We start from the raw sequence: 280384 nt of genomic DNA on the forward strand, positions 1-280384 counted from the left end.
GTATAAACACTCACGGTGCTGATGTGAAAAAAGTATTTTTATCTACATCCCCTTAAATCAGGGGTAGCCATTGTGGTGCTCTCTTCCAAACATTGTTGGACCACAGCTTCCATAATCCCTGACCACTGACCTACCTGCTTGGAGCTCATGGGAATTGCAGTTCATTAACCTCTGAAGGGTAGCACATTGGCTATCCCTGACTTAATGGACTATTTTTTTTCCTGCTGTCCAAACCTGAAAGAAAGTCAGAGCTCCGCAGCTCTAGTGTTGCCAGTGACAAAATACATAGAGAGAAAAGCAAACAATCATTAAGGATTTACACAAATGACTCTGTCAGTGTTGGTAGGGGTTCTTCCATGAAGAATATTTCACTGACGACAATAGCAGCATGGTAAGCAATGCCACCAATGATGAGGTCTCCTTTCTGGTGGTATTTAACTGGAGGCTGTGGATAACGGATACGGCACTGAACAACATTAGGTGCACACGCTGTGTGAGGAAATAGGGCCAGCAGAAAGATGACTAAAACCATCATTGTCAGTATAGGACAAATCTTAATCACAGTCATTAAACCATCTGCAGTTCAAACTGCCTGACTTGAACATTTTACTCCCCCCCCCAATAGATTTGAAGCCTAGAATATCTAAGATTAGAGCTGAGGACCTTGGCCTATTCCCCGTTCCTCTCCCTACCTCTGAATTATATTAGGTATATTTATGACATCCTTCACAGTCTTTGCTCTTTGTTTTGCTAATGGGCACTGAAATTCCATAGGGGTTTGAATGAGCAAGAGAACTAATTACTGTCCTTTTGACAAAGCAATAGTGTAGTTAATTGTTAAGTGAAAAGTAATTATCGTATTTTCCCGTGCATAACACGCCCCCGTGTATAACACACCCCTGTTTGGGGGGACTTGAGAGAAGTTGTTTGTTGCATATTCTGATCAGAACCTTTCTCAGATAGATAGACTGGAAGGGAGAGTGGGATTTGGAATGTCCCACAACAAGAAATGGATGCTAGATTCGATATTCAAGAAAAAGGGAAGATCCAGTAACTGAGGTTTAGCACCTGAACTATGTTTCGTTGGATACCCAGCCATGGACCATGAAGAAAGTGTAGGTTGGGTGCCCGCATGGCAAAGTGCGATATTGAAACCACTTTCTGCTCCCTGTACATTCAAAGGATTTTCATTTATTGGGTTTCAAGTTTCAGGACAATTAGTTCTTCAACAAAGCCATGCCCATTGGTTGTTCTCCCACATTTGCAGCATTCAAAACATTCAGCACCTTTTTGTAAAGGACAATGAAACACAGAACAGGGCTACATCAGGTCATTCATGACTGAGATTACTTTTTAATTATTCCTGCTAGGTCTGAGAACTGCCAGCTCTCGTTGGACTCCTTCAAGAAGCTGGCCGAGAAATCATTCTTGTCCCTGTCAGGATGCGGTCATCGGCTCCTGGTTGCCCAGAAAGTATAAAGTCAAGGGGAAGTTTCTTACAGTCCTTTTTTATTTCAAACTTTGCAGAGATAGGCTATAGGACCCAGATTCTTGGATAATGTTGTTGTCCCGAGTGAATCTCCACCCCGTCTCTCCCACTTCCTCATTTGTCATCATCATCACCTCTTCTGTCTTTGAGCTCTTTGCTCTCCTACTTTTAAGGGTCACCGGGTTCTGGGAGATGGTGGGTCTGGAATGCTTTCTAATATCAACATGCCAGCCAGCTGCTGCTCCAGCTTTCCCGTTATTTCCCAACTTTCCCCTTCATCTGCCTCTGAGTTGTCACCTCCCCCCCAACCCCTGTTGTACATCTATACTGTCTTCCTCTTCCTCCTCCCTGGAAGAGTAAGGATGGGGAGGAAGTCTCAACCATTCCTCCTCCTCTGCCCAGTCCCTGACAGTCCCATAGCCAATTCACAGCTGTCTTCAAAAAGGCAATATTGGCTTGTGGTTTGAATGCCAATGATTTCATAGAACACACTTTCCACATGGGAGCTGCCACCATCGCTTTCAGATGTCATGTGTGACCAAGATCCCTATACAGCAATGTCCCTATGTGATGGTTTTTCCTTTGAGGTGTTGGTCATAGACACATTGAAATATGTGGTCACAGCATTGTCCACTGCACATGTGCACATGCCATGTCAATAACATGGGGCTCACAGCTTGGTCTAGGGGACAGAGCAAAAAGTCCCCTGGATGAGCCAGGGAGATAGGGGATGGCATGATCCTGAAGCTGACAAATGAAATGGTGGCACACGGTACTCCAAAAGCCTTAGTGTTAACAGGCATTACATCTATGGGGGGGGGGACTGGGGACTGAGGCTCCCCCAAACCTTTCAGTGAGATGGAGCCAGGCAGGCCCCGTTGGGCCACCCTTCAGCTGCAGAAGGCTCTGTCTTGCCCTCCTTAGGCTGCAGCGGGCTCTGTTGGGCCTAATTGCAGCTGCAACATTCCCCAGCAGGCCTTTCAGAGGGCACGATGGGTCCTGTCAGGCATCCTCCCACCATGTGTCATCACCCGTGCCACACATGTGATGTCACATGTTTGCGCAGGTCCCCCCCCCCTGAATGTTGGGTAGAACCCAGTGTGCCCACTGTTACAACTGGGCAGGAATGACCTGGTCTGCATAAAAAGCATCAACCTCATCCTGTCAGTTGTTTCCAACCTTGAGACCTTGCGGTAGGCACACCCAAGAATAAGCATGATCTGGTTAGAACTTTTGCAACAACAGCAGTGACATAGTGCAAAGGAACCTGCTCTCACCTGTCATGCCCTCTGGAAGGTGAACAAAGTGCTGTGGCATGCACTGGTGGCAGTGTCATTGGGCAGCTGTAGGTGGGTTCGGCCACAAGCCAGGGAACTGACATCTGCCTCATATGGTGGATAAGGCATTGGGTTGAATGCTGTAGTCTATTTTCTGGGAAGAGATGAAATGGTGTATCACACACACCCCGTTTCCTTATAGCAGGTGTGATATCTCAGGGTATCCCATTAAAGGGGTCCTGGAATGGAGCTGAGGGGCATAGAACTTCCAGAAGGCATATTGAGGGGCAAGCTTAGTTGACCCATGTCTTGAGGTGGCCCTTAACCCTGAAAATCTGCAGCCAACAGGCAGGAATATTAATCAGGATGCACACCCAATGCCTAAACCAAAGCTTACCTACATCTCTAATCAATAAAGTTGTGGCAATTTTCAATATCAGACCGTTGTTGCATCAGTTTTTCCTCCACTTATCAGCTCACCCTTCCTGTCCCCACACCGTGCTTGTGTCATGAATATTCCAGCTCCAAGTGTAGCTTTGCAGCTGGCTGCAGAAAGCAGACAAGATCAGAGAGGCTTGGATTTTACTCAGGCAGTGGAGAGCCGACAGCTGCAGGCTTCACCTCCTTGTGACCTTGAAAGGCAAGCTGATAAGGCAATAGCTGAGAGCAGGCTGGAACCAAGCCAAGAAGAAGAAGAAGAAGAGTTTGGATTTGATATCCCGCTTTTCACTACCCGAAGGAGTCTCAAACCAGCTAACATTCTCCTTTCCCTTCCTCCCCCACAACAAACACTCTGTGAGGTGAGTGGGGCTGAGAGACTTCAGAGAAGTGTGACTAGCCCAAGGTCACCCAGCAGCTGCATGTGGAGGAGTGGAGACGCGAACCCGGTTCCCCAGATAACGAGTCTACCGCTCTTAACCACTACACCACACTGGCTCCCAAAGCTCTCAGGAAGCACAAACAGGCGTGAAAAGCGAGAGAGACAGCAGATGACCCAAAGAGCCTGAGATGTAGATGAATAAGACGGCTGCTAGACAGAAAACAAAACAAGAAATGCAAGGGTCACAGGTTCAATGTCTTCTGTAGACGTAGGAAGGACTCCTTAGAAGGGTCAACTTAGTGATGATGCTGGGTGCTTGGCTAGAGCAGTCCTGAGCTAATTGCTTGTTTTTGCAATAAATTCTCCTTTTAATTACTGTGTTATCAAGCTGGGAACCTGGGCTCCTAACAGCTTGGGTATACAACCAAACACTGCAACAGATCAACATGCCGTAAGTGATCATATTGACTTCAGTAAAGCTGTCAGGTAACTTCTTGGCAAGAAAAGCCATGTAGCCAAGAGCAGAGTTCAGTAAAGCTGTCAGGTAACTTCTTGGCAAGAAAAGCCATGTAACCAAGAGCAGAGTAAAACATAGACACAGCCACCTTGTTACATTCTAGTATAATTTCTTTGGTCAGTGAATGGGAAGGAGGGTACCAGCCACAGAATACACATGTTTGCTTGAAAAAAGGAGCAGGAAAAGCGGGGGGGGGGGGATGCAACCTTACAATCCAGCACTGGAGGCTAAAATACAGAAGATCTCCATAGTTACCATATATTTCCATTTCATGCTCAAGTAAATTGGAAAAAAGATAAACACTACAAAAGACTAAGATAAACATACACTAATATATCAACTAATATATCATAACAAATAACTTGCAATAAAAACTTCATTCTTTTCTTCTTATTAGCTGTTCCCTGTTGTTCAGTTGAGGCTGCAACACAATAATGTAGCATTTGGGGGCAAAGATGCAACACAGCAGACCAGAGCTGGAGGCTAAGATAGAGAAGATCTCCACAGCTACCATGTATTTTCCCTTGGTGCTCAGGTAGGAGGGAATAAAGGACAGCCAAACACTGCAAAAGACCAACATGCTAAAAGTTATAAACTTGGCTTCATTGAAACTGTCAGGTAACTTCCTGGCAAGAAAAGCCACTGTGAAACTCACAGCTGCCAGGAAACCCATGTATCCAAGAGTAGAGTAAAACATAGTCACGGAGCCCTCATTACATTCTAGTATAATTTCTTCCGTCAGTGAATGCATGTCAAGATCTGGGAATGGAGGAGAGGTTGCCAGCCACACAGTACATATGAAAGTTTGAGTAAGGGAGCAGGAAAGAACAATGGAGGAGGCCAGTCTTTTCCCCACCCACTTCTTCATCCTGGAACCTGGTTTGGTGGCCATGAAAGCCAGCACCACAGTGATGGTCTTTGCCAGCACACAAGAAACTGCCACTGAGAAGACGATGCCAAAAGCAGTTTGTCGGAGGAGACAGGTCACCTTCTGAGGTTGGCCAATGAACAATAAAGCGCAAAGGAAGCAGAGCTGTAGGGAGATGAGGAGAGTGTAGGTGAGGTTTCGGTTGCTGGCTTTGATGATGGGAGTGTTGTGGTTCTTTATAAATAGTCCCAGCACCAGCACTGTGATCAAAGCAAAGCAAAGAGCAAGGAAGGCTAAACTAATGCCCAAAGTTTCTTCATAAGACAAGAAGATTATATCCTTGGGAACACATGTATCTTGCTTCTTGCTAGGATAGTTTTCATTGGAACATTTTTTACATTCATTCATATCTGGAGGGGAAAGATGACTATTGCCATTAAGTTCAACAACATGCCATTATTGCTCCCTTTTCACATACCCATTCCAATAATACAGTCAGTGTTGATATTGTAAAATGTCCACAGGGCTGAGTATAACTGCTTAAGTGTTACATGGATCTAAAGTAGTATCAGAGTGAAGAAAGGGATGCTGCAATGAAAATGGTGTGGTCATCTATTTAGGGTGTTATAGGTATGCTAAATGTGGTAGAGATGCCATTCTCTAGGCAAACAGAAATAGAAGTCTCAATAACCTTTCATTAACATTCTAAGCATTAAAAGATTAACCTATTGAGTTATGTGCATATTGCTCTGATTAACAGCTGTTCTGAGTTTGATCCAGACTATCTTGAGTGTATTTACATTTCTTGAATTTATTTTAATGGGAGCTGAGTCCAAGTAATGCAGAGTGGATTCAGGCCTCTATGTGTATTTCTTACCTTCCATATTTGAAATCTTCCCCTCTGGGCATGGAGTGCAATCGTAGCAACAAAATGGTTCTCCTTCCTTCACTTTCTTGCTAGATCCAGGTTGGCAACTCTCAGTACAAAAAGAATGAGGGTGAGCCTGATCCATAAACGAAAGAGCATAATTATAATAAAGAGAAAAATTATTAGGGAATCTTTTGGGTTCTGGTCGTTTTGTGTGGGTAGAGGGAGAAAGTACCTGGTATGATATAGCAGATATTTATCTGAACTAGACGAAGCATTTCTGTTAATTGAAAGCTGCCAATAATACCTCTTTTTCACCGCTACTGAAGTGTTTGGGCAGGGCTCACACATTACAGAGCAGAAAAGCAAGCATAATATAACTATATATATTTATATTATTTCATAAAAATATTCACAATACTTGTCATTTACATTTATACACAGGGTCTTCTGAATGCCAGGTTAACTCTTACCTTAAAGTTTATGTAGTGGGTTTTTTGCTCAAATAACTCAGGATAACTTCTCATCACAGGACTATAACTGCATAAGAGTTTTTATTCCCCCTATCCTGCTCTGTTTTATTCTGTCTCACCAATGTTTATTTTGATCTCCCAGTTTATAAAATTTTGCTTACTCTGCTGTACTGATAGCTTTGTAAATCTATTGAGGAGCCAGGAATTTCCAGTACTCTTTTCTGCTTTGCTCCTAGAGATTTTTCCACTTGTTGACAAAGATGATATGACTCATCTAATATATATTCTGATTATGCAACTTAATGCATGTATTTTGCGAGTGTTCTTTTTATTAAAAAAACTAATTTATGAGGAAATGGAACAGAACCAATCTATGGTCTAAAAGTCATATGGACCAACACATACCCACTGCCGGTGCAGCACTGAACTTCCACTGCATTGTGCCTATCTCCCTCCTGGTAATGCAGCGACATTGCTGTCGGGAGGCTGGATGTGCTGTGTAACCTTTCCCTGACAGCCATTCCTGTAAGACTGATGTGTGTCCAATTTCCTGCTCAAGCCTCTTCACCATATCTCCTCTTTTCTCCTCTTCTTCTGCTCCCCTAAAACCATCTGTTTTCTATTCTACTTTATCCTGTCTCCTCTCAATTTTTTCCTTCTAGTCTCTTTGCAATTTATGTTGCCTTTCCACTCACATTTCTTCTTTATTGTTTCTGGCACATCAGCCTGGGCAGAGATCTGTGGGATTTCCTTTTTATATCAATTCATAAACAGTAATATTATTTCAACCGAAAATCAGTTTTTCATGGGTGTGTATGATTGTTAAATGAAAGCAGCTTTAGAAATCTGGACAATAAACCAGTGCTTATTCAATAGTGCAACTCATTTGAAACAGAAGGCACTTGGACCCTACCTGGTTAAACCAGCTATGCCATGTTATAGCATCTTCATCAAGGGTAAATGCAAGATCTGGAGAAGCCTTTGGGTCCATCCTTCCAACTCTCACTCTATGAAATGATTGGTTGGAGGAAATAATCCGGTTGATAATATCCAAGCCAATGACTACCTGCCCATACTGGTTGAAGGAGACCTCATCTCCCACAGTGTTGTTAAATGAGATACTTCTCAAAAAGTGGTGGAGCTAGATTGAAGTAAAGTAAAAGCAGGAGCTTAGGAAGGGTTGCAATTTTGATCTTTCAGACAAAGATTTAATGTAGGGATGGTGAAATTTGTTTCTATAAAGAGATGTTCACACGTAGGAAACTTTTAAACCTCAAATTTAAATTAATGGTGAGCGGAGCCCAGAGTCAATGGTTGATGGTGATTGTGTCAAATGTGGGTGGAAGTGGATTTTCCCATACAGTATATTTTATATCCCACACATCCTGTTTGCTTGTTATTTTTGACAGTCTGCTCTCTCTCAAGATTGGTTCTGATGAAGCATTTGGGGAATAGGGGATGCTAAGAGAGTGGTGCAGATGCCTCTGGCTGCCACCACTGCTTCCTGGTTGTGATTGGAGTCCCATCTCAATTGATTGTTTGGGATTCCACATACAGTTCATTCATCATCTCATAGCGCCACCCCCACCATGGACATTTTCTGCTTGAATAAGCTCATTGACTTATTTTTTTTTCATTGGTGTGGTGCCACCATTGTTTAGCCAAAATTTGCAAGCATTTCAATATGTCATAAATTTATATATCCAGCACTGGTTCCCTCTTTCTCACACCCATGCAGAAAGTAGTAAAGCCGGGGGGGGGGGGGAGAGCACTGAGGGAGCCCAAATGTTGAGGGGAAGTAACACTCACAATGCAATGCTCCGCAAGATGAGAATCTTCAACCCCTTACCTTCCATAACGGTTGCTTCCAATCCTTCTGTCTCCTTTTGTAAACAATCCCTTTGTGTCTGAAATTAGCTGAGGCCAACACATGCAAAGCATGGGCCACGGCATAAACAGCATTGTAGATGCTATAGCTATGGCCTGTCATACTCATTTCAAAAAAATCCCCAGGAAGGCTCTCCAGCCTCTCTCTCCCAGTGCATATAGTCCCCTTCACTTTGCCAACCATGGAATTTGGGAATTCACAGCCAAAGGCCTGTTGCCAGAAGTCCCTGAGGAAACCATCTCCATCTGTGATGGAAGGATTTATGCTCTTAACATATCGATGAAATCCTCTTACGTCATTTAAGTGAATTCCAAAAGATATAGTGCCATGGAAGAATCTTGACTCCCAATTGCGTTGAATGACAAATGAAGTGAACTCCATCTGGGCTGTTGTTATCCATACTTTACCTTGTGTAGTCATTGTCACAGGCACAAAGTTTTTTAGATATGGAAGCCATCTTAAAACTACCATTGAATAAGATTCTCCATAGACCAGTATCACGTTCGCTTTGCTGCTCATTATTTCATCATGCAGCTTTGCCCCATGTTGAATCATATCCTCTGTTTCACTGGCAAAACTCATTTTTGGAATTTTTTCTAGAAAGGCAAAGCAGATACCACTCTGTGTAAACAATGGGAGCACAGTGTGCGCAAATCTTTCTCCATTGTCATTGTCCATCACAAGGACCCCAATCCATGTCCATCTGAAATGCAGAAGCAAAGAGAGAATCCCTGCAAACTGGTGGCATTCCTGGGGGGCCATCTGGTAGAAGGAAAATCCTGGGATTTTATCATTCATCACTGGAGCAGGGCCATATGTGAGCTAAGGAGAGATTGGAGAAATAAATGCTATGGTTGGAAATGCTGATTGGAATAGATAAAATGTGGCTAGAGCAACCCAGTCAGATGGGCGGGGTACAAATTATAAAATTATTAAAAGCAGATATTAATCTCAATATGGGTCTTATGCTTGGCTGGAGATGGGAAGATTCCACTCATGCCAATAATATGATTTGTGACAGGAATAAATTGTTGGCAAATGCTTTCATTGTTCATAGCTAAAAAGGCAATTTTATTTTCTGATTAATTTCCCATTAAGTTTTATTATTCTCTGTATGATTAACATATAACCCCAAGAAGTCATCAAGGTTTAGTGAATAATTTGGGGTGTTAAATGACATGGTGCATAAGAAAGTACACGATGACACTCCATTCTACTATTTGAAACAAATCCTGGAGATAGGATCAGAACCATTGAAAATCAGTGACTCCAATACCCATCTCACCAAGTTAGCTCAGAAGGATACCATGGTTAATGGCATGATATCGCCAGACACGAGGACATAGCCCGCGTGAAACCTGGGATGTTTCTGGGGGAGCAGGTGTATCGGGCTGCACCAGCCCGTTACCTGGCGAATATCCACTACTGGCGGACTTCTCACTGCGGCCAGACTGCGGAATACCGCAGACTTCTCACTGCGGCTAGAATCCACAGAACACATTCTACTGAGTTGTCCCTTTTATAACGATTTAAGGCAATATCTCATAGCCCCATATTTATCTCAGGTTAGCTCTCGATTAAGAGAAAGGCAGGTAGCATATCTGCTGAATAAGCCCACTGGTAAAATAGCCTTATCTGTGGCTAAATTCCTCTCCCTGGCGCTCAAGTGTCGGAAGCGCAAAATCGAATGTCTCGATGTGGATTATCTGTATGAGGTTTACTAGTGCTGTCATTTTTAATTGTGTATCCCTCTGATTTTTTTTAGTTGTATAATTTTGTATTGAGAAATGTTTTTTTATTTCTTTCTGACTATCGGTCGAATAAAGGATATGTATGTATGTATGTATGTATGTATGTATGTATGTTAATGGCATGAAAGGTCACAGAGATCAAGTAAGAATTAGGGTTGCAATCTCCTTCTCATCTCCCAATAAAGGTCATCTATCAGACCATCCCAAGTTTATTCATTCCCATAACCATTCTTGAACCGGAATACCGCAGACTTCTCACTGCGGCCAGACGACAACACAGGGGGATGCATACCCCTAAACATTTTGTAAATTTAAGTTTGGCCTCATTGGTGGACAGTATTTCAATATGAGAGTACCCCTAAACATTTTTTAAAGAAAAAAAGCACTGCACAAACCTATGAATACAGGATCATCAGAAGCTGCCTTGTTCCCAATTCCAATTTCCTCCCTCATTTATGAATGAACTATAATACAGGGATTTCTTAGTCTTGGAAAAGGAAGGAAGGAAGGAAGGAAGGAAGGAAGGAAGGAATCTGCCTATTCCTGTTCCATCTATTTCTGATTCCAACCTAAAAAAATAAAATCTGGAAGGACCAAAGAAGTATGAAAATGGTGTTGGATCCCCATACACACAGAAGTGCCCTACCTGTGGAATCTTATAGAGATGCAAAATAGTTGCCACATGAAGGGAGATTTCAGTGTCAAGTCCCCCAATGACAGCTGTCAGATAATTCTGGATATCACATATATAATTTGGGGCAAGTTTCTCCAGTGTGGATAAAAGTAGCATAGTGGCATGATAGGTCTTCCTTGCATTGTCATTGCTGTCATAGATGTGGAAGCCCAATGTGTAGTTGGGTAAGATGTGAGGGTTTTCGTTGATCTCCTTTACTGCAAATGCCAAGGCCAAGATGTGCTGGTAACCCTTAGGCACCACCCTAGAACAAGAGTTGCAATCTATATCAAAACACAAAGTTAATTATTTTGAATTCAGTGGGCTTTATCATTGGTATAGGGGCATAAGATTGTAAGAGTATAAGATTGTAAGACCCTAATGAATAACACAGGTCTCCCTTTCTGCTGTGTTGTGAGTTTAATTATTATTTTGTTCTGTATATCATCATCATCAACAACAACAACAACAAGAAGAACATCTGGATTATAATTGTGACATTGCAAGCAATGCCACCCTTCAGGGGACCAAGACTTTGAGCTTTCTCTCTGTATAACAAAAGTGTAAGAATGTCACCATGCAGCCCCAGTTGTAGGATCTATAGTTCCATAGCACCATTCTGTATTTGCATTCCCTCATAGCACAGCCCCCGTTAGTGGATTTATAGAGCAACATCATAAACCTGGATTTGCAAGGTGTCAGGTCACAGTAGTGGAGGAAAAGTGAAGGCAGGTTGCATTGCTGCAGTGGTCATGGGATGGAAGGAAAAAAGGAGGAATATTGTGTTTCGAAGCTGGTTATTAGGAACCTTCTTAGTATGCATAAGTAAGTTTCCATTTGGGTAACAATGGTCTGTGCTTCCTGCAAGCATTCTGATTAGTCCTCAAAAAGAAAAGAAGAAGAAAGTTTATTTTGAAGTAAGGGAACTAGGAAGGGAGTTAAAGAAGGAGACCAGTTAAAGTTAGATACATCTGGTTCCCACAGAATTGGATCATATTGAAAAAGAAAAACATGGTGCAGCTGGGCAAATGCCTTCTCTCACAAACATGTTCCACAACAAACACGTGTCTGCCGCTGTGTAATGTGTGAGCATGTCCTTCTTCCTCCCAACTCAGCCTCAGGCTTATGAGCTTTCTCAATCCACCAAAGCCTATCTTCACATGCAGAGGAAGTCCCTAACTCACTGAGGGTTTGAAACTCATCAGCTCCCCATACCTGGTTTAGTTGGCCAGTCAAAGCTGTTCTCAGGGTGTGGCTGCCCTTGCATGCTGACAGCTTCTAGAAGCCACTGGTGAGTGCTGAGTACAGAGTGGGGACCAAAGGTGAACAAACTAAAGGTAAAGGTAAAGGGATCCCTGACAGTTAGGTCCAGTCGCGAATGACTCTGGGGTTGCAGCGCTCATCTCACTTTACTGGCTGAGGGAGCCAACATTTGTCCGCAGTCAGTTTTCCCGGGTCATGTGGCCAGCATGACTAAGCCGCTTCTGGCAAAACCAGAGCAGCGCAAGGAAATGCCGTTTACCTTCCCGCTGGAGCGGTTCCTGTTTATCTACTTGCACTTTGACGTGCTTTCCAACTGATGGGTTGGCAGGAACTGGGACCGAGCAACGGGAGCTCACCCCATCGCAGGGATTCGAACCACTGACCTTCCTATCAGCAAGCCCTAGACTCAGTAGAAGGAAAAAGAGGTGTCCTCAACTAGAGGTACTACACCTCTCCTAATACCCCATACTCCTCCCAATAACATGTTATTCACTCCCCTGTGGAGCAGTGGGGTCCCCGCCCCACTTCAGTATTGTTTTAATTGACTGAACACTACAACCCTATTCCTTTTTTAGTCTGAGATAGATCTCATTCAGTTTGAAAGGAGTTATTCCCAAATAAGAGCGTATAGATTTGCAGCCCCAGCAGGTGTTCTGATGCTGCTATTCTAGGACTCCAGTGACATAATAAATAGAAGTAAAAACAAGAAGTTCTTACACGAGGTCTTCAGATAATTCTGGTGGAAATTCTTCAGTGAAGGTTGCTGGATTGGAGACAAAGCCACCATGAGAAACAATGCCACCAATGATAAAATCTCCTGACTGATGGTACTTATGAAGTGGCTTATGTATATACTGACTCCTGCAATTTTCCATGTGGACCTGACAAACCTTTTGAGTAAATAGTGCCAGCAGAAAAACAATAAAAGCCACCATCTTCCATACAAGGACATATCTTCCTTCTACCCTTGGATATTCCCAATGCACCCCACACCTTTTTACATGACCATGATTCTATTTATCACATCCTCCACAAGCTTTATTTTGAGTTTTTCCAGCTGCCACTGAAACTGCACCAGGGATTTGAGAAGCAGCAGGATTAATTACAGTCGTTTTGATCATCAATCAGGAGGGCAATAATTAAGTCAAAATGGAGGAACCTCTGTAGAATTGCTAGAGAATATTCAGAACTGTCAGTTTAAATTCCCATTGGTTAGATTATATGGGAACAGTGGTGCAGAGGGGAATTTTGAAGTTAGGAATTCATCATAGCAGCCCCTGTAGCCAAAGAAGACTCCAAAAATGTAAAATGGTGTATGTAGCATCTTGGAATTAGGCCATGGAAACCTCAGTTCACATCTCTGATCAGCCAGGAGGCAGGACCTCTATTCTATACATGTAGTAGTTGTTTGAGAGAAAGCTTCATGTAACTCTGTACATCTTAACTCAACATAGTTTTACAAATTTCAACATGTAAACCACCTTTAGCTTGAAGAAAAGATGGTGCATTAAAAGACAACTTCTGGCTTTTAATTAAAAATACAAAATACTTGTAAATACAGTGATTATGTAAACTGCTGGTATAAAGGAGGAAGGCTATCAAAAGAAAGAAGAGCCTGGTCTCTGCTTGATGATTTCCCCTAATCTGTGAGTTCCAGTATGCTATTCATTCACAACCAATAACAAAATTTGAAAGGCTCATTATCTCCTCATTAGAAGAGAAGCCCCCTCATTTACCTTTGTGCTGTGGCAGATTATGACACCACTCCTGTTTTGGAAAAAAAAAAAATCCCAGAAGCTATCAGTTTCTGCTCCTCTTCACCAAGGCAAGGAATAATTCATCTTGGAATGATGCAGAACATGAAATGGACACCCAAAATAACAAAGGATAAGTGTGGGCCTGCAACAAACTATTTTAGGGATTATATCCTTAAACTATATATTTAGGAGCTGTCCCTCAAATGTTGTTCTCAGCATCTGTTTTTGCGAGGTACACTTGTTCTGAACAGGGAATATCAATGGAGGTAGAGGTTAATCAAAGCTGTCTCTTTGGAGAAGGAATTCTGTAGTCATTCTATATTGTTGGAATAAAGTAACATATCCAGTTGCATCAGGCTCCTCAATTAGTTGTCCTCTAACAACAACAACAACAACAACAACAACAACAACAACAACAACAACAACAACAACAATACCCCACCCACCTGGCTGGGTTTCCATGGCCACTCTGGGCAGCTTATAGTACATATAAAACATAGTAAAGCACCAAACATTAAAAACTTCCCAATAAATAAACAAACAAATAAATAAATAATCATTAGATTCTAGAAGAGCGAAAGATAGGAATGCAAGTACTCCCAATCATCTCAGCTGAGAGACTAGCAATGCTTGACTCCTCGAACTCTTTCATTTCTAGCTGCTCCTTAGAAGATCCCTATTAAAAATATAACATTCAGGTGGCATGAAGTGCCTTTTACTAGATTTGGCTCATAACTTAGACGGGACAGTGTCTAGATGGGGAAAGCTTTCCTTCAATTTTCCGTGTTTTGATAATTTATAGGTTTTATAACTTCAATGCATTTTACAAATGGCTGCTTTACAAAGATGGTTCAGAAAGTTCAGCTAGGGCAGAATTCTTCAGCCTGACTACTCATGGAGCATACTACACTTCTTGTTCAACTACACTGGCTGCCAATTACCATACTTTTCCATGTATAAGACTAGGGTCTTTTTTACTTTAAAATAAGGTTAAAAATCTGGGGGCATCTTATACACGGATAGTGCATATGCCCATTTTCTAAATTTGGCATCCCCAAAAGTAGGGGGCATCTTATTCATGGGGGCGTCTTATACACAGGAAAATATGGTTAATTTATGGGCTCAGTTTAAGCCCTTGGCAGTTCAGGACCCCAATACCTAATGACCAGTCTCTTTCTATATGAACCTGCCTGGACTCTGCAATTTCCACCCAAGACATCCATTTGTGTCCCACTTCCAAAAATGTATGGTGGATGATGACCAGAGTACAATAACAGCCCCCCACCACCACCTGCCAGCTTTATAACTCTCTCTCCAGCTTACTATCATTTTGGAGGCAGGGAAAATGTTCTCATTCTTCTGGGCTTAAGATATTGTTGGTATAGTTACTCAATCAGAGCTTTTGTGTGTATTGTTACTGATATTATGTACTGTTTCATCTTTTAATCAAGTGTTATTGAAATAGACACACACACACACACACACACACACACACAAAACAGTGCTTTTTTCCTTTAAAAATGTTTAGGGGTACTCTCATTTTGACTCAAGAAAATCACTAATTTATAGTTCAAATTGGGAAAAATAAATGCAGTAAATGGACAAAAGTACAAAGAACATGCATTACACCAGGAAAGGAAACGAAGCCAACATCGGAGATGGTAACAACAAAACTGACCAATCACCGTGGTAGATTCCAACTCCTACTTCACACATTAAACGCTCGCTTCCGTCTGAGACTCAGGAAACACTGTGGCAGGAAATGAGGCTGCCATCAGGGGTAGCAACAGAACTGACGATTCACTGTGCTAGAGAAGAAATTATTTATTTATTTTTTAGTTTCCTCTCCCGTTAGATTCACAAAATGTTTAGGGGTACGTGTACCCCCGTGTACCCCCAGAAAAAAACAGTGTGTGTGTAGGGCACCCAGACTGGTATTTTATTGTGGGTGTATTCTGCAACATGTTCTTGACACAAGCCAATGCTACCACATTTTTACTATTTGAGGAGCTCTAAGCAACAGTGTGTCAGAAATAAACCACAGCTTTGTGGTATTAAAAAGTTATGAGAATTCAGCAGAAAGTTATGGGATATGTGCTGACTGGAAATGAAGCAGGGTGACCTCCTCACAAATTTTGCAGGCACAAACAAGTATTGAAAACCGGATTCCATGTGACTGCCCTGACAGAAGTCACCATGAATGCACAAATATATATATATTTTTAGAGTGATATTCCTTTGAGAGTGATTTTAAAATATAAAGTCACACACATGCATGCGTGCATACACACACATGAATAACTCCCCAAATTTGCTTATTCCCACACCCTTTCCCTTTTGTATTATGCCTGTTGAACTGTAAACATGAGGAAAAGGACTTTCCTACTGCTGATCTTTCTTAGATGCTCTGGAAGAGATGGGTAAAAATGATTAAATACTACACTTGTGATGGTTCCGTTAGAAACTCTTGATTTCTTTAATGAGAGTATGCAAGCTGTTCTGTCTCTCTTACACACTTGTCCATCCATTTCCTTATCCAACACATTTTGATATAACTTTGAGAGGGAAGTGTGCGATACCCACTGATAGTGCCTGCTCCACTGGGCAAATTGGTAGAAAGCTGGCATTTCAGCATGCACTTCATAAGGTAGAAAGACTCCGCCAATGTGTTCCATCAATGACCACCCTGAACTAATTACCAGCAATAACTTGAAACTGGTTTGTCACAATGTGCTCTACATGCGGCTGTCTTTGGGCATGATCCAAAAGCTCCAGTTAATGCAGAAATTTTATTTCCTTCCTTATATAGAAGGAAATGCCCCTGATAGTCTGTTTTCTGTGGATTGCTGTGCCATACTTTCTCACATGTAAAAGATACCAGAGGGAGAGCACGGCAAATGGCCAAGGTCCAGCCCCAAGGTTCATCACCCTTACCCTCTTTGCAACAATTCTGCAAACAAATGATTCAACTAGGGGAAAAGAAAGTTTTGTGGATGGGATTAATAAGATAAGAAAAATAATGTTGGTTCCCACATAGCATACAACAAAGAACGGGTATTTCATTCTTCACATTCTTCAAGTTTTCGGTGATCCCTATTATTCAGCTCAGATCTAAACAAAATAATGTAACATTTGGGGGGAAAGATGCAACCTAATAAACCAGCACCGGAGGCTAGGATAGAAAAGATCTCCACAGCGACCATGTATTTTCCCTTGGTACTGAGGTAGGTTGGAACAAAAGATACCCAAACACTGCAGAAGACCAGCATGCTGAAAGTGATAAACTTGGCTTCATTGAAAATGTCTGGTAGTTTCCTGGCAAGGAAAGCCACGGTGAAACTAATAATTGCTAGGAGGCCCATGTAACTAAGGACACAGTAAAACATAACCAAAGTCCCTTCATTACATTCTAGTATTATTTCTTCAGCCACTGAGTGCTTGTCAGCATCTGGGAATGGGGGAGAGATTGCCAACCACACAGTACAAATGCCTGCTTGAAGAAGGGAATATCAAATAGTATTAAATAGCACAGAGTACATCAAGTTTCAAAATTGAACATTTTAAACAACATCAAACGAGTTATGTAAGGTTTTAAACAGAATTATAAAGTATCATTCACTAAAGGTCATAATTCAACAACATCAGATAAATTATTATTACAGGAAGTTTTAAAGTCTCGTGCTTACGAGTCTCGTGTAAAGTCTCGTGTACAGTCTGGCTTTAAATTTCAAATAGAACACTTCAGCAATTGCAACACAAAAAACAGTGTGTATGCATGGATGTGCCCCTGCAAAAAGATATACATAGGCAAGAGCACTAGACCGATAAAATTACGCATAAATGAACATCGATCACGGATCCGAAACAAGGTACTAGAAGCCCCTTTAGTGGAACATTATATACGACAAAAACACACGGAGGATGATTTTGTCTTCTTTATTATCTGGAAACCCAAAATAGACTTATATAACCGAAGAAACATTGAAAAACTTCTATTACAACAGGAAGCCAGATACATTCATCTGTTTGAAACCATGTCTCCCAAGGGTCTGAATGAACATCAGGAATACATTTCCTTTCTTTAAAATATCACCACAGTGCCTTTTGTTTTTGAGGAGTTTAGATTGTATTACACCTTTAAGAAGAACAGGGGGTTATCTCCTCCCCTTTCAGATATAAGGCCACAAACTCACCTATGAGTAGGAAACGCCCGAAAAAAACAGAGGAAAAATACAGCAAAACTTCTAAGGTGAGACCACACATAATCTTGTACTTCACATATACACAATTTAATGGAAGAATTGTAACAGTCGTTTTTTCTATGGTTTACAGACGCTATATCCTCTTAGGAATCAAAGAAATACACCATTTTTATTTTTCACATACTTCTACCATAAAAAACAAGGTAAGGAACCAAATACTTTGAAAAGCCACTTGGGCACATATATAAGCACGAGACTTTAAAACTTCCTGTAATAATAATTTATCTGATGTTGTTGAATTATGACCTTTAGTGAATGATACTTTATAATTCTGTTTAAAACCTTACATAACTCGTTTGATGTTGTTTAAAATGTTCAATTTTGAAACTTGATGTACTCTGTGCTATTTAATACTATTTGATATTGCCAGCTGAAGAAGGCATCCATGCCGAAACGGGGCCCTGTCCTGGTCTCCCTGGTTTACACCTGACACGCATTGGAGAAGCCCTGACAGCCATCTCTAAAAGACTTTAAAGAAAACTTTCATATGAAACTATTGTTGTTTAAGACTGTAATTCTTTACAGAATTGATAATACGTTTGGAATTACTTATGAGTAAACGCATGTTTTTTTGTTAAAACTTTGGCCAGAGTTCTTATTTGGATTCATTACAATTTATTTGGCAATAAGAACTCCAACTTCTTTCATGCTTGAAGAAGGGAGCAGGAAATGACAATGGTGGCGGCCAGACTTTTCCCCACACACATTCTCATCTTTGATCCTGGTTTCGTTGCCATGAAAGCCAGAATCACAGTGACCGTTTTCGCCAGCACACAGGAAACAGCCACCGAAAAGATGGTGACAAAAGCAGTTTGTCGGAGGAAACAGGTCATCTTCGTAGGCCGGCCAATGAACAATAAAGCACAAAGAAAGCAGAGCAAGAGGGTGACGAGCAGAGTGTAAGTGAGATTCCGGTTGTGGGCTCTGACAATGGGAGTCTTGTGGTTCTTCAGAAATGTTCCCAGTACCAGAGCTGTGATGAAAGCAAAGCAAAGAGCAAGGGAGGTCAAGCAGATGCCTAAAGGTTCTTCATAAGACAAGAAGGTGATGCCCTTGGGAATACATATATCATGTTCCCTGCTTGGATAGTTTTCATCTGAGCATTTAAAACAATCATTCATATCTGGGAAAAGAAATGTATTAACATTAGCTCACATAAATGCTATTAATCACAGAAACATCCCATGCCTCTCCCTCAGAAGAAAATGTATCTTTTCAAATATGAAATGTGGCAGGAACTGATTTAATTGGTTTAGAGCTACAGTATGTGGTGATAAAATATCATATTGCACTGTAATGACAAGGATGTGGGAAGCCAAATGAGATCAGGAAGGTGTGCAAAAAGTATCCCAAGGGTTGTAAAAAAGCAGTACTGGTAGGTGATGGAGTTCCCTAGGCAAAACTGACATTTTTTTTCAGTTTTGTGAGAAAGGGTGTGTGAGGGAGAACCTGCCTTTATCTTTCGGAGTAAGGAAGCAGCAGAGGAAGATAGATGGTCATACAACCAGGGTAATTAATGCAGAACCATTTCCAGATGGGGGCAGGCTTCTGATGCTCAGTGGTGAATAGTTGCTGAATAACCATACTTTTGCCTGACTCCATTTCTCTGTTTCCGTCACCTTCACTTCTTTCTCCCAGCAGTACAGTATTATACACCCCCCTAACATTTATTGTGGTTTGGCGTAGCTAACCACCTTATTGACCACTTCTGATATGTAATGACCACCTCATCCTGCATTGAAGCATTTAACATTGCTGAAAGATGGAGCCAACTACCATGGTAAGGGTCACTTGTCAATTTGAGATAGGCATAAATGATGGTTGCTAGGTGTGAAGGAAAATGGGCATCAAACTTGTTAATGATTTTCCCCCCCATCAATCCACATTTGACAGAACTATGTAACAAAAAAGCAATCCCCATTGTTTAAAGAAGTCCTCTCTCTTTAAGTATTGATTCATTTAGATAATTTCTTAAACACGTTATATTCAGGAGAACCTCATAGTTATGTACAATTTTTAAAAAAATCCAATATACTTCTAAAGAATCTTAAATTGATATGCTAATAATCAAAGAAAAACATATTAAAATAACATTTTGCCATTTCATCAGTAGCACTCACAAAGACACAGTCATCCGTTCCAGAAATTCACTGTGTACAATGGAAACAACTGACTAGAAAATAATACAGTCTCAGAATTTTAGAACACCAAGTTCTCCTGCCCTGAACATTCACTCACTCACTCTTTGCCTCACACCCCACGATGGGGAGCACTACACCTGTAAAACTAACTCTGAAAGACAGTGCACAACTTTATCTTATCAATATTGCAATTGCTCAGGTTCTCTAGATGCCACTAGAACCATACAACATCTGACTTTTCCAAATACATTATCATTGTCATTGGCCTTCTTTATTGCAACAATTTATATGCTGCTTAACAGTGTGGTTTCTAAGTGGTGTTGAATAACTTTACAAAATATACAACAGAGATAAAATAAGTCAAAATTAACCATAAAATCAGAAAACTGACTTAAATTTGTTGGACCCAGGCAAATTTGAATGCACTTAGGCCCTTTTGGAAGTAGTTTGTGAGCAATGACTAGATTCATTTATTAGGGAACCAAGTGCAATTAATTAAGCCTGGATTCAATCCTCTCTGTCTCTTACTTTCCTGATTTGAAATCTTCCCCTTTGGACATGGGATGCAATCATAGCAGCAAAACGGTTTCCCTTCCTTCACTTTCTTGCTAGATCCTGGCTGGCAACTTTCAGTGCAGGCAGAAAGAGGCTGAGCCTAATCCATAAATGAAAGAGCAGAAGAATAATCATGAAAAGAGTAAGTTTGGAATCCCTCAGGTTCTAGAGCCAGCATTGCATTACTAAACTGACACAGCATTTCAGCAGAGTATGAATTGGCTCAATAGAGAGCACTGGACACTGTAGAATCCACTATTTGAAGAGGAGGGAGTCATTTGCAGCCACTTAACAAATTCAGTCTCTGTAAATTCTAGTAAAAAATGTCCTGATTCACACCTTGTGTCAGGTACTGGCTAGATGACATGGAGTGGTAGGGGGCACCAACTCAGGAACAAGGACACACCCATCATTTCCCCTTCTTGCTCTATCTGCAAAATCGTAGATGCTGTTCTGGGTTCCTCTTCCTGAACTGCATGCCAAATGTGTGAACCCTGATGGGGGAGCAGCAAGCTGATAGCATTTTGGAAACCCATATATTGTGAGGAAGTAACAAAGCTCTCCAAAGTTGAGGGTGTTCAGCCTGTTACCTGCCAAAAGAGTTGATTCTGATTCTTCACTCTCCCTCCATATGCCATTGCTCTATGTCGGAGTCTGGATGTGGACATAGCATGCAAAGCATGGGCCATGGCATAGACAGCACTGTGGATACTGTAACTGCGGCCTGACATGCTCATTTCAAAAAATTATCCAGGAAGGTTCTCCAGCTTCTCTTCCCCTGTGCAAATGTTCCCCTCCACCTTGTCTGCTGTGATATTTGGGAATACACAATCAAAAGCCTGTTGCCAGAAGTCCCTGATAAAACCATCCCCATCTGTGCTGAAAGGGTTTCTGTGCTCAACATATTGATGAAATCCTGGTGGGTCACTGAAGTGAATTTCAAAGGCTAGAGCACCATTGAATATTCCTGAATCCCAGTTTCTTTGATAGACATTTGAAGTGAATTCAATCTGAGCTGTTGATACCCATACTTTACTTTTTTCATTGTTTGTCATGTCATTATGTTGTGATAGGTATGGAAGCCATCTAAAAGTTGTCATGGAGTAAGATTCCCCATAGACAAGCACTACATTAACTTTGCTGCTCATTATTATATCATGTACTTTTGCCCCATGTTGTAGCAAGCCGTTAAATTCAGTGATAAAACTAAAATTGGGAATTCTTTCTATGAAAGCAAAACAGATGCCATTTTTTGAAAACAGAGGAACTACAGTATGGACAAAATTTTCTCCACTGTCATTGTCCATTGCAACAACTCCAATCCACGTCCACCTGAAATGCAGAAACAAAGAGAGAATTCCCTCATACTGAAGGGCTTCCTGTGGTGTCATCTGGTAGAAGGGAAGCCCTGGGCTTTTATCATTCATCACTGGAGCAGAGCCATAAATGAGCTAAAGAAGGGAAGAATCATTTGCAGAGCTGTTTCAAACTATTCATGTACATTATGCAAAGAATCCTGTTGGATGAATGCACCCTTTGCCAGTCCTACAGACAAAACTCACACATTCAGATGGGAGGGTCACATTGGGTCCCAGTCAAAGAATTAGCTACCCTTCCATCCTTTCTTTTCCATGAATGAATCATTCTCCCTTCCCATGGAAGTGATGTGTTCATTAAAGTGCATAGTAGAAGAAGTGAAAGGGCTGGGTCACTGAAAGCTCCCTCTTCCCTCTGCTACCAGGAATGCTTGGGGTAACAGGGTCCTTGCTGGAGAGGGGGGCATACACCCTGAACTGGCACTGGGGACCTAGCCTCTTCTTTTCCTCTATGCAATCTAATAGAGATATTGCACATAAGTGTCCTACCTGTGGAATCTTATACACATCCAAAATTGTTGCCACATAAAAGGAGATTTCAGAGTCAATTCCCCCAATAACCCCTGTCAGCTTATTTTCAATATCACATATATAGTTGGGGACACATTCCTCCAGTTTGGATAAAAGGATTAGTGTGGCGAGATACGTCTTCCTTGCATTGGTATAGCTGTCATAGATGTGGAAGCCCAAGGTGACATTGGGTAAAATGTGGGGGCATTCGTTGATCTCCTAGACTGCAAATGTCAACGCTAGAATGTGCTGGTAACCCTTAGGCACCACCCTAAAATGAGAGTTGCACATTGTTTCAGAAGGATCTTCAACATTTGGAAATTTTAAATATCTATTCAGAAGTAAATCATATTGGGTGCAGCAGGGCTTACTCATAGGCTACTTTACTGTTAATCTATACATCCCTACCTAGAACAAAGCCTGAATGAACACAGTGGGACTTACTTTCCATTGTGGGTTCAGTGTATTTTCACTATATTCTATATTTTATACTATATATCCTATAAATGGGAACTTTTGCGGTATTCCCTTTATTTAAACCAGATGCCTGTGAATTTTCAGATCAAGATAAATTGTATTAAAATCAAAGAGAATTATCCTCAGATCAATCAGCTGACATTTGCAGTTTCAGCCAGTGTTCTGAAGCTGCTGCTCTAGGATTGATCATATGAAGCTGAGTTCTTACACAAGCTCTTCAGGCAGTACTGGCGGAGGTTCCACCATGAATGTTGCAGAAGTGGATAAGAAGCCACCATGGGAAACAATGCCACCGATGATGAAATCGCCTGGCTGATAATACACATGTAGTGGATGGTGTGGATATTGGAGCTTACATATCACTTTATGAGCCTGACGTATGTTGTAAGGAAACAGTGCCAGCAGCAAGACCACTAAAATCACCATCCTTAATGCAAGGGCAAATCCTCATTCTACACAGAAGCCACTATTTCCCCAGGAATATTATAATCAGCATCTTCAAAATGAAAACTGCTTGAATGCTAGTTTAGTTTCCTCAGAGACTGCAATCTGGGAGTACCCAAAATCAGAACCCAGGCCTCCCCTCAATTACCCTTTGCCCTTAGATGTGCCAGTGGCCACGGAAAATCCACATGGATTTTTGAAAAGCAGCAGATTTAATTATAGTCCTCTTAATAATCTAACATGACCATAGTTATTCATTCAAAGGTAGGGAGTCCCTGTGGAATTGCTGCAGAATATGAATTTGTCCCATATTCAGTACTGTCATTTTTTATTCCCTTTAGTTAGGTAATAAGGAACCAGTGGCGTAGTGGTGAATTTTGAAGTTAGAAGCTCAGCATATGAAATCCTATAATGAAAGGATATTCCAAAATGTAGCAAGTGTAGGTAGTATCTTGGAATTTGTTTGGGGAGACATAGTTTCACATGTATGTCAACCATGTGCCATGACTGCAGCCCTATACATAGTAGCAACTTGAGAGTAAGCTCCCTTGAACTCCATGGAGCTTATCTCTGACTGCAAAGTTGTACAACACTTGTAAAACATATGAAGGAGAGAATACTACTAAATGAAAGAAAAATCCAATCTCTGCTTTATTATGTTCCCCGATCTTCGACTTCCACTATACTAATCACAAACAGCAGTACAACTTGGAATCTTAGTTATTGCAGCACGGGACCCCCACAAATGACTGTCCAGACAAAGCCCAGTGATGGGGGAGCAGCAAAGAGACCCAACACACTAGCACTTGTGCTAGAATACAAGCACTGGGTTGGCTAATGTTGGTTACAGCAACCTCCTGCTAGAAGTATGCAAAGTTGCTACTAGACTGAGGTATGACTTAATGGTGTGGGTGGAATGCCAGGAAAGGAAATATATGTTGGCCACCTGTGGGAAAAGGGCAGACTTTGCAGGCAGAAAACCAGGAAGAATGAGTTTCTGGTGGTGGAAGTCAAAGGTCAGGGAAAGGGGCAATGAAGGAGAGGAGCCCATAGGAAACATTGAGTCCCTGGCCTACTGGTCAGCCCATTAAAATTGATTCAGTCTGAATGTGTGTGTGGGGGGGGGGAATCTGAGTCACTGAATCAGGCTGTAAATTGAATTGGAGATGGGGAGGGGGAAGCCTGAGCAGCCCTAAAATACATATTAAAATAAAAAGAAAAATTCAACACCGTGAAAGATCCCTGTAACAAGATGAGCGTATGTATATATATAGTAATACTTAAATAACAAAGTAGAATAGCTCAAAAACATTAAAAAAGTTGTGAACTAATCCAAAGGAAAATAATAATTTAACAAACTTAACAAATGACTTCGGTTGGTCGCCTTGTTTGTGCAAGGGGCCTGGTAGAAGTTTTTCTCCAATTGGCAAATTGGCTCAGCCTCTTGGTTTTTCGCCTACCTCGTAGCAAATTGTCACAACTTTGTTAGATTGGCGGTTAGGCATTGGGTTTAGTGTGGTATCGGAGGGCAAGGTTCGGGCCATCGCCTAACCCTCCTATTGCTGGGTATTCCATAAAGGAATCCGGCGGTCATGGATCCTGTCCGACGCCCTGTTGGTGGCTAGGGCCATGGCACGACCCCCGGTGACTTCAGGGGTGCAGCTTTCAGTTGTATCTCGCATCAACAGGCTCCACCTCCTGGGCGGTTAACCCTTGAGTGACTCCACGCTCTGCGGGGGGAGTCTACTGTAGTTTGTTCAAGCCAATACCACTCACATGCTGTAACCAATAAAGTTGTGGCCTTTTCCCTTCCATTAACCAAAATGCTTTGTGTCATTGTGTTTTATTGCTGCATGCGGGAGTCGGGTCCTCGAATTACAAATCTCGTTTCACTGTTATGATCTATCAGTTTCCTCAGAAGGGAAAAAAAGAAGAAATTATATTTTGTGTAACTCAGACAGCTTAGTTGCTATTAAATATAGGGGGAGGATAAGAAACTTCAAACAAAAAGAACACTCCCAGATAGTGAGTGGTAATATTCCAACTCGTGACTTTAATTAAGCTCATTCCAAAGGTAGAAACCTAAATTTAAGTTCAAAAACAAGCTCCATAGCTTGTAAAATACGTCGGCAAGGGGCTATGCTATTTTTGCCTAGCTAAAATACATATTGGCTTTCAGTTCTATATCTGGTGAATCTCTCCCCCCCCCATCAATCCAGTGACCTATATACAATATGAATATTGTGTTCTGATCCATGAGACAAGTTGGTGAACTAAAACATTTCAGTTGAGGCTCCTCCATTGTGGAATACTCGGCCCACTGAGATCCACCTGGTACTTTGCTGAAATCCTTCTGACGCCAGGTAATTTTAAAAATAAATTATTAAATTTCTATAATGCCATTCATCCAAAGATCACAGGACAGTTTATAATATAAAAACACAAAATACCTACCAAAATAACAAACAAAAATTATACCCCACCACAGACAGGTGAAAGTGTCATAGATAGTTTAATTAGCCAAAGGCTTGCAAAAAGAGGAATGATTTTGCCTGGCACCTAAAGGTACGTGAGGAAGGTGACAGGAGCATTATACAAATGGAGAGCTACTGCAGAAAGGGCACATTCTCATGTTGCCACCCTCCAGATTTACCCTTTCCCCCGGGTTTTTGATGGTCTGAGATTATGTCTTGCGGTTGTTATTCTGCCAAAGCTTCCTGTGGCTGGTATGTGTGTGTTTTGCAAGGCAAATGTTTTGCATGAATTCTGTATAATGCATTTATGTTTATGTTTTTTTAAAAAAATGCTTCAAGGTCACCTGGAGATCTTTGCATAACAGGGGACTAACAAGGAACAGCAGCAACAGTAGTAACTATTGTCACCTTAATGGAAAGGCATCATGAGGCATAATATTCTAGTCTATAACAACATTCTATCAAAATGTCTGGGCTATCAGAATGAGAAAGTGTGATGGACCAGAGCATAATGCCTTTTCTAGATCTCTCAAGGGGACCTGATTCAGACAATATATTTTTTAAAAAACCATTGCTATGGGAACTGTATTATCTCACAGAATATAATTAAACTATGGAACTTGCTGGTGGTGGTAGCAATGGTGGCCAGCAGCTTGGATGGTTTTAAAAGCGAATTAGAGTAATTCCTAAAGATATGGCTAGGATTGTTTGATTTATGTTTTTAATGTATCATATACTTTGATGTTAGCTGCCCTGAGCCCGGTCCTGGCCGGGGAGGATGGGGTATAAATAAAATTTATTATTATTATTATTATTATTATTATTATTATTATTATTATTGCCATGATGGCTATGCTCTGCCTCCTGAATGCTTTTGCACACCAGTTGCTGTAAATCGCAGCAGGGAAGAGTGCTTTTATATGTAACGCCTGCTTGCAGATTTCCCACAGTCATCCGCTTGTCCACTTTGTGTCCAGGCTGCTGCACCAGAAGGGTCACTAGTTTGATCCAACAGGCTTTATCTTTCATTCTGTTGTTCTGTAGTAGGGAAGAACTGACAGTGAAATCTGGCTCAATGAATTGGAAAGGAAAATATTTAACTAATATTTCACAGATGGTTTGAAAAGGATGAAGTTCATTCATTGTGCAGTCTTACAGATTCCATTATGCTGAAAGCTTTGAGGAAAGTTTTATAATTGAGAATTAAGACAAGATACAGATTTGCTTATAAGTAAATTTTGTCAAGAATTGCTCAGAGTCTTCAAAATAAGACACTACAAGAGAGTAATGTGTGTGTACTTTGGCCACCTCATGAGAAGAGAAGACTCCCTGGAAAAGAAACTGGTGTTGGGAAAGATGGAGGGCACAAGGAGAAGGGGACGACAGAGGACGAGATGGTTGGACAGTGTTCTCGAAGCGACTAGCATGAGTCTGACCAAACTGCGGGAAGCAGTGGAAGACAGGAGAGCCTGGCATGCTCTGGTCCATAGGGTCGCGAAGAGTCGGACACGACTAAACAACAACAACAATGTACTATTATTATTGTACTCCTAAAAACAAATCCCAAAGCATTTTTCCAAATGAATTTTCAGCTAGGGATTTTTGGAGACTAGAAACATTTATATAAGGGAGCTGCTGAACACATGTGTGAAAATATTCTACTCTATAGGTACATACAGAGAAAAACACAGATTAAAGCAAAGGAAATGTTTATTATTTCTTTAGTTTTTCTTCCTTATAATTATTAGCTCTTCCGTGTTGTTCAACTCAGGCCTCAAGCAAAACTATATAACATTTTGGGAGAAAAATGCAACCCAGAAACCCAAGGCTGGGGGCTAAGATAGAGAGGATCTCCACAGCTAGCATGTATTTTCCCTTGGTGCTCAGGCAGTTGTTGAGTTGGCCTTTACCAATATTCTGTGGTACACAAACAAATCTCCTGTATTGGGTACAAATTATGGCAAAGGACACTTATTAAATTCTTCAGCCTTTTCTTCTTATTAGTTGTTCCCTGTTGTTCAGTTCAGGCCTCAACACAAGAATATAACATTTAGGGGAAAAGATACAACCCATCAACCCAGCACTGGAGGCTAAGATAGAGAAGATCTCTACAGCAACCATGTATTTTCCCTTGGTGCTGAGGTAGGATGGAATAAAGGACAGCCAAACGCTGCAAAAGACCAACATGCTGAAAGTGATAAACTTGGCTTCATTGAAGCTGTCAGGTAATTTCCTGGCAAGGAAAGCAACGGTGAAACAGATAATTGCCAGAAAACCCATATAGCTCACAACACAGTAAAACATAGTCACAGACCCCTCATTACATTCTATTATAATTTCTTCTGCCATTGAATGACTGTCAAAATCTGGAAATGGGGGAGAGGTTGCTAGCCATACAGTACAGATCCCTGCCTGGACAAAGGAACAGGAAAGGACAATGGTGTTGGCCAGTTCCTTCCCCACCCATCTGCTCATCCTGGATCCAGGTTTGGTGGCCATGAAAGCCAGAACCACAGTGATGGTTTTTGCCAATACACAAGAAACAGCCACTGAGAAGATGATGCCAAAAGCGGTTTGTCGGAGGAGACATGTTACCTTCTGAGGTTGGCCTATAAATAGCAATACACAAAGGAAGCAGAGCAGGAGGGAGATGAGGAGAGTGTAGGTGAGGCTCCTGTTGTTTGCAATGACTATGGGAGTGTCATGGTGCTTCATAAATGTACCCAGCACCAGAGTTGCGATCAGAGTAAATGAAAGCGAAAAGCAGACTAAACTGATGCCCAAAGGTTCTCCATAAGACAAGAAGCTTCTACGCTTGGGAATGCATGCATCCCGGTTCTTGCTTGGATACTCTTCATCTAAGCATTTATTACATTCATCTGTATCTGGAAAAAGAAATATGAGGTCTTGATCCCAGTTACATGCCACAAATATCAACAACATGCTGAAATTGTTCCTCTCTCTCAAATAGAATGTCTCCTTTCAATTCAGAGAATCCATATTAGTGCTTGGCACTATAGATTGCGGCACAGGTTGGTTTAACTTCTTTAGAACGAATGTAGACATAAAGTGGCATTTTTTTCTAAAACAATGTGGTAAACCTGCTGACAGGAAGCCATGTTAAATATGACTCACATCCCAGGTTTTTGCAGGAACTGGGGTGGCTAGTAAGGTTATAGGCTATTCACCCTCACAGTTGTTGCATGTATAGTCTGGGTGCATGCTGCAGGTAGCAGAAGAGTTAACCAGTTCCCCTTCAATTACAAAAGAACCACAAGTCCTTTGTCATTCTTATTGGATAAATGTATCCAGAATACCCAAAGGCCAGTGATCAGATTTCATCCAAATTTAAATAGTAAAGAAAAGCAGTCATGAGGTATGCATAGTTTGACATGTTTGTTCCTGTGGATCACAGATCATCTGTGCACCTTTAGCTCCCTATTGTTATAGTTATCAATACTAATATCCTGTTGAAAGTAAGTGGAAAAGTTAGAAATTATTATTGTTGTTATCATTATTCATTTATTCATCGCCTTCCACTGTACATACGTGTCTCAAGTAAAACAGTTTAAAACATCACAAAAACAAACAAGCTTAAAAAAACCCTGAAACAATTCAATATAGAACAGACACCCATGGCATTCAGAAACCTATAGAAACCCATTCACCCAGTGGGGAAAACCTGACAGAACAAAAAAAAAAATCAAAAAATCAATTGTTTACAGAAAGTGCAGATAGTGAGTACCTGTCAAATCTTCACCATAATGCTATTCCATGTAAGAGGGACAGCCACCATAAAAGCCCTACTTTGAGTTAGTGTGGTACAAGCATTTCCCACAGACCCCAGTGCCCTGTTAGGTATATAAGGAATAAGGGGTCTTACAAGTAACCTTGGCCTGAGCTACATATGGCATCAGATGTTAGTACCAAGACCATGGTCAGGGCCAGATTTAGGTTTGATGAGGCCCTAATCTACTGAAGGTAATGGGACCCTTTATATGTCCAAACCAGTGATATTTTAGGGAGCAGGCTAGCAGGTGGGGCCTATTACTTACATTATAGGAGACTACACAACACAAAACACAGTTGCTGTATGTAGGTTTTATTTTATTTGTTTCTTATCTTATATTTTGGAAATGTACATCCAGTGTTTTCTTCCTTTAATTTTTTTGGGGGGATCCCACAAGAGTGGGGCCCTAAGCTATAGCTTGTTTAGCTTATGTGTAAATCCGGCACTGACCATGGTCCTGTAGTAGCCAGCACAAATCATAGAATCATAGAATTGTACACATGGAAGGAACCAAGATGGCCATCTAGTCCAAACCCCTACGATGCAGGAATATTTTGCCTAACATGAGGCTAGAGCCCATGACTCTGAGATTAAATATCTCATGCTCTAGCAACTGAGTGCTCTCTCCTCTCTCTCTCTCTCTCTCTCTCTCTCTCTCTCTGTGTGTGTGTGGTGTGTTTTATGCTGTGGGTTGTTTACCTTCTCTAGCAACCTAGACATGGCTTAATACAAGCCTCATTTCTTTTATACAGCTGTAACTATTGCATCTGAATCCAATCTCCTTTGTATATCTCTTACCCTTTTGATTTGAAATCTTCCCCTCTGGACATGGGATGCAGTCAAAGCAGCAAGATTGCTCCCCCTCCTTCACTTTCTTCCTAAAACCGGGGTGGCAACTCTCAGTACAGACAGAAAGAGGCGAGTCTAATCAGTAAAAAAAGAACAGAATGAGAATCTTACAATTCATAAGCTTGGAATCCAACATTTTATCCACCTAGAAAGGCAGAAACGTCTCAACCAAAGGCTAATTGTGCTAAGAGTAAATTTCTTTCTGGCACTAAAAACTAGCAGCCTCAGTGGAAGACTCTAAACCAAGGAGGAAACAGCTTGGAAATCTAGGCCATGAAGTGAGTGAGAGTGAGGCCAGTAGTGATGCCAAATATACCTTTCAAAGGAACCTCTAGAATTACAAAACAATTCTCAGTATGCAGATTAAAACGTGGATTTAATTAAATATGTATTTTGAGAGAAAATAACAATTTAAAAAAAATGAATCAGTGACATGAAGCACTAATAGAGAGGCCTAGACCCAGTGTGCCCCATCTACCCCAGCAGCTTGATTCCATTTCTCTCCTCCCTCCCTCCCTCCCTCTTCCATTGTTCATCTTCACCACCTCTTCTACTGTTCCCCTTAAAGCTTTAGTTGTCTCTTCTACCTGTTTCTGTTTGCTATTGGCTTTTCCCTCCGGTCTTCTGTCTCCTCCACTATCCACACTTATTCTCACACCCTTTCTGGGTCAGCCATTAGGATGAAAATTTTGGGGTCCACTTCGTTTCATAAGGCAAATACCAGTACTGTATTTCCACAGGTCTTTATGTTTATTAAATGAACTTAAATCTAGGCATCAGGACAGATGTTCAGTGCTCATTCAAAACTGGATGACTTTCTAGATAAATGTCACCTGGAATCTACCTGGTTAAACCAGCCATGCCATGTTATGGCATCTTCATCAATGGTGAACACTTGGCCTGGGGGAGCCTGGGGATCTATTCTCCCAATTCTCACTTTGTGAAAGGATTGGTTGGGGAAAATAATCCAGTTGATAACATCCAAGCCAGATTATCTCTCCATTCTGGTTAAAGGAAACTGTGTCTCCTGCAGTGTTGTTAAATGACAACCTCTCAGAAAGTGGTGAAGCTAAAATGGATAGAAAAGGCAAAAATATAGAAATTATGCATAAGCATTTAAAAACTATTCGCCCCCCCCCCAGTTTTTCAAATTTTATTTATACTTTTCAATTATACATTTCACTGGTTTTATACCTTTCACTAGTTTTACAATCATTTTAACATTTCAAAACTTGACTTCCTTCCCCACTTTCTTCATTCCTTAAATTTATTTTTAATACCTCTGCATATCCAAATTAACTTACTTTGCTTTATTCATCTACTTTATATATATATACTCTTGTAAAACTGCAGGTTATTACAATAATCCTGTGAATGATCTAATCTGTATACAATTTGTTTGTAAATATTCAATAAGCCATTTCCATTCTTTTATAAAAGAGTTTGTTATCTTAGTTTCTTATTCTTCCGGTAAGTTTCACCATTTCTGTGTATTCCATAATTTTTTTTTATCAATTCTTCCTTTGCTGGGGCTTCTGCTTCTTTCCATTTTGGGGCGAGTAACATTCTTGCCACTGTAGTAGCATACACAAATAAGTTTCTTTTGGGAGACAATGAATGAGATATATTAGTGTGGTGTGTGTTTCTGAGTGAGACAGAAAAAGAGAATCAATTGGTATAGAAAAATGTGTGAACAATGTCTGTGTGCATATGTGTATGGTCGGTGCATGTGTATATGTGCATGTGTTTGTGTGGGCATTTGTGAGGTGGTCCAGTCCACTACTAGCTCCAACTACGCCCAGCGTCATTTTTGCCCTAGCTACTGCTGGAATTAAATTCTAGGATATTTAGCCATGAGGGAAATGAAGTCTTCAAACAGAAGAAAGATTTGCCATCCCCATTCTAATGCTACCAGTAGAATAATGCTGTAGACAATTTCAAATAATAAAATGGAGGGGATATGTACTCATCCTTTGATGTACTCATCCAAAATATTTCATGAAATGTTACTACATAAATCAGCAATATTATCATTACATGCTGCAACAGAATGATATGACTATCCCTCTGTAAATGATTCATACATTGATTTCACAGACCTCAAAGAGGACACCAGAAAGCCTGACTGAATTGGGCTAATCTCTACTTCTAGTGGCCTGGAAAAGAAGGAAGAGGAAAATGTTCGCAGAGGAAGAGTTGGAAAGAATGTAACACCCACTTGAGGTGGTTTACTCCTTTACCTGCCAAAACTGTTGCTTCCAAAGCTTTGCCTTCCTCTATTCACCATTCGTGAATGTTTGAGTCTTGCTAAGGACATGGCATGTAAAGCATGGGCCAAGGCAAAGACAGCATTGTAGATGCTGTAGCTTTGACCTTGCACTGTCATTTCAAAGAGAGATCCATGAAGGTTCTCTACCTTCTCCATTCCAGTGCAGATATTTCCTTCCACATCACCCAGAACTTGATTTGGGAATACACAGAAAAAGGCCTGTTGCCAGAAATCCCAGATAAAACCATCTCCATCTGCATTAGAAGGGTTTCTGTCCTTGATGTATTGATAAAATCCTGATATCATTGGAATGAATTCTGAAGGATATGGTACCATGGAATATTCCTGCATCCCAATCCCTCTGATAGACCAATGAAACGAAACTCATTTGAGCTGTTGTTATCCATACTTTACTTTTTACATTATTTGACATTTGCTCTAATTTTGATAGATATGGAAGCCATCTAAAAAATACAAAGGAATAAGCTTCTCCATAGATTACCACTACTTGGCTTTGCTGCTCATCACTTTATCATTTATGTTTGCCCCCTGTTCCATCATGGCAAGACCATCAGTGACAAAACTATATTTGGGGACTCTTTCCACAAAGGCAAAACAGATGCCACTCTGGGAGAAGAGTGGGAGCACATTTTGTACAAAACTTTCTCCATTATCATTATCCATCACAGTGATCCCAATCCATGTCCACTTGAAATACAGAAGTAAAGAGAGAATTCCTGCAAACTGGTGGCCTTCCTGGGGTGCCATCTGATAGAAAGGAATTTGTGGGGTTTTATCATTCATCACTGGAGTGGGGCCATATATGACCTAAAGAGAAATGGGTAGGAAAGATAATTATAACCGTAAGTGGTTCTAAGCAGTGGGATTTGTGGGTGGGGTGTGGGACAGGTTGGGCACAAGCAGTTAGTGCCAGCCCCTCCTCCAGCGTAGGGATTGTGGTGTCCTAACAGCCAGCCCTTGAGTCTAAGGCTGCTGTTGCTGAATGCCATGCTGGTTCTGAGTAAGGCCTCCCTCATCAATGATTTGATTATTGATGAGGATCTGCCCTATATCTTCCACTGTTGAAGACAGATGCAAAGAATTCATTCAGTTTCTCTACAATTCTTTATCCTACTTTAGCACACCTTGACTCTTAGTCATCCACAGCACCTGCCTGCTTCCCAAGTAATCTCCTGCTACTAATATATTAAAATAATTTATTATTGTTGGTCTTAAATGTAAAAACAGGCTCAGGAGTAAACCCTGAGTAAACACAAATCTGAAGTGGAGTCCCTAAGGTGATAGGATGGCACCTTGTACACCTCCTTCTAGGAACTCCTGCAGCTAAGCTGGTGCAAAATATATTGCTCTGCTTTCCTTGGCACGACATCAGTGAGACTGAGAGGGAGGTTTTGTCATCTGGGCAGGCCAGGACCACCATAAGCACTGCAAGGACATGCGCCCTAGGGAGGTCACGTTGGTGTTGCTAACACAGGATTTGACTTCACTCCTGGTGGTGCACTCCATTGTCTCTTGAAGCAGATGGATGCCAACATGACACCACACTTTTTCCAGTCTACCTTAACCATCAAGATGTTCAAAGGGATATAATCAATGCCTCTCTGAAGAAAATATATTGATTATAGATGTTGCAAGTGTGGTAAAGAACACCCAGATTTTTACAGGCATGACTCAACTGTAACTTCATGCATAATTTAGGAATCCATGGGAAAATCTCTTGCCATTCTATTTTCCTTCATATAAAGATCCCAGTGTACACCAGCCCCTGCCTGATAATTGCCATGTTTAAAAAAGAACCAAACACACTGTTGTTAATTGCCTGATTGTGTCAGGAAAATTTGCCTGATTGTGTCAGGAAAATTTGTTACAGTCCTTTTTTATTTAAATATTTACAGAGATAGGCTATCAAACCCAGTCTCTTGGATAATGGCGCTGTCCCGAGTGAATCTCCCCCCGACGCCTTCCCCACTTCCTCATTCTCGTCATCGTCTCTCTCTGTAGGTGCTGCTATGTGCCTCTGTCTTCGAGCTCTTTGCTCTCCTACTTTAAGGCTCACCGGGTTGTGGGAGATGGGGGGTTGGAATGCTTTCTAATGACAATGTGCCAGCTGGGTGTTGTTCTGACTCTCCCATGATTTCACAGCTTTCCCCTCATGTTAGCCGCTTTGAGACTCCTTAGGGTAGTGAAAAGCGGGATATCAAATCCAAACTCTTCTTCTTCTTCTTCTTCATCTGCCCCTGAGCTGCAACCTCCCTCAAACCCCTGTTGCAAATATGTCTTCCTCTTCCTCCTCCTGGAAGGGTCAGGATGGGGAGGTGGTCTCTACCATTCCTCCTCTGCACAGTCCCTGACAGATTGACATCTCTGCTGGTTCTCTCCTCAAACAGGTAGAACTTATCCATATTTAACTTTTGCCCCACACTTTCTAGGCAGAGGTCCACACTTTCCAAGTCTGTGTCCAAGCATTCCCCCCCACATATTTTCTCAAGAAAAACTCGATCTTTACAGCTGAATCAGAGCCAACAGCAAAGTGCTTTTTCCATGGATTCCCATTTTCTTTGATTCATCAGTAAAGAGCAGGTTTTCACGGGGAAACAAGCTCTCAGACACAGACCTAGAAAGCCCAGACCTGTGCATAGAAATGTGGAGCAAAGGTAAGTGCAGATGAGCCCTTAATTATGTTTTGAACTATTTTGGTGTTATTTCAGTGAAAATTAACCTCCACTTTATGAAGTGGGTCTGCTTCCCAGTCTTAAAAATGGTCAGTCCATGGTTGGCATGAACAAGTGGCTCACATGATACCATGTTCATTATTATTTGATGTGAGCAATATAGACAAAGAATCAACAACTTGGCACATTCGAAAGAATGAATAAGATGTCCATTTGAACATGGCCTGCAATAATGAAAGACATGCTTTCTGTTTCCAGATCTTTGACTACCCATGTAGATGTAGTACTGAATTGCAGTTATACTTTATGAATGTCATGTGGTTTTTCTCATTTGCAAATGAATACATTTTCTTAGTCTCAGTGTGCTTTGCAAAAGAAGCAAAGAAAGATAGTGGTTGATCTGATTACTCCCAAAGTACGCATTTCTGTCTCTAAACTATAAAATACATTCTGCAAGAAAGAAAGTATGAAAATAGTATGGATTTCTTATATTCCACACAGAATACAGGCACAGATGTCCTACCTGTGGAATCTTATAAATATCCAAGATAGTTGCCACATGAAGGGAGATTTGTGCATCTAGACCACCGATGACAGCTGTCAGATTATTTTGGATGCTACATATTAGTTGGGTAAAAATTTCTCCAATGTGAATAAAAGTAGCATTGTGGCATGATATGTTTTCCTTGCATCAACATAGCTGTCATAGATGTTGAAGCCCAAGGTGATATTTGGTAATAGCTGAGGGTTTTCATTGATCTCCTTTACTGCAAATGTCAAGGCCAGGATGTGCTGGTAACTCTTGGGTACCACTCTAGAATAAGAATAGTGTACTTTTTCAGAAGAGTGTTCTACACCTGTTGCACAACCCAAAAGGTAATTCCAAAGCAATCTCTTTGAATCGATTGGCGCTCCATTCCTTATGCACTGGTATAGAATTGTAAGACTGAGATTCTGTGCAGAATTACCTTTAAGTAAACCCAAAGAACACTATGGCATTTACTTTACTTTCTGCACCTGTATCTCATTATCAATAAAATATTTGAAGGCAGTCTTTAGTTTAAGGTGGCCTATGCAAAGATAATAGAAACAAGAAGCACCAACCATGAAACACACCAAACATTTTGTGAAGATGATTTCACTGAAAATAAGCTGGAAAACAAAATGAAAATAAAAAAGAAATAATCTTTTTAATACCATGCGTTAGGAACACAAGAAAGTGATGGTGGCGGCGGCGGCATTTGTAAACTGAAGGATTATTGCTTTGTATATCAGGTGACATAAGTAAAATAGGGCATATCTGAATAATGGAAATCATAAATCTCCTCTGATATGAGAATGATGTTTCCAAAAAGTCAAAATTCAGGTTACATGACTTTTACAGAGAAAGGCTGCCAGAATTATAAATTTAACAATATGAACATGGATTCATGAAAATTATTTGGCTGATTGAGATGTAGTTCATTTCCCCAAATTGCCAATAAGCACTACCCTAAAAAAAAAATCAGTTGTGAATTTTGGGGAAGGCTAAACTGGGCACACATACTCTCCAACATATTCCAGCAGAAAATTGGGATGCATGTCAACTGGCTCATTGGCTGGCTCACACAGGAGAATGGCACCAAAAGATATGCGAATCAGCTGGCTGCCTCTCCTGTCACTGCCCCTACCTGGAAGCTGCTTGCTCTCTTCCCTCCTCATTCTTTTCCTCCTCCTGTGCATCACAGCACCATGAGAGCAGCAATGACTTGGACAGTGGCCGAGAGGGGCAAGCAGGGAACTGCCTCTCCTGCACACAAATGTTCCATTCATTGAAGGTTCCCCTGCTAAGTGCAAGCACCAGCTGCAAGCACTGGCTCATCTTTCTCCCATCGTCGGTCGAGGGAAAACAGGATATTCCCTGATGAAATCAGAATTCGGGATTGCTTCTGTAATTCAGTGAATGTCTCAGAAAATAGGGACACTTGACCGGTATGGGGTACATCCTTTGTTTCCAGATATTTCCGGATTCTACCCCAGCAGCTCCCATTTAAAGTGACTCTTAGTGAGCAGGATAAAGAAAGGTCTCACTGATCTATTGCAGATATTAATATTGGATACAAAAACTGAATCCTTTTTCAAATAAAAATTGTCCAGACCCATAAATACGATTTAAAGCTTTACTAACCAGGACTTCCTCAAAATAGATACTAAAAAGTCAATGAAACATCCAGAAAGTTGAATAAAGCATATGCCTTATACAGGATACAAAAGATGCAACTAGAACAGTAAATCTCTTTGCTGGAACAAAGGTACATATGGATGAGATATATCTATAATATATATTGCAATATGGCACTACTCATTAGCCTACTCCTATAATTTTTGTGTTTTCCAAGCTGATTTATTGAGGAACTTGTTTTACTGGTTTACTGTAATCATATCATTATTATGTACTATAAAATAACACGTTTAGTGATCCACTTTTGTTAAGACTAACATGTTTTATTATTTATGTATGTACAATTTGTTAACAACAAAATAAATGAAATAAATCAAGTTCTTACACAAACTCTTCAAGCAATGCTGGTGGGGGTTCTTCCGTGAATTTTGCTGAACTGGAAATGAAACCACCATAAAAAGCAATGTGTCCAATGATGAAATTTCCTGACTGATGATACGTGTGAAGTGGACGGTGTAGATACCAAACCCTGCATTTAACAATGTGAGCTATCAATGCCATGTGAGGAAATAGCACCAGCAGCAAGGCCACTAAAACAACCTTCATAAGTAAAAGGGCAGATTTTCAATCTACACACAGATTCCCCCAGTCCTCCTCTCTTGCTCTAAACAGTGCTGGGTTTCTTTATAACATCCTTCACAGCCTCTCCTATTACTTTTGCTTGTGGCTACTGAAATTCCACCAGAGGTTGGACAATCTAGTATAATTAACTGGTTTTGATAATTATAGAAGAAGGTAATCACCTGTTCAAATCTGGGTATTTCTTGTGGAAATTGGTGAAGAAACATGTTGCAACATCTGGAATGAAATGTTATTTCCCACAGATATAGAGGCCCATGGAGGGGCAGGGGGGAGGCACACCAGGCATAACTGTATTCTACAACTATAGACAAAATTAACATGTTTGATAATAAAGCTGGTCATCTCGCCATTTGTGATAATGATAATTTGTAGAATGAAAAGTTGCCCTAGGCTGATCAAATCACAATCCATATACATGTAGAGGTTTTCACCTACCTCACAGCAACCACCTTTGGCAGATAAGGCGTTGGGCTGGAGCCTTAGTCACAGGGCTACCCCATCAGAGGGTCCAGGAGCAGTGAATCTGTCTGGGAGTCCACTGGGGGACCGATGGGCCAGTACACCTCTCCTAATAGTGGCCTGTGCGGGGTTGTGACTCCCCAACACAAGTTCGATCCCATCAGGTTCCTATCAAGTAACAAGCAGGCTACCTGATGCTGGATACATGCTCAATGCCTTAGCCAATACAAAATCGAAAATTCTTTCTAGTAGCACCTTAGAGACCAACTGAGTTTGTTCCTGGTATGAGCTTTCGTGTGCATGCACACTTCTTCAGATAGAAGAATTCTTCAGATTCTTCAGATAAGTGTGCATGCACACGATAAGTGTGCATGCACATGAAAGCTCATACCAGGAACAAACTCAGTTGTGTCTCTAAGGTGCTACTAGAAAGAATTTTCGATTTTGTTTTGACTATGGCAGACCAACACGGCTACCCACCTGTAACTGGAGCCTTAGCCAATATGAGACCCACAGCAAAAAAAAAAGCACCACAGAAATAACTACAGATGAAATTAGCGTGTTTGATAATAAGGCTCAACAAAATGTCGTTGACAATCTGTAGAATGAAAAGTTGCCATATACAATCCATGCACCCTACAGGGAAATGGTTCTTTCAGTCCCACTAGTTATCAATATAAGTTTAGATAGCTGTGCTTCTTTAATTTTTGTACTCAGGGTATATAGTACTTCCGGCCACAATCAGAATTCCTCAATGTGACCCATTTTGCTTCTGCCCATTTCCTTACATGCTTTTAAAACCTCTATTAAATGGATATTTGTACATAAGGGGATATTTACCTTGGGTTGGCCACTGTGAAAACAAAATGGTGCACTAAATGGACCTTTCCCCTGATCCAGCAAGGCCCTTAACTTTAAGTACTTAATTTTCTTATACTTAACATTCTGCATTGATAATGTCATCATGCAGAGAAGTCACTAGGCAGCACTGGACTTAATTTCTGCTGATGTTCTAGACTGGGGGTCGGCAACCCGCGGCTCTGGAGCCGCATGCGGCTCTTTCGCGGCCCTGCCGCGGCTCCGGGGCGGGGCCTGGTGCGACGGCGGCAGCGCAGTTGGCGGAGCGGAGCGGGGCCGTCCCCGCCGCAGCCCGCCACTGTGAGCGCGCAACAGGCGCTCCTCCTTCGGCTCTGGGGCGGCTGCCTGGGGCGCGGAGGTGGCGCGGAGTGGTGGGGGCACTGCGCCTGAGAACTCCTCGGCCGGAGGGAAGACGCGCCAGCCCTGCCCACGATGGAGGGGCGGTTTGCAGGGGGGAGAGAGAGAGGGCAGGGGCGCCGGGGGGAGGCACGGGGGGCGGGGCCTGGTGCGACGGCGGCAGCGCAGTTGGCGGAGTGGAGCGGGGCCGTCCCCGCCGCACCCGCCACTGTGAGCGCGCAACAGGCGCTCCTCCTTCGGCTCCGGGGCGGCTGCCTGGGGCGCGGAGGTGGCGCGGAGTGGTGGGGGCACTGCGCTGCACTCCTGGCCCGCCTGGGCTGCGCCCGCCGCGCCGTCCTCCTGACCCGCCGCGCCTGCCCGCTTCCCTCCTTGGAGTGTCAGGCCCGGCAGGCGCTGGGGTGTCCTTGTGGGGCTTGGCTCCGTTGCGCCTTCCCCGCCCCCGAGAGGGGGGTGGGCGGGGGACCTTCCCGGCGTCGGTCGCCGGATGGCGCTGCTGCCGCCTCCGCCTGGCTTTGCTGCTCCGCCTCGCCGTCCGGGCGCCTCTTTGGCAGCGGGACCCGGGGGGCGCCAGGGGCCCGGCCGGGACTCGGAGCCTTCCTGCGCCGCCGTGCAACAGGAAGGCCGGGCGGCGGCGGCGAAAACGTCTGTGCTGCTTCTGAAACCTCCGCCAACCGGTGCTTCGCCAGCGCTCGCTGCGGGCGGTGTACATGCTCAACGACGGCCCCAAGGGCGGCTCGGGGGCCCGGAGCCTCGAGGCCGGCGCGCTGCAGAGCCTGGCGCGATTCCCCCCAAAAAAACCTGTTTTTGCTTTTGGCTTTTGCCTTGCTCTTATTTTTTAAACTACTACATATTTTTAATAGATATTCTCCCCACCCCATCCCACCCCCAATTTTAATTTTTCCACCCACTTTTCCATTCCCACCCCCCTTTTCTTTCTTTATTAATTCGCTTGCCAACCTATCTTATAGGGGAAGCCCTGCTCTCCCACCCCCACGCACACCCCCAATTTATATTTTTCCACCCACTTTTCCATTCCCACCCCCTTTTTTCTGTCTTTATTAATTCGCTTGCCCAACTATCTTAGTAGGGGGAAAGCCCTCTCTCCCCCCACCACACCCCCAATTTATATTTTTCCACCCCACTTTTCCATTCCCACCCCCCTTTTTCTTTCTTATTATTCGCTTGCCAACCTATCTTAGAGGGGGAAGCCCTCTCTCCCACCCACCACACCCCCAATTTATATTTTCCACCCCACTTTCCATTCCACCCCCCTTTGCTTTCTTTTATTAATTCGCATTGCCAACCTATCTTAGAGGGGGAAGCCTCTCTCCCCCCACCACACAACCCCAATTATATTTTTCCACCCCACTTTTCCATTCCCACCCCCCTTTTTCTTTCTTTATTATTCGCTTGCCAACCTATCTTAGAGGGGAAGCCCCTCTCTCCCACCCACCACACCCCCAATTTATATTTTTCCACCCCACTTTTCCATTCCACCCCCCCTTTTCTTCTTTATTAATTCGCTTGCCAACCTATCTTAGAGGGGGAAGCCCTCTTCCCACCCACCACACCCCCAATTTATATTTTTCCACCCCACTTTTCCATTCCCACCCCCCTTTTTCTTTCTTTCTTAGTTCGCTTGCCAACCTATCTTAGAGGGGGAAACCCTCTATCCCACCACCCACCCCAAAACAACTTTGAGCTGAACCCAAAAAACGGGGGTAGATCACTGCTGAAAGTAGATCACAGTTTCTTGGGAGTTGGCCACCCCTGGTATAAGACATGTAACTAGAATAAAAATTTTAAAAAACCAAGCAAATAATTGTAATAACTACTGTAATAAAGCACTGCTATAATTTATATAATTTCCCTAAAATTTTGGTTTCATTTGCCTTCCGTGCTGAAATGTCACAACCTGAAGGACCATGGCTTGCCCCCCCCCCCAGTTTTGATCCTGGGTACGCCCCTGAGTCAATGCAAAAAGTAAGAACTTATTCTTGTTGTTTTACTAATTATACTTTGCATTGGCCCTATACGTTATTTATTATTATTGCATTAAGGTAAGAAACAATATATGCAGCGTTATATTTGTTTTAAATGTCGCAATGGTTTTGCGGCTCCCAGGTTTTTTTTTTCCCTTTGGAAACGGGTCCAAGTGGCTCTTTGTGTCTTAAAGGTTGCAGACCCCTGTTCTAGACTTACCTACGAATGACAATAAAGTTGTTGTCTGTTTTACTGACTTGTTTGTCCTCTATGCCTTACATGACACGCCCTTAGCCCTAGAAGCTACAAATCATTTTTGTCTTTTAAACTAATAGCTTTTTCTTTTAATTTACAAATTCTCTATTTGGTCCCCTGAGTATGCAGAAACCAGTCCCTTATTTTAGGATGACTCTGTTTTGCTCTGAATCTGAAAGCCACTTGAAATTTCAAGTTTGCAATCAGATGGAATGAAAATTATAGCAGAGGACATATACTGTATGCCCAAATTATTTATCTTTTTTTATCAACTGTTCCCTGTTGTTTAATTCAGGCTTTAGCACAATTATATAATATTTAGGGAAAAAGATGAAACCCAGCAACCCAGCACTAGAGGCTAAAATAGAGAAGATCCACAGCTACCATGTATTTTCCCTTGGTGCTCAGGTAGGTTGGAACAAATGACAACCAAACACTACAAAACACTAACATGCTAAAAGTGATGAATTTGGCTTCATTGAAACTATCAGGCAACTTCCTGGCAAAGAATGCCACAGTGAAGCTCACACAACAGCCAGAAAGCCATGTAGCTCAGGACACAGCAAAACATTGGAGCTGAGCCCTCATTACATTCTAACACAATTTCATAAGTCATTGAACTCATATCAATATGTGGGAATGGCGGAGCGGTTTCCCACCACACAATACAAAGGACTGCCTGAACAAAAGAGCAGAAAAGAACAATGGAGTTGGCTAGTCTCTTCCCCACCCACTTCTCATTAGATCCTGGCTTGGTGGCCATGAAAGCCAGAACCACTATGATGGTTTTTGCCAGCACAAAGATACAGCCACTGAGAAGATGATGCCAAAAGCAGTTTGTCGGAGGAGACAGGTCACCTTCTGTGGCTTTCCAAAAACAACAAAGCGGAAAGGAAGCAGAGCAGGAGGGAGATGAGGAGACTGTAGGTGAGACCCCTGTTGTTGGCAATGACAATGGGGGTGTTGTGGTGCTTCATAAACGTTCCTGCCACCAAAACTGTGATCAAAGCAAAGGAAAGTGCAAAAGATATTAAACTTATGCCCAAAGGTTCTTCATGAGACAAAAAGGTTACAGTTTTCGGTATGCAGAAATCTTGATTCTTGCTTGGATAATCTTTCTCTGCACATTTATGGCAGTCATGCATGTCTGGAGAAAAGAAAAGAATCATTTTATCTCATGAACATGGTTGAAATCTCTACTAAATGACACAACTGTCCCCCTCTGCTATTATTTTAACACCCCAGCCTCCAGTCGATAAGCTGAGAGGAAGTGGTTTCATTTCTTCGAAAGAAGTGGGAGCTGAACTTGTTCCCTCGTAAAACTAAGCCATGATCTTCTTTTTAAAAAGTAGTTTCATAATAACAATGGTTTATCAATTGATGACCTAGTGTTAAGTCTCAACCCTGCCCAGCCATTTAACTATAGTCTGTCTTGGTATCAACTATGATTTGTCAGTGGAGCATTCTCAGAATCTCAACTGGTCCCACAGATCCAGGCTGGCTACTAGTTCCATCTAAACAGAAAGTACTATAATAGGCTTCCTATCTCCACATTGATGTTCCTCATCTCTGGCATTTTTGGGGGGCGGGGCTTCCTGAGTCTTGGCATTCTCCCTCAGTTCTGAATCCTCCCACTCTGACATCCTTGCATTACATTTGTCCCCTACTTGGCTTCCTTTGGATACAACCAGAAACTTCTACATTCAGCAGCTTCATCCAAGGTTCTCCGCTATCAGCATTTCAATCACACTTCATACATGGATGAAAAGTAATCCTCTACACATTACATTGTTTTGTACCAATCTTCCACTGAACAACAGCCATGCTGCTTTATAAATCTATACAGTAGGTGTAATTTTCATACCTTCGTGCTCTGAAATCTTCCCCTCTGGACATGGGGTGCAATCATAACAGCAAAAGGTTCACCCTCCTTCATTTTCTGGCTAGAACCAGGATGGCAGCTCCCAGTACAAAGAGAGACAGGCCGTGTCTAATCCACAAATAAAAGAGATCAGTGATAATCTGGTGAATAATAAGCTTGGCATCATTAAATTTCTGGGGTGTTTCTGAATATTTTTAAGGAATAAGGCATTTCAGCAAAACTTTGAGTTTCTTTATTATGCATTAGTTCAGAGACTTGATACCAACGAGTCTCATGCATGTTTTTATGGGTTTTTTTTTTAAAGATATGGTTTTCATGTAACCACTCAACTAGTGGTTTTGTGTTTATGTTTCTTTAGTTGCAGTTGTATCAAATGATTTTATATTTCAAGTAGACCCTAAGTAATTTACTTCTGGGCAGCCTATCAAAAGTCTCATGCCAGTGGTGGGTGGAACTAGAGACAAAAGTGGGTGGAGCAACACATTTAAATTTTAGCTTTGTACCATAGATTTGGTTTCTGAGCAGATATTGCCAGCAGATGCAGAAAATAGGTATATTTGAGCTGCGGTTAAACATTAATTAAACTAGATTTTATCTTTATCTTCAAGTTAAGTTGAATGGAAGGAGGTAGGCTGAATGTAGAAAATCAACTGTGGGTTTATATTCAATTAGCAGTGATATATTCAAATTCTAATTTAAATATTTCAAATATTTCTCAGTAAATAATGCAACACAGCAACCAGGGCAAAAAAAGATGTCAGTCCTAATGTCTTCATGTATTCATGCCCTATGAAAAGCAAAAGATTTTTATAGGGGACTTTTACTGTTATATGAAATATAATTTTTCTTACCAATACTAAGGAAATACTCATTAAAAACTGGAAGACTTTCTAAAGTGCCTACAGTTGAATCCTACCTGGTTAAACCAGTTGTGCCATGTTATGGCATCCTCGGTGATGGAAAATGCTTGTTCTGGAGGACCCTGAGGACCCATCCTCCCAACTTTCACTCTGTGAAAGGACTGGTTTGAAGAGACAATCAAGTTGATAATATCAAACTCAGCTATTAATTCCCCATTGTGGTTGAAATAACCTTGTCTCCAGCAGTACTGTTAAATGAGACATTTTTCAGAAAACGATGGAACTAAATTGGAAAGGGAAAGACAATAGTTTAGGCAAGGCTGCAACACATTTCTTCTCTCCAACTAACAGCAGAAACAGTATTGGGGGTGAGAAAAGATTTACGGAAGAATTGCTCACACTTTGCGGCAAATGTACAGAAACCATGGATACTACATGCATCATCAAAATTTCAATGCTGCGTGCTATTACAATTAACTTGACAGACGAATTTGGCGCAGATTTTCACCACAACATTTAGGGGATGAGTGGAGGAGAATGACCATTCCCCACATTAAATGGGGAGTGACATTTGCGTGGTTGCGCACAGCCCCCTTGGACCCTAGAGGGGTCCTGCCTGTTCGGGCTGGCGTTGCCTTCCCCAGGCTGGATACCTGTGGTCCCCGCCTACCTCAGCCAGCATCCAATCCCACTGGGGGAGGTGTTGCCAGGGGGATTGGCCAGGTAAGGGGAGGGACCATCCCGCCCACACAATAGAAGGCGTAGCTTACCTGGGAAAACAGCAGTCGGGCTCGCAAAACTATTCCAAAATTGGTTGGGATGCACAAATGATTGAGTAGAAGGGAGTGTACATGCACTATTAGATAAGGTGGTCTGAGTATGGATTACCTTATTTATTTATTTATTTATTTATTTATCTTTATTATTATTTTAAAAATCAGGAATAGGTCTATTATAACAGTAATCTCCTCCTCATCCCCTGCATCAACATTCTTGGGAATGATGTTATATCATCATGTAGAGTTATTAGAAACTAGGTTCAAAGTAATCAATTGCCCAAAAAAAGGTGGCTTAGTATTTCTCTTTTTTGTAGTGGAAAAAGGGTAGGAAATAAAACAATACCCTTATCTAATATTTTGAGTAACATGTCCCTACCCAGTCCCCCAGATTCATTCATTCTCTCTCTCTCTCTCTCTCTCTCTCTCTCTCTCTCTCTCTGTGTGTGTGTGTGTGTGTGTTACACACTCACCCACACCTTCATAGGGAAATAAAGCTTCACCAAAGGGGAGCTGGATAATGACTCCAAAGCAGAGAAGGCAAATTGAAATATGAAATATAGACTTCCACTTTTGCTAATGGGAGGAAGAATAAAGGTGCAACTTTGAGCAGATGAAGAATTAGGGTGTAAAGTTTTCTCCACAGGTGGAAGCTTCTTGAAACACCCATGAAATGCTGTTCTTTTTCATGAGGAAATTAAGTGCATTACCTTCCATAGCTTTTGTTTCTGAAGCTTCTGTCCTTTAGCATTTAACACTGCTCTGTATTTGATTCCAGATAAGGACATGGCATGTAAAGCATGGGCTACAGCATAGACAGCATTGTAGATGCTATAGCTGTGGCCAGTCATGCTTTTTTCAAAAAAAGATCCAGGAAGGCTCTCCAGCTGCTCTTCCTCAGTGCAAACATCCTCCTCTGCATCACCATCATCTGGATTTGGGAATACACAGGCAAAAGCCTGTTGCCAGAAGTCCCTGATAAAACCATCTTCTGTTGTGCTGGAGGGCTTTCTGTTCTTAACAAATTGGTGAAATCTTGGTTCATCATTTGAGTGAATTGCAAAAGCCAAAGCACCATGGAATATTTTTGTATTCCAAGTCTTTTGGTATACCAATGAACTGAACTCTAGCTGGGCTGTTGTTATCCACACTCTACCTCTGGGTTTAGTTTTCTCGTATTCAAGTTCTGATAGATATGGAAGCCATAAGAAAAATGCCATGGAATAAGATTCTCCATACGCCAGCACTACATTGGCTCTGCTGCTCATCACTTTCTCATGTATCTGTGTACCCTGTTCCAGCATGTCATAACCTTCAGTGGCAAAAGTAAATTTGGGCATTTTTTCCAGGAAGGCAAAGCAGACACCATGCTGTGAAAACAATGGAAGCACAGTTTGCACAAACTGTTCTGCATTGTCGCTGTCCATTACAATGACCCCAATCCATGTCCACTTGAAATGCATAAGCAAATAGAGAATCCCCACAGATTGACGGGATTCCTGAGGAGCTACCTGGTAGAAGGAAAGGCCTGGAGTTTTATCATTCATTACTGGAGCAGAGCCATATAGGAGCTAAAAAGAGATTAGGGTAAGGAGGGAAGATAGCAAGATTAGTATGTATGTATGCATTTATTTGTGGTGTTTGTATTCCTCCCCATAATAAAAATTTCTCTAGATATATTGTAATGAATAGGAGGTGCTGCTGGCCTCCTTCACCCTCGTGCTCAATGTACATATTCCCCTCTACTTCCTGACGAAGATCTTTACACACACCTTCTTCCCAGGTTGTGGGAGTGTCACTTTTTTGTTCTCCTCAGGTGGCAAAATATCTTAGGTCAGCTCTGAAGGCAACAATCCTTTCTCAGCTTCATTCTCTCTCAATATCATTTCTTAAAATTGTTTAGGAACCTTTTTATAATAGGAAATAAAGAGAAGTTGCTGGCTGGGTTGGGTGGAGTTTCTCAGCAGGTGGACCACTGCTGCTTATCAGGAGGAGAGGGGAGAGAGGTGGCAGTGCAAATGCCATTTGGTGAGCCACTTTGATACTAATGTTAAATCCCCCCCCCCCCGAATGATTTACAAGTGAAACATAAAGTCTGCTTCTTTTTCTTAATATTCACAGAGAAGGAAAGGGAAATAATATGTCTTCTCCAATGCAGTCATTTCTGTCTCCAATCCACAAAATGTATACTCCAAGGAAGTGTGAGTTCAATTCCTATATTCCATGCTCACATGCTCACAAGTGTCCTACCTGTGGAACTTTATAGATATCCAAGATAGTTGCCACATGATAGGAGGTTTCGGCATCCAGCCCACCAATGACTGCAATTAGATTATTCTGGATGTCACATCTGTAGTTGGGGACAAATTTCTCTTGTGTGGATAAAAGCAGCATTGTGGCATGATTTGTCCTCCTTGCATTGACATAGCTGTCATAGATGTGGAAACCCAACGTGAGATTGGGTAAGATCTGAGAGTTTTCATTGATCTCCTTCACTGCAAATGCAAAGGCAGGATGTGCTGGTAATTCTTAGGCACTACACTAGAAAGAGAGTTGCATTCTGTATCAGATGGGAACAAACTCCTGCCTTGGCTCCCCATTTCATTTCTGGTGCATCAGGGAGGTTTCCCTGCTCTAGGGTTTAATGGGTCTATGCACTTCAAACTTTTTGTTTTTGTTTTGTTAGAAGTCTTATACCCTCTTAGTTTTGCAGTATCCTTGTTAATCAAAGGTGTTAGTGCGATGCAATTTTTCAAAGTGATATAATGTGATGCACTCCCCCAAATTCAACAATGAAATATGCAAAAAAGTCAAAAGACTCATGTCTCAAATGCCAATGAGTTAAAAAAAAAGTGTCACCATTTAAAAGAGCAAGAATTGAAGCTTTACTGAAAAGGGAACATCTGAATATTGCTTCGATTCAGGAAACTTAACCCCACCAAAAAATCTCAAAAAATCTTTACATTTGACAACAGTGATGGAACTCAGACCCCCAATGGTCCAATTAAATTTGTGGAGAGGATACATTTCAGAAGGTTAGGGTAAAGTGATTTCTTGATACCTTAGACTCTGACTAAAAAATATGCATATATGAATTAATGTAGGGTATTATATTCATTCTCCCTTCCCTATTATCCACCCTAGTTCTTCATTTTTCTCTCTATCTTTCTGTGCTTGAGGCTGTTTGTATTTTGTCTTTATTTTTAAAATTAATAAAATTTCTTTAAAAAAATACAACTCAGTCCAGAGGATCAATACGTTTTAAGGAAAAACCCAATCTTTGTAGGTTCCAATTAATGCCCTCTACTGTAGATTAACCAATAAACAATATAAAATATTATTCTGTCAGTGTGCTTTAGACAACACTGAATATTTCCCTAATTGTATGTTCAATTGTTCTCTGACACAAAGTTCTATTAAAAAAAATCGTGTGGGTCGGCTGAAAAATCATTGATCAGATTTTCAAAAAAACGAATTTCTTCTTCTTTAAGATCCTGAGAAGGGCTGCTACATTCTTATTGAAACTAACCAAGGCAGGAGTCAGATTTTAGAGAACAATGTAAAATATACTACTGGAGAAGCTTGATCACTTATCTTTATTCTATTTTAATATATTTGTTACCTACAAAACAAGAGGATGGAATTTCAAATCTACATAGATAATTGGCTGAGCTGGACGTAGTAATGACACTATCTGTAGGGTCAACTGCCAATTGTTGCTTTTAATTTTATTCAGTATGCCCCCCCAGTATATTTGCTAAACGTTGTCCACCTCTGCTGTTCTATATTGTGATTTTAAGAAATAAGTTTGAACTGTCATAGGAGCCTCCCCACAACATTAATAATCGAGTTATCGTTTTCTGTAGCCTAAACCAACGAGACATTATTCTGAGCTCCATCTATGTAAGTGATCATTCCAGTGACAAAATACATGGAAATAAAAACAATCAAAGGAAGGGAAAGCAAGTCCTTACACAAGTTCTTCAAGCAATGCTGGTGGAGGTTTTGCAACAAAACGTATTGGATTGACGGTGAAGCGAGCCTGAGAAGCAATGCCTCCGATAATGAGGTCTCCAGACTGATGATATTTGTGAAGTGGAGACTGTAGCTCATAGACACTGCATGTAACAATATGTGTCTTGCATACCATGTGAGAAAGAAATAGCAGCAGCAAAATGATCAATACTGACATCTTCAGTACAAGTACAAATCTTCTCTCTACACACAAATTCCCCTGTTTTATTCAATAACAGTGTGATTTAGAGTTTCTGTGATTAAAGCCACTTGGCTTGCCTGCGAGCTTAATCTCCTGATAGTTCTGCACCTTAGACTATACAGGAAGATCCATGCTTGTTTTCAGCACTTCTCCGTAGTTCAGAATGGTATTCAGTATATTTATGACTTCTTTTCCCGTCCTTGATATTAGCTCTGCTGAATGCCTTCAAGGATTTTCAGAAGCAGAATTAATTGCTAGGCTTTGATTATAATCACTAGTTCAATCCTGGAATTTCCCAGTGGAATTGCTGGAGAAAGCTGGTTTTCATGTCTAAACAGATATTTTCTCTTCCACTTAGCTAGCAAGGGACAATTGGACTTGGAATGACATACAGCAAGAAAAGAACATTATAAATAATAAACAGTTATCTGGAGCTAGAGAATAAATGGTTTGTTTAAAATTTTGCTTAGGAAGTTCTGTCTTCAGTTCTTATTAAATAACATTTCCAGCCAGCCTGCTAAATTTATATTTAATCCATGTGTTCATGTAAATCAACCTTCACCTTTATGGATGATACTACTTGAACAGCAAGAAACTAGTAAATGAGATAAATAAACTGTAGAATGGAGAGGGCAATGATAACTACCGGTAGTGAGGTGTCCTCCATGTGTTGTTCGACTACAATACCCATCATCTCTGACCAATGATCATGCTGGGTGAAAACAAGAGAAACTGGTGGCTTAAAAGTTACCCATCCTTGCTGCAGAAGAAGAATTAATGGAAGGTTGACTCTGATTGACTTAAGAGATCATATAGATGAAGTGAAAAGACAGTGAAATCATTTGTAAACGTTTTCACAAGATAGAAACACAAGTAAATAGTTTAAACAACAACAATAACAAAATAGCAACACACACACACACACACACCCAGCACACTTTAAATGCTGTAGAATATTGATCATCCAAAGGCCTGGTTAAAGAGGAACATTTTTGCCTGGAAGGCGTATAATGAAAGTGGCCAGATGTAATTTCCTGAGCAGAGCATTCCATAAGCAGGGAGCCACTGCGAAGTAAGCCCATTCTCATGTTGCCAACCTCTGGATCACACATGGAAGAGGCACATGAAAAAGGGCTCAGATGATGAACACAGAGTCCAGGTCAGATTATATGGGGAGAGGTATTGCAGTTCTGAGCCGTTTAAGGCCTTATAGGTTCAAACCAGCACTCTGAATTGCAAGATCACCACATGCAAGATTAAAAATGGATGCAATTTAACCATTGCTAAATTATACATTGAGTCACTAAAACTGTACCAATCATCTAGTCAAAATTAACTACATTCCCAGCTATATAGTTGGCCTAAATGTTAAGGATGAAAGGCTTATAGCTACTTATCCCAAACAGAGGAGACAGGATCATGTGGGCTCAGTTAGTAACCAATTTTGTACTTTCTTCACACTATGGTTCATTGTCATCAAGACCTAGGGCTCTTCTTAGAGCAGTTTTCCACTTGTCCCATGCTTTCTAGGCACGAATCCAAGGAGTTTTCCCTTTCCCCCACTGCTTCCCCTGGGGAAATCCACTCTTTACCACAAAATAGACACAAACGTCAATGTGTGGAAAACTTGGCTGAAGTGTGCTGCGATTCAATGGTAAACACTGGGTTTTCCTGCTTTGAAGGTGAGGATGGAGGCTGCTTCAAAGGGTGCTTTTGCTAAGAGCTTAAGATGGACTTACTATATGTGGCCTTTCTTTCTCCTTTAGTGGGAAGGAGAAGTAGGTTGCACAAGCAAAGGCAGTGGAATCAACTCTTCCAACTCTTCCTGCACTCATAAGATGTTCATTTGGAAGGGAAGGAAGATCAGAACAAGGTGGGGTCATAAAAGAGAGAAGATTCACAAAAACCTTCACAAACCTTCTTCATGTTTCCTGAGATTAAGAACTTAAAGGGTAAGAGGGAGGGAGCTTTCAAAAGTATCTGCAATTCTTCCCCTTCAAGTCCCCATTTCCCACTTATATTGCCTCTCTACATCAGCAGAGCAAAGATAAAACACTATTCAAGCTGTGTAATTATATTCCCTGCAGGATGGGGAAGCCTATGCAATATTAATCCCTTTCCATCAGTGACACCAATTGATGGGGAGCTGTCCACAGTTTTGTGCAAATGGCCTGGCAGGCCAAATTAGATTCTCTGGTGGATGAAGACTGGTCTGCAAACCAGAAATTCCCCACCCTGATGTGTATCAAATTACAGATTTAAATTCTTCATTTTTTCCTTCTTACAAGCTGTTCCTTGTTGTTCATTTCAGGCCTTAACAAAATAATATAACATTTTGGGGCAAAGATGCACACCAGAATCCCAGCACTGGAGGCTAAAATAGAGAAGATCTCCACAGCTACCATGTATTTTCCTTTGGTGCTCAGGTAGGAGGGAATAAAGGACAGCCAAACACTGCAAAAAACCAACATGCTGAAAGTGATAAACTTGGCTTCATTGAAACTGTCAGGTAACTTCCTGGCAAGGAAAGCCACAGTGGAACTGATAATTGCCAGGCAGCCCATGTAGATGAGGACACAGTAAAACATTATCACAGACCCCTCATTACATTCTACTACAATTTCTTCAGTCATTGACTGCATGTCTACATCCGGGTACGGGGGAGATGTTGCCAGCCACACAATACAAATGCCTACCTGGACAAAAGAACAGAAAAGAACAATGGAGTTGGTCAGTCTTTTTCCTAGCCACTTCCTCATCCTGGATCCTGGTTTGGTGGCCATGAAAGCCAGAACCACTGTGATGGTTTTTGCCAGCACACAAGAAACAGCAACAGAGAAGATGACACCAAAAGCAGTTTGTCGGAGGAGACATGTCACCTTCTGAGGCTGGCCAATAAATAGCAATGCACAAAGGAAGCAGAACAGAAGTGAGATGAGGAGAGTGTAAGTGAGGTTCCTGTTGTTTGCTATGACTATGGGAGTGTCATGGTGCTTCATAAATGTTCCTAGCACCAGAGCTGTATTAAGAGCAAAGGAAACGGCAAAACATGTTAAACTGAGCCCCAAAGGTTCTTCGTAGGACAAGAAGGTTACAATCTTAGGAATACAGAAATCCCGGTTTTTGTTTGGATAGTTTTCATCTTTGCATTTGTGACACTCATTCCTGTCTGAAGAGGAAAAGATGGTCTTGGTTTCAGAAACATGCCAGAAATCTGATCCATGCAATTTATTCAAAATTACAAACTGTATTCCATTGTGGTACTGTGGAATTTTGCAACACTGGTTTAAATATTTTAGAATTATGGAGGTGTTAAATGAATATTGGGTTTTAAAAGCAATTTGAATAGTCCCTGACTCCCCCCCAACTTTGCAGATTTCATGAAATAGGACAAATATATACAATTTCTGCATACATATGAAAAGAAAAACAGCAAGGAACACACATATAGTAATGCTATAATAATGGGTTTGATCTTCTTGCAGTCCATGGGACTCTCAAGGGTCTCCTCCAGCACCATAATTCAAAAGCATCAATTCTTCGGCGATCAGCCTTCTTGATGGTCCAGCTCTCACTTCCGTACATTACTACTGGGAAAACCATAGCTTTAACTATACAGACCTTTGTCGGCAAGGTGATGTCTTTGCTTTTTAAGAATCTGTCTAGGTTTAAGAATCTGATAGGTCAAACCTATCCATTCTCAAGGAAATCGGCCCTGAGTGCTCACTAGAAGGACAGATCCTGAAGTTGAGGCTCCAGTACTTTGGCCACCTAATGAGAGAGAGAAGACTCCCTGGAAAAGACCCTGATGTTGGGAAAGATGGAGGGCACAAGGAGAAGGGGACGACAGAGGATGAGATGGTTGGACAGTGTTCTTGAAGCTACTAACATGAGTTTGGCCAAACTGCGGGAGGCAGTGAAGGATAGGCGTGCCTGGCGTGCCCTGGTCCATGGGGTCACGAAGAGTCGGACACGACTGAACAACAACAACATAATAATGGGAAGTGATTTTCAATCACACACTAGTTTCTTCACTCTTCAATGGCTTCTTCATAGCCATTCAAAACAAATCCTTTCCATCATATTCCAAGCACTCATATTCCAAGCACTAAAGAAAAGCAATCCTCTTTTACATGTCAATTCTCCGAAGCACGGACTTTATGTTTTCTAAATCTTTACAGTTTAATTCTTACCTTTCTGGTCTGAAATCTTCCCTACTGGGCATGGAATGCAATCATAGCAACAAAATGGCTCTCCATCTTTCGCTTTCTTGCTAGAACCAGGACGGCAACTCTCAGTGCAGACAGAAAGAGGCTGTGTCTAACCCATTAACAAAAAAAAAAAGAACCATAGTCTTGAGAAGAAGGAATCTGGAGGTTTGGAGGGTCTTTCCTTATCTTACTAAAGAGATACTATATTCCATTCATATGTGAATGTGTTCAACAGACAGCATTTGATAGCCTACAGTCTGTCTTACTTTTCTTTATCTTTTTTTTTAAAGTTACAAAATTAAGTTCCTATTTTTGTCAACCAGTTCTGTATAAATTTATTACCTCCTTTTCTTCCTATGTGGAAGTTTCGCCATTGATTCTAGGTTGAAACAATCTTTGAAGTATACAATTTGTTGCAATTAGAGGCAATGCTTAATACAGCACCCAATAATAAATGCAAATCGGTGTTAAGAACACCGATAGTTAAGAACTATTACTAATAGTATAAATATTATATACTGGTATAATGTGGCTTGGATTTTCATATATACATAGGTACTCTTTCACGTTCATTTTGCGTGACCAGGTGTGACAGCCCCAGCCCCCAGGGAATGTGGGAAAGGAAATAAAGACTACAATGTATTAATTAAAATTAGGCCACAACTTTATTAAACTTCCAAATGTAGGAAGACCTTGGCTTAGGCTTAGGCCTTGGCATGTATCTCCCCCAGCCCCCCAGCCAAGGAAGTGGGGCTCATCAGGGTAAATGGGATATGGGGGTGCTCTGTGCGAGGTAAGTGTAGGCAGACAGCCAACCCCATATCCCCGCACACAGGGTAGTTCACTGACAACCTTTCAGTGTATGGCCAGTGACACCAATTTATGTAACTCCTTTAAAAGGGGACTGTGGAATCGCCGCCGCTGGGGGGTGTCACCACTTCAACCCCCCCCCCCCCATTATAGGGAAGAAAGACTAAAGGATTCCACCCAAGGCTATAGCCACCAAAGTTGTGATGAATTGCTACAGGGAAGACAAAACCTGCCAATGCAGGAAAATTTCTTCCCGGTCCTTCAACAGCAACCAGTCACAGACCGTAGTAGTGCCTGCTAAACAGGAAGAAAAAGTTAACCTGTAAACAATAAACATTAAGAAAGGGAGGGTGAATCTCCAGAGCCGACTGCCTGGCTAATACCAGCTCCTCCCCTATTTATAATGGGTCTGTCCCCACTTCCCAGAAAATGATACTTAAAGCTGAGGCTGGGTGTGAACCTCTGAATAATATACTGAGAAGCAGGCCAGCCCCTGTCTACTAGCAAGTTCCCTGGGAACTGTAGCACTGCATGCGATCCTGCAAAAGGCACCCACAATATAGTGTGAGTGCTCATTATCCTATACAGTGGTGCCCCGCTAGACGAATGCCTTGCAAGACGGGGGGGGGAATTTCAGCGCAGAAACCTCCGCGCTGCATTTCCGCTTCGCTAGACAAAAAATTTGCTCTACGAAGACACTCATAGAACGAATTATTTTCGTCTAGCGGGGCACCACTGTAGTATAATATTTACTTGTTTTTGTGTCTGCTTTCTTTCTACTTTCAATCTAGTTTCAATCCTCCTGGGCATCACAGTTTTGAGCAACTGTGTCACAGTTTCATTGATAACAGGCGATATAATTGAATATATAAAAATAAATAAAGTAGCATATATATCAATTTCCCCAAAAAACATTTCTCAGTTAATAAAGTGAAGAACATAAAATTGGGGCAGAAACATATAGAACCTAACTTGCCCAACACAGGCATCCCATAGAATCTGATAGGTCAGCTGCTTTCTTGCAAGTGGCCATACTAATATTCAGACTTGAGGGGCTGTAGGTTGGCAAGGGTGGGTTTGGTGAGAGAATGCCAGCTCATCCAGATGTCATATAACCTTCAGAGAGAGAAATTGACAGGTGAACGGAAGAGAGTCCAAATGAAGGCAGAGACTGACACTTGATGTAGGATAAATGATCAGGAAAGGAATGCTAGTCTGGATTATCTACCTCCATGTGCCCTAAACTCTGAGGGGCTTTTTTTGATTCTGGTAATGTGACATATGCACTGTGCTTCTTCCAATTAACAACCAGCATTTTATAGGCATTCATTATCATTGTCTAATGCAATAATTTTTATTCACAAGTATTTCCATGCAAAATCGAAAGATTTTCCAAACTGCCAGCTGTTGGATCCTACCTGATTAAACCAGTTGGGCCATGTTATGGCACTCTCATTGATGCTGAAAACTTGCTCTGGAGGAGCTTTGGGGTCGATCCTCCCGATGTGCACTCTGCGAAAGGATTTGTTTGCAGAAGCGATCAAGTTGATAAGATCAAATCCAGCTGCCAATTCCCCGTTGTGATTGAAGGAAACCTCATCCCCAGCAGTGTTGTTAAATGAAATACCTCTCAGAAAGTGATGGAGCTAGGTTGAAAAAGCGAAGTCAGTATATCAGAAAAGGGCAACAGGATGCTCTATACCAGTGTTTTTCAACCACTGTTCCGCGGCACACTAGTGTGCCGCGAGATGTTGCCTGGTGTGCCGTAGGAAAAATTGAAAAATTCAAGAGAATTACTTTATATATGTCAATATAGGCACAGAGTTAATTGTTTTAACATTTTCTAATGGTGGTGTGCCTCGTGATTTTTTTCATGAAACAAGTGTGCCTTTGCCCAAAAAAGGTTGAAAAACACTGCTCTATACTATAGTCTATTGGTAGGGGGAGAACTATGTCGGAGTCATTCTTTGTATCATTATTTATATGATTTATGCTGTATTTGGTGATGTTCTATTATGTTATTTTATTTATTGTTTGTAAGTAGATATTCATTTGAATGAAAAGAGGCATAGAAATACAATAAATGAAATAAACTCTTTGTTCGGGTGATAATACTATTAAAACATGTGATGATTCAGGTACAAGAAAGTCTATCAAACAGATGCACCAATGTCTTAACAGCTGTGCTTGAACTACAGGTGTGAAGAAGTTGGGGTCAGGTCTTGTGTATTTGCACCCTTACTGGAAGATTACTGGAAGAGAGCTGTGATGCATAGCTGTCAACTTTTCCCTTTTCTTGCGAGGAATCCTATTCGGAATAAGGGAATTTCTCTTTAAAAAAAGGGAAAAGTTGACAGCTATGCTGTGATGTCCTCCCTTTTCTATGTCACTCTGCATCTGATTGTGGGGGCCATCTAGCCTCCAGTTCTATATTCCTTTGTTCTCAGACAGTCCACCCAAATTGACCCATGTTATGTCCCAGGTGGAATATGTCATCATTTAGTCATCATTTACTTGCCCATATCTCTTCTTGTATGGGCCTGATTTGGCAGGTGATCCCTCCTGCCAGTCAGAGTATCCCACCTTTACATTACATTAAATCATTCCAGGAAGCTTTCAGGTAAGAGGAAAGGTAATACTAGCTGCTTTCAAACTATTTTTCTATTTGGGGGGATCTGTGAGGATCCAAATACCAGTTCCAAGATGAGCACACTGGAAAAATGGACAGGGAGAGTGTGTGGTGTGTGGGGTGGGGGGGGTGGGGAGAGTTCAACTGAAATGCATTTCAGGAAACCAAAAAGGAGACCTGGGTTTTTCATTGGTTTGTTGACCCTGGTAAGTCTTGGGAGGCCTCCTTCTGCAGAAGAAATATTTCTGTGGTTAGGCAGAGTAGTGGACAGTTTTTTAATAAGGTAATAAGGATTTTACATTGGGGGGAAAAGTTTCTACTTCCTTGCTTAACCATAACACTTTACTGCTCCAAAAGCAGCAAATAGACTTATTTCTTGCAAAGCCCATTGAACTAGAGTAGAGAAACCTAAATATAAGAACGCAAATATGTTTTTTCTCAGAAAAGCACAAATTACTGAAAGACTGGGGAAGCTTTTCTGACATTGTAGTTTGACTCAGAGTGAGATACAATCATTATTGAGCCCCAGCACAGATTTACTGCACATTTGTAACATACAGTATATCACATTTTAATGCTTCTAAGGTCACAGCAATATATGCACTGTTTGGGTGGTAGCACACATTTAGAACACAGTAGAACACAGGTTTTGTATGCAAAGACCTAACTGTTCACTCTCTGGCATCTCCAGGTAGGTCCAAGAAAGACAGCTGCCCAAAATTCTTTAGAACAACTATCAGCGCCGAGAAGACTGAGCTAGATAGTCCAAGGGTCTAAATAGTTAAAAGGCCGCTTGGATGCAAGAAAAAAGAGGCTGACAAAAGTGTATATTACTCTTTCATTGTTAACTGATGGGGGACTTCCGGTTGGCCGTTGAGCTGCACAGTCGGGAGAAACCTCGGCTCTGAGGTTTCTCCTTCACTGAGGGGGGAGGGGAAGTCACAACTACGCTGCAACCCCCCAAAAAACTCCAGGAAGAGCGTGCTGGAGGCATGGATCCTGCGGATACCCCCAGAGCCTCCCCTACTCTTCAGTAAGCCCTAGTAAGGGCTGCCGGAGCGAGCGGGGTCGAGGCTGGGTATTGTGGATCATCTCTACCCCCTCTGTGTGAAGTAGCGGCTGCTGGCAGAAGGAGTGCCCAATTCCACCACGATTAGGATCTATTGGGCTCTGCAAGTACCCGTTTATCAAAGAAAAATTTCTTGAAATTTGGCTTGGAAGGGAATTAAAACACGGAGGTCATTCCCTGATGGTTGACACAGCAAGAGACAGTGCTACTGTATATCCGAAGCTGCTGTCAAAAGCGTGAAACAAAGAAGACTTTTGTAACTGATTTTCCTGTTGAAGGGAATTTGGATTTGAGATTGGTTTGACTGATTGGTTCGGGAAATATATACCCCTTTTTCCTGGGGTCTTGAAAAATTTGGCAAGAATTAAGTAAAATGGCGCCGATGGCAGAAAGGAAATAAGTTTGTTTCGACTGGAAAGTTGTTTTTCGACCTTGAGCATGGCAAAGCGAAAGTGGACACCGGAGTTTCAGAAAAAAAAACCCTTGGAACTTATGCAGCAGTTAATTGAAGGATGCAGTGCTGGGGTCAGATGGTTGGAGAAGCGACTTCACAAATAAAGAATTTGAGACTAATGACAGTTTGGAGGAGTTAATGATAATGCCAAAGGAATAAGGAAAAATCAATGAAGAGACAACAAAGGAATCTACTGTGCAAAAGGAAATGGACAATGTCGCGGTTAGGAGGGAAGAAGTCGAGGTTCAGGAGGAAGAGGAAATAATGCAACTATCCAGTGCTATGCAATTCTATTGGGAGAGTGTGGCGAGGCTGCAAGAGGATGGACAGGAACAAGAACCAGCAATTTCTGACTTTTGGGTTGGGACTTTTGAAAGGGTTGGAGTAGGTTAATAAGACTGGACCTATTATATGGTATTTTAGTTTTACATGGATTGGACAAATGGATATGGACACTGGACAACGGAAAATGTTAAGTAATAAAAATCAGCCAAATTTTTGAGGCCAAAAGGAGGGAAGGGGGATAAAATTGGTTGTGGAATTAGGAAGGTGCAGAAGTACAATGAAGCTGAGGAAGAAAAGAAAGTTTAGTAAATAATTATGGAATATAAATGTTAATAAAGGTGTTAAGGAGGAAAGAAATTTGGTTTTAAATTAGGTTTGGAAGATGTGAGGAAAACTGGAAATATATGTTACTTTGAAGTCAACGGGGGGGGGGACTTGGGGAAGTCAGTGTAAGAAATGATTTTGTTGAATGTATGAATACCTGGCCCAGGAAAGGGGTTGGGTTTAAGCAATGACTTTAGTATAATATGAGGTCAAACGTGGAATGGGACCAGTGGCCATGATCTCAGTTTTTTTGATATTGGTCTGAAGCTCAACATCAAAAAAACTAAGATCATGGCCACTGGTTCCATCACCTCCTGGCAAATAGAAGGGGAAGAAATGGAGGCAGTGAGAGATTTCACTTTCTTGGGTTCCATGATCACTGCAGATGGTGACAGCAGTCACGAAATTAGAAGACGCCTGCTTCTTGGGAGAAAAGCAATGACAAACCTAGACAGCATCTTAAAAAGCAAAGACATCACCTTGCCGACAAAGGTCCATATAGTTAAAGCTATGGTTTTCCCAGTAGTAATGTACGGAAGTAAGAGCTGGACCATAAAGAAGGCTGATCGCCGAAGAATTGATGCTTTTGAATTATGGTGCTGGAGGAGACCCTTGAGAGTCCCATGGACTGCAAGAAGATCAAACCTATCCATTCTCAATGAAATCAGCCCTGAATGCTCACTAGAAGGACAGATCCTGAAGTTGAGGCTCCAGTACTTTGGCCACCTCATGAGAAGAGAAGACTCCCTGGGAAAGACCCTGATGTTGGGAAAGATGGAGGGCACAAGGAGAAGGGGACGACAGAGGATGAGATGGTTGGACAGTGTTCTCGAAGCTACTAACATGAGTTTGGCCAAACTGCGAGAGGCAGTGAAGGATAGGCGTGCTGGTGTGCTCTGGTCCATGGGGGCACTAAGAGCAGACACGACTGAACGACTGAACAACAACAACAAACGTGGAATAATTTTATGTACTCCCGTGAGAGAGGGGTTTGGATATTTTGCTCCCCTTGGTGGGAGAGGGGGGAGTATGAAAAGTTTAACCATATAATGATTTGTGCTTGTAATTGGAAAATCTTATAAATTTTTAATAAAAAAACCAAAAAAATTGTTAACTGATGGGGAGGTGATGTGAACAGTCGAAGAAATTGGTTAGAGAGTTTGCTACAAAGTTAAGAGACTGGTGAAACAGCCACAGATATGGAGCTCTGCTATGTGAGGGTGTTGAGCCCATTACCTGCCATGAATCTTGATTATGGAAGTTCAGTACTCTTTTTCTGCAAAGGTTCTTGAAGATGATATGGCATGCAAAGCGTGTGCCACTGCGTACACAGCATTGTAGATGCTGTAGCTGTGACCAGTCATGCTCATCTCAAAGAAGATCTCTGGAAGACTCTCTAGCTTCTCTTTCCCAGTGCACATATTCCCATCCACTTCACCCACAGTAGTATTTGGGAGATTGCAGTCAAAGACTTGGTGCCAGAAGTCTCTGATAAACCCATCTTCTTTTGTGCTGGAAGGGTTTCTTCTCTGAGCAAATGTCTTGAATCCTGGTGGATCATTCGAGTGAATCATGAAAGACAGAGCACCATGGATTATTTCTGTATCCCAATACCTTTGATAGGGAAAAGAAACGAGTTCCATCTGAGCTGTCATTATCCACACTCTTCCTTTGGGTTGGTTTACAACATGCTCTATTGCTGGTAGATACAACAACCATCTCAGAACCACCATGGAATAAGAATCTCCATAGAAAAGCACTGTGTTAGCTTTGCTGCCCATGATTCGGTCATATATTTTGCACTCTGTTGTAGCACACCATCAAACTGAACGACAGAACTGAATTTGGGGGCTCTTTCTATGAAGGCAAAACAGACACCTTTCTGGTAAAATTCGGCAAACACAGCTTGCACAAATCTTTCTCCATTCTCATCATCCATAATAAGGATCCCAATCCATGTCCACTTGAAATGTAGGAGCAAAGTAAGAATCCCTACATACTGATGGGCTTCCTGAGGGACCATCTGGTAGAAGGAAAGGCCTGGGGTTTTATCATTCATTACTGGAGTGGAACCATATATGACCTAAGGAGAGATGCATGAAGGGAAATAAGCAGTATTTATAAACCAGCTTACACTTTTCATAGCAATTTGCATACATTGTGCCAACAATCCTTGTAACAACCCTGTAAAGTAAATGCATGTTATTGCTCTGAATCTGTGTCTGGCCAACTCCAGTTTCATGGGCTTATGTCTGAGAGAGGAACTCTGCTGGGCTTTATTGGCTCAAAATGGCTATTCTTTTCACTAATATTCAGATACAAGGCTTTCCAAATTAAATTAAAAAATGTTTGTATCCTTAAAAGCATTACAAAACACTCATAACAATGAGTGTCTAGTCAAAAAATTTACACTAGCTGCATAGGCTGAACAATCTATCTCACCTGAATATAAGTTACTCATGTTTTGAGTCTTTATTTTGCTTCAGTCAAAATTATGGTCTACTTTGTGAAATACACCTCCTTCCTACAGATGATCTGGGGTTGGCAGGTGGCCTGTTCATGCAGAAGTGGTTTGCAGAAAGCACTAGTCATTAGTTGTAGTAGTTGTAGTTATAATAAAATAATATTTACTACTAATATAAAATACAAGCATAACACAAAAGTGGTTCCAACAATACTCATTCTACATGCTGGTTGCAAGAAAGAAAAAGGGAAGAACACTATTTTAATTTCTGAATATAATTAGGAAAAATCTGTACAGAGTATGGGATAAATATAAAACTTTACTGGAGTCGAAAACACCACTTTGGCTTTCACCATTTGATGCCATAGAGAGGAGGAGGAAAATTGGGTAACTATAAAAATTTGCTAAGAGAGGAGGGTGAAAAAAATTAATTGGAATGGGAGACAAAAATGAACAATTGAAATCATCAATGAGACACTGGGCAATAGATTGGTCATAACATAGAAATGGAAGCATGGGAACGATTGTGGAATATGGATATGAAATTTACAACATGTTATGGTTTAAGAGAAAATGATATGAAAATGTTATATATGGTACCTAACACCTAGTAGACAGGCAAAAATGTATAAATCAAAATTGAGCAAGTGTTGGAAATGTAAAGAGAAAGAAGGCACCTTTTCCCATATGTGGTGGTCTTGTAATAAGGTTAAAGCTTACTCGGAAATGTATATAATGAATATAATGAACTGAAAAAAATGTTTAAGGTAACATTTGTAAAAAACAACAACAACAAAAAATCAGAAGCTTTTCTCTTGGGGATTAAGGGGTCAGAGCTACCTAAACAGTATAGAAATTTATTTATGTATGCAACTGCAAAAATTTGTTTCCCCAAAAATGGAAGGAAGAAGAAGTTCTGATGAGAGAAGAATGGCTACAGAAATTAATGGCGAAACTTACTGGAAGAGTAAGAAATCAAGACAACAAACTTTTTATAAAGGAGTGGAAATGGTTTATTGAATATTTACAAACAAATTGCAAACAGATGAAGACATTGGCAGGATTATTGTAGAAACTTGCAGTTTCAAAAACATATATGAAAAGAGATGAACTAAAGAATAAATTGAGATAATTTGGACTATGCAGGGAATGATGAAAATAAATTTAAGGAACTAAAGTAAGAGGGGGAGGGAAGTCGATGTTTGAAATGTTAGAATTATTGCTGAACTGTTGTTGAAATATATTTGTTCTAAATGAAAATTATAAATAAAATACAAATTTATCTACTTGCACTTTTATGTGCTTTCGAACTGCTAGGTGGGCAGGAGCTGGGACCGAACAACGGGAGCGCACCCTGTCACGGGGATTCGAACCGCCAACCTTCTGATCGGCAAGCCCTAGGCTCAGTGGTTTAGACCACAGCGCCACCCGCATCCCAAAATACAAATAGAATAGCAATTTTTTTTATAAAATTCTGAATGGGATAAAAGTCCAAGCTTACCCACTTGAACACTGGAAACACAAACTGTGTGTGCATGTGTTTGTGTAATTTATGAACACACTATAAATACTATTGTCCTTTATCTGTACATGTAGTCTTATTTTTCTAAGATCCATAGCATGAGGTCCAAAACACTTTTTCTGTCTTTTAATTATGCACACATACACAAATCTGGAAGACCGAAGAAAGTGTGAGTTGAATACTCAAACCACCACCACACATGATGTCTTACCTGTGGAATCTTATAGATCCAGTATGGTTGCCACATTAAGAGAAATTTGGGGTTCCAATCCTCCAATGATTGCTATTAGATTTTGCTGAATGTCACATACATAGTTAGGAAGAAATCTCTTTACTGCTGATAGCAGTAGCAATGTGGCATGATAGGTCCTCCTTGCATTGTCATAGCTGTCATAGATGTGGAAACCCAAAGTAAGATTGGGTAAGATCTCAGGGTTTTCATTGATCTCCTTCACTGCAAATGCCAAGGCCAGGATATTCTGATAATACTTAGGTAGTACACTAGAACGAGAGTTGTGTTTTGTACCAGAAGGATATTACATGCAAGAACATCCACACTTAGTTTAAGTATTGGCACTGTGTTCTGTGCTAATCTGTGCCCTTATTGTTGCATTTAGGCTTTTAAACTCATTAAATCTCTCTCTCTCTCTCTCTCTCTCTCTCTCTCTCTCTCTCTCTCTCTCTCTCTCACACACACACACACACACACAACATTTCCTTCCTACCATTTTCTTCCAAGAGCTCAAGGTGACATACATGGTTTCCCCTAGTGCTATTTTTCTAGAAAAAGAGGTGCCAGAACTCACAATGCATACCTCCCTTGTTCTCTTATAATAGCAATGGCGCCCACCTGAGTTCCAATGAGTTCCACCTAGAAAATAGCCCTGGTTTCCCCCCTCTTCATTTAATCCCCACAACAACCATGTGAGGTAAATTAGAAGTGAGCTTCATGGTACGCTAACACTACACCACACTGACTCTATATTGTATCTAATTAAATTCTACTCAGAGTAGATCCATTGAAATTAAGGTGCCTTACTTAGTCATCTCCATTACCTTCAATGGATCTACTCTGTGTTAAGATTAGAATGGAATACCATTCTTTGAACAGAACTTAGTTGGATACACTCTTATTTTAGTTAAGGTAGTCTTTAGTTTAATGTGGTTTATATGAAGTCAATAAATGACAAGTCTACTGAAGGACAGGATTAAAAATCCTGAGTTAAATCCAGTTTTGCAAACCAATTTGACTCCAGAACAGTAAATTCAGCATTGTTCCTTGAAATCCTTAAGTTCCAAACTGTTGCTTTACGTTAGCATATTACACATTTCTGCCTCCTCGATCAGATGTGGGAAACTTTTCTCAGGCTAACTGTATTACCCCATTGAAAAGCTATTTAGGAATGCATTACAATAGCAAGCAGAGCCAGACACACAGCAATCACACACATATGGAAACACCAAAGCTTATTTCCTATAGAAACAGAGGTATATACCCTATTATTATTTATTATTAATTATTATTATTATTTCAATTTTCATTTTTATAGACTTGCTTTATAAACAAAGTTTTAAAAAGGAAAAGATTTCCAATGCCATTTATAAATTCTGACTGTGCAATAAGAGTACCATAATCCCAGTAGAATACAAATAATGCAAAGGTGCAGTTGAACTGTAAGCCATCCTCTACATGTATTCAAAGCCTCAACATTCAATATGCAATTGCATTTTGAGAATTGAATGTAAAGGTAAAGGGACCCCTGACCATTAGGTCCAGTCGCAGACGACACTGGGGTTGCAGCGCTCATCTTGTTTTATTGGCCAAAGGAGCAGGCGTACAGCTTCCGGGTCATGTGGCCAGCAAGACTAAGCCGCTTCTGGCGAACCAGAGCAGCGCAAGGAAACGCCATTTACCTTCCCTCCGGAGCGGTACCTATTTATCTACTTGCACTTTGAAGTGCTTTCAAACTGCTAGGTTGGCAGGAGCAGGGACTTAGCAACAGGAGCTCACCCAATCACAGGGATCTGAACCGCCGACCTTCTGATCGGCAAGCCTTAGGCTCTGTGGTTTAACCCACAGCGCCACCCGCATCTCTGAGAATTGAATGTATGCAATTGCAAAATACATGTCGGATTCCCACCCCACCCCTGTATTTGCAAGAAACAGCCCGCCTCTCTGCTGAGACCTCATCATTTCAACCTCCTCTGTTTTGATCTTCTTGGCAGCAGAACTTCTTGCAGTGGAAAGAGCATCAGTTGCACACTTAAAAGGCCTTATATCTGCAGAACAGCTAACGGGCAGGAGGAGTACCAGAGGACCAGCTGCAGAATATATCTGGCCTACACTGTGACAGTTCTAAATCCCTGACCTGTGCTGATAAACCCCAACTCTGAATGGACTGCTGGGACTGATAATTGCAATGACAAAACAAATGAGAATGAAACCTTACACAAGCTCCTGCAATAACGTTGGTGGGGGTTCTTCAGTGAAGAAAATCATTGACTCGGTTACAATGCCAAAGTGAGAAACAACAGCACCAATGATCAAGTCTCCTGCCTGATGATATGTATGAAGTGGAGGGTGAGGAACACAAATACTGCATCTAAACATGTGAGCATTGCACACCATGTGAGGAAACAGTACCAGCAGCAAAACAACTAAAACTGGCATCCTGGGGATGAGTACAAATGTTGCCACTGGAAGAGATCTCTTATTTCTTCTACAACAATACCATAAGAGACTGATTTGAATGGCACATTCTGCTGAAAGGCCTGAACCCTGGGTATCCAAGATCAGAATATAGATTCTTGCCTCTGCCCACTCCTTCTTCATAGCTCTAAATGGTATTGTGCATATGAAAAACACTCCCCCCCCACAGTCTATTAGCTTTACTAGTGGCTACTGAAATGCCACAAGGGTTTTTGAGAAGCAGAGGTTTAATTACAGTCCTTGGGGAAAGAGAACAGTAATTATTAAGTCAATTTCTCATGGAATTGCTGAAGAAAATTTGTTTGTCGCATATTCTGCACAGAAGTTTTCCTTCCTCATTAGACTGGTTTAAGAAATGTTTGGTTCTCTTTGTACTGAGTTAGACAGGGCTTGAGGACAACATTCTATAGCTGAATAGTGAGAGAAAGAGAGTGGAAGGGGGAGTTTTGGAGATGAACAATCCCTGTATAGTGTAGGGGAGAAATTCCTCCTTACCTCATGCCATATGTTCCCAGGAAACCCCCCCCCCCCCAAACACACCCAAGACATGGTGATTAAAGTTTAGAGAACATATCTTTAATAAACAAGAAAAAGCAAAGTAGACAAGATATTTATTAACTTTTTCAAGCAGAAGCAGAACACCAATAGGAGACTCCTGACTTCAAAACAATTTGGTCCTGTGTGACCTCATGGGCAAGTGGCATTAATGTTGCTTTGGAGGTTGGATTGTTTTCTACTGACACCTTATTTTGCTCATATTCAGTTTCTTAACTTCTCAACCGTAGAGACCGTAGCTGTCAACTTTTCCCTTTTCTTGTGAGGAATCCTATTCGGAATAAGGGAATTTCCCTTTTAAAAAGGACAAGTTGACAGCTATGGTAGAGGCTCACACAATCTGTGTGACCTTTGGGTACTATTGGTCACTTTCTCTATGTATAGGCTCAACTGCCCTCACTATGTTGTAAATGCACAGGTTCTTATCTCACAGTTGATTCTTATATTTATTTTGCAAACATATACTTCTGCATAGCTAAGAAATGTACAAGTATGGGCAAACTACAACCTTCTTGCCCTTAGTATGATAATACCTGCATTATTTCTCAGATGACCCATTTTGAATACAGAGACATCATAACTCAACACCAGAGTCCATTGTTACTATGGCCTGACAATCATGGCTCAGTGTGAATGCATGAATGTATGGGCTCCTGGCCACTTTGCTCCTCTCTTATTATTCTACTGCTGCACTGCAGTGAGCAAAGCAATGATTTGGCTTAGCATGTTGTCCAAGCCTGGGCTTGTGGTTTAGCTCCAACCATCAACTGTAACTAAAGATTCTCATATGCTTTACAGTTTATTACAAGTAGGGCCTTCTGAGTGGTGACACCCTAGGTGTGAAACACCTTCTCTCATGCTTTAGACTGGCACTGACATTGGCCGGATAAATACATTCCCCTTTTCACCAGACTTTCTGATTAAAAAACTTGACAGAGTGACAGAGTATGGTACCTGAAGGATGGTTCATCTTGTTATAGAGATCCAAAAGATTTATACAATCTGAAGAGAATCCAGAGTATAAAGATTATTTCCTCTACTTTTTAGCTGATATGTTGATTTTTGTTGTTTGTTACCCACACTGTGATACATTAATGATGGATGTGATATAAAGTTTAGTAATAAACAGACAAACCACATCCTGTCATCGATTGATCTATGGTGGTAAGGATATATGGTGCTATATGCCCAATGCATGAGACATCAGACTCATTACCCCATCACATGACCCAAGGACATTTGCTCTGAGAGTTTCCTTAGCAACTACTATTAGAGAACAATTTAAAAGGAATATTATAGGGTTTAAAAAGAGCTGCTTAAAAAGTAAGAACAGTAAAATATAGGGCTGGGATACATACTCTCCTACTTTTATTGAAAAATGTATATACCATTGCTGAGTGGGAAACTCTTACAACATTCTGCTGAGCACACAGACACATATCTTCAGAGTTAAAACTATAGCAAATGATGCGTACATTCAAAATTTTCAGGCCTTATTTCTTATTAGATGTTCCCTGTTGTTCAGCTCAGGCCGCAATAAAATATGTAGCATTTCGGGGCAAAGATGCAACTCAGCAAACCAACACTGGAGGCTAAAATAGAGAAGATCTCCACAGCAACCATATATTTCCCCTTGGTACTGAGGTAGCTTGGAAAGAAAGATATCCAAACACTGCAAAAGACCAGCATACTGAAAGTGATGAACTTCGCTTCATTGAAACTGTCAGGTAACTTCCTGGCAAGGAAAGCTGCAATAAAGCTGACAATAGCCAGGAAGCCCATGTAGCCCAGGACACAGTAAAACATAGTGACAGATCCCTCATTACATTCTAGAATAACTTCTTTAGTCAACGAGTGTGTGTCAACATCTGGGAATGGGGGTGAAAATCCCAGCCACAGTACAGACAGCTGCTTGAATAAGGGAGCAGGAAACCACAATGGAAGTGGTTGTTCTCTTCCCCACCCACTTCCTCATCTTGGATCCTGGTTTGGTGGCCATAAAAGCCAGAACAACTGTGATGGTTTTGCCAACACACAAGAAAACAGCCACTGAGAAGTAATGCCAAAAGCAGTTTGTCGGAGGAGACACACACTTTAACAGGCTTCCAATGAATAGCAGTGCAGAAGGAAGCAGAGCAGGAGGGAGATGAGGAGAGCATAGGTGAGGTCCCGATTGTTGGCTTTGACAAATGGGTGTGTTGTGGTGCCTCATAAATTTCCCAGAACACCGGGCTGTGATCACAGAAAAGGAAAAGAGCAAAACAGGCTAAAACCGCCCCCCAAGGTTCTCCATAAGTCAAGAAGCTTATATCCTTGGGAATACACACATCCCGGTTGTTGTTTGGATATTCTTCTTCTAAGCATTTATTACCGTCAGTTCATGTCTGGGGGGGGGGGGAAAGTATGCTGTCTTACTCCAAAAAGCAGCTGCAATTGGTTCCTTTAGTACGGTTTGTGTTCACCTTGCAGGATAGATTTAGAGTTTACCAAGAAATAGTTCATGGATGATTTCATCGCATAAAGCTTTGTAGTTCTAAATCAACATTATCTTATCTTTCTGGAGCGGTTAAATGAATATGCATCTATAGAACTGCCATAGCAGAAACTGAGGGGGGGAAATCCTATATATTTGCAGATTGCCAGCATCAGAGCCAGCTTCGGATTCAGCACGTTGCTGTTGCAGCCTAGTTGTGGCACAATGATCAGGCCCAAATCAGACAGAATATTGTCATATAATGTCATGGATTTGCTGGATGCATGGGAGGGGTGGGAGGCACGATCTGGGAAAGCCCCAAGGGAAGAAGACTCAGAACCTGGGGACTGGTGGTGGGATGACGATGAGTGCTTAGAGGGAGAAGACTGGGAAGATTAGCTATCAGAAGCTAAAGAAGTAACAGGGTTTAGTGAGTAGAAAGAGTCTGTGGCAGAAAGCAGTCTGGAATCAGAGGCAGGAAAGGAGGGAGGCCAAGAGGCAGAAATTAGGCTGGCTGCTGAAGAAGCCAGGGGGTCACCCCCTCCTACTGTGACCAGCTCCCCTCCCCTCCATGGTCTCTCGGGATCAGAAGGGGTATGAAGAGGGCAGAGCAGACTGGGAAGGACCTGGGACAGGAGGAGGCTTCGCTAAATTGAGGCCTGTTCCTGGAAATTAAGAAAACTTGGAAGGTCTGTTCCTTTAAATGCCTGCTGAAAACCTTTTTGTTGCAGTAAGGTAAAAGTAAAGGGACCCCTGACCATTAGGTCCAGTCGTGTCCGACTCTGGGGTTGCGGCACTCATCTCGTGTTACTGGTCGAGGGAGCCGGCGTACAGCTTCCGGGTCATGTGGGCAGCATGACTAAGCTGCTTCTGGTGAACCAGAGCAGCGCACGGAAACGCCGTTTACCTTCCCGCCAGAGCGGTACCTATTCATATACTTGCACTTTTGACATGCTTTCGAACTGCTAGGTGGGCAGAAGCTGGGACCGAACAATGGGATCTCACCCCATCGCAGGGATTCGAACCGCCGGCCTTCTGATCAGCAAGCCCTAGGCTCTGTGGTTTAACCCACAGCGCCACCCGCATAGGCCTATCCAAAAACATGAATTAGTTCTATCTGTTTTTGAATGTGCTTCAAATGTATTGCATTCTACTGTCTTCAGAAATTTTAAACAGTTTTTAAAGATTTAAATATTGTTTTATTTTTATTTTTTATTGTATTGTCATTCTTATTGATGGAATCTGTTCTGAATAACCTGAGGCACACACACCAGATTGTTTCTCCTTCAGCAGTTGTTCCCTCAAAGCCTCATCATAACAAAGATTTCAATTCCCTTTCGAACATTGGAATTTGATATAGCCATAATCTTAAAGGCACTTCCCTTTGATTTTCAGCCAGAGAAGTTGTATTTTATAATATAGTGTAGTAGATGCATAATTCTTACCCTCCTGGTCTGAAATCTTCCCTTCAGGACATGGGGTGCAATTGTAGCAGCAAAATGGTTCCCCCTCCTTCACTTTCTTTCTAAAACCAGGATGGCACCTCTCAGTACATAAAGAAAGAGGCTGTGACTAATTCATAAATGAGAGAGCAAAACAATATTTGGAATCATTATATTTTGGGGGTCATTTCTTCTGTTCATACTTCCTGCCAGTAATATATTCAGTGTTACAAGCAAGTGCTGCTTTTCTCTATTAACATAATAATTACAGTGCTGCATCATACCTACAGGTGAAACTCAAAAAAATTAGAATATCATGGAAAGGTTCATTTCTTTCAGTAATTCAACTTAAAAGGTGAAACTAATATATCAGATAGACTCATGACATGCAAAGCAAGAGATGCCAAGCCTTTATTGTTATAATTGCGATGATTATGGCGTACAGCTGATGAGAACCCCAAATTAACAATTTCAACTTTGGGGTTTTCATCAGCTGTACACCATAATCATCACAATATAACAAACAAAGGCTTGACATATTTCGCTTTGCGTGTCATGAGTCTATCTCATGTATTAAACTCCAGTAGCTAATGAAAGCAATTGCTTACATAAATGGACTTTTCAATGATATTCTAATTTTTTTGAGTTTCACCTGTATATATGTTAATTTTTACACTAGCAAAATGGACCAGCCCTCTGAGAGATAGCCAACTAGATTTATCTGCCAGCTGCTTGTTTAGCAGACCTTCTCTCTTTCCCTGGCCTATCACACCCTTGTCTATCTGCTCCAAAGTATTGTGGAACAGATTTAGGGAGAGAGGAGGGAGGAAAAGTGCCTTTGTGGATGTTAAATGGCATAGATTACGATATGTTATATAGCTAAGCCAGTAGAGAAATAATAAGGGCAATAGGAAAACAATCACAGGAGCTTGTGGAACCCCATTTATTTCCTCTATCATGTCTTTTCTTTTCTTTTTAAAGAAAAACACCACAAAAACCAAACCTTCAGTATTTTATCCAGCTTCTTTATTTTTTATTAAATTAAATTTGGATATCAGAACCAGAATTGGATATCTCCTCAAATGGCTGCAATTGTAGCCTACCTGGTTAAACCAGTAGTACCATGCTATGTCATCCTCGTTGATGGTGAACACTTGGTTGGGATCTACCCTCCCAACTTTCACTCTATGAAATGTTTGATTTGAAGAAACAATCCAGTTAACCACATCAAATCCAGCTACTAAATCCCCATGCTGGTCAAAGGCAACCTTGTCACCACTGCTGTTGTTAAATGAGACACTTCTGAGAAAGTGATGCAGCTAGAGTGAGGAGGAAAATGCAAGAGTTTAGAAAATGCAACAGGATGATATTAATGTATAATGCTGAGTATGGTTTTTGAGCAGGGAATTATTCGTCATGTACTCACTCTTCTTGAGAACTCACTCTTCAGAGACAGGGGAAGAGGATATTAGATTAATCAAGAAAATAGACTTCCTGTTTGGTGCCGGTTGATGGCGGACGGGAGCTGAACAGCTCCGGCTCTCCGAGGGGTTCTAGGGGTTTCCTTGCCTGCGCCAAGGGCCCCTTAAAGCCACGGGAAGAGCGTCCCGTGGACCGTGGTCTCGTGGGTCCCAGACGTGCCGTCTCTGCTCTTGATTGACCCTCGTAAGGGGGGGAAATCAAGCGAGCGGAGCTCCGACACGGGACTGAAGAGACGGATGCACCCCCCCCCCGGAGATCAAAGCAGCGATTTCGCCAGACTCGAGCACCAAGCATTTCCTGTCAATTTAAAGAAAAAAAAGAAAAAATCCTGGCTGCAGTAAGTACGGAATTAATTGGAATACAATTTAACAATTGGCAACCGGAAGGGATGTCAAAAGGAAGCCCGTCCCTTCCCTTTGTTGTGCAGAGAAGATAACTAAGTCTTAAGAAACTGCAGCTGCATTGCTAATTACAATGTTGCTTTGAAGTACTGTGATAGTTGAGACGGATTAAGTCCCTGCGAGGGGATTGAAGACTATGGAAATATCTCTTTTGTGACTTCTGGGTCTTTCTTGGCACTCTGCCTCAGGGGAAAATGGCGCTGAGAAACTAACAGTCGAGGATGGAAAATTACTGACACTTGACACCCTTTATCTCCTTCGACCATGCTCGCTTTCGTTTTCAAACTGGTTTTAGATCCGGGCACCACCCAGGAACAAAAGACAATTCTTTTAAATCTTGAATTGATGAATCAGAAAATGGCTTGGATAAGATTGAACCTCAAAGAAATGTTTTATGGATCAAGAGAAAACAGTCAGCTTTGGGAGGACTTTGATAAACTGGAAGCAAACTTCGCCAGGGAACTGCAGGGATTAATGGAGATTTGCAACAAAGAGACTGTGCAACCCCAAGGAGACGGAAAGCCCGGGTGGAGTGAGAGACACAGGGCTGATACTTTGGCTGAAAGAAAGGTGAGAAGATTTTTAAAGGCACAAGCGGAAGATAATGTGGACTATGAAGTGGAATTGCTGGAAGATGAGAGTTGGTGTTCCCCGAAGCTCCCAGGGGGGAAGTTTATGAACTATGAGCTGGCACTAAATAAAAATGATGGAGGGAGATGCAAAGACGACTGGTGGGTGAGCCTGGGAGGGTTCAGGAAAATGGTTAGAAGGGGGATAGGGTGAAAATGCTAGAAGTATAATCAGGATGGATTTATGGTACCCTGAAGACAGCGTGTTAAGACTTTATGATTTTGAACTAGTGGAGAGATATGTGTTTGTTTATCAGCAGCAGTTTAAACAAGGAAAACTTAAGATTTGATTTAAGAATTATTATGTTATATTATAAGATGTTAAGTCTTAATGATTTTGAACTATAGAAATGATATCTGAAGGATTTTCAAGATAAAGAAATTTATTGGAATATTTAAACAATAGTGGAGGTGGATAATGGATTTTAAAGTTAAAAATGGATGTTATCAAAGTATATTAGCAATGAAGGCAAAGGAGAGAAAACGGGGGAAGTCTTTTATAGAAGATCTGGAATAAGAATTCCTTTTATTTGCAAAAAGTAAAGGGAGGTAGATGTTTTGATATAGATGTTGTATGTTTAGTTTGTTTTAAAAATTGTATGTTGCATTTGTGTATCTGTGTATTGTTTTTCTGTTTGTTTATATGGAAAATCAATAAAATCTTATTTAAAAAAAATAGATTAATCAAGAAAATAACTGTGACATCATCATCACCCTCATCAATTTTGACTTTGTTCCTTTACATGGAAGCCTCACGTTGATTTTACATATAAAAGACAAATATTTTAAAAACAATGGAAAGCCAACATAGCCAATGGCTTGGGATGATGGGACCAGCAGTCCAACAATGTCCAGAGGGCACCACATTTATTATTATTGAGCTAGAAAGTGGGCTCATACAGAGAAATAGAGATCACCCAGGAAGAGTGACAGAAATTGGGCCTTTTATCTCTTCACCTATACCTGTATACCTCATATTAATGACCACAGAAGGATACCCTGCATGAACTAGAAATATTTGAACAATGTATACTGTTCCTATACTAAGTTGAATGGAATCAAAGAGGAAGGATGTGAAGGGTGATGCGCTGCTACTTTACTACTAGTTGATGGGAGATGAAGAAAGATGGAAAAACAATACTTTGGAAGAATTGGGGAGGATTTTCTTATAGAGATTAGGGTCTACTGTGGCTCTATGCCACTTGAAGATGTTGAACCCATTACCTGTCCAAACTGTTGGTTTTGATGTTGCAGTTCTCTTCTTTCCACTGTTCTGTGTTTGAATCTAGATGAGGACATGGCATTTAAAGCATGAGCGGCAGCATAGACAGCATTGTAGATGTTGTAGCTATAGCCTGTCATACTCGTTTCAAAAAATGGTGCTGGAAGGCTCTCCAGTTTCTCCTTGCCAGTGCAGATATCTCCCATCACATCTCCCACATCTGCATCTGGAAACACACAACCAAAGGCCTCTTGCCAGAATTGTCTGATGAATCCATATCCTTTTGCCCTGGAAGGATTTCGTCCCTCAATAAATGTTTTGAATCCTGGTAGGTCATTGGAGTGTATGCTGAAGGACAGGACACCATGGAATATTTCTGTTTCCCAGTCCCTTTGATAGACCAATGAAATGAGTTCCATCTCAGCTGTCATTATCCACACTATACCTTTCGGTAGTCTTGGTGGTTGTACTCCTGAATAATATGGAAACCACCTCAAAATAACCATAGATTCTCCATAAAACACAACAACATTGGCCTTGCTGTTCACTACAGTGTTGTGTAGTTTTGCCCCATCTTCTAGTATGTTGCTAAGTTCAGAGTCAGAATGTAACGTAGGCACTTTTTTAATGAAGGAAAAGCACACACCCTTCCGGGAGAACAGTGGCAATGCAGTTTGCAAAAAACTTTCACCACTTTCATCATCCATTGTAAGGACTCCAATCCATGTCCACCTGAAATGAAGGAGCAAAGAGACAATCCCTGTATATTGTAGGGATTGCTGAGGAACCATCTGGTAGAAGTAAAGACCTATAACTTCATTGTACATCAGTGGAACAGAGCCATATGTGAACTAAAGGAGATTGAGAGATGAGGGGAGATATACAATTATGGTAGAATTTATGTGGTACATTGAAGAGTTCAGAATAGTGTACAGTATATAGGTTGGAATCCCTTCTTTTCACCTCTACTAATGGAAGTAACATCTTAGCGACAGTGGAAGGGAGTCAATTATGGTCAATTCTCCCTGCCCTCACCCTAACTCTACACTTACTTAAATCTGTTCCAGAAGATTGGCTGACATCACCCAGAGTAGATATTTGTGAAGTGTGGGGGTGACAGAGGGCAGGAGGAAATGTCCGAAATACCTCCCTCCCAATTCCACTATTGGATGCCTTCTGTCATTGGAGGAAGAATGCATTGAATTCAACATATACACAATAGCAATCTTTACAACATTACAGTAATGTAAGCTATCTGGAATGTATTATTCCCTTTCTCCAGATAGGAAGCTATGACTGAAAGAATATAGGCTGGCAGGTGTGTCCATAGCTGAAGGAAGAATGAACTGAAGACTTACTGGCTCAAAATTTTCATTCTTAAATTGCTACACTACACCAACTTTCTGATAAGTACATTTTCAAAATAAAGTAAGAATCTGTTCTTTATGCTCACGTATTTGTGTGTAGTGATGTACATGTGAAATATGTGAAATAACGGACTGCAAATTTCAAGTTAGATTCAATTCTAAGCATACTTCTGTCAGTCTAGAAATGAAACAGACCTTTCTCAAGCTCTTTAGGAACACATGAAACTTCCTTATATTAGGAGGGACCATCAGTCCAATTACCTCAGTGAGGTCTACAATGGCTGCCTACACATCATACCTTTAAAACAACTTTGAAGCACATTTCCCCCCCCCCAAAAAAAATCCACCCCACCATGTTAGGGAACAGCACTGTTCTCTTAAACTTTTTTGTGTGTGTCTTAATATGGATTTGAGACTTGTAAACTTTTTTTTAAAATTTGTCTCTTTATTTCCAAGACAAAAATTAATATCTTTGAATCAATAAATCAATAAACTGTGATTGTAGGTTAAAATCCCATACCACTCACCCCCACACATACAGAAATACTACCTGAGGAACCTTATAGTTATTCAAGAGACTTGCCACATTGATAGAAATCTGTGCTTCCCGTGACCCAATGACTGCTACTAGATTTTTCTGGTTGCCACATAGGTAGTTAGGAATAAATCTTTCTGGCGCTGATAGCAGTAACATTGTGGCATGATAGGTCCTTCTTGCATTATCATAGCTGTCATAGATGTGGAAGCCCACAGTGAGATTGGGTAAGATCTGAGGGTTTTCATTGATCTCCTTTACTGCAAAGGCCAAGGCCGTGATGTGTTGGTAATATTTAGGCACTACACTAGAACAAGAGTTTAGAATGATAGTCCATACTTAGTTTAATTATTACCACTGTGTTTTATGCCTCCTAAATTTATTTACTATAAAAGTATTTGTATATTCTGTTTCTTGAAGCACCCTTTGCCCTAAGAGACAAGCAATACCAGTATTCAAGTTCAGAACATGACACACACTGTGCCTTCTGAGCAGGGTATTTCTTTAGATATTGTTTACTAAACTGAATGGCATTGAAAATATACACTTCTATCTATTTTTCTATCTATTTATCTAAAGCATGAAGCTCATAGATAGCCTGTTTTGGTTCATATATACTGGACTGAGCAGGCATCCTGGGACCAACTCCATTTGACCCCAACTCTCATTTTGTAAAACAAATTTAAAGACTAGAGTTCCTGATTCTGAGTTTCAATAAATATGTATAAAAAAGATGGGTAATAGATGGTGAAGACCCCTTATCTTGCCCCTAAGGAACAGACTGCCTCCTATCAGATACAGATGGCACCAAAGTGTAAATTAAGCTACGGATTTATAACACATCTAAGTAAGAAGAACAATGCATGTTTATCCCAAATCTTGGAATTGACATTAAAGGCATCTCCTGGACAGGATGGTATCCCTAAAGCAATCTTGAGAGAGATTTCCAAACTTTAAACTTTTGAAACTCACATTGTTTTAGAAACCTTTCCTTGCTAATCTTTAATTTTGCCCACACCATCAAATTCATTTTGGTATAACGTACCAAAGAGCAGTTTTTAGTCCCTTTAATACGAAACCTGCCCCCACTTTTATCCCTTCCTGACTGAAATCCTTGCATTCAAGGAATGTTGCAGCCCTGGAACCCAGACTATGGGATTCTATAGCCTTTGGTTTGGTGAGTTAGCAAAGGAGCTGAAACACTGAAGCCATAAAATTCCCAGTCCTAGCTCTTGACTCTTGAAGAAAAAAAGTCTATTTTCTTAGCATTCCCTTGTGCTAAGGGGTAGTTAATCTTACTCCTCAAAATGTTGACCTCCAGCTCTCATAATTTCTGACCTTTGGCAATCCTGACTGGAGCTGGTGGGAACTGTAGACTAACAACTACAATGTGGAGGTTACCAGATTGACTACCCTGCCATAACTGCATTAACAGTTTTCTCAGGCTGCAACTCATTAGCCCAGTAACAAAATAAACAGAAAGAAAAGCAAACAATAATCAAAGGCCTTACTAAAATGATTCTGTCAGTGTTGGCAGGGGTTCTTTCATGAAGAGGATTTCACTGGCGACAATGCTGGCATGATGGACAATGCCACCAATGATGAAGTCTCCTTTCTGATGGTACACGTGAACCGGAGGCTGTGGAAAACGCATCCTGCACTGAACGATGTGATCTGTACATGCCATGTGAGGAAGCAAGGCCAGCAGCAAGATAACTAAAGTCACCATTCTAACTACAAGGACAAATAATCGTTCTACATAGAAAATCCCCAATGTTTTTCTACAGGACAATCATTGCAGCCTCTGCGATTAAAACTGCCTGACTTGAACATTTTACATGTTCCCCCCTGATAGGTTTGAAGCCTAGAATAGCTAGGATCAAAGCTGTGTACTTTTCCCTGTTCTCAGTCTCCCTTCTCAACTCTGAATTGTACTGGGTATATTTATGACATCCTTCACAGTCTTTTCTCTTTGTTTTGCTAGTGGTCATCAGAATTAATGACTGTTCTTCTAACGAAGTAATTGTGACGGTAATCGTTCAAAGTAATTGTTGAGAGTTAAAACTGGGGTGTCCCTGTGGAGCTGTTTGTCAGATACAATGGAGAGAAGTCCTCCCTCCCCCTTAGTTAGACAGGAAGTGATGGTAGGTCTTGGAATGACTTACAGCAAGAAAAGGACACTGTATTGAATAACTTATGGCAGGGATCACTGACATGATGCCCCTGGGGTTCTAGTGTGCCCACCACTACCTCCAAGGGCAAGAGTGAATGGTCTCAGTAAACTCTTCATCAAGATCCACAATATACAACAGACTGTTGTCTCTCTCCTATTCAGTTTCTGTTTTCACTGACTCAGCCTCCACAATAGTGAAGCCATTTTGCCATGCATATGTGAGAAAGTGTCTGGAACTTTCCTCCCTTAAAAAAATAAAATCAAATGTTGTTTCTAGTGAAATAAGCGCTGTCAGTTAAGTTTTCTACTGTTTTCCTTTGGTTGTTTCAAGTGGCTGTTTAGCCTATGACAAGTTCTCTTTGACGAATTCCTTTTAACCCAATACCCTATTTGCAATGGGCAGACACATCAGACCCTGAACTTTCTTTTTTCAAATACAGTGGTACCTCAGGTTACATATGCTTCAGGTTACATACGCTTCAGGTTACATACTCCACTAATCCAGAAATAATGCTTCAGGTTAAGAACTTTGCTTCAGGATAAGAACAGAAATTGTGCTCTAGTGGCGCAGCAGCAATGGGAGGTCCCGTTAGCTAAAGTGGTGCTTCAGGTTAAGAACAGTTTCAGGTTAAGAACAGATGTCCATAATGAATTAAGTTCTTAACCCGAGGTACCACTGTAGTAAGTATCTAGACCTCTGAGGAAGAAAGTTATGTGGCAAAATCTGTAGCTATTATGGGAGCAATATCTGTGAAATGAGAGTGGTGTGGCTACCTTATATTTTTTTCCTAGTACTTGACAGCTTCAGTATGTTTGTATTTACATGTATTTGTGTGAGAACTGCAATAGTCAGGGCCAGCAGGACAAGGCTGGCTTCCCAAACTAAGCATGTGGTGGCTGAGGGTGGTTGTCTTTATAATTTTGTGGTATTTTGTGAACTTCCCCATGGAAGTCATTTTGTGCTATGCTATGCTCATTCTACCTACACTTGCAACATTGTAACAGTACAAGGCCTCAAAGTCTGAGAGTCTCAGGAGGTTTTTTTAGTTCAAAACACAGACAAATAAAACATTTATCCAAATAAATTCTTACAAACAATCTGCTGTGCAATCACACAACTATAGATTTAAGAACTACAGTGAGCAATGCAGACAAACAAATTCTTCAAGCCTTATTTCTTATTAGATGTTCCCTGTTGTTCAGCTGAGGCCGGAACACAATTATGTAGCATTTCGGGGCAAAGATGCAACCCAGCAGACCAGCACCGGAGGCTAAGATAGAAAAGATCTCCACAGCTACCATGTATTTTCCCTTGGTACTGAGGTAGGTTGGAACAAAAGATACCCAAACACTGCAGAAGACCAACATGCTGAAAGTGATGAACTTAGCTTCGTTGAAACTGTCAGGTAACTTCCTGGCAAGGAAAGCCACAGTGAAGCTGACAAGAGCCAGGAAGCCCATGTAGCCCAGGACACAGTAAAACATAGTCACAGATCCCTCGTTACATTCTAGAATAATTTCCTTAGCCATTGAGTGCATATCAACATCTGGGAATGGAGGTGAGAATCCCAGCCACACAGTACAAACAGCGGCTTGAATAAGGGAGCTGGAAGCCACAATGGAAGTGGTCGTTCTCTTCCCTACCCACTTCCGCATCCTGGATCCAGGTTTGGTGGCCATAAAAGCCAGAACTACAGTGATAGTTTTTGCCAATATGCAAGAAACAGCTACTGAGAAGATGATGCCAAAAGCAATTTGTCGGAGGAGACATCTCACCCTCTCTGGCTGTCCTACGAATAGCAGTGCACAAAGGAAGCAGACAGAAGGGCAATGAGGAGAGTGTAGGTGAGGTCCCGGTTGTTTGCCTTGATAATAGGTGTGTCGTGGTGCTTCATAAATGTCCACAGCACTAGAGCTGTCACAAAAGAAAGGGAAAGAGTGAAATAGACTAAACTGACTCCCAAAGGTTCTCCAAAGGACAAGAAGCTTATATCCTTGGGAATGCACTCATCCTGATTATTATTTGCATATTTTTCTTCTGAGCATATATCACAATCATTCATATCTGAAAAAGAAAACAAGTGGTTTTAATCTGAATATCATGGTTTAATTGTCCCTTTCAGAAAAGGAAATATTTCATATTTAAATTGCAGGGTAGATTTAGTGTGCATTTCTTTGCTGGAGAAATCAAATAGTGCTGTGATTTCAACTCGTTTGTTTTCATTCACACATATGTTAACATGCTAACATTTCCCCAGCACTTTCTCCTCCCAGGGCTGCAGACCTGCAGATATTTGCCAGCACCATTCAAAACTGAATATTAGTGCATCTTGGAGAAATTAGTAATTTCTCAATCTTTGTAAAAGTATATAGGGAACTTAGTGTAAAATATTGAATACAGTGTAATTTTATCATGTCCGGCACACCCATGCAGTGGGGTGAAGAAACTGCTCCATACAGCTGAAACCCAAGTTCTGGTGTCCCTATGGGTTCCCAGCCTGCTCTGTGGAAAGCACAAGGTGCTGTAAGAGTTATTCAAGATCTCGCTAGAATCCCCTGTCACTGTGCAACCCAAGTAAGGGAGACAGTGGCATGGCAGTACAGCAGAAGTGCAGGAGAAGGTGCAGAGGCCTTTCAAAAGCCTTTATCACCACCACAAACCCAATGACAGCAGGAAGGCCACTGGCTGAGGAGATTCAAGTGGCCAAGGAGGAGGAGGAGGCAGAGGTGCTTGTGGTGCCCTGAGACAGGCCTGGTCACTAATGCTGTCAACCAGTTGTTTTCTCCCCTCAGCATGGATGAGAACCCTGAGGAGACCCCTCCCCCTTCAAGGTGTGGTTGTATGAATAACCCAAGGCAAATGTTCACAACCATGAGATAATTTCTTCTACAACAGTCACTCCCTTCAAGGTCCACATTAATAAACATTGTAGTCACATTTCAAGCACTGAAGGAAAGTAGTCCTGAAACAGCCATAAGCTGGTACTTTTTTAACCAGATCAATTCTATTTCATAATGCAGTGTAAACAAAAATTCTTACCCTCTTGGCCTGAGATCTTCCCTTCAGGACATGGGATACAATCATAGCAGCAAAATGGTTCTCCGTCCTTCACTTTCTTCCTAAAGCCAGGATGGCACCTCTTATTACATAAAGAAACAGGCTGCAACTAATTAATTAATGAAAGTGGCAAATAAGCTTTGAAATCAATATAATAACAATAACAATAACAATTTTATTACCCGGCCCATCTTTCTGGGTGGCGCTGTGGGTTAAACCACAGAGCCTAGGGCTTGCTGATCAGAAGGTAGGCAGTTCAAATCCCCACGGCGGGGTGAGCTCCCGTTGCTCAGTCCCAGCTCCTGCCCACCTAGCAGTTTGAAAGCATGTCAAAGTGCAAGTAGATAAATAGGGACCACTCTGGTGGGAAAGTAAACGGCGTTTCTGTGCACTGCTCTGGTTTGCCAGAAGCAGCTTTGTCATGCTGGCCACATGACCCAGAAGCTGTATGCCGGCTCCCTCAGCCAGTAACGCGAGATGAGCGCCGCAACCCCAGGGTAGGACACGACTGGATCTAATGGTCAGGGTTCCCTTTACCTTTACCTTTATCTTTACCCGGCCCAACTTTCTGGGCTCCCCCAGCCACTCTGGGGGGCTTCCTGCACACATAAAAACATAATAAAATGTTTTGTGGGCTTTTCTTCCTAAGTAATATCAGCATAAACCATATATGGTCAAGGTTGAAAGCTTCTGCTACCTTTCTTCATTAACACAACAAATATGGTATCATATCATGCCAATATATTATCAAAACACGCAGGTGCCACTATCCAAATGTTCATTGTATAAAAATCCACTTATCCAAACACAAGGAATTAGTACCCAAACCTTGCTAAATGCACCAAACTTTCTGACATCCAAACAGCTGGACCTTCATGTACTACTGTAAACAAATAAGCAGCCTTTAACAAGACTTAGTTTTTTGTGTTCTTCTGGGCCATAGCAAGCATTTTGCCTGAAACAATGGTGGGAGGACAAGGGAAGAAGGAAAAGAGTTGGGCAAATAAGAGATCATTTCCCCCCACCTTTGCTTCCCTTTTGCAAGTTTTCAGAGGGTTTTTCTGTTTTGTTTTGTTTTGTGGTTATTTGGTGGTCAAAATTCTGTGATTGGGAATGTATTTGAAGTTTTCCCCATATTAATTGAAGGAAATTGATGATTTGTTATGCAAACACTCAACTAACAAACGATTACGTGAGAATGAATTATGTTCAGATAGCGGGATCTCCATGTATTGACATTATGTAAGTTAGATTTTTTTTTAACGTATAACAGAATTCTATGGAGGCTCATGACTGGATGATGAAATTAATTTTAGACAGTGATCACTGAAACTTGGATATCATTTGCAATTACTGAGGGACCTACCTGATTAAACCCACTGTACCATGTTATGGCCTCCTCATTGATGGTGAACATTTGGTTGGGATCCACCCTCCCAACTTTCACTCTATGAAATGATTGGTTTGAGGAAACAATCCAGTTGATCATATCAAACCCAGCCATTAACTCTCCATGCTGGTCAAATGAAACTGCATCTCCAGCATTGTTGTTAAAAGACACTTCTGAGAAAATGGTGGAGCTAGGTTGAATTGGAAAAGGCAAGAATTTAAAAGGGGCTGTGATCACTCTCTCTCTCTCTCTCTCTCTCTCTCTCTCTCTCTCTCACACACACACACACACACACACACCACACTGTATTTACATTGAATAAATAACAACAAATTAGGCATGTAATTTATGCTTTAATTTTAATACACAGAGCTCTATATGCACCAACAGAATTCTAAGTATTGGTTATGAAAGGATCAATTACAAAATTGTTAAATAAAATATATAAATACATCCTGATTATAGAATTAACAAGCAACATAACAGTTGGGAAAGAGGTCTAAAGACAAGGATTTCCATTAGATAAGGTGGTTATGGCAAAAAGGCCTTCAACAAACATTTAGCGTTTTCCTGAAGGAAAGATGTTATTTTTTTCACTTCTCTCTCTCTCTCTCTCTCTCCTCTCTCTCTCTCTCTCTCTCTCTCTCTCTCTCTCTCTCTCTCTTTCTCTCTCTCTCTTTCCCACACACACACACATTCAATTTCAATATCTTCTCCACCTCCCAAAATGTGATTTTGGGGCAGGCACACAATATATTCAATATATGTACATCTCCAGCATGCACTACTTCTGGTGCTGTACCACTTGAAATCGAGCCCTTTACCTGCCACAATTGTTTATTCTGATGCTTCTCTCCCACTTTACCTTCCATTGCTCTGTGTCTGAATATAGATGAGGACATACCATGTAAAGCATAGGCAATAGCATAGACAGCATTGTATATGTTGTAGCTGTGGCCTGACATGCTCATTTCAAAAAATGGCGCTGAAAGGCTCTCCAATTTCTCCTTCCCAGTGCAAATATCCCCTTTCACATCTCCCACATCTGGATTTGGGAATACACAGCCAAAGGCTTGTTGCCAGAAGCCTGCGATAAAACCATCTCCTTTTGCATGGGAAGGATTTCGTTTCTCGACAAATGATTTGAAATCTGGTACATCATTGGAGTGAACTGTGAAGGAGAGGACACCATGAAATATTTCTGTTTCCCAGTCCCTTTGATAAAATTGTGAAGCGAGTTCCATTTGGGCTGTCGTTATCCACACTATACTTCTGGGTAGATTTGGTGGATATTCTGCAAAATATGGAATCCATCTCAAAAACACCATGGATTTAGATTCTCCATAAAACAGGACAACATTCGCTTTGGTATTCATTACTTCAGTATATTTTTTGTCCCATCATCTAGTATTTCATGAATTTGGGAGTCAGTAGTTAATGTAGGTACTCTGCTTATGAAGGCAGAGCAGACACCATTCTGGGAAAACATTGGCAACAATGTTTGCAGAAATCTTTCACCATTTTCGTTATCCATTACAAGGACGCCAATCCATGTCCACCTGAAATGCAGAAGCAAAGAAAGAATCCCTGTGTACTGAAGGGATTCCTGGGGACCATCTGGTAGAAAGAACGTCCACAGGATTTAGCATTCATCAATGGCACAGAGCCATATATGAGCTGAAGAGAGATTGCAGGATGGGGAAGTAAGACAACAATAACAGAATTTATATCGCATACCACATAACCTGTATTTCTATTTAAAACACTGTTTCTACATAGAGGGATTGACATTGGCTTTAGCGGCGGCTAGTCTGCCTCTTGTTCTTTATTGATTAGTTGGTTAAATTTCTATACCAACTTTCATCTCAAGAACACAGGGCAGTTTGCAACATATCACACACACACACACCACACACACACACACGTATATGAGAACACAAAATACATAACAAAAACAAACAAACCAATAACCTCCTTTCGCAAACATATTTTATGAGGACATAGATTGTTTAATGAACCAAAGGCCTGGTTATGGAGAAATGTTTTTGCCTGACACTTAAAGATATGTAATGAACATGCTAGGCAAGCCTCATTGGAAGGAGCATTCCACAGAAAATGTCTGTTCTTGTGCTGCCACCCTCTGGACCTATCACAGATGAGGTGCATGAAGAAGGGCTTCTGATTATGATCTCAGGGTTTGGATTGGTTCATATAGGAGGGGTACTCTTTGAGGTATTGTGGTCCTGGGCCTTTCAAGGCTTTATAGGTCAGAATAAGCACTTTGAATTGGTCCCATAAACTGATTGGCAGCCAGTTCAGTATGGCCTGGATCAGTGTTATATATTGGCAGTTAGGCATTGGTTTAGGGGACGTGGGGAGGGGAGGTGTGTCCATCACCTGCCCCTCCATTTGATAGGGTATTCTGTTAAAGGAATCTGGGGGTCTGGATCTTGTCCAAAGCCTGAGGATGGGCTAGGACCATGCCAGGACCCCTGGGAACCCCAGGGGTGATCACCAATCAATAGCCATTGATGGAGCTCCCTCTGCTGGTAGTTTACCCTTTCAGGCTCCCTGCAGGGTGGGGCAGGAGCCAGTTATAGTCATTGATACCAATGCCTAAGCCAATACCAGTCACACTTGTGTATTCAATAAAGTCGTGGCCTAAATTTGCCCATTAACATTTAAACTAAATTCTGTCTTCATCGTGTCTTTATTTCCTTGGAGGTGGGTGTCGGGGGCTTGACGCGCAACCAGTTCAGTAGGGCCAGGATCAGTGTTATATACTCAAATCATCTTGCGCTGGCTACCAAATTCTTCATCAGCAGAAGTTTCCAGACCATCTTTAGAGGCAGCCTCACATATTACACATTACAGTAATCTAATCTAGAGGTTACCAGAGCATAGACAACAGGAGTTAGGCTATTTCTGTCCAGATAGGGGCATAGCTGGGTCACTGGCTGAAAGCTAATGGAAGGCACTCTGTGCCATCGAGGCCATCTGAGCTTGAAGCAATAGCAATGGATCCCTGAGCACCCCCAAGCTACATACCCACTCATTCAGAAAGACTGCTACCCCATCAAGAGCAGGCCACCTCCCATCCATCTGGTCTAGGGAATCACCCACTAACAGTGCCCCAGTATTATCGGGATTCAGCTTCAGTTTGTTAGCTCTTATCCATTCCATTATGGTGGCAAGGCAAAAGCCCATCACATCCACTCCGACACCTGCAGATGTAAAGGAGAAGAAGAGCTGTGTGTCATCAGCATATCGCTGACAACACACTCCCAAACTCCAGATGACCCCACTCAGAGTTTCATGTGAATGTTAAACAGTGTGAGGATAAACTGAAACCTGGGGAACCCCACATTGAAGCCTGCCCAGCTGAGAAAACAAGGTCCAGAGTGTGACCTGCCACATGCGTTGTTATGCTGATGACATGTTGTCCATTCATTGTATCTACATGTGGATTCACATAAATAATGAATGTTGTCTCTCTATAGCCACAGCAGGAAACCTTCCAACAGTTTGACTTCACCCCCAAAGGCGCACTCCTCCATTGTCTGCCAAGACAGATAAATGCCAAGTGACTTTTCCAAATAGGAACATGTACTCGTTGGGTGCAGAAAGTATACTGGAATGCAAACAACAACTGACTGTTTTTAACTTTCCCTGTTGCCTTAATTTTTTTTGCTTCAAATTCAAATCAGAGTTAACATGGCAAAGTAGGATACCTTCTTACATTGTTTATGACGATATAGTTGTGTATCACACTTATAATTTTCCTTATCTATGATGAACCATAAATATCAGCTTCTCTTATAATGTATTTCATCTCTTGAACTGCACTTTTATTGCACTTGTAATAAATTGAATTGCACTTTTATTAGACTTGTAATAAAATAAAGTTCAGGGCAATCTGCAAATAGAAATAGAAATCACTCTGAACAAAAAATAAATAAAAAACCCTAACTAACGGGAAAAGGGAAAACAGGTATACTGCCAGTACTGACAACCTCATAAAATTACATCAGTTGGTCCTGTAAGAGAACACAAGCTTTCTGGGAGATGATTTATAATGAATTGAAGAAAATGTTTAAAATAATTTTTTGGGAGGAAAGCCAGAAGCTTTTCTTTTAGGGATAGTGAATACAGAAATTCCGAAGGACCTTAGAAATTTGTTTATGTATGCTACAACCACAGCCAGAATGGCATTTGCCCAGAGATGGAAAGAGGATGCTGTTCCAACTAAGGAAGAGTGGCTGATTAAATTGAAGGATTATGCCAAAATGGAAAAATTAACAGGTGCTAAGAAACCAAGAGGATTTTTTTAAGGAGTGGGAAATATTTGTGGTATATCTAAAAAATAATGGTATGCAACTAAGTGCATTGGTAGGGTTAACTTAAACCAAGCAGTTTAAACTGTTACCAATATTAATTGTAGAGTAACTAAAAATGGAGTGCAGTTAAAAATGCAGTATTAAAAATCTAATAGAATAAACCACGAAGGGGGCGATTGATATGTATCTGTATTGGAAGTATGTGACTGTAAAAAACTGAAAATAAAATTCATTAATAAAATAAAATGACATCAGAAACATAAGACTACATCAACTGTGTCTCTTAAAAGCACACACCACACATACACATAGAGGAGGGGAGGGGGGGAGGGAGGGATATGTCCTACCTGTGGAACCTTATAGTTATTCAAGAGGCTTGCCACATTAATGGAAATTTGGGCATCCAACCCCCCAATGACAGCTATTAGATTTTTCTGGTTGTCACATATGTAGTTAGGGATAAATCTTTCCAGAGCTGATAGAAGCAGCATTGTGGCATAATAGGTCTTCTTTGCATTGTTATGGCTGTCATAGATGTTGAATCGCAACGTGAGATTGGGTAAGATATGAGGGTTTTCATTGATCTCCTTTACTGCAAAAGCCAAGGCTGTGATGTGTTGGTAATACTTAGGCACAATGCTAGAATGAGAGTTTTATTCTGTATCAAAATGATATTCCACACATAACTTATTTCCGCTGTGTTAATGTCCCTTTAATTTATTCATGATTACAGCAGTTAATCTTAAATAACTATTTGCCCTAAAAGATAAGCAAAACTAGTATTCACATTCAGAACATGACACATCGTGTGTTGTCTTTCTAAAGAGCATTTACTAAATAAGCAACACTGAAAAGTCAAATGAGCTGTGTATACTTATTCTGAAAAAGAAATGCTTAAGAGGAGAAAGGATAGCTGTCTTCAAATATTTGATAAGCTATCAGGAAGAAGATGGAACAGGCTTATTTGCCATTGCTACAAAGGGAAATGAGTAATGAGTGAGAATTGCAAAAAAGAGCAGGGTTGGTTTTTTTTTTGCTAAACATTAGGAGAAACTGCTAGGTATGGGGTAGTAAAACTGGTACCTTCCTCCAAATGTTGGTCTACAACTCCACTCATTATCTGAGTGTCAAAAGACATGGACCGGAAAGGAAATGATCTTTAATTCCTTACACAAACGATTCTGTCAACGTAGGCAGGGGTTCTTTTGTGAAGAATATTTCACTGTTGACGATATAGGCGAGATAAACAATGCCACCAATGATGAAGTTTCCTGGCTGATTATAAGTCTGAACTGTAGCTTGTGGATAATGGAGGCTGCATTGGAGAGCATATGCTACACATGTCATATGAGGAAACAGGATGACTGAAACCATTCTCAGCACAAGAACAAATCTTCACTCTACCTACAAAATACTCTGTTTTCTTCTTACTTGGAGCATTTCACATTTTCCTGATAATCCCAAAGCCTGGAATATCCAAGATCAGAGCTGTGGATCTTTGCCTGTTCCTAGTCTGTCTCCCTACCTTTGAATTGTACTGGGTATATTAATAGCAGGCTTTGCTCTGTGTTTTGTGAGAGGACACTGAAATTCCACTGGGGTTTGAATGAATATCAGAACTAATTACAGTTCTGATGAGGTAATTGTGAATATAGTTATTGGGTTAAAGGCAGCTGTTGAGTTAAGATTGGGTAGTCCCTATGGAATTGAGAAAACTTGTTTGTCACATATTCTCAGCTAGGTATTCTCTCCTAGATAGGAACAGATGGCAGGGCTTGTATTGACCACCCAGTAAGAAAAGACTGTATTCAAGGGTGACCAACATGGTGCCTGTGAGTGCTACTGTGCCCACCTGTACTTCCAATGGTACGAGTGAAGTTTCTTTGTGAATATCCCATCAATGTTTGCATTGGGTCACCTGCTCTGACATTAAAGTCATTATGTATTGCCCCCCACAACAGCCACCTTGTGTTGTGCCACATGCTTCTTTGACAATCCCTATTATCAGGCAACTATGAATTTCATTGCCCATGATGAAATATGAACCACTTGTGATCCATTGAGCTATAGACATCGTCTGTATTCTGGCCTGCCACCTTCCTGTGTATATGTGAAGAGGTTCCTGAATGCTTCCTCCTTGTTTTTTTTTTAAATCAATTGGTGGTTCTAATAAAATAAGCCCTATTAATTATCCTTACTCCTGTTTTTTATTTTATACTTTCATTTATTTAACAATTAAATGAGATGCAAACAAATAAAACATTAACCAATTAAATGTTATTCTGCAATATAACCCAGAGCATTATCTCTGGTGGCACCTATATTATGGAATATTCTTCATTTAGTGGTTCAGTGGGCACCTTCTATGATGTGCTCTGTGAGTGGTTTAAGACATTCTTGTTAGTCCAAGTATTTGCAGACTCTTGATTAACTAGCTCACTTTTTGGTGTGTATTTTTGGACTAAAGTATGATATATTTGTTTCTTTCCTAGTTTCATTATTTAACATTGTTGAATATTGCTTTGATATATTTTGTTTAAAAAAGGCATACAAATATTTAAATAAAATAATTAAATATAATGTGCAATTATATATAAGGTTTTGCCATTAAAGCACATTCCACTTCACCAAGCTTTCTGACTGAACAGGTTGATTTTGGGTAGTGTAACCCACCCTGTGGAATACCCTCCCATCAGGTGTCAAGGAGATGAATAACTATATAACATTTAGAAGACACCTGAATGCAGCCCTGTATAGGGAAGTCTTTTAATGTGCCATGTAATGCAACCCAGTCAGATGGGCGGAGTATTGTTGTTGTTATTGTTGTTGTTGCTTGAACACAAATAATGGAGGAGTCTGATGCAACTGGCTATTTTACTTTATTCCAACAATATAGATAGACTATTGTAGTTTAAGCATGGAATACAATGGATTTTGTTTAAAGATCATTTGCTCTAGTTTTAAATTTATTTAATGTTGTTATTTTTGTATGCTACCCACATAGAGAGCCTTTTACAGTGAAGAACAGATTATACATCTAAGAACACAGTGACATCTGTGGGGAAACATATTTATGGCACCTGCTGGAAGGGAAGCTCTTGCAAATACACTGATGTGAAAACGAAAGCAAAACTCGGACTTCCGATTTCACCGCGGCTGCAACGGGTGAGCTCCGACTGCAGTTGGCAAGTCGGGGTGTACGCCGGCCTGCGAGGGGGAACGTTAGGCTAAAACGACCCCCAGAAGGCTTGGAAGGAAGCCCAAGCTAAAGGAACTTCGGCAGTGCCATTTGGGATCCCGGCACCCCTCGCCAGAAAAACGGCTGAGGTGGGGGGGAACCAAGGCACAGAGAAGAACAACACGCAGACCGGCAGAAAGCCTCATGTTACCGAAGCAGCTACAAGACGGTGAAATTTCTATTTTTTATCAAAACTAACATAAAGTGGTGGCGGTGGGAAAGGATTGAAACAAAAGGGAAGAAGGGAGGAACGAGAACATAAAAAGGGGGGAAAAAACCTCCCGCAGAGTGAACTGTAGTAAAAGGAAAAAGGGAGAGAAAATAAGCAGCGGAGGGGAAAATAACGCTACCACAAAATAAACAGGAAAACAGAAGAATAGAAGGAATATAAGAGAACGTATAGAAGTCACTCAGACTGTAATTAACTCTGTTAAAAGCACACTAACCGAAACGGACTTGAAGCCAAACGAAGCAGAGTGGTGCAGGCAGTTGGCGATTGGGAAAGAAGAACGTGAAGCAGCCGCTCTGAAATAAAACGCAGATCTCTGAAGGGAAGGCAAGGACAAGGGAAAAAGGATCGCTGTGGGGGAAAGGAGGAGGACAAAGCAAAAAAGATGGCGACGAGGGTCTGAAAAAGCTGAGCTTCCACCAAGAAGAAGGAAGTAACAGAGACAAAGAGCGGAAGCAAGCTAGAGAAAGGAGGACACTGGTGGACTGGAAATAAAGAACACAGCGACACCCACTGGACAGAGAAGGAAAGACAACTGGAAAATATTTTGAAAGCGAAAAGAGGGACATCTGGTGGCTGGGAAAAAGAACGCGAAATGTCTTATGGAACCAGGAAACAGACTGGAATTGCAGGTCAACAACAACAAAGAAGAAACTCAGGTTTGGAGCAGGAAATGGACTTAAGAGAACTCATTGTGAGCCTGAAGGGGGACATTGGGGAAATGAAAAAAGATCTGGATGAAAAAATTAATACAATCGATGGGAAATTAGAAAATTTAGAGACTACAATGAAAAAAAATGAAAAGGAAAACGAAGAAATAAAGGAGAAATTATCAGAAGTCCTGGAAGGAATGAAGGAGACAGATAAAAAAGTGCAAGAATTAAAGAACAAGAATCAGCAAATGGAAGAGATGGTGAAAAAAGCCAGTAAAGAACAAAGAGAATACAGAAAAGAAATAGATAGACTGAAAAAGGAGCTGGAAGAACAAAAAGCAATCCAGGAAGCCACTGCGGATGCTCTTTCAATGATACAGATGCAGATTAAAGAGAAGACCTTGAGATTTAGAAACATCCCAGAGGAGGAGAAGGAAGATATATGGAAGAAAATGATTGACATTTTAGCAAAGTGGTTGCATCTGCAAGAAAAAGATATAATTGAACAGACAGAGAAAATCTTCAGGGTGAATTCAAGAAAAGCTAAAATGAACAAATGGCCAGCAGATTGCATTATCGAATTCACATCGAGTTGGATGAGAGATAAAATTCTTCAAACAAAGAGCAAGAACAAATTAATGATTGACGAAAAAGAAATAATAATTATGAAAGAGGTCCCACCGAGGCTGAGAAAAAAGAGACAGCAATTCCAATTTTTAACAAAAGCGCTAAGTACAAAATCAATATCCTTTAGATGGGAATATCCAGTGGGGATGTCCTTCAACTTTAAAGGAAAAAGAAGACGATTTGAGACATTTGAGGAAGCAGACATATCTGGAGGAAATATCGTGATGAGCTGGGAGGAGGAAAAGGCGAAGGAAGAATAGAGGAAAGGAAAAAGGGAGAACTATCGGAGGAGGAGGAAGAAGTCCAGCAAAGGGTGGAAGGATAAAGAACTATAACAGGGGTAATAACCAGACCAATAACAAATAAAACTCATTTCTTTCACTTACACAGAAACCTGAAAGCCTTTCAATTGACCTTTAAAGAAAAAGAAAAAAAGGGAATTTTTTTTCCCTTTTTTTCCTTTTTTTTTTTAATTAATAAAGAATGAAATTCAAATTGTTATCATGGAATGTAAATGGTTTAAATAATAGGAGGAAAAGACAGAAAATAGAACGCATCTTAGATAAACAAAAGTGGGATTTAATATGTCTGCAAGAGACTCATGTTAATAGGAAACATAAAAGATACTGGTCAAACCAAAGCTAGGGGAGGAGTTCATCTCATCTGATGTAAGGAAAAGGAGGGGGGTTGTAATATATGTTAAAAGCAAGTATGAACCCAAATCATTATATGTAGATGAAGAAGGGAGGATAGTGATCATTAAAATAATATTAGAAGGAGAATCAATTGTAGTTGTTGGAATTTACGGGCCAAACAACGGGAAATCTGAGTTTTACGCCAAAGTAAGATCTCTGCTAATGGAATATATGGACATGAATATTATTCTGCTGGGGGATTTGAACGGAGTAATGGAACCGGAATTAGATAGATTGCAGAAAGGGACGGGGAGAAATGATGGGAAGTTACCAAAAGCTTTGTGGAAATGGTGAAAATTCTTGATTTGGTTGATATATGGAGAGACAAACACCCTGTTGAAAAAGAATTTACTTACTTCTCAGAACCCAACGATTCTCATAGTAGAATCGATGGAATATGGGTAACCAAAGACATGACAATAAATACAGAGAAAGCAGAAATACTACCCAAAACACTTACTGACCATAACCCAGTATCATTAATACTTAAAGAAAAAGAGGAGAAAAGGAGCAAAAGGTGGAGAATGAATGTTTTTTTGCTAAAAAATCAAGGTGTAATTCAGGGAGCTAAAAGACTGATGAAAGAATATTTTGAAAACAACTGGAAGAAAGGGATAATGTGAAAACAGTGTGGGATGCTGGGAAAGCAGTTGCAAGGGGATACTTTATACAACAAATTCAATAATACATAAGAATAAAGAAAATAAGAAAAAGGAATTATTGAAAGAAATTAGGAGGAAAGAAAAATTAGCATACATGAGTAAAAATAAGGAGAGATTAAAAGAAGAAATTAAAATATTGAGAACAGAATATAATAGAATCATAGAACAAGAGGTTGAGCAACAAATTAAATTCTGGAAATATAGGAATTTTGAGTGGGCAAATAAACCAGGCAAGGTACTTGCCTGGCAATTAAAAAAACGAAAAAGTGAAAAATTAATAAACAAAATAAAAATAGGAGAAAGAACAATAAAGGATGCAGTAGAAATCAAAAAAGAATTCGGAGAATATTATAAAAATTATATCAGGAGGATGAAGTCTCAATAGAGGAGATAGAGAAATATATAAAAGAAAACAATTAACAAAAATAGCAGAAGAAGATTATAAATTACTTAATGAACCAATATCAACCATAGAAATCAAAGAAATAATTCAAAAGACTAAAATAGGAAAATCCCCAGGCCCTGGACGGCATACCATCAGAATATTATAAAGAAATGATAGAAGAAATAGTTGAACCATTAAAAGAAAGTGATAGAGGAAGCACTAGAGAAGGGGAACATTCCAGACTCTTGGACCCAGGCATACATAACACTCTTACCAAAACAAGGTACGGATCTAGAATCAATTTCAAATTATAGGCCCATCTCTCTATTAAATGCTGATTATAAAATATATGCAGGATTATTGGCTAATAGGTTAAAAAAAATAATAGGGAAAATAGTACACAAGAATCAGGCTGGTTTTGTACAGGGAAGGCAGATAAAAGATAATATAAGAAATATAATAGATATAATAGAATATCTTCAAATCAGAACCGATAAGCAAGCGGCACTGATCTCAATTGATGCCGAAAAAAGCATTTGACAAAATTTCATGGGAATTTATGGGGAAATTGATTGAAGAAATGAATTTAGGAGAAATTTCCGAAAAGGTATTAATGCAATATATAATAAACAAAAGGCACAAATCATAATTAATGGAGAGATGGGGGAAGAGATCAATATATTCAAAGGTACAAGACAAGGATGCCTCTATCCCCAATGTTATTTATAATAGTATTAGAGACATTACTCGAGAAAATAAGATCAGACAATCAAATTAGAGGGTATAGCAGTGGGTGTTAAAAGATACAAGCTGAGAGCTTACGCGGACGATATCATGATTACAACAGAAAATCCCTTACAGTGTGTACCCAGAATATTAGAGTGCATAATGAATACGGTAGATTAGCAGGTTTCAAATTAAACTATGGGAAAACAAAAGTATTAGTGAAGAACATGAAAGAAAAAGATAAAGCGGAATTACAAGAAATTACAGGATTGGGCATTCAAAAAAAATTAAGATATTTGGGAATTAACATAACGACAAATACTATGGATTTAATTAATGAAAATTATGGGAAAGTATGGAAAGAAGTAAAAAAACGATTTACAAGTATGGGACAAATTAAATTTATCATTACTAGGGAGAATATCAGTAATAAAAATGAATATATTACCTAAGATGATGTTTTTATTTCAATGTATCCCAATATTAGGAGGAGAAAAATGCCTTAAAAATTGGAAAAAAGATTTGGCAAATTTCATTTGGTCAGGGAAAAAACCAAGAATAAGTACAAAATCATGATTGATAAGAAGAAAGAGGAGGATTTAGCCTCCCCGATTAGAATTATATCACGATGCGGTGGGCCTGACCTGGCTGAAAGAATGGATTAAACTAGACGATTCAGACGTATTGGACCTAGAAGGAGTGGAAACGAGATTTGGATGGCATGCCTATCTAGTGGACGAAAAAGCAAAAGTGCATAAAGGTTTTTTGGGGCATATAATTAGGAAATCTATTTACAAAATTTGGGAAAAACACAAAAGAATCCTAGAGCCCAAAATACCATGGTGGGCATCGCCGGCAGAGATAGTCGCAGTTAAAAAATGGAACATGAAAGAAAATTGGGTCACTTATAAAGATGTATTAGAAGAAGAAAATGCTGTATTAAAGTTAAAAGATTATGAAGAAATAAAGGCATATATTACAGACTGGTTTCAGTACACCCAAATTAAATACAGATTACAAAAAGATAAAAAAAATAGGATTTGAAAAAGGAACTTCTAAATTTAGCAAATATTTATTACAAGAAACTTCAAAAAATATATCCAAATTATATAATTTGTTGTTAGAATGGGAGACAAAGGATGAATTAGTTAAAGAATCATGATTAAATGGGCAATAGATATTGGAAAGAATATTATGTTAGAGCAATGGGAAAAATTATGGAAAGAAGATATGAATTTTACTAGATGTAATATATTGAAAGAAAATTATTTGAAAATACAACACAGGTGGTACTTAACACCAGAAAAAATAGCCAAAATAAATAAAACTGCGGAGATGTCTGCTGGCGGTGCAATGCAGGAAAAGGCACCATGATACACATATGGTGGAATTGCCCCAACATAGTCCGATTTTGGGAAACTGTATATAACGAGATGAAAAGAATGTTTAAATACTCTTTTAAAAAAACACCAGAAGGTTTCCTACTGGGAATAGTACCAGACAGTTTAAAGAAGGAAGATAAAACATTATACTTATATGCAACAGTAGCCGCAAGGTTACTGATAGCAAAAAATTGGAAAAGTGGAGCAATCCCAACAAAAACAGAATGGCTCGCCAAACTTCTAGAATATCACAATATGTCTAAAATAATGGAAGAAATTGGAAGGACCACAAAAGAAAGGGCAGACAAAGATTGGAAAGCGTTCAGAGGATACTTGAAAAATTATGTTGAAAAGTCAAATCTCCTATTATAATGAACAAGTTCCGTTACAACTATTGGATATTAAATAAGTTAGACAACAAAGGGGAACTGTAAATAAACGAGAAATTGGAATAATAGTGTGTTAGAAGAAAGAAAGAGGAGAAACAGAAGAAATTATAGCTGAGTTGACTGGAAGTCATGCACAGGGTGGGGTGTGGGGTGTTGGAAGGTGGTGGGTAGAGTGTGATGAAGATAAGGAAAGTATGATGGAGTGTTTGGTTTTTAAGATGTTGAAAATGTATGTAGGTTGTGTATGTTTTGTCGGAAATATGTGTATGTATTATAATTTGAAACATTAAAAAAAAAAAAAATTAAAAAAAAAAAAAAAAAAGAAAACGAAAGCAAAACTCCAGAATTCTAAAACATGCAGGTGCACAAATTCTTCAAGCCTTATTTCTTATTAGATGTTCCTTGTTGTTCAGCTCAGGCCGCAACACAATAATGTAGCATTTGGGGCAAAGATGCAGCACAGCAGACCAGCACTGGAGGCTAAGATAGAGAAGATCTCAACAGCAACCATGTATTTTCCCTTGGTGCTCAGGTAGGAGGGAATAAAGGATAACCAAACACTGCAAAAGACCAACATGCTGAAAGTGATAAACTTGGCTTCATTGAAACTGTCAGGTAACTTCCTGGCAAGGAAAGCCACAGTGAAGCTGACAATAGCCAGGAAGCCCATGTAGCCCAGGACACAGTAAAACATAGTCACAGATCCCTCATTACATTCTAGTACAACTTCTTTAGTCAATGAGTGTGTGTCAACATCTGGGAATGGGGGTGAGAATCCCAGCCACACAGTACAGACAGCTGCTTGAATAAGGGAGCTGGAAGCCACAATGGAAGTGGTCGTTCTCTTCCCCACCCACTTCCTCATCTTGGATCCTGGTTTAGTGGCCATAAAAGCCAGAACAACTGTTATGGTTTTTGCTAACACACAAGAAACAGCTACTGAGAAAATGATGCCAAATGTGTTTGTCGGAGGAGGCATGTTACCTTCTCAGGCTTTCCGATGAATAGCAATGCACAAAGGAAGCAGAAGAGAAGGGCAATGAGGAGAGTGTAGGTGAGGTCCCGATTGTTGGCTTTGACAATAGGTGTGCTATGGTGCTTTAGAAATGTCCACAGCACCAGAGCTGTAACCAAAGAAAAGGAAAGAACGAAACAGACTAAAATGCTCCCCAGAGTTTCTTCAAAAGACAAGAAGCTTATTTCCTTGGGAATGCAATATCCTGATTTGTGTTTGGATATTCTTCTTCTGAGCATTTATTACATTCATTCATGTCTGGAAAAGAAGGCATATGGTCTTAATTTTTTTTTGGGGGGGAGAGTTATAATTGGGTTGTTGTTTTTGCAAACAGAGAACATATTTTAGTCCATACTTCATTCAGCATGTGCAGTATGAAAATATCACTCATCCTCTAAGTGGCACAGAACATGTGGTTACTAAGTCACAGTTAATTGCTTTGGTGGCCTTGTTTAAACGATATACATCCATAGCACAACATCTAACACAGGCTAGGAAAATAGTAGAGGGAGCAAGAAATTGTTATATTTGTGCTATGCCAGCTCCCAGGATGGCACATCAAACAGGCCCGGAGCTGCAAGTTGCCAGCATCTAGGCTGAGTGGGATCAAAAAGATCATTTTCCAGTTCACTTCTGTTCTACAAACATCTCATGGTGTTGGCATGTGTTTACCCTTTCTATCACTTGTAGGCATACCATCTAAGCGCTGTGACTTGTGACTTGAATTGCTCTGCCTTTCACTAGAGTAGGGGTGGTGAACACCACACATTTCTTCTACAGCAGCACCTTTCTGCTAACTCTCCATTCAGAAACATTCCAATCACATTCCAAACACTTCAAACATTGTATAAAAGTAATTGTGATATAGGCACATTCCTCTGTCTTTAAGTGGGAGCAATTGTGTTGTGTAATACATTATATACTTAATTCTTACCCTCCTTGTCTGAAATCTTCCCTTCAGGACATGGGATGCAATCATAACAGCAAAATGGTTTCCCGTCCTTCACTTTCTTCCTAAAGCCAGGATGGCACCTCTCATTACATAAAGAAAGTGGCTGTGACTAATCCATAAATGAGAAAGAAAAATAGGAGATGTAATTCTTATGTTTCTTTCGACTTCTCTTTTGTTCCAAAGTGATACCACCATAAGCAGCATATGGTTAAGGCTGCTACCTTTCTTTATTAACACAAATAAATGATATCCTATTGTGCCTAAATATTTACATTAATTACACTTGTCAGAGTGATGGGTTCTTTGTACATTGATTCCTTACTTTGTTTTTTTTTTTTAAACAGAATTTATTAGCATTTTCATAATATAACACAAACCCAACCCCACACCTACAAATACAAAAACAAATACAAATACACATAATGTCAGGATTCTTCTTCTTATTTATATACCTTGCAAAAAAAAATTTCTAGTTCTGAATCTTGACGTTTGACTTCCCCCGCCTATTCACCTTCGGTTTTAAATCAATATACTATTTCCTTAACAACTTTTCTCTATAAAAAAAATTTAACTTTACTTAAAAAAAGAACACAATTGTCTTATTCTTTGCATTATAACCTAAATCATAACCAAATATTCTTATAGCTAAACTTATTTCTTCTATCCTTTATCATGCTGCTTTTGACTTAAGATTCAATATCTCCTTACTTATTTAAAATAAACTTGTAATTAACAGACTTCACACTCCGATTTCGGATACCATGGCAGACCATTTGGATTATACATTTAATACTTCAACCCACTCCCCCTCTGTCCATTGTCTTTTTCTGTCTTTCACCAGAACCAAATCTCCAATTGTCTTCCTCTGAGTGTCCACAGATCCAGGCAACATCCCAACAAACCCGCATCGAGCCTCAGGGTATTCATCACCTCCATTCTGGGCTCCTCCGTTCCTTTTTCTTCTTCTTCTTGTAGAAATCTTAATTCCATGTCCCTTGCCCCCGAGCTGCCACCTCGGAGTCTGGATATTGTAAATTTTCCCGTTTCAGGGCTGCCACCCCCAGAAATCGGTTCCTTTTCCCGGATTTGCCCAGCCATTTCAGACCATCCTTCAAGCGCCCCTCCCAGCTCTTTGCCAAGGTTTGATTCCATTGTGTAAAACTTTTGAAAAGCCTCCTCTGTGGAAAGTAAGTCCTTTTTATGTATAATTCCACTCAAACTTGTAGTTTCCGATTAAGCAGTTCCAGCTTCAAGACAGTGAGCATTTCCTCATCCTTTAAACCGGAGTTCAATACCAGTGCGAGCACAAAGTCCAGCATTTTAGAAGGGAGGGTGAGTATCAAGTTTCAGTTCCTGTCTCTTCCTTCCTTTGTTTCAGTTTTTTCCCACGACAGTCCAAGTCGTCGCCATTTCTCCGAAGCCGGAGTATAAAGACCAAACTTCAAATGGAGATATTTTTTCCCCAGTTAACCCCCGAAGGGAAATCTCAACAGTCTCAGTTTTCAAATTCCAGATACTTTCTATCGATTGTTGTAGCAGCAGTCACTTAAAGAGTTAATTTCTTTCAACTCCCGAAGGGAGGGAGGCGGGCTGCCTTTCTTCTTTCCCCCAGATCGTTCCAGGAATACAAAGAGTCAATCAAATACTCACAGCCTCTGGGTTCTTATCAGCTCGTTAAAGACAGGTAGAACTTAGACGCTCATCACAGGCTTTGTCGCCGCATTTCCATCCCGGTTGGGGCATGTCCCCTATAGCCCGGCTCCGTCGTCCCTTCACCCCCACTCCCCCTTTACAGGGGGAGCGGGGGAAGGGTTCGGAGCCACAACGGGCACAGCCGGGGAGCCCAGGGTGCGGGACGCTCTTCCCGCACCCCAACCGGAGCCCCGCTATGCGGCTGCAGGGCTCCTAACCCCCGGGATGGACTGGGTGCTTCGCAGCCGAAGCAGCCCACGACCACCCGCAATGGCGTCAGCCGCCGGAAGTCCTTGATTCCTTACTTTGATTCCTTTATGGGTTTTTTTTACACTTTAGGTTATTCAGTGATTGCAATGCATGTTTTTTCAGACATACATACATATCATTTTCTTTAAACTTGGTATGTTTGAACAACCTGTTGATAGTACATGTTGGCAGAGGGTGCCAGGTATCATCTGCTTCTAGTGGTGGAGTTTGGTGACTGTTAAATAACACAGAGATATTATTAAATTCTATATTTCCTCTAAATCATTCTCATTTAATAGAGAAAAGACCATATTAACCATTGGAACTGGTGGGACCCCATATACTATATTTAATCTGTGCATCTTTCTTTTTTTTGGGGGGGGGAAGCAACAACAACAGCATATTTTATAGGGTTTCATTAATATCTGATCAATCAGTTTTAGACAACAGGACAGATAGTTGTTGACATCCGTTTGTCTCAGGAGACAATGGAGTGTGGCTGTGGGTGTGAAGTCAAACTGCTGCATTAGCAGCACCTAAGAGGCATTCCTGGGGTGTAAACCTGGGTAGTGTATATGGAGGTTCCTGACTGCCCCAATACCCCCCATCTTGGTCTCACTGATGTGGACCAATGGAGCAATACATTTGGCACCAGCATGGCTACAGGAGTTGCTGGAAGGAGGCATACAATGAACTATCAAACCATTTTAGGGTAGTTTTGCCATATCTTGAAGAGCAAAAAAAGAGGACAGCCAAAGCCACTGCCAGCATGAGCTGCGGAAGGAGGTGGATGGATATGGGCATGGGTGCATAGGGCCACCACTGTGCCCGTGCACCTCTTTCCCCAGCTTGGGCTGGCAGCGGCTGTGGCATGCAGAGCAGCCCATGCATGTTCCCGAGCTGCCTGTGCCTGACCCCACACCCGAGCCACCAGTGCCTGTTCTGAGCTCAAGCCCACCACCCAGAAAACCCCGGACATTTCCTTTCTAATGTTTAAGGTGTCCCCCCACACAAGAGGACATATCTTGGATTTCCCAGATGTATGGCACTCTGGATTTGTGTAGGCTTTACTCCTTAGCCTTTTCTTTTCCTGAAAATATCATGCAAGTAGCAGAGGTTTAGCACCAGAGTTTTCCTTCTCCCAGATGGGCTACCTTCCCAGGTTGATAGGTCCTATCTGCCCCTCACTCTCCTTTACAGCATGTGCAAAAACTGCCTTCATGACCATTCAACCCAGTATTGCTCTTGTCTGTTCTATCCACCAGAGCATGTATTTGCCTGCAGGGGAAGTCCCTAACTAACCAAGGACTTCTGTTTCAGTGTATCTGAAGAAGTGTGCATGCACACAAAAGCTCATACCAAGAACAAACACAGTTTGTCTCTAAGGTGCTACTGAAAAGAATTTTCTATTTTGTTTTAACCAAGGGTTTGAGACCCATTGACTACCCTCACCTCACTTAGCAGGCCTGTTGAAACCTTTCCCAGGGTTTGGCCATTGTCTTATGCTGGCAGCTTCTAGGAGTCACAGGTGAGAGCTGAGTGCAGGGGGATGGACCAAAGGTGGACAAACAACCCCAGAAGGAGTATGATGTGTCCCCCACCAGAGGTACTACCTCATCCCTAACACCCCAGACAGTTTGTACTCATTCAAAATTGGATATAACGTTGTTTAGGCAAGGGACCTACCTGGTTAAACCCACTGTACCATGTTATGGCATCCGCATTGATAGTGAACACTTGGTTGGGATCCACCCTTCCAACTTTCACCCTATGAAATGATTGGTTTGGGGAAACAATCCAGTTGATCACATCAAATCCAGCCACTATCTCCCCATTCTGGTCAAATGAAACTGGATCTCCAGCATTGTTGTTAAAAGAGACACTTCTGAGGAAATGATGGAGCTATGTTGGTTAGAAGAAGAAGATAAAGGACTGGTTAGAAGAGAAAGGACTGCAAATGAATTTTTCATATTAAGAAGTAATGTTGTGTATGAGTTTTGATTTCAGTGGAAAATCATGAAAAATGCTGTCACTTTTTATGATTTAGAGATGGGAGCAGATACAATTAATGATGAAAATCATAACTGTGACATTATTATCAATGTTATAATGAATTTGAACTAAGAGTTGCCTTAAACAGAAGTCTAACATCAGTTTACAAAATGCAATACGTTATACCACCACAAAGCAAACTTCCTGTCACCTTTGTTCATACTCTTTCCCAAGAGTGTGATGGAGAGGAGGAAGGCAGTGGGGAGATCTGTGTAGTGTGAGTGCACCAGCAGAACCAGTGCTCCCACAGGGCAGCTGCTCTATCTTAACTTCCCTGCCACTTTCCCCTGCTCATCTCCCTTCTGGCCAACAGCAGTGATGATGCTACCAGGAATCTATGTGGCCATCCACCTACTTGACTCCCATCATGAAAACGTATCTTCAAATAAATTCTTATACAGCAAATGAACATTCACACATTACATTGAATAGTTTGCACATTCGTTCATACACCTTTAGGCACCAGGCAAAAAATGTTCTTTTTTAACCAGGCCTTTGGTTGACCTGATCAACATCCAATACCCTTTTAAATGTGGCTCTTTTTGGTTATTGCTTTTATTTTTATTTTATATACTGTAATCCTTTTATGTGAACTGCCCTGAGACCTCCAGGTATAGGGTGGTATAATAATAATAATAATAATAATAATAATAATAATAATAATAATATGCATAACTGCTACTGCCCCAACAGGTGGTTCATTGCATTTATTTTCCCCCTGAAGTGTAGTTTGCTGACTTTGTTTGTGTATAAGTAGGGTTTTTATGTGGCTGAGGACTGCAATGCTTTGTAAAAATGTTTTATTCTCTCTCTCTCTCTCTCTCTCTCTCTCTCTCTGTGTGTGTGTGTGTGTGTGTGTGTGTTTGTGTGTGTGAGAGATACAGTGGTTTTTTCTAAAAAAAATCTAAATAAAAATGTTTAGGGGTGCTCTCATTTTCCTACTCATATTTAAATACTGCCCCTCAATGAGGCCAACATGGATTCACAAAATGTTTAGGGGTATGCACCCCCCTGCGTCCCCACAGAAAAAGCAGTGGAAGAGCTAATTGCTGAAACTGAATTAACTGTGATTGAATTGTTTTTTTGAACTCCCTGGTTTTCCTTCTGTTCTCTGTGCTGAAAATACTGCTTTTTTGCCCTTGTTTCACTGTTTTTGACTTTGTTGTTGTTGTTAAGCTTCCAAATTATGGCTAAAACTCTTAAATGAACAAACAAAATTTCAAAATGGCAAAAAAGACTTGTGCAACCGATTGCAGCAGTACAGTAAGCAGTAACAAGCATGAATGAATTTTGGAATGTATTGTGGCATGTTTCTATATCCCTAAACTCAACCTAAAGCAGAACTATTTAACATAGCGCCCTCCTGCAGGTTTTGTTGGACTCCAACCCCCATTAGTCCAAACCAGCATGGCTAATTGTTAGGTATGATGGGAATTGGAGTCCAACAAATATATGGAGAAGGGCAGCATGTTGGATAGTCATGAACTGGAATGTGGGTTACTTAGTTGATCAAAGTGTGTGAGAGGAAGGTATCAACTTGGAAGAATAATGAGGGGCAGAAAGCATGCTTCTTAAAGCTACACCTACACACCTTATAGATACTGTATAAAACCAAGCAATTATTGGTGGATATCCTACAGGAATCAGGAAATTTATAGCAGTGAACATGGTGGAACCAATGAGCAAATCTTAAAAGACTAGTGGGCTACTATTTTCATGCTAGTTGGTGGAAGATGAATAAAGATGAGCAGTGGAAGAGTCGTGGGGAAACAATTTACTTATACAGATTTGAGTCTGTTGTCCACAGTTTTGGTAGTCTTATCAATTAACATTGTTGAGCATATTACCTGCCACAACTGTGATTCTGATGCTCCAGTCCCATTTTACTTTCCATTGTTCTGTGTTTGAGTCTAGATGAGGACATGTCATGTAAAGCATGGGCTACAGCATAGACAGCGTTGTAGCTGCTATAGCTGTGGCCATTCATGCTCATCTCAAAGAATGGTGCTGGAAGGCTCTCCAATTTCTCCTCCCCAGTGCATATATTCTCCTCCACATCTGCCATATCTGCATCTGGGAATACACAGCCAAAGGCCTGTTGCCAGAAGTCCCTGATGAAATTGTCTCTTTTTTGTGCTGGAAGGATTTCTTCTCTCACAAATGATTTGAATTCTGGGAGGTCATTGGAGTGGATTGTGAAGGACAGGACACATGAAATATTTCTGTTTCCCAGTTCCTTTGAAACACTTGTGAAGTGAGCTCCATTTGGGCTATTGTTATCCATACCATAGCTTTGGTGGACTTGGTGGATTTTCTGCAAAATATGGAATCCATCTCAAAAACACCGGTTGATTTTGATTCTCCATAAAACAGGACAACATTCGCTTTGCTATTCATTACTTCATTATATATTTCCTCACCATGTTCTACTACTTGGCTAATCTGAGAGGGATCAGTGAATAGGGGGACTCTTTTTATGAATGCATAGCAGACACCTTTCTGGGAAAAGAGTGGTAATACAGTTTGCAAAAATCTTTCACCGTTTTCATCATCCATTATAAGGACTCCAATCCATGTCCACCTGAAATATAGAAGCAAAGAAAGAATCCCTGTATATTGAAGGGCTTCATGGGGGACCATCTGGTAGAAGGAATGCCCCGTGGTTTCATCATTCATCAATGGAACGGAGCCATATATGAGCTGAAGAGAGATTGGGGGAGTGGGAGAAAGAGAACAGTAACAGAATGTATCTGTCATGCTGAAGGTTTCAAAACCATGAACATTGAAATGCCATGCCATCTCTCTCCTAATCACAGCTACCTGCCTGCAAAATAAGGAGGGATTCATTATTTGCCAATTCCCCCTTCCTTCAGGAGGGTGGGTTGTCCTTCTCTAAATCTGCTCCAGATTTCGGGGCCCTCCAAAGTAGATCTTTGTAAAGTTTGGGAGCTAGCAAGAGTGGGAGAAAAGGCCAAAAATTGCTTCCTTCCACTGATGGATGATCATCTGAGGAGGAAGGCATTTGATTCATCCCACACCTTATATTATCAATCTTCATAACAATAATACAAGTGAATGAATTGTACTATTTTATTTCTCAAAATAGCTGTGGCTAAATGAATATGGGGTTATCTATGACCTTTGAGTGGGATATCAGCTCCGCCCAAGACATGACAGACAACAGCAACAACCAGGGAAATGAAAAACATAACATCTTTACAAGGACAGGAAGAAACACCACAGACAGAATAATTGCCACACACAGGAAAAACAAGGATATATGTTGAGTTCCTCACTTGTAGTTTTATAAATCATTTAATGTGTCAACACGAATAGAAGTTATTAATATTGCAGTTGTTGCATGAGGGTTTCTTATTATGACTGGGAATTTAATTGAAATTAATAAGATTTTGGAATAAAATTATTATTTTAAAAAGAAGTAACAAGTAATTATGTCAGTTAAATCCCTATAACACACACAAAACACACAAATCTCCTACCTGCGGAATCTTATAGTTATTCAAGAGATTTGCCATGTTAATAGAAATGTGGGCATCCAGTCCCCCAATGACAGCAATTAAATTTTTCTGGTTGTTCTTTGTGTAGTTAGGGATAAACCTTTCCAGAGCTGATAGAAGCAGCATTGTGGCATAATAGGTCTTCCTTGCATTGTTATGGCTGTCATAGATGTTAAATCCCAACGTGAGATTGGGTAAGATATGAGGGTTTTCATTGATCTCCTTTACTGCAAAAGCCAAGGCTGTGATGTGTTGGTATACTTGGGCACTATGCTGGAATGAGAATTGCATTCTGTATCAAAATCATATTGTACATCTTATTGATTTATTCATTATTACAGTATTCAAATATTCTCTTTCTTGAACCATTCTTTGCCCTAATAGATAAACAATACCAGTATTCACATTCAGAACATGACTCACAATTTGCTTTCTGAGTATGGTGTCTTTTTTGATATTGTTTACTAAAATGAACTGCACTGAAAATTTGAATGAGCTGATCATATTTAGTTTGAAAAAGAAATGCTTAAGGGAAAACTTGTTAGCCATCGTTAAATGTCTGAAAATTTGCCATGCGTTAGGTGGAACAGCATTATTTGCTCTTGTTTCAGACAAAAAAGTTTGAGTTAATTGGTGGAGAAAATTTTGGCTGAACATTAGAAGAAATGTCTTATCAGTAAGGGTTGTTTGAGTGTGAAACAGATGGCCTTGGGCTGTGGTGAGCTATGTTTGGCTGGAGGTATTAAGCAGAGGCTGGGTAGCATCTGACAGGGATGCTGAATTTGTCAGATTCATCCATCCCTTCTCCTAGGTAATTTAGTAAAGGATTGCAGCCTAAATGGTCATGCTGACTCAGCATAGAGTCAGACTCATGATGAGCACCTGTTGAAATTTAGGAGCTATTAAAACAATGGTGGTGTGATCAAGTGAATCAAAAGGGGTTGTGTGTGAGTCTCTAAGCTTTTCATGGGCTGGGGCTTGAAATGGTGCACCAGAAGAAATGACAAGGAGTTTTGCCTTCAAATGCATATCCTGTATATCAATACTGCGGTTTTAAGGTTATAAGGTAAGTTAAACATTATCTATCTGAAATAGAGGCTTGGCTTAAGGCTTTACAGTGGTACCTCAGGTTATATACGCTTCAGGTTACATACTCCGCTAACCCAGAAATAATGCTTCAGGATAAGAACTTTGCTTCAGGATAAGAACAGAAATTGTGCTCTGGGGGCGCAGCGGCAGCGGGAGGCCCCATTAGCTAAAATGGTGCTTCAGGTTAAGAACAGTTTCAGGTTAAGAACGGAACTCCAGAACGAATTATGTTCTTAACCTGAGGTACCACTGTATTACCAAAGAAGAAATGCTAAACAACAAACATAAGCTTGTGCACTATTTGGAGGGAAATACAAATCATATATCAAAGATCAATACTAATTGAATTGATTTTAATTAAAGTGAATAAAGAGGCAGATCTTCTCAGATGGTCAAACTAAAACTATACACAAACTTCCTCCATCCATCCATGGTACATTTTTTGACACTTGACAAAAAAACCCAAGTGAAAGTGCATACATTTTTATATAGCGAGGCAGCTACCTGACAAAGAGGGTATAAATCACAGAGCCTAGGGCTTGCCTATCGGAAGGTCGGTTGTTTAAATATCCACGATGGGGTGAGCTCCCATTCCTCAGTCCCTGCTCCTGCCAACCTAGCAGTTCGAAAGCACGTCAAAGTGCAAGTAGATAATAGGTACCACTCCAGTGGGAAGGTAAATGGCATTTCCGTGCACTGCTCTGGTTTGCCAGAAGTGGCTTAGTCATTCTGGCTACATGTACACTGGCTCCCTTGGCCAGTAAAGTGAAATGAGTGCTTCAACCCCAGAGTCGTTTGCGACTGGACCTAACATTTACCTTTTACTCAACATTACAGATACTTCCTCTTCTGGGCTCTGAGCCCAACATCCCAGTCCCACAGATAAGGGCACCATCAAAGCAAGCCAATTAGTGCATATCAAAGCAAGCATTTATGGTTAGTCATTGTAGAACTCCCATAACTCTGGCCATTGGCCATTTTTCCTAGGGCTCATGGGAGTTGCAATCTAACGGCACTCACAGGACACCACCTTGGTCACCCCTGCATTCACTCTTCACTATCGCTAAGACAAGAACTCAGTGTTCTGAGGGTGCAGCTCTATGCTCATTATCCCAGGGTCAAAAATGCATGGAAAGAAAAGCAAACAACCATTAAGGCCTTACATAAATGTATCTGTCAATGTTGGCAGGGGTTCTTCTGAGAAAAGTATTTCACTGGTGACTACGCAGCCGTGATAAGCTACAGAACCAATGATGAAGTTTCCTGGCTGATGATATGTGTGAACTGGAGGCTGTGGATAATGGACTCTGCACTGAACCCTGTGAGCCATGCATGCCATATGAGGTAACAGGGACAGTAGCACAATGACTAAAACCATTCTCAGTACAAGCCCAGATTTTAACTCTACATACAAAAGCCCCTATTTTGTTCTACAGCATAATCATTACAGCCTCTATGATTAAAAACTGCTTGAGCTGAACGTTGTACATTTCCCTGATAGCCCCAAACCTGCAATATCCAAGAGCAGAACTGTGGATCTTGCCCTGTTCCCAGTTCTTCTCCCTGCCCCTGAATTTTACTGGGTATATTTATTACATCCTTCACAGACTTTGCTCTTTGTTTTGCTAGTGGACACCGGTATTCCATTGGGATTTCCCTGAATATCGAAAGAAATTGCTGTTCTTCTGACAAGGTAATTGTGAAGTAATTGTTGAGTTAATGTTGGGGAGCCCCTGGGGAATAGAGAATATTTGTTTGTCAGATATTCTGAACTGAAAAATTCGCTCTCAGCTAGACAAGAAGGGATGGCATGACTTGGAGTCACTGACAGCAAGATAAGGACATTATATTCAATGCTTATGATAAGCGTCACCAACATGGCACTTGTGTGTGACAGTGTGCTGTTGCACAATACAGCCCCAGAGCCAGAGCAGCGTTCATGGGAGTTTGTATGGTGTAGGACAGGGGTCAGCAAGGCTTACCTTGCCAGGGCTGGTACACTTCCACAGAGCCCCCTCTGTGGGCTGGATAGTGGGCACATGTGAGTGCACACACCCGCGATTTCCAGTGTCTGCATCTGCACAAACGCTATTTCCGGCACCTCCGTTTGTGCAGACGAAATTTCCGGCACTGCGGAAGCGAGTCCCTGCACTGCAATGCACCAGTTTAGCACAGCACGCGGGGACTCGCCAAGTGGGCGGCTCGGTTTGGGGGTGACTCTTGAGCCGGTAAAACGACCCTCATTGTCAGCTAACAGCGAAGCAGCCTACCAGTTCCCCTTGCCCCAGCTCAAAGCACATGGGGGACAGCCTTCACAGCAAGGAGATGGCTTGTCCACACCCAAGTGAAAGTGCATACATTTTTGTATAGCGAGGCAGCTACCTGACAAATAGGGTGTAAGTGGCAAATACTCAAACATTACAGATAGTTCCTCTTCTGGGCTCTGAGCCCAACATCCCAGGCCCACAGATAAGGGCACCATCAAAGCAAGCCAATTAGTGCATACCAAACAAGCATGTATAAAGGTATATGAACTTGTATCCATAGCATGAAGATGTGGTGTCCTGGAGACACAGGGACTTTGCTCCTTTCTGGTCACTCAGCTGCTGCACAGCACTTAGCTAAGCATAACTGAGCTTAACATATTATCCATCACAGTCTTGTGGGTCGCTCTTTGCAGACTAAACAGAGATAAACCAGATTACTCTGTGATTTACAATTGGTTGCAAACAGTGCCTTGTCAGACATAGCATTCCAGCTGTGGACCACTATTCTTCCATACATTAGACTGGCACAAACATTGGTCAGATAAATAAATTCCTTATTCTGGCAGGCTTCCTGATTAAACAGCTTCTGGATATCATAGCATGAAAGGATATTATATAAAGATTCTATATAATAAACCACTAAACCAGGCATCCCCAAACTTTGGCCCTCCAGGTGTTTTAGCCTACAACTCCCACGATCCCTAGCTAACAGGACCAGTGGTCTGGGATGATGGGAATTGTAGTCCAAAACATCTGGAGGGCCAAAGTTTGGGGATTGCTGCACTAAACTTTGAAATCATGGTGAATAATGCAGACATATAAATTCTTCAGCCTTTATTTCTTATTAAATGTTCCCTGTTGTTCAGCTCAGGCCCGCAATACAATAATGTAGCATTTCGGGGCAAAATGCAAGTCAGAAGACCAGCACTAGAGGCTAAGATAGAGAAGATCTCCACAGCTACCATATATTTTCCCTTGGTACTGAGGTAGCTTGGAAAGAAAGATAACCAAACACTACAGAAGACCAGCATACTGAAAGTGATGAACTTGGCTTCATTGAAACTGTCAGGTAACTTCCTGGCAAGGAAAGCCACAGTGAAGCTGACAAGAGCCAGGAAGCCCATGTAGCCCAGGACACAGTAAAACATAGTCACAGATCCCGCATTACATTCTAGAACAACTTCCTTAGCCACTGATTGCATGTCAGCATCAGGGAATGGAGGTGAGGATCCCAGCCAAGCAGTACAGATCCCTATTTGAATAAGGGAACAGGAAACCACAATGGAATTGGTCATTCTCTTCCCCACCCACTTCCTCATCCTGGATCCTGGTTTGGTGGCCATGAAAGCCAGAACTACTGTGAATGTTTTTGCCAGTATACAAGAAATAGCCACTGAGAAGATGATGCCAAAAGCAGTCTGCTGAAGGAGACAGAATACCCTTTCAGGTCGGCCAATGAACAGCAGTGCAGAAAGGAAGCAGAGCAGGAGGGAGATGAGAAGAGTGTAGGTGAGGTCCCGGTTGTTGGCTTTGACAATGGGTGTGTTGTGATGCTTCAAAAATGTTCCCAGGACCAGAGCTGTGATGAAAGAAAAAGAAAAGGCAAAACAGGCTAAATGATCCCCAAAGGTTCTCCATAAGTCAAAAAGCTTATATCCTTGAGAATACACACATCCCGATTACTGTTTGGATATTCTTCTTCTGAACATTGATTGCAGTCATTCATATCTGGAAAAAAAATGAAATATGTGTTGTGATATTTGTTTGGAATATTCATAGTAATGCTTTTTTGGGGGGAAGTTTTATGTCTGGTCTGATAAAAATTTATTTAAAGATTGGGACCATAAATGTTATCTCTAAGGAATGGTTTGTCTTAGAATTCTCTTAATGAAAACGATGGATAGAAGGTATGCCTAATTCAACTTCTGCTTAATAAGGATTTAAACATTGTGTCTTCCAGGTCCCAAACTGACATTGTAACCACTACACTAAGATAGCTCTGATTTCCATCTTATGAAAATGCTGAAGTTTTCACATGTACCTAAATTGATAGAGTACCATTTTTGGACATCCACCTCTAGTGGGGTATTGACTTTCTTCAGTTGCTGGAACTAGAAGCAGCAAGATCCTCTGCTTTTTTTGTTTTTTGTTTAGCGATTTCTTTTTCTTTTTTAAAGAATTTATTGGTTTGTTTAGCGATTTCAACCTAAATTTAGAAGACTAAAATGGAACTTGTTGAGGTCTTGTAAATTTCTTTTCTAATTATCCTCATATTTTCTTGTGGGCTGTTCTGCTCCTGTTTCTTCTTCTGCCTTCAATCCTTGTTAAATTTATGAACATTTCTATATATTTTTTAATCAGTAAAATAGATAGATAGATAATGAAATAAAGCCCTGTGGTATTATAGGACTGAACTCTGTCTTCCACAACCATTGTAGGATCTAAGCTGTCTTCAAAAACTTCTTGTCATTAATATGATTGCGTTCTGGATTTGGCTGAGATTCAAGTACTGAGCCAAACTGGGCATTTTCAAACTTGGGCCTTGGACAAGTTAGGTTGAAACTGAAGAGCTGAAGGTCAAGATGGATGACTCAGGGGGATCTGGGACTACAAGTGGGCAGTAAATCAGGGAGGAATGAGAATAAGCATTATTGTTTCCTGTAAAAAGGCCAGGTTTATGTGATCACCAGGTGCATTTTTCCAGGAGAATGTAGGAGTCTGATGTTGCCTGACACTCCTGCCTGCCTGGTGCCCTGCAGAAGTGATAGTTCTGCTACCCATGTCCCTTACAATATCTACAAAGTCAGAACAATTTCTTTAAAGCTCTTTTAGATGCAAATTTACCTATTATATCATTAAAGATCAGAAAGTCACAATTTAAGGATACTTAGATCAGACAACCAATCTTGGGACATTGTTGACCGTAAATAATTCTTTATCCCTTTTAGTCGAAAAATTATATTTTGCAAGTAGAGCTTGTAGCCATTAAACACAGGAACAATCTGAAAATTGTTTCCACATTTGGAAAAGCTGTCTGAATTTTCTCAATTAATATTGTTTGATGCATATATTGGTGGCTGAAATTTTCTTTTTCAAGGTGAGTTTGTTGACATACAGGTGGAGGTGCAATAGTTCACTGTCTAGATTAAGGCCAACATCCTTTGGATACCCTTGAATCAACATCTCTACTCCATTGTGCATCTGTTCCTTGGTTGCTAGTAGATTCACCCAAAAATGTCTAGGTCTCAAGAGCATCCATTATAGGGATAGATGAATTTACCCTAAACTTGTCTCTTGGAGAAAGTTGTCTAAGGTTGTGAATGCTGTCCCATCATTGTTGCGCTTCCCTCCGTACTCTCTGCCTTCTTTTGACAGTTTTGTGCTCAACATTCAGTAGAGTAAATTTTTCTTGCTGTTCAATTACATCAAGGTTAGCCTGAGTGAAAATTAGCCTGCAATGGTGAGCTGTAAATTTTTGCACACGTGCTGAATGGAATTTGCTAACTTTATGAAATTGGACTAGCAAATGTATCCAAAGGTGAAGCATGACAATGAATTCAGAAAGTGAGACCCAGCACGTTCAGCCCGTGTGTAAATGAATAGATGACTCTGTGCAAGAACTGTTTAGCAGAGGTATTGAGAGGTTTCTTGGAGAGAGGTTGCTTGTGAAGCAATACTTGTGTGATTGATGCCACCCCAGAGAAGCTGTTGCACAGTTATCAATCTTGCATGGTGCATGGTTCTGCTTTCAAGAAGCTTCCCTGCAGATGAGTCCCTTGAAAAGGAATACACTGCAAAATTGACTGCCTCTGCTCTTGTTTGGGAGGGCAGAAGACGGCCCTCTTCTCCTCTCCATCCGCTGTAGTTTTAATTAAACATTAGTCCCTCACCAAACTAATTTGGGATGGATCCAGTGATACTTGATCTGCCACTGAGTAGACCATCCTGATTGGGATCCCTGATTGAACCCATAGGGCAGATTAGGGGTGATGGGGTTCACAGCCATAGTAATTAGGATCAGCTTAATAAAAGCGTAAGTCTGGAAGAAAAGCACACAACTTTCCTACTCGTTTTTTAGTCTGGCAGTAACCACAGATGAAAATGAAGAAAACTATGTTTGAGACATCAATGTGTGGTAAAGCTCAATCTTACCCCTGAAAGTTATCTTTTCTGCTATGTTATTACAAGAACCGCCATCACTACTCAGAAGCCATTGTAGTTTATTAGTAAAATCTGCCTTGAATAATTTGAGGCAAATGATCGCATACACCTGATTCTTCTTCAGCAGCTCGCTCCAGGCAACACCTAAACAAAATTTCAATTTTTCACCTTTGAAAATTTAAGGAAAATTAATCCTGATAGAGTCCTAAATTTACAGGCACATTCCTGTGTCTTTGAGGCCTACCCCTTCTATTTCACAACGCTGTACAATATACACATAATACTTACCCTCCTGATCTGAAATCTTCCCTTCTGGACATGGGATGCAATCATAACAGCAAAATGGCTCACCTTCTTTCAATTTCTTCCTAAAGCCGGGGTGGCACCTCTCATTACATAAAGAAAGAGGCTGAAACTAAGGCACAAGTGAGAGAGCACAATAATAATGCTGAGAATAGTGAGTTAAGAAAAGGATCCCCAAAATTTCTGATTTCCCTAAATTATACAGTAGAACCTCGGTTTTCGAATTTAATCCATTCTGGAAGTCCGTTCGACTTCCGAAACATTTGAAAACTGAGGATCAAAGGGCTGCCAGCAAGTTCAATAGAAAAGAAAATGGAAAACGCTGCTCAGAAGCCGTTTGACTTCCATGGTGCTTTAAAAAAAAGAAGCATTCAATTCAGGAATTTCAGCATTCGGCTTTCGAAACATTCAGCAGCTAAGACTTTGGAAAACTGAGGTTTAACTGGATCTCCTTTTAATAATGCATGGTCTATGCTACAAGAAAGGACAAATTTTCTTTATTAACATAATTATTATGGTGCCACATTGTGTGTGTGTGTGTGTGTTTGTGTGTGTGTGTGTATGAGAATGGCATCAGCTGCATATTGATTCCCTACATTACATGTATGTGCTTTTATACAATAGATAATTCAAAATTTATAAACCTTGTGTTCACACACACATTTTATTTAGATATTTTATATGCGCTAAAGTAACACTTCTGCTTGAACAGAACATTGCCAGTAGAGCATGACTGAATGTAAAATGACTTAGATTAGAATCTTACGTATATTTAAACAAATAGAGATATGATTAAATTCTATATAAATTTTTCTCTGAACCATTTCTCCATGAATATAGGCAAGAATATAGCAAGATTTGTTTGTTTATTTGTTTGTTTGTTTGTTTGTTTGATCTACTTATATCCCACCTTTCTCCCAGGTTGGAATTCAAGATGGCTACTTGTGGAATCATAGCCACTTGTGGAATCCTATTTTTCCAACATTCATCCATTGTGCTTTTTCAGTGAAATCCCCTGCCTCCAGATTTTATAGTGTTTCATCACTGTCTGATGAAAATTATTTTACACATCAGGACAGAACATTGGTATTCATTCAAAACTGGATGTCTTTTCAAATTGCTGACAGTTGGATCTTACCTGGTTAAACGTGCTATACCATGTTATCTCATCTGCATTGATGGTGAATACTTGGTTGGGGTCCAACCTTCCAACTTTCACTCTATGAAATGATTGGTTTGAAGAAACAATCCAGTTGATTACATCAAATCCAGCCACTAACTCCCCATACTCATCAAAGAAAATCTTGTCCCCACCGCTGTTGTTAAAAGTGACATTTCTGAGAAAGTGATGTAGCTAGGTTGAATAGCAAAAGGCAATAGTTTAGAAAAGGCTAAAGTTAGGTCCTGCATATTAAGGTCTAATGTCTTTGGTTTTCTAGTGAGAAAAGACTACAGAAAGACAAGAATTAAATCAATGCACCAAAGTCTTAATAGTATGGTCACCTTTATCTTACTGATAACAAAACTAGGGATAGAAGAGAAATCCTTTAACAGCAAGCAAATTTCCTCCTGTCCACCTATTCAACGCCTGTCATAGTTATTCTGTGAAAGCTTTTGTCCTTAATTCTCTGCTGCATTTTTTAAAAAGGGTTGCATGTAATGTGTAAATATTGTGTTGCAATTTACATAATCTACATATTCATCAATGTATAATTGCTGTCCCAATGGTGGTTTCATTGCTTTTCTTCCTTTTCCTGAAGTGTGTTTGTTGACTCTGTGTATGTGTAAATTGTTACTAGAGGGTATAATCCTAATCCTACCCAGAAGTAAAACCCATTTAATTCAAGGGGTTTATTTCCTAGGTAAATGTGGGTCTGATTGTAATGTTAATCCACTTGCTTCTATGAAAGTAGAAGACCAATGGAATACACTATTCATTATTATTTTTCTTTTCACAAAAGAAAAGTATAACCTTTTAGCTATGTACTGAATTAATCTGTGCCTCTCAGTCAAGATTTGATGATTTTAAGATGTCAAAACCAAAATCATGTTTACTACAGACATTTAAAATATAAATTAGCTTACATTTCCGCAGTTGCAGACACATTACCTTTTATGTATTAGAATACCTTTATGAAACAGAGTGTTTCATTAAAAAAACACTTGATATTATCCTGTACACAAAGAGGAAAATATCAGCCGGATCAGCAGGATTATAAATAGTCCTTCCTGATGCCAGGGTGAATTAAAAAAAACTGGATTAATTTTATGCAGAACTTTAACATGAAGAAAGCACAAGCTAGACCAACACTAGCCAAAGGCATATTCACTTCCAGATACAGTTGCACTACAACTCTCATCATGCCAGATAGAATAGTCAATAGTCATGGATGATGGGAGTTGTAATCCAACAATGTGTGAAGGGCATCATGTTTACTACCCATAAGGAAGACTATAGCTCATTACGAAGCCCAAAAAGTATTATACAAACAACCCAGGAAGATGAAAGCTACATACCTCACATTAATATACCCAGTGATCACAGAAGAATACTCTACACTGATCAGTAAAAGTGTAATAGTGTGCATTGTTTATACACTTAAGTACAGTGACAAAAAGGAGTGAATCAGAGTAGACTATTATTTCAATTCTAGTTGATAGAATATGAAGAAAGATTGAAAGATGAGCACTGGAAGAGTTGAGGAGTCAGTTTTATCATACAGATTGTGGCATACTGTACCACGGTTGTGCTTCTCTGCCACTTGAATATGTTGAGTCCGTTACCTGCCACAACTGTTGATTTTGCCATTTCAGTCCCTCTCCACTTTCCATCGCTCTGTGTTTGAGTCTAGACGACAGTGTGTTATGTAAAGCATGAGCAGCAGCATAAACTGCATTATATATGCTGTAGCTGTGGCCAGACATGCTCGTTTCAAAAAATGTTGCCGGAAGGCTGTCCAGGTTCTCCTCCGCAGTGCAAATATCGCCCTCCCACATCTCCCACATCTGGATTTGGGAATACACAGCCAAGGCCTCTTGCCAGAAGTCCCTGATAAAACCATTTGCTTTTGCACTGGAAGGATTTTGGCTCTCGGGCAAATGGTTGAATTTTGGCAAATCATTGGAGTGGATTGTGAAGGACAGGACACCATGGAATATTGGGTATCCCAATCCTTTTGATAGACCTGTGAAGTGAGCTCCATTTCAGCTGTTGTTATCCACCACTATTCCTTTTGGTAGACTTGGTGGATGTTGTGCAAAATATGGAAGCCATCTCAAAAAATACATGGAAACAGATTCTCCATTAAAAACAACCACATTGGCTGTACTATTCCTGACTTCATTGTGCATTTTTGCACCTTCTTCAAGTATTTCATTAATTTCATCAATAGAAGTCAACATGGGGACCCTTTGTATGAAGGCAAAGCAAACTCCACTATGGGAAAACATTGGTGATACAGTTTGTAAAAATCTTTCACCACTTTCATCATTCATTATAAAGACCCCAATCCATGTCCACCTGAAATGTAGCAGCAAAGAGAGAATCCCTGCATATTGAAGGGTTTCCTTAGGGACCATTTGGTAGAGGAAAGGCCTAGAGTTGTATCATTCATCAGTGGAATGGAGCCATAGATGAGCTGGTGAGAGAATGGACAACGGGGGAAATGACAATAATGTAATTTATATTGCAACTTGAAGGATACAAAATAGTGATATAGTATGGAATCCAGGGCTGTCCACTCCTACTGATGGATGTACCTCTCAGCAACATAGGAAGTGAGCCAATGTTGTGGATTTCTCCCTCCCCTCAGAAGCATGCTTGTGGATTGAGGGGACTAACAGAGCAGAAAGAATTATGAATGATTGTCATATTCCATTTTCCACTCATTGATACCCAACATACATTATATCGGCAACATTTACAATAACACTATAAGGGAACTGAACTTTCTTATTCCTATTCTCTTGATAAGGAGTTGGAGCTGAAAGATTATAGGCTGATCCTTGACTGACCAACAGGTCAATGACTAAGGGCAGAAAGCACTGAGAAATTCTTAGCTCAAGATTTTTATTTTGTAATTAAACTACACCAACATATTTTCAAAATAAAGTAAGAACAATATCTGGGACTTCCGGCGGCGACACCATTCCGGGTGGTCGTGGGTTGCTTCAGTTGCGAGGCACCCAGTCCATCCCGGGGGTTGGAGCCCCGCTACCGCAAAGCGGGGCTCCGATGGGGTGCGGGAAGAGTGTCCCGCACCCTGGGCTCCCCTGTGCCCGTTGTGGCTCCGAACCCTTCCCTCGCTCCCCCTGTAAAGGGGGAGTGGGGGTGAAGGGACCACGGAGCCGGGCTATAGGGGACATGCCCCAACCGGGATGTAAATGCGGCGACAAATCCCGAGATGAGCGTTGAAGTTCTACCTGTGATGCATGGATTTGAAGAACCCGGTGGTTGTGAGTACTCGATTGGACTAGTTACTATGTTTTTTGGATGATCCGGGGGAAGGAGAAAGGCAGCCTGCCTCCCTCCCTTCGGATGAAAGAAGTTAACCAGTCTGAGTGACTGCTGCTACAGAACTGGTTACAAAGTATTGAATTTTGAGGAGTGAGACTGTTACAATTTCCCTTTGGGGAGCAAATCTGTGGAAAATATCTCCGTTTGAAGTGTCGGTCTTTGCACTCTGGCTTTAAGAAAAATGGCGACGAAAAGTTTAAACGGAGGTGAAAAGGAAGAAAAGGAAGAACATAGAGACAGGAACTGTAATTTGACACTCCCTCCCTCCCCCTTCTATCATGTTGAACTTTGTTTTCGAACTTATCTTGAACTCTGGATTAACGGATGAACAAAGGCTCACTGAGCTGAGATTGGAACTCCTTTATTGGAAAGTGAAAGTCTTGTGTGGGGATTTGAAAAGAAATTTACTACCCACAGAGGAGGCTTTTAAAAGTTTTGACACTTTGGAAGGAAACCTTGGCAAGGAGCTGAGAGGGTTGCTTGAAGGATGGAGAGAAATGACAGGGCTACTCCGGGAAAAAGATTCGTTTTTTGGGGGTGGCAGCCCCAAGACGATGATAAGATTTGTTATATCCAGACCCCGAGGTGTGAGCTCGGGGGCAAGGGACAAAGAATTAAGATATTTACAAGAAGAAGAAGAAGAAAGGTTTAAAGAAACGGAGCAGCCGAAAGAAGATGAGTTGGATACCCTGAAGCTCGCTGCAAGGAGTGTTTTGAACTGTGCCTGGATCTGTGGTCATTTGGGAAAAGAAGGCAATTGGGAATTTGGCTCTGGTGTCACTAGGAGAAGACAATGGACAGAGGGGGAGTGGGGTGAAGTATTAAGTAAAAGTTAAAATGGTCTGCTATGGTATTCTGAAATCGGAGGGCGAAGATCGTTAGTTTTATTTAGCTTTTTTGTTTTAAATAAGAAAGGAGATATTTGAAGTTTTATGTTATTAGCAGCAGGTTAAAGGACAGAGGAGTAAGTATAGAATTTGATAAGGATAATTCATGAAGATTTATGATGTATTATTATGATGATGTATTATTAGTAAAACTAGTATAAGATGAAATATAGACTAAGTTGAGCAAGATGATTGTTGTGTTTTATATATATAACTGTGTTTAACTTTTAGAAGAAATGGTTAAAAAATAGATCAAGGATATGAAACCGAAGGTGAAAAGGCAGGGGAAGTCAATGGTCAAGATTCAGAAATAGAATTTTTTTTTATGAGAGATTTAAATAAGAAGAAGGAACTTGGCAATGTTTGTATTTGTTTTATGAGTGTATTTGTTTTGTATTTGTATAAATGTAGGTGTGGGTGTGGGTATATGTTGTTATAAGAAAAAATGTCAATAAATTCTTAATAAAATAAAAAAGAACAATATCTGAGTGCTTATGCTATCTGTGTCCAGCTCTGTAAATGGAGAATCAAGTACATAATGTGAATATTCCCTTCAATCTAACTTAAAAATTTTCTTCTCTATAAGTGAACAATAAGCAGCAGTTTCATCTCTCTCCATTTAAATAAAATGAAAATAAATAAAAAAATAAAATAACAACCATTTAAATAAATCAAAACAAACATCAGTAACAAGAGTATCAGAAAAGAATATAAGTAACAGCCAACTAGGAATATTCTTCAAAAATATAAAAAGTGAAGACTGTCTCATTATTTGAAAGGGACACATTGATGTCTTTGAATTACACTGTAGAAAATATGGAGGATTCAAGAAAGTGTGAAGTAAACTCCACATACTACACACACAGAGAGAGAGAGGAGAGAGAGAGAGAGAGAGAGAGAGAGAGACTGTCCTACCTGTGGAACCTTATAGATATTCAGGAGAGTTGCCATATTCATGGAAATTTCAGAATCCAGTCCCCAATAACTGCTATCAGATTTTTCAGTTTGTCGCAAATGTAGTTAGGGATAAATCTCTCCAGTGTTGATAGAAGCAGCATTGTGGCCTGATAGGTCCTCCTGGCATTGTTATAGCTGTCATAAATGTGGAAGCCCAAAGTGATATTGGGTAACAGTTTAGGATTTTCATTGATTTCCTTTACTGCGAAGTCCAAGGCCACAATGTGCTGGTAATGCTTAGGTATTACACTACAATTAATTTGAGATTCTGTATCAGAAAGATATTCCACATGTGCTCAGTATCTCATTAATTAATTACTCAATCAGTCTATCAATTAATGATTACATGAGCTACATGTTATTTCTTGAAGCACCATTTCAGTAATAGAGAAGCACTACCACATAACAATACTTTTCAGACTATGGTATCTTTTTCAATATCATTTGCTAAAATGAACTACACTGAAAACTTAAATGAGCTGGGTATTCGCAGCCGGTAAAAAAGTTTGATGGAAGACATGATAGCCATCTTTAAATATCTGAAAAACTGCAAGGTGGAACAGTCATTTTGTTCTTGCTCCAGCGGGAAAGATGAGAGGTAGCAGGTAGAAACTGCAAAGGAGTAGATATTGGCTAATCGTAGGGGGGAAACCAAGCAGTAAAAACTGTTTGGGAGAGGAACAGACTGGGAAGTGGTGAGCTGCTCTTGACTGGAGGTATTTAATCTGAGGCCGGGCAGCTTCTATTATGGATGCCGTAGTTTCAAGATTTCCTCCACTGAACAAGGTTGAAGTATATGAGCACCAATAACCCTTCCATTTTTTTTGAAGGTGTTATTTAACACACTCATACACATTCATACTAGCAAAAACTTTCATTCTGCATAAGCTGCTCACACCGTCCACTTTACTAAAACAGAACTCATCTGGCACATAAACAACCATTAAGGTCTTACACAAACGATTCTGACAATGTTGGTAGGGGTTCTTCTGTGAAGTCGCTTTCACTGGTGACAATGCTGGCATGATAAGCGATGCCACCAATGATGAGATCTCCTTTCTGATGATACATGTGAACTGGATGCTGTGGATAATGGACACTGCATTGAACAATGGGATCTGCACATCCTGTTTGAGGAAACAGGACCAATAGCAAGATGACTAAAACTGCCATTCTAAGTACAAGGAAAAATATTCCATCTACATCCAAAATCTCCTATATTCTTCAACAGAACAATCATTACAGCACTAGCAACTAAAACTGCCCGATCTGAACATTTTATGTTTCCCAGAGCCCTGAAGCTTGTTCCCTGTCTCTTGCCCTACCTCTGAATTGTACTGGGTATATTTATGACATCCTTCATGGTCTTTGTTCTTTGTTTTGCTTGTGGCTACTGAAAATCCACAGGGGTTTGAATGAACAACATAATTAATTTCTGTTCTTCTGAAAAGATAATTCTGAAGTTAATTGCTAAGTATAACGTGGGAAGTCCCTGTAGAACTAGGACAGGTTGTTTGTCACACTTTTTGAACTGAAATATTCTTTTTTAGCAAGCTAAGAAGGGATGGCAGAACTTGGAGTCACCAACAGAAAGTTAGGGACATTGTATTCAATACTTTATGACAGGGGTCACCAACATGGCACTTGTGGATGTGAGTGTGGCCACCTCTAACTCCCACAATAGCAGTAATATTTCTGTGTAAATATCCTCTCAAAAATCCACAATAAGGGGCTGAAGAAAGATATTGTGAAATTCAAAGGATGAATACATGCACAATGTTTTTAATTTTAGATACCCGGTACATCTTAGTTTGGTTTTCCAAGATTATTTTTTTTCAAATTGGAAGAATCAGGAGACCTGTGCAAATATTTATGCAGGATAGCTGCTGAGAGGGAAATGGCTCAGTATTCTGCTGCCTAGATTTGAAGCTACACACAAACTTTTCAGGCTTTAAAGGTAAAGGTAAAGGGACCCTTTGACCATTAGGTCCAGTTGCGGACAACTCTGGGGTTGCAGTGCTCATCTCGCTTTACTGGCCAAGGGAGCTGGTGTACATGTAGCCAGCATGACTAAGCCACTTCTGGGGCAACGGAACACTGAGACTAGAACAGCTCATGGAAACGTCATTTACCTTCCTGCCGGAGCGGTACCTATTTATCTACTTGCACTTTGACGTGCTTTCAAACTGCTAGGTTGGCAGGAGCTGGGACTGAGCAACTGGAGCTCACCCCATCGCAGGGATTCGAACTGCCAGCCTTCTGATTGGCTTCTGATTCTGAAGAGCAGTGCAGAAAGGAAGAAAAGCAGGAAGGAGAGGAGGATAGTGTAGGTGAGGTATTGGTTGTTTGCTTTGACAATGTGTGTGTGGTGGTGCTTCAAAAAATGACTTCCCCCAGCTCCCTTAACTGTTTTGTTAATTCATATTATTTCTGCATATTGTACAAGGAGGTTAAATCAGTAATGATTAAATGGGCACAAGACTTTGGGCATAACATACAATTTGAAGACTGGGAAAAGTTGTGGAAATAAACTTGAAATTTACAGATTGTTCTTTGTTAAAGGAAAATTATATGAAAATGATGTACAGATGGTATATTACACCAGTCAAAATGGCAAAAAATGTATAAAACTGGGGATAGTACCGTATTTTTCGCTCCATAAGACGTACTTTTTTCCTCCTAAAAAGTAAGGGGACATACCTGTGCGTCTTATGGAGCGAATGGTGGTCCCTGGAGCTGAATTGCCCAGGGGCCAAAAGCAGATTGTGCTTTTTATTTTACAAAGAGAAAAGGGAGTGTTGAAAGGACCCCGCTCAGCAGCTGATCAGCAAGAGATCGGGAGAGAGATAAGAGTCCCGGCTCCCTTTCAGCTCCGCCCTCCTTTGTTGAATGAGCTGCAGAGGGAGGTTGTTTGTTTCCCCAGCTACATGTGACTGGCTGATTAGATTATCTGCCTGGAAACTGTAGAAAAGGCTCCCTTTCCTTAAGATTTTTTCAGAAATGTGAGTTAAACCCCATAAAAATGGGGCTTTTCCCCTTTGCTTTTCCCCCTTTGCAAAAGGAGCTTTGCTTTCCCCCCTTTGCAAAAAAATCTGCAAAACCTTTAGCTGATCCTAAAAAAAACAAAACCCCAGGGCTTTTCCCTTTGCAAAAAGAGCTGCAAAACCTTTAGCTGATCCTCAAAAAAAACCCAAAAACAAAACAAAACAGGGCTTTCCCTTTTGCAAAAAAGCTGCAAAACCTTTATCTGATCCTAAAAAAACCCCAGGGCTTTTCCCTTTGCAAAAAAAGCTGCAAAACCTTTAGCTGATCCTCAAAAAAAAAAAACCAAAAACAAAACAAAACAGGGCTTTCCCTTTTGCAAAAAAGCTGCAAAACCTTTAGCTGATCCTTTAAAAAGGCCTTTTGCCTTTGCAAAAACAGCTGCAAAACTTTTAGCTGATCCTCAAAAAAACAACAACAACAAAACCAGGGCTTTTAGAGGAAGAAAACCAGAAAAATATTTTTTTTTCTTGTTTCCGCCTCTAAAAATGAGGTGCGCCCTATGGTCCGGTGCGTCCTATGGAGCGAAAAATACGGTATATGTTGAAAATGTAAGGGAAAAGAAGAGACTTTCTAACATATGTGGTGGGAATGTAGAGAAGTTAAAAAATATTGGAAAATGATTTATAATGAATTGAAAAAAAATGTTTAAAAAGACTTTTGTTAAAAAGCTGGAAGCTTTTTATTAGGAATTTTAGGACAAGACATACCGAAGAAAAATAAAGAATTTATTCATGTATGCTACAACTGCGGCAAGAGTTTTGCTAGCTCAAGGATGGAAGAAGGAGGAAATACCAACGAAGGAACAATGGCAAGAAAAATTGATGAACTATGCAGAATTGGCAAAATTAACAAATAAACTGCGTGAAAATGACAATCGGGACCTTAAGGAAGAATGGGAACTTTTTGCAAACTATTGGAAAAAACAACAAAGAGACTTGGAATCATTGGCAGGATTTGAATAAATGTACACAATTTTATTAGTAAAAGATAAATTGGAATAATAGGAAAGTAATATTTACAATTGTATAAAAAGTAGTTTTGCTGTGTGTTATATTGGAGCTGTGGTGTATGTGTGCATGCACATGCACGCACAGTTCTGGATATTAACAAGGATTTTTAATCTCATGGCATGTATCCCACATCAGCAATATCAAAAGCAGCATGATGACCAGAAACAAAGACAATATGAAAAACTTTATGGAATGATTCAGAACATCACAACTAACAAACTGAAGTCTCTGAACGTCTCTGAAAGTCCTTAAATGGATACGATGCCAGACTTTACCTGGCGGAGAACAAGCTGTGAAGCTTTGTATAATCAGCAAATGTCGAATTTTGATGTCCAACTCTGAACAGTGTTTCCGGATAACAACTACTGTTTTGTTCAATTCTTCATCAGTGAATTGGTTCAACACTCGTTAGTAGAAAGATATGTAATTTCTTCATTAATCAATTTTTTCAAATAGATATAATATACATGAAAATGAAAAATACTCTGGAACAGTGCTCATGCAATTATGTAGGACTTTAAGGACTTTCAGAGACTTCAGTTTGTTAGTTTTGATGTTTTGAATCATAGAATCATAAAATTGGAAGAGACCACAAGGGCCATCCAGTCCAACCCCCTGCCAAGCAGGAAACACCATCAAAGCATTCCTGACAGATGGCTTAAAGACCTCCAAAGGAGGAGACTCCGCCACACTCCTTGGCAGCAAATTCCACTGTCGAACAGCTCTTACTGTCAGGAAGTTCTTCCTAATGTTTAGGTGGAATCTTCTTTCTTGTAGTTTGAATCCATTGCCCCATGTCCGCTTCTCTGGAGCAACAGAAAACAACCTTTCTTCCTTCTCATATGACATCCTTTTATATATTGAACATGGCTATCATATCACCCCTTAACCTTCTCTTCTCCAGGCTAAACATACCCAGCTCCCTAAGCCGTTCCTCATAAGGCATCGTTTCCAGGCTTTTGACCATTTTGGTTGCCCTCCTCTGGACACGTTCCAGCTTGTCAGTATCCTCCTTGAACTGTGGTGCCCAGAACTGGACACAGTATTCCAAGTGAGGTCTGACCAGAGCGGAATACAGTGGTACTATTACTTCCCTTGATCTAGATGCTATACTCCTATTGATGCAGCCCAGAATTGCATTGGCTTTTTAGCTGCTGCATCACACCGTTGACTCATGAGAGCCAGTGTGGTGTAGTGGTTAAGAGTGGTAGACTCGTAATCTGGGGAACCGGGTTCGTGTCTCCGCTCCTCCACATGCAGCTGCTGGGTGACCTTGGGCTAGTCACACAAGTCTCTCAGCCCCACTCACCTCACAGAGTGTTTGTTGTGGGGGAGGAAGGGAAAGGAGAATGTTAGCCACTTTGAGACTCCTTCGGGTAGTAATAAAGCGGGATATCAAATCCAAACTTTTCTCTTCTTCTTCATGTCAAGTTTATGGTCTACCAAGACTCCTAGATCCTTTTCACATGTACTGCTCTCAAGCCAGGTGTCACCCATCCTGTATTTGTGCCTTTCATTTATTTTTTTGCCCAAGTGTAGTACTTTACATTTATCCCTGTTAAAATTCATCTTGTTTGCTTTGGCCCAGTTCTCTAATCTGTTAAGGTCATTTTGAAGTGTGATCCTGTCCTCTGGGGTATTAGCCACCCCTCCCAATTTGGTGTCATCTGCAAACTTGATCAGGATGCCCTCAAGCCCATCATCCAAGTCATTGATGAAGATGTTGAATAAGACTGGGCCCAAGACAGAACCCTGTGGCACCCCACTAGTTACTTCTCTCCAGGATGAAGAGGAGCCGTTAATGATTACCCTTTGGGTTTGGTCAGTCAGCCAGTTACAAATCCACTGAATGGTAGCATTGTCTAGCTCACATTTTACCAGCTTCTTTACAAGACTATCATGGGGCACCTTGTCAAAGGCCTTGCTGAAATCAAGATAGGCTACATCCACAGCGTTCCCTTCATCTACTTACTTTTGTCCATCTGGTCATGTCCTTGTCAAGTTAATGTGGGAAAGTGGCATTTGCTCTAAGAGCCCGAATGGAGTCATAAATAACAGAAAAGAAACCCTGCCCTTCTCCAGGCAAGGGGAAGGGGCCTTTCTCCGTCCCGCTGGCTGACAGTGCCCCATGTGGGCTTCACTAAACCAACGGAAAGGAAGGTGCTTGGCGAGGGGGGGGCTGGACCGGGCCAGACTGCGCCCCTCCAGGGGCCTCTGCCATGGGCATGAGGGCTGGCCCAGGCTTGGGGCCAGCAACAGAGCCAAGGCTGGCTAGGGTCTCAGGTCACAGGGAGAAGCGTGGACATCAGTTCCCAGGGGGGTGGAATGGAAGCTGCTGGGAGGGATGAGTTTGAACTTGGTGGTGCCCTAAATAAGTGTAGTGGGAGGGTGTGGATGCTGAGAGGGTGGGCACACCACTCTGGGGCACACCTCCCTGTGGAGGCCCACCGTGGGTCTGCAAGGGGTGCAGCAGCATGACCTGTGCTCCAGGATGAGGTGGTGGGGCAGCTGCAATTCCAGTCTGGACATGAGCCTGGGTGACGTGGGCCATGTTGGCGTAGCTGTGCTGCAGCTGCTGGTGGGCATGGATGGCGTAGACTGCTTGCTGGGGGAAACTGCTCTGTGGAGACTGAGCACTGGGCCCTGGCGTTATAGAGGGTGGCGTAGCTGTCAGTGTGGCTGTGTGGTACAGGTTCTGCTGCTGCTGGGCACTGGCCAAATGAGGTGGCTGTCCAGCCTGGTGCTGCACAGGGCTGGGGGCGGCATGTTGCGCTTGCTGTTGGTTGCCCGTGGGTGTGGTAGCTGGTTGAGGCTGATGCGGATGCAGCTGTGTGGCATGGTGGGGATACGACTGATGCACTGTGGCATAAAGAGCCTGGGGCGTAGGTTGCTCTGCCTGGGGATAGGGGAGTAGACGATGAAACAATGGCCTGGGGATGGCTGCCGGAAGTCATCATACGTGGGTTGCTCTGCAGCATGGGGGCAAATACAGGCTGCGAGGGGTAGTGTGCCATGGGCTGCATCATAGTTGGCTGTCCTGTGAACTGTTGGGGGTTGTAGGAGATATATGAGGAATATGGAGTGGCAGCCATCAGAGGGGGCCCTGCAGCTGCCGCTGCCTGCATAATGGGAGGGGCTGAGGTGGGCTGATGCTGGTCCGAACGCTGCGGGGGCAGAGAGCCTTTAGCTCCTCTGTATTTGCTCTGCTGTCCAGGCACAGAGTTAGAAACAGGGTAAGGGTACATCTGGGGTGCCTGCACAGCTGGGCCCATATGGATCTGTGGGATGTAAGAGATGTATTGTGGGCTGTACATGCCACTTTGCCCTGTAATCACTGGGATGGAGGGTGTAGAGTGGGTGCGTGGTCCTGGCGATGTGGGTGTGCTCGTTGACTTGTTCACAGACAGGAGAGTCTTTGAAGGATTGAACTCCTTCGCATTTGGGTTCAGGGTTGACTTCTTCACCTGCTCTGAGACAGGGCCATCCTCCTTGTCATCTGCGTCACCTTTGCCTAGAGGACTAGCAGTCTGGGTTTGGCGTTCCTTCATCTACCAGGCTTGTAATTCTGTCAAAATATGAGATCAGAGTGGTCTAACGACTTATTTTTCAGAAACCCATGCTGACTTTTAGTGATCACAGCGTTCCTTTCTAGGTGCTCACAGACTATTTGCTTAATGATCTGCTCTAGAATCTTTCCTGGTATTGATGTCAGGCTGACTGGGCGGTAATTGTTTGGGTCTTCTCTTTTCCCCTTTTTGAAAATAGGGACAACATTTGCCCTCCTCCAGTCTGCTGGCACTTCGCCTGTTCTCCAGGAATTCTCAAAGATTACTGCCAGTGGTTCTGAAATCACCTCTGCCAGTTCTTTTAATACTCTTGGATATAGTTCATCTGGCCCTGGAGACTTGAATACATCTAAACTAGCCAAGTATTCTTGTACTACCTCCTTATTTATTCTGGGCTGTTTTTCCCTGCTGAGTCATCTGCTCCATATTCTTCAGGTTGGGCATTGTTTTCTTTTTTGGAGAATACTGGGGCAAAGAAGGCATTGAGGATCATTCCATAAAGTTTTTCATATTGTATTTATTTATTTGTTTCATTTTGCAACACAGGGGTTTGTTTGTTTGTTTACTCATTGATGTATGACACATCAGCAGCCAGAATAATGGGATTAATAGTTTAGAGAACACACCATTCAAGAAAGTGAATGAGGTCAATATATCTCTCACAAGTAAAGTCAGAAAAGCAGATAAAACACAGGACTTCAAGATCATTATTATTATTTATTGAATTTATATATCGCCTAATACCTGGAGGTATAGGATGTTTGATCACACGTTCCAGTCAGCGTGTGCAGTCATAGTTCGTGATTGATTCCGGTGCGATGCGATATCTGTGTAAAGACAGAAGACTGTTTATTGAGCTTCTGGAGCTCAATAAACAGGCTTCTGCCTTTACACAGATGTCGCATCACACCAGAATCGATCACAAATAATGACTGCACAGTATTTCAATCTCTCATTGCAGGCTCATGTGATCCTCTGGTTACATTACATAACACTGTAAGTGTGGGAACGGAAACTCTGACTTCCATTCCCACACTTACAGTGTTATGGAATGTAATCAGAGGTTCACATGATCTTGTGAATAGAGAATGAAATACTGACATCATGCAAGTTGGTTATGTGCTGCTTCACGATCAACTCTTGCCCCCAGTTCTCAGTGTTTCTTTCAAAGTGTGGGTCCTTTCAGCTGACTTCATAACATTAAAAAAAGAACATCCTAAGGGGTCCAAAAGGGCTACAGGAAGGAAAGGAATGCAATCCCCAAGTAAATGGAGAGTTTCCTGAAAAGCTAACAAACAAGCAAAATAAAGTACATCAAGGGCACTCAAATTCTTCAGGTCTTATTTCTTATCAGATGTTCCCTTTCATTCAGCTCAGGCCGCAACACAATTATGTAGCATTTTGGGGCAAAGATGCAAGCCAGAAGACCAGCACTGGATGCTAAGATAGAAAAGATCTCCACTGCAACCATGTATTTCCCCCTGGTACTGAGGTAGGAGGGGATAAAGGACAGCCAAACACTGCAAAAGACCAACATGCTGAAAGTGATGAACTTGGCTTCATTGAAACTGTCAGGTAACTTCCTGGCAAGGAAAGCCACAGTGAAGCTGATAATAGCCAGGAAACCCATGTAGCCCAGGACACAGTAAAACATAGACACAGATCCCTCATTACATTCCAGTACAATTTCTTGAACCATTGAGTTCATGTCAACATCTGGGAATGGGGGCGAGGATGCCAGCCACACAGTACAGATGCCTCCTTGAATAAAAGAACAGGAAACCACAATGGCAATAGCCAGTCTCTTCCCCACCCACCTCATCGTAGATCCTGGCTTGGTGGCCATGAAAGCTAATACCACTGTCATGGTTTTTGCCAACACACAAGAAACAGCCACTGAAAAGATGGTGCCAAAAGCAGTTTGTCGGAAGAGGCAAACAACTTTTTCAGGCCATCCAATGAAAAGCAATGCAGAAAGGAAGCAGAGCAGGAGAGAAATAAGAAGCATGTAAGTGAGGTCTTTGTTGTTTGCTTTGACAATAGGTGTGTGGTGGTGCTTCAAAAATGTTCCCAGGACCAAAGCTGTGATGAAGGAAAAAGCAAAAGCAAAGCAGGCTAAACTGATGCCCAGAGGTTCTTCATAGGACAAAAAGGTTATTTTCCTGGGAATACACATATCATGATTATTATTTGGATATTTTTCTTCTGAGCATATATTACACTCATTCATGTCTGAAAAAGAAAATATGTGGTATTAATCAGGGAAAGTGAACACATCTTCTGTAGAAATTATGTTTATCTGAATTATGTAATAATGGCTATTGTTTAATATGTAATGATGTTTGTATTCTAATGTACAACATATTAAATCTGATTATGAATTTTTCCTGTCTTGTCTGGTGAAAGCCCTATTAAGTAGTGTTTGGAGTTTTAACTGACATCTGTAAGGAACATTGTGTGTTAGAATACTGAAATCTGTAAGCAAAATACGGCTAGGAGTTATGGCTGTTTTGTGTAGACATGAAAGAGTTTTTTAAACCTTGGCTCACAGATAAAAACCTCACATTTTAACTGCTAAATTAGATAAATATTTTTCAGTTTATTAAAATGCTAAAAATTATTCACATAGAAAAATGCAGAGCATAGTAATTTTGAAAGTCCTCCTCTACTGGATCAAAAAGTTGCGATCCCTTTTAAAGTTACTGGATTAAAAAAACAGAGCAAATACCATAAACCTTATTTTTATGAATTTCCAATTATTTTCATCTGTGCTGTACTATTTAGGTTGGTCATATATTCTATTAATTTTTCATTTCTTCCATCTTTGTAAATTTCCATTTTTATCATGTAAATGTATCTGTATCAGTGTGTGTTGTGTCAGATGGATAGATAGTGGAGTCCAACTATCATAAAGAATTGGTCTCCTGGTTTTCAACAATTGAAGGATCTAAACATTCTTCAGAGACTGGACCAAGTTAAGTACATTCCTCCTAACCTTCCTAAAACTCCCCCCCAGCCTTATTGTCATTGATAAGTAAGAAAACCATTTTTGAGAGCTCTCTCTGTGTGTGAAGTTTGATAATGCATTTGGAAGTTATCTTCTCTGATAAATGGTCAATAGTACTGTCCATTATCTAGCTACTGTACAAAAGCCACTGTAATTAATACCCCACCTTTTCCCCTAACAGGGACTCTGAGGCAAATAATCAGAGACACAAACAAGTTCTTCTTCAGCCACTACCTACAGGCTCCACCTTAACAAACATTTCAATCACATGCTAAACCTGGTATATATTTGTTAATTTGTGGGTACATTCCTCTGAATTCCAGCTAAAGGAATTCACTTTTAAACTGTACAATTTGTGCAGAACACTCACCCTCCTGAGCCGAAATCTTCCCTTCTGGACATGGGATGCAATCATAACAGCAAAATGGCTCCCCATCTTTCACTCTTTTCCTAGTTCCGGGCTGGCAACTCTCAGTACATAAGGAAAAAGGCTGAGACTAATCCATACATGAGAGCCCAGAACAGTAATTTTGAGAATTATGAGATTAGAATATTTAAGGCAACATTTAGGTGTTCTTAAATGATACTTCCTTTCAGTAATGTATCACCAATTTTGCTAGCAAGTGCAAGTTTTTTTTTAATCAACGTGATAATTATAGTACAACAGACTGTTAAGAAATCATCTTCTGGAACGGATGGAGCTTGGTTAACAGCATAGATTTTGATTTCATATATATATAAACCAGTCAAGAGATTTGCTTTTTATACTTTCTCCAAACAACTTCTCAATTAATATAGACAGGAATATTTCCCCCCATCCATCCATTGTATTTTTTTCCATTTTCTAAAAAGTTCCAAACCAGACCATTGAGACTTACCTGGTTAAAATGATTAGGCCAAGTTATGGCATCCCCACTGATGGTCAATCCTTGTTTGGGATCAACATTCCCAACCTTCACTCTATGAAATGATTGGTTTGAGGAAACAATCCAGTTGATCACATCAAATCCAGCCACTAAATCCCCATACTCATCAAAGGAAATCTTGTCTCCAACACTGTTGTTAAAAGAGACACGTCTGAGAAAACTATGTAGCTGATTTGAAGAGGAAAAGGGAAGAGTTGAGAAAAGGCTGCAGTTGGATCATTGCTAGTAAAGTCATACCTTGCTTATGGTTTCTGAGTGATAAAATAAGCTGACTTCTGACAAAAAGCATTTAAAATAAAAATAAAAATAAAAATGTGATTCAAGTGCCATACTTATTCATTTATATGCACCCACTCTGAAGGTAACATTACAAAATACAACACAAAATATAAGATGAACACACAGAAACTTATACCAAAGGTAATAAATTTTAATAAATATGGTAATGAAGAAATCATTGGAAATTTTAATAAATTGACTTCAAAGCATGTTACTTTCTGAAGCTTCTCTTTCTATTATTATTTTTAAATAAAATATGTGACTTCAATGAGCCATACATATCATACCGGTATATATCTGCTCCCAGAAGGCCTGGATCAGGATGAATTATTCAACAGAATGAATTATATGCACCAAATTAATAACAGAATTTTTACCTATCACAAATGTAAAGGTAAAGGACCCCTGACAGTTAATAGAAATAGAAATAGAAATAGAAATAGAAATAGAAATAGAAATAGAAATAATAGAAATAGAAATAGAAATAGAAATAGAAATAGAAATACTTCATGGTCATTGTACCACATGTTTACAATGAGATTAAGTCCAGTAGCAAACGATTCTGGGGTTGCAGCACTCATTTCACTTTACTGGCCAAGGGAGCCAATGTTTGTCCACAGACAGTTTTTCTGGGTCATGTGGCCAGCATGACTAAGCCACTTCTGGCGCAATGGAACACCGAGACCAGAACAGCGCACAAAAATGTCATTTACCGTCCCGCAGGAGTGGTACCTATTTATCTACTTGCACTTTTTGGCGTGCTTTTGAACTGCTACGTTGGCAGAAGCTGGGACTCAGCTGACCTTCCGATCAGCAGGCCCTAGGCTCAGTTACCCGAGTAACTATCAAAAAATATAGAGCAGGGCTTTCACTAAAACTACCATTAGCCCCAGTCAGTGTAGAAAGTTGTCTGGGGTGATGGGAATTGTAGTCCAACAACATCTGGAGGGCACAACCAGTTGGGTTGACCTGGCTGGTTGAGAGAATCAAACAGTAATTTGGAAACCATTCAGGAATTTAAGGATGGAAAGGAAGAAGAGTTATTAAAGTGATATATATTATATACCATAGGATGGGAAGGAATTGAGGGCACAGTGTTTATGCAAATTAAAGACTATTGTAGTACACTTATGGTGCTCTGCCGCTTGACAATATTGAGCATGTTACCTGCCACAACTGTTGATTCTGGTACCTCCATCCACCTCTTCTTTCCATTGCTTGATATTTGAATCTAGTTGAAGACATGTAATGCAAAGCATGGGCTACAGCGCTGACAGCATTGTAGATGCTGTAGCTGTGGCCATTCATGCTCATCTCAAAGAATGGAGCAGGAAGGCTCTCTAGTTTCTCCTCCCCAGTACAAATATTCCCCTTCACATCTTCCACATTTGAATCTGTAAATACACAGCCAAAGGCCTGTTGCCAAAAGTCTCTGATGAAACCATCTCCTTTTGTGCTTAAAGGATTTTGGCTCTCAACAAATGCTTTGAATGCTGGTACATCATTGGAATGGATTGTGAAGGACAGGACACCATGGAATATTTCTGTGTCCCAATTCTTTTGATAGAGCTGTGAAGTGAGCTCCATTTCAGCTGTTGTTAGCCACACTATACCTTTTGGTAGACTTGGTGGCTGTTCTGCAAAATATGGAATCCATCTCAAAGTCACCATGGAATAAGATTCACCATAAAATAAAACCACATTGGCTGTACTATTCATAAGTTCATTATGTATTTTTAATCCATCTTCAAGAATTTCATCCAATTCAGAGGTGGACCTAAACTAGGGATTCTCTTTATAAAGTCAAAGCAGACACCCCTCTGGGAAAATTTTGGCAAAACAATCTGCAAAAACATTTCACCATTTTCATTATCCATTACTAGTACCCCAATCCATATCCATTTGAAATAAAGAAGCAAAGAGAGAATTCCTGTGTATTGAAGTGTTTGATGAGGGACCATTTGGTAGAAAGAAATTCCTGGGGTTCCATTTCGCTTCAATGGAGCAGAGCCATATATGAGCTAAAGGGATTTTAGGGGAGAGAAAGAAAGGCGGCAATAATAGAATGCATATTGCATATTGAAGTTTTCAAAACGTATATTGGTATGCAGTGCTTTCACCTCTGCTGATGGAAGCCAACTACAGAATCATAGAATTGGAGAGTTGGAAAGCCCCTGCAAAGCAAGAATCTCTTCTAAGGTACCCAGAACAGATAGCCATCCATCAGAGAATGAATTCTCACAATTCCATCTCTATGAAGAATGAAATGTATTTGTTACAGTGGATTGGGGACCGCCCCCCAGCAGATATTTTCAAGATTGAGGGCATAAGGAAGCAATAAAATTGCCAAAAAACCCTCCCCGCTCCAATTTCCACTGATGAATGGATTTTGTCAGTGGATTCACCCATACATGATATCAGCAACCCTTAGAAATACAACGTCAGGGAATGGAATTTGATTATTCCCATGCTTAAGTTTAAAATTTATAGCTGAATGAATATACACCGATCAAGGGCCATCAAGTGGATTTATGGATGAGAGGTAAATTCACTGAGGTTTTCCTGGCTTGGACTTTTAATCTATAATTGCTAGATTACAGCAACACTTTCAGAGCATAATTCTTATTGCCCTGTTAGGCATATTATTTGACAAATAACAGCAGGAAAATAAGGAAATATGAAACAAACCCCAAACAAATGACAATCAGGTTGAGAGGGAAAAAAATCATTTCCAGCCCTGTCCACTAACAGCCCAAAATTGCACATTTAAACTCCTGAAAAAAATACAGTAACACAAAAGAAACAGCAGCTCACAGCATCTTAAAAATCATATCAGGAACAGGATCTTAAAACTCAGTTTGCATGTGAGATTCATAAAAAAGGAAGTCTCAGTATTTTTAAGGCACATATTAATGTCTTGAAATAATAGAATAGGAAATGTGGGGGATCACATAGATGGAGGGAGGCAGGGAAAGAGAAAGCAGAGCTGTCCTACCTGTGGAACCTTATAGTTATTCAAGACCGTTGCTACGTTGATGGAAATTTGGGCATCCACTCCCCCAATGACTGCTATTAGATTTTTCTGTTGCTCACGTATGTAGTTAGGGATAAATCTTTCCTGTGAGGATAAAAGTAGCATTGTGGCATGATAAGTCCTCCTTGCATTGCTATAGCTGTCATAGATGTGGAAGCCCAAAGTGAGATTGGGTAAGAGGTGAGGGTTTTCATTGATCTCTTTGACTGTGAATGCCAAAGCCAGGATGTGCTGATAATGCTTAGGGACTATGCTGAAAAAAATGTTAGATTATTTTTCAGAAGGATATTCCATACTTTGGTTAGTTATTACCACTGTGTTCTGTGTCTCCTTTATTGAAGAAGAAGAAGAAGAGTTTGGATTTGATATCCCGCTTTTCACTACCCGAAGGAGTCTCAAAGCGGCTAACATTCTCCTTTCCCTTCCTCCCCCACAACAAACACTCTGTGAGGTGAGTGGGGCTGAGAGAATTCAGAGAAGTGTGACTAGCCCAAGGTCACCCAGCAGCTGCATGTGGAGGAGTGGAGACGCGAACCCGGTTCCCCAGATAACGAGTCTACCACTCTTAACCACTACACCACACTGGCTTGACAGTGAATTATTACAGTTTATATATAAGGAGGATATTTATAAGGTGGCCTACATAAAAGTAAAAGATTAACTATGTCAGTTGTCACATTTGCAACTACTACTACTTATTATTATTATTCATACCCTGCCCATCTGTCTGGGTTTCCCCAGCCACTCTTGGCGGCTCCCAACTGAATACAGTGGTACTGTATCTCTACTTTGTTCCGGAGCTCCATTCTTAACCTGAAACTGTTCTTAACTAGAGGTGTGTTTTCGCTAATGGGGCCTCCTGCTCCCGCTGCGCTGCCAGCACACGATTTCCGTTCTCATCCTGGGGCAAAGTTCTCAACTTGAGGTAACTCTTCCAGGTTAGCGGAGTTTGTAACCTGAAGCGTTTGTAACCTGAGGCATTTGTAACTCAAGGTACCACTGTATTAAAAGCACAATAAAACATCAAACATTAAAAACTTCCCTAAACAGGGCTGCCTTGAGATGTCTTCTAAAAGTCAGATAGTTGTTCATTTGTTTGACATCTGATGGGAGGGTGTTTCACAGGGCAGACGCCACAACTGAGAAGGCCCTCTGTCTGGTTCCTGTAACCTCATTTCTCGCAGGAAGGGAACCTCCAGAAGGCCCTCGGAGCTGGACCTCAGTGTCCTGGCTGAATGATGGGGGTGGAGACGCTCCTTCAGGTATACTGGGCTGAGGCTCTCCATAAACTCTCCATTCTGATTTAAGTAAGTTTTTATTATTTATTTCATTATGAAGCTTATTTGAAAATAGAGTTAAAATATAACAAAGCAGAGGGATGGTGTTTATTTTTTTAAGCTGTCATAGTGAAGATGGAGCAGGCTGAGGGGACAACCCTATGGCAAGTTCCACGAGGAGCAGGATTTTAGGATGCACAGGATCTCTGGATCAACCATGCTGAGTTGGTATTAATTCCTGAACCCCAGTTCAGCTGAGCATACATTAGCATAACTTGGTCTTCTCAAAAAACGGAAGGTTCAGCTGGCTGTGATGAAGCTGGTTGAGCCAAGCTGATCTAAGACAGGGGTGGAACCAGAGAGCAGAGCCTTTGTTGGATCCTAAGCATGTCCAGCTTGGTCATGTGACCTGGTAACCTGGCATAGTACATATTTTAAAAGCATGTTTTCCCTAAGCCAGGCATGGACAGAATAGCAGCAGGAGCCCTGCTGCTGAACATGGTTTAGATCTGGAGTAACATTATGCCACATTAATTTATAGCATCTTACTTCACACTAGCTTTTGGTGGAAAGGATTTCTCCCCATGTTTTGTGTTCTTTAACTCCAGATCTAACACAAATTATCTAAGTGACAATTTTTATTATATAAAATTAATTCATGCAATATTTGGAAAGAAAATGAAACAATCATTTAGACTTTACACAAATGGGTCTGTCAATGTTGGCAGGGGTTCTTCGCTGAAGGCTAGTTCACTGACAATGGCACCAGCATGATAAGCAATTCCACCAATTATGAAGTCTCCAAACTGATGATATTTGTGAAGTGGAGGCTGTGGGTAATAGATATTGCACTGAACCGTGTGAGTCTTGCATTCTATGGGAGGAAGCAGAGCCATCAGCAAAATGAATAAAACCACCATCCTCAGTACAGAAGTCTGAAGCCTGGAATATCCAAGAGCAGAGCTGTGAACCCCTGTCGTTCCCAGTGCCACTCCATATCCCTGATTTGCACTGGATATATTTATGACAACATTCACACTTTCTGCTCTGTGTTCTGCTATCAGCCAAGGAAGTTCCACAGAGGTTTGGTTGAACATCATAACTAATGACCGTCCTTCTGACTAGCTTATTGTGTAGTTAATTATTACATTAACAACAATTCCTAAATGAAGGGTGTGGAGTCCTTTAGGAATTAAGAAAAGTTATTTGTCACATATTCTGAAGAGATTATTTCTCTCATACTCTAGTTAGATAGGAAGGCATGATGAAGTTTGGAATGACCCACAGCAAGAAGAGAACACTGGATTCAAATCTTTGTGGTAGGGATTAGCAACAAGGTATACATGGATCCCTTATGCCTGTGTCTCCTTCCTATTGCATCATGAGCAGTCTCAATAAATGTCCCATCATAAATTCACATTAAAGAAGAGGATTTTGGTCAGAATATAATGGGGTGAGGGAGCCGAGAGGCATTAATCCCCTTTATGCACTGCTTTTATCAGACAGCTATGTCTTTGAATGTCACTAATAATAATAATACCTGCCCTCCTCATCCAAAGCAGGGCTCAGAGTGGCTAACATCATATAAGTAAGATAATATGGATAAAGCAAGTGATCAATCAATTAAGATACGTCCCACAATTAATTCAAACAAATTAAAATTAAAATTAAAAGTTGTCACCTGTGATCCATCAAGCTATAGGCCCTGACAGACCCCTATATGAATGGATGGATGAATGGATGCATCCTAATATGTGTCAACCACTGGCCATAGCAAAAAAAACAGCAATACAATATACAAAGAATAGAAATAAAAAGTCAATTATTTAAAATACATTTCAGGGTCATGAACCAATAGTTAAATAGTGGATCTTATTCTGATTGCCCCAGCTAAAAACCTTGCAACCTTTCCTGTCACCTACTCATCTTGATCTGCCAAGAGAAAGGGCACTGTGGCAGTGGCTGGGCAACCCAGAATGGATAATAAAAGAGGGGTGATAATCTCATTCCTCAAGTCTTTATAAAGAGTGCAAGCCAGAAGGACATGAGCCAATGATTCAGTATTGCCATCTCCACAGGGACATAGGCGTTTTTCGCATGGAATCTGTTGGAATCGTCCCTCTAGTACAGCCGAGGGCAATGCATTCAATCTTACAAGAGTACAAGCACGTCTATATTTTAGAATTTCTAGGTTATGCAGATAGGGTGCCAGAGAGTTGAACTGGGAAGGTGGAGAGACCCCCATATGAATTCTGGCCTGGCAGCCTGCTGTCACCTGCTGTCACTTGCTAAAAGAAGGACAAAACCAGGAGGGGGCCTGTCTAAATTATCTATCGAGGGAGTTCCCAAGTCTGGGTGTAACCATTGAGAAGGCCCTCTCTTGCTTCCCTACCAAGTGTACCTGTGAGGGTGGCAAGAACAAGAAAAGGACTTTCCCCAAAGATCTTAAAACCCAGGCTATTGAGACCATTAACAGTGCACATATGGAAGGAACTTATATGAATAAAAGTTGACTCTTCTTTCAAATAAAAATTCTTCAATCCAAAAATATGGTTCAAAAGATTTACTACACAACTTTACTCCGAAACAACTTGAAATAAATAAAGTTACATTCAGATAGTTGAATAATGCCTTATACTTGTCCAAGCGTAGCACACTTGGATAATATATATCTTCCAGTGCTAAAATTCCAAGCTTTGCCTTTCCTCCATTCCAGTCTCCATTAGCCTGAGGCTCTTTTCTTGGGGAGAGATAAGCATATGCATAGACTTGTAAAACTAGACCTTTCATGTAATTCTAAGCTAAATACCTTGTGATTGACCCAGATGAGATTTAGCCCCACTTAATCATTTATCAGCTCTTCTTTAGCTTCAATAGAAGTTTACATGCTATGCTTCACAATCTAAATAACAACACATAACAGATTTATTTTCCATTTCAGTGCACAATTAAACAATTTTATTCAACACAGGAGCACACAAAAAAATGAACAAAAGAAGATAACATAGCAGAAGACAATTTTAACTCTTATTCTGGTAATCACACTTTATGCATGCATGCTATGCACTCAAATTCTTCAGGTCTTATTTCTTATTAGATGTTCCCTGTTGTTCAGCTCAGGTCGCAACACAATAATGTAGCATTTTGGGGCAAAACATGACACCAGCAGACCAGCACCGGATGCTAAGATAGAAAAGATCTCCACAGGCAACCATGTATTTTCCCTTGGTACTGAGGTAGGTTGGAACAAAAGATACCACAACACTGCTAAAGACCAACATGCTGAAAGTGATGAACTTCGCTTCATTGAAACTGTCAGGTAAGTCCTGGCAGAGAAAGCTCCAGTGAAGCTGACAAGAGCCAAAAAAAACCCATGTAGCCCAGGAACACAGTAAAAACATAGGTCACGGACCCTCGTTACATTCCGTACAATTTCTTTAGTGATTGAGTGCATGTCAACATCTGGAAATGGGGGCGAAGATGCCAGCCACACAGTACAGATGCCTGCTTGAATAAAGGAACAGGAAACCACAATGTGCAATAGCCAGTCTCTTCCCACCCACTTCCTCATTTTGGATCCTGGCATTCGTGGCCATGAAAGCCAAAACCACTGTCATGGTTTTTGCCAACACACAAGAACAGCCACTGAGAAGATAATGCCAAAAGCCGTCTGTCGGAGGAGGCATCCACAATTTCAGGTTGTCCAATGAATAGCGATGCAGAAAGGAAGCAGAGCAGGAGAGAAATAAGAAGCATGTAAGTGAGGTCTTTGTTGTTTGCTTTGACAATAGGTGTGTGGTGGTGCTTCAAAAATGTTCCCAGGACCAAAGCTGTGATGAAGGAAAAAGGCAAAAGCAAAGCAGGCTAAACTGATGCCCAGAGGTTCTTCATAGGACAAAAAGGTTGTTTCCTTGGGAATACACATATCCTGATTATTATTTGGATATTTTCTTCTGAGCATATATTACACTCTTTCACGTCTGAAAAAGAAAATATGTGGTCTTAATCAGGGAAAGCAAACACATATTTTGTAAAAAAATAAAAATAAAAATAAATGCTTGCAGTAGCACCTTAGAGATCAACAAAGTTTGTTCTTGGTAGGAGCTTTTGTGTGCATGTGCACTTCTGGAAGCAATTTTTTTTAATTTTTTATTTTGTTTGAATATGGCAGAACAACACGGCTACCTACCTGTAACATATTCTGTAGAAATTATGTTTATCTGAATTATGTTTAATGGCTTTTGTTTGATGTGTAATGATGTTGTATTCTAATATACAATGTATTAAATTTGATTAATATTTTTTTCCTGTCTTGTCCGGTGAAAGCCCTATTAAGTGGTGTTTGGAGTTTTAACTGAACTCTGTGAGGAACATTGGTGTGTTAGAATAATCTGTAAGCAAAATAAGGCTAGGAGTTATGACTGTTTTGTGCAGACATGAAAGAGTTTTTTTAAACCTTGGCGCACAGATAAAAAACCTCACATTTTAACTCCTAAATTAGATAAATATTATTTTCAGTTTATTAAAATGCTAAAAAATATTCACATAGAAAAATGCAGAGCATAGTAATTTTGAAAGGTCCTCCTCTACTGGATCAAAAAGTTGCAATCCCTTTTAAAGTTAATGGATTAAAAAATAGAGCAAAACCCCCTAAACTTTTCTTTTTATGAATTTCCAATTATTTTCGTCTGTGCTGTTCTATTTACATTGGTCATGTATTCTGATCATTCTTCATTTTCTTCCTTCCTCTTTGAAAATTTCCATTTATCATGTAAATGTATCTTTATCAGTGCGTGTTGAGTTAGATGAATAGTTTGTGGATCCAACTGTCATAAAGAATTGGTCTCCTGCTTTGCAACAATTGTAGGATCTAAACACTCTTCAAAGACTGGAACAGTTAAATTCATTCCTAAAACCTTTTCTTTCAGGCTTATTGCCATTCATGATGAGTCAGAAAACCATTTTCTCTCTCTCTCTCTCTCTCTCTCTCTCTCTCTCTGTGTGTGTGTGTGTGTGTGTGTGTGTGTGTGTTTGAAGCTTGATCATACATTTGGAAGTTATCTTCTCTGATAAACGGTCACTAGTACTGTCCATTATCTAGCTACTGTACAAAAGCCACTGTAATTAATACCTCACCTTTTCCCCTGACAGGGACCCTGAGGCAAATAATCAGAGACACAAACAAGTTTCTTCTTCATCAACTACCTACAGTCTCCACCTTAACAAACATTTCAATCACATGCTAAACCTGGTATATATTTGTTAATTTGTGGGTACATTCCTCTGAATTCCAGCTAAAGGAATTCACTTTTAAACTGTACAGTTTGTGCAGAACACTCACCCTCCTGAGCCGAAATCTTCCCTTCTGGACATGGGATGCAATCATAACAGCAAAATGGCTCCCCATCTTTCACTCTTTTCCTTGTTCCGGGCTGGCAACTCTCAGTACATAAGGAAAGAGGCTGAGACTAATCCATACATGAGAGCCCAGAATAGTAATTTTGAGAATTATGAGATTAGAATATTTAAGGCAACTTTTAGGTGTTCTTAAGTGATACTTCCTTTCAGTAATGTATCACCAATTCTGCTAGCAAGTGCAAGTTTTTTTTAATCAACATGATAATTATAGTACAACAGACTGTTAAGAAATCATTTTTTGAAAGGATGAAGCTTGGTTAATGCCATAGATTGTGATTTCATGTATACATAAACCAGATTAGATATAGAGTTTTGCTTTTTATACTTCCCCAAAACAACTTCGTCATTAATATAGACAGGAATATTTCCCCCCATCCATCCATTGTAATTTTTCCATTTTCTAAAAAGTTTGAAAGCAGACTCTCAGTATTTTATTGGATTTCCTTATTGTCTGGTGGATACCTCAGGACCCGGTATCTTCTCAAATGGGTGACCATTGAGGCTTACCTTGTTAAAATAGTTGGGCCAAGTTATGGCATCCCCACTGATGGTCAACCCTTGGTTGGGATGAACATTCCCAACCTTCACTCTATGAAATGATTGGTTTGAGGAAACAATCCAGTTGATCACATCAAATCCAGCCACTAACTCCCCATACTCATCAAAGGAAATCTTGTCTCCAACACTGTTGTTAAAAGAGACACGTCTGAGAAAATTATGTAGCTGGTTTGAAGAGGAAAAGGGAAGAGTTGAGAAAAGGCTGCAGTTGGATCGTTGATATTAAAGTCATACCTTGCTTATGGTTTTTGAGTGAGAAACAATTCATGATAAAAAAGCTCATTTTTTTACTTCAGAAAGGGAGGAGAAAATTTTAATGAATTGAATTTAAAGCACATTAGGCCTTGAAGCTTCTGTTTCTATATTTTTGAGAGCGTTGAAACACGGTTAATGTTTGAATAGTCAATAAAACTAACACCATTTTAGTTTGGGTTGACTCAGTGAGAAAGCGAGTCTACTTTGGACACCATAAAGTATTTATTTTTTTAAATTAATATGTGATTCAAGTGCCATACTTATTCATGTATATGCACCCACTTGGAAGGTAGCATTGCAAAATACAACAAAAATATAAGATGAACACACAGAAACCCATACCAAGGGTAATAAATGTTAATAAAGATGGTAATGAGAAACATTGGAAATTCTAATAAATAGACTTCAAACAATGTTACTTTCTGAAGCTTCTGTTTCTATGTATAATTATTTTTAAATAAAATATAAGACTTCAAGGGCCATACATATTCATGTATATCTGCTCCCAGAAGGCCTGGTTCAGGATCAATTATCTAACAGAATGAATTAGAGGCACCAAATTCATAACAAATTTCTACCTATCACAAGATATGGAGCAGGGCTTTCACTAAAACTACCATTAGCCCCATTCAGTGTAGAATGTGGACTTGGGTGATAGGAATTGTAGTCCAACAAAAGCTGTAGGGCGCAACCAGTTGGATTGACCTGGCTGATTGAGAGAATCAAATAGTAATTTAGAAACCATTCAGGAATTTAAGGATGGAAAGGAAGAAGAGTTATTAAAGTGATATGTTATATACCTTCGGATGGGAAGGAATTGGGGACACAGTATTTATGCAAATTAAAGACTATTGTAGTACACTAATGGTGCTCTGCTGCTTGACAATGTTGAGCATGTTACCTGCCACAACTGTTGATTCTGGTACCTCCATCCACCTCTTCTTTCCATTGCTTGATATTTGAATCTAGTTGAAGACATGTAATGCAAAGCATGGGCTACAGCGCTGACAGCATTGTAGATGCTGTAGCTGTGGCCATTCATGCTCACCTCAAAGAATGGAGCAGGAAGGCTCTCTAGTTTCTCCTCCCCAGTACAAATATTCCCCTTCACATCTTCCACATTTGAATCTGCAAATACACAGTCAAAGGCCTGTTGCCAGAAGTCTCTGATGAAACCATCTCCTTTTGTGCTTAAAGGATTCTGGCTCTCAACAAATGCTTTGAATGCTGGTACGTCATTGGAATGGATTGTGAAGGACAAGACACCATGGAATATTTCTGTGTCCCAATTCTTTTGATAGAGCTGTGAAGTGAGCTCCATTTCAGCTGTTGTTAGCCACACTATACCTTTTGGTAGACTTGGTGGCTGTTCTGCAAAATATGGAATCCATCTCAAAGTCACCATGGAATAAGATTCACCATAAAATAAAACCACATTGGCTGTACTATTCATAAGTTCATTATGTATTTTTAATCCATCTTCAAGAATTTCATCCAATTCAGAGGTGGACATAACCATAGGAATTCTTTTTATAAAGTCAAAGCAGACACCTCTCTGGGAAAAATTCGGCAAAACAATCTGCAAAAACATTTCACCATTTTCATTATCCATTACTAGTACCCCAATCCATATCCATTTGAAATAAAGAAGCAAAGAGACAATTCCTGTGTATTGAAGTGTTTGATGAGGGACCATTTGGTAGAAAGAAATTCCGGGTGTTCTATTTGTCTTCAATGGAGCAGAGCCATATATGAGCTAAAGGGATTTTAGGGGAAAGAAAGAAAAGTTGTAATAATAGAATGCATATTGCATATTGAAGTTTTCAAAACCATTCATATATATTGGTATCCAATGCTTTCACCTCTGCTGATGGAAGCCAACTATAGAATTGATAAGTTGGAGGGGACCCCAAGAATCATCTAGTCTAAGCCCCTGATAAGCAAGAATCTCTGCTAAGGAATTCAGGATAGATAGCCATCCATCAGAGAATGAATTCTCACAATTCCATCTCTATGAAGAATGAAATATGTCTGTTTCAGAGGATTGGGGACCATCCCCCAGCAGATATTTTCAAGATTGGGGGCTTAAGGAAGCAAGAAAATTGCCTAATAATAATAATAATAATAATAATAATAATAATAATTTATTTATACTCTGCCCATCTGGCTGATTTTCCCCAGCTACTCTGGGCGGCTCCCAATCGAGTGTTAAAGACAATGCAGCATTAAATATTAAAATCTTCCCTAAACAAAGCTGCCTTCAGATGTCTTTTAAAAATAGGATAGCTGCTTATTTCCTTGACATCTGATGGGAGGGTGTTCCACAGGGCAGGCACCACTACCGAGAAGGCCCTCTGTCTGGTTCCCTGTAACCTCACTTCTCACAATGAGGGAACCTGCAGAAGGCCCTCAGCACTGGATCTCAGTGTCCGGGCTGAACGATGGGGGTGGAGATGCTCCTTCAGGTATACTGTACCGAAGCCATTTAGGGCTTTAAAGGTCAGCACCAACACTGGCAAGACACTCTGTAGACAGGTAGGGTCTCAGCCTGCATACCAGATGGAGCTGGTAGACAGCCACCCTGGACACAGAATTAACCTGTGCCTCCATGGACAGCTGTGAGTCCAAAATGACTCCCAGGCTGTGCACCTGGTCCTTCAGGGGCACAGTTACCCAATTCAGGACCAGGGAGTCCCCCACACCCACCCGCCCCCTGTCCCCCCAAAACAGTACTTGTGTCTTGTCAGGATTAAGCCTCAATCTGTTAGCCATCACCCATCCTCCAGCGCCTCCAGGCACTCACACACTGCTCCAATTTCCACTGGTGAATGGATTTTGTCAGTGGATTCCACCCATACATTATAATAGCAACCCTTAAAAATACAACATCAGGGAACTGAATTTGACAATTCCCATGCTTGAGTTAAGAATTCATAGCTGAAAGAATATAGACTGATCATTAGCTAGCAAGTGGATTTATGGCTGAGAGGAAAATGCAATGAGGATTTCCTGGCTCAAAGTTTTCATCTGTAATTGCTAGAGTAAAGCAACATTCTCAGAGCAAAATTCTTATTGTCCAGGGAGGCACATTAATTGACCAATGAGAGCAGTGAAATAACCAGACAGTACAATGGTTATGGGATAAAATCAGACCAAGTTTTAATTGACATAAGCAGGAAGGGTAAGGATTGGCATGGCATTAGGGGCAGGATCAGTTCATCATTCCACAAGCCCCATATTGATGGCATGGGTCAGCTGTATTTGGACCAGCCCAAGCCCATCCCATGGGTGTTGGTCAGCGTTGAATCTTGCCATGGTTCAAGCCAAGCGAGCAAGGTCTCTCTTTGCCAACCAGGGTGCAGATTTCAACCAAGCAGATACCCAACCCAAGTTTGGGGGTGCTGTGGCCAATCCTCCTCTCGGCCCCCTTATGGGGGCTTCCCTATACTATTTTGATCATGCCTGGTGCCATTTTCCCCTTCACACAAACAATGTTCTTCCGCCTAACAAAAAAAGGACACAATTTCACCAAGGAAACCTGAAACAAACCCCAACCAAATGCCAATCAAATTGAGAGGGGTGGGGTAACAGTTTCCAGCCCTGTCAACCATCCACCCAAAATTGCATATTAAACTCCTCCTGAATTAAACACAGTAACACAAAAGAAACAGCAGCACTCACAGCATCTTAGAAACCATATCAGAAACAGGAGCTTAAAACTCGGTTTCCATGTGAGATTCATAAAAAAGGAAGCCTCAGTATTTTTAAGGCACATATTAATGTCTTGAAATAATAGAATAGGAAATGTGGGGGATCACATAGATGGAGAGAGGGAAAGAGAAAGCAGAGCTGACCTACCTGTGGAACCTTATAGTTATTCAAGACCGTTGCTACGTTGATGGAAATTTGGGCATCCACTCCCCCAATGACTGCTATTAGATTTTTCTGTTGCTCACATATGTAGTTAGGGATAAATCTTTCCTGTGAGGATAAAAGTAGCATTGTGGCATGGTAAGTCCTCCTTGCATTGCTATAGCTGTCATAGATGTGGAAGCCCAAAGTGAGATTGGGTAAGAGGTGAGGGTTTTCATTGATCTCTTTGACTGTGAATGCCAAAGCCAGGATGTGCTGGTAATGCTTAGGGACTATGCTGAAAGAAATGTTAGATTATTTTTCAGAAGGATATTCCATACTTTGGTTAGTTATTACCACTGTGTTCTGTGTCTCCTTTATTGACAGTCAATTATTACAATATTTATATATAAGGAGGATATATTTATAAGATGCCCTACATAAATATAAAAGATTAATTATGTCAGAAGTCACATTTACTACTACAACAACAACACAACAACAACAATTTATTATTTTCCTGTATACCCCACCCATTTGGCTGGCTTTCACCAGCCACTCTGGGAGACTTCCAAAAGAATATTAAAAGCACAATAAAACATCAAACATTAAAAACTTCCCTAAACAGGGCTGCCGTGAGATGTCTTCTAAAAGTCAGATAGTTGTTTATTTGTTTGACATCTGATGGGAGGGTGTTCCACAGGGCAGACGCCACTACTGAGAAGGCCCTCTGCTTGGTTCCCCATAATCTCATTTCTCACAGGGAGGAACCACCAAAAGGCCCTTGGAGCTGGACCTCAGTGTCCTGGATTTTTATCATTTATTTCATTATAAAGCTTATTTGAAAATAAAGTTAAAATTTAACAAAACAAATGGGATAGTGTTTATTTTTTTAAGCTGTCATGGTGAAGATGAATCAGACTGAGGCAACCCTATGGCAAGATCCACAAGGAGGAGGATTTTAGAATGCACAGGATCTCTGGATCAACCATGCTGAGTTGGTATTAATTCCTGAACCCCAGTTCAGCTGAGCATACATTGGCATAACTTGGTCATCTCAAAAAACAGGGTTCAGCTGGCTGTGATGAAGCTGGTTGAGACACGCTGGTATAAGACAGGGGTGGAACCAGAGAGCAGAGCCTTTGTTAGATCCTAAGCATGTCCAGCTTGGTCATGTGACCTGGTAACCTGGCATAGTACATATTTTAAAAGCATGTTTTCCCTAAGCCAGCCATGGACAGAATAGCAGCAGGAGCCCTGCTGCTGAACATGGTTTAGATCTGGAGTAACTTTATGCCGCATTAATTTATAGCATCTTACTTCACACTAGCTTTTGGTGGAAAGGATTTGTCCCTACATTTTGTATTCTGTGGCTGCAGTTCCAGCACAAATTACCCCAGTGGAAAGTTTTATTATATAAAATAAATTAATACAATATTTGGAAAGAAAAGCAAATACTCATTTAAGCTTTACACAAATGGTTCTGTCAATGTTGGCAGGGGTTCTTCCCTGAAGGCTAGTTCACTGACAATGGCACCAGCATGATAAGCAATTCCACCAATTATGAAGTCTCCAAATTGATGATATTTGTGAAGTGGAGGCTGTGGGTAATAGATATTGCACTGAACCGCGTGAGTCTTGCATTCCATGGGAGGAAGCAGAGCCATCAGCAAAATGAATAAAACCACCATCCTCGGAACAGAAGTCTGAAGGCTGGAGTATCCAAGAGCAGAGCTGTGAACCCCTGTCTGTTCCCAGTGCCACTCCATATCCCTGATTTGCACTGGATATATTTATGACAACATCCACACTCTTTGCTCTCTGTTCTGCTATCAGCCAAGGAAGTTCCACAGGGGTTTGGTTGAACATCATAACTAATGACCATCCTTCTGATTGGCTAATTGTGTAGTTATTACATTAGCAATTCCTAAATGAAGGATGTGGAGTCCTTTAGGGATTATGAAAAGTTGTTTGTCACATATTCTGAAGAGATGGTTTCTCTCATGATTCAGTTAGATAGGAAGGCATGGTGAAGTTTGGAATGACCCACAGCAAGAAGAGGACACTGGATTCAAATCTTTGTGGTAGGGGTTAACCGTTAGCAACAAGGTATTCATGGATGCCTTATGCCTGCGTCTCCTTCCTATTGCATCATGAGGGGTTTCAATAAATGACACCTCATAAATCCACATTAAAAAGAGGGTGTTGGTAAGAATATAATGGGGTGGGACAGCTGAGAGTTATTAACCCCCTCAACACACCCCTTTTATCAGACAGTTATGAGTTTGAATGACAACTGTGAGATGCTTTGTAAGATCTATGCCACCAGTGATCCATCAAGCTATAGGCACTGACAGACCCCTATATGTCTTCTGGCCTGGCAGCCTACTGTCACCTCTGTTCCCATAGTGGGGCAGGCGTGGCAATGCAGGCAGGCAGCTTGAACCAGAGAGCCCATAGAGCCACATGCCTGCCATCTTGTTTGCCTGCAGTTGGTGCTTACACAGCAGAGGGTCCCTCTGCCATTAAAACTGCCCATGTTGAACATTTTGCATTTCCCTGAGAGGTCTGAAGCCTGGAATAACCAAGATCATCACTGTAGGTTTTTGCCTGTTCCCAGTCCCTCTCTTTATCTCTGAATTGTACTGGGATATTTAGGATGACCTTCACAGTCTTTGTTCTTTTTTTTCCTAGTGGCAACTGAAACTCTACAGGGGTTTGGTTGAACATAGCAACTAATTACTGTCCTTCTGACTAGGTAATTGTGTAGTTAATTATTACATTAAAGGCAATTCTTAAGCGAAGGATTTGGAGTCCTTTTGGAATTAAGAAACATTTGCAGCACTTTTCTTCTAGAAAAAATGTGCCAGTAGCTCAAAAACCTTGAGTACCCCCAGAAAAAAAGGAATGGTTGTTTGTTATATTCTAAAGAAAGGTTTTCTCTCACACTTTAGCAAAGAAGTGTGCATGCACACGAAAGCTCATACAAATAACAAACCTAGATGGTTTCTAAGGTGCTACTGGAAGGAATTTTTATTATTATTATTTTCGACTATGGAAGACCAACACGGCTACCTACCTGTAACTAGAACTTTAGCTACATATTAACATTCTCTGGAAAGTATAGAGGATATTTTTTAACCACACGACAAGCATTACACACCACCATCAAAAGTTTGGAGACAACATGATTCAGAACACTTTGAGAGTGAGATTGTTTTTAGCTGACTTCTTAACATTCAAAAAGCATCTTGCTGGGAATGGGGCAGGCGGTGACAGCAAAAATTACTGAAAAGCAAAAAATACAGTAAAATGGACCGATGGGATACAGACACAATCCTTTCCCCTTACAAATCTTAATTCAGTTTCCCAAATGAAAATTTCATATTAGAAGAATGTGAAAGTGTAGGAAAATCAACATAGAGCAACTATAGAATTAAAAACTAAAAAGTATGATGAAGAGATGCAAATTCTTCAGGCCCTATTTCTTATTAGATGTTCCTTGTTGTTCAGCTCAGGTTGCAACAAAATAATGTAGCATTTGGGAGCAAAGATGCAAGCCAGAAGCCCAGCACCAGAAGCTAAGATAGAGAAGATCTCCACAGCTACCATGTATTTTCCTTTGGTGCTGAGGTAGGTTGGAACAAAAGATACCCAGACACTGGAGAAAACCAGCATACTGAAAGTAATGAACTTGGCTTCATTGAAACTGTCAGGTAACTTCCTGGCAAAGAAAGCCACAGTGAAGCTGACAAGAGCTAGGAAGCCCATGTAGCCCAGGACACAGTAAAACATAGTCACAGATCCCTCGTTACATTCTAGAATAATTTCCTTAGCCAATGAGTGCATATCAACATCTGGGAATGGGGGTGAGAATCCCAGCCACACAATACAGATGCCTGCTTGAATAAGAAAACAGGAAATAACAACGGAATTGGTCAGTCTCTTCCCCACCCATATTCTCATCCTGGATCCTGGTTTAGTAGCCATGAAAGCCAGAACCACTGTGATAGTTTTTGCCAACACACAAGAAACAGCTACTGAGAAGATGATGCCAAAAGCCGTTTGTCGGAGAAGACAGGTCGCCTTGTCACGTCGGCCAATAAATAGCAATGCACAAAGAAAGCAGAGTAGGAGTGAGATGAGGAGAGTGTAGGTGAGGTCTCGGTTGTTGGCTTTGACAAGGGCCGTGTTGTGGTGCTTCATAAATGTTCCCAGCACCAGAGTGGTGATCAAAGAAAAGGAAAGAGCAAAGCAAGCTAAGCTGATGCCCAAAGGTTCTTCATAAGACAAGAAGCTTATATCCTTGGGAATACACATGTCCTGGTTCTTGTTTGGATATTCTTCATCTGAACATTTATTACAATCATTCGTGTCTATAAAAGAAAACATGTAGCCTTAGTCTCAGCAACATGCTGTACGTGTAATTGTTCTTTCCTGACAGATAAGATTCTATGTTCATATGATGTAGCAATGTCAGTTTTTTTGTAGCTCTAAAGCTACGCCAGCATCTCTTGACACTTCATATCACATTGTTACATTCATTTCAGTTAATACCTGATCACAGTATGATCTAATCTTAGGTCACAACCATAAAATATGTAAGAACCATATATTTGGTAATTGATACATTTTGATTGGTTCTTGCATTCTGTTTATTTCCCCCTTCTTCCTTAATTAATTAATTTTTGAGCATTTACAGTTTCTGGCCACGCCTACAAGTCAGTGGTGGTTGTTCTTCATAGCCGTCCAGGGGTTGCAAAAAAGTTCAGGCAGGGGAAAGAGAGGAGATGATGTGGAGGGGGGGGGGTTAGAAGTAAATTAAAAATATATAAATACACATACAGACAAACAGTTGGAAAATAAAATGATGAAAACGATATGGTCCTGGATGATCACAGAGTGATCTCCTTATTTCACATTGATTGAAGGAAGTGAAGTTCTTTGAAGGCAGGGCCTCTTATGCTACATTACCACAGTTAAGTGTCCATTTCACAAATGCATGAACCAGAACTGCTAAGTTTAGGGGGGAGAGTTTCAATTTAACAAACAAACAAAACAGGTAATGTGTTTGAAACCTCAATGTGTAGGTGATGCTAAACACTACCTTTGAAAGTTTTCTTCTCTGCTAAGATATCACCAGAACTACCCATTACATATAGATACACAGAAGGCACTGTCATTTTTATTGACTGGATCTGTTTTTAATACCCTGATTGAAGTGATCTCATATATCAGATACTTACCCTCCTGATCTGAAATCTTTCCTTCTGGACATGGGATGCAATCATAGCAGCAAAATGGCTTTCCCTCTTTCACTTTCTTCCTAAAACCTGGGTAGCACCTCTCAGTACATAAAGAAAGAGGCTGGGACTAATCCATAAAAGAGAGAGCAGAAAAATAATGTTCAGAATAATGAGATTAGAATCCTTTCCTTTGTGTAAACATTTCATTTGTTATTAAAGCCATATCTCTTTTCAAGATACTCCATCTCTGAATGGAATCAGAGACAGCTCATCCTATTTTACCACCTGAGGTAAAACAGGAATTGCTGCCTCATGGCCCCTCCACCATGCCCTGGCTGTCGCATAACTTGATGGCAGCCAGGGTGCTCCTCAAAGTGTTGCTGATCATCTTCCCTCTGGGAGAGGTCAATTGACAATATTGTGTGCAGGAATACCCCTAGTCTTGCAGAATTCAGTGGGAGTTGGGGTGCACTTCAAACTGTTCAGGTGCTTGGAAGATGAGTGGCAATGCTACTCAAATGGCTAACAATTGGGGCCTACCTGGTTAAACCAGTCATACCATGTAATAGCATTCACATTGATACTGAAGACTTGGTTGGCATCTACACTCCCAACTTTCACTCTGTGAAATGATTGGTTTGAAGAAACAATCCAGTTGATTACATCAAATCCAGCCACTAACTCCCCATTTTGGTCAAAAGAAATCTTGTCTCCTCTACTGTTGTTAAAGGACACACTTCTGAGAAAGTGATGGATCTAGTTTGAATAAGGAAAAGGCAAGAATTTAGAAGCGGAGACAGCTGGGCCTTACATAATAAATTTGAATGTTGGGTACAACATTCTGATTGAGAAAATATTTGTGATAAATGTGCTCAGTCTTTAGGATTCTGAGATAGATTATACAGTTGCAATGCTCTGTCACTTGAGCCTATTACCTGCCAAAACTGTTGATTCTGATACTTCTGGCCTCCTCTGCCTTCCTTTGCTCTGAATCTAAATGAAGACTTGTCGTGTAAAGCATGGGCTACAGCATAGACAGCATTGTAGATGCTGTAGCTGTGGCCATTCATGGCCATCTCAAAGAACGGTGCTGGAAGGCTCTCCAGTTTCTCCTCCCCAGTGCAAATATCCCCTTCCACATCTTCCACATCTGGATCTGAGAATACACAGCTAAATGCCTGTTGCCAGAAGTCCTTGATAAAACCATCTTCTTTTGTAATGGAAGGATTTCGGCTCTCAAGAAATGGTTTGAAATTGGGGACATAACTGGAATGAATTGTGAAGGACAGGACACCATGGAATATTTCTGTTTCCCAATCCTTTTGGTAACCCAAGGAAGTGAGCTCCATTTCAGCTGTTGATATCCACACTAAGCCCTTTGGTAGGCTTGGTGGATTTCTTGAGTAATATGGAAGCCATCTCAAAAACACCATGGAATTAGATTCACCATAAAACACAACTACATTGGTTGTACTATTCATTATTTCATTATGTATCCTTGTCCCATCTTCTAGCATTTCATTCAGTTCAGAGACAGAAGTTAACATAGGGACTCTTATTGTAAAATCAAAGCAGACACCTCTCTGGTTAAATTCTGGCAAAACAGCTTGCAAAAATCTTTCACCATTTTCATTATCCATTACAAGGATCCCAATCCATGTCCACCTGAAATGCAGAAGCAAAGAAAGAATTCCTGTGTATTGAAGGGCTTCACGGGGTACCATCTGGTAGAAAGAAAGTCCTAGGTTTCTATCATTCATCAATGGGACAGAGCCATATATGAGCTGAAGAGATGAAGAAAGACAACAATAATCAGATATATATTGTATACCGAAGGTTTCAAAACATATCCATGTAGGTTAGAAGCCGGTGTTGTTCCCTTTTCAGATGAAAGCCATATGTCAGCAAGATAGGGAATTAGATTTTGTTGATTCCTGCTCCCCTCAAGGGAAACCACTGCTCCCTAAATCTGAAACAGTTATTTGTGGAGTATGGGGGCTATAGGTGACAAGATGATTAAAAAAAAAAAATCTCAGCTCATCTGTAAGCTCCTTGTGCAGCCACACTGGTTTCTTTCTTGCTGGAATCATCTGCATTTGTGCCTTCCGTATTTCACCTTTAAGAAACTCCCATCCATCTTGGGCTCCCTTCTCTCTGAGTATTTCTGACCATGGGATCTCACCTAGTAGTTTTAAAAGCTTTTTTGAAATCAGCCTTCTTACAATCCAGAGTGCATATCTTTCCCTTGCCTCTAATTGTGTTTTCCCCTAATTGTGTCTACCTGGATGTCCACATAAATAGTGAATGCTTATCTCCCTTGAGCTCTCCTTGCTGCCTTGATATTAGTTACTCAAGTTCTGAGCACTTGTTTTTCTTCAAATTACATGCAGAGTTCACCTGGCAAGGTGCAGTTCTTCCATACATTTGATGGTTTTTATGTAGTTCTGATTTGCACTTAATTTTTTTTCTCAGTGGTGAATGTACTGTGAAGAATATTTTCTTCTGCAGTTTAAGCCCTCTTTTAACCTCTTGAATTTAATACAACCAAAACAATAAAACAAAAGAAACAGCAGAACTGACAGCATCATAAAAACTCTATCAGCAACATCGGACTAAACTTCTTGTTTTTCAAGTTTGGCTCTGAGATGCATGGAAAAATTAAGTCTGTCCCGTTGTTGTTTTTTTACAAGGCACATATTAATGTCTTTGAATCATAGAATAGGAAATGCAGTATGTCTAAGAATATATGTGTTAACTCCCCGTGTTACATCCACTCACCTACAGACAGAGAGATTCCTACCTGTGGAACCTTATAGTTACTCAAGAGAGTTGCCACGTGAATGGAAATTTGGGCATCCAGTCCCCCAACAACTGCTATTAGGTTTTTTTGCTTGTCACATAGGTAGTTAGGGATAAATCTCTCCAGTGCTGATAGAAGCAGCATTGTGGCATGATAAGTCCTCCTTGCGCTGTTATAACTGTCATAGATGTGGAAGCCCAAAGTGAAATTGGGTAAGATCAGAGAGTTTTCATTTATCTCTTTTACTGCAAAAGCCAAAGCCAGGATGTGTTGGTAATGCTTAGGGACTACACTGAAATGAAAGTGAGATTCTGTTTCAGAAAGTTATTCCACACTTTAAAAAAAAAGCAATGTCACTGTCTTCTGTATCTACTTTTTTCAAAAAGCAAGTATTATAGCATTTATAAGGTATATATATTTATTAAAAGATAAACAACACCAGTGTTCACATTCAAATTTCAACATACGACAATTAGGATATTTCAACCAATAGATGTATCATGGTGTACAGTATGCAAAGAGACTGGCTAAAAGTACAAAAAAAAACTTTTCAGAGTGTCAGTGAGCTCCATTGCTACTTGAATACTCAGAAATTATACATTTTAAATTAGGAGGGTGGTGAGGAGAATGACAACTTATCAAGAGTTATCATGGTTTGTAAATATTTTTGTTTAATAACCCAAAGAAAGCAGTTTCCAAAATATACCACCAGGCATTGCATTTGCAAAATTAGCCTATCATATTTGGAAAAATAAGCAGCAAATTTACAAAAAGAAAATTCTAGGAATGGTTGTTTATGGGGGAAGCTCAGTAACTTCATTGTAGCTTCTCTGATGCAGGAAAATTGTTTAAAGGTATCAACCCCTGGTGATAATTTTAAACATGATGAATGAGATTTTATCTATTGCACATAAATCTGTAAATCTGCTAATGGCTTTTGGAAGCTAAGATAGCAAGTTATTAATGCTATCTTAGAAGAAATACTGAGACTAGAACCTATAATGTTCTTATTCAGAATTGTAAAAGGAAAACTGTTTAAAGGTCAGGAGGATATTGCTCTTTATCTAAATGGAATTGGGGTGGTTTTTTTTGTCATTCTATGCTTTCTTTATTTTTACACTTTTGTATTCTGTGTGTGCAATGACTGTAACTTATTTTATAAAGCTACCTTTGCTCCCCAGACCCTCAACGCTTGCCTTAAACACTTTAGTTTTTTTTCTACAGCTCAACTCAAGAAGCCAGTGTTTCAAGGCTGTAGTTATCCCAGTGCCTGAAAAAAAGACAAGAAAAGCAAAGAGTTATTAAGACCTTACACAAATGGTTCCATCAACACTGGCAGAGGTTCTTCTGTGAAAGGTAGTAAACTGGTGACGATGCCAGCATGATAAGCCACACCACCAATGATGAGGTCTCCTGACTGGTGATATGTGTGAAGTGGAGAGTGTGGATAAAGGATACTGCACTGAACAGTGCGAGCCTTGCATACCATGTGAGGAAACAGTGCCAGCAGCAAGAGCACCAAAACTACCATCCTCAATACAAGACAAATCTTTCCTCTGCACATAAAGTCCCCCCACGTTTATAGCACCACAACTACAGCTTCTGTGGTTAAAACTTCATGATTTGAACGTTTTACATTTTCCTGATAAGACTGAAGCCTGGAATAGCTGCAAACCTTCCCCTGTTCCCAGTCCTTCTCCCCAGCTCTGAATTGTACTGGGTATATTTATGACATCCTTCACAGTTTTCGGTCTTTGTTTTGTTAACGGCCATGCAAATTCCACAGAGGTTTGGATGAATATCAGAACTAATTACTGTCCTTTAATTGAGAAGTCAATTGTTAAATTAAATGTAATTGTTCAGTTAAAATTGGAGAGTCCCTGTGCAAATGAACAAAGTTGTTTGTCTCATACTCTGGAAAGTTTTTTGTGGTTTTTTTTTTGACACAGGTGTTCTCTTTCAGTTAGGAAAGGAAGGGGCAAAAAGGTTTGAAATGAGAAAGACAAGGACACTATTTTCAAAATAACCACCACCACCACCACCACCACCACCACCAATGTTTCCTGTTGACATTAGCTCAGCCTCTCCTACATTGAAGTCATTATTCTCTCCCCCCCCCACACACAACAACGGCCATTTTGTATTATATGATGTCCCCAATGCGGCCACTTTGTGATACACCATGTCAGCCATTTTGTGACTGGTGCCCAGAGCACTTTTTAAAAATTCCAAATGTTTCCACTGGCTTCAAAAAGGTGTTGACAGCTGGAAAGGGAAAAAGGGGGGGGGGGTTGGTAACCAGGCCCTGTGTTAACTATTAAGAGACATGGTCAAATAGGGTTCCCATATTTCAAAAAGTAAAAACCAGGACACTTCAAAATTGTTGAGCTTGCTGAAGATGCAGGACAAACCTCCACTTCCCAGAAATCCCCCTGAACGTCACTTCCACCTTTGAAATCCCAGTAATGTCAAGGAAAATCTGGACGTATGGCAGCCTTATGGTCAGATGGTCATCTAACCTCCCACCAGCACATCCTGGGAAACTTCCAGTGCATCCCACATGATTGCTCCCAGCATTGTCAGCAGAACACTGAGACCTTGGGGTGGGTGGGAGGCTGCACTCACTACAAACTAACTGGACTGATACTTCTCCTTTGAGTGTCTGAATCTTTACAGTGATTAAAACAAAAGCTCAGGTGCCTGCTCTGACAAATTGGCAAGGCATATTGTGGGTAAAGCTGCTCTTATTCATACTGAACCTCTCTTGATACAAGTCCTGTGTAGATGTCTGGAGCAACATCTAATCATTTTGTGTGGGATCATTTTTCAGATAATGAAGCCTCTGGATGTGGACACAGTGCTTTGGTACAGAGGATTGGCCTGTTACCTACATGTTTAAACATTTCCCTTTAGAAAGTGTAACTGTTGATTCTCCCGATTCACTCAAGAACTTTTGATACCACAGACCATGGCATCCAACTGAATTGACTCTGAAATGCAGAGTCTGTTACAGAAAGTATCACTGGCGGGTTCTGCTCATGTTTGAACAGTTGGTTTCATTTTGTCTCCATTCTTTGTAATATACGCATGAAGTAAGGGTATACATAGGATTCACAGGAATCACAAATGCCAGGCTGTATCAATGTGATTTGGAAAGATTAAACAGGATTCCCCCTCCCCAATTTCAATGAGAGAAGTAGGGAATACCTTCACCATGGAGGGTATTCCACAGATGGCATGCCCCCTTGAAAAGACTATCATGGGTCAATGCCAACCAGGCAGCTGCCCCTAATGGTAGCACCATCAACAAAGCTGCACCTTCCGATTGCAGAGTGCCAAATGGTTGATACTGAGGAAGGCACACTTTTAAGTACTTAGATCCCAGGCCATTTAGGACTTTATATGCTAGTACTAACACCATGAATTAAGCCCAATAGCTCATTGGCTGCCATTTTACTGTTTTCAGGACCAGTGACACATTATCCCATCAGGCTTCCCACTTACCAACCTAGCAGATGCATTCTGTAATAGTTGAGGTCTCTGCACCATCTTCAAGGTAGGTCCCACATAAGCACATTGCAGTAGATGAGACGGGAAGTCACCACAGCACAAACAACTGAAGTCAAGCTTTCCAGATGCAGAGACGGCTGTAGCTGGTGAATCCTTATTTTATTTTTTTCATACACTTTATCCCATTTGCAGGGAAACCACTGAAGCTATCCTTCTACAATTGATACACTTTTGACAAAAGGGATTTATTTCCATATATCTTGTACAAGTCAAAAGTGTATTAAGAATTGCATGTCAAGGCCCCATGACCCTGTCGCTCCCTAGCTGATGAATATCCAGACAAGATAGCAACTTATAATTTGGTTCAAATAGGCCACAACTTTATTGATTACAGATGCGAATGGCTATAATCCTCCCCACCTGTCCTCAGATTGTGAACATGGATGTGGCCAGGCTACATCGCTGCCTGACTGTTGAAGGTCTAATAATTTAACATTTGGATAGCTTTTATTCTCCTGTACACACTTATTTTGCAAATTATTTTGCAAAATGGTTGAATTTGAAAACACAGAAAATGAGTGAATCTTACTTTTATATATTTATTAAATTTATATACTTCATCAGACTGTCACAGAGTGGTTTATGGTATAAAAATACATTTCTAACATCTGGTATTTTGATAAGATCACATAAATATTATATTATAATTTGGTGTTCATCACAGCCTTTTTCTTCCCAAACACTTAATCCCCTTAACAGGCTAGTTTCTTGTTTATACTAGTGATGTGGCTGCTGGTGATGTGGTGGTCATTGGCCTGGTATGATTAGCTTTTCCTTTTTGGCATTTCCAACCTACCACCAGGTTTGGTGGGCATAGTATGTAAGTGAATATATGTTGATGTAACGTACTTTACTTGATACATTGTATCCATTTAGGAAGATTCTTGGATCACTTTTCCATTGGAAATTTTAAATTAGAGGAAATTGATGGAATTTGAGTGAATATTTGTCCAGGTCACATTTTAGGAAAAAACCTCTTGAAAATATTCTGCAGTGTAGACACAATGTATAAGAGGCACACACACAAAGCAGCTTCTGTGCTATATTTAAATCTTATTTAAATCTATATTCAAATCATTCTGCCTTTCCTCTTCATTAGATGTTCCTTGTTGTTCAGCTCAGACCTCAACAGAATAATGAAACATTTTGGGAAAAAGATGCATCCTAGCAATCCAGCACTGGAGGCTAAGATACAGAAGATCTCCACAGCAACCATGTATTTTCCCTTGGTGCTTAAGTAGGTTGGAACAAAGGATAACCAAACACTGCAAAAGACCAACATACTGAAAGTGATGAACTTTGCTTCATTGAAACTGTCAGGCAACTTCCTGGCAAAAAAGGCCACAGTGAAGCTGGCAACTGCCAGGAAGCCCATGTAGCTCAGGACACTGTAAAACATAGTCACAGACCCTTCGTTACATTCCAAGACAACTTCTTTAGTCACTGAGTGCATGTCCACATCTGGGAAGGGGGGAGAGGTTGCCAACCACACGGCACAGATACCAGTTTGAATAACAGAGCAGAAAAGCACAATGGAATTAGCTAGCCTTTTCCCTACCCATTTCCTCATCCTAGATCCAGGTTTGGTGGCTACGAAAGCCAGGACCACTGTGGTAGTTTTGGCCAACACACAAGAAACAGCCACGGAGAAGATGATGCTAAAAGCAGTTTGTCGGAGGAGACACAGCATCTCCTGTGGTTTCCCAATGAATAGCAGTGCACAAAGGAAGCAGAGCAGGAGAGAGATTAGGAGAGTATAGGTGAGGTTCTGGTTGTTAGCTTTGACGATGGGAGTGTCATGGTGTTTTATAAATATTCCTAGCACCAGAGCAGTGGTGAAAGAAAAGGCTAGAGCAAAACAGGTTAAGCCAAGTCCTAACAGTCCCCCATATGACAAATAGGTTACAGACTTGGGAATACATAAATCCCGACTTTTGCTTGGATACTTTTCATCAGCACATTTAATGCAGTCGTTCATGTCTGCAATAGAAAAGCCAAGATCTTTATTTTACAAATACACCATAACATTTCAACACGATGGATAAAATTGTTTCTTTCACACAGTTGAAATGGTTTGTACAAATTTATATATGTTCAGTGCTGGTACTGTCAAATGTAGATTAGAGCTTCAAAGATATTAAGCAGCATTGTTAGTACTAAAAACAATGATGTATTAAGCAGCCTAAGATTACAGTGCCGACCTACCAGTAAATGTGGCAGAAGACCCATGACCATTAAAGGGGAAACTTTTGTTCATCTCCTACAGCATCTAAGGAGTGTTTAAAGAAAGACCAAAGTAAAGTACTGTATGTTGAAGTGCCATTCAGAAAAACATGAATGATAGCTGCTAAAGCAAAATATAGCTGCAAATTTCTCTATCAATGGGCTTTTCTTAAGAACAAAACAAAACAGACAATTTGTAGTTTATAGCCAAGGAGCAACACTAATTTGAGAATCCCGATTTTGAGGTGCAGCACAATAACATGTTTGAATGGTGCTTTCTTTGGTGAGATATCAGCAGAGCAGCACTACTAATAATGCATTGCAATTTTAATTGAATTAATTAATCACCAGGTCCAAATGATACCACATGGACCAGATTCTCCCTAAGCTGCAGCTTCTTCTTAGATCCAGTTCACCAAACCATTTAACAAAACCTATCAATCAAAGGACAAAAATGTAACCTTGAAGCATTCACAGTTATAAGCACACTCCTCTGGATGACACCCATTCTTTTGATAAACCTAAATAATATATTTCATACCTCCCTGGTTGGAAATCTCTCCTTCTGGGCAAGGGATGCAATCATAGCAGCAAGATGCCTCCGACTCCCTCCCTTTCTTCCTAAAACCAGGATGGCAACTCTCTGTACAGACAGAAACAGGCTGTGCCTAATGAGAAAAAAAAATAGTTTGAAATTATTAACCATATTTAGTCCCGCCCCCCCCCCCCAGACTCTCTATAGCAGGAAGGCATCACATTCATGTATGAATGGGTTCAATCTTACAATTCAAAGCTTGTATATACTGCAGTATTATGCCTATATTTATAATACATTATTTATTTTTTTGCTATTCATTTTTCCATGCCAAACTGTATAACAAAAGTAATATTGATTAAGTTATAAATGTAAACATAAGCAAAAATTACCCCCATCTGCTCATGAACAGTATTTCAGAATTCAAATTATATTTATTTAAAACACAATGTATTTCACAAATAGGATTAAGAACCTTCCTTTTTAAATAGTATTCAACATACTACAATGCATCATATTATTTTTTTCATTTACAAGTTCATTGTTTTCTATAAAAATTACTCTGTTATTTTTCGAAACAAAATAAAAAATAAAAAATTCCTTCCAGTAGCACCTTAGAGACCAACTAAGTTAGTTCTTGGTATGAGCTTTTGTGAGCATGCACACTTCTTCAGATACACATTTTTATTTCGTGTGCATGCACACAAATGCTGTTATTTTTATCTACATTCACTTCTCGGATATTTGACAGATTTTGGAAAACTGATTGGGTGATACCCAATTTGCTTCAATTTATCGCGCAGTACAGAAGGCTAGTTTCTAACATAATTGTTAAAAGAGAGCTCACAATTGTTCATAGAAATTTGCTTTGCACTTCCAAGCAGAGGCAATACTATTCAAAAATGGGAGATTTCCAAAGCTGCCAACATTCAGATCCTACCTGGTTAAACCACTTGTGCCATGTGATGGCATCTTCATTTATGGTCAGCACTCGGTCTGAAGGACTGTCAGGATCCACAGTCCCAATTTTCACTCTGTGAAAGGTTTGATTTGAGGAAACTATCCAATTGATAACATCGAATTCTGCTAATAATTCCAAATTTTGGTCAAAAGAAATCCTGTTCCCGGCACTGTTGTTAAATGAGACACTTCTCAAAAATTGATGGAGCTAGATTGTAAAGGAAAAGCCAATAATTTAAGAAAGTCTAGAGATGGGTTTTGCAAATTAAGGTCTAATAGTGGCATCAGAATGCTGCCATGGAATGGGGCAGAGGAATCACTATGTGAATCCACAAAATTACATAAATGTAGACTGCTCAAGCTGTAAGTTTAGAGACCACAAAGAGGAAAGACAGTCTGAAGATTTCAGCTAGTGCAGAAATTAGTGGCCAGGTTGCTCAGTGGAGCATGACGGTTTGAGCATATTATCCCAATCCTGGCCTGACTGCACTGGCTGCCAATTAGTTTCCAGGTCCAATTCAAAGTGTGTTAAATTGCTCAGGATCCCAATACCTCAACAACCGCTTCTCTCCATAGGTGTAAAGGTAAAGGACCCCTGGATGGTTAAGTCCAGTCAAAGTCGACTATGGGGTTGTGGCACTCATCTCACTTTCAGGCCAAGGGAGCCGGCGTTTGTCCACAGACAGCTTTCTGGGTCATGTGGCCAGCACGACTAAGCCGCTTCTGGTGCAACGGAACACTGAAACCATAGCTGCACACTGAAACGCTGTTTACCTTCCTGCCAGAGCGGTACCTATTTACCTACTTGCACTTTTGGGGGCGCTTTCAAAATGCTAGGTTGGCAGGAGCTGGGACAAGCAACGGGAGCTCACTCCATCACGGGGATTCTAACCACTGACCTTCTGATCGGCAAGCCCAAGAGGCTCAGTGGCTTAGACCACAGCTCCACCCACGTCCCATATGAACCTAACTGGACCCTGAGATCATCATCTGAGGCCCTTCTTTGTGTTTCTCCTCCATGAGAGGTCTAGAAGGTGGCAACATGAGAATGGGCCTTTGTTGCAGTGGTTCCCTGTTTGTGGAATGCTCTCACCAGGGAGGTTTGGCTGGTGCTTCATTATATACCTTTAGGTGCCAGGCAAAAGCATTCCTCTTCAACCAGACCTTTGGCTGATTGACACCTGATGCCTTTTTAAATGTTTTGTGTAGGGATGTATTTTGTGTTTTTTATATTGTAATTTTATGTTGTGAACTGCCCTTAGATCTACAGGTATAGGAAAGTATACAAATTTAATAAACAATAAATTATAATAATTTGATAGCAGCCAACACCAACTATCTGAGAAAGTCATGTTATGCCATAAATTTTTACAGCGTTTTCTAGGGGCTACAGAGAGGTTCCTCCTAGCCTACTGTAGTTACAGAATGTCATTTGGATTGCCAAGCTCTGCAGCAAAGTTGCTATTCCATTTGCAGCTCCCCCAAAAAAAAAAACCCAAGTATTTGTGCTTGATAAATTGCACATGTTTATAAACACCCTATAATTTTACTTTTCTATAGCTTTAATATGATTTTGAGAGAAAGAGTAATGACAATGTGAGCACAGGAAGAATATGAGGGATAGGTTTCTACACTGTTTGGGGGCCTTTGTGAGACCTAAGATACCATGCAAAGTTATATGATGATGTTCAGGCCTTTACCTGCCACATCTGGAGATTCTGAAGCTTCGAAACCCTTCCATCCACTGTTGCACTGTGTTTTACTCTAGACAAGGCCCTGGCATGCAAAGCATGGGCCACGGCATAGACAGCATTGTAGATGTTGTAACTATGACCAGTCATGCTCACTTCAAAAAAAGTTCCAGGAAGGTTCTGCAGTTTCTCATCACCAGTACAAATGTATCCATCTACGCTCTCCAAAACAGTATTTGAGAATACACAGCCAAAAGCCTGCTGCCAGAAGTCTTTGATAAAACTGTCTCTTTTTGTCCTGGAAGGATTGATGCTCTCAACAAATGGCTTGAACGCTGGTAGGTCAGTGGTGTGAATTGCAAAAGAGAGAGCACCAAAGATTATATCTGTATCCCAATTCTTTTGAAAGGCCAATGAAGTGAGCTCCATCTGGGCTGTCAGTATCCACACTTTACCTCTTGATATATTTGTCTCATGTTCCTCTTTTGACAGATATGGAAACCATCTCAGATACATCATAGCATTAGATTCTCCATAAAACACTATTACATTGGCTTTGCTGTCCATGGCTTTAGCGTGTATTTTTGACCCATGTTCTAACTTATCATCAAATTCAGTGAAAGAAATTGAAAAGGGGAGCACTTCTATGAAGGCAAAACAAATACCATTCTGGGAGAACAGTGAAACTGCAATTTGTACAAATCTCTCTCCATTGTCTGTGTCCATAACAATGGCCCCAATCCATATCCAACCAAAATGCAGTAATAAAGATAGCATCCCTGAATACTGAAGGGTTTCCTTAGGGGTCATCTGGAAGAAAGCAAGTCCTGGGGCTTTATCATTCATCACTGGAGCAGAACCATACACGAGCTGAACAGAGATGAAGATTTAAGAGGGAGAGATAGGTATAGCAATTTATAAAATGTTGTTTCATGTGTAGTGGTCAATTAATTCTGTGGTCTGGAAACTCAGGCCTAGGGATCAAATGCAGCTTTCTAGGCCTCTTTATCTGTGCCTCAGAACTCTCCCCAGGCCATACCTGTCACTGGCCCTGCTTCTTACAATGAGTGTTTTTGACTAGCTAGAGTGAGTCAATCTATGATAATGCCTCTTTGTCTCGAAGCTAGCCTACACTACAAAGTTAAACTTTAAATTCATTGACCCACCGACTTCTTATTCTTTCCCAGCCCACCACCACCATGTGGCCCTCAGAATTTTGCCTACAAGAATATAAAGCCCTTTGGTTGTATAAGGTTCTCCAGCCCTGACATTAAGACAACCTTATAAAGTTAGTGGTTATTATCCCATGCTAAGGATACAGGGCTGACCAAGAGACAATAGGGTCTAACCAAAGTCCTTTTATGGTTGGGATAGGAACTTCTTTCCTCAAAACTCATGCTCTTTCACAAGCAGTCAGAAACACCTGTTTTTCAAAAGATATAAATACGTATGTGTACATTGGTGGTCCAACACAGAGTTTAAAAAGGTAAAGGTACCCCTGACCGTTAGGTCCAGTCGCAGATGACTCTGCGGTTGCACGCTCATCTCGCTCTATATAGGCCGAGGGAGCCGGTGTTTGTCAGCAGACAGCTTCCGGGTCATGTGGCCAGCAAGACTAAGCCGCTTCTGGCAAACTGGAGCAGCGCACAGAAACGCCATTTACCTTCCTGCCAGAGTGGTACCTATTTATCTACTTGCACTTGACATGCTTTCGAAATGCTAGGTGGGCAGGAGCTGGAACTGAACAACAGGAGCTCACCCCATCACAGGGATTCAAAATGCCAACCTTCCAATCGGCAATTCCTAGGCTCTGTGGTTTAGACCACAGCACCACCTGCATCCCTAACCCAGAGTTTACGACAATGTATTATACTGTGCAATGCCTACATACAGGAGACCTTGCACAATTGTATCCACATATGTCTCATACCCTAAACAAATGTCCCATTTTATGAAAAATTGGTGTCTGGATTCTTTGGAATGTTCCAGGCATTGTGCTTGAACCCCAGTATTTCCCCAACGCTTGCTCTGTCCCTGATGTGCTTCCTTTGCACTCTGAAATCTTTTCTATTCCACAAAACATTCAAAAGCATGAAAAAGCAATGTTTTTGGTTCTATGATGAATTCTAATTCTAATTATTATTTATGTACATCCATTAAAAATCCAAGCATTAACCAGTATATACATCTGAAATAAATAAATAAATAAGTAAATTATATTAATTCTGCACTATTCACACATACAAATGAGCATGTGTGCCATACCTACCTGTGGAATCTTATAGATATCAAGGATATTTGCCATTGCAACAGATATTTTGGAGTCTAGTCCTCCAATCACTGCTGTCAGCTTATTCTGGATGTCACATTTGTAGTTTGGAACAAATCTCTTCAATGTAGATAAAAGAAGCATTGTAGAATGGTAGGTCTGCTTTGCCTTGAAATAGCTGTCATAGATGTGGAAGCCCAAGGTGATATTGGGTAGGATCAGAGGGTCCTCATTTATCTCATTCACTGCAAATGCCAAGGCCAGAATGTGTTGGTAATTCTTTGGCACTGCACTAGAATGAAAGTTGCATTCTGTATCAAACTATTCCACGTCTAAATAATAATAATAATAAACCCACTATGTTCTGCATCTTCCTCAGCATTATTATTATTTTATTATTACCATCTGGAGGTGGTTGGCAGATGGATGGCAGCTAACAGATTGAGGTTGAATCCTAACAAGACAGAAGTACTGTTCTTGGAGGACAGGCGGAGGGTAGGTGTGGGGGATTCCCTGGTCCTGAACAGGGGAACCGTTCAGGAGTCATTTTGGACTCACAGCTGTCCATCGAGGTGCAGGTCAATTCTATGTCCAGGGCAGCTGTCCACCAGCTCCATCTGGCATGCAGGCCGAGACCCTACCTGCCCGCAGACTGTCTCATTAGAGTGTTGCATGCCCTGATTATCTCCTGCTTGGAATACCACAATGTGCTCTATGTGGGGCCAGTGGTGGAGGAAACCGCCTGGCCACTTGGGGTGCCAAACCCAAAGGCACTCCCCCGGGGGGCAGGGTGTTGCTCCGTAGCACGCATGCGTCATGATGCACGATGCACAGCCGGCGGCTGCTTTCCTTCCCTTTTTTTTAAAGAGCTTTTTTCGGCGCTAGCCCAGGCAGAGGCGAGGGGCGGGCCAGCAAGGCATCATGCCTGTGGCTGGCATGACGCCTCGCTGGCCTGCCTCTCGACTTTGCGCTGCGGCTCTGCAGCCCAGTGCCGAAAAAAGCCCTTTTAAAGAAAGGGAAGGAAAGCAGGCGCTGGCCGGCTGAGCAAGCAAGCAAGCCAGCTGCCACCCAGCTGGGCTTGGCTTTGGAGTCGCTGATCGTGGGGGTGGGGCCCCAAGTGTCACTCCCCCCAGGGTGGTACCCGGGGCGGACCATCCCCAATGCCCTGCCCTTGCTCTGCCTCTGTGTGGGGCTACATTTGAAGTTGACTTGGAAATTACAACTAATCCAGAATGCGACAGCTAGACTGGTGACTGGGAGTGGCTGCCACGACCATATAACACCAGTCCTAAAGGACCTTCACTGGCTCCCATTACATTTAATAAGCACAATTCAGAGTGTTGGTGCTGACCTTTTGTCGGGGTGCGGGTGCTGGAGCTCCTCGTGCACAAACTTAGACTGCCCATGCACGAGGTACCAGTAGCGGGGAAAAGCGGCCAGCGTTCCACGTGCTTATGAGCACGGGCGCCGGCCAAGTCTCACAATCTGAAGGAAGCTGAGTAAGACGGAAAATGACTCCGAAGGTGTGTGAGTTCTTGAATGCCTTCTAACTAAAATAACGCCTCGGAAACTAATGGATGCCTCGAAAACCAAAGGACGCCCTGAATCTGAACCATGTAAACCAAACCAAGGACATTGCGTTGAAATAAAATTTTTAAAACCTTTACCCCCTTTTCCCCGAATGACGACAGACACCAGATCTTTCTTTTACGTCTTTGGCAAAACCCGCGTAGGCTCGTCTTGTGGCCCTAAGCTAAGTTTCCCTGAGCTCTAAGTCCCTGCGCGCCAATTCTTCCGCGATACTAAATTAATCTAAATCTAAACCGAATATCTTCCGCAATTCTAGCCCTAGGCTAAACCTAAAAACCTAACTAAGGCTAAACCGAAAATCTTCCGCGAACTAAACCTAACTAAAAGCAAAACCCATCCAACCCAACCAGCCCGCTCCCAAAATCCCCTAAACTAAACTTGACTTCAACTGAAAGAACTAAAGAAGAACGTGAATGAACGGAATGAACGTGCCTAAGCGGGGAGCCTCAGCCTTTTATTTGGGAACAAATGTGACATCACGATTGACACTCCAACCAATAAAACCACTGTTGCTGCCCTCCAAAAAGGCGGGAAGCAGGTTTAACGCCCATTGATAACTTCAAATATTGCCGGAACTATAAATAAAAGGCGGATTAATCTTATTGGTAAACCAACTGTTCATTCTTACTTTCACTTTTGCTTTCACGCGTAAGGATACTAAAAGTAGTTCTCAAAAACCCATTAAAACAAATGAACAACCGCGGATCTTTTAACGGATCCACGCAGCGTATTCCGACAACCTTTAAATCCCTAAATGGCCTCGGCCCAGTATACCTGAAGAAGCGTCTTCACCCCCATCGCTCTTCTGGATCCCTCACTGCAAGAAGTGAAGTTACAGGGAACCAGGCAGAGGGCCCTCTCAGTAGTGGGGCCCTCCCTGTGGAATGCCCTCCCTTCAGTTGTCAAGGAAATAAACAACTACAGTCATACCTTGGTTGTCGAATGCCCTGTGACTCAAATGTTTTGGTTCCCGAATGCCGCAAGCCCAGATGTGAGTGTTCCGGTTTGCAAACGTTATTTGGAATCCGAATGTTGGATGCTGCTTCTGTGGCTTCCGATTGAGTGCAGGAAGATCCTGTGGCCAATCAGAAGCCACCCCTTGTTTTCCGAATGTTTTCGGAAGTCGAATGGACTTCTGGAACGGATTCCGTTCGAGAACCAAGGTATGACTGTATCTGACTTTTAGAAGACATCTGAAGGCAGCCCTGTATTAGGAGGTTTTTAATGCTTCATGTTTTTATTATGTTTTTAGAAATGCTATAAGCTGCTCAGAGTGGCTGGGGAAACCCAGCCAAATGGGCGGGCTATAAATAAAATAATAATAATAATAATAATAATAATAATAATAATAATAATAATAATAATAATTACTAACCCTCAAATCCACAGACTAAATGCAGTGAGGATTGCACATAAATGTTTTTCAGCTGACAGATAAAAGTTGCAGAAGCCCTTGGAAAACACAGCAAAACCTAAATCCCATTTCTCCTGTGGGATTACTGTCACCATCTCTACCAGTCAAGAGTTTTCATAAATTATTTCCACTATGTTAGAACCATTTTTTCAGGGTTGGGCAGAATAAATAACACAACCATGGGGAGGAGAAATAAAGTCCACCATACCTACTTCTCTTGCTGGTGCACATCCACCATTCCAACCTTGGATTGCACTCCTAATTGACTTTAAATAACATCTTAAGAAAAATAGTGCACTCCTAATGCACTATTTTTCTTAAGATGTTATTTAAAGTCAATCCTTGTCCTCAATAACACATACACACTTCTACAAATGTATACACATATGTCATCCTTTTTGGAGGGGAATCTTGTGTATGGAGTAACAAAGTGCTATGAGGATGTTGAACTTCCACTAAAGGGAGATTAACAACAGACCGCAGACTGAATTTTAGATAAAAAGAATGCCTCTATATTTTATTACAAAATAGAAGGATGTTAATTAATATGTACAACAGGTAAAAAGGGGTATGAGAAGAGGGAATCTTTGGAAGGAACTTTTAAAGGGGGCAATTTTGGAACTCACTTGGAAAGATGTATCCTAAACGTTTTACAACCTATATTTCCATTCTTTACTTTGCTGCCTATTTTGTGATTTTAAATCTCTTATGAGGTTCTCTCACCAAATAGTACTTGCCCCAAACTTGGCTCTTGGCATCAAAAGAAATTCTCCCTCTTTATACTTTTTTCCTTGAACCAACATTAAATAGGCTCCCCTACCCTTCCCCTTTTGTTACACTTACACCTTCTGTTCATGAGACTATCTAGTCTGAGTTATTGTTCACTTCCTCTGCCATGCTTCAATAGACCCTTGCACTGCAAACTCATGTGCAGAATGACGATTCTGAGTGTTGAACACTAAGGGATACACTTTAAAGTAGGGTTTCTTGATAACATGAGTCTAATTTGCCCCATGCTAAGATAGCAGAACAGAAGTGTGAGAATAGAAAGAAGTGAGACATACAACGGAGCAAAGAAATCACAGCATAATTTTTGTAACACAGCCAAGGAAAGTACCATGAGAAGATATAGTGAAGAGAAATAAAATAGCTTCTGAAGACTTAAATGTATCCCACAGGTGGGCTTTTTGCACTTCTGCATTCTATTAATGTATTACATTTTTGTATATCTAAGACAAGAAGCCACTGTTTATAGACTGTAGTTCTACCACTGCTCATTTCAGTGACAAAATACACAGAGATTAAAACAAATAAAGAATAAGTGCTTACAAGAAATCTTCAAGCAATGCTGGTGGAGGCTCTTCAGTGAAAGCTATTGACCTGTCGAAAAAGCTACCATGAGTTGCAATGCCACCAATGATGAGGTCTCCTGACTGATGGTACATGTGTTGTGGGTGACGTGGACCACAAACCCTACATTTCGCAGCATGCGATTTCCATAACTTGTAAGGTAGCAGTGCCAGCAGGAAGACCACTGAAACCACCATCCTCACTGCAAAGCTAATTTTATTTTTTACACAGAAATTTTGCTATTTTCTTTTACAACACTATATATAGTGTCTCCATGACTAACAGCCTTCTTTACTTGAGCCTTGGAGTGAATAATAGAAACTATTAGAGATCACACTGGAGGACTGTTTCTGCCCCCAGTCCCTTTTCCCTGCCCCACATGGTGCTGGGTATATTTATAACAGTCTTGGTTGCCTTTCCTTAACAGTGTTTGCTGTTAATCTTGTTTGTGGCCCATGAATCCCACAGGGAGCTGGACAAGAAGAATGAATTACCAGGCATTTGATAGTAATTAAAGAGGGAGGTAATCACAGGTTCCAGTCTTGGGGTTCCTAATGGAATTGTTAAATAAATTATGTTTGCCACATCTGAAAATGTGTTTGGAATGGTATACAAGTGGAAAAAATGACACCAGAAATAATGCTGTGCTCTGGAGCTAAAGACAAAATAAACTTCTTTTGTGATAGAAGTAGCCTTCTTGCTGCCTCAGTTGAGCAGCTCTTTTATTGAGATTTAACTTTACTAAGCTACTCCTTATACTGTGTAGAATACAATGGCATTTAGGTATTAGGAAAATAGCAAGGCATCAGATAAATGCCTCCCAACCACCAACAGCCCATGCTTTTACTTAAGGCTTTAGTAAAACCTCCAGTTAAACAATTTTTGAAAACATTTAAAAGAAGAGTTAAGAACATCTAGAATACAGGAAATCAAAAAGAGTCTCAAAAAATCAGCCTTCAGAGGAAGAAGCTTGCAGGACAGAACCCTTCAGAAAACCCTTTGTTGTAGACAATGAACTGAAGGCTGCTTAAAAATACATATGTTAGTGAAAATAACAACAACAACAACAACAACAACAACAAAATCAGGGGATTCTTCCCCATGAGTATATTAGTAAAAACTGCATACAAAATGATTTTTATTAGTATAAATATTTAAAGTAAGTTTTTTTTAATGAGAAGACAACCATCATGACCTAGTGAACATGGTGTTAATCTGAGTTGAGTCAGTGTAATTGGCTATTGATCTGAAAGGTGGGGAATGAAACTCTCAAAGCTATCCCCCTTTTCGTTAAAGAAACAGCAGCCTATTAAACAGTCTGAATTATAATAACTGAGTTGAGAGTTGTTGTTTTTACATTGTATTCTTTTCATTAAGCATAACCACCCATTTTTAATAATTGTTCTGTAAAATTGAAATAAATATTTGATTAATTCACTTTCAAAAAGAAGTGTCTATGCTCTTTTAGAACCACACTTAAATTACCACAGCTACTGGTGGATGAAAAGAAGATTTTTAGTGTCAAGTACCAACCTATGTCCCAAATGTATCATTGCACCTAGAGGCTAATCTTCCCACGATAGAATTACAGATCTGGTACAGGACACTTAACTATTGGCTTCACCTAAACTCAAATCCCCCTGTTCTAATATCCCTGTTGCTGCAAGATTGTCACAAGAGTGCCTGGTCTAAAATTGTCTATCAAAAACTTCACTCTTGTGGCTTATCACCACAACAGCAACTCACTTTGGGTTTTAGTAAAGCAAACAGTCTAATTTGTTTGCGCCTAAATGATATCAAGCGCCAGGACAACTTGGCCACAATAAGGAAATTTTGCCCATGGTATGACTATTTTCCACCTTCCCATTCAACTCTCTGGCACCCTATCTGCATAACCTAGCAATTGTAAAACATAGATGCACTTTTACTCTCACAAGATTGAATGTATTGCCCTTGGCTGTACTTGAGGGATGACTCCAACAGTTTCCACACAAAAACCGCTTATGTCCCTGTGGGGATGGCAGTACTGAATTGGTGACACATGCTCTTCTGGCTTGCACTCTTTATAAAGACTAAGGAATGAGGTTATCACCCCTCTTTATTGTTGATTCTTGTGATGGCCTGGGAGTCAGACTCTGATGCTGAACCTGAGGGATCCCAGCCTGCACAGGATTCCCCGCCTCCAGAACCAGCTGAGCCGGGGCCAGGGCTTGAGCCTGAAGGATCCCCACCTGTGCTGGATCCCCAGGTGCAGGCATCAGCAGAGTCTGCTCTGGCTCCTGATGGGAGGGAGGACCCATTGCCTGCAGGTGCTCCACTCCCAGCCTCTTCAGAGGAAGCTGAGGCATCCCCTGGGTCCAGTAACCCACCAGCCTCTCCTGAGCTACAGAGGCTCAGGGCAGATAGGCGAAGGGAGTTAAGTGTCTGCAGGAGGAGTGCTCGCCTCCAGGCCCGGAGGAGAGGCGAGTCTCCGGAGGATCGGGACCGCCCTAAGCATAGGGCCAGATAAAAGCCAGCCAGACCCAGCCCAAGTTGCGTGAGCAACTTAGTTGCAAGCGTGTGCTCAACCTGCAACCTTGTGCCTGAACCTGCCTTGGACCTTGACCTGCTCCCTGCCTTGCTCCCCGCCGGATTGACCTCCTTTGGACCCCTAGACCCAGGACTGGACTTGGACCTCGCTTCATGGACAAACCCTTGGGGCCAGCACAGTTTGCTCACGCCGCACCCGCACTCCCCCTTCGCTGGGGTGCGTTCGGGAGGAACTAGTAGCCATGGCTGACCAGGCGGCTGCGCTAGTGGCATTGGCCCAGGAGAACCAGGCCTTGACCCACACCGTGCAGCAGCTTAGCAATGCGGTTACGGCGCTTCAGCAGCGTTTGGATGCCCTACCGGCTCCTGGGGCCGCCGCCCCAGCTCCTGGCAAGTACCCAGTGGCCCTGCCAGAGAAATTTGATGGGTCCCCAGCCAGCTTTCCCATGTTTCTCGCCCAGGCCAAGCTGTATATTCAGGGGCGAGCTCGGGATTTCCCTGACGACCGCACCAAGGTGCACTTCCTGATCAGCTTGCTGAAGGACCAGGCGGCCAAGTGGGCGTTGCCGCTGCTCCGGCAAGACTCCCCCTTGCTGACAGACTATACGGGGTTTTGCAATCATCTGGAAACCACGTTCGCCAACCCTCAGAAGGGGAGTCAAGCCAATCGGGCAATTCGGCGGTTGAAACAGGGCAAGTCCACAGTGGCCACCTACGCCACGGAATTTCGGCTGCTGGCGCAGGACTTGACCTGGAACGACTCTGCCCTGCGGGACCAGTATCTCGAGGGACTTTCAGACGAGATACTGGATCAGCTGGCCACGTTGGATCGCCCTGCCACACTGGATGCCCTCATCCAACGGAGTCTGCAGATAGACGATCGGTTGGAGGACCGTCGCCAGGCCCGGGGCCGCCGGCACTCCGGGCTCCCGGCGCCGGTGCTTCCCTGCAGTTCCGTGGCCAGAGCTGAGTCATTGGAGGAGCCGATGCAGCTCGGGGCAGCGCGGCCTCGCCTCTCCCCCTCGGAAAAGACTCGGCGTCGGGAGGGGAACCTGTGTCTCTACTGCGGTGGGAGTGGACACTACGCCCGAACCTGCCCTGAGAAACGCCAGCCGCAGGGAAAACTGCCAACCCCAGTAGCCGATGGCCCAGGCTACCTGGGGACCCAAGCATCGCATGATGGGCCCTCACCAGTGGAATTGCAACACCTCATGATACCGGTGCGTCTATACCCCCCCGGTGGGCCCTGGATTCTCACCCACGCTCTGGTGGATTCGGGGGCAACCCGCTCCTATATGGACTCTGCCTTCGCCACTCAGCATCAGGTGCCGCTTCAGAACAAGCCGGAACCAGTACAGGTGGAGGCAATTGACGGACGGCTCCTACGCTCGGGCGCTGTTACTCGGGAGACCCAGCCCTTGGTCCTGTGCTACCAGCAGCACCGGGAGGTGCGAACCCTGGACATTGCCACCATGCCCCGGTTTCCCCTGGTGCTTGGGATGGACTGGCTGGAGTCACACAATGTTCAGATCGACTGGGTCAATCGGACTGTACGCTTCCCAGACCCGGGTTCCCGTGCTCAGTCCGAGTTAGTAGCAGCTGCCCCCATGGGGCAGGCTGTGTCAACGCTCCCTGCCGTGTACCAGGACTATTTAGACGTGTTCGAGGAACAGGGAGCAGACAAGCTGCCGCCTCATCGGTCCTTCGACTGCGGCATAGACCTACAGCCTGGGGCGCCCCTGCCTGTGAGCCGCCTATATTCTCTTTCGGAGCCAGAGCGTGAAGCCTTGCAGGACTTCCTTCGCAAGAACCTGGAACGTGGGTTCATTAGACCCTCTACCTCACCCACTGCCGCTCCTGTACTCTTCGTTAAGAAGAAGTGTGGGGAGCTTCGCCTCTGCCATGACTACCGGGCCCTGAATAAGATCACCATCCCAGACCGGTACCCCTTGCCCCTTATTGCAGAATTGCTGGAGCGGGTGCAGGGGGCGCAGATGTTCACCAAACTGGACCTCCGAGGGGCCTACAACTTGATTCGGATCCGTGCTGGGGACGAGTGGAAGACTGCATTCGGGACCCGGTATGGGCAGTTTGAATACCTGGTTATGCCGTTCGGATTATGCAACGCGCCCGCCGTGTTTCAACGGTACATCAACCACGTGTTCCAGGACTTGCTAGACAAATACGTGGTGGTGTACCTAGATGATATTCTGATTTATTCCCGTGACCCAGCCCGTCACGAGAGTCATGTTCGGTCCGTGTTGCAGCGCTTGCGGGAGCACCGCCTGTACGCCAAGCTCAGCAAGTGCGAGTTCCACCAGCGGTCAGTGGACTTCCTTGGACACCGACTCTCCCCTGACGGGGTGCAGATGGACCCTGGGAAGGTGGCTGCGGTTCGAGAGTGGGCAGCGCCCCGGAACCGCAAGGACTTACAGCGGTTCCTAGGGTTCGCCAACTATTACCGGACCTTCATTGCAGATTATGCTCATCGCACCATCCCATTAACCCGACTGCTGCGCCCCAAGACGCCCTTCTCCTGGGATGAGGAGGCTGAAGTGGCATTTCAGGGGTTGAAAGCCTGTTTCCAGAGGGCGCCGATTTTACAGCACCCTGATCCCTCTCGTCCCTTCGTGGTGGAGACTGATGCCTCCAGTACGGCTCTCGGTGCCATCCTGTCTCAGCAACACGGACCCGATGCGCCACTGTTACCCTGCGCTTACTACTCCTGGCAGCTCCTTCCGGCGGAGCGTAACTATACCGTGTGGGAGCGGGAACTACTGGCCATCAAGGTGGCCTTTGAGGTCTGGCGCCATCATCTGGAGGGGGCACGACACCCGGTGGAAGTGAGAACGGACCACCGGAATCTGGAGTACCTCCAGACCACCCGCAAGTTGAACCAAAGGCAGATCCGGTGGGCGCTGTTTTTCTCCCGGTTCCAGTTCCGGATCCGCTACATCCCTAGCTCCCAAAACCGGAAAGCGGATGCCCTGTCCCGGAAACCTGAGGACGTCGCAGACACTGTACAGCAGGCAGTACCGACAACTATCTTACCACCAGCCGCATTCCTGGCCACTCAGGAGGCCAAGCCGCTGCAGGCTCGGGTGCGAGAACAGCAACGGGTCGATGCTTGGGCACAGGAACGGCTTCGGGAACTGTCTGACGGGTCATGCCCTCGATATCCGGGGCTGGCCCTGCACCAGGGCCTACTGCTGCACCAGGGTCGTCTATGCATCCCACCAGGACCATTGCGGGCTGAGGTTCTCCAGATGTCCCACGATGCCCCAGCAGCAGGGCACTTTGGGCGGTACCGGACCACCCATCTGGTAAGCCGGGAGTTCTGGTGGCCCCGCCTGAAGGCTGATGTGGCACGCTATGTTGCTGGTTGCGACGTCTGCCGGCGGGCCAAGGGTCCTACCGGGCGACCCCCCGGTCTGCTCCAGCCATTACCAGTCCCACCGCGTCCCTGGCACACGGTCTCGCTGGACTTTGTGGTGGACTTGCCCCCATCTCGTCACTGTACCTGCCTCCTGGTTTTCACGGACCATTTCACTAAGATGGTGCACTGTGCCCCCTGCCCGTCCATACCCATAGCTAAGGAAACGGCTCAGCTGTACTTGCAGCACATCTTCCGCCTGCATGGCCTGCCCGAGCGTGTGGTTTCTGACCGCGGCGTCCAGTTCACATCCCACTTCTGGCGAGCCCTGCACCAGACCCTTGGGACGGAGGTCTGTCTATCTTCGGCCCACCACCCGCAGACCGATGGCCAGACGGAAAGGGCAAATGCGGTGCTGGAGCAGTACTTCCGGTGTTACTGCAGCTTTCAGCAGGATGACTGGGTCGATCACTTGCCATTGGCGGAGTTCGCCTACAACAATGCAGTGAACGCCTCCACCCAGCAGACCCCGTTCCAGGCCTCCTACGGCTACCATCCACGTTTGTTCCCGGACGTGCTGCCAGCTTCCGCGGTCCCCGCAGTGACAGACTGGCTTCAGGAGCTTCAGTCCCAGCAACAATTATTGATGGAGCAACTGCGCCAGGCCAAGGACGCATACAAGGCCCAGGCTGACCGACATCGTCAGGAGGGGCCAGAACTCCATGTTGGCGATCGGGTGTGGCTCTCTACCCGTCACCTGCATCCTTCTCGGCCCTCACGAAAGCTGGATGCACGGTTTGCCGGCCCATTCACCATCACTGCGCAGGTGTCGCCGGTGGCGTTTCGCCTCCAGTTACCTCCATCGCTCAAGGTTCACCCAGTATTCCACCGGTCCCTACTTAGTCCAGTCGCCCCGCCCGACGAGTTCCACCCGGACAATCCACGACCGCAGCCAGTTTTGGTTGAGGGGGAGCCTGAGTACGAGGTGGAGCGCATTCTCGACTCACGATACCGCAGGGGGAAGCTCCAATACCTCATCGACTGGAAGGGGTATGGGCCTGAGGATCGTTCATGGGAACCAGCGGGAAACGTCCACGCACCTGCCTGCCTCCGTGATTTCCATGCAGCTTACCCCAGCAAGCCTGGTCCGGCCCCTCGGTTGAGGGGGAGGCCTGGAAGGGGGGATGGTGTGATGGCCTGGGAGTCAGACTCTGATGCTGAACCTGAGGGATCCCAGCCTGCACAGGATTCCCCGCCTCCAGAACCAGCTGAGCCGGGGCCAGGGCTTGAGCCTGAAGGATCCCCACCTGTGCTGGATCCCCAGGTGCAGGCATCAGCAGAGTCTGCTCTGGCTCCTGATGGGAGGGAGGACCCATTGCCTGCAGGTGCTCCACTCCCAGCCTCTTCAGAGGAAGCTGAGGCATCCCCTGGGTCCAGTAACCCACCAGCCTCTCCTGAGCTACAGAGGCTCAGGGCAGATAGGCGAAGGGAGTTAAGTGTCTGCAGGAGGAGTGCTCGCCTCCAGGCCCGGAGGAGAGGCGAGTCTCCGGAGGATCGGGACCGCCCTAAGCATAGGGCCAGATAAAAGCCAGCCAGACCCAGCCCAAGTTGCGTGAGCAACTTAGTTGCAAGCGTGTGCTCAACCTGCAACCTTGTGCCTGAACCTGCCTTGGACCTTGACCTGCTCCCTGCCTTGCTCCCCGCCGGATTGACCTCCTTTGGACCCCTAGACCCAGGACTGGACTTGGACCTCGCTTCATGGACAAACCCTTGGGGCCAGCACAATTCTGGGTCACCCACCCACTGCCACACTATCCTTCTCTTGGCAGATCAAGATGAGAAGGTGACAGCAAAGGTTGCAAGGTTTTTAGCTGGGGCAATTAGACTGAGATCCACTATTTCTATTCTTTGCATATTGCATTGTTGTTTTATTGCTATGGCCGATGGCTGACACAAATAAAAATTCATTCATTCATTCATTCAAGTTGAAATATATGGTGGCGGGGGGGGGGGAATGGGTTTCTATATATTTGGTAGAACAGTGGTGGGGTGAAAAGGATCTTATATCCCGCATTCTACTGCTTTGTTTTCTTCAGTGCTATTTACTGAATTTACTGATATTTGACCAAAAAGGGGAAACATGCAGCAGAGCACCTTTAAATTCCTCCATGCTGCATGAAACCTGATTGGGATTGGATCAATAAAAACTAGGGATATAGTGCTGGGAAACTTATTTACTCCACCTTTGTTGTAGTGCAAATCAGAACCCACCCCAGCCATGAAGTTTTTATTTAAAAATATATAACTAATGAGTGAACAAAATCACAGAGTCTGGGAAGAAATGTTGCATTTAGAAAGAATTAGCTGTCTTTCAAACAACTGGAAATGACAGGTTTGGGACCCAGTTACCTGCTCTGAAGTGGAAACACTTATAGACCAATTTAAGGCGGGCAAGGCACCTGGAGATGACCTTATATCCATTGATGCCATCAAAGCCAACAAGGATTGGTGGTGCCCACTCTTAGCAGTACTCTATACTTATATAAACAAAACAGCAAATTTTCCCCCAAGTTGGAATTCCGCACTAATTGTATTAATATACAAGAAAGGTCCGCGCACTGATCCAGCCAACTTTAGGCCAATCAGCCTGCTGAACGTTATTGGGAAGATTTACTCAAGATACTTGCTCAACAAACTAACGACCTGGATGGAGAGCAACAATATCATCGCAGAGGAACAGGCGGGTTTTCGCCCTGGAAGATCGACAACAGACCAAATTCTAATCCTGAACCATTTGGCTGACAAGTATGCTCGCAAAGGCCCCAAAGCTCTCCATGTCGCCTTTATTGACTTTAAGCAAGCCTTTGACCAAATTCCCAGGAATCAGCTATGGACAAAACTGGCAGCGACATCTACCGACCGCCGTCTTCTTCTCCTGATTATCAACCTGCATACAAATACCTTCTTGAGAATTAGGTTAGATCAGGCATAGGCAACCTTCGGCTCTCCAGATGTTTTGGCCTACAACTCCCATGATCCCTAGCTAACAGGACCAGTGGTCAGGGATGATGGGAATTGTAGTCCGAAACATCTGGAGAGCCGAAGGTTGCTGACCCCTGGGTTAGATAATAAGGGGTTAGTTTCCAATCCGGTTGCCACCACTAGGGGGGTAAGACAGGGCTGTTTGCTTGCCCCTGCCCTGTTCAATTTTTACATTAACTCACTAGTGGCTCATATGGCCAATGCTGCTTTCCATCCTCCAAAATTAGCAGGCCGAGCTTTGAATGTCCTTCTGTATGCGGACAATGCTGCCCTTTTAGCTATTTCCCCCATTGGGCTGAGGAGGATGCTTCGAGCACTTCATGAATACGAGATCCAACATGAGCTCCAACTTAATTATACCAAGACCAAAATAATGGTCTTTGCTGCTCGACCAAAACTCCATTCGTGGTCGATTAATGGTATTCCCCTAGAGCAGGTTAGCTGCTTCAAATACCTGGGCCAGGTAGTACGATCAAATGGGTCTTTCTTGGCACACAGAGAATATATAGCCACAAATGCATCTCAAGCAGCCTTGCTGATTAGATCCCTGTATGCCAAGAAACAGGCACAAACAGTGGAAGTTGCCCTGAGACTCTTCCAAATGAAAGTCCTTCCACTACTACTGGTGGGCATTGCTTTGGGTTCACGTAGAGACTTCGAAAGATTGGAATCTATCCAGTCACAATTCCTTAGGGCCATTCTCAGGATCCCCCCTTCTGTTGCGGGTGCAGTCATGAGACTAGAGACCGGCTGCCAAGCCTTTAGGTATGTGGCCCTGAAAGCGAAATTATGGCTATGGCTCAAGTTATGCTTTAGACCGGTGGGTTTGGCCCCCTGATACTGAGGGACAATTTTAAATCACCATGAGAAGGGGAGGTGGTGGAGGAAGTGCAGAAGTGCGGACTGTCCTCCCTCTATATAGAGTACATGACGTATAGACATGCTAAAGCGGTGATCGCACAGAGATTGGGGGATATCGCCAGACAAGAGGACATAGCCCGCGTGAAACCTGGGATGTTTCTGGGGGACCAGGTGTATCGGGCTGCACCAGCCTGTTACCTGGCGGATATCCACTATGTGGAATACCGCAGACTTCTCACTGCGGCCAGACTGAACGTTCTTGATTCGGCAGTTTTGAGGGGAAGATTTAGAGGAGTTCCATATGATCAGAGAACCTGCCATTGTGCTTTAGGAGAGGTAGAATCCACAGAACACATTCTACTGAGTTGTCCCTTTTATAATGATTTAAGGCAGTATCTCATAGCCCCATATTTATCTCACTTTAGCTCTCGTTCAAGAGAAAGGCAGGTAGCATATCTGCTGAATAAGCCCACTGGGAAAATAGCCTTATCTGTGGCTAAATTCCTCTTCCTGGCGCTCAAGTGTCAGAAGCACAAAATCGAATGTCTTGATGTGGGTTATCTGTATGAGGTTTACTAGTGCTGTCCTATTTTTAATTGTGTATCCCTCTGATGTTTTAGTTTTATAATTTTGTATTGAGAAATGTTTCTTCTTTCTGACTATCGGTCGAATAAAGGATATGTATGTATGTATGTATGTATGTATGTATGTATGTATGACAGGTTTGTCCATTTATGGGGAGCACAGAATTCCAAACTCTATATAAGGGTTTCTGAATTTAAAGAAAAGCTGCTGAAAGCTCAATGGATACCACTTTCCTCTTCATCAGATTCTTCAGATTCTTCTCCTTATTAGATGTTCCTTGTTGTTCAACTCAGGCCTCAACACAATAAGATAGCATTTTGGAAGATAGATGCAACCCAGAAGACCACCACTGGAGGCTAAGATAGCAAAGATCTCCACAGCAACCATGTATTTGCCCTTAGAGCTCATATAAGCTGGAATAAAGGATAGCCACACACTGCAGAAGACCAACATGCTGAAAGTGATGAACTTGGCTTCATTGAAACTATCAGGCAGTTTCCTGGCAAAGAAAGCCACAGTGAAGCTGGCAATTGCCAGGAAGCCCATGTAGCCCAGGACAATGTAAAACATAGTTACAGACCCTGCATTACATTCCAGGACAACTTCTTCAGTCACAGAGTGCATGTCCACAACCGGAAAGGGGGGGGGAATTTGCCAACCACGTGGTAGAGATTCCAGCCTGCATAAGGGAACAAAAAATAACAATAGAGTTGCTCAGACTTTTCCTAACCCACTTTCTCATTCTGGAACCTGGTTTGGTGGCCATGAAAGCCAATACCACTGTGACAGTTTTGGCCAACACACAAGAAACAGCCACCGAGAAGATGATGGCAAAAGCTGTTTGTTGGATGAGACATGTCAGCTTCTGAGGCTGACCAATGAATAGCAATGCAGAAAGGAAGCAGAGCAGGAGGGAGATGAGAAGAGTGTAGGTGAGGTCCCTGTTGTTGGCAACGACGATGGGAGTGCCATGGTGCTTCATAAATGTCCCCAGCACCAGAGCTGTGATCAAAGAAAAGGAAAGAGCAATGCAGCCTAGACTGAGCCCCAAAGGTTCTTCATAAGACAAGAAGGTTACAATCTTGGGAATGCATTTATCCTTATTCTTGCTTGGGTATGTTTCATCTGTGCATTTATTACAGTCATTCATATCTGAAACAGAAAGAAAAAAGACCTATTCACACCTTACTCTGCTCACATATAGAGGGCAAAATTGCTGAAAAGGGGTTTTATTGTGGTCAGTTTAGTCCTGCATGACCCAACCATCACCACTACTGTACTGATCATACCATCTGCAGCAGAGAGCTTTCTATAAGTGTGGAGGCTCCCTGCATAATTTTGAAGGCATGTCCAGCCTTCCCACATGACTAGTGGGTGAATAAGTCATGAACTCATAAACATACCATGGACTATAAATCATACGAATAGATGGTTTCTTTCGTACTGGTAGAATTTGTTTGTATAAATTATAGAATAAATTCTTTGATAAAATTTTGAAATGTTATTTAGAATGTGTTAGATGTAAAGCAGCATGGTGAGGTCACAGTTCCCTGCATCAGCAGTAGCATCAAAACAGTGTTCAAAGGAAGACCCAAGTGACATCACAGTGTATTCTATTTTTCCCATTTTAAAACTGTGAGACCATCACTTTCCCTCTCCAATACGATCATATTGTCTGCAGCAGGGATCTTTCTGTATATGTCAGAGCTCCCTGCATGAGCTTAAACCTACAACTGGCCTTTACACATGAGTAATATGAGGAGAGGTCTATGTCCATGAACTTGTGAGCTCATCACTGAAAACCATTAATAATTTCTTTATTTTATTTTCTTTACTTTTGTCCCATCTAAGGACTATTTTCACACCCACAGCATAATTTTAAAGCATACAGTCCCCCAAATAACCTTGGGTCATGGCGTATGAAGCCTAATCTACCATATCTGTCTGTCTGTCTGTCTATCATCTATCTCTATCTATCTATCTATCTATCTATCTATCTATCTATCATCTATCTATCATCTTTCTACATATATCTTACCCTCTTGGTCTGAAATCTTCCCTTCTGGACAAGGTATGCAATCATAGCAGCAAAACTGCTCTCCCTCCTTCACTTTCTTCCTTGAACCAGGGTGGCAACCCTCACAACATACAGAAAGTGGCTGTGCCTAATCCATAGAGGAAAAAGAAGAAAAAATGAGCTTCAAATGCTTGCACTTCTGGGGGCTTGCCACCTGTCTATACACTCTGAACTACAGAAGAAATTGTGCAGCCATGTATGAATGCAGTCAATGTTTCTGGCATTTGTTAAAAGAATGAAGATAGTACTCCATTATCTATATATTAAAACTATGTTGCACAAAGTTGACTTGCTGATTATAAGGCATTCTTCATTTTAAGTTCTAGAAGGTCTTCTGCACCAGAGGTAGCCAAAGTGCCACTCTCCAAGAGTTGTTGGGGAACAGCCCCTATCTTCCCTAACCTCTGGCCAAGTTGAATGGGGCTGATGGAACACACAATTTGTAAAATTATTATTTTTAAGCCTTAGAAAAACCTACCCCCCCCCAATCCTGCAAAAACTCCACCATACTCTGCCAAACTCTGCCCCAAACCCACAAATGTCTGTCAAACCTCCTTTCTTAAAATTTAACTCTCCTCAAAGGTCAGTGCAAAGGCTCCTAGGATTTCAAGACTTTACGTGCCATTTTTGCCATTTTTGTGTTCTTTTTGAGCCTCTTTTGCCCTTTTTGCGCCATTTCCAGGTTTGAATCAATTTTTTTTTTGTGGCAGCACACATCAACACAGTTGTGTGAGACTCAAACATGCATAATGGGGAATTCCCAGCACTTATTTTCCCTTAAAGAGACAACTTTATGTGGACCACATACATCACTGTACATAATATAGAGCACCCTGGTCCTATTCTTTTATTTGCCTGACATGAGATACAAGCACGGGAATACTGAGATGTGATGATATCCAGTCCCATCTTAAGTTCAACTAGACATTGTCAAGAAATAAATGGAGCAAAAACATATGAATGATGGTCAAAGTGTCATGTGGTTCTGGCCCTTAGGAAGGATTTAAAAGGTTTTTTTTTTTACCTGTAATCCAAGCAATAAATATATAAATATTTACATACATATAAATAATGTATATATGTATATATAAATATATACATTAGTTTCCCCCCATCAATATCTCAGTTATTGAAAGAAACAGCAGAATATCAAGGACAGAATGTTTTGTAACTCGAAGAATTCATCAATTCATACAATGTTGCACTTTGATTCAAGAACATTCCTATCGGCATTCACCATGACATTTACTTTACACACCCATGCAGAGAGCCAGGGCTCATTCACCAATGGGACATTCCCAAAACTGCCCCCCCCCAAAAAATGGATCATACTTGGTTAAACCAGTTGTTCCAGGTTATTGCATTTTCATTGATGGTGAAGGCTTTGTCTGGGACAGCCTCTGGATCCACACTCCCAACTTGCACCCTGTGAAAGGTTCGGTTTGAGGAAACAATCCAGTTGATAAAATCAAATCCAGCTAGTAACTGCCCATTATCATCAAAGGCAATTTTGTCACCAGCACTGTTGTTAAATGAAACACGTCTCAAAAAATGATGGAGCTAGATGGAAAAGGAAAGAGTTTGGGATTTTCAGGCGAAGGTCTAATGGCAGCAGACTAATGGTTTCCTGAATAGTTTTGAATAGGGGATGATTGATGAAATATCCTGTGAGCTAAAACTTAGGATTTCTGGGAAGCAGAACCCAGAAAGATTTTAAAGTGGTTGGCTGAAATGGTAGGTCCAAAGGCAGGAAGAGGAATGGGAAATAAAGAAAGGGCAAATGCCATCCCAGCTACAGATTGTTATTTACAATCCACGGGTCTCAAGGAAGGGTTCTGATTTGACTTATAACCCACAGCCGACATCAACAGTTGGCTGCTAATAACTCAGATATGTCTACATGCAATCAGAGAAGCTAACTAAAAAAAACCCCACCATACTATACAGCTGGAACAGGCAACCATTTTCAGTGTCATGGGCAACTTTATTAGGGCTGCATGCCAGTGGTGAGTGAGACTAAGAAAGAAGCTTGCAGGATGAGAGTCAAAAGTGTACATTAGGCAACATCCCAGTCATGCAAAAGTCTTTTTACATTCAACTAATACATTAAAAGACTGAAGGAAGGTATGGGGTAGGGGCGATATGGGGAGTAGCTGGAGGACAGAGTTTAAACAAGGGAATCACGTGAGGAGTGAAAAGAGAGGAGTTTCTTGAGTGTTTAGAGATGAGGGGGAAAGTAAATGTGTGCACAGGAAGAGTTTGGGAGACAAATTATTATACTGGGTAGGCCCTATTTCAATACCTAAAATATTATACATTGCCACTGGAGCATATTCAGGAGGAAAGTACCTGCCACATCTGTTGTTTCTGAGGCTTCAGTTGTCCCTCCTGTGCTATTTTGCTGTATTTGACTCTGTGTGAGGTCATGGCATGTAAAGCATGGGCCACAGCATGGGCAGCATTGTAGATGTTGTAGCTGTGGCCAGTCATGCTTGTTTCAAAAAATGGTGCCGGAAGACTGTCAAGATTCTCTTCCCCTGTGCAAATATTTCCATCTACCTCAGTGTTTGGGAATACACAGGAAAAGGCCTGCTGCCAGAAGTCCCTGATAAAACCATCACCTTCTGTGCTAGAAGGATTTTTGCTCTCAATATATAGTTTGAATTCTAGTAATTCACTGCAGTGAATTGTGAAGGCAAGAGAACCATGGATTATTTCTGTGTCCCAGTCTCTTTGAAAGACCACTGATGTGAGTTCCATCTGGGCTGTCATAATCCACACTTTACCACTTAGTAAATTATCCCGTTCCGATAAATATGGGAGCCATCTTAAAAGTACCATGGAGTTACACTCTCCATAGAACACTACTACATTGGTTTTGCTATCCATGAGTTTGTCACGTGTTTTTGCTCCCCATGTTAGCAAGTCATTAAGTTCAGTGAGTGTAATTTTCATAGGAACTCTTTCAATGGTGGCAAAACATATACCATTCTGGGAAAACAGTGGAATTGCAGTTTGCAGAAACCTTTCTCCATTATCATTATCCATTGCAGCGATTCCAATCCATGTCCACCTGAAATGCAGTAATAAAGAAAGAATCCCGGTGTACTGAAGGGTTTCTCCAGGGGTCATTTTATAGATGGAAGCTGCTGTGGTTTTATCTTCCATCGCTGGAGCAGAACCATAGAGAAGCTAAGGGGAAATTTGAGAAGGGTGACACTAGTAGTCACATTTAAACAGTATATTGAAGAATGCTGACCCACCCATGTCTTCAGAACAAGACAGTAAAAGAGCTTATTGTCAGCAGATTCCAGACATGCACCTTTACCAAGAAATTTGCATGTCTACAGAAACTATGGTCTTAGTTCTCCAAAGACTGAATAAAATTTTCATGAAAATAGTTAACATAGAGGAAAACATGGATATCTGCCCTCCCTCTACAAATTCCAGACATAGCTATGTTAGCGATTTGCCAATACAAGTCATGGAAGAAATGAGGTCTTGCCAAGTTCTTCAAAAGAACCAGATAATGCTTGAGATTCACCGCAATGTGTATAGGTGGACGAATCGCAGGTTAATTACAACGTCCTTATCCCAGCTTTTGAACTGCCATTATAAAAACGTAGATCTGGAAAAAAATTCCATTTCTTGCCCAACTTCAAATGGCTTCTCACATTACATTGTAAATTAGGTCAGTAAAGAAATTCTTCTTCCAGGTATACTAGATCCCCTATAACACAAGGTATTGCAGTCATGCTTGTGCTTTTCTGTGAGAGAGTGAGGTCCATGGTCTGATCTAGCAAGACTCTCCTTATGTACCTTTATTTTATATAGATGACTGCCACCTTACATGCGGGTTACATTATGGGTAATGCGCGTAAAGCCAAAAATGTGCATAGAGAAAACACATTGGGGTCTGTGGCAGGTGGCATTGCCAAAGTCTTTTCCCCCAGAACCCCAGCCCCTTTCTACTCCCTTTTTAATTGTGTGTATGTCTATTGTCCAAGTGCCTAAAGCTGATTGAGCTAAAGTCAGACATATGTTGCAATTTACTTGTACAATGAACTTCTATATTAAGCACTACGGTTATAAAAGTCTTAAAGCCCACCTCCCTATTCTTTCAGTGTTTTATGCCCACAGATTAAGAACGTTAAAGGCTTCAAACACCAAATGGCATATTCATATTGACATTGCACAGAGACTCTGCTTTTTCAGCCACATAGCTTTACACTTAGTTAGTTACGCATTAACTAAATTATGCACCAATTAAAGCATTTGATTCATTTTCTATATTATATTATTTCTATATTTTCTAAATGAATAATAGTAAATTTAAAATGGAGGAGGTGTGGTGTCCATTGATAAGCCATGTTGAAATCAGCTTGAAACCATTGATTTCAGTTGCTTTACTCTGACTATGACTAGCGTTGGATATAACCCAGGAAATATGTTATAGTTAGAATGACCTAAGCCACAAAGAACATAAACATGTATGTGCATCCATGTGTACTCATGCACACACACAAAATAAACACACACACACAACTATGTATGTTTCATTGTGCTGTTATTTTAATCTGAACTGATCAATATATACAGTATATTCAATGAAGAAGAAGTTTGGTTTGGGTCTTTACCATTACTTCAGTTGTGTTGGGATACCATTGGCCTTATGGAATAAGCTCCCATTCATAAAAGGGAAATAAATGGATAAAAATTATTTGAACATCAATAAAGACATAAATGTTACTTTTTCATAGACATGCTATAATGCTTATGTCTCTCTCCCAATGTATTATTTTAAATTCAAGCATCAGAGGGGCATTTAAAATGATTAAATCCCATTGTCTGCACATCCATACAGGCACATAATCCCCACCTGTGGAACCTTATATATATGCAGGATATCTGCCACAAGACCAGAAATTCGGTAGTCCAGTCCCCCGATCATTGCTGTTACATTACTTTGTATGCCACATATGTAGTTGGGAACAAACCTCTCCAGTGTGGACATAAGTAGCATTGTGGCATGATACGTCTTCTTAGAATTGAAATAGCTGTCATAGATGTGGAAGCCCAAAGTGACATTGGGTAGTATCTGAGGGTTTTCATTTATCTCCTTTACTGCATACGCCAAGGCCAGGATGTGCTGGTAATTCTTTGTCACTACACTATAAAAATAGTTGCGTTCTGCATCAAAAATTAAAGCTAATTCCACTGTGTCCTGCACCTTCTTCATTATATTATTCACCATAGTACTTCTATTCCAGGCAGCTTATAGTTCAAGATTAGCAATGGAGACCTTTTATATCCATGAGAGGGAACTTATAGGTTCTTCCTCCAGAGGGGATAGTTTTATCTAGGACAAAGTTATATATGAGGCTGTGTCACAGATTGACATAGCATTTGGATTTTTGCAGTTCCAATTGCATCCCCCCTTCATTACCAAGAGCAATCTCAGAGTTGGAACGATATAAAAATGATATTAAAATAAAATAAATCAAATGAAGAAGAAGAAGAAGAAGAAGAAGAAGAAGAAGAGGAGGAGGAGGAGGAGGAGGAGGAGGAGGAGGAGGAGTTTGGATTTGATACCCCGCTTTATCACTACCCGAAGGAGTCTCAAAGCGGCTAACATTCTCCTTTCCCTTCTTCCTCCACAACAAACACTCTGTGAGGTGAGTGGGGCTGAGAGACTTCAAAGAAGTGTGACTAGCCCAAGGTCACCCAGCAGCTGCATGTGGAGGAGCGGAGACACGAACCCGGTTCACCAAATTACGAGAGTACCACTCTTAACCACTACACTACACTGGCAATTTAACAATCAACAGGACATTGTTTTATGTTCTGGAGATTTATTCTTACTGCAGCTGCTAACAGTCCAAATTGATGGGTGTGCTTGTGGTGCCTATGCAAAATGAACCAGGCTCAGAGTAAGCCATATGCTGTATCTATCTGGAGATATTAAGCTCATCTGTTTTCCAGTGTCACTTGAAGAATGAAGTTTTTTCAACTCAGAGAGCTGATGAGTATCCTTCAAGCGGCAACAAGGCTGAACTCAGCAGAGACACAGCCAAACATTTTCAGTGCTCAGCTTAAGAACACAACACACTGTATATTTACTGATTGGTACTTAGGGAATGTATGCTAATATGAGTGAGAATATAAATATGAGTTTACTAATAGGAGCCAGGAACATTCAAATATTAAAACACACATGCATGTATTCCAAATTCTCATTTTACATTATATGCCTCTATCACCTACTTTCTTACAAAGACATTTTTGGGGAAACAGAATTACAGTATACAAGAAAAGGAAATGTAATATGACCAGCAGAAGAGGATGTTTTAAGACCAGGAATCAGGAATATATGAAGGTGATTGTGAAACTTGTGGGTGGAATGATTCCCATAATGTTAAATTGCATGTCCTATGTATGGCCAATATTATACAAAGTACTGGACAAAGAAACAAATGTTGCAAGAATTCAGAGCCTTAAAAGAAACCACAGATCACCTCTGAGCAACATAGAATCAGTAGAAGAAATAAATGAAATGAGGAGAATGAAAACGTAGAAGTGAAATAAAATATAAAGGCTTAAATACATTTCACCCTGACTTTCTCCTGGGCAGAAAAAAAGTGTTTATTTCTTTCTGCTTTCACTCGTGATCATAATCTGTTTTAGTTGTTTTTAATAATGTGTTTTTGGATTATTGTGACCTGCCCTGGGGCCTTATGGGGAAGGATGGATAAGAAATCATCACCATTATCACCCATTGTTTTCAGAATAAACTGTTAGAGTTTGACTTGCCAGGTACAAAACACAAGGATAAAAATATAAGTAAATTTTCCCATCCTTACACAAAGCTATCAAGCGATGCTGGTGGGGGATCTTCAGTGAAAGATAATAAAGTATTCATGAAACCACCATAAGTTGCAATGCCACCAATGATAAGGTCTCCTGGCTGATGGTACATGTGTTGTGGAGAATGTGGACTACGAACCTTACATTTTACAGTATGAGCTTTGCATAGCATCTGAGAAAAGAATACTGTGAAGAAGACCATTAAAACCACCATCTTCTTCAGTAGAAGGGCAACTTCCCCTGTACATGCAGATTCTCCAAATTCCGAGTGTCTGTGCTTAGAGATTCCTCTAATGGTAGTTTACTCTGTTCACAGATTTAAATCTTGAGTCGTGTAATGCAAAGGTATCAGAGAATAAATGTTTAGATCCTGGCCTTATTCTAGTTCCTACTCTTATCTCTAAATAGTACCGGGCATATTTATAACATTCTTCTTTATTGTTGCAGTTTATTTTACTCATGGCCACGGAAGCTCCACCAGTTATTAATATTGCCTTGCTTCCGATAACTGAAGAAGGAAATCAAACATTCAGATATGAGGATTCCCTGTGGAATTGCTGAAGAAAACATGTTTTTTCGCAGCTGAACAAAAGTTTTCACTCATGAAATTGATGCTTATGTTTGGAATGAATAACAAAGAAGGGGGATGCCAGAAATAAAAGACTGTGATCTGGAACAATAAAACAAATTGCATGGCCAGGCGGAGTCTCCCGAACCCCGGGCAGCCCCTGAGGGAAATAACGACACGTGACAACGTTCCATGGGATTAAATTGGCTGCAACTTTATTAATATTCAGATGTAGGGAGTCCTTGGCTCAGGCATTGGGTGTTTATCCTTCCCAGCCCCCCAGCCGGAGTTCTGGGTAATTTCAGGGGTATCCAGCATGAGTGGGGAGTGGGCTAGCTCTGGAGAACATATGTTCAAGCAGATAGCCTGCCCCCCTAATTTGCCGCCGCTGGAGGAGGAGGGCAGTGACGACCTCTGGGCGTATGGTCAATGCCTCCCCCTGAGACCCCTTTAACGGGAATCCTTTTATTGACGACGTCCCATGCCCCCCAATCCTGTAGATGACTAAAGGATTCCTCCCAAGGCCTGCAACCACCAAAGTTGTGATGAATTGCTACGGGAAAGGCGAAACCTGCCAATGCAGGGAAAGTCCTTTCCGGCCCTTCAACAGCAACCTTGTCATAGCAGCGCCTGCGTGGCTGTGTGGCTGTGGAAAAAAGGTGGTTAACCTGCAATGTAAATGACAATTGAGGGAGTGGTGGGTGGGGAAGCTCTGAATCCAACGGCTGTTCCCAGGTATGACTCAGTTCTATTGTGTGTACTGTATAATCCCTCCTTCAACCTGGCCAATGCCCCCTGGCAACACCTCCCCAGCCGGGATTGGGTGGCTGCTGTAGTAGGTGGAGTCCACAGGTATCCAACCTGGGAAGGTGGTGCCAGGACCAACTGCCAGGGGCTACTCCGTGATCCAAGGGGGCTACTCACGACAACGCAAAATGCGCAACCCATTTGATGAGGGGAACATCCATTATAGAAGCTTGATGACAATGCAGGACTCCTTGACAAAAACAACATTGAGTGTTGTAGTCTGTGCAAAGTGACATGAACTCATCCCTCACCCACTGCCTCTGCATCGCCACATATCACAGCAATTACTTCCTTGTGTTTCCCTGTCCCCTCCTGTCCCTACAAAGAAGGGAAGGGAGCAAACCACCACTTTTTAAATTATTGGAAAGGGAGGGTGAAACCCCCTCTCCCAGTAAAGCACACTTTGACATATATCACAGTGCTGATGTTGGGGGGAATTGTGAGAGAGGCAAAAAGGGGCAGACTGCACATATCTTCCTATAGGTATTGCATTATTTGCTTGTGCTAAAGCAGCCCAATGTGTCCACGTGGATTCCCAGCCCCATTCAGTTCTCTGAAATAGGTTTTATTACCTAATATCCTTGCTGCGTTTCTGCAATACAAATGTGCTCATATGTTTTTGCCTTGCAAGGTTCCCAATAAACCCTACCACCTGTAACTATATTTATATGAAAATGCTCAATAGCATGCACATGTTGCACCATAAACTAATGTGAAACAATTAAAAGCACAGGATTGCAAATAAAAAACAGTTGTGTGCCTTATGCGTCTACTTGGTGTGAATTGTATTAAGTGACATTTCTGTCTCCCACCATTGGATCCCGCTTGCACTCCTGAGCGATCCGCAAAGCTATTCCCTCCTAGTTGCCAAGAGTATACTTACATGGGAGCTGAGGTTGGTTCCTGTTCAAAAGCAGAACTACAGGGACTTCCGGCGACGAGCGCCATCTCCAGCAGTTGGGAGTTGTTTCAGTTCTGAGACAGCTCCGGTTTCCTCGGGGGTAGGAGCTTTCGCAACCGTGCTGCGGGCTCCGGTAAACCACGGGAAGAGCGTCCCGTGGTCCAGGGTTTCTTGCGGGCCCCAAGGTGCTGACCCCTTCTCAGGTTTCGCTTGTAAAAGGGAGGCTTGAGTGAAGGGGCCTCGGTACGGGGCTGAAGAAGCCGTCTCCAACCGTGGAAACAAAGCGGCGGCCGGCTGCTGGATTTTGAGCGCTCCGTCTTTCCTCAAATTTGGACATAAAAGAAGTACTCTGTAAGTACGGAGAATAATTGGGACCCTAAAAGTTTAAAATTAGGCTTGCAGAGAGAGATTAAAATGAGGAAGTCACTTTCTCTCTGATAGCGAAAATTAGCACAGTAACACCAAGAAACTGTTGCCATTAAACATTTGCTTTGAAGCTAAGAGCTGTTTTCAGAGACAGTCGAAACCCCGGCTGGGGGAAGATTGAGATTAAGATTGATTGCTTTTTTATGGATTTACAACTCTTTTAACCTTCTGGCAAAGAATCTGGGCCAGGCTGAAAATGGCGGATTTTAATGCGCAGATGGAAAAGTACTGACACCCTGTGGTTCTCTGCCTACTCAGATCCCACAGCCCCCCTAGACTCAACAATGGAAAGTTTTTGGTTTCAAATGAACTTATTTCAACAGAATGTGCTGGAAAAGTTTGTTCAGATCGAAACAACATTGAAAGACTCTGAAATAACTTTGATAGACTCTATTAGAGACCCACTTGCTACAAAAGAGGAAAAGAATGTTTCTCCAGTTGAAATCTTAGAAGCGGATTGCGTACAAGCTCATAAACAAGAACAGCCTCCTAAGCGTGAGAGGCGGGGGGCTTTTACTCTTCAAAGAACAAAGAACTTCTGGAGTGGCAGTTCAGGAGTTTTGGAACTGGATTGGAGCATGCAACAAGAGGAAAGTGGAGAAGAGATATTTTGTGAACTTATAGCTATTTGTCAGGAAGATGACCACATTCTGAAGAAGAAGAAGACACAAAGAATGTTCAGTGTTGAACTTGTGATGGTACAAACAACGGAATTTTTAGAAGGAGTTGGAAAGGATGGACTCTGGGGGGGGGAACAGTGGGGGAAGGGAAGGGAAAAAGGAAGATTAGAAATGCATAGAAGAGGGGTGGGGTAAAGAAGGAAGGTGTAAAGGGAATGGATTTAAAAAGGCTGACCACGGATTTCTGAAACCAGAGGGGAAAAGATGTGTATGTAATAGAAGAGTTATATTGATTTTGGTTAAGATAAGATTTAATAATAATAGTTGTGCTGGAATCAGAGGATATATCGGCTTCAGCATTAGAGGTTAAATAAAGAGAGGATATAAGAGGTTGTTTAGGTAATATGTTATATAGTTTGTTAGAATAGGTTAAAAATTGAGGTATGGATGTAAGATTTAGTTTATGTGTGTTAAACAAGATTTTACAATGTTACAAAGTTACTGAAAGAAGATTAGAAATAAAAACGCAGAAGAGAGGAGGCGAGGAAGTCCATTAATTAAGTTCAGAAATAAGTTTAAGACAGTTAAGTTGATATTTTTATTGTAGCTGTATTGTCAGGTAATGTATCTGTTTTCTTTTCTGTTTTGTTTGTATTTCATATTTTGATTTGTAGTTTATATGTATGTTTGTAGTATGTGTTTTTCTTTGTTATCTGTCAAAATACCAATAAACTCCTTAAAAAACAAAAAAAAACAAAAGCAGAACTACAGTATTTGCGTGTTTAGACCTTTAACCTTCCCCAAAATAAATTCACACATGACTCAGATATTTGGTTTGGTTTTTGGCAGAATTTAGGCCACAACTTTATTGATTACTACCAAGTGAGTGGTTGCATAGGTTCTGGTTCGACTATCTCCCTGCACCCGTGCAGGCAGCCCTGTCCCAGAGCCACATTCGTGGGACAGACAAGGATGAACACCAGGGACAGCTGATGGAAGGTTCACCAATCAGCCGTTCTGATGTCCCTGGGACTTGGCCACTGGCCGGACCCCTTTCGGGGACTGACAAACCATTGAGTTCCTGGATTCCTGTACCGGAATATCCTGTATTTCCATAGGCGTGGCCACATCACGTGCCATGCCTATCACCTGAACCAGAGCCTATCCGCAACTTACAAGTTGTTACTAGTTGGTACGCGGCAGGCAGAACCCAAATGGCACCAGCCAATCAGCCAAGTGGGGAAAATTCCTACCGTGCCCCTGTCCCAACGACAGACGACACATGACGGCATAGCAAGGTCAATGCAAGCCCTAAATATAGGGATGGGTGGGTGTTCTGATGCATTAGGCTCCAAAGAGGAAGCTCAGCAGCCTCACATGGGCTTAAATAGGTCCCATGTTGCTGGATTTTACGACGCCCCATTGGCCAGATTTCACCCCTGCAACCCGGGACCGATCTATCAGGGATTGTGGCCTTGATTTCCAATTACCCCCACAACACTGGGGCGGGTTGCAGGTCGCACCGCAACACGTGCCCTCTTTTAATGGAGGACCCGATTTCCAGTGCCTAAGCAGCTACACAAGTGACCAACAAAAAGGGTGCTGATGTCCCAAAGCAACTAAGACATGCAGGAAGATCCAAAACTTGCTAGCTACAACTGCTGAGCCTGCCTTTAGGGAAATGTTGATTCAGTTTTCCACTTCAAATTTCCAGCAAGGGGGAGTTGTATAAAAACTTTATGTGAGGAAAACATTTACAAATATATTGCAGAGCAAACGCACATGTCCAGCTTACAAATCATCATAAAGGACGGGGGTATTCAAATTCTTCCATCTTTTTACTTAATGAACTGTTTCTGACTATTCAACTCAGGCTTCAACACAATAACATTACATTTGGGGGAGGGAAGACATTTTCTTCTGGCAATTCCTGCAGCCAAACTGGTGCCAAATATACTGTTTTGCTTTCCTTTGTATTAACTCAGCAAGGCCAAGAGTGGGGTCTTATCATCTGGACAGCCCAGGACTTCCACATGAACTGCTTAGGATTCATTTTTCTATTATAATAACCATTTAAACATGCCACATAAAAAACCATAAACTACCAAGGCTGTGTACAACATAATAATAAACACCATATCATCACTACAATATCTGAGTAAAAACATAAACAAATACTTAGACAAACAAAGATAAGTCCAGATTGAAAATTATAGTTTAGGAAAAAGATTTATTAAATTCTTCACTGTTTACTCCTTACGAGCTGTTCCCTGATGTTCAACTCAGGTTTAAACACAATAATGTAACATTTGGGGGAAAAGATGCAGCCCAGAAGGCCACCACAGGAAGCTAAGATAGAGAAGATCTCCACAATAACCATGTATTTCCCCTTTGTGCTGAGGTAAGTTGGCACAAAGGATAGCCACACACTGCAGAAGACCAGCATGCTGAAAGTGATAAACTTGGCTTCATTGAAACTATCAGGTAGTTTCCTAGCAAAGAAAGCCACTGTGAAGCTGGCAATTGCCAGGAAGACCATATAGCCAAGGACAATGTAAAACATGATCACAGACCCTTCATTACATTTCAGTACAAGTTCTCCAACCATTGAGTGCATGTCTACATCTTGGAATGGGGGAGAGGTCACCAGCCACACAGTACAAATGCCAGTTTGAATAAAGGAAAAGGAAAGAACAATGGAGGTGGCCAGCCTTTTCCCCACCCACCTCCTCATTCTTGATCCTGGCTTGGTTGCCATGAAAGCTAGAACTACTGTGATGGTTTTTGCCAATACACAAGAAACAGCCACTGAGAAGATGACGCCAAAAACAGCTTGTTGGAGGAGACACGTCACTTTCTGAGGTTGGCCAATGAACAACAATGCAGAAAGGAAGCAGAGCAGGAGGGAGACGAGGAGAGTGTAGGTGAGGTCCCTGTTGTTGGCAATGACGATGGGAGTCCCATGGTGCTTCATAAAGGTCCCCAGCACCAGAGCTGTGATCAAAGAAAAGGAAAGAGCAATGCAGCCTAAACTGAGCCCCAAAGGTTCTTCATAAGACAAGAAGGTTACAATTTTTGGAATGCATGTATCCTGATTCTTACTTGGGTACTTTTCATTTGTGCATTTAATGCAGTCATCCATATCTGAAATAGGAAAAGACATAAGCCTTCTTTCTGCATTACCTGAGTGTTGAGTACTTATGTAATATAGATATAGATTAGCTATAGATATAGATATATGCAAGGCTGTACATATAGCCACAGCTGCAAAGTAAGACAGTCTTTTGCTCCCACTATGTTGATCAAAGCAGGATTTAGAATTCATGTGTGAAATACAACCTCACAAACCAGTAATATTGGAAAAGGACTATGGTACTGATCTTACATAAAACCTTAATAATATGCCTAAATGGTTTCTTTCACTGTGGTATAAGTTGACCCCTACATCTGGGAATTTCTATGTGAAAAACAAGTTTTTCCTATTCTTACCAGTAGGTGTTCCCTTTGTGTTTGTCCCAACCTTCTAATCCAGGCATAGGCAAACTCGGCCCTCTAGATGTTTTGGGACTACAATTCCCATCATCCCTAGCTAACAGGACCAGTGGTCAGGGATGATGGGAGTTCTAGTTCCAAAACATCTGGAGGGCCGAGTTTGCCTATGCCTGTTCTAATCTGATGAGTTCATTAAGATAATTCAGTACCAACAGGGCATGTGCACAAATAGTTGTACAATATTGGGTTGTTGTTTTATTCCCTCAGAATTGAACAAAACCAAAGACCTGCACAAGCATACCACATTAAAAGAAAAAGTTATTTAATTGCAGTTTGTTTCTGGAGATTTCTGGTTTTGCATAAATATGAGAACTGGAAATAGGATAGGAGCATAGCCGGAAAAGAAAAGAAATCAATTTTAAATTATCAGCTTACACTTTTAATTTTAACATGCTGTGTAATAGACTGTAGAGGGTTTTTTTGGTTTGTCTGTGCAGTTTTCTGGTTCTGTGTAAATCTGAGGGATCAACAAAAAATATACACAGCTAGTTCTATCCAGAAGCACACCAGAAATAGTTATGAGCATGACTAGAAACAAAATGAAACCACCAAGGAATAATGACTGTGGAAAGAGGAGTCTTGAGTCCTCACTGGAAGGACAGATCCTGAAGCCGAGGCTCCAATACTTTGGCCACATCACGAGAAGAGCAGACTCCCTGGAAAAGACCCTGATGTTGGGAAAGATTGAGGGCACATGGAGAAGGGGTTGACAGAGGACGAGATGGTTGGACAATGTTCTCGAAACTACCAACATGAATTTGACGAAACTGCAGGAGGCAGTGGAAAACAGGAGTGCCTGGTGTGCTCTGGTCCATGGGGTCACAAAGAGTCGGACACAACTAAATGACTAAACAACAACAACAACAACAACAACAACAAGAACAACAAAGAGGAGTAACAGAAAGTGACAATTGATCCACTCATCCCCAAACCAAGAAAACAAATAGTTTGTTTCCCACGTGAAGCAGTTTGGAGCCTGATTTTCCCCATTATATTGGATTAATCCCACATCAGATAATCCCGAATTTACAGGGGGGAAACATCAAGCTTGGTGTAGCCTGATTGTAAAAATGTGTCACTACACAAATTAAATTGGAATACCGAGAACAGAAAACACTCAGTAGCATCAATTATACCTTCTTACCCTCCTTGTCTGATATTTTCTCTTTTGGACATGGGATGCAATTGTAGCAGCAAAATGGCTTCCCTTCTTTCACTTTCTTGCTAGAACCAGGATGGCAGCTCTCACTGCATGTAGAAAGAGGCTGGGCCTAATCCATAAATGAGAAAGCAAAATAATGAGCTTGGAATCTTTAAGTTTCATGGACCTTTCCACTTCTTTTTGCAGTGTTAAGGAATTTCAATCACATATGCATCTTACATGCAAATTAAAGTACAAATTCCATTTCATCATAGACACACAGAAGGAAGGCTTTAAAGACCTCCTGGTAGCTTTGTATGATAGGCTTAGGTGTGTGGCTAACACCAACACTGGAAACAGAATGCATTATTAACAAGATTGTTCATTAAAGGACCAAGTCGTAGTTTGAGAGAATTCACTGATCTTTAGTCTGGGGTCTTATATGTTTGATGACAGTTTACTGATACTATTCTCTAAAACACTTTCACCCTAAATCTCCGATTGGATCCTACCTGGTTAAACCAGTAATGCCATGTTATGGCCTCTTCATTGATGGTGAACGCTTCATTTGGAGGAACCTGTGGATCCATCCTCCCAATTTTTATTCTGTGAAAGGATTGGTTGGATGAAACCACCCAGTTGATGACATCGAATCCACCTAGTAACTGCCCATTATTATCAAAGGAGATCTCGTCCCCAGCACTGTTGTTAAATGAAACATATCTCAAAAAGTGATGGAGCTGGATGGAAAGAAAAAGGTGTAGGATTTTCAGACCAACATCTAATGGCAGCAAGGATGATTTTCTGAAGAGTTTGGAGTAGGAGGCAGTTGGCGAAATATCTGCTTGCTCTTTATAATTGAGAGATAATAGGAAGGGTCACTATGTTATTCAGCAAACTGATAAGGGTACACGCTGCTCATATACAGTAATAAGCTAAAACACCTCAAAGAGGTCAGTTTATGATATTTTTAAGCAAAATATCCTCCTCCCATATTTCACATCAGTTTTTCTTCTGAAAAACTTAGAAAATACAGCTTTCAAAATACATGTCCAGAGAGCTCCACAATCTTTTCAAGAATAAATAACTGATCGCACAACATTCCTGTAACCTGTATGGTTAGCCATATTCTGCCCCATGACTAGGCCCTACACCTTCTAGGAATCAGGTTCAACCCTTCTTTCCCAATGAGCATCACCTTATATCTATTTGTCTGTAATCCACCCCATTATATCCACAAGGTGCGGGGAATCACCAGTCACAACTGCAACAGTGGCAAGAGAGAAGGTAATGACATAAGGACATAAGAAGAATATGCTAGATCAGGTTAGTGGCCCATCTAGTCCAGCATCCTCTTCTCACAGCGGTCAACTAGATGCATGTGCAAAACCTGCCTTCCATGCCTACATGAATTTTTCAGCAAAAATGCTGAACAAAATCTGGAGCTAGCAGGCTGGTGCAAGTCCGGTTGAACAGTAACTGACACCTATCCCAACAACCAACTCCCAAGGCCCCAAGTTTGGTCAAATGAATTTGGTACCTGAGGCAGAATATTCCAGGAGTACCTTTCTGTGGGAGTAAAAATATAACAGTAAGAAATTATATAAGAATAGAATAATAATTTATTGGCCAAGTACATTTTTCAATATACTTGGAATTTGCTTTGGCTACATTACAATGTAAAATACATTATGCAAACAATAGTAATTTACAGAGCAAGAGCTGAGGCTGCCCTTCTCGGCGCCTCTTAAGCTGTGCTGGTGAGTGTAGGCCCAATGGAGTTGGCCGGAGGAGGGAGCGGTCTTCCCAGACACTCACAGCAGCAGCAACAGTAGCCATTTGCTGCTCTTTCATGATATCAAATATCAATTGCCTAAGATCAGTTGCCTTACTCTATGCAATGATGCCAAGGTAAGCTAGCGGGGAAGCCAGTCCAACTACCAAAGTCATGCAACTGAGTTTCTAATCCACTTGCACCTATTTGTTACTGATAAACCATCAATGTCAACAGGCAGCCCCCAAAGCTGACTAAAATTTGGCATTTTCTCTTACTTCCTTATGGTTTGGAGAGAAAGGAAAAATGGGGTGTAAGAAGAGTTTGATTGCTTTTGAAGAATTGATGCTTTTGAATTATGGTGCTGGAGGAGACTCTTGAGAGTCCCATGGACTGCAAGAAGAACAAACCTAACCATTCTGAAGGAAATCAGCCCTGAGTGCTCACTGGAAGGACAGATTCTGAAGCTGAGGCTCCAGTACTTTGGCCACCTCATGAGAAGAGAAGACTCCCTGGAAAAGACCATGATGTTGGGAAAGATTGAGGGCACAAGGAGAAGGGGGCGACAGAGGACGAGATGGTTGGACAGTGTTCTCGAAGCTACCAACATGAGTCTGACCAAACTGTGGGAGGCAGTGGAAGACAGGAGTGCCTGGCATGCTCTGGTCCATGGGGTCACGAAGAGTGGGACATGACTAAACTACTAAACAACAACAAAGAAGAGTTTGGAGAAAAAATTTCCCTACATTTAATGGGAAATAATGTTATATTACTGTATATATTATGCATTGTCATGTCAAAGTGTTCAGGCCACTACCTGCCATATCTCTTGATTCTGTAGTTTCATTCTCGCTCCATCCAGATTTGCACTGTGCTTGACTCTAGATGAGGACATTGCATGTAAAGCATGGGCCACAGCATAGACAGCATTGTAGATGTTGTAGCTGTGGCCTGTCATGCTCATTTCAAAGAAGGGTTTTGGAAGGGTTTCTAGCTTCTCCTCCCTAGTGCAAATGTATCCATCCACATTACCTACATCCATTTTTGAGAATGTGCAACCAAAGGCCTGCTGCCAGAAGTCCCTGATGAACCCATCTCCTTTAGGGATGGAAGGATTTCTGCTCTCAATAAAAGACTGGAATTCTGGTACATCTTTGGAATGAATCTTGAAGGCTAGAGTACCATGGATTATTTCTGTATCAAAATTCCTTTGATAGACTGTTGATGTAAGCTCCATCTGGGCTGTAAGAATCCAAACTTTCCCTCTCGGTATGCTTGTCTCACGTTCTTGTTTTGACAGATATGGAAACCATCTCAAATATATCATGGCATTTGATTCTCCATAAAAAACCACTATGTTGGCTTTACTATTCATGATTTCATTATGTAATTTACCGCCTTTTTCCAGGTTTTCATCAATTTCATTGAAAGAAATTAACATGGGGATTCTTTCTATGAAGGCAAAACAGACACCACTCCGAGAGAACAGTGGAATGATAATTTGCACACATCTTTCTCCGTGGTCAGTATCCGCGACTACAACCCCAATCCACACCCATCTAAAATGAAGAAGCAAAGAGAGTATCCCTGTATACTGAAGGGTTTCCTGAGGGGTCATTTGGTAAAAATCAAGCCCTGGAGTTTTATCATTCATCACGGGATTTGAACCATATACCAGCTAAAAGAAAAAGCAGGAAGGGGAAGAGAGACAGTTACAGTCATTTTTAAGATGTAGTTTCATGTGCTCTGATCACTCAATACTGTGACTAAGACACAAGGTTTACAGCAAGTAGTAACGTAAGTGGATATTATTGCCTCTTATCAAGATAGGGGGCTAGTCCTGAGAGATTAGTGCTTAGTCTAAGGACATCTCTTTCACAGGTACATGACATCAGCAGGTGGAACTAAAGATTTTCAAAATGAAGTAAATGGTTTCCATTGTGAATGATTTGTTGGAGTATAGTTGGACTGTTGTTGTTGTTGCAGCATATCTGGGTGGGTCAAGGTGCAAGCCAACTCAAGGCAGAATGGACATATCAGTGTAAAGGGCTTCTGATGCATCCGCACAGTCTTGACATCACCACCAGCCAGCACTGTCCAAATAAGGCACAGTGGTCCTGGTCCTGGGAGGAGGGTTCTGCCCTCCTGCAGTGGTTGCTACCTTATGTGGCAATCTGCAAGATTACTCTTACTTAACTATAATATGACATATGCATATAGTGATATGTGTTTTTCTGGGGCATGGAGGTCTACTTGATGGAATTCCTTTCCTAGGAAGATTCGCCTTACCACATCTCTCATGCACCTCCTTCTCAGTATGGTTTTCGATGCAAGAATTATTCAATGCTATTTATGATGATGATGATGATGTAAAAAGATGTTTCTTCTTAATTACAGGGGAAGGAGCAAATAGTAAAATGAAACACACATACGAATTTATACAAAAACTAAAAAAACCCACAAGCCCTAACTTTCTTTGTCCTGCCATTGTATGTTTACTTTGCTTTATCATTGTTTGGGCATTTTGATGTCTATAATGTTTCTTTCATTGGTTTACAATGCCATAAGTCATAAATATGGGTTTAACAGAATTAAACCTCCCTCTCTCCGAATTGCAAAATAAAATCTGGAAGGATGAAAGCTACATGAAAAAGTATTGCATTCCCATAGTTTCAATATACACAAGGGCACATTATCCCTACCTGTGGAATCTTATAGATATCCAGAATATTTGCCACAAGAACAGAGATTTCGGAATCCAGTCCCCCGATGACCGCTGTCAGATTATGCTGTATGTCACAGACGTAGTTGGGGGAAAACCTCTCTAACGAAGATAAGATGAGCATTGTGGCATGGTAGGTCAACTTTTCATTAAAATAGCTGTCATATATGTGGAAGCCCAAGGTGATATTGGGTAAGATCTGAGGGTTGTCATTGATCTCCTTTACTGCAAATGCCAAGGCCAAAATATGCTGATAATTCTTTGACACTACGCTAGAATTAAAATTGCATTCTGTATCAGAATGATATTTCACACTTTTGGAAAAACCAACATCACTATCTGCATTTTCATGTTGATGATGGTTGATTGCAGTATTCCAGAGAAATCCTAAATTCAAGATTCTCTGGCTGGAGAAGGTTAGGGTTACAAGGACGTGGTCCTCCAATAGTGGAGTAGAACTCATCTGTGACAAACACTTAAGCTATGCTCTTGAAGAACACTGTGGACATGGATGCGTACAAGAGTTATCCAACCAGCAGTCACCAATTTGGGGCCTTAGAACTAATCCATGCTTCCAGTGGTTCCCAGGCACCTTTATCTTCAAAGTGCCAATTCACAATTGGGCCCCTCCTTGAGAGCAGTCAGGAGCTTGAATAACTGCATTCATGCTGATTGGAATGGGGAGGCTTATAAAAAGGGAAAGGTGTTAGTCAACACACAGAGAGCTACAGTTTTGGTTGGTGGATGCCCACCTCACCTCACTTAGAATAATGCTCTTAATGAATTTTATTTCTCGAGAAACTCATTAGGGTTAGGTTAAATTTTCAATCACACATGCATGTCGCATAGACGTGTTATCAACATATGTATTTTATGAGAGCTTGTGCCTGACATCACAACACACATGTGGATGTTGCCCTGTGTGGATTACAGAATCTAGAACAACAGTGCCATCTATCTGAATTATTGCTGAAGGTTCGTGTGGATTTTGCTTTCTGACAATCTCACATGGTGAATTATTTATGGCAGAGCTGTTTATTGTCCAAGCAGAAGATGAAGCTTGTGGTGACTGTGTGTAAATGGAATCGAATCTAGAGCAAGGCATTTGCATACACCCAGGGTCCTTCTACCACTTCCTATGGATGAGGATAATGGAGAGCGAATGCACAATATTGCACACTTCCCTTCTTGTGCTTGTATAAGCCATTGCTAAACAACCTCCAGTAGAGTGAAATTCCTCAGTCAAAGCAGCTATATTTAATAAGACAGCAAGCCTGAGCTCCATGGTAACATGAGCTAAACTGCTTTAGGCTAAGATAACAGAGCCCAGCAATTTCAGAACATAGCACACTAAACATTTTGTGAGTCAGCTGTGAGTTATATCATAAACTTCATTCAGATATAATTTCAAGGTACAAATATAATTTTTTCAATATAGGCCTTTATTACTGACTCTCTTATGAAGTTATTTTCTATGAAAAAGATTTATATGAGAAAATGGAATTTTAACAAAGCAAGCAGCAATATATCTGTTTTCATATCAAGACAGGGGAATAAATTGAGTTGATGGCAGCTCTCATGAGTCAAAAGATTCTAGTATTTGACATCACATGAAATAAGCAAATTAAGATAAAATGCAGATATACAAGAAGCCATTACCACAGAGTGATGTTTCTCGACAATGTTTACGTTAACATATAACATTAAAATGTGCTGAAGAAAGAAATGAGTGGTGTAAGAATGTAAGCAGAAGTGAAATGTGAGCCAAAGAAACAGGAGGGGAACTTTTTGTAACTGACAGGAGAAAAGAATTATAAAAAGGGAAAAGAAAATGGAGTTGAAAGAAAGACTATTATTTTAGGAAGCTTAAATGTATTCCACATAAGTCTTCTTCCTTTGGAGAAATTTGAACCTTCCCTTCAGCTTTACCTCAAGCTTTACCACCATTTCCCCCCTACACGCTAAGCTGATATACCTCTGCATATATGTTGCAACACGAGCACTGGTCTTTTCAGTGGGAAAGACATGGAAATGAAAACAAACAAACAAACAAACTTCTTACATAAACTCTTCAAGCAATGCCAGTGGTGGTTCTTCAGTAAAGGCTGTTAAAGTTTTCATGAAGCCCCCATGAGTTGCAATGCCACCAATGATGAAGTTCCCTTGCTGATGGTATATGTGTTGTGGGCGATGTGGATGGGAAACCCTACATTTCACAGTTTGAGCCTGGCATACCTTGTGCGGAATCATTGCCAGCATCAAGACCACTAAAAGAACCATGTTCAAAACGAAGGAAATCTTGCCTGTACTTAGATGATCCTTTGTTTTTCTACACCACTATTGTTAGAGTTGTCCTGATGAAAACCATCGACTTAAATGGTCCTTTCTCACACATAAAAGTCTTGAAGTATGTAAAGTAGATTACTGGAGATCATCGTATCAGACCCAGTCACTCTCCCTAGCTCTAAATGGTGTTGGAATTATTTATAATATACCATCTTTTTTCTTCATTTTTCTGATGGTTGCTGAACTTCAGTGAGGACTGGGTGAGCAGCAGACTTAATTACATGTTTTTAATAATTTTGAGGAAGGTAATCACCAGCTCATATCCAGGGATCTCTGTGGAATTGCTGAAGAAAACATGTTTGTCGCATCCGAACAGACATGTTGACTGTTGCTTACTTTAGTAGAAATGGAGACTTGTGGAATAACCTGCAGCAAAAAAAAGGGTACTAGAAATGATCCGCTATGATCTGGAGCTGAAGGAAGAAACAAGAGTGGCTGGTGTGGTTGAGGCAGAGCTGTAGAGCAACTCTCCTTACACCAGCATCACTATTGCTTGCCAGGATGGTGTGGGGATGCTCCCCCAATCATCAGTTGGCGTGTGAAATCTTGCTGAGTTTGGTTGTGCACACCTGTTCCTTGGTGGAAACAGCCAAAGCAAACAGTCCTGGGTTTTTACAAGCATTTGCTGCATGAAGGATTTCCCCCCCTGCAGAGCTGATGCTTGCAAAATGAAAGCTTTTTCCTCCGATCCCCATCAGCTGATGGAAAGAGGAGAAAGAAGCACTTTGCCAGCCTTATGCTTGGCCATTCCCAAAGGAAGTGGAACCCGATGCAAGAGATGTTGACCTGAAAACAGAGGAAAACTCACCAGTCATTCAAGCAACATCATGGTGACATCGTGTGACTGCTGAGTTATCCCACCCACCAGTCAAAGTTTGCCCATTAGGTGGGGTCAGATAGAGATCTAGCACCATAGCCAAGAGGTTCCACATCCGATTAGGACTTGGGAGATGAGGGTTCAAATATGCACTCTCTAATAGTGTTCACCGGGTAAGCTGAGGGAAACCACAGTCTTTCAGCCTAACCTACATAAAAGGGTTGTGGTGAGGGTAAAATTGGGAGACGGAGAGCCATGTACACCACCTTGAGCTCTTTGTAGGAAATGTATGTAATAAGAAAAGGACATTAGGAATAAAAAGACTATGATCTGGCATTTTGTGCTCAGTTATAACTTAGGCTCAATGTAGCAACACGTTCTCTTGGGTCTTTCAGCCCCAATCCTTTTCCACCATAGGTTGGAGGCACCATGCTGATCATAGCAGCATGATCAGATCATCCAAGAGACTTTTGACAATCAGGAGACTTGTCTACAGGCTCCAACATCAGGAAATACAATTTAAACTTTACTGCCCTTTACCTAACTTTAATGTGATGAAAGGTGAGGCCCTGAGTTCAAAACTGGAGGATTCCAGGTGTGTCAGGATGTTATTGCCTGCTCTGTAGGTAATGCAAAGGCAGCACAGTGGTTAAACTTGATAACCTCAGAGCTCCCTCCCAACCATACAGAAGACCCCCCCTGCAATTTCTTTGTTTAATCATAATATCATTTTTTCCCTTTTAATTGGTGTTGATGATTATAATGTTGTTAATGGTATCCATTGAGTTTTCAAGGTACATTACAAAACGGAGTAATTTTAACTTTTCCTAAGTAACCTCGGGTGCCTGTTAAAGTGTTTGACGGATGTAATTTGAACAAATATTGATGCAAACTAACCTGATCTGCATCTCCCATACAATTTACATCTCCAGATTTTGCAATACATTTAATGCATTTTGATATATTTTTTTCTAGTTGAGGAAAAAAATAGTTTAGGATAAAATACATTTAGAAATGTGAATAGTAAGATTAAATGCACATTTGTACATTTAAATATGTATTTAATTACATATCTAATTTCATTTATTATGCTCTTACGATACTGTACATGGAAACCTTGAAATGAGTAACTGTGAGGTATTTGATTGTTTGAACTCTTTCTAGATGTTTTCAAATGTTTTACATTGTTTTTAAATGTTTCAAAATTGTTTTAAAATGTTTTTGGTTCATTTTCAAATGGGTCTTTATTTTATTTTATTTTAAATTGTATTGTTTTAACTTTTTGAAGTTTGCCACTCTGAGGAAGAGTGGGATATAATTTAATTAATAAACACACAAAAATAAACATTTCTATCATACACCTCTAGCATGGTCTGTACATAAAGATCATGCTTACAGGGAAAGGCTGCTTATAAAGAACAGGGCATTATATAACCTGGTTCTGTAGCTTGTAGAGGGTTGGTTGGTTGGTTGGTTGGTTGGTTTTGCAAAATCTTCAAAATACAAACAAACAAACAAACAACCACTGACTACATGTTGTATTCATATAGGGCTGCAATATTCTCTGGGTTTCCCAGACATTTCCCTGCTTTTTGGAAATTACACCCGGACACTATTTTCAATGGGCAAACCCAGGATATATGGAAGCCCTATGGTAGATGAATGCAACATGTTGTCAGTATTGCACTTAGGTAATTTTTGGCTCTGGATGTAATACTCATTCAGGAATCCTGTCAATCAATCCCCTTAGATTATAACAGCTAATGCTTCAAAATATGGCAAGACAGTCCTGCTGTATTTGGGGGTTCTCTTGCCTATTCCGTTGAATGGTGTCCTTGACTTCTACCCCAAATCCTGCTCTGACAACATCACTACATGGTGCCTTAGTTTTTCAAAGCAGACCTAAAGAAGTTTCGCAGCACCCTGTTGGCAAATTGCTACCTTGGACCAGTGAGAAATCACTTCATCAACTTTTCTAAACAGTGATTTGATTTGAAGGCTGTATCCGGTCCCAGCCCATTACTGATGTGGTGGTGGGGAGCTAAATATTCTGAAATTGATAGGGCATCCTACAAGACCATATAGGAAGAGAAGTTGCTATTTGATTGTACCCTTTAAAAAAAGCAAACTGGTATTTTACATCCGCCCCACCCTGAGAAATCCCATTACTGACTCACAATACTTATGCTATCAGTAAATCAGCTTACATCAAATTCACAGAAGCTAATTTTTTATTCTCTTGCCTACACACACCAAAAGGGTTAAATAATGCCGCCTACACAAAGGAACGAGTTAGAACAGAAAGTTTTCAATGGGTCTATTGTCTCTATTCAGAAAGGAGATATTTGACATCAAGGTGACATGATCAGAGCAACACACACCTCTTCTATTTGACATCAGCCAGAGAGACAATGATAGACTGAAGGCATGTCCACACAAGAAGCTCCTGAGTGAATTTATGGAGCTTTAGAAATTCAGGAAGCAGAGCATGGAAAAGGTGGGATTATATGACATGGCATTTGAAAAATTTGACACATTAATGTCCATCATTTCTCCATACATCAGCCATGATCGATCAGTTCCTCACATGGCCATTTTCTAAGGTAAGGTGTTGATACCTTGAAGCTTGTGAATTTCCAAGAATCTAAGGCTAGAGTGGAAACAAGATTGGAATTTTTAAAATATATAGATAAATCAAAAATATCTAAATGACAAATTTTAAAATTGCAATTTTCAATACTGATTGCTATCTACAACAAGCCACCAAATATTTCTTATTTTCACAATAATTCCTTTTGGCCTCTAGAGGTCTCTGTGAGATCTTGTGGGGCTCTCAAATGTGAGTGTGCATTGTTGACACTAACCATGTCTGCCGATGTTTAACATCTTCTCCTCAGTGAAAAGCATAGAGCATCTCTGCACTCTGCCTGCTCTTGGAAACCATGTAATGATCTAAAGGCCCCATCAACTTCTTCACATCTACCCTAGTCCATTGTCATGTGCCTGAAGAAGGCATATTCCCAGGCATCATTTCTGGATCATGTGGCCCACCCACTTCAACTGAGTGCTCTAGTGATAGCTTGCTGATACCAGCAGTCTTTAAAGCTCTAGGCTTCCAGGGCCTGTGGTACCGGTTGGATGGGAGCTGTGTTATCAGGCGCGGCTCTGATATCTTTTTGCTGCTGTTGTGGGTGAACTGAGGTGTGTCTCTTTTATCAGCTTCATGGAGAGCAGCTTAATCAGCTGTCAATGGAGCGTGGAAAAATTATTATTATTTATTGAATTTATATGCCGCCTTTTACCTGGAGGTCTCTGGGTGGTTCACAGAATAAAATCAGAATATAAAACCACAAAATACACAATCAAAATAAAAGCAACAACCCAATAACCTCCCCCCCCCCAAAAAACACCACATTTTAAAAGGGCATAGGATGTCAACCAACCAAATCAACCAAAGGCCTGGATAAAAATGAATGTTTTTGCCTGGAGCCTAAAGGTATATAATGAAGGTGCTAGACACTTGGGAGAGCATTCCACAGATGGGGAGCCACTGCAGAGAAGTCCCGTTCTTGTGTTGCCACCTTCCAGACCTCTCGAGGAAAATGCACAAGGAGAAGGGCCTCAGAAGATGATCTCAGAGTCCCAGTGGGTCCATATGGAAAGAGGCGGTCCTTGAGGTATTGCAGTCCTGAGCCGTTTAAGGCTTTAAAGGTGAAATAGAGTCAAGTGTGAATTTCATGCTCTTTATTCAGCTCATAGTAGTGAGGAATGCAGTTCCCCCAAAACGTTTGCTTTATATACAATATTTACACAATGAGCCCCACGTGATTGGCTAATTCCGGGATACTCCTGTATGCCAATCGGAGTGCGGATTCACTTCCACCTGGAGCTGGATTGGGTGGCTCCTGCAGACCAATCAGACTGCTGCAATCTCAATCCTATTGTTCTGGGACCAGTCAGACTGCTGCAATCTCAATCCTATTGTTCTAGGAACAATCAGACTGCTGCATTTTGGATCCTATTCAATTCAGTACATAACAAAAGGTCAAAACAAGAACTTGGAAATGGGCCTGGAAACTCATTGGTAGTCAGGGCATTCGGACCAGGATCGGTATAATATGCTCAAACCGTCCTGCTCTGGTGAGCAACCTGGCTGCTGAATTCTGCACTAGCTGAAGTTTCTGAACCATCTTCAGAGGCAGCCTTATGTATAACACATTGCAGCAATATAACCTTGAAGTTATCAGAGCATAGACAACAATAGTTAGGCTATCCCTGTCCAGATAGGGGCATAGCTGGGTCACCAGTGAAGCTGATAGAAGGCACTCCGGGCCACTGAGGCCACCTGAGCCTCGAGTGACAGCAAAGGATCCAGGAGTGCCCCCAAGCTACGAACCTGCTCCTTCAGAGGAAGTGTAACCCCATGAAGAGCAGGCGATCTCCCACCCATCCGGTCTAGGAACCACCCACTAACAGTGCCTCAGTCTTATCTGGATTCAGTTTCAGTTTGTTGGCTCTCATTCAGTCCACCCTGTTCACCCTCCCAGGTTTCAGTAATACATGCCAGATCAGCCTCTTCATCCACAATCAGATCATGGATGAGGGAGATTATATTCTGGGCCGACCTGGCATTCAACAGCAGCTGCCACAAACCCAAGGGCTGGCTGATATGACAACCACAATTCCCCAGGTTGGAGGAGGGGCTGGCACATGACACAGTCACTAACTGCCTGTGCTGTGCGCCTCTCTTCCCACACCATACTTACCCCTACCCCGACCCTTTCAAGTTTCCTTTGAAGATGTCGATGCCTTGCTGATATCTGGGGCTGACGAAGTTGACAACTCAGATGAATGGTTGGTGGAGGGAATGATAACACCTACAAGGCTTGTTTCATCACAAGTTATAACAGAGTTCTTCATGATTTGGCTTGTGAAAATCCCATGGGGGTTACTTTTCATGGGAAGCAATCCATGGATTCTGATGTAGCGAGAATAATTTTCACACCCATGGGAATATGAATCCACTGTTCTGAGCTTCTTGGAAATATCACGTTGCATCTAAATTAAGCTCAGAGTAGACCTATGGAAACGAATGGATCTAAGTCATGCATGTCCATTAACCTCAATGGATTTACTCTGAATATGGCTAATACTGACTACGACCAATGTCCCCATTAACACAGTTTAACTTAATCTGGCTAGCAAACTAGTCTGCGTCCATTGTTCTCTCGCACACAAAAACTTCGCCTCGGAATTTTGGAGTTATTCCAATACATCATGTCCCTCTATACCTATCCTCCCTCTCCACTGCTGGGCACCGATTCGCTTTCACCAAAGCGAGGTTTAATGTTTTTCCTTCTAATGTCCTGAGACATAGATTTTCCAAGGGCTTAGTTTCCGCCTTTTGTGATTGTGATAAAAAGTCGACGGAATCTCTCCATCATATAATCTTTTATCTGTCCCCTGCATAGTGAGGCTCGGGCAAAATTACTAAGACCAATAACTCATAAACTTACACCAGTTGAGTCACACCTTGCCTTACTCCTGCAAGACAATGATTCCTATACAACCTTGCAGGTGGCAAGGTTTTTAAACTCTGTCATATCTCAAAAAAGGCGCTGTGGCCAACTACACGACCACTAATACTTTTGTTTTCTGCTCCTTGATTGCAACTTTAAAACTTGTATTTGTGCTGTGGTTTGATTCCCTATGACTCCAGGGTCTATGGTATGCTGTAACTTTATGTTATATATTCCATATTTTATGTTTTTATGGGCTTATAGCCGCAATAAATTTGAATTTGAATTTGAATTTCAAGAGGAATGGAATGTGTAAGTTTCCAGTTTCATGGTTCAGAAATATAAAGATTTAGCACTGGTTCCAAAACTAATTACTGCATGGGAAGCAGGGAGATGTGGGAACAGGAATCTGTGGGTTAGCTGGGGAAGCCCCATGGACCAGATCCACTTCACAGTTTGAAGGTTCCCCAACCATGATTTAGGCTGACTGTTTAACCCAGATTCTTTCTGTTTACTTAAATCTTCCCTTTATGAGATGAAACTAGAGTCAATCCTGAGAATCATGTTCCCTTCTAATGTTTCTGCATTATTAATCTACAGTGAGGAAGGGATAGTTGCATCATCAGAACTCAGGCTTATTAATCACCATGAGACAGTAAATAGTAGATTGAAGAAGTTTACAGAGTTTATGCCCACCAACACTGTTGTCTCCAAGATTGTTAGGGGTCCCTGGAAAGGTGGCTTTAGTGAGCTCCTCTTTCCCCCTTTGGCAATTCTTAACTGCCTTCCCTATTCCTTGCTACTATTGCTGCTGTCCATTTGATCACTCCTGCTAAGAAAGGACAGCTCTAGATGACTGGTTTATTGAGCATTCATCCTGATTTGCTTGCATAAATCTTAGATACAGGTTAGACTGATTTGTTTGTGGAATTGTTCTATGACAATGATCATTGTCCTGCTTCATTCTTTCTAATTTGCTTGTGGGATGGTTGCACCCCTTCCTATTAATCATTCATTCTTCCTACACTTTTCAATGTATTTCCGCATTACATTTTGCTAACCGCAAAAAATGTGTTTCTTGTGCTTTTGCAACAGAGTGCTTTAATCCACATGGTGCAAATCTAATTTACTGCTAAGCACACTTTACTCCCTTCCACAAAACAGTGATGGTCTGGAGGCACCCTAAAATCCACACCACAGCCCAGGGACTGAGGGCAAAATGAGCAGAAGTCCTTCTCCTTGCTTCCCTGGCTGTTTGCTAACTCAGAGAATATAAGCAGGCAGCTACAGCTAAGAGTAGGTGCATTGGTGACAGGTCTCAGGTGTGTGCAATTCTTAACTGCCTTCCCTATTCCTTGCCACTATTGTTCCTGCCATAAGTTACACACATTTGGTTTCCTTGGAAAGAAGGCAGAGGAGACGTAAACCCCATTTGATTCAACAAAAATCTCATTACAGTTTGCACAATGAAAGGTTTTAGGTCAATGGAGAACACATGTTTTGCATGCAAACAGTCCCAGGTTCAATCCTTCATTACTCCGAGTAGGTCTGGAGGTAAAATTCCCAACTAAAATTTTGTGTGTGTGTGTGTGTGTGTGTGTGTGTGTGTGTGTGTGTGTGTTAGCAGAGAGCAGCAGAAAAATAGCCTCAAATTAAAAATAAATAAATGCAAAAATAATAAACCAACAAATTAACACAAAGGCTTGGTGAAATAAAGTGATCTTTACAGAGCATTGGAATGCCTGAGGTGCATTTCTTTTTAGGACAGGTGTAGGGAATATATGTCCCTCCAGATGTTCCAGTTGCAGGTAGGTAGCCATGTTGGTCTGCCATAGTCAAAACAAAAACAAACAAAAAAATTCCTTCTAGTAGCACCTTAGAGACCAACTAAGTTTGTTCTTGGTATGAGCTTTTGTGTGCATGCACACTTCTTCAGATACCAGATACCTGGGAGGAAGACCTTTCATCGCCTACAGACAGCCACCCAATCTTAAACAACTCCTCACCCACAATAATACAACAACAGGACTTAACATGGACACTGGTACCAGAGCCTGCAATAAACCCAGATGCCAACTTTGCTGCCACATATACCCGGACAACACCATTACTGACCCCAACAACATCAAACATACCATCTCAGGACTATTTAATTGCAAGGTATCTGAAGAAGTGTGCATGCACATGAAAGCTCACCTCCAGATGTTGTTGGACTATAACTCCCATCAGCCCCAATCAGCATGGTCGATGGTCAAGGCTAATGAGACTTGTAGTCCAATAATGTATGGAGGGCCAAAGTTTCCCCACTCCGGTGTAGGACATAGGAGTCTCAGGAAAGGGGGCATTCTATTCCCTATGCCTCATTCCCAGAAGGCTCTGTCCTTTGTCTCTGGGCAGTTCATGCAGCAGTAGAAGGTAGTTCTTAATTTGCTAGTAGGTGCAGCCTCTTATATATTTAAAAACTGTTTACTAGTGCTGCAAACATGTTCTAATGAAGCCCTATCCACAAGATAATCGAAAGTGAACAATAAAATTGCCTCCTTTTTGCACATTTGCATCTGGTCAATAAACAATGAAACTTTGCGTGAGAGAAACTAAATAGCAGTACAACTCGCAGCATTCTCCACTGAAGTTTCCAGTGCCCTTCCTGTGTCAATTGCAACACCCTCCCAACTTCAATTTGCTTTAAATTTGAAATGGCTCATTAGCCTTCCAGTTTTACCTCTTTCTCCTCCTTGCCCTGTGGCTGGATAGAGAGAGGCCTCATCACCCACATACCTGCCGGGCCCCATATTAAGCAGAAATTAATTTCCTTGCAGGCGTCTCATGGACGCCCTTCACTCCTTTGTCACTCGTAACTTGGCAGGTGTTAATGAAAATTATCTTTATGACATCCGTGTAACACTAGGGTGTCAGGGAGGGTTATTATCTCTGAAACACCAATCACACAAACACATTACTGAGGGCAGGGAAGGTTCCTGCAAGGTCACTCGGTCCATCTTTCAAGCTGTATCAGGTTTAATGCAGGGTGTGGGATGTGCTTAGACACTTTGTGAGTACATCTTTGGGGGCAGTTTTATTGGGTGAGGGCTAACTGTAATAAGTGGGTTGCAAATGACCCCCAGTGTATCAAGTGAAAACAGGGGAATGTGTAATTATAACTGGAGGTGCTGTTGAGCTTCTCCTGGATAAGACTTGGAAAGGAATGGAAACTAAGAGCTGCAAGACCCATAATGTTTTTCTCCTCCATGTCTTCAGGGCGTTTTCTGGCCTTAGGCAAAGGGCAAGATGACTCCCCTCCCTCTTCCACACACAGAAGCTGGCACATACATCTTGCTCAGGACAGGACACCATATTCCACCACAGCACCTGAGACAGCAGGCCAGTTTAGGTAGAGGCCAGGATAGGACAAGCTATGTGACATCCATAGATCTGTCATACAACTGAAGGAATGGCCAGGGGGCTTAGAAGAAAAAGGCAAGGGGTTGTCACTGCTGCCTCCCAGAATCTACTGCCTTAGGTGGTTGCATCACTATGCTGAATGGTATGGCTGGACCTGTTGACAGGTAAAAATTAAGATGCTGCAAAGACACACAGAGAAAGGATACATGTAAGAGGTGAAGGAAGTCAGTCTTCCTCAGGTCTGTACCAACCATACCCTCAGTTTTTGCCCCTACAACATTTATCCCAACCATCCGAAATTGTTCAAGGGTACTGTTATTGTTATTTATGAATCCTCTCTCTGTGTGTGTGAGATGAAGTAGAGCTGATGAGTGTGACCTGGAGGGAGGGGTGTAGCGGCAGAGGGGTTGTGGCTGGGGGAGAGCTCCAAGATGGAGGGTAAGGGCTCATACCAGTGAAAGGTGATGGTGGTGGAGTGTGAAGCCAGCCAACAAACCTAATGGTCATGGGTGGTGGGAGCTGGAGCACATTATTACAGGTGATGTCTGCCCAGTAAAATTCAGAGTGGGAAAGGCAATGGCTATTTCCTTGAATTAATTGTTTCTAATAGCACAGTTCACTCTGTGCATTAGTTCCTTGGGGTTCTAACTTTGGGAACTTTAGCTAAGCTTTGATTGCCATGTCCCATTGCAAAATCCCTTCCCTGTGGCATTTGCTGCCTCCTCTTTCTCTCCCCTTTGTGATGCATCTCTCCACCTTCCCCACACAGCCCTCTAGAATCAGTTTTAATTAATGATAATTAAACATGACATGACAGTGGGTGCCATTTAAGGATCAGGAGGTGCTCTGGTGACAGTAAGCTTAGCTGTGTCGGTACATTTCAACACAGTGACATTCGGGAAAGGGTCACTGCTGCTGCCCTAAGACAGGGGAATTCTTCCTCATACTCTTTTCTGTTGTAACCCAGAGATTGCAGGATGGTAAAAAGCTTCATCAGAAGGACTAATTTGAGAAGAAAATGGAGGAGGATAGAGGCTCAATGGTGGTTCCTCCAAATACTCTGATGTCAAATCCTATGGCCATAGATAGCCGTCAGTCACAATTCTCTTTGCCTCTAAGCATTCAGCTTGGGAGCCAGGCAGTGGCTCAGTTTGTCCAGTGACCTCCAGTTCAGTTACTGATTCCTGCTTTAAATTCTCCTTGTAGAAAGCTGGCAAAGAGATGTAGCTCTGGAGCAGAGCACATCTTTTCCATGCAAAGGCCCTAGGTTCAACCTCAATCTCCAGGAAGTGTTGGGAACAATCCAGATAGTCAGCTAGCCAGTGTAGATAGTACTGATCAAAATGGACCTATGGTGTGAGAAGGTATGTGACAACTTCCCATTCCACTTGGAGTCCTGCCTCTTCTCATTAATTTACTAAGCCTACATGAAACTTCTTTTCTTATCTAAACATATGAAGTAGTGTCATACTGAATCAGAGCAATCTAGCCTGGTATTGACAATTATGAGTAGCTGCCACTCTCTGGTGTGCTGCATAGAAGTTTTCAACATTCCTTACTCCCTGATCATTTAAACTGCAGATATTGGGATTGAAACTAAGACTATTGGCTTACAAGGCTGGTGTTCCTCCACCTCCCAAGATGGGTATAAATGAAAGAAGGACATTGATGGGTTAATATATGTAGATATGAAGCTTAGATACTGTATGTCATCACTTTAATTATTTATCTGCATCCTGAATTATTATTGAGCTTCTTCTTCTTCTTTGCATATATGCAGCCTCCTAGATTTCACAGATGAAAAAGACAGACACCTTTGTTTAATTGTAACATCCTTATCTCAAACCAAGGATCAAACCAAAGATTGGCCAATTGGGGCGGAGAGATCTTCCTAAGAATGTCCCATGGGAACAACATGGCAGAGCCTCATTCCCATAGGGTTTCCCATCTCAGATTTCAAAGAGACCGTTGTCAGACCTGCTAAGTGTAGCAAAGTCACTTCTTGAAGCAGTGCCAAATCTCTCTCTCTCTCTCTCTCACACACACACACACACACACACAGATGGTATACCCAATTATTAGTCATCTGATCATCTGATTTTCAAATAAGCCCACAATTCACAGGTGCTTTGAATTTGTCTATCCACCAGTGAAAGTCACAAATATCCCCCTCCTTCTTCTTTCACAGGGGCGGGGAGTATTTGGCCACAGCTTCAAAGTTTATAATGTATTTATTTCATTTATTTAATGAAGGTCTCTCCTGCCCTTCAGAAGCATTGCCTCATAAGGGGTAAAAGTGAACCAGAGTGCAGTCATGGTTACAAAGAAGCTGTCTTATATCAAGTCAGACTATTGGTCCATCTCACTTAGCGTTGTCTTCACTGATTGGCAGCAGTAGCCTAAGATTCCAGGGTCTTTCTCAGCCACACTTGGAATTGACAGGGATAAATTCCAACACTGTGATCCAGTGATTCTGTAGATGCCTGTAACTTTTTGTATGAAAAGCATATGCTCTGCTAATGAGATACAGTGTTTCCCTTCTTTATGATATCTGTACCACAGTTTTTTGCAGGATTAAAATTGGACACTAAGGCTGCATTCACATGGTACTTTATTCCATTTGGCCGACATTCTCATACTAATTTCTACATTATATTTGACTTTGTTTTTCCTGGAAGCAAATAACATTGAAATGAGCAGCAACCTTGCACTGTATCCCACTGTATTTCTGGAAGTGGGTTTGAGTTCGTGTCATTGCATGAAGATCACTGCACTCTAGAGGAGAGCCCCAAAATATGAGAAGCCCCATCCCACAATAACTAAGATCAAGGTTTTCAGTGTGGCTGTACCTGTTACATGAAAGAGTAGCCCAGCTGAGATACAGCAGGTGCCCAATATTTGTACTTTCCTAAAACAATTGAAGACATTTTTGTTTTTTCAACAGGGTGAAAATGTCTCTGACTTAGGTTCAAAAACAATACAAAATAAACACCTATTTTAAATTGTTGTCATTGCAATCTTTTTAAAGCTGTTGTTGTTGTTGTTGTTGTTTAAATGTGTTAGTTGCTTTATTTTGTCCAGGACAACCCAAAGCAACTTTTATGTAAATCTCCTTGAGACTCATGTGGAAGTTGATTCATACATTAATATACATTAATATAATCATGAATTAATAAACACACATTTTCTTGATCATATGGAACCCTGCCCAGTTATTTTTACCTCCCAAGGTTCACCTCCAAGCTTTTTCTGAGTGCTTTCTGGGAAATGATTATGCTTCTAGGATTCCTGCAAGCCTGCACAAGAGAATCCCATGTCACCTTGTGTATGTTCTTATTCCCTCCCCAGGATGATCTCATTGACACTGGCACTCATTAATATATTGATATATTGGCAGACAGAATGGAGGATAATGTTTCATGAGGCCTCTTTTCTCAGAATAAAACAATGGCATACCCTCCCACATTTCTCCAATGAATATAGGGATGTATTATTATTATTATTATTATTATTATTATTATTATTATTACCACCCCACCCATCTGACTGGGTTTCTCCAATCACTCTGGACAGATTCCAACATATAAAAAATATAATAAAGCATTAAACATTCAAAAGTCTCCCTATACAGGGCGGCCTTCAGATTTCTTCTAAAGGTTTTTATAGTTACTTAACTCCTTGGTTTGGGGGTCAAATAATTCCATACCCTACAACATTTCACTGATGAAAATAGGGACGTCCTAAGGAAAAGCAGGACTTTCCAGGATCAAATCAGAAACCAGGACGACTTCTGTAAATCCAGGACTCTCCTTGGAAAATACGAACACTTGGAGGGTCTGCAATAGCTTAATTCAACATAGTAGCTTATTTTTGAAAAAGTCCACCTTACTAGTGGGTCCTGACACAGTTGAGAACCAATGGATCACAACGTTGGGCTCAGGTGTGAGCCTTGCAAGACCTCAGATCCAAGCTGCCTCGCAGCTCAAGATTTGAATTAATTCCTAATTAGTGCCTTCAACAACTGCTTTGTCAGCAGACAAAGTAGGGAGATGCCTAGATCAGTGTTTTTCAACCACTGTTCCGCGGCACACTAGTGTGCCGCGAGATGTTGCCTGGTGTGCTGTGGGAAAAATTGAAAAATTACTTTATATATAGTCAATATAGGCACAGAGTTAATTTTTTTAAACATTTTCTAATGGTGGTGTGCCTCGTGATTTTTTTCATGAAACAAGTGTGCCTTTGCCCAAAAAAGGTTGAAAAACACTGGCCTAGATTAGAATTTACAAAGTGCTACGTATGACCTCAGCCTGCCACTCAGCCTTAGATTGCTTCACAATGCAGTGTTTTTTTTATCTCATTTGATTTTAATTATTAGTATTTTGTTTTGCTTCTGGCATAGATTAGATTTAGAAATGCCATCCAAATGAGTCCCAAAATTTTAGCATTTTAATGACTGCAGTGGTTTTCTTGGCCTACAAGTGTGCTACATGAATTGGCAGGCACTGCACAGTTCGTTTCCATGCCACAGCAAATGGAAACAAATGGTGCAGCGTTAGCCAATCCAACTGATGAGGTGCAACAAATAAAGAACTCACCAGCAGGTGTTTCACTGAAGGGGAACTTTGTAAGCCAGGAGCCACAACATTCAGAAGGCTCAACTTTGAACTGTCTGCATTCAAGGTTAACTGAGAACACGTAGGGTATTTGAAAAAGGGGTGGGAGAGAAAATTGATTCAGTTTCCATTTAAGACAGAAACAATGCTCAGCTTGTTATAGCATGGTGCTGATCCAATCCCTGTACGGGACAGCTGCATATTCCTGTGTTGCAGGAGGTTGGACCAGATGATCCTCAGGGTCTCTACCAACTCTAGAATTCTATCATTCCATGATTGCTTATCCAATTCACACTTCCCTGAATTTTGCATTGACGTTCTCTAGTATAGTAATAAAGTTTTGTACGGTATGCTATTTTCCCCAATGTGTGCATTTTTATTCCCACTTCACTTTACTATATGAAGTACGAACTCAGGACAAAAGGAAGAGGAAGGCACATTTGGCAAATCCTCACCATGATCAACTCCTGCCCGGAAACCTATGTCCCCATTGTGGAAGGACGTGTGGATCACACCATTAAGACCATATTCATGGAAGACAATTTTACTTTATGGATGGAAGAAGAAGAAGAAGAAGAAGAAGAAGAAGAAGAAGAAGAAGAAGAAGCGGAGGAGGAGTATATGCATTTTTGTATATATTACTTGCCTGGTGAAGTGCATTGCAAAATTCAGAGAAGTGCAAATATTGAAGGATGGCTGAGTTCTAGTTCTAGTCAGGAAGTGAGAAAGAGGTAGAATCACCTTTAAATGTTAACTGAATTGAATTTCCCCCCCATCCCAAGTTAAAACCCCACTTCCTAATCCACTTCTTATCGGTTTTTCTATTCTTTTATTTTATACCAGGCAGAGGGCCTTCTTGGTAGTGGAGCCTGCCCTGTAGAACGCCCTCCAATCAGATGTCAAGGAAATAAACAACTATCTGACTTTTAGAAGACATCTGAAGGTAGCCCTGTTTAGGGAAGCTTTTAATTATCAATATTTTATCGCTTTTTTATTCTGTCAGAAACTGCCAAGAGTGGCTGGGGAAATCCAGCCAGATGGGCGGGGTATAAATTATTATTATTATTATTATTATTATTATTATTATTATTATTATTATTAACTGTCATGCACATGATGTGGGGGGTGAATTGGGTCCTTGAATAATTCATTTTGTGCCCTTACATGGCAATTGGAGGTGGGTGTTGTCACAGCTTTATGTATTAGTTGCATTATTGTTTTGTGGTGATTAAAGAGTTGCACCTATGGATTTAAAGTAAAGGGCTCCATTGTTCAGAACGGAGCGCAAACAAGCCACTGAGCTTACAAGAATAACAAAAAAGGAGGTAAGGAATGATACCAGGTATCGTGGGGGCTGGCAGTGGCAAGGAAGGAATGGAAGAGAAAGAATTATTAGTGTGGATTCCTGTGGCCTTTATCTTGCACATTGGGAACTTAAGAGGAGACCAAACCCTTGGTGAATCATGGAGGTGGCAAGCAGGGCCAAGTTGTGTCTTAGTGTAATTGAAATGAAGTCACTGGTGTTGCTCAAGCAGGTTTATTTAACCCTGAATGTCTCATCATCCCAAGCAAAGCAAGGACACCAAGCATTGTTTGTTCTCACATAAACAGGAAGTGGTTGCAAATGTACATATGACACAGATGGGGAAACCTATAGCCCTCTACAGGTAGATATTGTGGATTCCAGCTTTCCTCATCCCTAACAGGGGATGGTAAGTGTTGGAGTCCAACAATATCTGGAGGGCTACTGGAACATAGGAAGCTGTCTTGGACCAAGTCATACCATTGGTCCATCCAGCTCAGTATTGTCTACACTGACTGGCAGTGGTTTTTCCAGGGTTTTAATTGCCTCCAATTCCTGTATTTCCACCATGGCAAGTGCAAATTTGACAATCTGTTTTTGCACAGATAATGAATAGTTTCTCTTCAACACAGCTACACAACTAGAATTGTGTTTTTCATATTATATAATCTGGCTTTATTTAGGCTGATAATTCTCTTTTAGACATCTCTAACCCTCCCTTACAGAACCAAAATTCACAGTGTTCCCAAGGAAGAGGGAATGGCTTTAAACCAATTTGAGTACAGTATTTAGTGTGGATCTAGCTTAGTGGTAGCAGCTTCTTTGGTACAAATCAAGTCCAAACTATGGGCTAGTGACCTTCTAGTGCATTTTACTGAACATTTGCTGTCCACCAGTCCTATTCTTGCCTTGATGTGGCTTTCCCTCTATTCTCCTGAGTAGGCAGCAGGGGAGCACTGCAAAAGCAGATCAGAATGCAGCCAATAAACTACAGTGGTGCCTCGGGTTACAAACACCTCGGGTTACACACTCCACTAACCCAGAAGTGGTACCTCGCATTAAGAACTTTACCTCAGGATGACAACAGAAATCGCATGGCGGCAGCGTGGCAGCAGTGGGAGGCCCCATTAGTTAAAGTGGTACCTCAGGTTAAGAACAGTTTCAGGTTAAGAATGGACCTCCGGAACAAATTAAGTACGTAACCAGAGGTACCACTGTATACCATAACTAGTCCTGTGTTCCATTCTTCTGTCCAGAAGTACCATAAAATCCCATTGCATATACCATAGTTAACCTGTTATGGAACAAGGCAGCTGTAGACTATATAGTACTACAGATGTTTTGGACTGCAACTCCCACCATCCCTGGCCATTGGCCTTGCTTTGTCAGGGATGATGGGTGTTGTATACCATCTGTAAGGCACCATGTTGGCCATCTGTAGTATATGGTAGCAAATGGGACATACAGCTGAGTTAGATAACCCCTGCAGTTTCTTCAACCTCTTTGCTGCTGCGGTAATTTCAGTACATGAAAAACAAGGAGTGATACATACATTTGCATGTTTTAATATTATGCCTCAAGCACTTACCAGTTATGAAGTAACATCTTCAGTGAGTCATTTTACAGCAAAAAACAGTCAGCATATACTAGCACAAATAAATAGAACAATCTTAGGCCAGGGTTTCATAATACCTAATAATATCTGTATTTTTGTTTACTAGCAAAGATGATCTGTTTCAGTAGCAGAAAGACTGTAGAAGGGATGATGTTTAAGACCAGACCTTGGTTATCATTAGGGCAATTTTCTTGCTGTTCTTTGTAGTTTCATCTGTATACAGCAGGGGTGGGAAAACTTTGGCCCTCAAAGTTGGGGAGTTGCTGTTGTCAGACACCAACTCACATCAGTCCAAGCAGAATGGCTGGTAGACAGGGAGTGTGGGAGTTAGCAGGGGGCTGGGTCCCCTTGATGTTTGTCTGGGAATCATGTGTGACATCACAACATCATGCATGATGCCCAGATGCAACGCTGTTGAGCAAGCCAGCAACAGAGTGGCTCCTCCTCCTCCTCCTGCCACAGAGAGAAAGCAGCCCACAGGTCATGGTGGTGGCAGGAGGCAGAGGAGCTGCAGGTCATGGAAGATGAGCTGCTGCACAACTCCTGAAAGTTGTGTGCAACATCAGGCTCCTCCATTTGCTTTCCTGAGTCAGCATACCTGATGGTACAGCACATGGTTTTGTGTGAAAAAGATTCCAGGTTCAGTTCCTGACATCTCAAAGTAGGGCTGGGAACTGCAGCAGATTCTTACGTTCTTAAGACCCTGAACAGGGGACTCTTGCAACTCAACCCAGCAAAATAATAAAAAGTATTCAAAGACATTTTTTAAAATAAAGCACTTATGAAGCTGCCTTATATTGAATCAGCCGCATTGGTCCATCTAGCTCAGTATTGTCTGCACCAGGCAGTGCTCCCCCCCTAAAAAAAATGTTTAGGGGTATTCTCATTTTCCTACTCATATTGAAATACTACCCATCAATGAAGCCAAACTTAGATTCACAAAATGTTTAGGGGTATGCGTACCCCTGTGTCCCCCCAGGAAAAAAAGCACTGACACCAGGGTTTCCCCAACTTGGACTACAACTCCCATCATCCATAGCTAGTAGGACCAGCGGTCAGAGATGACGGGAACTGTAGTCCAAAAACAGCTTGGGACACAAGCTGGGGAAACCCTGGTCTACAGTGAGACCTTCTGCATGCAAGCTACTGTCTTTCCTCATAAACAAAATAGGGACAAAATGGAAAATACCAGGAAACAGATTGCAAACAGGGAAAGGTGGAGCACACAGGAAGGTAATGGAATGAGGAATATATCTTGTCGCATAGTTAAACACCTCTTCATGGGTGGTCCGAAACAGTAATGGATTATAGAATGTTTTTGTTTGGTCACGGACAACACCTTCTCATACAAAATACAAAGACTTATTTTTAACTAGTTGCTTTTTTTTAAAGGAAAGCCAGGAGCCTGATAAGATTCCTTAGCAAGACACATCTCCTTCACCTCTTCCACTCAAAGGTAGGAGACAAAGTAGGTAGGTAAAGGTAAAGGGACCCCTGACCATTAGGTCCAGTCATGTCCGACTTGGGGTTGTGGCGCTCAACTCACGTTACTGGCCAAGGGAGCTGGTGTACAGCTTCCGGGTCATGTGACCAGCATGACTAAGCCGCTTCTGGCGAACCAGAGCAGCACACGGAAACGCTGTTTACCTTCCCACCAGAGCGGTACCTATTTATCTACTTGCAATTTGACGTGCTTTCGAACTGCTAGGTGGGCAGGAGCTGGGACCGGGCAACGGGAGCTCAACCTGTTGCGGGGATTCGAACCGCCGACCTTCTGTTCAGCAAGCCCTAGACTCTGTGGTTTAATGCACATTGCCACCTGTGTCCCAAAGTAGGTAGATCAAAGCCATTAAAATTGAGAATTTGCATTTGGGATTCCAGCCCCACCCCATCATCATCAATTTATTTATTTCATTACCCCTATGGCCATAGCACATAGTAAAAGACCAGGCAGTAGCCTGACACGATTATGCAAAGAATACAACAGATACAGTTAAAACAAATGGAAGTAAAATCGTACAGGATAAACCAAATAAAATAAAAAGCACTAGCGAGCATGACGACAATGTCCATGTTGGGAATATACATAAGACTATGGCCATAGCACATAGTAAAAGACCAGGCAGTAGCCTGACACGATTATGCAAAGAATGCAACAGATACAGTTAAAACAATTGGAAGTAAAATCGTACAGGATAAAACAAATAAAATAAAAAGCACTAGCGGGCGTGACGACAGTGTCCATGTTGGGAATATACATAAGACTAAGGCTAAGGGAAGTTGGCCAAAAAGGTGGTCCTGAGTTTCAGGGCCTGTAATATGTAGATGGCCACTCCACGTGAAACCAAGGGGTTGGCATCCACCAGTAGATATTTCATGCAGTCATCGTCCCTGGCGATAGTCGGTGGGATTAGAGGAAGAAGCATAGATCTTATTGAGGCATATAGTGGGCAGTAGAGGAAGAAGTGAATAAAGTCCTCTATCTTTCCCTTGTTGCATGGGCAGAGTAGAGCAGAGTGTGATCGATGTCTATAAGTCAGAAAGTCTGTGCCATGTGTCTGTGTATGTATGTGTGCAGGATATCTAAATGTACAGTGCAGAACATCCAGAACCCAAGAATATTTAAAAATGAAATCTGAATGTTAGGGGAATAAAAAGAGGTGGAATATTCTGGAGGGAGCCAAGACTTGGCTCAATAATAGCTCCACCTTCCTCCCCATAAATATTCATATTTAAGTAATCTGCTAGAGAGCCAAAGCCTGCTTGCAGTAGGATATTTCATGCATATTTCATTTCTTCCATTACTCAACCACTTTTTCAGCTAGGAAATATCTCTGATGTATTAGGGCTGAGAGAGTAAAGCAGAGAACATGTTGTGTATTTGGTCAGGTGAGCAATAACATCTATGCCGATGCTTAATAAAGGGGTTCCTGGAAAGTCCAACAAGCTTCCACTTGAGGAGTCTCTAATTAAATAGGGAGTGAGTGCCTCATTATTGGAAAGCAGGAGCAGTGATGCTAAGTGGGGCCAAACCAGTAACAGGAAAAGTTTTTTTTTTTTTCTTCTGTCCCCTTAAGACCTGATCTCCCCCTACAGTTGGGTATTGAATTCTGCAGCTTTACCAAACTCCAGGAGGTAAATGGGAAGAATTTAATGGGAAGAAGCAGATGATTCAGAATATTCCCTTGGATGGGGAAAAGTAATGTCTCCATGAAAGACCAGAAACATCAGTTTTAAGTAATATACTTATGTTTAACCTCTGGAGTGAAAGTGCACTTTTGATGTCTATTCAGTGCCTTAGACTGAGTCTTAGGCCAATTAGGCACCTGGAACACGCAATTTGCCAAGGCACATTAACAAAATGCCAAATAAGGTACTCAAATCAGATTCCCCACACCCCATTTTAGTAATATGTATTTTGGTCTGGTAGAAGAAGCTATCTTATTTCAAAAGATATTTATTAAGCTTTGGAAGTGTACAGCCAGTCCTTGATGTCATTTACAGCAATTAAACTGTTGTTGTTGCCTTGTTGGAAGGAACATTTGGGGATATCTCAGTTATCTTTCTGAATACATGAAAACTGCAGGAAGGGAGAGTCTTGGCCACTATGAGAACATTGGCCTGATCCAGTAGGCCTGATCTTATGTTTATCTCTTAGTGAGTTCAGCTTCTAGGTTGTTGTTGTTTTTGTTTTGCATTTTGAGAAACATCTCTCTCTCTCTTTTTATCCCTACTATGACCTTAAAGCAGTTTCACTTTCAAAAAGTGATGTTAACACTTTTTTTTTTTTAAAGAGCAAATATAATCTAAGATGATACAAAGATAATTCTTGGTGGTAGAAAAGAAAACCTCGAATGAAACATCAAATGGAATGTCTGGACCTCATGGTTCTACCTAATGCACAAGCATTTTGTGCTATTCACTAAAAACATTCCCTTGTGGTGGACACAGTGTATGAAAGATTCCAGTGACCTCATGTTATAGTAGTGTTTGGTTTTGCTGCCAGACTCCTTCAGTGTATCTTCACTAGTGTACAACTCTGTTCCTACACACTCCATCCTGGAAGTCAGTAGTAAACAGTGAAATGAATGGAGGATATGGTGGAGCATACTTTATTCCTCCACTATCCAAAGGATCCCTGTCATGAAAACAATGTCCAATGCCAGGGTTGCTTACTGGACCTCTTTTAAGAGTAATACCTCCTTAGAGGTCTTCCTGAAGTAGAACTCTTTAAGTAACTTAACAGTGCAATCCTAGACATGCCCACTTCCAAGGTAATGGGTACTGCAGACTTAATTAAGACATCTGAAATACACTTGCCCATGGCCTTTAGCTCCATTATCATCAGACATCCCACTTCATCCAACAACCCCACCCTTTCTCACTTGCTGCTCCTGAGGCTTTGAGCTATTTCCCAGAAAACCTATATGATGCAGACTCTTCCATTTCCTTCGTATCTCTCCTCAAAGATCTCCCACCTTGTATGTAAAACTTTTAGCATAACTTCTCAGTTCCCATAACCTCAAACTTTCCATAAATGGTGGGAAGAATATACTCTAAATATGTCTAAGTATGTGCAATTGAAATAACTGCATACTTTCCCACATTCTTTACCCCATCCATTTCCATCCTCTTCCTCTATTCCTCCCCTGTAAGCTCCTCAGAGGCAGGGACATGTTCTCTTATATTTTGTAAAGCACCATCCACACCAATGCAGAAGGATAATCAATATTATCCTTCTGCAACCTTATTAGGAGCATCACAGTGCTGCCACGTTTACTGAAATATTGCACTTCAGTGCTACTGTTCACAAGTTGTTGTTTCCTGGAGCTCATATTTCAGTATAGGTTACCTGGGGTGTCACCACTCCCAAAGTGCTAGACAAATAATGGAGGCTGGATGAGGGTGGATGAACATGGAGAAAAGACGGCTGGGCATGGTAGGTTCAGGTGTGGTCTCTCAGTTGCATTTACTTCTTCCTAGCAACCTCAGCAATTGGCCCCAGCAGGATGGATGCTAGAAACAAAGGAAAAGATGTGTGCCAAGATCTGCTGAACTTGTTGGTCAACATTCTCGACCAGGACACAACCTACCTGCCACAGACAGCTATATAAGTCAGGTGACTCTTGTCGCTGATGACTGGATATCTTTCAGTGGCTTCCTATCACTTATGTGTCCACTTTCTGGAAAGCTACAGATTCTTCCTGATTGGCTATTTGGTTATTGGCACTAGCAAAACCCACCATGTTGGAGTGGCACGTGATCAAAAGACAAGGCCTTGTGGCGACCAGGGAAGCTCGTCTACTCATGCTTCTGTTAGCACTGATGGGTAAGAAAAACCACCATATTTTTACCTACCTCCAACAGCTAAATAGCAACCAAAAACAACAATGAGGTTTAGAATCTTAGAAGGATGAGAAGACTCCTTGGTTTTGCTCCTAGCTCTAGGTCAGAAGTGGTATTGCTTTAGTAGTGCAATGGGAAAGGGCTAGTGGCTATGGACACAGATCTAGAAGAATGAAGTCCAAGAAGGATGTCTGGGTCTCAGCAATACCCCATTTCCCAAACTTTGAATTCAAGGTTGTTAGCATTGTTTTGTCCTGTTATTCTCTAATAACCTTATAACAAATTCATTTATGGCCTTGTATTAACAGCCTTTTAGATATGCATACAGAGGAAGGAAGAGGTGTTCATAGCTCAGTGGTATGTTTGCCATGTTAAAAGTACCCAGTTTCAATCCATGGCACATCCTATTAAATGCCCTCAGGTAGCAGGGACAGGAATAAACCAACAGGCACAGAAAGTTACCACATATTGCATCAGACTACTTGTCCATCTAGCCCAATATTGTCTACTCTGACTAGCAGCAGCTCTCTAGGGTCATAAGCAGAGGTCTTTCATATCACCCTCTACCTGATCTTTTTAAACTACAGATGCCAGGTATTGAACTTGGGACCCTCTGCTTGCAAACCATGTCCTCTGTCATTGAGTTGTGGTCTGCCACTGAACTGTGATAGCAAAGACCACTGCCAATCAGAAAAGACAATGCTGGGCTACATGGATCAATGGACTGACTCAACTAAAGATTTCCCCCCCTCATATGTATTAGCCTATATTTGGACTACTTTCCCCTTTAGGCAGCCTTATTGCAGCTGGCACAATTGTAAGCGTAATGATGCTGTGGCAGCGGTGAGGGCAGAGTCCCAGTGGGGCTGTCAGTGATGCAATGGCAGAGGCATGGAGGAGATGGGGCAAATCTGCCACCTGATGAAAATTGTTCCACCTTACCTCAGTGATACCTGCACTGAAGAAGTAGCAGAGGGAAGTCCAAGGCTTTCTTCAAATGAGTAGAGAAAGCCATAGCTCAGTGGCAGAGCCCAAGCTTTCCCTGCAGAAACACACACACACACACACACATGCTCCATTTCCTTCCCTGGCATCTCAAGTTAAAAGGATCAGGTAGCAGAGGATGAGACAGACTTTCACTTAAGATGCTGGAAAGTAATTCTAGAGTAAGTTTTTGGGGGCTAGATGGACCCGCTTTCTGACTCAATATAAGGGTAGGTCTAAATGTTGTCTTGGGATGTGTAGAGTTCACACATGTCTTTGCTCATTTGCAATGTGTAGCACCTGTAAAGAGCATGTTGAAGCTCCTGTTTCTTATCTACTGGACCACATCTCATGCCCATCTAATCCAGCATGCTGTTCTCACAGTGGCTAACTGCAAGCCTGCAAGCAGGACTTGAGTACGACAGCTTCTCCTGTGGTTTTCCAGCAACTGGCATTCAAAAGGATTACTGCCTCTGTCAGTTGAGGCAGAGCAAAGCCACCAAGAATCCCATTATAGTTTGGAGTGCTTTGCTACTCATTTGGGAAGTGTACAACAGTTAAGTTCACATGGACCATGGTTTTGGAAAGAAGCTATTGGTCTGGTGCCGCAACAGCATCCTAGAGTCCATCTAGCCCTCTTTTTTGATAGGGTTCCCCCCCTCTTCAACCACCATGGAGGGGGCAGAGTTCCCACTTTAGTTAAGGATAAACACAAGGGGAACAAAAAGAATTCAATGGCATTGCAGAGATGTGTGTAAACTGCTCCTTCTGCTGAATGCTTTTAGGGACCTTAGAAACATACAATGCTGGCAACTTACTTGTAAATTCCTAGACACAGTACTCCAGGTGGGGTCTGACCAAGGCAGAAGAGAGCAGTACTATTACTTCCCTTGATTGGGATCCTATGCTTCTCTTGATGCAGCCTAGAATAGCATTAGCTATTTTAGCTTCTGCATCGCACTGTTAACTCATATTAAGCTTGTGATCTACTTCAACTCCTAGATCTTTCTCCTATAAATGAGCACGGGCAAATCTGTGTTTACAGAAATGCCCCTGTTATAGGATCTACCATCTAACTCCTATCAACCTGTCGGAAATTATTTATTCCCATGCTCCAGCCAGCTGTATTTCTGCACCTATTTTTTTAATCAAACACATACACAAACATATGCAAATACAAAGATGCCTTAAGCATAACACCTTTTTTTCTATAGAGCAATTGTGAAAATTTATGTAGGCTTAATCAATGAATTAATTCATTGACTATAGACAGCACAATTAATCACCCGAGGTTTCTGTAATGAGTTAGCAGCCTTCACCAAAGCATCTGGGACACTTATGTAAAGCTAATCACTGATGATATTGAGTGAACGTGCCAGAGGTTTAGCTGCCAGCCCAGATTTACCACAGAATTTCCATGAAATTCCTCTGCTCAAGACTGGGAAACAGAACTGGAATTCTTCCAGCAGGTCTTGCATACACTAGGTTTACTATATTAAAAACACATCCCTTTGAAGCCAATACTATACAAATAGTGTCACCAGCACATGCGGACTATAGCTCAGTGGCAAAGCACAAGTTTTTCAAGCAAAAAGTACCAAATTCAATCCCTGCCTATATTCTGGTTCTTTCTGCATTTACTCTTTATAGTGGTATAGCTGCTGTTTCTTCTTCTTGTCCTTCTTCAATTTTTGGGCATGCTGCCAAATGACACAGAATAATAGAATTGTACAGTTGGAAGGGACCTGATGGCCATCTAGTCCAACCTCCTGCAATGCAGGAGGAATCCTACACACAGCAATCCCTGGGTGGGCACTTACCCATTGCTTCCATCATTATTCAACTAGTTTTCCAAAACAATGTACTCAAGGAAACGCTTCTACCACCCCCAAAAAATCTGACTTTTGTGAATGATCCAGAATGGATCCTAAATATTTTCATTAGTTGGGCATGTCTACAAGTATCATTCTGGTTTCTTTGTGGAGGGTAGGGGTTGATGGGCATGGTTTTGGAGATGCCACTTCTCTCCCTCTGGTGAGAGCTTAGTTCAGAGGACGGACATTGCAGACAGAGACAATGGTACTGAAGCATAGCTCAGGCAGACACAGAGCTCCTCTTCTAATCTCCTATACTCCCACAAGATTAGAATTATTGAATACTAGGCATAAAATACAAAAATAAAAAATAAAATCCACAAAGGGTTATACCTGTGCACATACTCATAATCCCAATATTGACTGGCAGGAGGAACATGGAGATACCAAGAGGTATGACTATGGCCACTGAATTTTTCTCAGTTTGGGCAGAACCTGCCATTACTGTGGAAAGGAAAACCCAGAACTCATAACAACAGTGACATGCGACCAAAAGGGCAGACAATCAGCTACAAGTTCATTATTTAAAATGTCTGACCAAACAGCAACTATACTGCTATAAATGTAAAGTGCAGAAACACCCTAGAAAAGGCCGAGAAAAATCCCAGTCTGGCATCCTTGCAAGCTGCTGCCAGTCTGTGTGATGAATGAGCTAGATGGTCCAGTGGCCTGACTCAGTCAGTACAAGGCAATTTCCTTTGAAGGTATGTATTGAGAGTTTGTAACAGCTTTTACCCCAACTGTAGTATATAATCCAGTGTGGGGGTTGCTTCTAAACATCAGCACCAGTTCTGAATGTTCCCCGTGAACATTGTATACAAATTTCAACCAGCTGTGTCTTGAAATCCACATTACCTCATCCTTAGAAATCTCAACCAGATGGCTCCAATTTTGAAATCACAGCAAAGAGAATTTGTCTTTCTGCCTGAGGGAAGAGTTATGCCAAGCATTTATTAGTTTGCTTTTACTCCAGTTCTCCGCAAACCTCTCATGAGTGGACTCACAAACCCTACCAACATCTATTTTCAGCTGCAAATAAGTTTCCCTTGTGCCTCCATCAGGAGAATAAATATATATATATATATATATATATATATATATATATATATATATATATATATATATATATATATCTCCCCCAGTAAACCTCCCTACCTCCCTGGATTGTTCTAACATTTGCTTGATGGTCTATTAATTTTTACAAGTTCTTGTGTCCCTTATTGGCATCAGGTCAGCCAGTTTTCCCTCTAATCAGTTTCTTAACACTCCTCTAGGACATATTTTCAGAAACATTCCTTCTTCCCCTTGCAGACATTAAATCATTCTGCCTCCCTTTATGTCTTATTATGGCTTTGCTTGGCTTCTTTGCCGACTGCCTCTCTTTTTCCCCTCTTGCCTCACCTTTTGATCTCTGTTGATTATTCCTGTGTGGTTGTGGTTTTGTAGAGATTCTAATCGGCGCTCTTATAGTTGCCTTACCTGCTTTGTGCTGCCTTATAGCTTAACTACAGCTGGTTGTTATTATAAGTAAAGCACTTAGACATTCTCCTATCCTTTCAACTGTAGAGAAACTTAATTTTTATCCAATTCCCACTCTTTTTCCATAGTTCTTCTTCAGCTCAACTTTTTTTCTTTCTGGTCTTCCCATCAACCATGCAAAGTAGATTAAGTTCACAGATACGGAGAGCCCAATGTTACACTGTGAGCTTCATGCCTGAGTAAAGATATGAACCTGGATCTCCCTTACATTCTAACCACTATATAACACTGGTTCTCAAGCCTGCTCCCAGCTTCTGGGATAGGTGAACCAATGTTGTGAAACTGGGGCCAGTTGGGTCTAGATCTTTGGTCTGGCCTACACATGCAGCAGAACGAGGTGGTAGAGCAGATGACACTACTTCACACTGCAGGTGAGGGCTCATTTTATTTAACACGCCTCCATGTCACAACCCCCTGTAAATTGAAAATTAATGCACTGAGGGCAAAGATTCTACTCCATCCCTCTTCCTGCTGAGCTTGGCTTCATTTTTAACACAAAGAAATATTCGAAAATGTGATTCCCACCCACATGTAGTCTGAGGTGCTACAGTCCATTCTGCCACCTCAGCACTTAACCACTTGATTCCCATCTCATCTGCTGCTTGAGCGGGCCCAGCCATCTTGTTCTGTGGCTCATTCTGCTGCTTGGTATTGCTGGGGTTAACCCTTTTCCTTTACATCACTGCAAATCAGTTGCCATTTCCCCTGGAGGTTTTCAAGTCAATGGCTGAATCTTGTAGCATGTGAGGCAATTGGAAAACATCTCTGAACATGTCTGAATAACTCCAGATGCTCAATCTCATTATTGTCTATAGCAGCAGCATTGCCCTTCTTCTTGTTTTACTGGCAGCCTCATACCCAGCATTGCTTGGAGCAGGCCCACAATCTAAAGTTTTGTGAGGGTGGTGAAGAAATGAAACCATTATAAATCCATCCATGCTTGGAAGTTCTATGAAACAGCCCCCCCAAAAAAAATCACTGCAGTTTTCAGTTCACTGGTTAAAATCAATGCCGTTTTGAAAGGTCCTGACCACTCTTTCATTCAAAATGGTGTCCAGTTGTATCCAAACAGGTATGAAAATCTGCTCCTTGATCTCAGGAACCACTATACAAAATGTGCCTACTATATCTTACAACTTACAATGAGCAATCAACTTTCCAAAATATAAAGTAGATTTTAATTTACCCCACCCTAATTTCAATTTATTTCATTTCAAACCAGTCCATTTTTTGGCCATACCCACATTTCCTCACCCACTTCCACCTTTGACCCAGTCTGCTGCTGGAATGCTGACCTGAAAGGGTTGGCTATGTTTGAATCATTAAATGTTCCCCACTTCAGGTCCACACTGACTGGCAGTACCTCTCTTAAGTTTTCAGATGAAGTCTTTCCCAGTTCTACTTGGAGATCCAACAACGTGAATAATGTTCTTTTGCATGCAAAGCAGACACTCTAATCTACCTATGGTGCCAAGGATCAATGCCAATGCTCCCTCATCCATTATTACACTGTTGCTCAAGTCTCTCTTCTACCTGTTGTATGCTGCATTCATTTATTCTGCAGCTGCTTGAAATCCACTGCTTTAAAACCAAGGCATGTTTGTTCCTTGGCTTAATAATACATGGTTATGCTCACCCAACTTTTCTGAGTAGAGAGAAGTTCTAGGCCCAGTGCTCCAACTTGGCATAAGGCAGCTCCTAGGGCTGGGTTATCTACCTGAATACGGTTGTGAGACTTAATAAGCTCCCTCTGCCTCTAACTTCAGAGGAACTCAAGACCTGAGGGAAAATTTGCGGCTCAGTTTTTGTTGCTTCTCCTCCTTTTTAAAGCCAGACACTGGAGAGACCTGTCAGGCATAAGCATGGACCAATGGTATAAAATAGTATGGGAAACAGCTTGATTAGAAAAACTAACCAATAAACTGAAACTGACATGGGGACAAATAGAAGGAGATGCCTTCAACCCGGTATGGTTCCTCTTTATCACATACACACCCCAACAAAACAACAACAAGAATCCGCCGACAGCATACAAATCAATCTGGCTAACTTGATTCAAAAATACACACACACCCCACTCACACACAAAAAACAAATCTCACTACAGCCAACCAAAGACGACCAACCACACCCTAAGCCACTCCAACCTCTCTCACTTCCAAAGAAATACAACAAGCGAATAGTAAGAGAACCCATACAAGTAATGCTGACACAAAACCCCACATATACACTAAGTAGAAGAATAGAAGCATAACCACCTGACCCCACCCCACTTACCATTCCACCCCCTTTCCTAACCTAACACTGTATGTCACACTAATGTCTCTCAACAAATGAAACTGATCTGTAGAAAACATATCTTGAAAAGAGACAACACATGTATTTTTTTTAAACCAGGAAACCTTTAATAAAAATATATTTTAAAAAAAGAAAAAAGGAAATACTAACAAGCAGAGAGATACCATCGTAACGATCCTGCACCAGACATGTGTCTGCAAGGAAGAGCCATTAATGGAGATGAAAGAGACATCATAATAGTTTCTTTAGTTGATTTTGATGATGTTATAATTGGGTTTCAGGGTGTTGCCAGGTAGGTGGGGGAAAGTAAATTACGGCTTTGCTAAATTAGTGTTCGAGAGAGAGGTTACTTTGGGAGCACACGTTCTTGACTGGAACGGAAATTGTGATGCCACAGTACAGAAGGAGAGGCTGGTATGATCAAGATGGACAAGGTAGTGTAGATGTCCCAGACAGTGTGGAATTATGAAGCATACCAGTCTATTGTTTCTTGATTGCAACTGGAGACATGGATGTATGTGGGCTGTTGGGATGAAGATATGGGCTAGACTTGCAGTCAGCTTAGCTGCCCCACCTCAAGCCCAGCTAGAGCCAACAATCCACATACAACCACCCTGTTGACCTGCCCCATAATCCTGTATAATTGCTGCCCACCTCCCAGTTAAAGGCCAAACAGAATACGTGTCTGTGTGCTGTAATTTCTGGGAAAGAAAAGAGAAGGGATCTTCTAGTGCCACCCAGGAGACAGGAATATGTACACAACAGGAGAAACTTTTCATTCGGTATTTCAGCTGAATGAGCTCCTTGTTTTGGTTTGATTCTGGTAGAACCAGTTTTTGTTGATGTCTACCATTTTACTAAGAACATTAAAAAAGAATTAATCCCATCCTCTAAAATGTTTGCACTCCCTCCCAGTTCTGATTCATCTGCAAATTTGATACATTAATACAACCTGCTCATTTGATCTCTCTAACATCAAGAGATCAAAAACATACGTAGAGAGCTTTTATTTGGCACATTCACTGGGAAAGGGAATGATGATGACTGCTGGTGGTCCATAGAGTTGTACACATTGTTGTGTTGGCGTTGGGACGTCATGGGGGGGGAATGTATGTTGTCTTTTTCAAGGATGCTTCCTGTCTCAAGAGCATTGGCTTGGGATAAAGTAGAGCTGCTGTTTGGAGATACAGTGCAGCTACACCAATGAGTCTTAGATCCAGTGAATCCCATCGGATTTCTTGGCACCCTCTCACTGCTGTCTTGTCATGTTGCAGGTCTGCAAGAAGTTCAGGCTACCAGTGGTGAGTGTACATTTTCTGCATTTCAATTCCTTCTGTTTCAAATGTATTGATGCATGCCACCCCAATCTCTGAACGGTTTGAGATTCCAGGGGTTGAAAGCCTTTACGCAGGGTTTGTGTTCCCCCTCCAAATTCAGCTTTTTCATTTGAAAATATTTGGCTCGGCAATTACTTTGTCCAGTAATTGTCCAACTGTGTATTGGAGCATATATGTGAGGCATGGAATAAGTAATTCCAATTTTTTTTTGCATGTCATGAGCCCAGATTGTTCATCCACAGAGAAGTCTTCTATGGAGCTGTTTTGCTAGCATTGAGTAATTTTTTTTCTAGTTTCTGCCTTGGGGCAAGTGAAGCACTGAATACCTTTTGATGCAGAGACACTGCAGGGGTGCCAACTTGAATAAATATGGGAAGCAGATAAGCCCTGCCCTGCACATGATGCGGTGCATGCACACCATTTGAATGACAATGCCCATCAACTTTGGGGGCCCCAGCCCTTCGAATATTTTATTGGGGTGCTGAAGGGAACTTGGCCCCTAGGAGTTGGCTCCTATGAGAGACAGAATTCCCCAGCCTTCATGAGATTCTGCCCATTGTATATATATAAGAGTCACTGCTGTTGGCTTGCTTTTCTCTCACCAGGGATAATGATGAAGATGGCCATATGATTATGTGAATGTGCTGTAAAGGTTGAGTCAAACCTGTCTCCACTATATTATCAATTAGAATCCATATGATCTCAGTGTCTCCTCTCCACCCTATCCTCATGGCAGTTTGAATGAATCTTTGTCCTTTCTTGCAGCCTGTGGGCGGCCTCATGTCAGCCTCAACCGGATTGTGAAAGGACAGGACACAGTGCCAGGGGAATTCCCCTGGCAGATCAGCTTACAGCTGAACAAAAGGCATGTGTGTGGAGGGTCCCTCATCTCCGACGAGTGGGTGATAACCGCAGCACACTGTTTCTATCAGTGAGTATGCAGGGTGGGATGGCAAACCTGGGTTACTGATTCCTTTGGACCCCCCATCCCAGAATACTAGATCTTGTAGGGTTGCCATATTTCAAAAAGTGAAATCTGGACACAAAGGTTGTTGAGCATTTTTGGGGGGTGGGGGCACAAATCGGAAAGAAAAATTGGCAAAACAAACACTGCTGACATGGGTTGCAATATGTCTGGATTTATTTCAGACATTTAGCCAATTTCCACAAGGACACTGCTTCTGACAGCAGTATTCCGGGTACCCCCACTTGACTATCAAACTCACACTTTCTGAAACAATATGCAAACTGACACAGAGCAATCATTGAAAATGTGCACTTGTCGAATTTTTGCAGTGCAGTTCTCCAAACAAAATTTGCTCCAAAAACCAGCCTCGAACACCATTCATATGCGTAGCCCCACTCTTTCTGTCATGTTTCCAGGTTCAGGGATCTCTCCCAGTACCAGGTCCTCCTAGGGGCCAACCAGCTATCCAATCCTGGCCCACAGTCATGCTGCTTGGGAGTGAAGAAGGTCATCGTAAACCCAACTTATGCAGGACAGACCAGCAGCGGGGACATCGCTCTTGTGCAGTTGACCAGGAAGGTCCACTATTCGGAATTTATCCTACCCATTTGCCTGCCTGATGCTTCTGTGAAGTTTCCTCCAGGCAAAGTTTGCTGGGTCACCGGCTGGGGCAACCTGCGTCATTCAGGTTTGTGTGTGTGTGTGTGTGTGTGTGTGTGTGTGAGAGAGAGAGAGAGAGGGAGAGAGAGAGAGAGAGAGAGAGAGAAGGGGGAGACAAGGAAGGATAAGGGGCAGGCACTACTTGTGTGGAGAAAAAAGATATAGTGATAACTTTACAAAAGAAATCAGGGTACCCAGTAAAATTGCTTTATATTAAACTAAATATGAAAACCCTATACCAAGGAAAGCAAATGTGAATTTGTTCATTATCCGTAGTTTATTTTCCTTGTCTTATTTGTGAAATAGGGGGAGGAATGTAAGCCCTGTCCCTGACAATTGGATATCTTATCTACATTTGCTTTTGTGTCGCTTTTCTGGACACAGGTCCGGGCTTTCCAGGACCACGTGCAAGTGTGTGCTTTGTTTGTTTTGTCCCTGGGAAAATGTGTGTTTTACCACTGAATTGAAACAAATGGCAATTGGGTTTTCCATGGATTGCTGTTTGCTCCGATTAAGTGGTAAAAGTGCTGGGACAATAAAATACCACTCGGACATGGATCTGGAGAGCCCAGACGTATTCCTAGAAAGCACCAAACAAAGGTAAGTGTGCATGAGCCCTTAAGTTAGCTGCACCCTCTCAGTTTCTGAAATTTCTGCTAGCATTGCCCACATGCTTTCAAGCATATATTAGCAAAACATTGGCAAACAGCTTAGATTCCCGGGAAATAGAATTGTGTGGCCAATTCTGCCACAACCAGTAGTCTTTTTGCTCTCCTGCAGAATGGTGGCTTAGCATGATGCTTCATTGTGTCTAAAATGCATTGCGAGGAGATTGTGAGAGCATGCTGGTTTGCCCTGCCTGCCCCTGTTGAAGCTGCATATATTGTAGCTGTGAGGATCGGGGAAATGCAAGCACTGTGCTCCAATCTCAGGAATCCTATTCATGTGGAGGAAACCCAGCCAGATGGGCGGGGTATAAATAATAAATTATTATTATAAGTTATTATTATAACCGTATGCACATGACGTAATATGTGCACATGGCCAACAGATATGAAGCTGATAGGAAGTGTTGCCACCACGCATGTCATCATCGTGGCATAGGGACAATCCTCAAAACTTTATGCTTTCGTTATGTGAAGGGAAGGAATTGTGGAAATCCACCTTTGGATGAATGAGTGAGTGGTGGAATGAATTATGGAGCATGGAAGGTGGTGAAGAAACTCCTGATGAAATGAGTGGTCAACTAAAATGTTCACAGTAGGCAGAGGCGAAGCTACCCGCTCCAGCACCCGGAGCGGCGCGGGGGCAGGGCTAGCCAGCCTGTGGGGGTGCGGCTAGCCGCTCACACGGCAAGCGTGGGAGGGGTGGCGTGGCGATGTCACCCCCCTTAGGGATGACACCTGGAGCGGATCGCACCCCCCGCACCCCCTTCCTCCACCAGTGACAATAGGAGGGAGAAAGAAAAGAAGGAGTGGCTAAGAGATCCTGTTTGGTGTAGTGATCTGAGTGTTGGACTAGGGCCTGGGATATTCAAGTTCAAATCCCCACTCAGCCACGAAACCTACTGGATGACAGTGGGCCAATCACTCTCTCCCAGTCTAACCAACTACATAAGGTTGTTAGTGATGATAAAATAAGTAAGGGGAGAACCATGTGCACAACACTAGACTTTTTGGAGGGAGGGAGGACATTAATGTGATAAATAAATAAAGTGAATAGATTGGTAAATATGAGAAATGATGGGACAGAGAGGCCCAATGCATGTCACTGCATGTATGTGAGGACACACACTCCCTCCCCAAAAGTGCATTTAAGGAGGGGAGGAAGTGCTTCAGTGGTGCATGTTGTTGTCATTCCAGTCGACCTTCCATCCCCACAAACCCTGCAGAAGTTGCAGGTGCCCATTATTGATTCCAAGACATGCAGTGCCCTCTACCGCACCAACATAGCTGATGGCCCGATCCCACGGGTGATCAAGGATGATATGATCTGTGCTGGCTTTGCAGAGGGCAGGAAAGATGCATGCAAGGTGAGAGTGCTAATCTGTTCATTCACTTCTAAAAATGTGTAAATATTCCTCCTGATCCTCTATTATTGCTTGGCAACTTCTGCTGCTAGCACAGATGGATATTTGTGTGTATGTCTTAAGAGAGTTGAAAGTAGTTTGTAGGCCAAACTAGATCTGACAGGAAGGTGGGATTGCATTTAATGTTTCTTCTTCTTCTTCTTCTTCTTCTTCTTCTTCTTCTTCTTCTTCTTCTTCTTCTTCTTCTTCTTCTTCTTCTTCTTTAAAAAATTCAAACAAAAACTACAGAGGGAAGGAATCACAGAATGCAGGAGTGATTAGCTCTCCCTTCCCACTGTGGTTTCAATTAAAATTCAATGGCCTCCATAGCTGCTATTAGCTACAAGAATAGCTGCAAGAATAGAGATGGTGTTTCAGTTTTGGTTCTGTTAATTTTTCATTTTCCCAACTCAGTTCTCTACTCCTTCAGCTTCCAGCATCAGACAAAATGCACACACAAAATGCACCCTGGCCTATTGTTCTCCTTCCTAGGACGAAGTGGTATCAAAACAGGTCAGGGGTGGGGTGTAGAAATGCTTAACACCCCCCTCCCCCCCAAGCATATTTATTTCTTATTATGACATCTCTTCTTATCTTACTCTTTGAGATGCCGATGAAGCCAGCCAAGGCAAAACAACTGGTTTGAGCAGTTCACCAGGTTTTGTATTTCAGATTCTAACCTCACAGACACAGGATCAGAGGCCTGGAAGGGACCCCACGGATATCATTCAGATTGACCACTCCCCCTCCCTCTAAAAAAAAAATTATATATAAGTGCCATGGCACGCTAAATTTCATTCACACCAGTGGGCATGGTGTGACACAACAGCAGATGTCAATGGAAATGTTGCAACTTTTTATTTGCATGTGTGCTTCTGTTCCCCTATGATTGCCTCATGAAAACGGGGGGTTGGCGTCGGGTGGGGTAAATAACTGTATGCTGGAACACTGCCTCAAGTTTCATCACATGCTGTGAACCACAAAAACACCACAACACTCCTGCACTTTTCAGGGTTTACACAGTTGCAAGCATTTTTGTTCTGGAACCAATTAATATAGGAATAAGTACGGAACTCCTGCTAGCTTTTCTTGTGCCTTTTATGTCATGTGAAAAAGCACATAAAATGCAGCGATCATCGGGTAAGAAATCATTGGGGACACAAAATAAATTGCTGTCTAAATGCAGCCTTAGTTCATTCTGCGGTGCTCTGGGGCAGCAAAAAATAGAATGGAAATAAACCAGAACATTTGCGGTATAAAAAGTTATGGGATTTCAACTGAAAAAGTCAAGGGATATTCACTCACTGAAAATGGTAGGTGACTGTTGCAAATCTTCTGCACGCACAAATAGTACTGAAAGTAGGATTGTGTGTGACAGCCCCAACAGCATCATGGGTGCAAATCATCATGAATGTGCATTAAAAAGAACATCTAGGGGGTCCTCAACTTGCTGTTAAAATTAATAGAGGACCTCGCTGGTGATAGCAACTGTGCCATTCACGGCCCCTATTATTCATTTCTGTTTCTTTGTTTCACAGGGTGATTCTGGGGGTCCCATGGTATGCCCAGTTGGCCAGTCATGGGTCTTGGCTGGCATTGTGAGCTGGGGTGAAGGATGTGCCATTGAGAACCGCCCTGGTGTGTACAGTCGGCTCACGTACTACCAAAAGTGGATCCACAGCCATATCCCAGGCATCCAATTTGTCAAAGGCCCAATTAGCCATGGACTACGTGAATGGCGTGACATACATTACTGGAGGTCAGACACCAGTGGCCAAAAGCATCCTGGAGTCCACCTACCTTCCCATGCCTCTTCTCTCAGTGCCAACCTTCTGATGTTCTTGCTGTGTCTACTGATTCTCATATAACCAAAAGACAGCAGGGAATCCTTTTCCTAACCAGCAAGATTATGAAACAGAAGGATGCCATCAGGCTTCTCACTGACCTTTCTGAGGTGTGGTCTTTATTCCCCAGTGAAGCATCGGCATTAGCTGTACCAAACAAGATGGCTTTCATTATCTCCTTTTTCAAAGGGGGGTGGGGAGATCATTCTTTTTATTTATTGTTGGAATTTTTTTTTTTATTAGAATTACTGCTTTCTCGGATGTGAGAGACATTTCAAGAACTTCTAAGCAAGACAAGCAAACCATTTAAAACAAACGTTGTTCTTCAAATGCAAAGGATGATCATTAAGTTGGGTAGAAATTAGGGCTTTATTTTTATATTTGTACATGGCCAATGAGGATTTTTGCTGGCGGTTTCTTACTTACCAGTAAAAAATGTAGCAGATATTCCCTTAACCTATCAACTTCCTGTATGTAAGATATGTTTTCATATTCTGGAGTTATCAAAAGTTTCTATCTGCTTTACACACACACACACACACACACACACACACACACAAACTACATTTCATCCTGGTTTAAAGTTTTCAGATGTGACTCTTCTGAACACTGGATTCAAATTCTGGAAATACTAAAGGTTTTTTCTCCAATCTGAACCTGTATTTCAACTGGGCATATTTGACAAGTTTTAAGCCAGAGGTTGAAAGAATCAGGGTTCTGTGTTTGTTTGTTTGTGTGGTGGGTGAAGAATCGTATTTCATTAGTCGAACTTGGTTCCCCCCCCCAATCTTCTTTTTCATTCCATGTTGTGATTTAAATTATTTCCCCAGTCGTACTGAGATATGTATTTGTATGGGTGTGTGTTGTTTGTCTAGTTCAGTGTGCATAGGGATTTCAGTGGGGGTGGGGGGAGGCTAAATAACCTGGCGCTGTCGGGCCCTGGGATTAATCTTTATAAATGTCTCATCCCCCCCCCCCAATCACTTTGCTCCACAATTATGATATGCTGTGTTCCATGGGCCATATTACTTGGTTCCTTAATTGCATTGAAGGGAATAGAACTATGCATGCTGGAGTCACTGAATGTATAACAAAGAACCTCTTGATTGGGCTGTGTGACTCTCTATGATACACAGTCATGGGGGGGGGGAAGTGCGCCCTCTTTGAATTCTGCGGTTTTACATATGAAGACATAATAACAATCATCTGTTCCTTAGCAGGTCTTAAAATCAGGTAAATACAACCTCAGATGAACAACAACACATGACAAATTACATTGTGTCATGATTTATTTAACAGAGATAATGCCAAAATGGAAAAGTTGTGTGTGAAAAATGACATTATCTTAGACTGTTAGATAGTGTATTATTTTTAAGACAATAAACAAATGACCAACTCCAGCAATTTATTTCACTTCAGAAAGTATTAGATCAGTGTGTCCAAAACTTCTGACAACTACCAGTGCAACAGTCCAAGCCCTTAACCTTCAAGGCAGTGGATTTTACTTAAGTGTCTCTATTATGTGTACAGATAGTGCCAAGCAGAAATCCTCCATTTCACAGTTGTTCCCCTAAGCACAAATTCCATAGTAGGAAAAGCGCATGGATTCCATTGCCAGAGATTTTGGGTTATGTCCTTGAGTAGCACAATGGCTCTATTTAGCTGTAAAAAAATATTATGCCTTTGAATTGTCACAGGAAGCAGTTAGCATGCATGCTTGTTCAAGAAATAAATGAATTATAAAGTTGGGAACTGGATTTAAATCAACCCTGTTTCTGGGTGAATTAAATTATAATTCAGATGGATGGCATAAATTGCCTGGATTTAAATGGATCCATCCTGAAAAAGGACACAAAGCCAAGGATTTGTGTAGAAATTGGCCAAGCTGACTAGGGCTGGTGGGAATTGGAGTTTGAGCCCACCAAGATCAAGGAGGAATCTACACACATATAAAAAATACTGTGAAAATGCTTTAAAAACAAACACGTTTTGAAAAATATATTGAATTTCCCATAGCTTACCATCACCATCTAGTGTCACATTTGTATATTGCACTTTACAACACACTTAAAATGTTTTATTTGCAGCTGTATAACTGAGTCTCTAGAAGACCACAAGCTCCCTACCATGCTGTGTGAGTAATTATTGAATGCTTCAGTCACAACTGCTGCTGAGGCAAGGTACACTAACGGCAGGCATAGGCAATCTCGGCCCTCCAGATGTTTTGGGACTACAACTCCCATCATCCCTGACCATTGGCCCTGTTAGCTAGGGATGATGGGAGTTGTAGTCCCAAAACACCTGGAGGGCCGAGTTTGCTTATGCCTGACTTAGGGGTTGTGTAAGTAAACTGCTAAGAGTTTCCTCTTTTATGGTTACTACCTGTAGTACAGTGGAAGGAAAGCTACTTTATCCTATTTTTAAGGCATTTGCAATATCCCCTCCCCTCTAAAGGCAAATTTGGGTCAAAAAGCACCCACCGGTTTGCTAGGAACAGATACCAGAAATCGGGTACTTTTCCTCAGTAACAATGATGAGGACTTTGTTACACATGTAATCATAAAACACTGGGTGTGCCTGAGACTATCAACATCACGACATCTATGGGCTTGTTAATATCTGCTGATTGAATCTTGTTAACTTCAGTGGATTGATCCATGCATGATATCTCTATGTTTCAACATATGTCACTTCACTTTATCTTTTCAATCTCCCCCTCGCAGAAGAGTTTCTCCTCACCACCGCCCCAATCCATGTGTACATCTTGCATCCAATCTATTCACTTTATCTATCAGGCAAAGTTGTTCCTTGCCTATGAAGCCTCATGTCGGAATTGCTGTGTTCAGCAGTGCCAAGGGTTTAAACTAGCACTATTACACTCCCACCAGTTGCAGAGGATTGACACTTATTACTTCCACCATATGTGATACGGCCATCAGATACTACCAAATGTGATGTATTACTGTGCGTGATGCACACAAACATTCCTCCCCTGCTCACTAAGGGGGCTTTCACTGCCTTTCCCAGCATTCCTTCTAATCTACAACATGACAATAGTCCGCCTCACTTCCTGTCCCAAAGATCACATCGTGTTCTTTTTCTTTCTCAGCTTCTGAACCCACCCAAGGATCACAACATCCACCCCTGCCCAGGGGTGGAGCAAGGGGGGCGGGGGGTGGGCCGCCCTGGGTTCCAGGGGAGGGGAGTGACCCCGGCGGCACCGCTATTGCATGGCATGCGTGTGCAGTGCATCATACGCACTGCACATGCGCACGTGCCGCACCATAGCGCCGCCGGGAGGGTCCCGGACAGGCCGCAGGGTGTAGCAGCCTCGCCCCGCAGCCTGCTCGCAAGGCCGCCCAGCAGGTTTGTGAGCAGGCTGTGGGGTGAGGCCGCTCCGCCCCGCAGCCCATTCGGGGCCTGCCTGCCGCTGCCGCTATGGCTCGGCATGCATGCGCAGAGCATTGTATGCACTGCGCACGCGTCGCTGCGTATGACACACGGCGCACGGTGCCTGGATCCCCGGGTTTGCCGCCCCAGGTGACAGAGCGGCTCGTTCCGCCACTGCCCCTGCCACCAACCAAGCTTTCTCCCAACCACAACTTGTTCCCCAGAAAGGACAACACTATTATCTCTTCTCCCTCTTCCAAGTTTCTCTTTCTCTCACACACACGTATGACAGAAAGCCTCCCACAGTGTCAAAGAGGGAGGAGAGCCCATCTGGCCGTGCTTCCCTTCCTATGCTCCTGCTCCATCAAAGGTGACCCATTTGAACTCTGTGGTGGATTCCTGTAAGTGCCAGCTGTCAAGTCCTAGCTCAACCCACATGATTCTTGTGCCTTCTAGTGGCTCAGACTGTCACCACAGCATGATGGCAGGCCAGTGTGTGGTGTGTGTGTACACACACACACACACACACACACACACCTATTACCACACCCCTTCCATTCTTACATGATTTACTTATTTGTTCAATCTTCCCATCCCTTGCCATCATGTATTTAAATTGCCAGTCAACAATAAACCTCAGTTCACCCATTAGAAGCAGTGTTACAAAACGGCACAGCCACTATTTTAAAGTGGAAAAAGTAAGTTGCATTTTACTGTTGAATAATAATTAATAAGAACAGATGGTCTTGCTGGCTTGAATAGTTATTATGTAATTAAACTTGGCTACCGTTACTTCAAATCAAAATGTTTACTAGGTTGGCAGCTCTGAGAATTTCAGCTTTCCCCCCTATTTAAACCTATAGGAATGCAGCCTCAACTGTAAAAAGAATATCATTTACTGGTATAACAATAGCATTTGCAGTGAGAGCAGCCAATTTGTGATAGTCCCATGGCTTTATTAAATTTACTCTAAGGTGGGATCACGACATTTTAAAGAAACAAATGCCGTAAATGAATGGAAAAGGTGGAGATCCAAAGGTGGAGACCCATTCATTGGGCCACCTTCCAGTCTTTGGCTTCAGTTTGAAAGGGATGCCTTATGAATCCTAATTGAAAAACAATGCTTTTGGGCAACAACAAAGAGATTACAGCGAATCTCCTACCAAGAGAAGGCATCTGATTTTCCTGGAACATGCAGAGGCTGAGTGTTCTCTCTTCTTGCTTCTCTCTCACACACTTTGTTTTTCCAACTCTCGAGTTCTGTTTGAGAGCTAATTGGAAACAGAGAAGGGGTTTCAGCTTCCTATGGCCCTCAGCCAACGCCCCAATATGGCATCAGGTGAATTGTTGGTGGGAACAGAAAGGATGTGGAGGGCAACCCAGGCCCATCTGGCTTTGACATGCATATGAAAAAGGATGCTGGGGGAACATGCTGGCTGGTTGGGATCCAGCCCTGCGTGAACCTGAAAGACCCAGCCAGCTGCTGCTGAAGACCTATTAAGCAAAAGCCGTATAATTAAAAGCAGAGGAGAAAGTTGCATTCTCTTTGGACAGTGCCAAAAAAAAAACTCTGGCTCCAACTCCCAGCTTCCCACCCTATCCCTGTATGAGAGCTGGTTTAGATAGGATAGTGTCCTTTTCAAGTTCAGCTTATTTTTCCTCATTCATCCCACTGCTGCATCCAGTCACCAGATTAGTGCCCACACAGCATCTCCTGATTCTCATAGATCTCAGTGTCATTGGCATCCTGATGGCAATTTGCCCCAAACTCCTAATGACCACTCGCAGCAGCTTCATACAGATATTAAATAGCACTGGGGATAAAATAGTGCCCTGCTTGGTGTTTGGTTGGCTTTGGAGTGAGACTTCTTTCACTTGCCTTCTGGACTTCATCTTGCTTGCTTCACAGCCTGAAGATCCCCTCCCAAAAAATACCAAGAAGCCATTCGGACTTCCACAACACTGAACTGAGTGCTCAGGGAGCCATTGTGTCAAACCCCCATTCTTGCATTAAGAAGCCTATATACATCTGAAACCTATGGGACTATAAAATCTATAGCAACATCAGAAGAAGAAGAAATACAACATGGCTGTGGCCAAGCAGATGATGTTGAGGAGGGCATCAGCAATAGTGTGCACAAGGCTCCCTCCCTTTGTCAGGCATCAGTTCTGCTTGGCTCCCTGGCTTCTCTCTTTTACCATTGAACATCAAGTTCCTTCAGAGGTCTCTGTTCCCAGGCTCTTTACTTTCTAACCACTAAATCTCCCTCACCAAATCCAGGAAAGCTGGCTCCTATAATTCCAACACTCCACTGGATTCCACAGACCACTGGATCCCACAGGCTGTTGGAGAAGAATCTTGATCGCCAATAATTCTACTCTCTCCCTTATTGTGTGTGCTCGCACACACAACTTCTTGCACGTGCGTGCGAAGGGTGAATAATGAAAACTTTTCTGTGCCAAGAGCCCTGGACAGCGTCTAAGCTCTTGGCTTGTTTAGTCTCTCTCTCTCCCATTCTCCCCCAACTTTCATTTCCTGTCTTGCAGTTATTTTATACACCCCCCTCCTCTCTCTCTCTCTCTCTCTCTCCCCACCCAATCCTCCTGGCTTCTTATTCTTGCAGGACTATAAATCCAGGATTTACATATTGTCTCTGATCCCTGGCCTTGGGGGGTGTTAGTGGGCAGGCATTGGGGGTGGGAGGGGGTAAATAGGCAACCTGTTTGCAGCTGCATGCCAGACCCAGCAAGAGAGGAGAAAGGTCGGTGGGAGAAACAGTTTCTAAAGGAGCAGGGAAAAGATCTGCACACCAGACTTATAAATACAGGAAAAAGAATTGTAAAGTAAGAGGAACTGTAGGACAACATGAAGGTAATGTAGTAATCTGAGGGGAGGGTATTTGTTTGTGTGTGGTGGTGGTTGGTGAGGGAAGCTAGGTCTAATTTTCTTCACAGGGCTTTGCAATATCCTCCCTATTATCAGTGGCTTTTGAAAGTGATCTATATAAGTGTAAGATTTATTTAATTAATGGGATTCACTGATCAAAGATTATGCAATGTCCTGAGAGTAGATTGTTTTTAAAAGAGGAGAGGTCTAACAATGGTTGTTACATGTCGTAATACCTAGTTTCAGTGATAGCATACCTCTGAAAACCAGACACTGATGAGGGCTGTTGAACTCATGTCTTTCCTGTGTGCACCATGGATGATTCAGGATAGCTGCAGTGAGAAGCAGAATGAGGGGCTAGAGAGACTTTGTGTTTGATCCAGGAGGGCTTTTCTTGCATTCCTAAATCTAGCCACTTGTTCTACAATTGACAACCCCACCCCACCCCACAAGCCACAGGCATGCCTGTTCTACTAGCCATATAGCTAACACTATCTAGTGCCTGCTTTCTAAATGGAGAAATTCCACCAGACTAGAGCTTTGATCCGAAACAAGCAAGCAATCTGTATCCAGGATGTATGGAGTTATGGAGGATTCATCAGTCAATGATGGTGCTGGTGATATGTGACACTATTCACATAACGTGACCATAGTAGAGCTTGACAAATTAGCAGAAGCACAACTCTTAAATTTTGACTGGAAAAGTGGGGAGACAAGGAAAGCAGAAACACGTAAGGTTAAATTAATTAAGGAGGAGAAAAAAGAATGAGAGGTGCGCAAGTGAAAGCAGTGGCACCATTAGGTAATTTTAAAATACAGATTTAATGAGGTCATATCCAGTTAAGTCATACCAAGAGCAGACCCATTGAAATAAATAGACTCAAGTCGCTTAAGTCCCTTGGGTCTGCTCTGAGTATGAATAACACTGGATATCACCCAAAGTACCTCTGGTAGTTTGTACAAACTTTGCAACTTTTGCAGATTTCACAGAGAAAGCCTCCCCCCACCCCCACTGCGTGTGCAGAAGTTGTTATATAGGTAGCAATTGGGAGCAAGAATGGAAGGCAATGATCCCTATTCCTCCCTCCACAAATTCAATGAACGCCTGAAAAAGGAGGATAGTTTAATGCCACTGTGGGTATTCCATTATAATATTTGCCCTACCTTCCAAAAAAAAGGGGGGACTCAAGGGGGTTCGTGAAAGCTTCAGAACAAGCCATAAAACAAAGATTCAGCCAAGCATTTGAAGATTAAAAATGTATGTCCATTTTAGCTTTCAGTCTGAGGGAACAGGGAGCTGTTTCAAGCAAGATTGTCATGAATGCTAACTCAGATTTCTTTGTGGTGCGTTCTTGCTGGATGTCAGGCTGTTGGCCAAAACTTCAGTTCAATTCCAAGTAAAACAAAGTGGTGGCTTTCTCGCTCAGATTTCTTCGAGGGAAATCTCAGCACAGGATCCTCAGCATAGGACCGGACTAACCGACAATCTTTCCCTGAAATTTTGTTAGTAGCAGTTACAAGAGAAATCTGCAACAAAATGTTGCCGTGTGGGGTGTTCCCTGTTCAGGATTCCAGTGACTGTCCCGTTCACCTTGAAGAACTTTTCTGTCCCCGCCCCTCACCAAAAGACAGTCAGCATCTTGCAGCCACTGACCAAGCTCTGTCCTTGCTGGTCTGTTTCTGGATCTTCCTCCCCTGCTTAGTTCTCCCCACTAATTTGTTGTGCAATTGTGTTGTGCTGTGTTCTGCAATTTTCAGTGTTCCTCCAAGCCTGCTGATACTTCCCTTTTGTGTACGGGTGGTAGCCTTTTGGATACATAAGCAATAACACTCACAGCTTGGAAACAGAGAATGATTGATCACAATTTTATCTTGCCTTTCCTTCAAGAAATACAAGGCAGTCTACACACACACACACACACACACACACACACACACTACAACCACTGTATCCTTACAACATAAGACGTTGCCTTATGCCAGGTCAGATTGTTGCTCCAGCTACCCTGGAGAGCACCTCTCCACGTTTTCTGTTGAGTCCCCAGTATGCACCATGTTTTAAAATACCATGCTCTTTCTTCCTGACTCTCCCAGGCCTCTCTGTTCCAGCCAGGCTTGCTGTTCCTCCTCCTCCTCCTTGTTCAGTTGCCCACCTCACAAGGACAGGCCATCAACCCTGAAGGTAAGACCTGCTGACTCTGCTATGTGGAGCCTGCCCAAGCCCCTCGTGTTTATTGTCGGCCATTCCTATCCCTTCCCATTGGGGTCATATAGCTCAGGGACCCTTTGCATGAAAAAAAGATCCCATCTTCAGTCCCTGGCATCTCCTTTGATGGTTGGCTATCCACCCCCTTCTTTGCCAGACCACAGTCACATCCTTGAGTGGGGGCTCAGCATAAACATTTTGGCAGCTGAAATATACAGCAGTGAAAAGTGAAGTTTATTTTGTGTTTGTGTTCTTTTTGATGTAGAGGGTTGGGTTTCTTTTGCAGTGGGGGTCTCCTAGGGCACACTGTTGCTTTGGGGGGCATTAATGGTACACCAAAGACTAGCAGAATTCGACAAGAGACATAAGAAGAAACTGCCTTATATTAAGTCAGACTCTTGGTCCATCTAGCTGAGTAGTCTACACTGACTGCATGCCCTCCAACACAGTGCGGCCCCAATCCAGGACACCATCTTCCGGGTTTGAAATCCTGCACAAGTCATGTGACCAGTGCAAGATCGTAGACCTGGAAAAAATGCTTTTTTCGGGGTGACTTATTGGCCCGAAATCACGAGAGAGCAAGGCGTCAAAACCCCCAGGTTGTCCCATTTTTTCCAGGGCATGTGACTGGAAGTTGGACTTCAGAGTTTCAGGCAAGACTTCCTGAAGATGTGGGTTATTGAACTTGGGACCTTTTGCCTGCAAAGCTGATGCTGTTCCACTGAGCTAGAGTCCCCCCCCCCCCCAATGTTGGATGTTTGCCTGCTTCCCGGAGCTAATGTAATACATTTGTAAATAAACAGGCTTTGCAAATCATAGCATTATAATCCAGTGCAATCAATAGACTTAGGTGTGTCTTACTTTGAGTAGCTTACAAGTCTCCAGGATTCTTTTCTTTTGCAAGGGAATTGATCCTGTAAAAGGTACTCCCTGAAACATCCCACTGCTTGGAAAAGCTGAGGGACTGAAACAACACTGTCGCACAATCCCCACTTCCAGGATTGGTGTGAGGTTCTGGGAAGCACAGAAAGTTTTTATTTCCTTCCAGGAGTGTGCTTTAAACTTATAAACCCTATTCAGCAATTCCATTCTATGTGAGGAGTTAGATGAATGCAGAGGAGGAGCGACGGCCCTCCCAAAACGTCCCCACATTGAGCACATATATTTAACTTCTGTTAAAAAAAATATATATATATTTTGCCTCCACCACGGCAGCCCGGCAGCCACAGCACTGCGAAGATAGCCTCCCACTAGACTGTGAAGACATTTATGACCAAGGCTCTGAGACAGATGGCGTGTACCTTATTTATCCTGCGGGCCCCAATATCCCTGTGCCTGTGTACTGTGACATGACCACCGACGATGGAAAATGGACGGTAACAAGAGCAAAGTGTGGGATGGGACGTCCATCTCAACCTGGCAGTAGGGATCACAGGGTTGGGGCAGATTGATGGAGGTAGCTCAGCTGTTTCTGTGCTTTCCCAGGTGTTTCACTGTGGCCCTAAAAGGCACCACAATGAAGCAAAGTTTGTGTGTGAATTTTGGTAAATTATTTCATTTCTTTCTTCTTTTTGGCCATTGTCCTCTCTCTCTCTCGTTCTGACTGTCTGTCTGTCTCATTTGTGAGCATGTATTTTCTTATGTTTTGTTTTTGATACTTTCTTGTGTTTCACTGTTTACCTTTTTCCACCTTCATGAGTGTTTGGCAGCAGGAAAGGCAGACTTTAAGTAAAGTTTACTTTTAAAAAGGCAGGAGGGAGTGAATGTTTATGGGAAGAAGGAATCTTTGTTATTGTACCTTGAAGGCACACCGCCTCCTTCATGTAACCACCACTTTGGGGTTCCTGTTTTCCATAGTGATGGGAGGAATGACATTGGCCGGGGGGGGGGGGTGAGTGGGTACCAGTTCATTAGAGATTAATGCTGTCATTTCCCTTCCGCCACATTCTCCAGGTTTTCCAGAAAAGATTCAATGGTTCAATCAGTTTCTTTCGGGGATGGAATGACTATCGGTTTGGCTTTGGCAGAGCAGACAGTGAATACTGGCTGGGTAAATAGAAATGAGTAGCGGGAAATACCTTCTTTCTCTCCCCTCCTCCTTTTAAACAACAACAACAACAACAACAACAAAACAGAAAATATGAATACAGGACAGTCATTGACAACCAAAAAGTAACAAAAATTCAGTACAAGGAGGTTTTGACGATAAAATCCAAAAGCCAATTGGTCAAAAATCACAAGTAAATGGGATGGATATTGGGCTCACCCACACTTACCATTTGCCCTGCACTTTTTAGACACAGATCCATGCTTTGAAGCTGAGGACCCAGGTGGCGCTGTGGGTTAAACCACAGAGTCTAGGGCTTGCTGATCAGAAGGTTGGCGGTTCGAAAGATCAGCATCACCTTTAGTTGCATGAAGATTACAATTTCTTTGAGATGGTGATGAACATAACTTTCTTGAACCAGTTATCTAGGGTATAATGTGAGACCTTTTTCCAGCCCTCTTTTTCTATTCTCAGCAGGCCATGGGTTTTGTTCCAAGGAGACCTCCTTGTCTTTTCTCTTCATATGCACTTCCCAGCCTACCTCCTTCTCCAGCACTCCCCCACCCACCCCCCGGCTCTTGACACAGACATTTTCCTTTGCCAGGACATTCTAGAACACCAAATGTTTGGGTTTCTTCCCTATGCAGCTGAAACATGTTCCTGGGCCCACACGATTCCAGTGTAAAATGTGAGCATGTTTACAGTGACTCTGAGCCAGGAGATGCAGCCAAGTTCCCCTTCATTTTTCTGCCTGTCCACCACTTTTCTGTCCAAAGACACTGGCTCAGACAATACATCGCTCCCAACGAAAAGAGTGGGTGGTTGCGTGGCCGTCTTGTGTTCTGTGTGTATACAACCTGGGTTCCTAAATAATACTTCTTATCTGCTCTATGGCCCAGGGCTGCAAAATATCCACCTCCTGACCCTGAAGCAGAAGTATGAACTACGTGTGGAGCTGGAGGACTTTGAGAACAGTACGGTCTTTGCCAGATATACGGACTTCTCACTGTCGCCACAAGCTATCAGTGCAGAAGAGGATGGCTACACACTGCATGTGTCTGGCTTTATTGATGGGGGAGCAGGTGAGGGGCTGTGGGTGCCTAGATACCAGTCATCCCTTTCTACTATTACTCCAGCCCCCCACCCCATACCCAGGATTGGGTAGGGTGCTAGCTCCTAACACATTGGCTCTACCCCCGGAAATAGGTCCTTCAACTACAATAGCTAGGGTGGAGAGCTTCAGGCCCTCAAAATGTTGTTGGATTTCAAATTCCATCAGTCTTAGCCAGCATGGACAATAGTCAGGGATATGTGGAGCTGGAGTGCAGCACTCAGGAACGTGTGGGCCTCCATATGTTGGACTCCTAACTTCCATCTGCCCCAGCCAGTATAGCTGATGGAGGTCTAGGAACTCTTGAAGTCACAGACTCCCTGCTACTGTTGTTGATAGTCCTGAAGTGACCTCCAATCCCATCCAACACCACATAATCCAGAAGTCCTGGTTCTGAGTCACGTAAGGACAATGCATTGGATCAAACTCCCCTCCCAGGGATTGGTTCTTAACTTTGGGGAAATTTTCTATACATCAGTGTGGTTAAGTATAATTGCCCCAAAACTCAGATCACAAGAAAGTTCACTCATTGAAAAGCATGCCAACAGCCAGTTGTATCAAGCTAGGGCCCCTAGCTGCAAGTGAATCTACTCTGAAGTAAGCGCACTACTCCAGCTTTTTATTCCAGCAGGCTTCATGGCAGGTAGCTAACCTCAGATGTTGCAGAGCTACAGCTCCCATCATCCTTGATCGCTGGCCTTCACAATGAGCTTGTGGAAGTCTAGCAATATCTGAGGTGCCACAGATTACCCACCTTTGCTTTATGGAATCCATATTTTTGTCACACCATTTTCTTTGCGCTCCCACCAGGTGACTCACTGACCTACCACAATGGCCAGAAGTTCTCCACATTTGACCGGGACCAAGACCTTTTTGTGCAGAACTGCGCAGCGCTGTCTTCGGGTGCCTGGTGGTTCAAGAGCTGTCATGTTTCCAACCTGAATGGCTTCTACCTTGGCGGGGCCCACCTCTCCTATGCAAGTGGCATTAACTGGGCCCAGTGGAAGGGCTTCTACTATTCCCTCAAGAGAAGTGAGATGAAAATACGCCGTGTCTGAGAGACGAGGTGGCCTCTCCCATTCCTCCTTTCCAGTGGCCTTCCGAAGATGAATTTCCATTGAAACAAACAAAAACAAAAACCTATATTGTGGATAAGGTTGTGGAACTGGGATTGAGCAGGTGGGGACTAGGGCTGTGATGGAACTAAAGCCATTGCCAACACAAACAAATTTAACCATGTCTCAAACTCGTGCTGTGCTGAAACCTGTCTTCTAATTCCTTGAAAAATTTCTTCCCCAGAGAAAGATGCTTGAATGTTTCTGCCTCTTTCTCAGTGCACTTCAGAAAGTATTTGCAGTTACGGTGAGTTGGGGTTGAGCTTACTTTATCATTCATTGCAAAGGTGGACAGTAGCGGTAGGGTTTTTGTTGTTGTTGTTTTGTTTTAATCAATTTCTCCAGCACTCTGTGGCCCTCTTGCCTGTCAGTGCTTCCTGGTCTGAAAAAGCCACATGGGAGGAGTTATGATTTCTTTCCTTGGGCTTCAGTCAAAGTGGAGGAAGCTGAGGAGGCTGGCTACCAACTGCATGAAACTGGTCTGTCCTTTTACCTTAAAATCAAAACACAACGCCACAACATCCACACATGGATCGCTTTAAAAATAAAAGAAGATGTTACTTTAAAAACAACAACCATCAGGCAGGGCATGGTAGACAACCTCCACAATTTCTAGTGCTTTCATGAAACCACACCCAAGGAAGTCATGAGATACTCAGGAAGTGCAGACTACAGATTGCAGACCACAGATGGATGTTTTGTAGAAAAGGAAGAAATAGGCCACGTAAAAATTCATGTGAGTGCAACAAAACTCCCACACAACACTAATAAAGATTTCACCCAAAGTCTGATCATTTTCAAATGCAATTTCTTTTTACAAAAAAACAGGCAATCATTTTAAAATGAGCTCTGTTTTTTTGCACAGCATTGTTTCAAACCTGTTTAACTGCCATGACTACAAAGCAATGCTCTGGATAATCCCTTAAGGAAGTTACAGGTAGGTAGCCATGTTGGTCTGCCATAGTAAAAATAAAAATAAAAAAATCCTTCCAGTAGCACCTTAGACACCAATTAAGTTTGTTCTTGGTATGAGCTTTCGTGTGCATGCACACTTCTTCAGATACCTGAAGAATATCTGAAGAAGTGTGCATGCACACAAATGCTCATACCAAGAACAAACTTAGTTGGTCTCTAAGGTGCTACTGGAAGGAATTCCCCTAAGGAAGGTTTTATAATACTCTCAGAAAATGATTCTCAGAGTTCTTTGGGAAACAGTGAAGCTACTCTGAAACTCACAAGTGCACAACAGAGACATACCTAAATCTGTTAAGGGGAAGAGATGATCTTCATTTTGTTTGTGGCCAGGTTTGAGAGTCTGCAGCACAGATGACTTATTAGCATTCAAACCGAGAGTGATAAAATGACGGGAAGAGGGGAAGAATACAGGCAAAAGCAGCCCAACCAGTTTTCCAAGTTTAAGAATAATTATAATCCTTTGTACCCCTTTGGTTTTTACTTTGAAATAAAGCCACATTCTCTGAAAATGATACAACTGTAATGGGGGGGGCGCTTTTTTGAGGCCAGGAGTGAAAAATCTGTAGCCTTCCAGATGTCATCCCTGATTTTTGGTCATACTAATGGGAGTTAGTACAGCAACATCTGGAGAGTGACAGGTTCCCCTCCCCCAGTTTAGGTAATTTGTTATTTCTTTACTGGTCAACCTTCCTGCGTCGAGAAAAAGAGCATTAGTTCTTTAAAATGTGTGCTTCTTTTGACATCTTGCTGGCCTGAGTAACCATCCAAACTGCAAAGCAAACTTAGAAGATGGAAATGAAGACTAAACACTGCTTTCCCCAGCCTTCTCGTGTCCTGCCAATAGGCTTGTTTTGACTCCAGGCTGTCCACATCTGGATTTTGTCCCCTGCAATTAAGGCAAAAGTCACCTGAGGCTACAGCACTGTCATGGCTGAGAACCAGGATATATGATGTTCTTTTTGTGTTCTCATAAAACTGGTTGTGTTTGGGGAGATGGGAGGGGGAGGAAACGGTGGTAGAAAGACCTACCACACAGGTTTGGATCCTGAGCTGCAGTCTGAGCAAGAAGGGGGCAGAAAAACCACACACACACACAACCAAGCCAGGTGAAATAAATCAGTGTTTTTCAACCACTGTTCCGCGGCACACTAGTGTGCCGCAAGATGTTGCCTGGTGTGCTGTGGGAAAAATTGAAAAATTCAAGAGAATTACTTTTTATATAGTCAATATAGGCACAGAGTTAATTTTTTTAACATTTTCTAATGGTGGTGTGCCTCGTGATTTTTTTCATGAAACAAGTGTGCCTTTGCCCCAAAAAGGTTGAAAAACACTGAAATAAATAAATGTATTTCCTGAAACAAGAGCCAAGAGAGGCTGGGTGGGCAGGGGCAAGTCATAAGCAGCCCCTGAAGCCAAGGCACTTGGATATAATTCAAGGAATATAGAGTATTTCTGACAATGAATTAGCTTAGCCTCCTAAAACGTGTTGCATCAGAACCTCAAGTTTCTGGGCACTTCAGAATACACTATGGAGAACCAGTGGGAAGGTTTCCCTGAGGATAATGAGAGAGGCTTTGTTCCCATGAACCAGTGCAAATTTCCCAGCAGCCTTTGCTGTTCAGTAGAATCAGGAACTGCATCCCCCCCTCACCTGACATTGCATACCTGAGAGACTGAATCAGCAGGGTGCTGAAACCCATTAAACCCCCCTGAGCATGGTAACAGCTGCAAGGTTTTGACTTCCTGAAATGAATAGCAGGGAGAGGAGGAGAGGGTGCAGCTGAACTGCATGAAGAAGAAAATAATTTCTTTTCATTCCCTGACTTCACACTAGAGGCTAAAATGAGGGCTCACTTTTCAATATGTACCTTTTTTAAGAGGTGGCAGTAATGTTTCTCCCAGGATGCCCCTAGGCTGCTCCCTAGCTTGTGTTGCTGGTGCTACAGATAGCCCAAGGAAAAAATAGGAAGGGTCCGATTTCCCCGCCCACTCCACTCTGCTTATTATCTCAGCATAGGTGTTGGGGGCAAAAGTAACCTGCAAAAGGGTCCATGATACTCCAGAGGCCCCCTGTTCTGCGTTACCTGTCCTAGGCACTGAAGGAAGCTGGAAATGGACACAGAAGGAAGCACTGCTCCCTTACCTACCAATAGAGAGAATGCAATCACGCAAGCATCATAAGGCCACATTACTAGGCCTCCAGTCATCACTTGTGTGTCACCTCTCCATGTTGATGGACACTAGGGGCATGCTATTTTGCTATCCCTTAACCAGCCACGAGAGGGAGAGGGAGAGGGAGAACAATTCTTAATGTGTTTTACAGGACAGTATGCAAGATCCATTCCCCTGCCCCCATCCACACCCTTGGAGATATGCCAAAATGAGAAAAGGAGAGGGGTGCAGGCTACAGCAATCTGCCACTTGTTTGCAGCAGAAGCTGTAGGTCATAGGACTGCCTCTTTGTCAACCCTAAGGTGAGTTCCGTTGACCAATAAGGCACCTTTCGTCTGAGAGGCTGGTCTCCTCTTCACATTCAGGGTCGTCTTCAGACACATTCTTGGCCTCCTGAGTCTTTCTCTCCCCAATGCTGCTCCCTACGCCAGCCCCCACCCCACCCCCAATGACCGCAAAGGTGCCTGCGCCAGCCATGGTCCCAATGGCAAATGTAGCGGCAGTGCCAGTGCTCAGCACAATGGCTTCTGCGGCCAACACAGCAGCTGCCACACCGGCCCCAATGGCTCCACCAGCTAAACCCACAGCACCCACGCCAATTGCCATCCCAGCTTTGAGGGCATGGGATTTGTAGCGGCGGTGGTAGCGCTCCTTAAAAATTTGAGCTTCGTGCTTCAGGTGGTTCTCCAGCGACAAGATGGACTCTGTCCGGCCCGGCTCATCACCCTGCAGAGACTCCTCACACCGCCGCATTAATTCGCACTGCTTGCCCAGAAGGCGCCGCGTCATGGACTTGGGAGTCACTTGCAGGCCAGCAATCATGGGACGACAGAGCTCGTCCTGGGCAGAAGAAGGAAAAGATGTGTCAGGGTTGCAGAACTGGGTAAGAGGAAAGGGAAACAGAAAGGAGATGCTAGTTCATTACTCAAGACAATCCCACTTCATAGTAATACAAATGTATTTCTCCTGCCCTTTCTCCAAGAAGACCATATGGCACGCATGGGGAACCTTAGGCCTGGGGGCCAAATGCAACTCTCCAGCCTTTCTATCTGGCCCTTGGGGACTCTTCCCAAGCATAGCTAGATCCCCTCTTTGCTAGTCACAGCCCTCACCACTCCAACTCCAACTTTTTGCGAGTTTGTTGTTGTTGTTTTGCCTCACTGTATTTTGTCCATGAATTCTGGCAATGCCTGGTGCTTGCTTGGATGTCGGATAGATAGAGATGGGTGAGTGTGTGCAGAAACTAGCCTACTGTACAAAAGTAAAGTCACTCCTGGAGTTTCACATCCTATCCAAATCGTGTAAAAATTCGAAGGTTTCCAAACATTTTTCTCAAATGGATCATGCAGATGATGCCATCTGTTATCCCTAAAGTGCAACCAGCAGTGGTTCGGTATTATAAATGTGTTCTGCCACCAGCACCCTGCACGGCCCATTCATTTCCTTTCCCCAAATCCAACCCTCAGAAATCCCTCAACATTTTCTTTGCCAACATTTTTTCTTAACCCACAGCCACACCTGTTCATTTGGTTCTGCTCTTACCTGCTTTCTGATGAAATCTGCAAACTCCTGCCTCAGGCATTCCTGGGTGTCCAGATTGTGTAAGGTGATAGCCATCTGGGGAGGGGGAAAGGAAAGGAAAGAATGGAAGATGCTCATTTTCTCAGTTGAGTCCCCTCAAACCCCATTGCCAGAAGAGTCAAAGGAAGATAAGTGTTCATTCATGTATCAATCTTCTTCAGTTTGCATATGACATCTTCCTTGTGGTGACGGGCAGGAATAGAGGAAGCTGCCTTTCACGAAGCTAAACCATTGGTCCCTGTGGCTCAGTGTTGTACACACTGACTGGGAGTGGCTCTCCTGGGTTTCAGGCAGTAATCTCTCCCCGGCTTATCTGGAGCTGTCAGGGGTTGAACCCTGAACTTTCTGCATGCATGATGAATAGTCTACCACTGAGTTACAGGCCTTCCCCATTGATAACACAGCTGGCTCCTAGCATCAACAGAAGCTGTCATTCCCCGCCACTGACCTCTCAATCCCATCTCTAGAAGGTTTTTTATTTCATTGATCATACTTACACCCCACCATCTTTCCATGACTGGAATTAAAGTGATGGACCCTAGTGGTCTGCTATCCAAGCACTAACCAAACCCAGAGCTGCTTAGCTTCTGCAAGGTTATAGTATTATTTACCATTGAGATATACCATGGCTGATGGATGCCGTGTCCAAAAATGCAGCTTCTGCTTAAATATATCAAACAGGTAAGCCAAATGACAAGCAATATGGGGACCTGGTCAAGGAAACGGAAGCAGGGCTGATCATGAACATCAGATGATGGGGGTGAAGTTTGATACCTGAGTGACTGAAGAGAAGCCAAACTTATACTTCTTCATCAGAGAGGAGAAATTCTGAAAAGGAGAGAGAAGAAAAGGATGGCACCTGAGGATGGGGTTCACAACTGCCTCCCCACACCAAAGGACAGTCACATACTGTCAGAAGCCACAGTGCTGCAGTTAAATACATTCACAGTCCGCACGTACGTCACATTTGTTTTCCTACACTGGGAGCATGTGTACATTCATTTGCTTTTTTTACAAATGATGTTTTGACTTTCGGCCCTAATAAGGCAACCTCACTGCTAAAGAGACCTTAACAGTTAAATAATACAACTAGGATAATAAAAATATCAAGATTGCAATGGGGTTTAGAACAAACAAACGTAAGAAGCAGAACCAATGGCAAACACAAGAGAAATGGAGTTCAAGCCAGGGCAACTGGCAAATCCCAAAAAGGGAAAGAAAAGAGAGAGAAAAAAAAAACCAAATCTTGACTTTGGCAGCATGGCCTAAGTTCCACTGCTGCGGGGTTGCAGCTCAGCCTGTGTGCTAGGACAAGCCACACCCACACTAACATTTGGACACGCTGAAGGGAGTCACTGGCACCACTGAGTTGCAGCAGTGTGCCTGACGGAGACGTCTCATATCTCGAACTTTCTCCTAGTCCTGAAGTAGTAAGCGAGGTGAGTGGCAGGGATGGAAATGAGTTGGTCCCTGTCCCAAAATACGTAGGAAGCTGCTTTATACTGAGTCAGGCCATTGGGTCCATCTAGCTCAGTACTGTCTGTACTCTATGCTGGCCAGCAGTGGTTCTCCAGGATTTTAGTCAGGAACCTTTCTACCTAGAGATCAAACCTAGGACCTTCTGCATGCAAACGTGTTGCTCTCACACTGAGCTATGGATGCTCCTAATGAATACAGGATGCAGTCCTGCAGTCAGAGCTTTGGTTCATGGGGCTCAGTACTGTCTACACTGACTGGCAGCACCTCTCCAGGCAGGAGTCTCTCCCAGACTTACCTGGAGATGCCAAGAACTGAATCTGGGACCTCCTGCATTCAAGGCAGATGTTCTGCCACTGAGTTACATCCACCCATTGGATATCAGGCGGGTCTAAATTATTTTTAGACTAGAACCAGTGGGTATCTCTCTTTCCAAGAGCACACCCACCTACACACATACATACTACCGGTAGCAGCCTTTCTTCATGTAGCCAAAACAGTATCACACAAAAACCGAATCATACTTCAACCCTGTTTACAACGGTTACATTTCAGAGAAAAACTAGACTTGAACTGGCCAGCTTTTAAGTCAGCCCCTACAGCTGTGCATTTAATAGCCGCACAGTGTCCAGCTATTAGCATGCAATAAATGTTTAGCTCTGGGCTGTGAAAAACTTCACCTGCTGAAAAGCAACACGGGGATGAAGAACATGTCTGCCCCCCCCCCCGCCAGCAATGCTTATGGACTACAGCTCCCATCATCTCTGACCACTGGGCGCATCGGCTGGGGCTGATGGATCTTGGAGTCCGACAACAAGAGAGTCAATGGATCAGACTTCAGTTATATGTACAGAAGCATGTTAGGGCAATGTTTTTATTGGTCAATCTCTTTTAGCACGTGCCTGTACTTTAGTCCAATTAAGTTCTAATTAACAGGAGAACTTCTGCTTCTTAAAGGTGGTGTAGGAGGGTTTTTGGCAGGTGAAGTGCTTTTGCACTCAGCGTCTCCCTGCCCCAAACATTCCATGCTGGAGTGAGAACCAGGTACTGAGATGAACTACCCTCCACCACCACCACCCCATCCCTTGGGGGGGGGGGAATTTGCAAGGATAATTACCCTCAATCGTCCTTGTTTTTCCTTTGGCAACAATCTCCCACTGCCATGGGGTCTGTGGAGAACTAGCCCAAAGCCAGGACTAAGCAATGTAAGGGTTAAATTTTGTGCCAGCTAGAACCCAAAGGGGCGGGCTCAGCCCGGGTATAAATACCCCTCCCTGTGGTCAGTTAACGGGGGGGGGGGAGAATAAGTTGTGTGGGAGGCGGTTAGTTGGAGGGAGAGATAGTCAGGAGTGAGAGCTAGGTCTAAGAGTCTGAGGTGTAGCATTGGTGGAAGTTATCAGAGCCGAAAAGCAGTTGTTGTGAAATGTGTTGTTATTGTTAATTAGTTGACTGTTAGAGGGAATAGGCAGGTATCATCTAGCGGTAATAGGCCGGTATAGGACCTTCTTTATAAGTTTCTTGAATACTGTTTATTTATCAGAAACCCCAAGCTTTTGTACACAATAAACAACTTCTTTATTCACATAATCCTTGTCTGTGATAAATAAAGCAAGCAGGTTTCAGTTAGCAGTCTGGTGGGTTGCAGCTGAGGACCGTTTGTCATGGGTGCAGCACTCATAGACCATGAAACGTCCGGGGGTGCTGTGCAGGGCTGAAGTGCCCGCGGCACTTCCATTAAGCCAGAGCAGAATCAAAAGCCTCCATTCTTTTATATAAGCCTACCCTAAGCCATCTCTTTGCACATAGCACATCTTCTGTGCCTATCAGGGCAGTGTGGTGGGCAGAAATCCAACAGGTGGAATTCTCCATGTTCTGTCCAGATCAGAGACTTGATTCTGCATCTCTCACCTTCACCTTGGCTGCAAGTTGTGCCCCTGTAAGGGCTCTTCCCTCCTGGTCACTCTTTACATGCCTTGCAGCTGATCTGGCTATGTCGTTCCCATAAGCCTTCAGGCAATCCCTAAAATCCTCATCCATGTCTGGAAGGGGAAACAAAAACCAAGCAGGCAATTCAGGCAAAGGAACTGTAACAAATGACTCTCTCAGAACAGCTGCTCCCCCTGATGGCCACAAAGGATGATGCTGAAGGTTCTGTAGCCCTCCTCGGTTTTACATTCTACCACGCCAGTGAATATAAGGAGCGAGAAACCAAAAAGCACGTGAGCAGAGCATTTGGAGCAGTAACTTAGAACCACAGAATTGTAGAGTTGGGAGGGACCCTGAGGGTCATCTAATCCAATGTCCTGCACTGCCATCCCTGGGTGGGCTCGAACCACCAACCTTCTGGTGAAAGGTTTGCGTTCAATACCAGGGATGGGGAACATGGGGTCTGCCAGATGTTTTTGAACTCCAGCTCCCATCAGCCCCAGTCAGGATAGCCAGTGGTCAGGGTTGATGACATGTCACATGTTCAGCCGCCTTGGTCTGGGGGGTAGGCATTGAGAAGCTGCAGCCTCCACCTTCCTGCAGCCTGATCCAGGCTGCTGTGGCTCCCATTAGACGTGGGTGGGAGAAAGTGAGAAGAAACGGTAGATCAAAGCGACAGATAACATTTGTTTGCATCACATTTAGGTTTGACATAAGTGATGCCAAAGCCTGAGAAACTGGAAGGACCAAAGGAAAGGCTAAAGGACCCAATTACAGTTAGGTAGCCGTGTTGGTCTGCCATAGTTGAAACAAAATAAAAAAAATTCTTTCCAGTAGCACCTTAGAGACCAACTGAGAACAAACTCAGTTGGTCTCTAAGGTGCTACTGGAAAGAATTTTTTTTTTATTTTGTTTCGACTAAAGGACCCAAGTTATTGCAAGTTGTTTTTAACATTTTGTGGTAGTTGTTGCGACCCACCCTGGGGCCTTGAGGTGAAAGGTTGGTAAATAATGAAAGAAAAGTCCCTTCTTCTTCTTCTTCTTCTTCTTCTTCTTCTTCTTCTTCTTCTTCTTCTTCTTCTTCTTCTTCTTTACATGACAGAAGTGGGAAAATGCTTTTCTATTGCTTTGGGGTTAAGTAGTACATACTGTTGTCTAGCGCCAGCTCTGGAATTCTGCACTACTTTCTATGGGCAGACCAAAGAAACAAAGAGGGCATCAAAGGGAACCAGGAATTCCAGACACCAGATAGCAGAATTAATCAGTTTTCTCCTCTTTAAAGTCTTTGGCTAGCAAGGAGAAAACGCCACTATGGATTAACAAAGGAATTTATTGTGGAACCAAAGCTCCACTTAGTGGATGAATGAGTGAACAGCTCACATGCTGCAGAGAGCTAATGCAGATTAGAGGAGCAAGAGTTGGATTTGGAGCTACCCGTATTTTTTCTCTCCATAAGACGCACCTAGTTTTTAGAGGAGGAAAGGGGGAAAGCCCCATTTTTTTGAGATCAGCTCACAGTTGTGCAGCTTCTTTTGCAAAGGTTAAAAGCCCTGTTTTTTGAGGATCAGCTCAAAGTTGTTGAGCTGACTTTGCAAAGGGAAAAAATCCTGTTTTTATAGGGTTCAACTCACAGTTCTGCAGCTTCTTTGGGAAAGGAAAGGGAGCCTTTTCTACAGTTTTCAGCCAGATAATCTAATCAGCCAGTCACATGTCGCTGGGGAAACAAACAGCCTCCGTCTGCAGAACATTCAGCAATGGAGGCCTGGGCAAGGGGCTGGGGCTGGAAAGGGAGCCAGCGATCAACCACACATTCACTCCATAAGACACACAGAAATTTTCCCTTACTTTTTAGGAGGAAAAAAGTGTGTCTTATGGAGCACTTGTGGGAATGATGGAAAGAGAAGAGGTTCTTACCTGCAAGGGTGCCCTCAGTTCCCACCACCAGTCTCCTGCCAGGGAAAGGCATCAGGTAGCAGCGGGTGCTGGTGCTCCTGAGGGCCTCCAGGGCCTGTGGGTGCCTTTTTGGATCCAGTCTCTGAGGGGAAAGAATGAGAGAGAATTAGATGTAGCCATCCACCCAGAGCCAGGCTTCTTGTGAATGGGACTTCTCAAGCACTCTTCCAAAGCAGCTGGTTAGGCTTGGATTTATTTATTCATTTTACTATTATTATTATTATTATTATTATTATTATTATTATTATTATTATTATTAATACCCCGCACATCCGGCTGTGTTTCCCCAGCCACTCTGGGCAGCTCCCAAAAAATTAAAAACAGAATAAAACATCAAACATTAAAAAACTTCTCTAAGCAAGGCTGCCTTCAGATGTCTTCTAAAAGTCATATAGTTGTTTATTTCCTTGACATCTGATGGGGGGGGGCGTTCCACAGGGTGGGCGCCACCACTGAGAAGGCCCTCTGCCTGGTTCCCTGTAACCTCACTTATGGTTTTCTAACCTGCATGGTTTTCTAACCCATTCAACAAGCCATAACTTCAACAGTAAAAACAATAGAGCCAATAAAGCAAATGATAAGTAATACAAACAGCAGTTGGAATAAAATACAGAATCCTACATAAGTCCAGAAGCTAAAAGCAATTTAGAACATAAAATCAGGAAGGGGGACAGTACTTGGCACAAGAATTTAAATATGCCTATTGCAATTAAAGCAGTGGCCCAGGTTCACCCACCAGGCCATTTCAGCCAAGTCAAGTCCACTTACCCTACACCTGTCATCATATTTGATGCCAGGTGTGGGGTAAGTAAAGGTGTGGCTGGGCCCAAAGGGGTTTTGTACCCATCTCCTATCAACAGCACCTGAAAAGTACAAAGCTGTGCCCTTCAAAATATGTGGACAAAAATGAGTTATCTGGCATCATTGTGATGACAGATGAGTGACCCACCCCACCAGTTCAAGCTGCCCATGAAGGTAGATGAGATAAGGACCCACCCCACCAGTTGAATCTCATTCCCCATCCCTGAATCAATGTGTCTGGATAAACAAAATGACCTTCTATTCAACCCTAAAACGCCATAGATTGGGTACCAGGCAAATCTTCCTTCGCAAGGCATTCTATAAAATGGGGTGCCACCAACAAAAAGGCCCTCTCCCTGGTAACCACCTTACTCACACGGTTGGAGCGGAGAAACTGGAGAAAGGCTGTCCATCCAATGCTTCCATTGTCACATTTACCTGTATGGTACTTTGGAGGTAATTCTGTCCCTCCTGGAATCCAAAGATAGGTGGGAAGAACCAGTCACGCACCAGGACATCAAGATGCTGCAAGAGAGAGACGAAGGACGTGTACTGCTTTTCCTACAGCTATAATATGCTTCTATTCATCTTACACAAATCCTTTCAATGACCACACATTGAATACTGTGTCCAGCTTGGGCACTGAGTCCGAAAAAGGATAATGGAAGGCTGAAAACTGTACACAAAGGGGAAACCCAAATGATGCAAACAATATCTCATTTAAATCAGAACCAGTGAAAGCAGTGACTGTCCTGTGTGAGTGCCTGCAGGTGGTTGGAAGAGGGATGGTGGTTAACAGATTGAGGTTGAATCCCAACAAGACAGACATTTCTTGGGGACAGGGCAGGTGTGGGGTCTCCCTGGACCTGCAATGGGTAACTGCCACTAAAGGACCAGTTTGCATTTCTTAGTGCAGAAAGTATTGATCTGATGTGTAGAGATCTTTCCTATTCTGATTAATACAAGAGGATTCGAAAAGCTACTAGAAGCTTCTCTGTGTGAGAGAAGCAAGCAGAAGGGTGATGATTGTATACCTTCTGGAAGCTGAGTACAGCTGGTTTGAACTGTTTCTCTTATCTTCCAGTCAAGGTCATGCTGACAATAAATATAGGCCAGAAGGAGCCTGGGTTTTACTTTCTCTTTCTATTTCTCTTCCTTCTGGTGTGGTGTTCTGTACATAGTATGCTTAATGTTAAGGTTTAGTCTTGTTTTAAGTTTTTGTAACTGCTGCAACTGGAATTTTATGGACTGTGCCAATCCTGAATGTACTGGATTTGTAACCATTTATGCTCATTTGCCTTCAGTAGCAGTAAAGCTCTGGTGGATGAAGTACAATTGCCTCTGGTCTATTTTTGAAAACTCTGCATCGTGTTTAAGTTTTTCCTCCATACGTATGACAATGCCTCTGATACTTGAGCAGTAGCAGTGGCAGCCATTGGTAACTTTAGCCTGACCAGGTTGATGGTCGCTGCTGCATCTTCCATAGTTAAAACCATGCTCCATGTGAGGAAATATTCTCCATTGTTTGTTCTGAATTTCACACTGTTCATGGATGACCCTGTGTATTATGAGACAGGGAAAAGAGCATGTCTCCCTCTGTATTACTCAACACCAGGCATTGTTTTCTATGCCTCCTAATGTAAAAATGCACAAATGCAACTGTTATTATTATTATTATTATTATTATTATTATTATCCGCCCATCTGACTGGGTTAACCTGCGCTTCCATGGACAGCAGTGAGTCCAAAAGAACCAGCGGCTATGCAATACCAATTGCTGAAGAAAAACAAGTGGAAGAATGCCATTGTGCTCAGGTTCTGTTTGCAAGCTGAATAAAGCTGAACATGGGAAGATTCAGTGCAAAGAAAAGGAGGCACGCCTTCACACAGCACATACTTAAATGATGGGATTCTCCCCAAGCCATACTCCCTACTTTGAGCCCTCCTTGCATTCTGATAACACTCTTGCTTGCCTGGATGAAGGACAGAGAGGGGAATGCAAGTGTCTGCAGAAACTTGCCTACAGTACAAAGGTAAAAGGCATGTCCCTTGGTCTTCTCCTGTGTGCTTCTGGCCCTACTCACCATTGGCATGTGACACCTGGAAAGTGACCCAGAAAGAAGCATGGCCCTTTGGATGAATAAAATTCCCAACCTTGGGATAGGCAGAATTACCCAGAGCTGATTTACATATGAATTGGGTGGACAAATCAATGTCTGCCCAATCATATATCGTTTTTTGCCTTTTTCATTCCACATAGAGGTGTTATTTTGGGTTTGTGACACTCTCCTTATGATTGAAAAGAAAATGCAAAGGGGTGTTTTAAAAAAACAGCAACAAAAGCAGTGGGAAGAGTAAATTATTGGCTGCTTGCAAATGGGAGAGAAAGAGATGTGGGTGCCAGGCAGAGGAACATGAGGCTGGGAGAGGTGGCTGAGGCGATGGGAGCCCAGGAACAAAGGAGCTCTTTGACAGATCGGCGAGGCGGAGAACATGAACATCATGGCAATCGTAGGAGAAGAAAAAGAGAATGGAACAAAGAGAAGGAAGTGGAACAGCCGGTGTGCATTACCTGAAAGGGCTTTAATCTGCAGGAGCCTCCTACCGTCTCAGCTACATACATGAACATCTGTGGGCAGAGGAAGTGGGAGACCCACCCAGGAAATGAGGAAATTTGGTTTACTTTAGCCCTTTAGCCCAGCCCACCAGATCTATTCCCCTCTCAAGAAGCCATGGGCTTCAGAAGCGAGGAGCCAAAACCCCACTGGATAAATTTATGGCTATGGTATTTATTACATTGTGGTATTAGTTGTGTACATCACCATTTGTATCCTTACCTCTCCCCACCCCCACAACATAGTTAGAGTCATCTCATTTTATGCTCGTAATATCCCTTGGAGGTAGGCAAAACTGAGGAAGTCTTGACTGGTTCATGATTAGTTGCATGGCTGAACAAGATTCAAACTCAGTCCACAGCAATCTTGGTCCAAAAGCTCAATCCACAACATCTGGAGGGCTACAGGTCAGGGAAAGGTGCCCTAAGGGGTTTATTGCCTTTCACTGCAGAGTGCAGCATGGCTTGCAGGAGCCATCTCTTGGCATCTGCTTTTCCAGCATTTTCCAGCAGTGCACGGATTCTCTGCTTGCAGTTCGAGGCAGTTTTGGCCGCATGGATTGTTCTGCTGGGCAGAAACCTGCCTTTTGTCTAACAGGGACTGTTAGACAAAAATAAGCTTTGTCCCTTCCAGTTCTATATATCCAGCCTTCTGCTTCCCTGAAACTTGGGGGAACTCAGGAATTCTGGATCTTGCCCACCCACCTTTCTAGCCCACATGGAGAGAACCAGGTATTTTTATTCCAGCCAACTATTCCCCTCATCCTTCCCCTGGATAATGCCTAATCCCCCTTTCCCCTTTTACAATCCCACTCACCTCCAGGTATTCCAAATCTGGGTCCTTCATCATGGTGGCCAAATTGAGTATCTAGGAAGAAACAACAGGGGTGTCAGAAGATGCGCTGAACTTACTTTTGCAGCAGGAAGGAAGTAGAGAACGCACACCTGGAAAGGAGGGATCTGGTAGGAACCCACCTGATAGGAGCTGAGCAGCATGGAGAAAGCTGAGAGCTTGACACCATCTTCAACGCTTCTTTCCACATCCATCGACCCCTCTGTGTCCACCAAGAACATGGCAATCTAGAGGGACAGTAAGATATTAATGGACTCTCGTAGGAAAAGTTTCCTGAGAGAAAAGGAATTAGTTTGGCCAGCGGGCTCTAAAGTACCTACTTATAGCTTATAGGTGGCATGTGTCTGTTGTAGATGGTAAGCCATATTGGCTCCCTGTCCACTGCTGAACCCAAGTGAAGGGGGTGGTATGTGCCTTGAACATCCTAAATGTCTTGGGATCCAAATTCCCCATGAAGTTCTTCTTCTAGTACCAGCCTGCCAATGTCATGAGATCTTCCAGAAAGGCCCTGCTCTAAATACCCACCATAGAACTTAGAGGATGTGCAGTGTAGTGTAATGGTTAGTATATCAAGCTAGGATCTGGAAGGCCAAAGTTCACTCAGCCACAAAGCTCACTGGATAACCATAAAAAGTCACTCAGCCTAACAGACTTCACAGGGTGGTTGTGATTCTGCAAGGGGAGAGCATTTTCTGTGGTGACACTCCAACTTCAATCCCCAAGGCTGCAGTTACAGTACTAACATTATAAGCTTTACAGTGCAAGGAGAAGACCTTTCCATTTGCCTGGACATTTTAGTACTCTGGACTGCAACTCCAGTACTGTTTGAGGCTTATGGGAACTGTAGTCCACAACATCTAAAGAACACCAGGTTGGGGAAAGCTGAGCTAGGATGCGAGGAGTGTGGGGCAGAGATTATGTGGAATGGAAGTATTTAATGTGGGCATCTCCAGGGGGCTGGGATGACCAGAAAGTCCCATTTCCATTGAGGGAGAGAAGCTTTCTTCCTCTTGTTCTTCCCCTAGTTACCTTCACAGCCTGTGCTGTGCTGTTCTTACCTTTCCATCTTCACTCTGGACCCAAAATGGCCGACTCCATATCCACACACCCTTGGTGGTGGTGTTAGGTCCTGGTCGCCATTCAAAACCCGTCAGCGCTTCATCTTCTTGACCCATCCATGATTCATCCTCAGCCTCCTGCCAGCAAGGAAGAAAGGCAGAGGATGGTGATGCTGGTAAAACCCACATAATGTTCATGAAGACAGGGGATGGAAAGGCAAGCTATGTGGTATTGAGCTAGATAGGACAATACCACTGTCTGATCCAGATCTCATAGGGGTGGAAGAGAGCAAGAGTATATCTGGTTCCCCTCCCCATCCACCTGGAGCATCTACCCTACATATAATGTATGTCTCTGAATACCAATTGTTGAGAACTGCAAGCGGGGAGAGGACTGTTGTACTCAAGTTCTGTTTGAAGGCTTCCCATAAGTATCTAGGTGGCCACTGTGAAAACAGGATGCTGGACTACATGAAACTTTGCCCTGATCCAGCAGTGCTCATCTTCTTATACCTCTGATATCCCCCCTTAGATGTCCGCACAGCTGCTTAACTTCTGCTCTGACCCCAAATGTGTCCCAGGGTATAATTTGAAGGTGCATGTGGTCACCATTTTGCTAAAGCTAAGCAGGCGAGGGTCTGGATGGCTGACCACATGCACACTGCCCTCATTTAAAATGCCACGGCATAAACAAAATAAAATAAATAATATTTCAGCTCTGACTTGCACAAAATCAATTGCACAAAAGCCTGTTTTGTACAGCTGATTACCTAGATGAGATGGGGCAACATGATCTGCGAAGGAGATTCATCCAAGCCAGACCCTTTTCAAATGGAAATTCTGTAAGCATCACCTGTTGGCCCACCCTAACAAAACACACACAGAGAAGTTCCCATGCATTTGTGCTCACCAGGTTCTGAAGCCGCCGTAGGAGAAAGTTCAGCAGGAAGGATTTTCCTCGCCGTTGCTCCCCAAGAATGGAGACCAGGCAGACAGGGGCGTCCTTCACCTGTCCTTGCTCCAAGCAGCGGCTCAAGGCTTCCTCATCCAGGCAGAGATCTCCATCATCATCCAAACCCACCAGCTGCACTGGCTCTCCTGGCTCCAGTATCTCCTGAAAGAGAAGGGAGATGGATAGGTCACCTAGCTCTGAAGATGCTCCACAGTCTGGCAACCCCATGGATCTTAGAGACGTCAACACAGAAGAAAGCACAGCAGATCAACTTGTAATTGTGATCAGTTTTACATCAGGTTGACAACTGAACGTCTGCGCACCAAAATCTTGCTGGCAGATGACGACTGTTGGCCACCCACTATACAGCTCTTCCTTTCTTGACCAATAAATCTCACCACAGCAGGCTAGAATTTTAAGGTGTTCTAATCTAGGGCATGTTGCAATTTGGAGGTGAGCAGGACGGATGGGCAATAAATGTCTCTGTGAAGCAGCCTAGCACATGGGTAGGCAAACTAAGGCCCGGGGGCCAGATCCGGCCCAAACGCCTTTTAAATCCAGCCCAAGGATGGTCCGGGGATCAGCGTGTTTTTACATGAGTAGAATGTGTCCTTTTATTTAACATGCATCTCTGGGTTATTTGTGGGGCAAAGGAATTCCTTCATTTCTTTCCAAAATATAGTCTGGCCCCCACAAGGTCTGAGGGACAGTGGACCTGCCCCATGCTGAAAAGGTTTGCTGACCCCTGGCTAGCACATTTAAAACAACATCTAAGCTAGCAGCCATTAGCATATGTCTCATAGAGAATGTGTTTTACATGCAGGTTCAGGTAAAGGTGGGAGAGAATTGACTCATAGCATTCATTTTCTATTGGGAAAACTCATTGTCAGAGGAGGCGCTAGGAAAATGCAAAATGTGATTCCCCAGCCAACACTTGCATTGATGCTGTGATTCCTTCATGTTGCATCAAGCATCCTAGTGGAAGCTGTCTAGAATGGTTACTTATATAAGCCACTTTAAGCCTCTCCAGATTGGGTCTCACCAGTTCCTCCTCAACCACCTCCTTTACAGGCAACTGTCCAATTTTTTCCACCAGGCTCCGCAGCCGAGTGTCCGGAATCATCCTTTCCCGGTTGCAGGGATGGCGGCATTCGGGGCAGCGGTACCCATAGCGCGAGGATCCACTCCAGTGGGCAGAGAGGCAGACCCTGCAGAAATTGTGCCCACAGTCAATGGATACAGGGTCTTCAAAGGGATCGAGGCAGATGGAGCAAGTTATGTCCTCTTTCAGGTCCTGGATCATGACTCCTGCAGAAGTCTTTGTGGGGCTTCCCAGTGAGCTCAGCCTGCAAAAAGCAAACAGAGAAAATATAGAGCTGAACAGTGAAACTCTGGTTTCTGCAAATCAGGCCTTGATTAAAACCCAACTGTAATCATGTTTACGCAGAAGTACATTTCACTCAGTTAATTGCCTGGGATGTGACCTCCCCTTGCTGAATGCACTTTCATGGAAGAGCAAAGGTGAAGAAGCCATTTGAAATGCGCCCCCAATGAATATCAGGCTTGTACTTAAGATCCTGAAGGACCCTGAATGCTGTTTTTGCCAGCTGCTGTGGAAAAGAGAGATGGGGTACGTTAGCAACTTCACCTGCTCATTTCCACCTAGCAATCCTGCTGACCTTGAGGCCCATGAGTTTCCTAAGGACTGGGAAGGGGGAAAAAACACCAGCCTGATTTTCAGCCTAGAGATGCCTTCTCTCAAGACATTGGAGGATCCTGAATTCTTTTTGTGCAGGCCGATATGGGGAAGAGTGATGGGGTAGGTGAGTAAATCTGTCAGCAATTCTCTACCTAGGAGCCCTACAGATTTTGAAGCCTATGAGTTTCGCTGTGACAGAGAGTGAAAGAGAAACACCACTTAAGGCTTATTGCTCAGACAAGGAGCTATAAAGCTCAGACCTGTTCTTAGATTGCCTCTGGGCAGGACAGGCAGCCTGAGGGAGATGACTCATAGCAAAAGCTTCCTGGAGTTAACTCCTTATGCACACACCAAGGTGGACATTGGGTACAAAAATGAACTTCAGGAGACTTGAGTCCTACAGTGACACATGGGGATGCTCCCCTCTGCAGAGGAAGAAGAAGAAGAAGAAGAAGAAGAAGAAGAAGAAGAAGAAGAAGAAGAAGAAGAAGACTCCAGAGTGTTTATCTCCTTAGGAAAGTATTGTCCCTTGAACTAAAGACATCTTAGCAGTGATGTGCCCATCATAGTATTATTACACTTAGAACTCACCATTCATTCCAATGAAGTCAAGGTGTCAAATATGATTCCCAACTCACCCCCCTTTTATCCTCTCAACAACTCTGTTGAGTTGTTGGGGCTGAAAGATAGTGACTGGTCAGCTGCCCACCCATCAAAGGACAAGGATGATTAGGGATTTGATTCTAGGTTTCCCCAGTCCCAGTCTGACACTCTAATTCCTATACTACAGTGGCAGTAATAATCATGGGGGGGGGGGGGGGTTTGAATCAAATCTAGATACTGTGCCGATTCTTTCAGACATCATTTCCTAAGACATGCATTTCTATTTCTTTCCTGGTAGAGCCAGCGTGGTGTAGTGGTTAAGAGCGGTGGACTCGTAATCTGATGAACCGGGTTCGCTTCCCCGCTCCTCCACATGCAGCTGCTGGGTGACCTTAGGCTAGTCACACTTCTCTGAAGTCTCTCAGCCTCACTCACGTCACAGAGTGTTTATTGTGGGGGAGGAAGGAAAAGGAGATCATTAGCCGCTTTGAGACTCCTTAAGGGGAGTAATAGGAGGGATATCAAGTCCAAACTCCTCCTCCTCCTTTCCTGGTAGGGTTGGTGTGTGGGTGAGGAGAATAGCTAAACAAGAGCCAACTCACGGTTTAGTATTTGTGTTTCCCATCCTGGGGATAGGATGATGCTGGCAACCTCCCACAGTATAACCTTCCCTGCTCCTAGAACAAAAAGATAATGTTACTGTTAGCCAGTGCCTCCTTTCCTCAGTATCCTCTGGTGTAATGTAAGGAATAGAGAAACAACGGAGCAGCAGCAGAAGGAGGTAAGGGTGCACAGGAGATCACTAAAACACATGGAGATTCCCCTCCTTCACCTTATTTGGGATGGAATAAATATTTATTTCATTATTCATTTATTACATTTCTATCCCACTTTTCCTCCAAGGAACCCCCACAAACACCCCAATGCTGAGTAGCCATGGCATGTGGAGTAACTATTTAGAGGAAGAGAAAATGGACAGGAGTCACTAGAATTCTGCATGAAAACACGCCATCTTGCAATATTTTGCTGCATGTCCCACATAATTTTTTCCCCATTTACTTGCCATATCTGACCTGCCATCATTATAATCATCTTATACCTGTAAGTCATCATGTGGCAAGTATGAAAGTGTGAGCCATCAGCCAAAAACGATGGACTTACTTCAGGATCCAATGGAGTCACTTCTGTGTTTGGGGATACAGGAGGCATTTCTACGGGTGCAATTTAAAGGATGGGGCCAGGGAGAGCAAAGTTTAAATCGCCACTCATCTATGAAGTGCCAGTCACATCCAACCTACCTTACAAAGATGCTGTGAGGGTAAAATGGGCAGGTGGGAGAACTACAGCTGTTGCCTTGAACTCCTCAAAGGAAGAATTTTCTTTTTTCTTTTTAAATGTCATGAAATAAACAAACTGAATAAAGTGAAATGGAGGATGGTGAAGGCTCAAGCTGATGATAATGTTTGTGTGTATGCTGCTCTCACAGACTGAATAATCTACCAGTGGGCCAAAAACGTTTCAGGAAGTTCCTCTGCTGTACAGAAAATATAAGGGTGTTGCTCATAACAGGCTGGTGATTAGAGATATCAACTCCGCAAACTGCCAACTTTAATCTTTTCAGTCGTAATGAAGCTCCAACTTTCCTATAGTGGTTTTTTTTGTTTTGTTTTTTGCTTTTTCCGTTTTTTAAATTTTATTTGCTTAATTGAAATAAACGAAATATTCTTCATCATCCATTAATACAAAATTATAAGGCAAATCAACTAAAAGAAAAAAATCTAATATAATAAAATAAAGAATATCTTCTTTCTTTACATATAACTTCCCATCCACTCCATATTTCACATATTCATTATGAACTTATTGCCAAAACTTTTCAGATTGTAAAGAAGCTCCAACTGAGGCACCTTTCCTCTAGTTTATCAGGCTAATCCAGATAAGCATGCCTATCACAGAGAAGCAGAAGTGAGAAAAATCTACTCAAAAGCTATTCTATGATTGTTTTTTATACTGTCATTTTATGCTGTAAACTGACCTGAGATCTACAGAAAAAAAATACATACACTGGTACCTTGGTTCTTGAACTTAATCCATTCTGGGAGTCCCAAAACCATTCAAAAACCAAGCCGCAGCTTCCAATGGGCTGCAGGAGCTTCCTGCATTCAAGTGGAAGCCGCGGCGGATGTTTGGCAAACCGGAACCAGCAGCGGAGAAAGCCAATCGGGCACCTGGGGCGGCGCATGTGCCCTGCGCCCAGGGGTGGGGGCAGCCGCCCACAGGGTGGGGCGAGCCGGGGCAGGACACTCCACAGGGCCTCCAAGGAGTCTGCCTGCCTCCTCCCACTCAACTGCCCTACAGCTGGACTGTTTGGGGCAGTGCAGAGCCTATGGGCACCCAAGCCACCGCATCACTCCCAGGAGAGATGCGTGGCTCAGGTGTGCTGCAGGCCCCACTCTGAGTGCTGCCCGACATTTTGTCACCCCACTCAGTGATGACACCCGGGACGGACCCTTCCACCTCACCCCCTTCCTCCGCCCCTGACCGGAACACTTACTTCTGGGTTTGAGGCGTTTGGGAGCCAAAACGTACAAGTACCAAGGTGTTCGAGAGCCAACTGTACTACTGTAACAACAACAACAACAACAACAACAACAACACAGTTTTAAAGGCCATACATTGTTTAATTATCCAAAGGCCTGGGAGAAGAGGAAAGCTTTTGCCTAAAGATATGTAACAAAGGCGCCAGGTGAGCCTCCCTGGGAAGAGCATTCCACAAGCAGGGAGCCACCACAGAAAAGGCCCATTCCCATGTTGCCACCCTCTGGCCTTCTTTTGAAGGAGGCATACTGTTATAAGGTGGTTGAACAGCTCCTATTGGTTCCCATACATAACACATACTTACCCAGCTTTGGGGAGGCAGTGCAAAGGCTGGGGAGGGGCACTCAAATGTTGAGGTTCTTAAGGTCGGCATGCGGCCCTCGTGCCTTGTATTTGACCAATCCTGCCTGTTTGGCCAAATGGTGGCACAGAGATAAGCACTTAACAACAGCATATATTTTGTTTTTCACTACAACTCCCCTTAGCACCAGCATTGGGGTAGATTGTCTGGAGGGCACCAGGATGGCAGAGGCCCACCTAGATATAGGGAAGGACCTGAAAATGCCCTTGAACTAATGGAGCAGTCATGCAAGCCTCTGCATTAAAAAGAGATGAGGAGAAACTGTGTCAGAGGCGAGGAAACAGATGGCAAAGATAAGCTAGGCACTTCTTTGTTTTGTTCTCTTGGTTTAAATGCTGCCTGGTGCAAAATTGGGCTTGCATGAATGTCTGAGAGACCCAGGTATGAGTGGGCAAGAGATGGGGAGGAGAGGAAATCCTCCTTGGTGGCTGTGGTGGTGGTTTAAATTCACAATATTTCTTCTGCTCAGTTTGCCAACTTCTGAAATAAGCTCCTGGGCATCTTCTCCAAAGGATGCAGACAACTCTTTGCCCCCTGGATATAAAGATCTGCATGTGCCCAGAGGCATCTGTGAATCATTTATGCATCAGATTATGTGACCTTTTCTTCAAGTGGAGAGAGCAGTTTCTCTGTGCATAGAGGACTGTCCTAGAATTATAGAGATGGAAGGGACCTTGAGGATCATCTAGTCCAACCCCCTGCAATGCAGGAATATGAAGCTGTCCCTTATGGGGATCAAACCTGCAACCTTGGCATTATTAGCACCATACTCTAACCAGCTGAGACAGGAAGCCATTTCAAATATGAGAGCTCCACACATGCATGGGAGCCCCTGCAATCAGTTTGCACCATCAAATGAGAGGGAATGAGTGGCACTTTACAATTAAACGCCAACCCCATGCAAAAATAACCAAAGGCACATTTATTGAACGTTTAGAGAATTCACTGCACATAAAAAGATCACTCAGTGATCTTACCCTTTAATTTCCTTAAAATTACTGTGGTTTCCTTCATTAGGTGGAAGAACGTTGGCAGATTTCCTAATCGCTCTCTCTCTCTCTTGTGGATATTTACTAAAAGTACCTCATACAGGCCTTCAAGACTTGTGCAACCTTCTCCTTGAGGGTTCCTTGAGATGTCTGATTTGGCCACAGTGGCATACGCCTTAGTTACATCCTGTTTGTATTACTGTAACCCACTCTGTGTGGGGCTGCCTTTCAAACATGCTCAGAAACTTCAACTGGCTCAAAGAGCTGCAGCCAGTTTGTTGACTGGGGCTCATTATAGGGAGCATATGACTCCCTTGCTAAGGCAGTCTGCTTCTAAGCACAATTCAAAGTGCTGGTTATGACCTATAAACCCATACAAGGCTTAGATCCAAGCTATCTGAAAGACTGTACAGTATTCTCTTATATGAACCTGCCTGGGTTCAGAGATTTTCAAGGGAGGTCTTTTTTCTTATTCCTGCCACCCTCTCTGGCACACCTGGTGAGGCCTTCTTGGTGACTTATCCCAGATTTTGGATCTCCCTCCCTGGACAAGCTAGGCTGGCTCCTTCCTTGTTGACCTGCTGCTAACATGTGAATACCATTTTGTTCCCACAGGCTTTTGGGAATTGACAGCTTTTTAAGTGATTCTAGATTTTATCTGTAAGCCACATAGGTGCCAGCTCCCTGGGGCCCTTGAAGGCGCCGGGCACCCACAAATTTCAGTGCCAGGGCCATGCCCACTGCATGGCACCCATGGCCCCCAGGCACCCATGGCCACAGGGCCAGGTTGGCACTCCTAGTAAACTGCCTTGAGTCCTGTAAGGTGAAAAGGCAGGGTATAAATAAATGCATTATTATTATTATTATTATTATTATTATTATTATTATTATTTGTCCTTTCAGGCCAGTCCTTGTATGATTTTACCCATGCATTGCACACATCTCTCCCTCTTTCTGCTTAGAGGTGCAAAATCTACACAGAAGGTCCTCAGCACTCTCCATACTCCCAAAAGTATGCTCCAAATAATTGCACTGCTATACTGTAGGAGAACCAGGGGTCGAGGAAGAAAGAGAGTGACATGCCTGAAGTGTCTGTGAGCATACACAAAGTGGCTCAATGAGTCAGTGTGTCTGGCTCTCAACCAGAAGGTTGGTGGTTCAAGCCCACCCAGGAATACGTAGATGTGAACAGGATTCCTGCATTGCAGGGGGTTGGACTAGATAACCCTTGAGGTACCTTCCAACTCTACAGATACTACTGTGATCACTGGCACACAGAAGACATGCATAGGACACCATATACTGTACTGGCCTTCATATGAAAAAAGGCTGATAGAATACATTTTGTACAGGACTAGAGCTAGAAACGTGTGCTTGAAGGTGGGCCCTGCCTTTGCTTGAGATAATTCCCTTCATTTATTGGTTGGATTTTCATACCAACTTTGATACAAATATTACTGAGGCAGTTTACAGTAAAAACATAAGACAACTAGAATTTTTAAGAGAGGAGGGAAGGTTGCCATTTATCATTTCTGCTAGCCCTTCATTGACTATAATGGATACAAAGTATAGGAGCCAACCCCTAGGGGCTGTGGGGACTTCAGCCCCCACAATAAAATATTTGAGGGAGCTGGACACTCACAAAGTTGGTGGGCATTCCCATTCAAATAGTGTCTCTGTGTGTGTGCACGCGCACTCACACACACACTGTGTCATGTGATGAGTTATGTGGAGTGGGGCTTACCTGGGCCCCCACAATATTTTATTCAAGTTGGCACCCTTGGTGTAAAGGTATTTCTGATTAGAATGGGAAAGATTGAGGGCACAAGGAGAAGGGGACGACAGAGGGCGAGATGGTTGGACAGTGTTCTCGAAGCTACCAACATGAGTCTCACCAAACTGCAGAAGGCAGTGGGAGACAGGAGTGCCTGGCATGCTCTGGTCCATGGGGTCACGAAGAGTCGGACACCACTAAACAACTAAACAACAACAAAGGTATGTTTGGTGAGAAATTGGCCCTCTTCGTCTTTTTACCCCTTAACTTAGCAACTTTTAGAAGTGGCACATTTCAGGCTAAAAGAAGAAGCCTGTGAATGCCTACACAAATTGAACCAAGGAATTGCAGACTTATGCACCAATGCTATAAGCACATGTAACAGGGCAGGGCAGCCAATGTCTGACATGCCCTCCAGATATTTTAAACTACAACCCCCATCTGCCCCAGCCAGTATAAATTACTGGTCAGGAATTACCGGTATTGGAATTGTAGGCACCGAGTTGTCTAACCCTGGACTAGGAGGTAAGGCGAAGGGAACAGTGTGCAGCACGAAGCTTCCTTAACATTGCAATAACACCGAAATGATCGCTAAACATTCACTTCCATGTTTTTATGCACAATCCTGTCCCCAAGCCGTCCTCTCTCCTGCTTCGTATCCAAATGCACTAGTAAAGCATCCAAGGGGAAGAAATGCATTCACCTCCCCAGCCTCTACTTTGTGCAACTTTCTCTTTAAAAAAACACAAAACCTGCAGCTGTCAAAGGTGGAGCTGTCCCACCCGATCTTCAGGACGCGAAGCTTCCCAAGCAACGAAGGCAGAAAGACGAGGAGGCTAAATCTGTCTTTAAAACACAAGCAAAAGAAAGAAGAAGCCCGTAGTGCCCCACGAGGAAGAAGGGACGGGACTCTCTCTCTCCGTCAGCTGAGCATGACAATGCATAGCACAAGGATCAGCCTCCTGCATGGCAGAGGAGGCAGGAAAAGGGGGGGGGCAAGAAAAGCCCCTCAGACAGGAGATTCTTCTGCGCGTGCACGCTCCTACCTGCTCCCGACCAGGCTCCGCAGACACCTCAACAATGCCTGCGGGCGAAGGCGTAAGAAGTGAAAGTAAAAACATCGTTGTTGCGCGAAGAACGCACAGCTACTTCCCCATTCTGGCGATGCTTCTGAGAAGGCAGGAGCGATTGGCCAATAGAAGGTGACTCCGGACTGTGCCTTGTGCGGGGGGTGGGGACGGGGGACTTGGAGGAGAGAGACAGAGGGGCGGGGGGGGGGGCGGGAATAAATGATAAAGGGAAGATAAAGGAAATGGACAAGAAAAGGGGAGTCAAGTTGTTTTAACGTTCTAAGGCAGGGCTTTGGCGGGGTGGGGACGGATGAATCAATCCTGTCTGATTTTGTCCCCCTTTCCTCTCATGCACGCACACACAACTCCTGCTGACACAGTCAACTTTCCCAGTGCGCTCTCATTCCGACGTCCTTTCTCACTTGTTTTAAAACTTCTGTTTTGTAATTGCCCCCTTTCCTCCTTTCCTCCTTGCCCTTTCCTCCTTGCCATTAAAATGGTGTGCATGCACCGCATCTTGCGGGGTGGGGTTTACCTGTGCCCCTCAATATTTTACTCAAGTTGGAGCACCTGCTTACCCGCCACCAGAAACTTAGTGAACCATTTTTCCTTTCTTGTATATGCATGACAGTTTAATATCTCTAGATTTTAGCTTTCTTTGAATAGTCAGGTTTGGGTTGTTGTTTAAAAAACAATCACCTCTGTATCTCAATAAGAATTCTGGGCTGGAACCAAGCAAAAGTTTACTTAACACTCTTATTATTAACGTGGAGTTTGTTGAAATAGTTTTAGTTTCGTTTATGGGAATGTAAGAACACCAGACAAAGCAGGATATTGCTTCATAAGTATTAACATTACTGTAAATACATATGGTTACACAAGCAAACTGCGGGAAGCAGTGAAAGATAGGCGTGCCTGGCGTGCTCCGGTCCATGGGGTCACGAAGAGTTGGACATGACTGAACGACTGAACAACAACAACACAAGCAATGTTAGATATAATGAACTGCAAGCAGTGCCAGATTTACGTATAAGCTAAACAAGCTATAGCTTAGGGCCCCACTCTCTTGGGGGCCCCAAAAAAAATTAAAGGAAAAAAACCTGGATGTACATTTCCAAAATATAAGATAAAAAACAAATAAAATAAAACCTACATACAGCAACAGTGTTTTGTGTTGTGTAGGCTCCTATGATGTAAGTAACGGGCCCTGCCTGCTAGCCTGCTCCTTAAAATATCACTGGTTTGCTCATTTTCATATACAGTGGACCCTCTGGATACGAATTTAATTCGTTCCAGGGGTCTGTGTGCACCCCGAAAAATCTGTATCCAGAGGCGCTGCTTCTGTGCATGCGTGCGGTGCACACAGTGCTTTTACGCATGTGCACGTGACAGAACCTGGTTTGCTGCTTTCGAAACCCAATGTTTACGTTACTCGAGAGTAACGTAACCCGAGGGTCTACTGTATAAAGTGCCTGCATTCTGCATGGACTGGTTTCATGGCAACATGTGCAAATGGCTTTAGCTATCTATAAGGCCCATACATTTCCATAGAGCATATATTCAACACAAAAAACAGCAACAATTTGTTGTTGACAAAGGACAGCTGGGCATATAAAGGGCCCCATTATCTTCAGTAGCTTAGGGCCTCATCAAACCTAAATCCGGCCCTGACTGCATGGTTTTCCCAAAGGGGGCTCGTTCAAGTAGCTCTTGCAGTTTGCCTCTGATGTTCAGGTGCCGAAGGCAAGAGACAAGCGCTTGGGCAGCAGCCCTTGCAAACACCAGGTATTGGGCTGTCACCAGAT

At 42.1% G+C, this 280384-nt stretch overlaps 10 protein-coding genes and 4 pseudogenes across 11 annotated transcripts; 2 read left to right on the top strand and 12 right to left on the bottom strand.

Annotated features, from left to right (window-relative positions):
* LOC117057565 overlaps positions 1 to 12762 on the bottom strand; it is a 19172-nt pseudogene extending 6410 nt beyond the window's left edge.
* Positions 12763 to 27296: 14534 nt separating this feature from the next.
* Positions 27297 to 49867, bottom strand: LOC117057566 (extracellular calcium-sensing receptor-like; the record flags this gene model as incomplete). Its single annotated transcript, XM_033168412.1, has 9 exons — positions 49692 to 49867; positions 47968 to 48145; positions 46626 to 47288; positions 44998 to 45189; positions 33454 to 33619; positions 31460 to 31591; positions 30472 to 30597; positions 27899 to 28768; positions 27297 to 27334 (listed from the first exon to the last, which is right to left on the bottom strand). Coding segments are annotated over exons 1-9 (2541 nt in total), but the record flags the coding sequence as incomplete, so codon positions are not given.
* Positions 49868 to 52200: 2333 nt separating this feature from the next.
* On the bottom strand, positions 52201 to 78171 carry LOC117057567 (vomeronasal type-2 receptor 26-like). Its single transcript, XM_033168413.1, has 7 exons — positions 78029 to 78171; positions 76533 to 76824; positions 74618 to 75466; positions 71985 to 72200; positions 56373 to 56600; positions 54127 to 54253; positions 52201 to 53102 (listed from the first exon to the last, which is right to left on the bottom strand). Exons 1-7 carry the CDS (start codon positions 78169 to 78171, stop codon positions 52201 to 52203), a joined length of 2757 nt encoding a protein of 918 aa, XP_033024304.1.
* Positions 78172 to 79854: 1683 nt separating this feature from the next.
* Positions 79855 to 88849, bottom strand: LOC117057568 (annotated as a pseudogene).
* Positions 88850 to 96835: 7986 nt separating this feature from the next.
* Positions 96836 to 116684, bottom strand: LOC117057569 (annotated as a pseudogene).
* Positions 116685 to 126153: 9469 nt separating this feature from the next.
* Positions 126154 to 127722, bottom strand: LOC117057570 (ataxin-2-like protein). The gene is given in 2 exon segments (XM_033168414.1): positions 126154 to 127080; positions 127082 to 127722. Coding segments are annotated over 2 exon segments (1242 nt in total). The 3' UTR covers positions 126154 to 126479.
* A 1351-nt stretch (positions 127723 to 129073) lies between these two features.
* Positions 129074 to 148037, bottom strand: LOC117057571 (vomeronasal type-2 receptor 26-like). Its single transcript, XM_033168416.1, has 10 exons — positions 147820 to 148037; positions 146353 to 146644; positions 143396 to 144049; positions 142189 to 142404; positions 140453 to 140531; positions 136966 to 137137; positions 134948 to 135239; positions 131626 to 131841; positions 131118 to 131244; positions 129074 to 129972 (listed from the first exon to the last, which is right to left on the bottom strand). The coding sequence occupies exons 1-10, from the start codon at positions 148035 to 148037 to the stop codon at positions 129074 to 129076; spliced, it is 3165 nt and encodes a 1054-aa protein (XP_033024307.1).
* Positions 148038 to 149793: 1756 nt separating this feature from the next.
* Positions 149794 to 154703, bottom strand: LOC117059404 (vomeronasal type-2 receptor 26-like). The gene is made up of 4 exons (XM_033171126.1): positions 154393 to 154703; positions 152133 to 152348; positions 151593 to 151719; positions 149794 to 150722 (listed from the first exon to the last, which is right to left on the bottom strand). Exons 1-4 carry the CDS (start codon positions 154534 to 154536, stop codon positions 149821 to 149823), a joined length of 1389 nt encoding a protein of 462 aa, XP_033027017.1. The 5' UTR covers positions 154537 to 154703; the 3' UTR covers positions 149794 to 149820.
* A 4328-nt stretch (positions 154704 to 159031) lies between these two features.
* LOC117057572 (vomeronasal type-2 receptor 26-like) lies at positions 159032 to 170089 on the bottom strand. The gene is made up of 6 exons (XM_033168417.1): positions 169974 to 170089; positions 165641 to 165932; positions 163381 to 164241; positions 161661 to 161888; positions 160727 to 160853; positions 159032 to 159942 (listed from the first exon to the last, which is right to left on the bottom strand). Exons 1-6 carry the CDS (start codon positions 170087 to 170089, stop codon positions 159032 to 159034), a joined length of 2535 nt encoding a protein of 844 aa, XP_033024308.1.
* Positions 170090 to 180633: 10544 nt separating this feature from the next.
* On the bottom strand, positions 180634 to 187715 carry LOC117057573 (annotated as a pseudogene).
* Positions 187716 to 194889: 7174 nt separating this feature from the next.
* LOC117057574 (vomeronasal type-2 receptor 26-like) lies at positions 194890 to 202299 on the bottom strand. The gene is made up of 5 exons (XM_033168418.1): positions 201817 to 202299; positions 199932 to 200792; positions 197853 to 198080; positions 197344 to 197470; positions 194890 to 195791 (listed from the first exon to the last, which is right to left on the bottom strand). Exons 1-5 carry the CDS (start codon positions 202297 to 202299, stop codon positions 194890 to 194892), a joined length of 2601 nt encoding a protein of 866 aa, XP_033024309.1.
* A 24305-nt stretch (positions 202300 to 226604) lies between these two features.
* LOC117059409 (serine protease 27-like) lies at positions 226605 to 240417 on the top strand. Its single transcript, XM_033171143.1, has 6 exons — positions 226605 to 226780; positions 234767 to 234793; positions 235595 to 235760; positions 236213 to 236484; positions 238319 to 238488; positions 240063 to 240417. Exons 1-6 carry the CDS (start codon positions 226696 to 226698, stop codon positions 240390 to 240392), a joined length of 1050 nt encoding a protein of 349 aa, XP_033027034.1. The 5' UTR covers positions 226605 to 226695; the 3' UTR covers positions 240393 to 240417.
* Positions 240418 to 246358: 5941 nt separating this feature from the next.
* MFAP4 (microfibril associated protein 4) lies at positions 246359 to 253669 on the top strand. 2 transcript variants are annotated; one of them, XM_033171149.1, is made up of 6 exons: positions 246359 to 246630; positions 248740 to 248827; positions 250064 to 250227; positions 250805 to 250901; positions 251798 to 251980; positions 252820 to 253669. In XM_033171149.1, exons 1-6 carry the CDS (start codon positions 246625 to 246627, stop codon positions 253065 to 253067), a joined length of 786 nt encoding a protein of 261 aa, XP_033027040.1. In that variant the 5' UTR covers positions 246359 to 246624; the 3' UTR covers positions 253068 to 253669. The 2 variants fall into 2 exon arrangements, with proteins under 2 accessions (XP_033027040.1, XP_033027041.1); XM_033171150.1 differs by having other exon boundaries at positions 246361 to 246630; positions 250067 to 250227.
* A 1761-nt stretch (positions 253670 to 255430) lies between these two features.
* RNF112 (ring finger protein 112) lies at positions 255431 to 273216 on the bottom strand. Its single transcript, XM_033171122.1, has 14 exons — positions 273086 to 273216; positions 272390 to 272464; positions 270528 to 270831; positions 269444 to 269647; positions 268534 to 268671; positions 267598 to 267702; positions 267440 to 267490; positions 266581 to 266637; positions 264447 to 264533; positions 263169 to 263289; positions 261237 to 261367; positions 258627 to 258680; positions 257814 to 257888; positions 255431 to 257111 (listed from the first exon to the last, which is right to left on the bottom strand). Exons 2-14 carry the CDS (start codon positions 272410 to 272412, stop codon positions 256569 to 256571), a joined length of 1893 nt encoding a protein of 630 aa, XP_033027013.1. The 5' UTR covers positions 272413 to 272464; positions 273086 to 273216; the 3' UTR covers positions 255431 to 256568.
* Positions 273217 to 280384: the final 7168 nt, after the last annotated feature.

The sequence above is a fragment of the Lacerta agilis genome, chromosome 14 (assembly GCF_009819535.1).
Source record: "Lacerta agilis isolate rLacAgi1 chromosome 14, rLacAgi1.pri, whole genome shotgun sequence".
Classification (NCBI taxonomy): domain Eukaryota; kingdom Metazoa; phylum Chordata; class Lepidosauria; order Squamata; family Lacertidae; genus Lacerta; species Lacerta agilis.

What these genes read in the sequence shown, in the direction of transcription:
- LOC117059404 (XM_033171126.1), bottom strand. Translation starts at nt 154,536, where the DNA reads ATGCTGCTTCTATCAGCACTGGAGAGATTTATCCCTAACTACCTATGT. An exon ending in GTAACTATAAGGTTCCACAG is followed by an intron (nt 152,349 to 154,392) that starts GTAGGAATCTCT and finishes TATTCAAACTAG; the next exon opens with ATCCATCACTTTCTCAGAAG. An exon ending in GGTATGACTGGTTTAACCAG is followed by an intron (nt 151,720 to 152,132) that starts GTAGGCCCCAAT and finishes TTTATGGATTAG; the next exon opens with TCCCAGCCTCTTTCTTTATG.
- LOC117059409 (XM_033171143.1), top strand. Translation starts at nt 226,696, where the DNA reads ATGTTGGAGTGGCACGTGATCAAAAGACAAGGCCTTGTGGCGACCAGG. An exon ending in GCAGCACACTGTTTCTATCA is followed by an intron (nt 235,761 to 236,212) that starts GTGAGTATGCAG and finishes TCATGTTTCCAG; the next exon opens with GTTCAGGGATCTCTCCCAGT. An exon ending in GGGCAACCTGCGTCATTCAG is followed by an intron (nt 236,485 to 238,318) that starts GTTTGTGTGTGT and finishes TTGTCATTCCAG; the next exon opens with TCGACCTTCCATCCCCACAA.
- LOC117057571 (XM_033168416.1), bottom strand. Translation starts at nt 148,037, where the DNA reads ATGGTGGTTTTATTCATTTTGCTGATGGCTCTGCTTCCTCCCATGGAA. An exon ending in ATAACTATAAGGTTCCACAG is followed by an intron (nt 131,842 to 134,947) that starts GTAGGACAGCTC and finishes TCTTCAAATCAG; the next exon opens with CTACATAGTTTTCTCAGACG. An exon ending in GGCCTAATCATTTTAACCAG is followed by an intron (nt 131,245 to 131,625) that starts GTAAGTCTCAAT and finishes TGTATGGATTAG; the next exon opens with TCTCAGCCTTTTTCCTTATG.
- MFAP4 (XM_033171149.1), top strand. An exon ending in ACAGGCCATCAACCCTGAAG is followed by an intron (nt 248,828 to 250,063) that starts GTAAGACCTGCT and finishes CCTCCACCACGG; the next exon opens with CAGCCCGGCAGCCACAGCAC. An exon ending in CCGACGATGGAAAATGGACG is followed by an intron (nt 250,228 to 250,804) that starts GTAACAAGAGCA and finishes CACATTCTCCAG; the next exon opens with GTTTTCCAGAAAAGATTCAA.
- RNF112 (XM_033171122.1), bottom strand. Translation starts at nt 272,412, where the DNA reads ATGGGAAACACAAATACTAAACC. An exon ending in TCCAGAGTGAAGATGGAAAG is followed by an intron (nt 267,703 to 268,533) that starts GTAAGAACAGCA and finishes CTGTCCCTCTAG; the next exon opens with ATTGCCATGTTCTTGGTGGA. An exon ending in AACTGAGGGCACCCTTGCAG is followed by an intron (nt 261,368 to 263,168) that starts GTAAGAACCTCT and finishes TTCCCCTTCCAG; the next exon opens with ACATGGATGAGGATTTTAGG.
- LOC117057572 (XM_033168417.1), bottom strand. Translation starts at nt 170,089, where the DNA reads ATGTACCATCAGTCAGGAGACCTCATCATTGGTGGCATTGCAACTCAT. An exon ending in ATATCTATAAGATTCCACAG is followed by an intron (nt 164,242 to 165,640) that starts GTAGGTATGGCA and finishes ATCTCTGTTCAG; the next exon opens with CTCGTGTATGGTTCTGCTCC. An exon ending in GGCACAAGTGGTTTAACCAG is followed by an intron (nt 160,854 to 161,660) that starts GTAGGATCTGAA and finishes TTTTCTCATTAG; the next exon opens with GCACAGCCTGTTTCTGTCTG.
- LOC117057574 (XM_033168418.1), bottom strand. Translation starts at nt 202,299, where the DNA reads ATGAGTTCTACTCCACTATTGGAGGACCACGTCCTTGTAACCCTAACC. An exon ending in ATATCTATAAGATTCCACAG is followed by an intron (nt 200,793 to 201,816) that starts GTAGGGATAATG and finishes TTTTTCTTTTAG; the next exon opens with CTGGTATATGGTTCAAATCC. An exon ending in GGCATTACTGGTTTAACCAG is followed by an intron (nt 197,471 to 197,852) that starts GTAGGATCCAAT and finishes TTTATGGATTAG; the next exon opens with GCCCAGCCTCTTTCTACATG.
- LOC117057567 (XM_033168413.1), bottom strand. Translation starts at nt 78,171, where the DNA reads ATGCGTTTTCCACAGCCTCCGGTTCACGTGTACCATCAGAAAGGAGAC. An exon ending in ACACTGACAGAATCATTTTA is followed by an intron (nt 76,825 to 78,028) that starts GTAAGGCCTTTG and finishes CTCTTGTTCTAG; the next exon opens with TGTAGTGCCTAAATATTACC. An exon ending in ATAACTATAAGGTTCCTCAG is followed by an intron (nt 75,467 to 76,532) that starts GTAGTATTTCTG and finishes AATCTCCTTTAG; the next exon opens with TTCACATATGGCTCTGTTCC.